The sequence below is a fragment of the Rhopilema esculentum genome, chromosome 8, assembly GCF_057945365.1.
Source record: "Rhopilema esculentum isolate cy_ngs chromosome 8, ASM5794536v1, whole genome shotgun sequence".
NCBI classification, from domain to species: Eukaryota; Metazoa; Cnidaria; class Scyphozoa; order Rhizostomeae; family Rhizostomatidae; genus Rhopilema; species Rhopilema esculentum.
The window spans coordinates 11726373-11988951 of record NC_142822.1 but is presented as its reverse complement, the minus strand read 5'-3'; the positions used below and the strand labels follow the sequence as shown (position 1 = coordinate 11988951).

At 37.3% G+C, this 262579-nt stretch overlaps 17 protein-coding genes and 1 pseudogene across 17 annotated transcripts; 6 read left to right on the top strand and 12 right to left on the bottom strand.

Moving 5' to 3' along the window:
* The first annotated feature begins 17668 nt into the window (after window positions 1–17668).
* LOC148959892 (uncharacterized) lies at window positions 17669–18368 on the top strand (annotated as a pseudogene).
* A 1814-nt stretch (window positions 18369–20182) lies between these two features.
* On the bottom strand, window positions 20183–21712 carry LOC135694550 (uncharacterized). The gene has a single exon (XM_089109651.1). The coding sequence runs from the start codon at window positions 21710–21712 to the stop codon at window positions 20183–20185; it is 1530 nt and encodes a 509-aa protein (XP_088965777.1).
* Window positions 21713–58338: 36626 nt separating this feature from the next.
* Window positions 58339–59865, bottom strand: LOC135693057 (52 kDa repressor of the inhibitor of the protein kinase-like). The gene has a single exon (XM_089109808.1). It carries the CDS (start codon window positions 59863–59865, stop codon window positions 58339–58341), a length of 1527 nt encoding a protein of 508 aa, XP_088965934.1.
* A 2970-nt stretch (window positions 59866–62835) lies between these two features.
* Window positions 62836–67465, bottom strand: LOC135681671 (zinc finger MYM-type protein 1-like). The gene is made up of 3 exons (XM_089109875.1): window positions 66769–67465; window positions 65932–66132; window positions 62836–65597 (listed from the first exon to the last, which is right to left on the bottom strand). The coding sequence occupies exons 1-3, from the start codon at window positions 67079–67081 to the stop codon at window positions 63352–63354; spliced, it is 2760 nt and encodes a 919-aa protein (XP_088966001.1). The 5' UTR covers window positions 67082–67465; the 3' UTR covers window positions 62836–63351.
* A 4216-nt stretch (window positions 67466–71681) lies between these two features.
* On the bottom strand, window positions 71682–102268 carry LOC135694476 (putative ATP-dependent RNA helicase DDX4). Its single transcript, XM_065213237.2, has 18 exons — window positions 102145–102268; window positions 89019–89097; window positions 88532–88694; window positions 87244–87332; window positions 84499–84691; window positions 81196–81284; window positions 80271–80514; window positions 79937–80025; window positions 78837–79060; window positions 78438–78474; window positions 77961–78046; window positions 77225–77526; window positions 76726–77010; window positions 76154–76463; window positions 75223–75322; window positions 74700–74970; window positions 74321–74425; window positions 71682–73405 (listed from the first exon to the last, which is right to left on the bottom strand). The coding sequence occupies exons 2-18, from the start codon at window positions 89072–89074 to the stop codon at window positions 73253–73255; spliced, it is 2796 nt and encodes a 931-aa protein (XP_065069309.2). The 5' UTR covers window positions 89075–89097; window positions 102145–102268; the 3' UTR covers window positions 71682–73252.
* Window positions 102269–102282: 14 nt separating this feature from the next.
* On the top strand, window positions 102283–121840 carry LOC135694477 (dynein axonemal intermediate chain 3). The gene is made up of 25 exons (XM_065213239.2): window positions 102283–102624; window positions 103073–103177; window positions 103820–103960; window positions 104073–104231; window positions 104746–104786; window positions 108498–108614; window positions 110807–110918; window positions 111240–111318; window positions 111707–111831; window positions 112012–112101; window positions 112529–112621; window positions 113197–113322; window positions 113509–113582; window positions 114188–114314; window positions 116232–116316; window positions 116914–117056; window positions 117222–117285; window positions 117424–117554; window positions 117975–118047; window positions 118584–118641; window positions 119500–119573; window positions 119923–120014; window positions 120310–120426; window positions 120854–120901; window positions 121600–121840. Exons 1-25 carry the CDS (start codon window positions 102364–102366, stop codon window positions 121684–121686), a joined length of 2622 nt encoding a protein of 873 aa, XP_065069311.1. The 5' UTR covers window positions 102283–102363; the 3' UTR covers window positions 121687–121840.
* LOC135694478 (uncharacterized) lies at window positions 117424–129739 on the bottom strand. Its single transcript, XM_065213240.2, has 2 exons — window positions 128742–129739; window positions 117424–124362 (listed from the first exon to the last, which is right to left on the bottom strand). The coding sequence occupies exons 1-2, from the start codon at window positions 129046–129048 to the stop codon at window positions 122390–122392; spliced, it is 2280 nt and encodes a 759-aa protein (XP_065069312.2). The 5' UTR covers window positions 129049–129739; the 3' UTR covers window positions 117424–122389.
* A 7654-nt stretch (window positions 129740–137393) lies between these two features.
* Window positions 137394–140927, bottom strand: LOC135694764 (transcription elongation factor 1 homolog). Its single transcript, XM_065213633.2, has 3 exons — window positions 140631–140927; window positions 139733–139803; window positions 137394–138332 (listed from the first exon to the last, which is right to left on the bottom strand). Exons 1-3 carry the CDS (start codon window positions 140744–140746, stop codon window positions 138268–138270), a joined length of 252 nt encoding a protein of 83 aa, XP_065069705.1. The 5' UTR covers window positions 140747–140927; the 3' UTR covers window positions 137394–138267.
* Window positions 140928–146637: 5710 nt separating this feature from the next.
* On the top strand, window positions 146638–154746 carry LOC135695228 (uncharacterized). The gene is made up of 7 exons (XM_065214234.2): window positions 146638–147081; window positions 147879–147934; window positions 148555–148709; window positions 149224–149363; window positions 149870–149931; window positions 150131–150264; window positions 150722–154746. Exons 1-7 carry the CDS (start codon window positions 146848–146850, stop codon window positions 150925–150927), a joined length of 987 nt encoding a protein of 328 aa, XP_065070306.2. The 5' UTR covers window positions 146638–146847; the 3' UTR covers window positions 150928–154746.
* Window positions 153249–200141, bottom strand: LOC135695225 (uncharacterized). The gene is made up of 18 exons (XM_065214232.2): window positions 199942–200141; window positions 188385–188507; window positions 188106–188228; window positions 185147–185272; window positions 183530–183643; window positions 181436–181564; window positions 180933–181040; window positions 177350–177512; window positions 169696–169946; window positions 168229–168339; window positions 167327–167625; window positions 164854–165001; window positions 160965–161372; window positions 160030–160332; window positions 157677–157744; window positions 156799–157048; window positions 155870–156376; window positions 153249–155168 (listed from the first exon to the last, which is right to left on the bottom strand). The coding sequence occupies exons 1-18, from the start codon at window positions 200006–200008 to the stop codon at window positions 154876–154878; spliced, it is 3591 nt and encodes a 1196-aa protein (XP_065070304.2). The 5' UTR covers window positions 200009–200141; the 3' UTR covers window positions 153249–154875.
* An 8571-nt stretch (window positions 200142–208712) lies between these two features.
* Window positions 208713–215871, bottom strand: LOC135695226 (proton channel OtopLc). Its single transcript, XM_065214233.2, has one exon. The coding sequence runs from the start codon at window positions 215869–215871 to the stop codon at window positions 214150–214152; it is 1722 nt and encodes a 573-aa protein (XP_065070305.2). The 3' UTR covers window positions 208713–214149.
* LOC148959891 (proton channel OtopLc-like) lies at window positions 208901–210256 on the bottom strand. The gene has a single exon (XM_089109807.1). The coding sequence runs from the start codon at window positions 210254–210256 to the stop codon at window positions 208901–208903; it is 1356 nt and encodes a 451-aa protein (XP_088965933.1).
* A 5450-nt stretch (window positions 215872–221321) lies between the features above and the next one.
* On the top strand, window positions 221322–227741 carry LOC135694509 (transmembrane prolyl 4-hydroxylase). Its single transcript, XM_065213286.2, has 11 exons — window positions 221322–221549; window positions 222404–222491; window positions 222677–222852; window positions 222985–223043; window positions 223175–223209; window positions 223935–224100; window positions 224831–224888; window positions 225274–225389; window positions 225514–225604; window positions 226044–226170; window positions 227298–227741. The coding sequence occupies exons 1-11, from the start codon at window positions 221439–221441 to the stop codon at window positions 227459–227461; spliced, it is 1191 nt and encodes a 396-aa protein (XP_065069358.2). The 5' UTR covers window positions 221322–221438; the 3' UTR covers window positions 227462–227741.
* An 86-nt stretch (window positions 227742–227827) lies between these two features.
* LOC135694510 (CD63 antigen-like) lies at window positions 227828–229595 on the bottom strand. The gene has a single exon (XM_065213287.2). The coding sequence runs from the start codon at window positions 228653–228655 to the stop codon at window positions 227828–227830; it is 828 nt and encodes a 275-aa protein (XP_065069359.1). The 5' UTR covers window positions 228656–229595.
* Window positions 229596–229718: 123 nt separating this feature from the next.
* Window positions 229719–236425, bottom strand: LOC135694507 (uncharacterized). Its single transcript, XM_065213284.2, has 10 exons — window positions 236032–236425; window positions 235616–235697; window positions 234885–235060; window positions 234100–234158; window positions 233253–233287; window positions 232739–232916; window positions 232570–232627; window positions 232304–232416; window positions 231604–231691; window positions 229719–230998 (listed from the first exon to the last, which is right to left on the bottom strand). The coding sequence occupies exons 1-10, from the start codon at window positions 236293–236295 to the stop codon at window positions 229976–229978; spliced, it is 2076 nt and encodes a 691-aa protein (XP_065069356.2). The 5' UTR covers window positions 236296–236425; the 3' UTR covers window positions 229719–229975.
* Window positions 236426–236714: 289 nt separating this feature from the next.
* LOC135694508 (uncharacterized) lies at window positions 236715–244571 on the top strand. Its single transcript, XM_065213285.2, has 12 exons — window positions 236715–237557; window positions 238139–238220; window positions 238791–238963; window positions 239503–239558; window positions 239914–239948; window positions 240100–240280; window positions 240397–240454; window positions 240538–240647; window positions 241625–241706; window positions 242103–242280; window positions 242400–242566; window positions 242945–244571. The coding sequence occupies exons 1-12, from the start codon at window positions 237270–237272 to the stop codon at window positions 243515–243517; spliced, it is 1983 nt and encodes a 660-aa protein (XP_065069357.2). The 5' UTR covers window positions 236715–237269; the 3' UTR covers window positions 243518–244571.
* LOC135694512 (transcription factor BTF3 homolog 4) lies at window positions 243716–260221 on the bottom strand. The gene is made up of 10 exons (XM_065213288.2): window positions 260086–260221; window positions 258406–258472; window positions 258073–258138; window positions 252881–252928; window positions 245744–245795; window positions 245440–245496; window positions 245133–245170; window positions 244293–244341; window positions 244064–244120; window positions 243716–243895 (listed from the first exon to the last, which is right to left on the bottom strand). The coding sequence occupies exons 2-10, from the start codon at window positions 258466–258468 to the stop codon at window positions 243849–243851; spliced, it is 477 nt and encodes a 158-aa protein (XP_065069360.2). The 5' UTR covers window positions 258469–258472; window positions 260086–260221; the 3' UTR covers window positions 243716–243848.
* LOC148959890 (uncharacterized) lies at window positions 252960–258133 on the top strand. The gene is made up of 3 exons (XM_089109576.1): window positions 252960–253805; window positions 254033–254303; window positions 254485–258133. Exons 2-3 carry the CDS (start codon window positions 254039–254041, stop codon window positions 256776–256778), a joined length of 2559 nt encoding a protein of 852 aa, XP_088965702.1. The 5' UTR covers window positions 252960–253805; window positions 254033–254038; the 3' UTR covers window positions 256779–258133.
* Window positions 260222–262579: the final 2358 nt, after the last annotated feature.

The following is a 262579-nucleotide window of genomic DNA, read 5'->3' as shown; positions in this document are numbered from 1 at the left end:
AGCAATTTGATTAGGACTACTAAGGGCCAGTCTCTTAACACTTCTTCTAATGAAATTCGAACATTTGAGTCGAACCTCTTCAAATGTTTGCTTCTTTTTCTCTTTCACTTTGAGTGCAGAATGAATTTGTCAATTGCAGTTTTTGCATATCATGCGAAAGTCTAGAGAGGTAAGACTAACTCCCAAGTACTGCTGCAGCAAATCACCAGCTCTTGTTACGGCTCTTTTTTCGACATCCGACCTTTGCTTTATTGACTACGCAAAGGCCTTCGACTGTGTTGACCACGGCCTCTTGCTAAGTATAATGAGAGATATGGGCTTTCCAGAACACATAATCCATCTCCTACATGAACTCTACCGGAACCAGTGTGCAGTTGTCAGAGCAGAAAGTGGTGAAAGCGACGAATTTGTCATTGGAAAGGGAGTAAGACAGGGGTGCATTCTCTCCCCTCACCTTTTCAACTTATATGGTGAACACATAATGAGGAAGGCGTTATCGAACATGGAAATGGGTGTATCTATTGGTGGGCGGTTGATAAACGAGCTTAGATACGCTGATGACACGTCCCTCATCGCCGAAACCATCCAAGATATGAACACATTGCTTCAAAAGCTCAAAGTAGAAAGTGAGAAATGCGGTTTATATCTCTCTGTCGACAAAACTAAAATCATGGAAACCACCGCAGACGACAACCATATATTTGTCGACGGCAAAGAAGTGGAGGAAGTGAACAACTTTAACTTTCTCAGTTCGATGATTAGACCTGATGGAGACTGTGAAAAGGAGATTGATTGACGGTTAGCGATGGGCAGGTCTGCTGTTGGAAAGCTACAGAAGATATGGAAGAACCATGACATCCGGTTAGACACGAAAATCCGACTGATGCGGTCTTTGGTATTTCCCATCGTCCTCTGTGGTGCGGAGGCATGGACTTTGAAGACACGCTCCTGAAAAAGAATTGACGCGTTTGAAATGTGGTTGGGCGTCATATGCTGAGCATCCACTGGTCCAAAAGGCAAACCAATGCAAGCGTGCTTGACAGAGTATACCGTCCAAACAGTCTACTCAATCTCATTCATAGAGCACAACTCACATACTTCAGACACGCCGCACGAAAACCAGATGACAGCTTACAAAAGATTGCTATATTGGGTATGGTTGAGGGCAGTAGAGGGAGGGGCAGACCCCGATGCGGTGGACTGATAACATCAAATCGCTCACTGGCATGCAACTCTACGAAGTGCTAACCATGGCCCAGAACAGAGTGGATTGGAGAGAAATGGTCATGGCAGTCACAAGCAACCATGTGAGGAAAATTTGTGAGGAAAATTTTCTATAAATGAGGTAGATATAGAAATAAAATGAAGAGAAAATGACGAATTGGATGATGGGAAATTAAAAAGCTATTCGTTGATCTGGAACCGGTCACATGAACTCACCTCGTACTGATTGACAAAGCAATTTTCATCAATAGCAAGTTGTCAACAACGAATGCAAGTATCACACGAAATAGCAGCGATCACGCTGAAACCAAATGACCCCCTATATAGCATCGATGACCCTGAAACCAAATGACCCCCTATAGAGAAGGTATATCTACCATGACTCAATGCCTTTAATTAAATTTTCTATGCTAATGATGCACGTCTCATCAATGGGAAAGAGTCACTTCTCCTGGCAGACACAAATGTCTGAAGGAATCCGTACTTTCCGTATTGGCATTACCAAAGGTTTGATTTGGAGCAGATGGATGCTGATGAGTGTAAAGAAGAGTTCCGATTTAGGAAGGAAGATGTTTACATCCTGATAGATACTCTTCATCTGCCACCAGAGATCTACAAGGGTGTTGTTTTTGACTCCGCTGAAGCACTTTGCATCCTCTTTTGTTGCCATTCATATCCTCACAGATATGGCGATTTAATTCCAAGGCTTGGGCACCCAGTTCCCAGTTGAGCGCATGATGGGGATTTCCAACATGCTTGTAGGCATGTTACACACACCGTTTGGTTACCTTCTCCAGATCTTAGACCAACCTTAGACCAACCTTGATTTATTGATGGTACAGTTAGGCCCATATGCAAGCCGAAACACAATCAAAGGCCTGTTTTCAACAGTTACAAATGGGTGCATGCAATCAAATTTCAATCTGTAGTTGCACCAAATGGTTTGATTGCCAACCTGGTTGGTCCTGTAGAGGGAAGTCATCATGACATTGCTTTGCTTGCAACGTCTGGGCTTTTACCTCAACTGGTAGAATATTCTTTCTCTTCAGAAGGTCAAGCACTATGTTTGTATGATGATCCTGCATGCCCCACAGTGTTTATTCACAACGCCCATTTCCCAAAAGACCCAACCTAACACCAGCAGAGCATGCATTTGATTAGTCCATGAGCCGAGTTAGGGTGTTAATTGAATCGATTTTTGGGGATATCATCAATAGTTTTAATTTCATGGACTTCGAGAAAAATCAGAAAATTGGGTTGAATCCTGTGGGTCAGCTCTACATTGTCAGTGCTCTTCTCCATAATGCCAATATGTGCTTGTATCGATCAAGTACCACAGAGTTTTTTAATCACCAGCCTCCTGCTCCTGGAGATTATTTCATATCAATATCTCAAAGACCAGCAAATTTATAACCAAAAATAGTTTTTTAAAACTACCACTTGGCCGATGATTTAAAACTCAGTTATGCACACGGTTAGACCCTTACAACTTTCATGACTATATTTAATCCAAATAACAACATTCTATACTGTATAGAACAAGACAGCTCTAAGCTGCAAGCCCAATCTCCGGCAAAAGCTACATTTTGAAAGGGGAAAAATTAACAAAGGTCCCTTGAATTGAGAAATGGAATCTTCAATTGGAAACCGCGATGATTTGACCCTTTTACAATCAAAATATTTTTTGACAGTGTCTTTAGAATAATTCATTAAGACATAGTGATACATTAAGGTTGTTAGGAAATAGAGACACATCAATGGTATTTCATGGACATGCAAATTTTAACCAACTTTAAGCCATCATTTGAATGTTCAAATTAGTAATATTGGAATATTCAAATTTTTCCTAATGAAATGTTTTAAGAAAAAAGCATCCACTCTTGAATAGGAACAACTCGTAAAATTGAAAGCTGTTTTTGGATAAAATTATGTAGTTGCAGCTTTGACACAAGCAAATATGGTACATGAGCAAAAAGTAGTTGCAAATGAAGCAAATAATCTGCAGTATGTACATAACATTGTTGGCAGAGGGGGGCAAAGATAAGAACTGAAGGTGATAATGAGATTCCAGTTAGCTAGAGACCAGGGTATTCAGAATCGCGATGGTAAACGGGGATCTGCTGGTGCGTCTGGTAGCAGGGGGGCTTTTCTTCCTGGTATCTTAGGCCTACTGCCTCTGCGGAGGAGTTTTTAAATTATTTGTCGTTTTAAACGACCAAAGCGTAATCTAACTGAAGATTATATTGACAATATATTGACAATCATCAAGAACAAGTTTGGGCATCCTTGAGGGTGATCTTTCTGGCCACGTGACTCATTTTACCCTTTACCAAATACAGAAAAACAATTTTCTTCATGTATATTCTCGAAGATTGGTGATTGAAGCATTAGGTTAAAGAAGGGTTATTGATGCGATTTGTGAAACCGCTGTTTTTATTTAAAATAAAATAATTCTGACCACATAGGGTCCATAGGGTAAGGCTACTTTTTGAACAGGCTGTCACTCTTTACCATAAAAGGAAAAATTACCTCTACACGCAACCAAAACTTCGTTTATGTCCACTTTCCTAATTTTGCACAACCGGTCTATGGCAGGTACAAGAAGTCAAACTAAATAAATCACTTGATAGATACCTTGTTAGTTTTCTTCATCTTCCTCACTCTCTTCATCCCTCTCTATATCGTTTGCTTAAAGTGCATCATAATCTTGGTCGAACAGTAAATTTTCACTGTTATCTGGAAACTCTTTATCGAGCCATTTGACCTCCATCACTTCCCTTATCAGCAATATCATACCGATCTTGTTTTTCCCATTCTTCAAAAGCCCTTTGACTACTTTTGACTTTGGCGAACAAATAATGATCTCGCTTGAACTTCCTCATTTATAACGTTCCGCTCCTTTGATAGATTTTTCACGATATGTATCAGCACCTATATCTACTCTACTGTAACCGGTAGGTAAACTTCTTAAAAATTTCCATGTGAGCTCTTCATATGTTTCAGGAATTTACGTGAGTTGCCACATGCTTGCCATCAGAACGATTATGACTATCTCTTGAATGGGTCAATACCAAACTAGCTTTCTTTGAAATTATTTCCATTAGCTTGCTTCTAACCATCTTTCTTTGAGATCCATCAGCATTTGCAATACTAAGTTAGAAGAGGATCCAGGAAATTTTTTGAACGGTGCTCAGTTGAAGGGACCATCCCCAACAAATTGACCACGCCCATTTTCGGTGGCGATGTTAAGTAGCGTATTTTTTCCAATGAGCGTCCCTCTCTAATGCAGGCCCCCCCCCCTTTTGAGCAAAATTTCTCTAATCAGCACCCTCCAAATATTTTGAAAATATAATTTTGCAAATCTTAACAATAGTAATCAGTTTAAATAAATTGAATAAAACCTATGCTGTTTCAATTTGGAAAATCTTCAGCAACTACTGACAGAATTACATAAAAAGACATTTGTAGGTTTTGACAATTTAAATATTCAAGATGCCACACCAGTATTTTTGCAAATCTACTAGGATTTCGACTCGGATGAAAATGAAATCTTGTAATTATTATGCCCATTTTTCTAAAAACAATCATTGTTTAAATTCCAAAGCTCAATTTTTTATTGGTGAATTTTTATCTTTTTCTCAATAGGCCCCACTCGCTAATGGGGCCAAAAATATGATAGATTACGGTAAACAAAAGTGGCTATGGAAGCAAGGAAAGTATTGTACAAAATAAGGCAATGTATTTCATGAAAATTTAGAAAATGTTCTACGAAATTCGTTAAACTGGTTGAAAGCTATCTTTTGCAGCTTGGAATTGTGTTCTTAAAAATGAATTTTACTTCTCTTTCATTTAATATATTATGTTAAAATTTTTATTGATGTTCCAAGAACTTTGACAGGCATTTACACGCCTCTTTGAACTATTCTTCCTTTAAAGAAATCACAAAGGGGGCTGTGATGCCATTAATCGCGTAAAAAACAAGGGGAATATCTCAACATTTCAATTAAAGCTTTGTCGTAGTATCACAATTACCTCAAAACAAACAACATCGATTAACGTTTGTGAAACTCAAATCAACTAATAACATGGCTAATAAAACGCAACCTGGCATGTCACCCTATTCCTCAACCAGATGCATGTAATATTTGCTGATGTCTTGCAATTTTCCACAAAGTTTGCATGTTACCACTTATCTGATAGATAGGTATCTTGGGCTGTAGCTTCGCTACACTTCCAGAAAAGGGCTGTGAATCAGTGAGCGAGTCAGCACTATTGACTTCCCTATAAAACTCGAAAACTTTCGCAACGCCCAGGCTTTTCTTTTGCCATAAATATCAAAGCAACGTTCCTGTTCATGCACCTATAATACCACCGAAAATCGCTGCAAATCCCAAAAGCCTATGCCAGTTCCCTATCCATCAATTTCCCTGATTTTTTGTTGGCTATTTCGTCTTGACCGGTGCTCAGATGACGTTGAGCACCGGTGAAAAAGCAAATGATTGGATAATGCTGGATCTGAGCACCGGTGAGAAAAGAGTTAACTGGCTAGCTCCGTTCGTGACAATTCTAATTTACGAACCCACCGGTGCTCGGAATAGCATGGAATAATGGGATTTCATTGGAGGATGATTTTGTCATCCGCAATATATTTGGTCAGCACTTGCATTCTACCAGAATTTCGTTCCGGTGAAAATGCCACGATTATAAACATTAATGCGACAAAAGAAAATTATTTGGATAAAAGGGTATTTTTCATGCAAAATAGATGAAAACATCAAATCAGTAGAAATCTTTAGCTTTTTTTGGAAACACGCACAGGAACAGGTACAAGAAACAGTACTTTGAAAGTCTGACTGCACCCTTTGCACCCCCCTGGATCCACCACTGTAAGTGGCATGGTGCAAAGGGGATACTTCAGGGCTAGTTCAAAATCGATAGCCCTTTCTCTTTTTGCTGATATTGTGAGCTGTTTTCCTAATACGTGTCTGTTAACTTCAATAGACCTTTACCCTAATTACGTCTTCAATGCGAATTTGCGCTTTGCATTCTGGGACAAGTGGTCATGCAGGCAACCAAACTGTTGATTTTTATGAATCGACTTCGTGAAAAACAGCTTAAAAAGCATCGTACAAATATGTCAGAATATAGAGATTCAGCCACAAATCAAGCGAGAAATCAAAGCCATAGTATTTTTAAAAACTCTTGCCGGGGCATAAATTCGATTTCAGAAGACAGGGAGCCTATATTGAATCAAGAAGCCATGAAGGTGATAGACCAGGAACCGAAGACATCAAGCGAAGACAAGGAGGAAAGAGAGGGTACACCTGTTGCGTCCCTGAATGTTTCAGTAATAGCAAAAGAGACCCTCACCTCTTTTTTTACAATTTTCCTGATGGTCGGTCAGAGGAAAAGCAGCTTCTGAGGAAGCAGTGGATTCATCTAGTTGGCAGGAAAGATTTCAAGCCGACATCAGGGCATCGAGTCTGCTCAAAGCATTTCCCTGGCAGCAGAAAGACTTTCATGTGCAGCACACCAACTTTGACTCCAAAAACAGCCAAGGACAAGCCAATCAAGCCAAGATCAACAACCAAGGCCAGGAACAGTGTGATCTTTGAACCTAGTCCACGAAGCATTTTTTCAGAACAAGTTGAATTGGAAACTGATGACGAGCATGGATCGTTTCAGTTACAGAACTCATGAATTGATGAACAGAAAGATTTTCAAGACAGAATTCAGCTGCTACAAGATGAGAGCCAAAGGCTTAGAATTGAGAATAAAAGACTCAGATCAGAAAATGCTGGAATGGCCGAAAGGCTGCTCTTAAATGGAAAAAGGCAGGGTTAACCTTAGATGATATAAAGGAAGATGACAAAATGTTCAGATTTTATACTGGCCTACCTGATTACATAACTTTTAAACTGCTGTTAAAATCCTTTGGAGATGCGGCTTACAAGTTAGTTTATTATGATTCTGGCACCAATTCAGAGAATTTCACAAACCCAGACCATGTTAAACAGGGACCAAAACGAAGATTTACACCAGAGCAGGAGTTTTTCCTTGTATTGGTTCGACTGCGTTTGGGGTAGCTTGAAGAAGAAGACCTTGCATACAGTGCTTCTATCTCTGTCATTCATTTGTCAAGAATTTCCACAACATGGATTGACTTCCTGCATAACCAATTTGGCCAACAAGAGAGTGTGTTGATGACCATGCCAAACTGTATCAAGGCCCTTTATCCTGAAACACGTGTTGTTATAGACTGCACAGAATTATTCGTTGAAAGGCTAGCTCAGTAAGATCACAGAGTGTGACCTTTTCACATAACAAACATTAAAATACTGCTAAGGGACTTGTGGGAATCTCACCTGCAGGTGGTATTTCATTTGCATTAGACTTATGCAGGTAGGACAAACAGGCAACAGTGGATTGTGGGGTTTGGAGTATTCTAGAACCGGGAGACTTAATAATGGCTGAGAAAGGCTTTGAGTTGGAGAATGTTTTACCAAAGGATGTATCTTTGAGTATACTCCCTTTCCTTAGAGGGAAGGAACATTTGACAATAGTAACCTCCAATAGAATTTTACCTCCAATAGTAAGCATCATTGACATCATTTTTGATTACTTCAAAAGTAAACACCTCACATTTAAAGAATTTGTAGTATTGCATCTGTGATGTTCCCATATTATGAGAAGTCGATTTATTTTTAGAATTTTCAAGTGACATCATTTGAAGTCACTATGAACTCGTCTGTTAAAATCCAAAAAATTGAGAAAGTAAATTTTCCCTAAGAGAGGCCTAAACCATCGAGATATAAAACTCAAAAAACTTTAAAAAATCAAATGTTATTCTCATCAATCTTTAAAAATATAATTACAATAAAAATCTGTCACTTCAGGCAACATTGTATTCTGCCATAATTCAGTGTCCTTATAAATTCTTTCAACATGCAAGTCCAGATTTGTAAAAACAACAAAGTCAATCCATGGGAGATTAATAATGTTCAGTATACCCTGACATTGGTAAAAGTAATTATGTCTTTTCTTCAGCTGAAGTCCATTTGAACCAGGTTTCAAAAAGAAAGATTTTTCCTCAGAAGCGCTAGCCAAAGTCATTTCTCTTTTGGTGAATGGGCACTTAACTTCAATGCACCCTGCTGGTACATTGTCTCTTAAAACTACCCCATCTGGACTACAACCAAGCCATGGAATAGCAGTGTTGATAATGAATCCACATTTTTTAATTTGAAAGTTTCCATCCAATCGTTTACTTTCAATATATCTTGTGATTGCTACATCTTCATAAACAATACCCCATTTTAATGGTGCTGGTAAATTCTCTTTTTCTGTAGCCCTTGCTCTTGTGATGGAATTTATGATAGCCTTGGGCCAAATATTTTTCCTAAAATGAGATGCTGTCACACGTTTGCATCTTTCATCAAACCAGGCAGGATCCTTGGCTTGCCTTTGTGTTGCAATGCATATGTCTATGGCTTGGTTTCGAGAAACTCGAACCAATTTTTGAACACTGAGCCTGATCTCTTCCTTCATGACACTTTGATGAAAAGGAGGTGTGTTTTCACTGTTGATGTTTTAAAAAATTTAATATAATAGCATCTTCAGATGTGCTTTGCTCCGTTTGCCCTCTGACTCTGGATTCCTGCTTTCTGCATGATGTCTCAAAAAACTCAGTTGGCTTAAAGTCATTTGATTGCAAAGTTTTGCACAAAAATGTGGCTCTTCCTGCATCACTCAAATCATTAGCCAGTTGTTTAAATGCGTTAGCACTAACTTTTTGAGCAAACTGAGGGGTTGCACAGTCATCCTGACTGGCTTGGCTGGCAAATGCTCTTTTCTTTTCTTTGTTTGGCTCATATTTACTAAAAATGACATCATCAAACTTCCCAGCAGCTGACAATGTCATACTTGTTGCTGATGGCACATGCCACTTTTGAGCAACTTGAGTGCAGGTGAGCATATCAGGAATTTTGCTGTACTGTGCATTAGTGAAGTCTAGCAAAGTAAAAAGCAAAGCAGCCACGTGTTTGCAACAGCCACTCTGACCTGCCTTGCACATGCCTTTAGAGTACACAATTTCACCATCACTCTGATCTAGGTGGACATAAACATTGTATGAAGTATTCTTCATCGGGACATTTTCTCTGACAAAGACATTGCGTACAAATCCTTCCTTCCAGAGTTTATACCCTTGCTTCTTGTTTCTAAAAGCTTTCGGAGCAATGCAACGTCTTAGAAAAGAAAAAGATTGGTGAATAAGTGCTTTTTCGATATTATTCTCTGTTTCGTCCAGCCATCTGTAATGTTTATGCTTTCGGTTTCATGGTTTTGGATAGCGTTGTTGGGGCTAGGCCTAATTTATGCCCGGGCAAGAGTCTTTAAAAAAACTAGGGCTTTGATTTCTTGCTTGGATTGTGGCTGAATCGCTATTTTCTGACATATTTGTATGATGTTTTTTAAGCTGTTTTCCACGAAGTCGGTTCACAAAAATAAACAATTTGGTTGGCTGCGTGATGACTAGTTCCAAAATGCAAAGCGCAAATTTGCATTGATGACGTAATTAGGGTAAAGGTCAATTGTTTCAACCACGTTGTTTCTCTCAGCTGTAGTCTTTTTCAAGGAACTATTGAATGAAACCAGTTTGTTTCTCTTTATTGGTTCATGAAACGGAACTTTTCTCTTTACCAATCTTTCTTGAGCAAACGCTTCCTGTAGTGTTTCCCCTATCTTTTTTGTGCCTAGTATGCTACCGCACAGAACTTCATCCACAGGCACACCAGAACTCAAGTTGTATAATAAACTTCTATCCAAATCAGATCCAAAAGTATTTGTGTGTTCTTCTTATAATGTTTTGACAATTCTTTTAGTGAAGGACTCAGATTTGAGGATTTATGAAGGTTGCAATGATTTATAAATATCTCTGGGGGACTTTATATCAGCCATTTTTAGCAGTTCAGATGTGTTCTTGGCTAGTTCTGACCTATTTAGTGTTCATTTCAAAATAGATTTGCTGTCACTATCAAAACTTTTAATTCCTCCTGCAGTCTTAGCATCGTGATTAAATGTTTGCTCTCCCCTTTGATCAATAATTTGGCTTGTTCAGAGCAAAGAACATCGAAGGAACATTTTTCATGCAGCAAGTCAAGAAGTAAAGTCATTCTCTTGAACAGACAAATATATTCTTGTTTGGCATTCCATCAGATCCATGTATAATTGTACCCAGAACTGAGGGGTCTTCCCTAGGTCTCCATTGCGAGCATATTCTTTGAAGTTAAGATATTTCGTGAAGATTTTTTTTGCATTTTCAGTAGCTATTGAGGAATGCCAAAATATCGAGGGTTGGATCATCAAGTGGCTCAGAGAGAGAATCTGGAAGAGTAAGGCTGTCTCGTTGAAAAATTGTTCAAACAGTGACCTTTCAAGAGCTTCAGAGAAAGCTGCATGTATAGTTCAGGCCCTGTTGTAACGAGAACCTGTCAAAACACCTGTAAAGCTGCTCTTACACAGTCAGAATCTGATTTTTTTGTAGCAGCGTTGTCGAATTTGATTTTTCAAGAATCAACATGTTCTACTCCATTCATCAAATCAAAAAGTGAATGAATGACGTTCTTGCTCGCCCACGCTGCTACGTCATCTGAATTATCAAATTCTGTATTGTTTCAGTCTGTTTGCAATCATTTAAAAAAATGGCGTGAACGCAGCCAAAGTTCAACAAAAAGGAAGAAACAGAATTATTCATTGCTAAATACTCATGTTGTCCTTCATGTAGTCCTTTCCTTTGGTGAAGCGCAACTCATTCAAATGTGTATCGTATGTTCCAAATACAGGACATTGATTAAGCCATTCTTTTGTCCATTTTGTTCGTTTTCGCCTCTTATTTCTTCGTTTTTTAATACCAGTGCTATAACTCTGGCAGCGGAAGCAACCCACTCCATTTCATAAACAGATGTGAGGCATTTGACTCTTATCTTATTCGACAAAATCTGATCGTGTAGAAGCGGCATTCGATTCAGCAAATCTGAAGCAAAACTAGATTCGACATAATTGAATTACACAAAATCTGACAGTGTAAGAGCGGCTTAACGCTTCCAGAAGAACACACTCCTGCCTGAAACACAACATCCTCAAAACCTGATCCAGTCACTAGCTTGCCAAAAACACCAAAGTTCTCTTTGATGAAATGAAAACCTCTTAGATGAATTATAACATTGCCAAATTTCTTTGGATAATTCCATAAAACTTTAAAGGCATTTATAGCAGCACTGACATCTAGGGTGACATTTACATATGGCATATTAACTTTAGCTGCAAGCTGCTGCATGTACAAGAGATGTAGTTATGAAATTGTAAATTAGGCTTTTAACATCTCTTTTCTTTTAAGCAGGATAAGCATTGAAAACAGCATTACTTATGTTGAAGCTTTTATCCTGCTGAAATATTTGTATTATTATAACATTTTTTAGGAAGGAATATGTTAATCAAGATTATAACATTGCTACAGGAATATTAATATTAGGTTAGTTGAAACATAGTTTTATTTTTATTTCCAATCTCTTGGATTATTTTCTTCTTTTCACAGCTATTTATTATTTCCACATAATATTATTTTCTAATCTTCATGGTAGGGACAGACAGCATTCACCCTTTCTCGTTTTTGTGCATTCCTGGGTAGTTAATCATCTGCCTTCGCGCTTCTCTTTTATTCTTTTATCTATTGTATTTATTCCGCTTTTCTCACCTTCAGCTAGGCCTAGAAAGTTTACTTGTGTCGTATAATTAGCCATTTTTGTCCTTTCTTGCTAAATGTGTTATTTTGTTCTTTTGTTTTGTATTCCTTATTTTACCCTCCAAATGTAAGTGAAGGTTATTCTGATTATTGTAAAGAAACATATTGCAAAAGGTTAATTTTTCTATAAAAGAAAGTACTTATATAAGATTAACAAATTATAATTTGGTGTCTACCAGTAGAGTAAATTAAAAAACTACTTCAACCAACAGATTTAAATCTTGAGGTTGCTCGTTAGCCAAATTATGAGATTAAATAAACATAGATAAGTCTAGTTTACAGAGAAGGGCCTAGCAATGGACCGCAAACAGAGCGACATTTATTGGGAAGTACAGATTTTTTTCTTCCAAATAACAAATTTTGTAGTTGTGTCAACTTCAAAATCTCGAATGACCTTTAATGCTTCCTCATAACTCTTGTATTACAGGTCTTCTTACTCGCTCTAAGCATGTCGTTCGCCATTAAAACTTTGCCGCCAAAAAACAAAGACATCAGTTTTCAGTGATCACCAAGCAATGGGAATGATAGCGATCAGACCAATCCAACAGACCATGATCAAACATGAATATTAATGAGCACCAAATAACCTATGATATTCAGTGTCAACCAGGTAGAAGAAAAAGACGTCGTTATCATGCTAGATTATTAAAAGGAAAAGGTAAATTGAGCAGACTTTTAAATCTACTGGGCGATGTTTTAAAAATTTGCGAAAAAAGCAGCTTAAAAAATCAGCTATGGGTGCACTTTTGGGTGCTTCTCAATGGGGTACAAAGAAGGTTTTGAATAGTATGGGTTAACTTCTTTTATTGTTTTATTAACTTTTTATATTACTATTTTATTCCAGTTTATAAATGAAGAGTTAAAAAATGAGGTAAAAGAGCTATAGAAATTATTATTCCAATAGAATAAGAACAAATAATAGAAGAATTAAAGAACGGGGATTTTTTACTGTGGCAAGAGTAGGTCTTGGAGTGGCTAGTGAATTACCAATTTACTAGCCACTCCAAGATGTTTGTTTTGTTGTTTTGGGCTTAGCAAAACGTATTGCAAAACTTTAACGTAAAAGTGTTTCATTCTCCTCTTTTTATTTTCTTTAAATGAGAAAAATGGGTGTTATACATTTAAAAAAAGACCAAATAAATTGATGAAATATATAACAAGAATACTAAACAAAGCATTTACAAAGAACAAAAGTAAAAGATTATTATTTAACGGTAAAGGTAGTAGAAAATGGTTCAATTAGTCCGTTTAGCTTACCCCTTTAGCTTACCATTATCACCAGTACGAATATCAGCATTAAGAACATTACCAGTATTTATATAAAAGAAATGCATTTGATTCAGTATTAACGATGTTACATAATAACAGAGTATCACCTTAAGGTAATGCAAGATTACAGGTTTCACTTATAGATAGATCTTTTTAAGTAGTAGAAAGAAGAGTATTGACAAGAAATAATGCTGCACCTATAATAATAGGATCATCAGCAAGTAATTCACGACAATTCGTTGTTAATCCTGCTGAAGCACCTCCACGAATAAATATTTCTTATTGGATAATTGCACGTCCAAATTAATTAAGTGAATCTTCTGGTTCAGACGAATTTGAACAGTTTGTAAGAAGATATAGAGTACCTGGAAGATAGCGCACAGTTTGAAGAGGAGTAAGACAAAATGGACGTACTGTTTATAATGCTGCTTTTATAAACAGATTAAATATGTCTGAAAATAGTAAAAATCGTTTACAAAGAGCTAATTTAGACAAAAGAAAATCAATGGTTATGCAATATTATCGCTGGAGTGGAGAGGAAATTTCTTCTTTTTTTGTCACCATTACCTAGTACCATACCTAGAGCTATTGCTGGAGCATTATCTAGACCCAGCCCTAGCCCTAGACCTAGACCGCCTAGACAAAGAATCGTTGCTGCTGCAATAGTTGATGAAAATAATTCAATCGATAGTTCGTCTACTATACGTTATTCATCTACAGACAATTCTCCAAAGATAGTAGATCCAGCAGTAACTATAAGACGAACTCCATTACAGCCAATTTTACCTGTACCTGTTACCTAAAATGCTGAGGAGAAGGGGGGGCCAGGCGGGTCACCGACCCAGGGGCCCATAAGTATAGGGCCTATAAATTATAACTCAATAAAAAACTAATAAGTAATGTTTAAGCCTTTCCATTATCACTGTCTGTCAATAATAGCAACAGTAATAACAGATGCCTATGAATTAAATAAGGTAGAAGCAGACAGTGTTATAACCCAATTCTTTCTCAAAGCTTCCTCAAACAGAGCTAATAGCTTAAAACAACTTTTTTGCAATCAGCAAAACTTTTTATGTTGATCAGTGCATCTATATAAAAAAGTTTTTAAATTTATATTTAATAGGACAAGACAATTTCTCTTTTTCAATGAATATACTTAAGAATCTGGGCTTTGCATCTCCAAAATGGTCAATTACGGAGCTATAGTCAAGTTTTTCTGCAATATCAGTTTCTATTGACATTGAAGCCCGTGAACTAAGCCTGTTTGGACCAATGGTAGACCGGAGGTAATTCTTTAAGAATTTGGCTTACTGAACGATCTTTAAGCTGATGCAAAACTAACAGACATAGTCAAAAACAACCTTAATGCAATGAAAACATTGGGAAGCAAGCTTTGTAAATTCAAATGCTCATGCTTGTTCAGCAGCTGCAATGGTTGAAGGAGCTTGTCAGATTTGCATCTTCCGCTATATTCCCAGAATGGATGCTTTTAGAAAAAGAAACTCATCTGGTATGTCAGGAGACATTTCAGCCTTGTATGCTGCACTGAGTTTGGCACCTTTTATGCTAGGTCAGCTTCCTTCATTCTTGGATATAGCCAAAGAAAATTGAACCTCTCGCATATTGCCATATTGCCAATGGACTTGAGTCTTCCATTTATCTCTGCTTAAACACGATCAATAATGACCAAGTAGACATTCATCTTGAAATCACCAAGTGCCTGTTCCTGGATTTGACTCTCAGATACAGATGAATTTGGCTGATTTATCTTGATCTTCAATTTTTTCGGGACATTTAGCACCTCAGCTACACAAGAAACTTCTTTCAAGATCGAATCTCACCTTTCTCTAAACAGTTGTATTTCATTTAGTAGGGTTTCTAGGTTTTACCACTCAGCATCAATTGTTGTCTGCCTTAGCTGCAATACTTTTGCCCTAATGTCAATTGCCTTCAAAATTTTAAACCATGCTGTCATCAAAATCATTGCTTTGAACAACTGAAAATATTTTCACAAGTTAGAAATTTCCGTTTTTGATTCTGGAGAGATATCAAGTGTATTTTGCACTTCATATATCGCTTTTAAAACAGAAGGTAATTTTTGGCACACAGGCTGGCCAGCCGCTATTGTTGCAGATCACCTTGTTTGACTGCTTCAGTGCAAAGAGCCACCGATATTTTTTTGAGAATTTCCCATCTAGGTGGGCTGAAGTCGAAGGAATTGAAAGCTTCTGAATGTTACCAAAAAGTTTGATTGCATCAGGGCAACATTCAGCAGCATGTACGCCACATAGATTTAAACCAGGGTTGCCAGATGGTCTGGAAACGAGCAGGCGAAACCAGCTTAAAAAAGTGGCCAAATTGGTCAAAAATAGGCCAAACTAAAATGACGTCATGAAGCATCGCTATGTGCATGCGTAGATATACATTAGGAAAACACATCATGAACCTCGAGAGCTGAAAGCAACTGAACAAATATAAAAGATAAACAAGAACAAATTTAAAGTTAATAACAAACAAAGCATGAAGCAAAAATAATAAAGTTTCACACAAGCTATTCATCTTGCATCATCACATCATCATCATCATCTTCATTTATTCCTTCTGTTGCATACATGGACGAATTGAACAGCTCTAACATCCTTGGAATGACACGAAAGTCTTTCCAACATTTATTTTCGAAATGCAAATTTGTTTTGATGCGCACGATTGCCTCAAGCATGACAGGAGACATCTTGTTCCTTGGCTTTGTTTTGACTCCAGTAACGTAAGAAAATATTCTTTCGACAACAGCATTGCTGGTTGGTGTTGTGAGGCATGACAGTGCATAGCTTGCGAGTTCTTTAAATGGCCTCTCGCCCAGGGCATTTTTGTATAAGAATACTGCAGCCCAAAATTTTGAGGAATCTTGTGGTATTCCTTCCTTCATCTCTTTGGCCCAGTCAATAAATTTTATCTTTCGATACTGTTCATCAATAGTTGACAGAACACCGCCTTGAATTAGGTGCTGCAACATACATTCCACTTGACTGAGTACACTCGAGGGGCTAAGATATGCAATGGATTGAAAAATCGCATTGGAATCTGATAAGCGCTTTGATACTTGAGCTGCAGCCTCCAGTATCAAGTGATGGCATCTTGCATCAATTTCCCTTCCTTGTTGAGCAGTAAGTTGCTTCCTTCCCATCATTTCGTTGCGTTCAAATATGTACTTAGCACCATAACCAACTTTATCTGATGCTACGTGGCTGCCATCAGGAAGATAAACTCGACTGGTCAGGCTGTTATGGAACAAATTCAGTTCTTTAATCGAATCTTCTAAAATCAGTTTGGATCAGTTCTTTAATCGAAAACACAATCTTCTAAGTTTAATCCAGCATCTTCAAGACTTAGTTTTAAGGCATTGAATATATCTTCCCCAGTGGCACTTACGAGGGAAACTAAACTGATAAGTGCTGTGCAAATTTTCTCTTGCTTTTCGCTGAAATATCGCACTGTTACACACAAATATTTCTTGCACCATACATCTGTTGACTCATCTATGAGAACGGAGAACTTCTTGCCAGAAACATTGCTACGTAACTCGTCGTAGAGGGCAGGAGAGATTACGCGTTTGATTAATTGGCTGCATTTTGTTCGATGAAGCTTCTGTTCTCCTAGTTTGCTCTTATCTCAGTGTTTCACAATTATTTCACCAAAATGGTCAACTGCCCGAATTGCACAATGACACCTTATAGCAACAGCAAGCTCGAGCTCGATCTTCTTCAGGACCTCATCATCTTTCTTCAAAAGAGTAACAATTTTTCTGTTCAAAGAAACTGCAGTGGAAGCTTTTTTATGTTTAGTAGAAGCCTCGTGTTGTTGAATATGACAAAGCTTTGGGTTAACATTGACTTTACATAAAGAGCAGTATGCTTCATCTGTTCCATCCACAGCTTTTGTTACCCAAGGATGCTTTCTTTGCCATTGCGGCTTATACTTTCGAGCACTTTCATAGTAGCCTTTCCACTTAGTACCTTTGGGTTCCTTGCTTAAACTCACTATTGAAATCGAATTGAAATTTAACAGAGCAGTGAGTATTGCAATCGCGTGAATCTAAATGAAAGTTTTCTGATGTTTAGGGTTATATGAATCAAGTTTTTAGGGTCCACAAGGCTTGTTGGAAGTGGTATATCCGATAAAACAGCCGATGTTTTGTTATGCCTCACATCGAGACATCCTGTTATTGTAGAAAACTAACTCGTGAATGTCAATTCTCCGTTCCCCTTATTCGCGCGAGGCGCAATGCATTGTGGATCCTGTGGTTAAGCGTGCGTTGTTTACATTCGCGTTTCTATCAGAATCGTATACAGTTTTGATCATCAAGCAGGTAACAAAATGGGTTCTAGTGCAGCTTTTGATAAATTGTCATCTCTTTCGACTGCTGAATCTGACCCCAGTTTTTTTCAAAGCTCTCGTACGGGTCAGGGAATGCTTTCGAGGGAAGTAGAGCAAATAGAAACAAGTTTTCCGACCGTCAATTCACCCACCGGGAGTTTAGGCCCAAATGAAAAAAGGCAAGAAGATTTCGTTGACCAGGAAAGTGGTTGGAGCATTGATCTGAAGGATCTTCCCTAACTTTACAGAGGACAATCTCAATAACCAATTGATAAATAATGCAAAAACCATGCCAGACAAGAGAGCCCCGAAAGCATATCGTCACAAAATGGAGGGGTATAAACTTTGGAAGGAAGGGTATGTTTCAAATACCAAAGTGAAGCCAAATGTAAAAGCTTTTGGTTCCAAACTGTTTTCAGTTAAAGCTAATGTTGCAGCGTCAATGAAGAGCATAAGGTATTCTGTCAATGTTCGTTTGGACATGGAGAGTTCCAGTGTTGTCCACGCCAATTGCAGTTGTAAAGCTGGGAAAGTAGGATGCTGCAAGCATGTGGCTGCTCTTCTCTACACTATTGTCGACTTTTCAAACCTTAAGCTGCATTATGTGCCAGAAGAAGTCACATGCACACAAGTCCTTCAAAAATGGAGTGTCCCCACTCGAAAAATTACTTCACAAGTTGCAGTTAAATTTAGCGACTGATTTTGAGAAGGCTGATTTTGAAAAAGACAAAAACAAGAAGAGGAAAAGGCCTTTTGTAACAGGAAACAGAGAAGGTTTCTGTGCTACCCCATCATATGCCAGAAAAGTAAAATCTGAGGAAATTGAACTATTTGCAAGTGCACTGGAGAATGCAGGGAAGGCATCACATTTTGTGAACATTTTAAAAGGAAACAGTTGTATTCCTTGTAATAAGTTTGTTACTTCCTGTACCATAGCAGAAAAAGAACTACAGGTGCAGGAGACCATTGCATCAGAGACTGGCTTCAATGCTGAATGCATTTTCAGTTTCCTGCCCAAAAATATAGATGCCACACAATTTGGAGCAGAGGCATTGCAAAAGGTAACTGAAGCTGTTGGAGTTACTATGAAGCAAGCTCTTATCATTGAAGAAAGCACCCGTAAGCAAAGTAACTCACAGATATGGCACTTTGAGAGATCAAAATGAATAACTTCTTCCATGTTTGGCAGAGTTATGAAAAGGAAAGAGCAAATCTATCCAAAGTCCATTTTGGACACCATCAGCAACTCAAAAGTTGCAAAAGGTCCCAAATCAGCATCTTTGCATTTCTATGAAGCATAGCTCTGCCAGAATGAAGGTTTGCAAGTTGTTTGCTGTGGCTTGATTATTAATCCTATGTGGCCTTGGCTTGGAGCTAGTCCTGATGGCATTTTGCTGGAAAATGGCCATGTAGTTGGAGGTGTGGAGATAAAATGCCCATTTGCATGTAGAGAAATGACAATTGCTGATGCATGCCAGTGAAAAGATTTTTATTTGAAGGCAACTCCTACTGGACCAAAGTTAAAAGAAAATCACCAATACTTTTACCAGTGCCAGGGTATTATGAACATTGTTGGCTTGCCATACATTGATTTTGTGGTATTCACTCTGAAGGACCTTCATGTTCAAAGAATCAAATGTGACAGAGAATTGTGGAGAAACAACATGCTTCCAAAACTGACAATTTTCTTTGAAAAATTTATGTTATTAAAACAGGATTTTTAAAGTTAACTATTACATTCAGTCTCATTTATTAAGTCTAGAGAGAAGGGAGAAGTGATGAATATTTACTTGGTTACAATATTTACTTAGAGCTGTGTAATGCTAGGGTGTCTTTTATTTCAAGTTTTTCTTGCACTTGGAGTTGTGTAAATCATGGGGATGGGGGTAGTTAGGATTTTGACATTAGTTTTTGTTCCACGAGCTAGAAACACTTCAGGTTGGGGGTCATCTAGGATATTGGGGGAGGGAGGAAGCTCCCTGTTACTATATATGTCAGTTTAATTGTTGGTTATAAAATTTAAAGTTCAGATGACGATAACTCCTTAAGGATAAGAATTTCTTCCCAATCCCTCCCCTTATGATTTTTGGATAGCGGTACTGTAAAGTATGAATTTTCATTCTATTTTGATGCCAAGCCTATGATTTAGCTAAAATTGATAACATAAGCATTCTTCAGTTTTAGGTTGACAAGTTCTGCTTTGTAAAAATTTACAATTTCTGTTCCATCTCCACTATTAAAATTTCTTTTTTTATGAAAGACTCTTACACATTCTTACACATACTTACGTAATTAAATAATAAATAATCAAGTTTATTTTCTTTTGAATGAAAGGTATTAAAAATCACTTTACAGTGTTGTTTCTTCTGTAATCAGAGGAGGTAATAGGTTTGTCAGATATGCACAAACAACCCAAATTTTGTTTAAGTCAGCTGCCATACTTATAGGAAACATAGTTTTCAAAATTCTAAATGTCTTTATGCGACGAATTGCACGTTCCACATGCACCCTGACTTAGGCAATACGCCTTGTTTCTGTTTCCTCCTCTATTGTAAAACTTGCCTTCTCTCTTAAAAACGGTGGGATGTTCAGATGTGTGGAAGGTGGCAGATCATCTGAAATTGCAAAGCCTTTATCTGCCATTACAGAGTCCCCTGGCTCCAGTAAATCATAAATTCCACAATCTTTGGTAATGACTTTGTCACTACAGCGTCCTGCATATAAATCAGAGACAAATGTAACTGAACCACATGGAGCAATTCCAACCAATCCCTTTGCTGTATTGTGGTGCTTATAATTAGAATATGATTCACTTTGTGTCCGAAATGAACTTGGCATCTCAATAAAATTCTCTGTTGCATCAATTATAACCCTAGTGCTTGGGTATGTTTCCTTGAAACATTTTGGCATTGTTTCAACTATAGTTTCCTTTGTTGGCCATATGGGAAGAGCTCTTAGTCTTGAGTGCAAGAAGTCTACCCAAGTTATAAAGATCCTGGATAGATGAGAGCATGAAATTCCAGCTCTATGTGCTATATCCACCTCCAATAAACCACAGCCAAGACGTGCCAACACTAGCAAAAGTTCCTGCTCTGATGACAATGACCTTTTAGGACCACGCTTCTGACTTTCTTCTGACATTCTACCAACATTTGTATTGGAGTCATGGTAAATTAGTTTCTCTGTTAGCTTTCCAAAGGAATCGTGCAATATTTTAAAAGTTTCATAATCAGGCAATCCTGTATAAAAATGAAATTTTTCATCATTGTTCTTAATAATGTCAACATGAAAAGATGCTTTTAAAAGTGTTTCTTTCTCTACTGTCAACAATGACAATTTTGATTGCAGAGCTTCAACTTCAAGCATGTGCCTCTTCTGTAATGCTTGCAGTTCATCTTGCAGGGCAATAACCTCGTCTTCTGGTGTTTGGTTGATGGCTTCACCCTCATTTTCATCATCATAAAAGCCATTCTGCGTGCTCATATCAACATTTTCATTGGGATTTAAAACCACTAGCACATCTCTGTTTCTGGCCCTGAATGTTGTCCTTGGTTTCGGAATTGCAGGCCTCGTTGTTTTGGGTACATTCAAGGGCAAGTTATTCAAATATGTCTTTTTGCCCCCAGGAAAGTGTTCAGAACATACTCTGTGACCTTCTGTTGGTGTAAAGTCCTTTCTGCTTATCAATGAAATCCACTTCTTCCTTAATTCAACTTTTTCGGATTTAGAACCACTTGGCAATTGATGGAAACTTAAATGCCGGTCTCTTTTAGAATTGTTGAAGCAATGAGGAACACAACAAGTGTAGCCACCAATTGAATACATTTTCTGCTTCTGTAGTGTTTTTCCCTCAGCTCCATTTTGATTTTTAGGGCATGTCAAATCTCCGTTTGCATCCCCGTATTTGTTTTCGACTAAGTCGTTTCCTTGTTTTCCTTTACTCGAAGGTATTCCTTGACCCGTACGAGAGCTTTGAAAAAAACTGGGGTCAGATTCAGCAGTCGAAAGAGATGACAATTTATCAAAAGCGGCACTAGAATCCATTTTGTTACCTGCTTGACGATCAAAACTGTATACGATTGCGATAGAAACGCGAATGTAAACAACGCACACTTAACCACAGGATCCACAATGCATTGCACCTCGCGCAAATAAGGGGAACGGAGAATTGAATATTTATGGCGCAGTGACCCCTGTAGCTGGTTATTCACAGCTTAACGTTATGTTAAGTGGCAAGTGATGAATTACATCACACTAACAATACAAAGCCCATGTCATGAAACTGCGAGAATACACTGTTTGAATAAAACTGTTCAAAGGCCAAAAACAAAGTAAAAAAATTATTTCAATATATTCAAAAAAACAGGCCAAAAAAGGCCAAATTTTAGTCTCAGGCCAAATGTTATTTTTTCAGGCAAATCAACATGAAAAAAGGCCAAAATTGAGAAATTTGGCCTTAAAAGGCCAATATGGCAACCCTGATTTAAACTATGACATGCCCATGGGCTGTATATAGCCAATGGATTTTCTTTCGAAAAGACTTTCTGTGCACCCTTATGCTTGCCAGACATGTTTGATCCATTTTCATACCTTTGGCCGTTATAATTTGTCCACAGGCGTTAATGAACCCATTCTGAGCATCATCTGACAAGTAATGTGCCTGCAATCGTTTGCCAGTTTCTTGGGATTCTTTTACTTTTACCAGATGATCAAACAGCTGCGGATAGTACTTGCTCAAAAGCTCAATAAGGCCTAAAAACATTCCATTTTTGAGTCACCAATAAGTTGGGTAGAACCACGAAAAGCTAAACAACGCCTTCCAATAAAAAGTAAACATCAAAGATTATCTTCAAAAGATTTCGCCATTTCTCATTTTCTGTTAAAAACTGCCTTGCGAAAACATCTTAAATTGAATGATTGATACCCTTAATGTCACATGTCCTTTTTTGCCAAGTAATATGGCAGCTTTTGAGATTTTCACGAGTACCTACTTTATCATGAAGCTTTCGCCATCTGGCAATACCTTCAGGCTTTGCAAAACCTGATTTTGATGGTTTGCTTCTTTGCTTTTTTCTTTTGAAGACCATCCTACATCAAACAATGTTCTTTTACCCCGTTTCACCTCAAACTGTCTCTGTCTCGCTCTTTTTCGCTTAGCACCACCAGACTTGTATACTTACCTTCCACTCATTTTCCTAGAAATCTCTATTCAAACGGTCATGAAAAGTTTTGGTTACGAAAGTTTAAAAAGCCAAAAGCTAAATTAGTTCCACGTTGCAGAGATTTTCACGACAACAAAATAAATCTCACGGCAAATCTCAGCAACGTCCACCCTAGATCTGTCCCCGTTGATACCAACAACATGCAGAAGACAGCAGGGCATATACTTTGCTGACTACCTTTTGGCCTCTGCACAGAATAGTCGAGTGGCGATTCTAGGCATTTATCTGGTCCGTATATTCTGAATCCAGAAACTTGTTTGTCCCTCGAGGGCGAATCACCGCTTGCTTGACTTCTGCAAACGTCTTGTAAGCCAATCAGAGTGGACTTTACCTCTGCAATCTTTGGCGGGAGCATCGGTGAAATTTGATTTAGCAAATCAGAAGCTGAGCTTTCCTCTGCAGCAGTTTAGCCAACCAATAGGAATCAGAATTGACCTATGCAATTGTTTACAGTGGACCTATGCAATTGATTGTTACAGCCAATGAAATGGCAATTGACAATCGCTGCTTCACTCCCTGCTAATCTGCTAAGGAAGGAAGGTCTGTTCTGTGGCCTTGTGGTATGACCACTGTGTCTGAAAGTGGAAGGCCCTGGTTCGAATCCTACCGGAGTAGGTTTTCTCACTAACTTTTTTCTTCGAATTGCAGATAAATTTCGTCTTCTCTTTGTGAGTCGTTTCCTTAGAATTTCTTCTTGAATCCCCTATTCAATATTAGAGATACAAATTTTATTAAGAAAAGTTTGGGCGTTTCCAACACAAAAGGGCGTGGCTTCTATTTCTGACAACCTTTGCATTGCATAGGTCAGAATTCAGGCTGGAACCGCGCCTGCGTTGTGGAACAATTTTTATCACGGCAGCCCCATATTTTGAAATCCTTGGACGTGGGTGCCTGTCGATTGACATTGAAAGGTAATTTCAGCCTTCCGTTTGCCAAGTGTCAAGTTCTTTAAATAATTGGGATAATAGAAATCTATTTGTAACAATGTGTCTGTTTTGATCAAACTTAGTAAGTTTAGGTTTTTCATTTTCCAATTTTTTAAAATTTAAAGAAATGCATATTTTATGGTTAAGAAAAATTCATTTTTATGCATATGGCATTGATAGATCAGTTATGTTTAAATTATACCAAATTAGCCAACAGCGCAATTTTAACAACCAGAAAAAATTTAGCAACCATCAAAAATTTCAGGGGACATTTACCCGGACGCCTCTAGAAGAGTCTACCACCAGTGTACCTACACGCCTTTGTTCACTGTTTACAACCATTTATTGCTCAGATTTATCAGAGAATGTTAATGTTTATCAGAGAATAATAACAAATATTTCAGTTATTATAATTGTATAAAATGGATTCCTTGAATTCGAAATTGAGTTTTCTCTATAGAAATTCTTCTTTTCCTCGTATTTTTGGAGGATTAAGAAATTTTTAGTAGGCAGAGCATATTGTCGTAGAAAACCTTCTAAACTAAAGGCAATTACAAAGAGACATAAAATATTTGCTCCAGATAACATAAGGGAAGGTTTTTTTGGTGTTGAATATATATTGGTTTTGACTGATCAATTTACAAAAAAAATTGTGTTGCACCATTATCTAGATCGAAAGAAGATAATAGACATAAAAGAAAAAGTTCATTTTTAAAAGCTTTTAAACACATCCAGATGTCCACCAATTTGGATACAACGATAATACAATTCGAGTTGTCAGATCAACAGCACCAATGACTGGAAATACATTAGGGATTAACAAAGGAAGACAAAAATCATGGTTTCACATAGATGAAACAAAACTTGCAAAACGAAAGAAGTACTAAACGTCAAAAGCATTACTTTGCATAAATTACCTTAAAATATTAAAATTATTTGCACAACAAATTTATGCAAATAGTATTTTCATAATTCAGTACCTCAAAAATGTTATCTTCTGTGGAAGAGTTTTTGAAAATTTGGCAGGACAAGTTTTTGTGTAAAAGGGTTAAAAATACAAAAATAAGTTCTTCAAAAATTTATTGTGCAAGTAATTTCTTTCTTTAAGGTATATCTAGATGATAGCAATGAGTGGTCATCTTTATTAAGTTGTTGCATCATTTCATTGTTCTTTAAACCTTTTCGGAGAGCCTTTCCTCTGCTTAATTTCTGTTTTGCTTTAATGTGCTGGAGCAAGTCCTTTGAGTGCGAAAAACACCTTATCTTCAGATATAGGTTCACAATGTCCTATAGAAAATTGCTGGCGATTTCGTCAGATACCTCTTGCTCACATCTCTCAATTATAACATGGAACTTGCCTTTAATTGTCATTTTGTTTTTCAAATGGAACACATGCTCACCTAAGTTAGTTTTTCTTCTTTTTCCAATTGTTTTGAGACATATGCTCTGAAGTAACTTTCAACCGTTTCAAAAATTCTTGTTAGGATGTCGGTTATCTCTATACTTTCAACCTCCTCTTGTCAAAGTACTAACAAGGTCATTTTGATTAAATGATGACTTCTGTGATAATTTCTGTAGACATGCATCTAAAAGAATGGAGTATTGCTGTTTCACAGTATCCTGTTTTTGGCACAAATTTCTGATAACATATCCACCAATGTAGGTAATTCAGTGACTTTCTTTTGATGTGAGACTAGTCGCACATACAACTATGTCATCTGAAACAGCAGGTGTATGTGCATTGTGAACCATTTTTTCACCATATTGCATGGCTAATTGAACTGCTGTAGCTTCTTTCAAGTCAGGAAGCCATATATTTGCTTTAGTAACTACCTGTGAAATATATTCAACATAAAATGTCTCAATATCTAGTTTACTGCACAGTAAACTAAAGAGTTCTACAACCAGTTTGGAACTGACAAGAGGTTGGTCATTAGAAATGATACATTTTGCGACATCTTCTTGTTATTCTACAGAGCAACATTCATCCAGAGAAACTTTTTTTAAAGCTTAAGTGAGTAGGCTGACCAAAATTTGCTGATCAACAAGATTTTTCTTTTTGTTGCATATCTCAGTGTGTTTTTCCAGTCCCCTTCTTGTCTTGTACACCCTCTTAAAATCAGTACATCTAAGTGAATGATCAGGAGCAGGCTCATCCTAAAATATAAAATGCTGGGATTTAAATTTAGTTGAATTGTGTACCTGCATTTTTAACCCTATAGTCATATTCAGCTTTTGAATTTTGGCATTTTACCTACATTTTTAATGTTTCAATCTCATAACCTCATAGTTTCATATTATGCTCAACTAGCGTTTGTGTGCATTGGTTGTAAGCATGTACAGCGATTATTTTTTAGAAAATGAGAGATATCCTCTCTCAATCACATTGTAATAATTTTGCAAAAAAAACTGGACAATCATAGGTGACAGTAAGATCATACAGGCCAGTATACTGCCTTGCTAAAACGCAATGCTGTTTGGTTTTTGGCTAGGTAGTTTTATTGTTCTACATTTGATTCCAAATGCTCCATGTCCGGTTTGTTACATCATCAGCAAATACAATTTATATTCATGACACAGGTATTTGCTCAAAACTTACCACCCCCAACATGTTTTTTGTTTTTTGTTTTTTACAGCACTTGGATTGTATGCAATAAACTGGTTGGTTGGTAATAGGCCTAGAAGGCTCGCCGACGTGTCATAAGCGATTTGAAGTTTAGAATAAAATAGAATAAAGTTACCTCAAGAGAAATATCAACAGCAGGTTCTTTCTCGAAGTCTTCATTATCATCAAAGTAATTTTGATCACCCATAAAATCAACGATAACCTCAAGTTCAGATACAAAAGTAATTTCGGGTTCGGCAGCTTTCATTTCTATCTTGTCTTGAGTCAAGACAACATACCAACTTGGTGCACTCTAAGAGTCTGGAACCTAGTGGAATCATGATATCGATCTTCGAACAATAGAGTTTCCAGACCATTCTTTTTCTATTGACTATGCTACAACTAATACTCAACAAGTAAATTACGAATTTAAAACAGTAAGGAAAATGTTATCAACATTTCATTTAAAAAAACTAGATGTCGATATGACCACTTTTTTAGTATTTTAACATTAATGTAAAATTCAAGCCAGTATGGAACTAGATTATATTATTTTTACTAAAATATTATGCTCAACAGACATAGTACATATTATAGATAATATAACAGAATTCAATTATATGAGAATAGTAACGAAAGCAGACTTGGATACAGACATTAACATTCCACTCGAAGTGACAAAATGTTTGCAGATACAACTTTGATCGAAATTTAGATATTTTTCCAGCCACACAAACATTTTTAGAAGGAGAAAGCAGCAGTCTACCAATTCAACCATTTTACGTTGGAATAGAAGAATTAGCTATATCATTAGAAACGTCTAAAACGATGGCCACACCTGAAACATTTGTAATGACAGCTGATAAATTTGCTAGATTTCCACCATTGAATGATATAACAAAAACTCATTCAGGTGAACATGATAAACTACATCCTTTCAGTAAATGTTCTATTATGTTTATAGTTGCTTCGTATTCATAAATATTCCTTCGAACACCCTTTTCTATTTCCAGGGACGCCAGAGAAGGGGGTGTGGGGGTACACCCGCCCCCTGTTGCCCTTTGACAGAAGGGGCAAGGGTTGTTTTTGATAAAGTTCCCTTGAAACTGGCCAATTGTAATAATCAGAGAGATTCATATAAAATTCTGAACTTCTCAAAACATGTAAGATAATTCCTGATGCCGAAAGTTAGCCAATGTTGAAGGTCCCTTCAAAAGATCGAAATAAAATTGCAGTTACGTATGAATTTGTAGAAGCTGAGAATTATCTTTCAAAAGCCCTTTTAGTCAAGCCTGCCCCCCCCTTTCTTGCCACTTGGTCGTTCCGCCGTCCCTGTCTATTCCCTAGCAGGTCCTTGCCTTTGAGGCTACATTACTGGGGGCCCAGGATGTGAAAACGAGCTATAGTCCACTGTTGCTTTACAGGGGACAGAGAGCGGAGAAGTACCGTAGATATGCATATTCTATTGGTTAAAAGGCCATTCCCAAACCTGACTATAGCTTTACTATAGCTCGCGCCAAAAATTAAGGTTTCGGGTTTCATTGTCTTTGATGCCTTTTCCAGAGCAAATCCCCAGACCGACTATAGCTCGGAATATCCACTGTAGCTCAATTCTGGTTGGTTACTGTCAAAAAAGAACGAAACTTCTGATTCGTCTTGTTTTAATATTAGACCATTCTGCGCTCAGTGTTTTATATCTTATCTGGAGAGGCATTGTGATGACACATTGCCAGCATTGCATGTTTGTTAATCGCATTTGATAACCTATACCGCTGCTTTCAAATGTTGAGAGGCTTGACAGCAGAGGAAAAATTAACACTTAACTTTGAATTCCGAAAATCAAACAGGGAGATTTTGACTATAGCTCGAGCTACAGTTGCTATAGTCTGGATCCGCTCTTGTTCATGTCAATACATGATCCTGATCCAGCTTATAACGATTCTTTTCGTTTCAAAGTTATTTCTGATGACAATTTATTATCAAGAGCGGACTAAACTATACCTCTATAAAAAAATTGGCGTTAATACTACAAAAAGCAACTTTGTGATCGATTGAAAAATGTTTTGTGATACCTACAGTTGATACAGCTGAAAAATCACATATTCCGTCTCATGAATATTATGAAATTGAAATATCTGTTGAAAATTGGAAAATGTATCCTTTTGTAGATATGAGCTCATGTCAAAGCTATATTAGAAAGCATGCATAATACGAAACTTGTAACTCCCCAACCACCCATATCACAATTCTGTTTCATGCATTATACTAAATCTCTATTGGAAGATTGGAGAATTGAAGACCTAGCAAGCAGTAATTATAATTTGGAAGCTGTTAATTAAGTAGAACGTAAATTTTGGTGGCAAACCAGTAGCACCAGTGTTAATAACAAACTTTCTAAAAGTACTTGATCGTTTACATCCACTTGGACCTAAACAGAAATATCATCGTTTGACTGCTGGGTAGTTTGTATTTGCATTTAATCATCTTTTTACAGATAATGAAATAACAAAGACATCAAATCTGAAATTCCTGCTATCAAGGATCTAATATCTTCCTGGCGTGGGAAGTATTTGGGTGGCTATGGTCAATCTATTTTATTTATCTATCGACAGGATGCCAGCAATTGTTTTGATTCTGACGATTGTGCGATGTCCCTTGTTTCTTCGTCAAATCTGTTTGAAGACAAATAAGTTTTTGCTTTTGCTTCTCATATTTTCCTATTTTCTCCTTTATCGTATCTCCAGCCTATACGTAAATAAAGTCTATTTTTTTTCAATGTCTTTCGATTAGTAGTACCTTCAAGACGGGACTCATATCTATATCTGTCTAGGCCTGTTTATCATGCACATTATATACACTTATAATAATATTTCAATCGAAATTTCAGGGTTGGCATTTTCTGCATGAAAAATGATATAACCATCGCAGAGCGTTTAGAAAAGTAGAGGGTCTAAAAACGGTCGGAGGGGGGCTAAAGTCGTATTAAAAGAGGCTTTACTGGTAGTTTATTGCTAAATATTTGGCATTTTTCTGCAAAAAGTGGGGAAGCTAAAGTTTCCTCAGCCAAGCAAAAGTATTACACCACTTCGACGAATTAAAAATGGCATCAGCGTCTAGAACAACATGCCATTCAAAACTCAAACCACTTTTATGAAGCAATTAAGCGTTATTCCATGATTAAAACTCAATCAAACAAAACTTCAAACAATTGGCTACACTTAATTTAAAGAAAGTTAAAGAAAGTCAAAAAATTAACCTCAAAACCACAAACCACAAAAACTTACTAATCAGTAATGTGTCTCCAAGTATAGCCTGGTTTCCATATAATCGCAAAGAGTCGCAACAAATCGCAAAGAGTCGCAACAAATCGCAAAGAGTCGCAACGAATCGCAAAGAGTTGCAATTTTTGTGACCCGAAATAGTGGTTTCCATATAGTCGCAAGGAGTCGCAAGGTGTTGCAATTGTTTTGTTGTGACCTGACGTCATTGCAAACTGGCGCCAAACCTGATAATGCAAAGTTGCATGCAATATGGCGGCAAACTATGAAGGATTCCTTACACTGGCAAGAAATTATCTCGTAGTCACATTATTGCGTAGACCTCATTCAACTATATTTACTTGTTTTTTTGTTAGAGAATGAGCTGCAGGGGTAGGAGGGAAAAAGTTCCAGCGTCAGGCGAAAGAGAAACAGAAAAATACAGTGACTTAATTTCAATTCATTATAAATTTCTTAAGTAGGATAAACTTTTAATGCAATGTCAGATGTATGTACAATCTGCAGTTCAGAGGCATATGATTCTGGAGTTTATAAGTTAGACTACAAAATGTTTGCTGAAATTTGAAAATCAGAAAATATTTTCTTTGCCTGTCTGTTTGTAATACTGCACCATATTATATATAAACATTGAAGTCATGTCTTCATTATAGGTACACAAGAATGTCCCCAGAAAGGTTAGAGAATCTGCTTGGTTCTGTAGGCCCCCTGCTTCAGAAAAAAACATTGCAAATCAAGAAAACCTATTGGGCCTGCAGAGAGGTTAATGATTACCCTTCGATACTTAGCCTCAGGTGAAAGTCAACAGTCCATATCATTTGCATTCAGAGTTGGGAAAACAACTGCTTGTAAAATAATAAGAGAGGTATGCCATGTTCTTTGGCAGGCACTGAACAAAACATTCCTGACTCATCCAAAAACCACAGCTGACTGGGTAAATCATGGAGACGAATTTTACAGAGAATGGAATTTTCCAAATTGTATGGGGGCACTTGATGGAAAACACATCACCATAGAATGCCCACAAAATGCAGGGTCAGCCACATTTAACTATAAGAACTATCACAGCCTAGTGTTGATGGCCATATGTGATGCAAAATATTGCTTCACTATTGTTGATATTGGTTCATTTGGAGGAGAAAATGATTCATCAGTATTTCAGCAGTCTGATGTTGGAAGAGCATTTGATCAGCTTCCTACTAAGCTTGGCATTCCAGCTGGATCAAATTATGGAGGCAAGACACTGCCCTATGTCCTGATTGGTGATGATATATTTCCTCTGAAACCTTGGCTGATAAAGCCTTATCCTGGAAAGAAACTATCAGAGCAACAGAGAGTTTACAATTACAGGCTTTCACGGGCTAGACGCACCATTGAAAATGCCTTTGGCATACTTGCAGCAAGGTGGCGGATCTTTCGACTACCAATAAAAGCCAATGTTGATCTTGTAGACAACATCACAAGGCATGCCTGTGCTTACATAATTATTTAAGGCTCACTGAAAATGCCAGCTACATCCCTTCTGGGTTTATTGATTCTGAAGATAGTTCAGGGTGCATTATACCTGGCTCATGGCGTAATGTAATGAGGGAAGACAGCATTGGCCTAACCAACCATCCAAAGATATACGGCAACAGATACACTTTTGAGGCAGAAAAGACACGTCAATCATTCAAAGCTTACTTCAACGGTGAAGCTGGCTCACTCCCTTGGCAGCTGAATTATGTGCGGAGCTGTGGCCTGGTTCATGGATCAAAATAAACTGAACACATCTGATACTCCATTATAACAGTTTATAAAGCAAAAAATGTTGCTTATTTTGCAGTATTTCAGCATAGACAAAGTACATTAATCTTATTGCAATAAATAATCTGCAAGGTGCCATAAATTCTCAAATAAACTTAAGAAAAATGTTTGTATAAAATAATAGTAAAATAAATTGGAACTTCAATGAATCACATAGTCAATTATCTTCCTCCAGGATAGCATCAAAATAATCAATATCAGTATCCCCAAGGATTGTTTTGAAAAGGGGGCATGAGAGAGAGGGGAGCTTAATAGAGCTTTTACTGTAGTTAAAAATTTTGACTAAGTGTTTCTCTTAATTATGTTTGTAAGTTCACACACAAAAAATGTTATTTGATTTGTCTCTGGACCAATGCTTATTGACAATATTGTTGGCCAGCATAATTGCAAGCTCCTGTTGCCAATCCAAGTTTAGTGTAAGTTTCTTCTTCAGAATTTGGTGTGCTTGATGCACTTCTGTTCTGCTGCAGAAAACTTCCATACTTGAAATTGCTTGTTGGTGGAGAATATGTGTTTGTTTGACATGTGTTCTCTGCAGATGATGCAAACTGGTTTTGTTGAAATTTATGACCAAATGTACTGGGGCCTACCCTTGGCACTTGAGCACCAAATTCTGCTTGGTAAAATATTTGCTCTATTTAGCATCTTACCAAAGCTTTCATTTGTGGAGGGATTCTCTGCCTCCTTTGCACCAAGCTTCGACAGAATAGGCTGTTTTAATCTTCAGGCACATCTTTTGCATTCTGAAAGCCAGGTGATAACTTGTTGCTGGCCTCTGCTACTGACTTTGCTGTCTCGATAAGTGCAATGTCAACATCCTGTTTGGAAGGCCTTTTTTTGGACCCTCCCCATGACCTTGTGTTAATCTTCCTTGAATCTGTTTTTGGCTGCTGGCTTTGCGAAATTTTGCAAAAAATTTGTGAACAGTGGTTTCCATTAATCACAGCGAGTTGCAACAAGTCGCAACGAATCGCAGAGATAGAAAATTTTCTATCTCTGCGACTGCTTGTGACACCTGTCGCAAGGAATCACAAGCAGTCGCACACAAATTTTAAACCGGTTTCCATATAATCGCAGAGAATCGCAGGCAACTCATTGCGACTCCTTGCGATTATATGGAAACCAGGCTTATCAGTTGCATTGCATCTCTGATTGCTTTTTTAAATTTCATACATGAACCTTAAATTTACCTTTTAATTAGTTGATAGTTTTGTTCAAATTTTTAACTGTCTTAAACGAAGATACACGTTTGAGTTTGATAAGAGTATTTTATTTTGAAATAGTGCCTTGGCTTAAAAGGGCCTACCTATACTCATGCTAATTTAAAGGCATTGAGTCATGATAAAATGGATTGGGTATACCCTAAGTGTCAAAATCCGCTGAGTCATGATTTTCATGACTGCGATGCTATTGGTTGACCTGGAACTGGTCACATGAACTCACCTCGTACTGATTGACAAAACAGTTTCCATTAATAGAAAGTTGTCAACATTGGATGCCAATATCACCACGCCGAAACTAAAAGACCACCTATAGAGAAGGCCTATTTACCATGACTCAATGCCTCTGATAAAGAATCAAAAGAATCTCAGAAACAAAGTATAATGCAAATACACAACATTATTATCATTAGGATAATTCTTCCTCTTCTGATAAAGTCATCTTTTCCATTATACTTGGTAATAGAAAGTTCACATAAAAATCATTTAGCTGGCATAAAACATCTGTAAAGAAATCTTCAACAAATTGGATCCTCACAATAATAAAGGAATTTAAAGTGTAAACCAGAAAGTCACAAAATGATACACCACAAAGTCCCATTTCTAGCTGTATTCTTGTATAAAAACAATCATGATGATCCTTTTTAAGGATGAGCTTTCCATTTTCCCAGGTTACACAGAATGATTTATCTATATCCTTTATGGTGAAGAGAGGCATTTCTTTCAAGCATTTCCCCAAGTCAGACATGTCTTTTTCAAGAAGTTTAACACAACAGAACGGAATAAATCGGCAACAAAAATCTTCACTAGCATCAGAATCACATTTGGAGTCAGCTTTTTTGACAATTGGCAATGGTTGTTTAGAAGACAAACATGTGATACATTCATTTTTGCAATTGTTGATTGGAACAATAATTATTATTCGAAAAACTTTTTTACGCGTTTGGACACAATAGTTGTTTGAGCAAGTTGTTTTGCGTTAAATTGGACAATGGTTGGTTAGTAGAAAGTGTTAATGAGTCTTTAGAGGACAGTATTTGTTAATCCCTTGCGTAATGGACAATGAAACTAGTGACAACATTTTAAAGTTGTTTACGTCGTTAACAGTATAAATTAGGTTCGTATTCGTAGTTAGTAAGTTAGTTTTTAGCCTTCGGGCTTAAAGGATCAAAAGTCGCGGACGGTCTTCCAAACAATAGTCTATCAGGATCTGACAATGGAAAATCAATCAATTCTTCTGCACCAACGTGTTTGCTACTGTTGGCCACCATGACTTCACACTTTCTTCTACACCCCAGAACGTTACATCATAGCTTTCAGGAAAGGTCTATAAGAGTCAGAAAAATAAAAAGTTTTGTGCAACCAAGCAAGAAGTAAGTATTTCCAATTTCGCTTTAATGAAATCTTACTGGGTTTGCAAAGAAAAACCGTTTTTTTGCAAACATATTCAGGTACTCCTATCATCAGAGCTCAGTTTTCATGTTTTTGCAGTGTTTGATATGGCTTAAAAATAAAAAGAATTAAAGGATATATTTGCATTATTAATTTTCGTTACTCTACCTTGATACATTTCTCATGATTTCCCACCCAAACGGTCATTTTAAAACTTTTATTTAATTTGCTTTAGCTATTTGAATACAACAACTTTAGCCAATAGAAAGTTCGCAGCGGTGCGGCCATGTTGTGGGGGGTGGTGCTGTACTTTTGCTCACCTAGTGTAATATCGTGATCCTTGAAATTTTGCAATTTGTAATTTATATCCTTGACAAAGAATGACACCCTTGATAAGATTTGATCGTGTCTGCTGTGCCATAGGTCATTGTGAGATAAATGTATAGAAATACAGAGTACAGGCCAGTAAATTTCTATAAAAACTTTACTTTTTAGTACCAATTTGTACACTCTAGAGCTCAAAGACTCAGCAAATTTTTTGAAAACTCAGGGTAAAAGGTGATGGGAACTGCGTGTATAGTGCAGCTTTCTTGGCTATATCTGATGATTTGAAGCTGATGTGACGGTTATGCCCGGTCTAACCGTACATATAATAAAGAAATAACAACAAAGAATATCACCAATCCCAGGAGCTTCTTTCAATCTAATTCAACATAAAACTATGCACAAAATATACAAGTGTGGCTCAATAATAACGTTCTTCTAGAGTTCGGCTTCACTACAACGTCTTCAAAAAATACGGGGGGTCCCCTAATCAACCAGTCACACACTCCCCCTCTTTAAAAATGTTGTCCTCAACATTGAGAAAGTTCTGGCAATTATATAGTTGAAGCGGAATTAGCGCGCGTTCATTCCCTTCCATATCCGACGATCTGTATCAAATAACATCCATCATATATTCGTTACGCAGTTCGTAATATCAATAACAAGTATTAGGATTTAACCACCTGGTTATGACAAGAGCTTCCGGGGTATATATTTTACTTCTTTCGAGTCCTTTTCTCAACAAACAAATTTAGTTACTAGTCATAATTCAATTGCAAGTAAAACGTAATGCAGTTCAAACAATTGGTGTTCTGAAGAATGGATTCGGATAAAGAGGCGGTGCAGTAAATCGATTAAGATTTTGTTCCAGAGGAACGACTCTGTTGTAGAGTGGTGGAGGTTCGAAGCAACGCGGTAAGAATGTTGGCACAGCTGCAAATCGGTGATGAAACAAAGGTAAGTTATGCGACTGATCATGTGCAGAATGCACAAAAAAATTGCTGTTCAGAGTTCAAGTTTCTGAGGTCATTATACATTAGTCGAACTGGTGGTTGCCTTTGACGTACTGGTCGTTGCGATTGTTCAGCGTGAGGTGATTGCGATCCGTTAGGTGAATCCTGAACACTGTTGCCTACTTCACTTGAATTGTCATCGAGATCGGGATCATTTTCGTCGGATAAAGATATCCTGTCATGTTCTTCAGATAGTGATTGTGATCTACTACGAGCAGAGGCCGTTGGCTCTAGTTGGTTCTCTACTGAATCAGTGTTGATTTCTGGGTTCATATTTTGCGCATCAAGAGTATCTTCATCAAGGCATGCACGGTTGAATTCATGGTGTAACGATGGTATGGCGTTTAGCAAAAAGAATGGAAAGGTGTTGGAGTCGTCTTGATTTTCCTCCTCATCAGTTTCTTGCTGGTAGTCTTGGCATGCGACTCTATTGCGTGGACAGGAATTTTGTCGAGGTTGGTTGTGCCGGTGTTGTGGTGTAGGATTCAGTTCCAGGTAGTCGCATGGCAACAATACGGTACGATGCAGGGTCCTCAAGCGTTCATCTGATTTCTGGGGTTTAACTTTGTAAGCAGGACTTTGAGACAAACGGCGAACAATGATATGCATCTAATCTTTCAGAGGGCCACCTCTTTCAGATATGTTTCGAACCAAGACACGGTCTCCTGGATCAAGCACAGAGCTTCGAATTATTTTGTCGTGTTGTTGTTTGTTGTGGTCGGCCGCCTTTCTGGAGTTCTTCATGACGATTTCATAAGCGTTTTGCATCGCTTCCTTCCAGTCAGCAACTTAAGATCGATGTCTGCTTTTGTCTAGATTTCGGTGTATCAAACAATAAGTCGACTGGTAATCTTGCAGAACGTCCAAACATTAACTGGAATGGTGAAAAGCCAGTTGACTCGTGTGGAGTACAATTATACGCGTGAACGAGTTTGGGAAGGTGGTCTTTCCATCGTGACTTGTATTGTTCTGGTAATGTTCGAAGCATTCCAAGTAGGGTACGATTGAAACGCTCAGCTTTACCGTTGCCCTGAGGATGATAAGGAGTCGTTCTTGAGCTTTCGGTTCTTGACAATCGCTCGAGTTGTTGAAATAACGTGTTTTGGAACTCGCCACCACGATCATGGTGTATTCGTCTTGGAAAGCCGTAATGCATGAAGAAATTTTTCAACAAACAGTCTGCAGCAGTTTTGGCAGTTTTATTCCGTGTGGCGTATGCTTCAGCATATCTAGTAAAATGATCGACAACTACCAGGATGTATTCAAATCCTCCAGATGACAGTTCTAAGTGCAGAAAGTCAATTGAGATGATGATTGGTGTCAATTGTTCTCGCTGAGTAAGAGTGGGTTTCTTCTGTTTGAGACAACGACACTGGTTGTTATCAAAATGTTCTATATCAGATTTCATGTGCGGCCAGAAAAATCGATCACGTGCAAGACTAAGAACTTTGTCAGATCTGACATGACCCATCTTCTCATGTAGCTCAGAGTAAATAGTGCGACGTAGATTGTTCGAAAGGACGATTTGTTTGATATCACCACATTGTCGATGCAATATACCATCATTGTCAAGAAATAGCTTGTTCCATTCAAAGAGTAGGCGCTTAGTGATGTGACTTTGTGCTGATTTTTCTGCTTCTGTTGGCATCGAATTTTGCTCTTTCCATTCGCGAATTGGTCGAATATCTGCATCACACTGTTGCTGATGTAATGTATCAATCTGTTGTCCTGATTTGTTCTTTCCATTGACGACATTTAATGGATCAACTTCGGCAATTATTGTTGATTTGTGTATAGCGGTCAGCCATCCGGCGTTGTCACTAACTGCAGCTACTGTATGAACGTTGGCTTGGAAAAGGTCGTGTGAAACCTCAGATGTGCATTCCTTTTCCATCTGATCAAGATCTTGCGACAGTCTACTTAGTCCATAGGCATCACCATTACTCTTACCAGGGCGATAATGAACAGTAAAGCGATAGTCAGCGAGCTCACTCACCCATCTTATATCTGTAGCATTCAATCGGGCTGTTGACATAACATACGTTAATGGATTGCTGTCTGTGCAGACCTTGAGTGAGGGGGCATAATATAAGTAGTTCCTGAATTGATCGGTGATTGCCCATTTTAAGGCCAGAAACTCCAATTTACCCGAATGAAGATGGCATTTCTTTTTGGCTGCAGACAATGTACGAGAAGCATATGCTATGACTCTGTTCATGTCGTCCTGTTTCTGATACACCACTGCCCCTAGTCCATCTTGTGAAGCATTTGTGTGCAAAACGTATGGTTTTTCTGGCTCGGGGAATGCTAGCAGTGGTGCATTGGTGAGTAACTGGATTATTTCTTTTAATGACTGTTGGTGTCGATCAGTCCAATTTATAGTCACATTCGACTTGATTTGACCTTTGTTGTTGCTGGTTTTGCATGTGCGTGAAGAGCTGCTTGTTTCCGTTAGCAATTCGTACAAAGGCTTAGCTATTTTCGCGAATGACGGAATACTTCTGCGGTAGTAAGACAATAGTCCCAGTAATTTTCTGACATCTCCAACGTTCCTTGGCCTTTTGTCTAGTAAGCTTGTGACAGCTTTGATGTTGCTATCATCCATGCAATAACCTGCTCCGGACACTTTTCTACCAAGAAAATGCACTTCACGCTTAAACAACTCACATTTTCTTGCTTTTAGCTTAATTCCATGTTCCCTTAGTCGTTGAAGCACTGCTCGCACGTGACTAACATGTTCGTCAAATGATTGGCTGAATACAATCAAGTCATCAAGGTTCGGAATCACAATATTGTCTAGAAGATCTCTCAATATATTCTCCATATGCCGTTGGAATGCTGCAGGGGCATTTGTGAGTCCGAAAGGTATTCGTACCCACTCTAAAAGACCGCAAGGTGTAATAAATGCGGTTGGATGACGATCACTAGGACTTATAAAACCCTGGTGATACGCTTTTCCTTGATCGAGGACTGAAAACCATTGCTTGCCCCCTAAGTTGTCTACTGTTTCTTGAATGCAAAGGATGTCGATCTTTCATTGTTTTATTGTTGAGACCTCTGTAGTCAACACAGAGTCTTTTTCCGGACGCAAACTACCGGTGATGACCATGAAGATTTGGATGGGGTGATGAATTCTCAATTTAGTAAGTCTTCTATGTATGATTTGACTTCGGTGTACAGAGGACAAGGTACTGAGATGTAGTTCTTTTGCACTGGAGTCTTGTCGTGTACCTGTATCTCTAAATTTATGCCATTTGCCACCCCAATATCTGACTCATTTGTGGAAAACGATTGCGATTCTTATTGAAGCAATTTTCTCACAGTCGATTCCTGTTCGCTCGTCAGTCCATCCAGTTTAATATCAGAAGGGCAAAACTCCCTTTTTGGTTGACTGTTTTCACATACTTTCTCAGCTGTAGTATCGCACGGCTTTTCCGTTTCTTCAACTTCCATTGGCGTCACAGACTGCACAAGTTGCAAGTGTCCAATTTATGTGTTGTTTCTTAATCTGATGTCATGGTTAGTGGTGTTCTCAATTCAGATTTGTAAGATACTGGGTTACTCCCCTCTTCAGCATTACTAACGTCTCTGCTAATTGTAAGCCGTCGGGGAAACCTCCAGTTATTTCCGGTTCGAATATTGCTGGCGTGTTGTGTGTTGCTATGAATCCGGTATTTCCTCGTGTTTTAACAGGCGTGATACTTCTTTGTAGTACTATGATGTCTTTCTTGGAAGTTTTTACTGCACACACATATTCATTTCCACTAGAAGTCTTCAAAGCTGTGATGAGGGATAAACACTGACGGTCGTCTGCTAAAATAGGAATACTGCCTTTTAACTGTTTTATGAGATGGGTGTCATTTTCAAGGGATGTTGCAGGGAGGCATCTTGTCAGCTCACAAATGGCATTGAATCCGATAATTGGCAGGTCAAGTTTTCCTTTCATCACCAAGAATGGAACTACGATGCTATTTTTTTCATCCTTACTATCAGACAATAGTTCCAACTTCAATTCGACCCAACCCTCATAGGGTATAGGTGTCCCATTTGCGGCAATCAACTTTATTTCATCTATGTCCCCAACAATTCTTTGATTTCTCTCAATTTTATGTTTGGAAAACTGGTTTTAACTGTTTCTAGAGGGAGAATAGATACTTGTGCTCCAGTATCCCATAATCCTTGAATTTCTTTATCGTTGAGCTTTACTTTAACTGTACATTTCTGACCAACCAGTTTAACAATAGCATCGTTTTGTGATGGTGTCACATGAGCAGCAAAAATTGTATTTGGCTTGTTATTCGGATTTTCTAACGACAAGCTATTTATTGCTTTACACAGCGTTTTATGTTCTGCCCAATGTTTTCTTTGACAAGTTTGTCCGCAATACTTCATTGTCAGGCACGATTTACATTTCATCAGTTTTGATTTGTCATATCTACACTGACAGTAGTTGCATCTCTGGGACGGTTCCTTTCTTGGCTGGGCTACGCGTTGTCCCTGTTTACATTTTCAGTTCCGGTCTCCTTATCCTCCCCCGTCGCAAAAAAGACAGCCAGTCTGTGAAAATGGTAATTGTTTGATCTGCGGGCGCTTTATCAATAGTAAGGTCAAAAAAGTTTCGAATTTCACGAAGGACTTTTCGTTTATTTAACCCAACAAGTACAGATTTGTCAAGTCCTAAATATTCTCCAAATTGTCGCAACTGAATTTCAATAGTACAAAGTACAAGTTCGAGGGTATCATAAAGTTCCTCAGCCTGCTCAGCCATGACATAAATAACTGCCTAAGTACGAGACCAAGATTGCGAAATCAATAAACGTCCAGGGCAGAAAGCGAAAACTTCGGCTCACGGACATGACCTAAATAGGGTACAGCAAAAGGAGAATCACGTAAACACAGAGAGAAAAGAACGACAAAGGCAAGTTGTTAATTCATAGGATTCTCATAAAATCACGAATGATGGCAAAGATTGAAAACTTACGACCTTCGATCGGCAAACTGCAAACAATAGGCCATCCCCAGCCACGAACACGATCGACTCGAAGATCCAGCAAAACTTTTCCGATGGGCATCAGATATGTGACTGTTATGCCCGGTCTAACCGTACATATAATAAAGAAATAACAATAAAGAATATCACCAACCCAAGAAGCTTCTTTCAATCTAATTCAACATAAAACTATGCACAAAATATACGAGCGTGGCTCAATAATAACGTTCTTCTAGAGTTCCGCTTCACTACAACGTCTTCAAAAAAATATGGGGGGTCCCCTAATTGATCAGTCACACAATGTCACACAAACAATAAATTGAAGCGCTCTACGGGCGCATTTTGAGCGCATCTAATTGGATTTAATTCGCTGCGCCCATAATGCGCTGTCTAAACTACGCCTTAGCACTGCCTTGCTGAAGTCTTGTAGAATTTCATTAGAAACATTGTGAGACAGCCATTTATACTTCTCGTCTCTTTTAAGCCATGCAGCTAATTCAGGCACGTCATTTTTCTTTCGTGTAACAGGACTATTAAGTTCGAGTCTTTCTCGTTTTTTCCTCTTATAGCTTGCCCTTGTCATCCAAGATAACGCAAACTTGTGAAAATTGTCAAAGCCCTTCTGTTTTTTAGCATTTGCTCCCTTTTTCCAGAAACCATCATTGTTTCAACTGTTACGTTGGCGTCGCTGCTGTGAAGGCTCTATGAAGCTCTGACTGTTCATGTCGTTGAAAAGTTTGAAGTGCTTTTTTCCATGCTGAAAATTCATTCTCTACAAAACATTTATACGAGTCGACTACCGTGGGAATCGGCATTCCCTGACTTATTGTTGAAGTGCACAAGTTGCAAAACACTTTATCTTTGTCACTCTTGTATTCGAGCCATTTATACTTCGCTGACCATGAAGACCGGAATTTCCTTCCCTTTTCTTTCTTGCCCAAAATATCAACAGTCCTCTAATCCTATGATTTTCTTCTGATGTTCTTTTCCTGCATTGTTTTCTTTGCTCGGCCTTTATTCCTTGTTTATTTCTCTAAGTTGTTTAATCCTTGTGTCTTCTCTCGTGTCCTGATTGCTCCTCCAGCGAACTTCTTCATTACATGACTTACGTGTTATGTACTCCCTATGGACACCATTGTTTTAATATCTATTAATGGGAATTAATCCGCGGGGAAAGTGCGCAGATTCCCCTTTTCTAGAATCGGGTTGCCCCACACGTATATCCTTAGTAGGCTGTGGATATCATGTTACCTTAGCTATTTGCTAATCACCTTGTGGTATTTTCTAGGTGGTCTTTTCCTGGCATATTTGTTTAAGTACAGTGATGCAGCTAGGGTCATGTCATATTTTGCAGCAAGACTCACGCGTTGTTTGTACGCGTTTTCCCTCCCATCCCTGTCCCCTTGTACTCACTTCTCCTTCTGCTTATATCCCGTTACATACTTCCTTCTGCCTTCTCCTGTCTCACTTATTCTCACACAGTCATTCGATTGTGTGACAGGTGTATCAGTCTGATTATCGGGGTAAAAAACTGAGGGAGTTTTTTCCCTGGAATCAAACACCGACCATAAAATTGCGTCATTGCTCAGGCAAGACAAGGGCTGATGCACCAAAAGCCCAACATGTTTTTCCTGAGATTAGGGTGATGTTTATCATAACTAAGGGGCCCCCGCGATGGAATTAATGGTATATGGGACTAGCGGAGGTGAAGGTTGATGTTATGTTCAAGAGATATACAAAGAGTTTCTTTCCCGATCTTTACACTTACTTGCGGGCGAACATAAGATATAATAAAGTGGCGACGAGAAAAAGCGAATAATCAAGATTTGCAAGAAATATGGCTGCAAAACTTGACCTGGCACCACTACAGTGTTTCGATCCCCATAGCGATCAAAGTAACCTTGCTGCGCGTTGGAAAACATGGATTAAACGATTTCAAACATTCCTCAAAGCAGCTAACATCTCGAATAAAACACAGCAGCGAGCATTGCTACTCTACCAAGCAGGCCCTGAAGTTCAGGACATTTTCGAAACACTCGCCGATACGGGAAGAGACGATGATATGGACGCGGCAATCAAAAGTCTCACAGAATATTTTGCTCCAGCACAAAACACAGATTTTGAAATATTTCGTTTTCGCCAAGCAAAGCAACAACCCCAAGAAACTTTGGAGACTTTTCACACTCGCTTGAGGAAACTGGCTCAAACATGTTTATTTCCGACAGATTCAATGTATAGAGAAATAAAACAGCAAATTATTCAAGGTTGCTCGAGTTCCTCATTGCGGAAGTACGCCCTGAAAACAAAGGAGGTCACATTAAAAGACATTTTGGTGAAAGGCAAAACAGATGGAATCAGTAAAGAACAGGCAAAAGAAATAGAGAGACAAACAACAGAGCCAACAGAAAAATTGCCAGCCATGAAAATCGAGCTCAAACCGGACAGACCGAGTGGGAAAGGAATAACACAACAAAAACGCAATTCTGCAAATCTACCTTCACGGAAACCAGCTATTTGTTACAACCGTGGATTCGATTACCCTCATCGAAATAAACCCTGCCCTGCCAAGGGAAAAGTGTGCAGTTACTGCAAGAAACAAAATCACTTCACTCGCTGTTGCAGACAACGTCAAAAAAGCCAACAAAACCGCGAGAAAGTAAACATAGTATAAGACAATACCAGCTCAGATGACAGCTCAGAGGAATATGTTTACTGTATGGATAAATCGAACGAATACACAAAGAAATTGGAGACTAAGCTCAAAATCAATGGACAGGAAGTTTGGTTCCTCATCGACACAGGAGCGAGTGTCAACATTCTGGATGAAAAGTCGTTTGACAGAATTAATACCACAGGGAAACCAGTCACGATCACGAAGTCAAACACCAAAATCTTTGCCTACGGATCAAAAGCACCACTCCAGCTGTTAGGTACTTTCGAAGAAACTGTTGAAACAAGTAAAAAGATTTCTCTTGCACGATTCCACGTTGCAAAGAACTTAAAAGGGAATTTGCTCAGTTCTCAAACGGCTCAAGATTTGCACCTTATCAAGATAAACATACACAGCGTGCAACAAGAAACAAAAACAGCCACACAAACACATTCAGCCAAGCCCACGGTAAATTCACCAAGTTACGTCAATCACTTGTTGAAGCAGCATAAGAAGGTTTTTAAAGGTGTCGGAAATTTGAAAAACTTTGAAGTTAAGCTACACACAAATTCTGCAATCTAACCAGTCATCCAAGCACAACGTCGAATCTCTTCCCACATACGAAAGAAAGTCGAGGAAGAACTAAAGCGACTGGAGGAAGATGACATAATCGGAAAAGTAGAAGGAGCCACACAATGGGTAAGTCCTTTTGTAATTAACCCAAAGAAGAACAGCGAAGAAATAAGAATTTGCGTGGACATGCGTTTACCCAACACCTCAATTTTACGCACAAGACACCCTATGCCAACGACAGATGAACTGATTGCTGATTTAAACGGTGCGTGTCATTTCTCTAAACTTGATTTGAAACAATGATACCATCAGCTGACACTGGCAGAAGAGTCGAGAAATCTAACAACATTCACAACACACAAGGGACTCAGGAGATACAAAAGACTTTGCTTTGGAGTAAACTCAGCAGCAGAAATTTTCCAGGACACCATTTCTCAGACTATTCAAGATATCAGCAATGCCAAAAACATGTCTGATGATGTAATTATCTGGGGAACGACTCTTGAGGAGCACAATACTGCATTAGAAAAAGTATTGCAACGATTCGAGGAAAAGGGAATCACTCTCAATGAAGGGAAATGCCGTTTCAACAAAACACGTCTTCAATTCTTTGGCCTAGTCTTCAGCAAGGAAGGAGTTAGCCCTGACCCAAGTCTTGTACAAGATTTGGCCAAAACACAACCACCAAAGAATGTTAGTGAAGTCCGTAGTCTACTAGGAATGTCTCAATACTGCGCAAAATTTATTCAAGACTATGTAGCGATAAAGTATTTACTCTGTTTATAGTGATGTTAATTTAAACTGTTTATCTCAGCTTCACATTGCTACATTGCGCCATGTTTACTCAGCCTCTCTCGTTTCTTAATCTAGAACTTTCCATCTCCATTACATCATCATTACATCATACCCACACATCCTTCGTCAGCAGATTTATTTTTAGAGTTAAAGTATAAATAATCGTAGATCAAGTAGTAAGTCTCTTGAATTGAAGCAAACAGAACTCGATTTTCTCTACGCGTCTTCTCAACACACCAACGGGTGAGATCGTTTTAATTTACCTTTTGTTAATAGTTCTCAACTGAAGATAAAGGTACGAACTATTAAATTGGTAACCACGACGTTCTTAACGACTTTCGAACACTTGTATTTTACATATTTACATCTCGTGCATACCTCGTTTTCTGGTTCTTTCCCGTTTCACTTTCATCATGAATGATAACCCAGCCACGACCAGTTCTCCTAGTTCCTCGTCAACACCATCAAGCACCGCTTCTTATGCCGTTGTTGCAGTTAGCATCAAAATTCCTCCATTTTGGCCAAATGATCCTGCAGTCTGGTTCGCCCAAGTTGAAGCTCAATTTCTTACACGACAAATCACTGCACAGAACACAAAATTTGCCTATGTCATCTCCTCTCTTAGTCCCGAAATTGCTCAAGAAATCCGTGATTTAATTCTTTCGCCTCCTGCTGATCGTCCGTACGACACTTTAAAAACGGAACTTATCAGACGTACATCCGCCTCAGAACAACAGCGATTACAACAGTTGCTGATCTCCGAAGAATTAGGTGATAAGAAGCCTTCCCAATTCTTACGAAAATTGCGACAACTTTTAGGTGACAACCCCTTAGAAGACGGCCTCTTGAGACATCTTTTTCTCCAACGTTTGCCGACAAATGTAAAACTCATTCTTGCCTCCACTCCAGACACTGTCTCCATAGATGACTTGGCCTCACTTGCGGACAAAATCTTGGACGTTGCTCCTCCGCAGCACTCCCTGGCAGCCATATCTCCATTTCCAGGGTCTTCTGCACGAAAAGAGATTGAAGACTTGAAACAATTTGACCACCCAATTGACCAATGTCATTAGTCAACTACAGATCTCGTCTCGTTATCGTTCTCGCTCTCGCTCACGTGGTCGAAGTCCCCCACGCTCTGGTTCACGTAATTTCTCCAGTTTTTCTACCTCATCAGGCCCATTTGTTGGTACCATCAACAGTTTGGATCCGCCGCTCGAAAATGCAATCCACCATGCTCATTTAAGGCCTCTGCTTCTCTTCACCAGTCGGAAAACTTCCAAGCCAGAGACTAGCGGCGACAAGTCCAACTGGCCATCAACACAACAGTCGCCTCTTTTACATCACAGATCGTACAACTGGTACACGTTTTCTCGTGGATACTGGCGCTGATGTGAGTGTTTTTCCTCCAAGTCCTGCTGAAAAACGTCATATTTCTTCATTAATTCTCCAAGCTGTCAACCAATCCACCATCTCCACTTATGGTGAAAAATCTATGACATTAGATCTCGGACTTCGCCGTACGTACAGATGGATATTCATCATTGCTGACATTCCAACGCCAATTCTTGGTGCTGATTTCCTTGCCCACTATGGACTCAAGGTTGATGTTCGTAATCGCACCCTCATCGACACTACAACAAGCCTCAGTATTCGTGGTATTTCTTCTTCAGCATCCTCACCCAGCCCTGTGTTTTGTTTTCCAGCTACAACACCATACAGCTCGCTGCTCAAGAGATTTCCGGATATAACCCGTCCCTCCTACAACGAAGCTACTATCAAGCATTCAGTCACTCATCACATTCGCACAACTGGCCCACCAGTTTTCTGTCGTCCACGACGCCTAGCTCCTGACCGCCTGAAGATTGCAAAAGCCGAATTCGACCATATGCTCCAGCTTGGCATCATTCGCCCCTCTGACAGCAGCTGGTCCTCGCCCCTTCATATGGTTCCAAAGCCCACATCTGGTGACTGGCGTCCCTGTGGAGACTATCGTGGTTTGAACAATGTCACAGTACCTGATCGCTACCCCATTCCTCACATACAAGATTTTTCCTCTTCACTCTACGGAAAAACCATATTCTCCAAAATCGACTTGGTACGTGCTTATCACCAAATTCCTGTCCATCCAGAAGATGTTTCCAAAACTGCCATTTCGACACCTTTTGGACTGTATGAATTTCTTCGAATGCCTTTCGGTCTACGTAACGCTGCTCAGACATTTCAAAGATTCATTGACGAAGTTCTGCGTGGCTTAGATTTCATGTATGCGTACATCGACGACCTTCTAATTGCCAGTTCGTCTGAATCAGAACATCTCCAGCACCTGGAACTTCTCTTTACCCGTCTTTCCGAATATGGTGTCGTTCTCAACCCTTCCAAATGCATTTTTGGCTCCACCTCCTTAGACTTCCTTGGTCATCACATCTCACCAGAAGGCATTTCACCTTTACCAACCAAAGTTCAAGCCATAACAGACTTTCCTCCACCACAGTCCACTCGTCAACTGCGTGCATTCTTGGGCCTCGTCAATTTTTATCGACGTTTCATTCCTCAATGTGCCGATATTCTACAACCATTAACTGACTTGTTGTCACGCCAATACAACAGAAACAAATTTCATCTCAACGCTGACGCCTTAGCTGCTTTTGATGCCATCAAAACAACACTTGCCAACGCAACTCTCCTCACTCATCCGTTTCCAGATGCTTCTTATTGCCTGATGATTGACGCCTCTAAAAATGCAGTTGGTGGTGTCCTCCAGCAACAGAGACAGGGTATCTGGCAACCTATATCCTTCTTCTCTAAACGTTTGCAGCCATCCGAACTAAAGTACAGTACTTTCAGTCGTGAGCTAATTGCGATATATCTCACCATTCGCCATTTTCGTCATTTCCTAGAAGGACGTAAATTTCACGTGCTAACAGACCATAAACCACTCACCCATGCTTTAGCCTCTTCACCAGACCGATATTCACCACGCGAAACCCGCCATCTCGACTACATTTCACAGTTCACCTCTGACATACGCCACGTCAAAGGAAATGACAACCCCGTCGCTGATGCATTATCTCGCCTGGACCTTAACGCGGTTTATACCTCGTCACCAATCGACTTCACACTCCTGGCAGAAGCTCAACAAAACGATCCGGAAATGGTTTCCTTAAAGTCATCTTCTTCCCTCTGCCTGCAAGATATTCAATTGCCATCGAATGCTGGTACTATACTTTGCGACATGTCTACATCCACACCGCGTCCTTATGTACCACTTTCTTATCGCCGTCACATCTTCGATCAGCTCCATAATCTTTCACACCCTGGTATACGTGCATCCCAGAAGCTCATCACAGAAAGATTCGTCTGGCCTAGCATCAATAAAGATGTCCGGAACTGGTCCCGTTCTTGCAATCAGTGTCAAGCAGCAAAGATTCACCGCCACACTACAGCACCAATTGGAACGTTTCTTCAACCGGATGCTCGTTTTGATCACCTTCACATTGATCTTGTCGGCCCACTTCCACCATCACAAGGTTTTCGATACCTTCTTACCATCATTGATCGTTTCACTCGTTGGCCTGAAGCAGTTCCTCTCACTGACATCACTGCTGAATCCGTGGCTCGAGCTCTCGTGACACACTGGATCTCTGCCTTTGGTGTTCCTTCCACTATAACAACCGATCGAGGTGCCCAGTTTGAATCTTCGTTGTTCTCTCATCTCACCAAGTCCCTTGGCATCAAGCGAATCCGCACCACCGCTTACCATCCATGCTCCAATGGAATGATAGAACGCTTCCAGCTGAAAGCCTCCCTTAAAGCCCACCATGATTCAAATAAATGGACTGAACTCCTACCAATCATTCTTCTCGGCATCCGTTCCACGGTCAAAACTGACTTGAACTGCACACCTGCCCAACTTGTTTATGGTACCACTCTTCGTTTACCTGGAAAATTTCTCACAACAACCTCTACACTAGCAGATCTTGATCCAACAAATTATTCTCATCGCCTGGAACACGCAATGCAGACTATCAAGCCAATATCGCCTCGCTTTCAAGTTAGAAAATCACACATCCCATCAGACCTTCATACCTGTACACATGTTTATGTACGCATTGACGCTGTTCGCCAGCCACTACAACCTCCATACACTGGTCCATACAAAGTTCTCGCCCGCCATGACAAACATTTTGCTTTAGAGATACGGGGCAAGCGTGAAAACATCAGTCTTGATCGCCTCAAAGTAGCATACCTTGATACCGACATCTTGCCTTCGCTGCATCACGAGGTCGCGCTCTCCTCCGCATCTGTTGAACAAGCACCTCCAAACATTTCCATGCCAGCAACATCCCGCACTACCCGCTCCGGACGAACAGTACATTTTCCTGATAGACTGGTATATTGACAGTTCATTTTCTTATATAGCTTGAATATTTTGTTTTGTTTTTTGTAATCTATTAATCGAATGCTTCTCCTCCGCTTGCTATTGTAGCGATAAAGTATTTACTCTGTTTATAGTGATGTTAATTTAAACTGTTTATCTCAGCTTCACATTGCTACATTGCGCCATGTTTACTCAGCCTCTCTCGTTTCTTAATCTAGAACTTTCCATCTCCATTACATCATCATTACATCATACCCACACATCCTTCGTCAGCACATTTATTTTTAGAGTTAAAGTATAAATAATCGTAGATCAAGTAGTAAGTCTCTTGAATTGAAGCAAACAGAACTCGATTTTCTCTACGCGTCTTCTCAACACACCAATGGGTGAGATCGTTTTAATTTACTTTTTGTTAATAGTTCTCAACTGAAGATAAAGGTACGAACTATCAAAACTATGCATCAATCACAGAGCCCCTGCGAAGGCTGACACAGAAAAATGCACAATTTCAATGGGGAAAAAGCCAACAAGAAGCATTCGAGAAAATAAAGAAAGCTCTATTATCGGATCCAGTTATGGCCTACTTTGATATTGCCAAGCACACAGCAGTCACTACAGATGCCAGTCCATATGGAATTAGTGCAATACTGTCTCAAACATCGACACCAGAAGCGACAGATCACAAAATCGTAGCATATGTATCAAGATCGTTGACACCTGTCGAACAGCGTTATTCTCAGACTGAACGAGAAGCACTAGGACTAGTATGGGGAATTGAACGTCTACATCTGTTCCTATATGGAGCAGGAAACTTCGATGTCTTTACAGATCACAAGGCACTCGTAACAATCTTCAACAATCCAGTTGCCAAACCACCCGCTCGTATCGAGAGATGGCAATTGCGACTGCAAAACTACAGCTTTACCGTAAAGTTCAAGAAAGGATCAGATAATCCGTCAGACTACCTATCAAGACATCCAGCGTCGCATCGCTTGGAGCAAGACACAATTGCCGAAGAATATATAAACTTCATCACCAAAAATGCCATCCCAAAAGCCATGACATTGAAAGAAATTGAGGAGGAGAAGGAAAAAGATAAAACCCTCCAAGTTGCAATTGACCTGATTCGCAGAAATCGAAGGCTTGAAATGGATCCAAGATCCTACCATCAACAGACGAGATCTCAAAGTTCTTTGCAGCATCAAACATGATCTCACTGTCAAAGGAAACATAATTCTAAAGAGCACAAGAATCGTCATACCACAGACACTACGCCGCAAAGCTATAGAACTTGCTCATAAACCAGGACATTCAGGGACAACTAAGACGAAAATGTTACCGCATGAGAAAGTATGGTTTTCATATATCGATAAAACAGTGAAAGCATTCGTAGATCAATGCACTGCTTGCCAAGCAACGGGACATGAAAACAGCAAGGAACTGATGCAGTCAACAGACCTACCACCAGCACCATGGCACACGGTCAAAGCGGATTTCTTTGGACCAGTGCCACCCGGAGAATACTTGCTGTCTGTCATTGACACATACAGTCGTTTTCCTGAAGTCGAAATTGTTAAATCAACGGCAGCAGGAAACATCATTCCATTTGGAACACACAGGATTCCAGTCAAACTTAGATGTGACAATGTTCCACCATTTAACGGAATTGAAATTGAAACATACATGAAAACACGGGGAATTGAATTCAAACCAGGAACACCACTATGGCCTAGACAGAATGCAGAAGTAGAATCTTTCAATCGACCTCTCAAGAAACTACTTCAAACGTCTAAAATTGAAGGAAACAATTGGAGAAAGGAACTGCACTTATTTCTGTTAAAGTAGAGGTCAACACCACACTGCACAACTCAAGTTGCACCCGCTGAACTTCTGTTCAATCGTGTGATCAGAACGAAGATTCCTGCCATAGGAATCACGTCGAAACCATCCAACAAACACAAGCTTGTCAAACGAAACGATAGAGATAGCAAGACAAAAGCCAAAGTCTACTATGACAAACGTCAGCACACAAAACCATCCGACATCAAAGAAGGAGATCTCGTACTCGTCAAACAAGAGAGAAAGAACAAACTGACAAGTAAATTCCATCCAAAGCCATATCGCGTCATTGACATCAGAGGAACTAAAGTAATCGCTGAAAGATCTGACCATAGGATAACTCGAAACATTTGATTTTTCAAAAAGTTTTATAACTCCTTTGAGTCAAAAATCGAATCAGAAACTGATGATGATGATGATGATGCAATTCAAACAGACACTGAACCTGAAGCCGATATACGTCAATATCCAAGGAGACCAGGCACATAATTCGATTTGAAACAAATCAGAAGTATATCAGACCATCGATATCGTAGGATCTGGAACCTTAACCTGACAGCGTATGTACATTTGTACAGTTTGCTGGGCAGTGGGGACTCTGGAGGGGGATCAGTGGCTGCAGTAACTGCAGTCTTTTGTTCCGTCTCCCGTGGCTCCTGTTCTCCAGCATCCTTCTCATATGCTGACCGAACATCCAATGTGAAACGGGTTCTAGTAGTTATCAGTAATTAATAGTATTTGTAGGTGTCCGTAATTGTTTCATTTAGCTATTACCTGTTATATGTTTTTTATGTTAATGGCCATAGTCATTGTCTTTTGCTCCCTGTGGTCCCGTCCCTGTAGTGTTGTACACTTTGTAAAGTAATTAGGAAGTATAGTAGGATGTTTACGTAAGCATGTATTGTAAAAAATTCTATATTTTAAAAAAAAACAAATATATAGAAGCAATCAATCGTGATTTATTTTACTATAAAAGATTTACTAAAACACATAAACCAACATTCTTGAGAAATAAAAGACCACGTCAGAAGAATTTTTATGAGACAAATTCATCGCTGTGCATTTGAATCCTGCGCGGGAGCCTCAGGTTTAACTGGCGATGCTTGGCTCCATGGTATACACAACTCAACTTAAATCTATAAAATTCTATAATTGTATTTATTTTAACAAAATTTAACTGTTGGTTGATCTTAGATTTTTTTACTTGGCATTCAGATATTGCAATGCTGAAAACAATCTTCAATAACTTGAGAGACCGGTACATGAAAATGGAGAAAGAATAGAAGCCGTTAGGGAGTGCAGGATGGGTTCTTTTGGAGCCTTCGTGGTTATTCTTCACCCAGTTGCAACTTCTAGATCCCTTCCCAAAACAAAGTCCCACTACCAGTAATTTGCAAGTGACATCCTGTGATTTCGAAAGTTTCTCCCAACAAGAAACAAAGCTGCAAACAACAAATGAGGATTCATTCGTCAATCTGCCTGATAAGGAAATCGGGACCCTTTCATCTAGTTTAAGACAAAGCTCTTCCCAAGATAGCCAATATTTTACCCCGATTCTTTCACCTACCGCCTTACCCTGGGTACCAGAGCCGCAAAAATTGTCACAGCGAAGACGAAGGAGAGAGAAGAGGGAAGAAGAAAAATGGCTCTGTTTCCATCGATTGCCAACCTGTTTCTCGCCTGGAACCCGATCATAATCGCTATTAGACCTTTCCCCTAATTACGTCATGGCGCAATGCATTCTGGTACTTGTAGTTAAACCCGCAAATATTTGTTTATGTTTTGTACGGCGATCAGACGAAGTTCTGTTATTATCCAACGCTCTTTGCTCGAATAGTCAAACAAATCATGAAAAATACAGCAGAATATATCGAGCAGCACATCTGAAGGTTTTCACAAATCAGCGCTGCAGAGAGTCGTTCCGATGGCAATTTGACAATCAATTTGACAACTTTTTTATCAGAATGGTAGGAATTCTATACCATCTGTGATTTATTCAAAAATTGCCCGGAATTCGATTCCTTGACCTGTGTAACAAGTTTATCTGGTTCTTTAGCCAATATAATAGTCGTATATCAGGAACTAATTTTATATCGTTGGCTTTGAATTATGGGGATCCTTTTGGAAGAAGCTCTTTGTGTAAATCTGCATAATTTTATCCGTGTAACGCATGATATTATCACATATTCTTAGCTTTATGTTAGCTAGTTGCTGTTTTCTAACTTACAAGTCTAAATTTGTTATTAAGGTTTTGTGGCGATGGATCATTTCACAAGCCTTTATTAAAAGTTGTTAGGAAACGCACATCCGTCGAAACACATTTGTGTCATGTCTAGCGCATATGTGCTTCATGCCATTCACAGCTAGGCCCGGCATGTCCGCCATTACACTGTAACACTTGAAACGCATATACGTCTCGGCCCATGCAGAAACGCATGCCAATGCAGAAACGCAAAGTACACCGCCATGTTCGTTGTTATCACCATTCGGTTATCACATACAAATACCACAATGCAATGCGCGCTAGCCGAAAGATGGGAACGGGGAATTTGGAAGATGGGAAATCTGTCGGAATCTTGTTTGGGTTCAATTTAGTATGTAAACATTAAAACTGCAGTCAGTCAGGGAGTAATGCAGCAATTGTTGCTACTTGGGAGAAATGCATCCCTCGGAGTACCAACGGCCTGTTATTTTGGTAAAAGGCTCTCACATGGCCCGTGCTTGATGCACGTTATATCTTTGTATTTGGAACAATCAAGAAGTACGAGAGAGCCGAGCGCATCCGCAAGACAGTTGCACTGCCATATCGGCATGTCTTGACTCACGTGATCTCATATAAGATGTGTATTAAATAGCAACAATTTCGGTAAAATTTTCAATAACTTCGGTAACACTTAATATTTAAACGCCGCTAGTGATGTTTTTCATATATTGTAGATTTCAATATCAATAAAACATGATGCACCCTTTTAACATAGTAAAAGAATGATGCAAAGAGTCTTCATTTTTGAATAGCAAAACGAGACTTGATTTTAGAACATGTTCTGATTTGGAAATATCTTCATTTTGTTTACAAATTCGCTCTCCTTGAGCAACAACTTTGAGCATTTTTACATGAAGTACCTAATTTTAAATTAAAATCTCGATATTACTTATATGATTGTCGCTTTTTTTCGATTCCAACGATAATAAAAAACAAGGCTGATTGATATGAAGCAGACAGTGACCTATCCAACGATGTAAGACCAATCCAGCCTGTAATATTTGTTGTCATAGAAACGGACGTATGTCAATAGGCCACCACAATTTCGGTGAGATTTATTTCCAGTAAAGCAGTGCAGGCAAAAATTGTATTCCTTCAAAAAATTTTCACTCTTCAAAATTTTTTTAAGCGCAAGAAAAGTCTCTTCTATGCCTTTCAAATCAATAAATATTTTTCCTTGGTATTTTAAAGATGTCACATAATGTGCAGGATTTTTAGTTGTCAAATGTGAACAAATTTTTGCGGTACAGTACTTGAAAATGGCTTTGCAAAAGCAAACATTTCACAACATACCTCTGAAGTACCTCTGAAGCAACGACATTTCTATGGTAACTGCTTCTGCAGCAGTGGCGTAACGAACAGTTCCGGGCTCTTAGGAATAATTTGTTCGGGGGCCCTTGAACAATGATATTATTCCAAAACCAGACAAAAAGTTATTAGAATTCCACGGAGAGTATCTTGAAAGATAAACTACGGTTGAACGAACATAGCAAAACAACTTATACGATCAGGATATAATACTAGGCAACGTTACGTATTCAGCGTAAGAGTAGTAAAGCGTGTTCACAGCATGACTAAGCAAGGCTTAAAGGGCCACTCCAGCCCAAAATTTTTATTTCCGAATACGATGAAATCAGACCTCCTGAAAACGAATCTGTTATTATTTTTTTCATATCTTTAGCCGTTTTGTAGTTATTAGCGTTTGTAAATTGGTCGTTGAGTTGAATTGTTTTTATAACTGTGTTATCGGAGATCTTCGGATTGACGTCACAAGCATTTTCGGCCTCGGTAAGTTCGCGGCAAGTATCATCGGCTGTCCAAAGGGTCAACGAGAACCTAGCGAAATGGCAGACAGGGCCTAGCAGCGACATGTTTGTTAGAAGGCCAGACTTTTATCTGGAATCGATATAAAGAGAGAAGTATCGCTCATAAGTCTTGATATTCTGATCGAATATGGAAGTATTATATCGCACGAATCTGCCTGACAGAGCAGTCAAATTGTCAAAGTAGGCCTGCGAGACAGAGACATGAGGATGTTGAAGGTCTGGATAATGGAACGTTGCTTTTGATGCAGTCTGTTTTGGCAGGCCAGTTTTCTGATTTTTAAAAGAAGATTCGCGCTTTTTCATCAGCACTTCATTCAGTGCAATAGCCAAAAAAAGCCATCACGCAATTTATTCGGGAGGAAAGACGTAATTCAGCAGCAGGATAAAGAGCTTCATATCAACATGAATTATTGAGAAAAAAAACAGGAGAATCAAGGACATGGACATGGAAGTATACAAACTTTCAAGACAGGACTAAAAACCTACCATTAGTCATGAGTCAAACAACTTTTTTCAAAAATTATACATTTGTTCTTATATCTATAGACAAAAAAGTGATTTGAGATTATATTAACATTTCATCTTTTTCAATATACTTGTGTAAAAATAATTTTTGTATTGAATCTTCAAGTTATTGCAGTGGCCTTGTCAGCTCCTTTAAGCTGTCAGAATTTTAACCTGCTATATATCAATGAATAATGAATACATGTTTGTATTTAAATACTTAGCTACATTGAATAATATATCATAAATATATATACAGTCAGGCCAGTGAACTAGCTAGCAAATTTGTAATTTAAATTGCACATGAGAAATGTTCTTATAAAAGTATCATGAAACAATAATATATTGCAAAATTTCTAGAAAATACCTACATGCTGTTACTAGTTTGAAATAATAGCTGTGGATTTGCAAACTTTATATAGAAATGACCAAATTATCTATAAAATTTTGATAAGTTCAAAAATAGTCTCCTTTGTAAAAGTTTTAATACAAAAACAAAACAATGTGTCAAGGTCTTTGTGGTAACTCTTGCAAGGAAAAAGGGGTGAGTTATCACTCCCCCAAAGCCAGTAGCCAGATAACAGGATGCATGTAATCTCCAACCTTCATCTAGCATTTTTGGCAAGATCCTTTCTATTGATCCATAAAAGTGTTTGTTACCTTTTTGTATGCCTAGAATAACAATGTTGACAGGGATAAATACTAACCTACCAGTGAAATTTACTTTAGAGTCACTTTGTCACATAAAATGATCAAAGAAATCATTACCTTGGACACTCAGGTGCATTCAGAGCATAGATATTTAAAAGGATCAAAGAGAAACTTGGGGATGAAAAGGCAACCACTGTTGCTATAGCAAATAGCATCTAATGATATTAATTAGGTAACACAAAGATAAATTTAAATGTTATAGGCCATGCTTATATGAATCAATGCTAGAATAGCAAAGGTGTATTTAATATAAACAATTCTGCCTTTAAAACATTAGAATGAGGATACGACACATCTGTTTGCAAAACCATGGGTGTAAATTCCATGTTTTCTCTTTGGGGTAGTAGATCTTTTGCCCTGGATATTGATCTGGCAAAATTTTGAAATTGTGCATCAGTTTTATGATGAAATAGGCAGAACATGGTAGAAAATGAAAACTAAGGGTTGAGGTGACAAACCCTCAAAAATTTTACACAACTGTACCTTGGGCAAGGGTGTTCTGCACAGATCATTGGCAAGGATGTAGTGCGAGGAGGCTCAGGCCTCCTTGTTGGTACAAAAAGTAGCAAACTTCTACTTTCAGTACTATTTCATATGACATTTTGCTTGAGGGCCCCTGTTGTACTTTTCTTAGTACCACACCTGACACCTCTAACCATTTGGTGGACAGTTCATGAGACTGACTGCTAGAAATCTTACATTTAGAGGATAAAATTTTTCTCAAAGCCTGGGAAATTGCATTGCTTAGGGGGTGTGTGTCACACCTTCCCCAAACCCCCTCCAAACTATGGTAAAATGATAACAGGCACCATGGAGCATTGAGAAAAGTGGGGGTCTTACAAAGTGGGGGGAGGCTAAAACCATATAAAAAAGGGCTTTACTGGTAGTTTATTACCTAATATTTTGCATTTCTGCAAAAAGTGGGGAGCTAAAGCCCCCCTCCCCAGCCCCCGTCCCTGCTCCGCGGTGCCTGGATAAGGATGGATTGTGACTTACGGGAAAGCTTCCATCTTGTGAATGGGATTCTTCTTTTAATGCGATAAGACATCAATTATTATTCACCTCCCTGGATATCCCTGAGATGAGACGACGATAAGAAATGCCTTCGGTCAGAAATTCATTCACATCGTTCACATTCAAACTTGTGAAGTATTCGGTTTTGAAAAGCTTGCTGCGTTGCCAAGATAAGGATTTGCATTCAGGTTGAAGTTTCCATCTTTGATTTATCGAATTACTATTCCATGTTGGCTGGAAGCCTCCGCTGGACATCAATCGCAATGAAGGAATATAAATAAAACGACAACCGAGATTCCGACATGAATCGCCTCTTCTGAGCCTCTACCGAGTCGTGCGAATTTCAGTGCGAACGTATAACAATAGCGCCGAATGTTGAAACAATGGTCCCTTCCTACGTCACAAGGTACTTTTTCCGAAAAAAATTTTGTCGTATTTTTTACGGCGATTCTCAACTTTGAGCGTCTATATCTGAAAAAGGAGTTAAGCTTTTCAAAAAAAATTCACGATGGCTTTTTTTTCTCGACTAACTACCAATTTATGCAAAAATCTCAGAAAAAACTTTTAGGATGGAGTGGCCCTTAAACTTAAAGGGCCTTTCAAGCCAAATTTTGCATTTGCATTTTATTGGCTAATCGAAAGGAGTTGAACCTGTTGATCACGAATTCGTTATTTGTTTTTCGATATTTTTTACAGTTCGTGAGATATAAGCTCTTGCATTTCGATAATTGAATTGAATTAACCGACAAAAATTGTTCGGTTTGGATGAACTGTGACGCAATTTTGACGTCACTGTGCATTTCGTTAGTCTCGCCTCAGACCGAATCGAACAACGGCGATTTGCAAATTGAACACTGCAAGTGATGGTACTCTCAGTTCTGTTCCACTGCATTGGCGGATCTACAGGGGGGGCCGGGGGGGCCATGGCCCCCCCCCCCAAACGATTCGACAACGAGAAACTTTGAATGAAAAGACAGTAAATACATTAACTAAACATGTAAATTGATAAGGTAAAAGTTTTTGCATAACAAGAAACTAGTTGTTTATATAACTAACAAACCAAAATTACTTATTACATTACATGAGAACACTAACTGCGAGCATAGAAACATGAGAGCTTTGATTGAGTAATTTTGTGGAAATCAGTGATCCCAACTGATGTCAATATATTCAGAAAAGAATTTGAAAAGGAAGTAGCTATATCGTAGCAAAAACGTTATCGGAGATTTTGCCTTTGAAACGAAAAGCTACATGCGAGCTCATTTTGCGCGAGAAGTGGTGTGTTTCAATGTTGAGTATTGCGATATAATAGCAACGTCATTTTGTCCATCTTTTAACTACTTACAGCTTTAATGGGATTCGTCTTGATTTTAATGCTGCGAATGAGTCAATGAGTTTATCGCTCGTTGGTGTTCTGTCACGGTGAACTTGCAGAAGAAGTAGGGATTCTAATCTCTCCTCAGACATTGTTGACCGAATTGCTGTCAGGGTACTATTCAGTTTAGAAAATAGTCGTTCGGGTTCTGCTGTTGTCACCGGTAGCACAGTGAGAATGTTGAGTAATGTATGCAAATTAGGAAATACATCACCTTGGCAGTCGCCTAAAGCGCCGATAGCGGTATTTGCTACTGTACTTGTTCCACGTGACAGCCATTGCTGCTTCCAAATTTCATACTCTCCTTCAACAATGGACAAGGGGTCTAAAAAGACTCCGTATTTTAGTGCTGCAGGCAAAATATCTTGCCAAGTTGATTCTTTGACGAAACAAGGCAGAATTCTTGTAAGCGTCGCAATCTTCTGCTGATGGGGACCAAATCTTGCTTTCATATCTCCAGCCACTTCATCAAGAAGAGGTAAAAACACATTGATACGATAATAATCAATGGCTTTTTGATTGGCTTCACCTGCATTTGATCTGAACCTGGATTGACTGACTGCTCGAGGAATTGCGTGCATCTCTTCTCTGGTCACTCCAATATTTTCGCCAAGAAGCATTGCCTCTTCAAACATCGAAGCAAACTCATTTTCTTCACCTTTACGCCACGTGTAAAGCTTTGACTGTGTCGCAGAAATCGTCGACATTGCTTTCACAAGATCGCTACCAATTTGTTGCAAAGAACGGGACACTGGGCGAAGTACAGCAGACACTTTCTCGGCCAATACTAGCGCTACAAGGAACTGAGGGTCTTGCAAACTTTTTAACAATCTCCTGGCATCTTTTCTTGTATCTAATGAGTCCCAAGCGAGCATTTCCTCCAAGCACACAACGATGTAAGGCAAAAGCTGTCGTGCAACCAAAACTGATTCATGTCTTTCGACAAATCTTGTTTCACAGAGGGTCACCAACTGCCGTCGCTGAAGCTCTTCAATTGATTCTCGTGCTATGACTGCTTGCAAATAGCTGTTTCTTTTCGCATGCTTGAAGAAATTGTTGATATCTTTGATGTCATCCATGCAATGTCTGATTGCTGGTATCTTTGCGGCTCGAGAACAACTTAGATTTAGCGCGTGCATGCAGCAGTGGAAGTAGTCAGCGAGTGGCGCAGCAGATTTGATAAAGGAGCAAACACCAACTCGCTCACTGGACATCGATGCAGCACCATCATATCCTTGACCAACGAGGTACTGCAAATCCAACCCAAGCTCACTTATATGGCGGAGTAGAGTCTCCCCTATTGCCTTGCCACATAGCTTAATTTCATTGTGCTCTGTTTCATCTGATTGGTCACTGCTTTTTATGTCTGCAATCAGGTCTAAAATTGCGACCGGTTCTTCTTTGATAATTTTTGGCACATTTTTTGTGTCAACGTAACGAATTGCAATGACCAACTGTTCTCGTTTCGCACAATCTTGGGTTTCGTCGGCCATTATTGTCCAGAATTTTGCATTTTTTACATCTCTTACTATGTCCTCTTTGACAATATTTCCTGCACAGGCAATTAGCTCGTTTTGTATCGTTTTGCTTACCAAAGAAGCATTGCGTTTGCAAGATTTCAAGTGATCTTTCAAGTTTGTATCTCCTCCCCGTACTCTCAATCACAGCAATGCCCTGAAGTTTCCATCATTGTGCTTGGGTTCCATCCCAGTTGAATCTACTGGTCCATCATCACGATGGCCTCTAAGCGCAATATTTTGCCTGGCGCATGTTAGAAGGGTGTCGATGATGGGAACCAGCGCAGTCCTGTTTCTTTCAATCTCTTTCTGCCTTTCAATGTTCATTATTGATCGAACGTCCTTCTCACTCCCAGGTGTTGCACGGCTCAAGAACTCCGTGTACTTTATGGCACATGTCTTATGAAAAGATGTTTCTTGGTGACTTGTGAGGGCTCCATTTTTCCCTGTCAAGTCTGAAAAGTTTACAAGAGGCTTGTTAACAAGTTTGCCCATTGACTGGCCTGCTCCACCTCCGTATTGTGCACCTCTTCCACCTCCACTCTCGCACGTCTTGAATAAAACGCAATAAACACACCAAGCACCGCAACATTTTGGCTCTCTGCTGACAGCTAGCCAGGGGAAGGTTTTCAAGTGATTTTCACCCAGAAAACGCTTCGTTGTCGAGGACATACCAACCATGAGCTGATTCTTTGGTTTTTTCTTTTCAGAAAATGGATATTCATCCCTTCTCTGCGGCACCCACCTCTTCGATAAATATGCTTCCCTTTCGTTATCTGTCAGCTGTTCTCCTCGTTTTGTTTTCATTATAGCTCTACCAATGTCATATCTATCAGATATTGCAACATTTACTTGTGTCGCCATACAACAGAGGTCTGGGTGTGTTTCCTCTTCAGGACAATCCTGGACTACCGCAACTTGGCTTTGTGTGTCGAATTCTTCACCAGTAGATTTTGATTCAAATTCTTGGCAAGTGGTAGTTTCACATGTTTTAGAGATTTCAGGGTTATCTCCAACTGAACTGGTGCGGCTACTTTTTGAGAAGAATGATTCAAGAGTTCTTGATTTCTTTGGCGGACCAGACATTTTAATCAAACCTCCAGTCGGCTTTATTCTCTCGCTTTCAGTGAGGCAATAAGTTGCAAGTGGATGTGTAACACAAGAATTATGATAAGCCTAAAACAATAGTTCAATGCAAAATTAGATGTGACCGGATCTCGCGGCTCATATGGACTATGGTTTAACACAAATCATGACTGCGATCATGAATGAATGACGTCTGCAAACGTTAATGGTTGAGAAAGTTATGGCTAAAATGGGTTACAGTTCAAACATTGTTCATCGTGTTATTGCGATTTTGATACCCAAAAAGCGTCACTATTTCCAACAAAAGCAAAACAGTACCTATAACTACTCAGCTTTGCCTGTTATGCTGCGATGAATTTTTGGTGACTACCCATTTTGAAAATTTACCATTCAAATTATACGCACCAAATACGTGGGGACTTTTGCTCATTTTCTAAATCTTTTTTTCATCTTAAGGGTACGTGTCTTATGCCGGCTTCTTGAACACAGGAATTATAATGTCATTCACGAACTCTGATGCGTCATAGTTCCCCTCCCAAGTCAAGCGCGAAAGCTGCTGACCAAATATTCAATATGAATATTTGTAAAGGCTGAAATACACGATCAGTTTTTTATGTCAGTTTTCCCCAAAGTTATTTCTATATCCGTTTTTCATCAGTTTAACTAAAGAAGCGCGTGTTTACACGATTAGCCAAAGTTCATCAATTTTTCATCATGTATTTTAGCCTTTACTTCGCTTGGAAGTTTCTCGCAGCAATGAAGTTTCTTAATTTTCAGTGTTCTGAGAGTGTACCTTCTTATGAAATTTTTTGATAGAAAGGGGCGTTTCCCGCGTTCGGTGAGACTTTGAAGGGCGTGTCTGTGAAATTTTCGCAGGCCTCCTCTTCTTTCATAAATGGCCCTCCCCAAACGCAGACGCTGGATCCGCCCCTGTTCCACTGGCCTTTAGTTTGAGCATTTCAGACACCAATTCTGAAGCCTTTAGTTGTTCATCGTTTCTGGAGAACAACTGAAGTGTCAATTTCGCTTAATTATACGCGAGGGATGAGCTGGGACAGGAAGCCATAGCTTTGTGGGCCTACACAGGTGATCAAAACAAAGTCGTGACACAGCATGGACACATTCCGACCCGCAGACTTCGAATGATTGTAAACATTTAATATTTTTCGATCCTAAAAAGCTCCTGCTGTAGATTTAGATGCAGTTATCAACGCGTGACCACGACTCCTTTACGATTCGGTGGAAGATATACGAAATTCATGCGAGCGAGAGCTGCACACTGTGACGTCAGATTCGGTGAAAGATATACGAAATTCTAGCGAACGAGAGCCGCACATTGTGACGTCAGAATGTCACCAAACTGATTCGGCTTTTGTCGTTTTTTCCTCGGAAAGGTGCAACTTTAAAGCCTTATAACTTCTAAACTAATTGGAATTTTGCAAAAACAACGACTTTGCCATAACACGCGCACCAGATGCTAACTTTTTAGTCAATAAAAAAAATTTTTAAAAACGTGATTATAGTAAATGTCTTGTCAAAAGTCAGCAGGAGAAATAATTTATGCGATGAAAATATTGAAATACCAATAAGAAACAAAACAATTTCAGGTAATGAAAAATAACAAAAAGGTTCATTATCAGTGCATTTGCTCAAAGTCATTCATTCTGGCAAAAGTGTCGCTTTGCGAAGGAATATAGGCCAACGCCACAAATTTCAAAGTGGAGAGGAGAGAAATTTATGAATCGATCATAAATTCAATTGTTTTTTAAAATCTTCGATATTTCTAGCAGTGGTGGCGCTAGGTTTCCTCCGACAAAGGGGCTAGCACTTCCGACGGAGGGGCTAATTTTTTTAGAGAACGATAGGGCTAGGGGGCGACAAGGAATTGTAAGGGTACTGGAGACCGAGGGCGAGCGTTGCGAGCCGAAAATTCGGGGGGTCCGGGGGTACTCCCCCGGGAAAATTTTGGTGGCTACACCCATTAGATTGGCTAAAAATGCTATCAAAATGGTGTAATCGTGTTTTTTACTACGTTTTTTGACATATTACTAAGGGCACGTTTGCCCCCTCCCTTGCCCCTCCTAGCAAAGGGCAGGAGGGGCGCTTGCCCCCCCGCGCCCCCCTTCTCCGGCGTCCCTGGAAATTTTTTTTGAAAGCTGCCTCTAGATAAGCTTAAAACTACTCTAAATCTTTACAACTCATCAAACGTTGCCAATTCAAGTAGGGCCTATCTTTGGAAAGTATGAATTTAAATAAAAAGCAACCAACTGAACTTAAGGAAAACTGGAACACAACGTAACTTTATAGGAACAGACCTAAGCGGTGGAATACGCACTTCTACATATCGAAAATTCAAGTCCAAGAATCAAAATTGTTTCACAGAGCAATTCTACTCTTCGGGAACTTAGCCTTAAATCTGTCTACTACTGAGTCCAAGTCAAGAGCACTTCCACGGGCACGATGAATACCTAGCATCATCAGACTGTCTAGACGCTCGTCCTTCATAAGTGAGCGCAGATCACTCTTGATGAGGCGCATAGAGCTGAAGCTGCGTTCACATTCGGCTGAAGAGACTGGCAAAGTGCATGCGATGGATACAAGCCGGTGCAGCTCAAAGAAAGCTTCATTTAGCTTTTCCAAGTGTGCCTCTAGTTGCAGAAGTGTGCTTGGGCGGTGTTTTTCTTCTTTTCTTGAGAGCATATATTTAAATGTGGCAATTTCACTGCGTAGTGCACCAATTTCAGACTGAAAAAGCTCAGCAAAATTGACAAGAGTTGTTGGGTCCAAGTAGCTTTTCGACTTGGGGGCCAATGCAGTTATGCCTTTCATGATCTTTATGTTTTTTTCGTCAAACCGCTTGCAAAGTTCTGCAGTTGTTCTGTTTAGTATTTCTTTGACATTTTGTACGTAGCCATCAAACCCGCTTGCTACTTGAGGCTCTGAAGATGCTTCCACAACAAACTCTCGAAGAGAAGCAGGCGTTGCCCTCTTTCTTGGTGGTCTTTTTTCTTCCGGCAATTCCAAGCGATCCGCTGCTTCTTCGGCAGTATCCCAGAACTCTTGAATCTTATCCCTGCTTTGACAGTCATCCAGTTCATCTTTCAATGTTGCAATGAGATCAATGGCTTGACTCAAATCATTGGAGGGTTTCTGCAACATGTCAGACGCAAATTTGGCTTTGTTCAAGACGTGTCGGATGGCAAACAGGTATCTCACAAATTTCCTGTCAATCTGCAGAAGATAACCAGTAGCTTCTGTTCTGCGACCGGGGTTCGTATCTGTGTCAATCACATCCTGCAGGACTTCCACCAAGATATCCAACCGCTCCCAGAAAACATTGAATTGCTTCGCCTGGCAAGACCATCTCGTGTCAGAAACTTTTCCAATTTCCATCACATGAACCTTGTGATCCTCTTGGACCTTTACCCATCGTACATGAACGGTGCTGCTGCTCAGAAAAGAATGCAGGCTTCTGAATAGCGATATCATGTCTGCCACACAACGGATTGATTTCACAACATCGACGATCACAAGGTTCAATCGATGACAAAAGCAATGGACGTAGTAAGCCATTTCAGCACCGGTTTTCAGAGGAAGTTTCCTTTGAACGCCATTCAGGTGACCAGAAACAACAGAAGCTCCATCGTAGCCTTGCCCCACGCATGCTTTCATGTTGGCTTCGATGCGTTGCAATCGTTCAATTATTGTGTCTGAAAGACCATCTGCATCTAAACTTTGCGCCTCAGCAATGCCAATAAATTCCTCATGTATGGCATTCTCGTAGCAGTAACGGACTGCAACAACAAGCTGCTCTTTTTTGCTTCTATCTTTAGACTCATCTGAAAGGACGGTAAAATACTGAGCCTTATTGAGCTCACTTTTTATTTGCTCAAGAACCATGTCTTTCATAATGTCTAAGATGGCATTCTGTACGCTGTGGTGAGTATACTTTGCATTTTTCGGGCCAGTGCGGATTTTGTCAGCAACAACTGGGTCATGCCTTGCAAGAAGACCAAGTATCGCAAGAAAATTACCACAAGAAGGTCCATAGTCTAGAGCTTCTTTATTTATATCGGCAACACGAAATGAACCTCCAGTCTCACGTTGGGCAATCTTCCGCTGAGCAGTGAGAAGCAGGACTTCGCAAATCACTCGCATGTAATGCCTGTTGTCTTTAACCAGTTTCGAATAAGCGGCATCATGAAGTGTGGCAATGGTCTGAAAATTTCCAGACTTAACGTTTTCATAGTGCGCTTTAGCAGCTACACTTTGGGCATGAAGATGGCTGGTTTGATGTTGCAAGAGTTTGTTATCATTCACTTTGGTGCCATAGCATCTTTTCCAATTGCGCAAGCCTTGACTAACAAACGCTGGATCCTTCCGATTCTCTGAAAAATTACGACAGTGGAAACAGAAGATGGCATCCTCCATTTGCGAATACTCAATCCAGGGATACTTTTCATACAGCAAAGGTGTGAATGCGCGATGCTGATTGCCAATCAAATGTGTAGGGAAGGAAATATTACGAGGCTGCACAGGTCCGCCGTCTTTGGTTGAGGATATGTCCTTGGGGCCAGCGACGGATAGTGTAAGTTGCGGTCCTCTCGAATCTCCTTGAAGTGCTAAAACGAAAAAAATTATCCATCACACTTTGCAAACTTTTTTCCTGTTAAGTTCTTGGCAGTGCCCTATTTTATATCTGAGAAGTGCCTCTTTTCATTGTTTTAGACTTTTCTTTGAGCTTTAGTGCGAAAGAGGCTATGGGAGCCAAAGTGGCTGCTTATATGCAAAACTTTTCCGGGCGAGCATGCCCCCGTGCCCTTCTAGCAGGGTTTGCCTTCGTCTTAATTACATACCAAGGTGCCCTTTTTTCACGCGCCCTTCCACTTTTTAGTACCCCCCTACGCCGCTGGTTAATGGAGAGTTACGATTATATCTGATAGCTAGTTAGTATACCTTCGGCTGATAATCCTGCAGGATCAACTTCATCTTCCAACTCGAGTTCCAACTGTTCCAAATTTTCCTCGATATCCTCGTTGCTGTCGCTTTCATTTGCTGCTTCCACAATGTCCGACATCGACTGTTCGGCTTCCGAAATGGTGACGTAGTTGTCAGCATCTACATTCGTGACTTCGGGGTCCAAGCTAGAAGTTGTACCTGGAAGTTTAAACAAATGATTTACTACCCTGTTTTACATGTGTGAAAAAGATTATAATATCTCCTGGGAGATGGACAAAAAGGCATTTTTACTAATCAATCTTTTGTGACTCTTAATATCAAAATCATCCAAAAAATTATTTTTATTTGTAAATAAAACGAAGAAATTTATACGTCTAACAAGGTTTATTCCTCATCCAGTCATAGCCAGGTATATTTGTTTAAATATGTCGCAGTCGCAGTGAAATCCCATATTATATAGGTCCGAAAATAAGAAACTTTTAATTTCTGGAGAGCTAGGTTTCCTATAAAAATACACGTTTTTTTCTTAATAAGGAACTTGTTTATAAAAAAAACTAGAAGGATTTATCGTAAATAGTAATAGATGGTTTCCCTTAAAAATAGTAAAAAATAAGAAATTTGGAAACTATTAGTACTCTGGGCTTGAGTCAAGTTTCTTATAAATAAAAAAACGTGTACGTAGAAGCAAAACACTACAAATATGTATGGTTGGGATGGGGTAAAATGGCTTAGCTACTACGTAAATGAGTTTGATTGTTTTTATGGCTGAAGCCCTTTGCTAAGTGTTTTTCCTCGTATTAAAAGGACTTAAATATTAAAACGTATAACATATACCACGTTCGATTTGCTCTTCGTCTTGAATTTTCGAAATTTCAACTTCTTGTTCTTCGGGGTCTTCTGTTGTTCTTTCAGTTTCAAAATCATTAACCTTTCGTTTCTTTGGAAAAGTACCGCCTTTTGATTGAAAAAATGTTTTTATTTTTCTCTGCTGCGAGTCCGTTTCAACTATTGCCGTCGTAGGAGCAGTCCTTCCCATTGCAGCCAAATCTTTGTGCTTGGACTTCGTGTGGCGGGCAGCGTAATCATTGTTAAATACGTCATTACATATACTACATCTAACACTGAAACGGGTAACATTTGTTGCCATATCGCTATCGCACAAAAATATTCCGATGTTGTAGGTTGGTTATAGCAAGCAAGATTTGGACGAACTGCACTATCCATAACATAAGATCAAATTTAACAGCATGCGGAAAACACCTGGTACTGAACATCTAAACAACCAATTCAAACTTCTTATAACAGATTATTATTTACCATGAAATTGATGTGTCGATGAGTTGTTTTGGGATGAGCTTCCTGAATTCTGATAACAGTCCTTTTAGAAATTTCTATTTCCGCCAAAACTTAAAAAATTCGCTCCGACAAAAAAAATTCAAGCATAATTTATCTTCCGACGGAGGGGCTAGCCTCCTCCGACGGGGGGGCTGTAGCCCCCCCTGCCCCCCCTCTGGCGCCACCACTGATTTCTAGGTCAGCAAAAAGGGAAGCCGGAGGTATAATACGAGGTTTAAGTATATTGTGTTCTGCACCACTAAACCTCAGACATTTCGCAGCACTTTTCACTGTTTCGGTTCTCTGTTTATTCAAGAGGTATTTTTTACGTGGAATGTCAAGCAATAGTCAAATATTCTAAGTGACAAAGAGAGACAAAATAATATGCGCCAGAGGTTTGTTTACCGTATACGTATTTTGAATCAGGGGCGGATACAGAGCAAACTTGAACGAGGGGCAGTTGGTAGTGGGGGCGCTGAAATTCTTTAAAAATTGGCGACGAGAGTACGCTGAATACACCAATTTCAGATCCATGTTAAGAATAAACAACATAATTTTAAAGGTAATCCTTGAAGCAAATTAACCTATTCGTCTCACCTGATCACCAAAACTTGTTCACCTGATTCTACTTCTTCAAAACGGACGAAAAATTTTCAAAAAGGGGCGCCAGACTCGCTTCAACTCGTCCAGGGAGGGGCAACTGCCCCCCCCCCTTAATCCGTCACTGCTTAGAATGCTTTCGTTAGGATTGGTGCATTGAATAGTCCTTTACCTTGTATTGGAAAGTGCTGTTTAATGTTTTTTCTACTCTAATCCAAATAATATAATAAAAATTGTGAAGATTGAAACGGACGTTTCACACAGTTAACTTGAATAGATCATTTAAAAGGAAACCACTGGTCTTTGCGAACATAATGTTTTTATGTGACACGTTACTTGAAGAATTTTTGTTTCTAATGCAAACTAATGCAAACAAACCTTTATCGTGAAAAATTTACGGGGATCTCCTTAGGGGACTCTTTGGAGTTGCTCGAACTCCAACCTACGTCGGTTGCGCCACTGGTCAGTATCACTTGACAGGCAACGAAAGCTACCGTTACATACAGAAAAGTCTTCCAAACAGATTTTGCCTCTTTTACAAAATGAAGAAACTGTGTCGCAGCCAGTAAACGCGTACCAAAATAAGAGGCCAAAGAAAAACCTTTTCGTCTAGTAGGTAATCGTGGATTGGTAACAATATTTTGTCTTTTCTTGTCCAAAACTCGTTCCAAAGCTGTAATCAAATGAGCTGACAAAACAATGCAATTGCTTTTATGATAATATCAGTTTCAACCGTATTGGCCCCAACTCTTCAATGTACTCTTCACGTTGTTACAGAGCTTTTAGGGTGTTTTGGGGGCATCATGTCAAAAAAGATATAGGAGCAGACCAAGAAGGGAATGGATAAGAGCTCCCTAGTTTGAAAAAAGCTCTTAAAGGTGCTCTTGAGATGGGGTCTGCATCTCATATTATTCAGTATGTCAAATTACGCCAGAATAATAAGTTTCGGGTTTAAAACTTGTATAGTTTAAACGATGGCGAGGAAGACCCGAAGGAGGACTATGTACAAGTACCCCAGTCTAACGTTAGCTGTTGAGGCGTTTGTGAAATGGAGTTTGTATCTCATCTTAATCAGCATGTCAAATTGTGTACTTGTACTAACGTTCATGCTTGTCTCATCAAATGCACAATTCGTCCAAGTTTTTAGGTTAAGCGGCTGCACTAGTGGAAAGGGATAGTTGGATGGTCATCGTAACCAACCTTCTGATAAAAGATGGTACCTGATGATGACTAGTGGATAAATTTTCGGTGGAAAAATATTCGGTCACATTTTTGAATTTTCGATGTAAATTTCGGTGATCAAATAAATGAAACTCTTTGCTGCAAGTTATTTTTATCTTCAACATAAGAATATCTGCAACGCAATCTTTAAAGATGCAAAATCGAATATTTTGATGTCAGCCCAATAAATGAAACTGCAATGAGACAAGAATGTCATAGTCTCTTATTTAGAGGATGTCAATTTTATTTCATTTTTCTAACCCATAGAAGAATATTACATGGAAGCTGTTACAGTTCGCCAAATTTCCAATCCCCAATCGCAAGGGGGCTGGGGTTGGGGGCTACAAATTCTGATCGATTGTTAGTTAGAAATTGAGGCTTCAAAATTGAAAGCACTAGAGCGTTAGAAAGAAACAATTGTGAGAAATTATGAAGAGCCAGTAGAAGCATCAGTCCAGCCCACAGAGAACTCAACTTTCTTGGATGTATAAGGCGAAAGAGATAAACGTGAAGACGAGCTGGATATCATATTTGTTGATGACAAAGGGAAACTAGAAACTAGAAACTTGATATGCATTGGATGTATAGTAACTCTAAAACAATATCAAGGAAAAATTGTTTGTGTTGTTTTGAGTGCATGTTTTTTTAGAGTTTGACAATTTCGATAAGAAAAAATTTCGGTTTCAAAGAATTCGGTTGGAAAACTTCGGTTGCAGTGCTTCAACAAAAACAAATTCCATCGAAATTTTCGGCAATTAACCGATCAGAAAATTGCACGCACATGACCGGCATAGTTGTCCAATCAGTTCTGCATGCCTATAGAAAAATTACCACTGGAGTCCAAGAGAGAAAACGAACTCCTTCTGCCTACACATTAGCGGCTTTTTAGATTGTATGTAGATCGATTCCAAAACTGCTAGACGGAAAGACGACTGGGCTGTGCCAATTATCTAAAACATTATAGATTTCGTCATTATAGATTTAAAAACAATGGCCAAGTCACTTTTTTAACGGTGTTTAGACCTACAAGATTGAGGAGGCTGCTCTCTTTGAAGGGCAGTTTTGTTTCTTATGTTGGAAGGAACATGTTATTTTATCATATCCCCCAATCCTTGGGTTGTGCCAGAATAGCCAGAATCACACTGGCACGTAAATTCATAAACAACGGAACTCTTTTGGGTGGTAGGAACTCAATCCTCTTGAATAGATGGAAGGCCTCTCCTCTCCTGGTACTCTATACAATACGAGGATAGACAGGAAAGAAACAGCCTGTTTAATCTGCCTTTCAAGTCGCAAGGAAGTGTTACCAAACAAAGGTAGTTTAAGATAAACTGGGAACTTTTGTGGACCGAACTTTAGGACAGCCGAAAAACTTAAAGAAATGACATCTTCTGGATAGTCGTTTTCCAGAAAGATCGTTTTAAGTTTTTCAAGTTCAGCGTGCAGTTTAGATTTCGAGTAGATTATGTACTAAAGTTTTGACAAGGTTGATTTTTCGTTGTTTTGGTCAAAAGGAATCTCAGCCAGGGATCCGGAACGACCAGGGGGCAAGGGAGGGGCAAGCTTGAGTAAAAGGGAATTTGAAAAAATTAATTCTCAGCTACCAACAGTTCTTTCGTAACTGTCATTTTGTTTTGATCTTTTGTCAGTATCTTAAAAATCGGCTACATTTAGGCATAAGAAATTTCTTCACAAGTTTCGAGAAATGTCGTCATAAATAAAGCACTACAGTCAGGATTTCACATAAATCTAACGGATTTCCTATAAAAGGCCGGCGTCAAGGGAACTTCCATGAAAAGGGCTTTTTAGCCCCTTTTGCCCCTCCTATCAAATGGCAACAGGGGCGGTCAACCCCCCGCGCCCCTCTCTCCGGCGTCCCTGATTCCAGCGTATGTACTGACCGGTAAGAGTTGTCAAAAAAGATATCACAAAGCATGACCGACATTCTATAAAGTATTACTTTACATCTATCCGTATCATTCGTCATTTTCTGTTTTTCGTTCTCCTTCTTCGTCGATAAATAAAGTATCAAGATCATCTTCATGTTCTTCTTTTCCGCACCTTCATTCAAGAAACTTAGATTCTCGAACTGATGTTTTAACTCGCTTTTCATAACTTTAATCAATTATTTTGTTGAAATGTTCCAGGAAATTCAATTAAGATGCCTCAATTTTTAAATCACGAACAGAGTTTCTAATCCCCTTGTTGCGACTTGCAAAGGAAATATTGCGAAATGTAATCACTTCCAATTAAATTTTCTCCAGTACACTCATTTTTTTGTAAGAAACAAAGGTCGATGTCGAGTACTCCAGTTTCTTAATGTTTTGGAAATTTTAATACTCATTGTTTCTCAAGAGTTTCTTAATTATGATGTCATGAATGATGTTATGAAATTTTCGTGACCTTTTTTATCACGTCAAGAGATTTGCTTCCTTTTTGATGCTGTATTTAGATGTGGGAAGTATATTTGTATCCCTCGTTTCTTAAGATCTAAGCCAACAGGGCAATCATGTTTTTAGATTTTACAAAATCCAATATTTGTGTTCTGATGTTACTACTATACCGAATTCTGAAAAATAAATAGCCAGAAAGGGGAACTTTCAAAACAGCAACATTTCGAGATATGAACATAACAATTAAAAGCAAATATTGACTAAATCAACGATGTAACTCAAATATCTTTATGAAATTCGAGGCTTACGCTAGAATTAGAATTGTTCTGAATATTCAACTTCTTTTCTAAATACTACATACTATTCTACTATCCGTAAAATCTAACACCTTAATTCATTCCCTTTTTAAGTTCGCTAAATGTTTTTTTATGTCTGATGCGTGCGCAAAGCTCCACAGTGATTGTCCTTCGACAATCTTCTGCAAATTTCAAATTCTTAAGAAGCATCGAAGGTTAGAAAAGTAAAAAAAACAAATGGGAATAAAAATCAAAACCCATGTGAAGTAGCTTTGGCAAAATATCTGGGCATGATACTGTCCTATCAAGATTACCATTGTTATGCCAGATGCTAATAACAGATATGGTTGTTGCTGTATCAACGCTTTACTCTGTAAGTGGCAGATTTTTTAAGAGGATGCGTTCTCTCGAGGCTTCGTCATCTGTTGCTCCAACTTTACCAATTACAAAAAGAATTTAACATTTGCGAAAATGAATTTAGTGAAGCAAAGAGAATAAGATAATTTAACTGTCATTTACACTTAAAAAACAAAACTACCTTGATTAAGAAAAAACAACAAAACATATTTATATACAAGCCAACCTCCAATTTAGCTTTTCCGTTTGCAAATTCGCTTGGACAGTAATTGGAAGCTTTTACATGACTACTTGGTTCACACACGTGGAGGGGAGTTCTAGTTGCCTGGAAGCCTCATTTCGTAGTAACGTTAATTCAATATTTGCAGCCAAAGGAAAATAAAGAAGCGTAGTGCTACCAGCTCAAAGTGACGCCAGAAAACTGAAATACGTTAACCGAGGATATACTGACCTTACCCTTAACCTTACCCTGCCTAGCTGTAGCTGCACATATGAATGCATATTAACAAGGAATTAAATGAGAAATAGCACATTACACGCAATAATGGCCCCTCACACCTTCATGTGCACCCAAAAGAGATGCCCCTGGCACGTTCCTAGGGCAAACGCCGTTTCCTTATTAACGACATCGCTTGCCTAATTTCTCAATTGGCATTGAGAGCATATTCAAGCATACTGCGGCCCTGGCCAGAAGAGTGGAAATTTCGATCGAGCAGCACACAACTTGTTCAACTCTTTTCACTTGATGAACTAATGGTAAGTAGCAAATAAGAATAACATCGAATAAAGCCAAACAGTCCAACTAAGATGCCGTGTCGGATACTGCTCAGTTGAAAGGTTATTTCTATTGGCCAGGGCTTTTAATGTATAGGTAGAAACATGCTAAGAGTTTATATATTTACAGATGAATGATATAAAATCTATAAAAGGCAACAAAACGAGGATTAGCATATACGGTAACTCTGCAAGCTAGTGTTGACACTCAACAAGTTTCTGAAGTGCCTGCACTACAAATGGTCAATGGTCTGACGAGTCATGGTCTGATGTGAAAGCAGGGTCTGATGACAAAGGTCTAGCGATGACAGGATGCTCGACAGAATGCTTCGACAGAACACTTTAACACCACATGTCGTCTTCGGCTTCAGCTTTGCTTTCTGAAGATGTGGGCTTAATGCCAGCACTTGAACCATTTCTGAGTGGCTGCCTATCGACAGAGCCTTCCGAGTTTCCATTAGAGTTGGTGTGCATCCTAAACCCATCTCTGTTTTGCTACAATATAAATTGCACAAGTACAAGTAAGCAAACGATAGCAAGCAAACAATGGCAAGCAAATGATAGCAAGCAAATGATAGCAAGCAAATGAAAGCGACCTAATAAAAGCGAGCGAGCAAAATTGATCAAAAGAGAAGAACAGTGCAATCTAACTTTATCAATGTCTACAAGCTATCAATGTCATCAATAAGTGTTATCAATGAGTATAAATGTTATCAATGTCAAAAGCTGCGAGCATAAACGTTACATCCAACTATTGATTAAACCAGCCACAAAGATGCAAAAGTTGCCTATCGATTTCGATGTTTACCAACAAGATTTCAAATTCTGCTTCCAATCTTTTGACAGTAAACCAATCGTATCACCAAAAATATCTGCAATATCACCAAAAGCACGGCGCTTTTGAAATAAATAGGGCAAATGTCAAATATCGAAATTTTCTATTACCTGTTTTTGACAAAATTAATTCTCTAACAAAAAAAACAATAAAACCCACCATTCTTCTTCTGACATTGCTTTTGATTGGTTTTTTGAGAGAAAATTATAGTTAAACTCAATTGTCATTTGTCTGTTCTCACTTATCGTGTTTACATGCTTTCGTATCAATTTTTTCGCCTTTTCGTGCTTTCTTCAATTTTGCGGTTCCATCGAATTATTGAAGTAGGTAAGTAATGAAAATGAAATTTCCATTGCCCGCATACAGATGCATAGAGAAAGGCAGTTCTTCCGATGTTTAGAGACGGCGCCAAAAAATTCCCGAGGAAATACAGACATTCTACAAAGAGTAGCTACATTAAATAGAGTGCCGGGGAGAATGCTGAACTGCTGTAAACAACCAAATTTGTTAATGCACCACAGAATGCGTAATATCATGGTAACAATGCCAAAATTTGATAATAAGCAGCAACCTACCTTTCTTCTGTCTCTAGATGAAAACTGGTCACCACTTGGACCAAATCCTGTCCCAACGGCCGACATTGCTAATTCTTCCAGCCATTCTGGAACCTCTTGCCGGGCCTGTGAATCGAGATTTGAATATCAAATTCAAAATTTATTTGGTTTTGATAAATTAAAAAAATAGCTTTGAAACTGGAAAAATAAATGCCTCAAGACATGAAAATCACATAAAATGCCCTAAATTGTAAAGATTCCGAAAAATTGCATGCACAGGAAGCAATCTTGAGGAAATAAAGTAAATTTCACAATCTTCCCAATGAAGTTCCACAATCTTTCAACTAGAAAATTCAGCGATTTGTAGATGTAACTTTATTAATTTAAATCTCAAGCACACCTCAGACAGTACTTTAACAAGACCCCTTGCCAACCTCTGGTCTTTAGTTCGATCGAAAAATGCAGTTGCACGGCCTTGGTTGCCAATTCGTCCTGTCCTTCCAATCCTGTGGATATATTCGTCAATTTCTGATGGCAGGTCAAAATTGATGACATGCTTCACGTTTGGAATATCTAGTCCTCTTGCAGCAACTGCTGTCGCAATTAGAACAGGCGCTTTTCCAGTTCTAAAATCTCTAAGAGCGCATTCCCGTTCTTCTTGAGATCGATCGCTGAAAGAGACATTTTACATAAGACAGTCATACCTCCCTCTAACCAACGTATGGTCAAAATTTACCTTGAGGTAATTTTAGGGTTTGGTTTGAGCTCCAAATTTCATCAGACATACACAACAATTAGAATGAAAGGTACATCTGTGTTTGTGTCTGGGTGGATGGGCGTCAACGTTCTGTAGTCTTACTGCACACATATTATCAAAACAGCACTACTAGATCAGTACAATTTCATATTCAAACAAGGCATACCTTGAGATGCTAGTGGCTGGAAAATTCCTTTGTGAGAGAAAACTTGCAAGAAAATCGGCGCTTCTTTTTGTCTCCACAAAAACGAGGATTCTTTCACCAGCTGAAGAAAATTGTTTTAATCAAAATGAAACAACCCCATTTGAAGTCCATGTTATTTTAATTTAATTGCAAAGAGCAGCATGGATATAAAAAAAACAGCAAATCATAACATATCAAATCATAACATAGGGAAAATATCATAATAAAACTAGCACATAATAAAATCTCTGCATAAAGCTTTAAAGCTTAAATTAAATTATCAACTGTCAAAATAATGTTTCCGTCGACAGCGCAGACTTTGGGAACTATGAAGAAAAAGACAAAACCTTGATGGATAAATTTACAGTAGAGACATGAGAGATTCACACTCTAAACATAAGAACTCACCTTGTCAATTTTATAAATACTATCTAATCATTTTCTCTCTACATCTTTCGCACTCTCAAAACTTTTGCACAATGAATAGTGACATTCAGTTTATTTATGCATTATAAAGGATATTCAGACATGAGGGCTTTTACAAATAGAATGATCAAAACCTGCTGTTCCTCGAGAAACATTATATCTGTTATATCTGCCTACTGAATCAAGATTATTTTTTCCCAATCTGTCAAGATACCATTATTGAACGTGAAAATCTGATTTAAAATAACAGCCAGTCTGTTCCACGTACAAAACCACGTATAGCCTACAAGGCATCGTGTAATACAAAACTCGGTAAACAGTTAACTTCATTCTATTTTTGTCAAATGAACTTCACCTGGTTTAGACATTTGCTCACAGTTTAGAATCCAGCACTGTTTCGAGAATCTCAACAAGCAGGCAGATACAATAAAAAAACACAAGAGGATGGAAAGAAGTACCAGGGAAGTTCGATTTTAAAAAAGCAAACCTGATTCTAAGAGGATCTCTTCAAGCTTCGTTCTCTTCTCTGAACCTGGAATTTCCACAACTGACTGTGCGATATCCGAACTTGCACTGCCAACACGGCCAACAGTTATGAAAATATAATCATTGAGATAATTGGCAGCGAGCAGTTGGATACTCTCCGGAAATGTGGCACTCAACATCAGGGTTTGCCGGGCTTCTTTCCCTGGCAAATTACTGTTACCTGCAATGTTTCTGATAGTTGATTCGAAGCCCATATCCAGCATGCGATCAGCCTCGTCCAGTATAAAGAACTGTATATTCGAGAGCGAAACCTGCACGAGGAGAGACAATAGAAAATAGAAAGGAGTACTTTATATCTAGCAAAAAAGTGAAAAATTACTCACAACTTGAAGAAGGCTTATATAACCGGACTGTTAGGACGAGATGGTACGTGAGATGTTATACTGAACAAATCTTCTGTTCTTGAAATTGACAATGAGTTCCGTTCACATGAGTGGAAACACAACAATGGGTTGAAAAGACAAAGATATGTTGAATAAATAGTAGAGCAGCGTTAATGCAATAAAGTCTCACCCGCCGTCTTTCAATGAAGTCATTCAATCTACCAGGAGTAGCAACCAAAATATTGCAGCCATCACTCAGTGTTCCAAGCTGATGCGAGACACTCACTCCACCATATATCACAACCGTTCGCAGTCTGCTGCCATATGCGAACTTCCTTGCTTCCAAAAATATCTGAATAGCCAATTCACGTGTCGGCGTGATAATCAAAACGTTAGGGCAAGCCGATTCACATGTATCCGCTTCTTGCACTCCATTTTTCATGAGATTAGAGATGACAGGAAGCAGGTAGGCCGCCTAATTACAAATCATTCATTGAAACATTAATATATCCAGAAAAAAATTTCAGAACACAAACAATAAGGAGACTTCTAAATTTAATACCCCTTATCTATCATGTTCTTACCGCCTTAAGACAGCAATAATGAAAAGATGCACCAATGAAAATTTAATGTCAACAAATATGGTAAATAGTAATAAAAGTAAAATGTTTCTCTGTTGCTTTACATACCGTCTTGCCAGAGCCAGTTTGGGCACAAGCCATAACATCACGACCAGCACACACAGCAGGCAGCACACTCTTCTGAATCGGAGTCGGCGTTTTGTATTTTGCTCTTCTGAGATTATCGATGCATACTTGATGCAAACCTGACTCATCGAATGTATTGATTCCCTTGGGAGGTTCCCTTCCTGTCACCTCGAATGGAATCGATTCGTATTTTTCGAAATTGATTCCTTGATGACATGTGTCATTGAAAATGTCGTTTTCATTCTCTGGAGGCGGTGGAGGAATGTAGATAACAGGAGCACGTGCTGAAACAAAAAAATAATGCAGAAGTTTGCCAAGAAAGAACTTCGGACATTTCTTGCAGCAAATAATTGGGCTATGTTGAAAGCATCGAAGAAAAACAGCTCAAAATTCACTGATAGCTAAAACAGAGATTCTTTTTAAACGACAAAAAGATGAAGAAAATGAAGACAGAGATAGAAAAGGGGCTTTTCTTTGCAAAAGCGAGAAAGAGTTTCTGGAAGAAGCGAGTAGATCTTAAAAAGCTATGTGAAACAATAACTTTCACATGTATCGCTAAAAAACTTGTCACTCTTTCATTTTTGGAATCCAATTTCAGTAACCTTTTTTGCATTTCTTGCTGAACGTATAAGTTTGGCTTAAACAGGGAAACAGCTTGCAAAAAGAGCTATGGTGAATGAGAAAGGACAAAGTGAAACAGATCGTTTAAGGATAATACCTGGTTTGAATGCAAAGCCATCATTCATTTCCCCATCCTCAATGAAAATGCCATCATCTTTCGGCTCACTACGACTTGTTCCAAAGCTGTTTTGGTTGCAGGAGAAAAAGAAAATTTTGCAAATCTTTCAAGAAACCATCTTAACAATAAACAAAATTTGCTGAAGTCTATTTAGAGCTCGACAAAGGGCTCCTCCCTAAAGTTTCACCTTTTGTCTTAGACCATTAAGCAAGATTATAGCGAATTTTCCGCACTTTTTTGGGAACAAGACAAAGATATTTCAGTTTTGAATTAATTGTAAATCAGTTTTTAATCAGATCAAAAATAAGTAAAATAAAACTTTTCATTAAAAGTATTCATTCCACATTGTTTGCTTTATAAATTCCAAAGAAAAAAAGAAAGAAACTTTGTCTCTTTTCATCATCCAAAAGAAACCTAAAGTATGATATAAAAATATTCTTCAATGTTAGTACATACCCAGATGGACGAAATGATTGTGCATCTGCTTTTGATGCTAAAATATAAAGAAAAAAAATGTAAGCCACGCAAATGTTGCAGTGAAAAGTAAAGAAAGTTTCTTAGCACGGAAAGCATTTTTAGAATAATAGAGTATTTTAGCTGGGAAAGTATTTTTAGCATATGGAGAGTATTTCAGCAGAAAAAGCATTTTTAGTAGCGTAACTACTTTTAGGAGAAGTTCAAATACCCATGGCGATTTTACAGTTTCAGAGTGATACAAGAGTGATGACCTCAGTAGGAGCCTACATACTAAAACGGGACTAGGGTGTTTGCACTGAAAAGGTGGTTGATACTTAACAAGGATGATGAGTGAAAAACATTTCGAGGCTAGAAACGTTATTGGAGAAAACAACTTACTTGGCTGACCCCATGGTTTTGCACCACTTTCATTTGATGCCTGACTAGTTTCATTGCTACCACCAGACCTTCCCCACGGCTTTGCAGAATCCTGTGATCCGTTTGAACCATTCTGTGATCGATTTTCTTTCAAACCGACACGCAGCCGCTTCCCCATCAACTCAAACCCATCAAATTTCTCAGCAGCACTTGCGGCTTCACTTTCCAAATCATATGCTACAAAGCTAGACAAAATGTTTCTTTTATATTAGATACACATATAAGAAATGTTTCTTATATATTTGATACACATATAAGAAATGTTTCTTTTATATTAGATACACATATAAGAAATGTTTCTTATATATTTGATACACATATCAGAAATATTTATAATCTATTAGAGTTTCATATTGTATATTTTTTTTGGTTCTTCCAAGCGACACAGACACAAAGCCAATATCATTTTGGGACAAAAAGCTGAACAATAACAATGAGGTTGTAACTGCTTTCTGTCTACATAAAACAAAAATTTTCATCGAAGCAAAAGATAAAAGCAAAAACTTTGTGATGGGTTATCGAATGGTTGTCAAGAAACTGCGTAATCATTTAGATACCCCCTGACTTTTTGTTAACTAATATCTTAATCTTGATTGACATTTTATACTAGAACAATACATGCTTGTTTATGTTAAGTCGAAGTTGAGTTGCGAGCCTAGAGAGCGTGAGTAAAGTCTACACGATTACGGATTTATTATGTTACGAAGGAAATTTACTTTTATTGTGTATATAGTTATAGTAGTGTTGGGTAATCGGAACTTTGAAACTATACAGTCGGATTGATTACTTTTCGAGCTAATCTTTGGAACTTGGTTTGGGGCCTGACCGCGTTCCCCAGCCACAGAAGTTATTTTATGAAAAATATTCAACAATGGTGGAAACAAGGAGCACATTAAAACTGCTGTTCCTTCTCTCATGTTTCTTTTGACCCTTAGTAACTTCCTTTCACTTTGGATCATCCTACAACACAATATGCAATCATAGAAACCCACTTTTTCATTAAATATGTTTAAAATCGCAATAATAGAAATCAAATGTCTTAAACATGAAAACAAACATACGCAAGGGTAATGTCCATTCCATCTCTTGGCGGAAGAATTTTCACGTTTTTAACAGTTCCAGCAGCAGAAAAAACCTCTTTTAGTTCATCCTGAAATGATAATCAAAATAATATGACTGACTGAGAGAAGCACTTGGTGCTATTTGTTAAGGTGTTTCATCAATTACGATGAAGGTATGTCATCAAACATGCGAAAAAGTAGGAAAACTTCTAACAAAATCCTGTCACATTCATATGGAAATTCTTCATGATATGGAGATTCCATTTAATGTCATCAATAAATCTGCGATTATTTCAACCTAAAAATTCTAAGCAATGTTCTTTACATGTCTTACCTCACTAACAGAGGCAGGGCAACTTCGGACCTGCACTTCAGCCCGACTTCCCTTCTGAAATCGTTCAGCATTGAACCCAGCATTGAATCCACCACTGAACCCACCTTCTTCAGGCTTTGAAGAAGCCCTCGTTCCAGAGCCTTTTTCACTGTCCTCTACTCGAAGCCTCTTTCCCTCAATCTCGTGCTCATTGAAAGTTTCTATTGCCCTCGCAACCTCCTCATTGCTCGAAAAAGTAACAAAGCTGAAAATTTCAAAACAATTTCAATTAATGAAAAATTTTGAGCAAATGAACAAACGAGAAGAAAAAAGAAAAGCTCGTTTCAAACTGTCATGATTTTGAAACGCAATAAGCAATAAGCATAAAAGCAATAACCCATTGCCTTGAGATAATGGAGCAAAGTTGTGCTGCTTGACCAAATGCCGTTACAACTGCACCAAACTGCCAATTACAAATTTTTTTACTTGTAGACTACTTAATCTGTCAAGCTATACAAATTTGGTCTGAAAAACCTCATTATCAGCAGAAGGTCTGAAGCTAATAAAAATAATCAACTAAAAAGGTCTAAAAATCTTTCCTGATGTTTTGGTTCACAGCTGCATAAAAATTGGTTCACAGCAATTTTCATGCAGCTTGCCCGTCAATAAACACAACTGATTAATGATTATGAGCAAGATTAATTTGATTGAACCCCCGAAATATCAGTAATAATTTGAAGTGCATTTATCCTACATGAAAGAAGGAGATTTTCTCTGCCCCCCCCCCCCCCCGGTCGCCCAATTCATGCTTTAGGAAACGATGTGCAGTGGCAACACGAAATGAAAAAACCGAATGGAAAGCAAAACTGTATAAAAGGGAAAAACACTTGCTTATAAAATATAGTGCAAACAGTATTTGCGTACAACAACTATAATACTTGCATACCCAAGGGTGATATCTCTATCTTCTCGAGCGGGCAAGACCTTCACTCTCTGTATGTTGCCAGCTGCGTCAAAAAGCGTTCGCATGTCGTCCTACGTAGAAATAGGCAACAGATGAAATAGGCAATGTATTGTACTGTGATTGCAAAAGGCAAATCGACCATCTCTTATAAAATATCATCACACCGCAAAACACACAGGAAGACGAAGTTAGCAATGCAAGACACAATGAGTCGTGCCTCCGGAAACGAAGTCGAAAATAGCAAAAAAACAACAACATAAATAAAACACCAGTGTTCCATAAAAAGATGTTACAAGAAGAATTAAATAACGAGACATTGAGAAAACCCTCTAATTGAAACACAATCTAATTTGAAAATCTTTGCACTATAAAGCCAACGGCCTTCTTAATGACAAAGAAATATGCACAAAAACATTTATTCATCAGAACCTTTTTGTTTAAAAGCCTGGCCATGAGCAGGGCTCGCCAAGGCTGCCACGTGTACTAAATACAGGGGCGGATCCAGACATTCGCAACATTCGCACTGGCGAATGTCAGATTTCCACATGTCTTTTTGTAATTGTCTGTTAATACATTTTAGCATTGCGAATATTGTACTAGAAATGGCCAGATAATAAAAAAAGGTCCACAGAATACAAGAAATAAAAGTTTTGTTTCCTGCCCTAGTTGCTTATGCTAGTCACCTTGTTGTTTACTTTTTAGGTTTTATTCCCTCGTTTTCGTGATTTAGAGATGATATATTCGAAAGAGGGCTCCCCCTTTTACGCATAAATTCACAGAGCACCAATAAGGTTTGATGCGAATGTCGAATGGAATTATAATATATTAGGCATGCGTGCGCAAATGAAGTAGTACTGAAAAATGTATGCCAAAAATTTGTGCGAATGTCAGTCAAGCTTTGTTATTTAGCCATCTGAAAACCAATAGGAAATGCATATGGGAAATTTTTTTGCGAATGTGGCGAAGGTAGATGCGAACTATGTTCGGTAGCCAGTTGAGGGAGAGAACCTTGGAAAGTGGGCAGATAGAAACCTCGCTTCCAGATCAACGGCCATGATTGTTGTTGGAAAGCTGTGGAGACATTTGCTTGCAGATGATTTTTAATTTGAATCAGCGGATTTCTTATGAAGATGTTCAAAGTTTGTCGAAGATTTTGGTTGATGGATGGAATTTGATAGATGGCAATATGCGAGGACAGTTCAGTTGGACCTAAAATTGTTGAACCAAAATTTTGCCTATGTTTTCATTTTCATGATGGAGGACGTTATTTAGACAGAGATTCAGACTCAAATAATATTTTGAAGAATACGTGATGCTTTTTAAGGTAAATAGCCATTTTTATGCAGGCTGTCAATCAGAACTTTTAGGGTTCAAGTCAGGTATATCTTGATAATGATGATGTAGCATTCTGACGAATGATGCTGTTCTATAAATATCTTGATGAATTTGAATATGCTGAATTTTAGAGTTCTAGATATTTTTTTTGATAGATGTTGTTATTATCACAAACCTGTAAATAGTTTGACTGTGCTGGGGATTTGTTTTTGAAACTTTTGGTTCTGAAATACCCTTAAGATTCATTAATTTTTGTTTATGAATTTGCAAGTGACTGACAGTTTTCTTTTCTATGTTATTGTGTGTGTAAATAAATGTAAATGTGGGTAGTAAATAAGTGCAATCAATGGAATGATCCTAATGGGGGAATTACTACATTATTAATAAGAAATTCACAGCAAGTTGGTCCTGCCAAGTAAATATCTTATATAAATCCATATAGTAAAAGTTACCATGTTTGCCTTATTTCTTTGCCATTGCTGACTTTGTTTGATGTACATTTTAAATTTGTATATAATATATATTTATGATGTTCTTGTTATGGAAAGACAATGAATTTTTTTAACTTCTGTTACATTTGCTGTTTTACCAACACCTGAAAATACTAAAATTGTATGATGTGTATTGACCTAACTGGTATTTTTGGCCATGTTTAAGGCACATCACACAGCAGTTTAGATAGAAAGGTGAATGCACAAAATAAATAACAGAAAAGCTCTGAGCCCCTAAGGTATTTGGTGTTGAAGTCAAACATTTGGGTGGATATTGCATTGAAAATTTCTACACTAATTTGATTGTTAAATAATATCATTGTATAAATAGAACTAAGATTCCTTTCTTTAAATGGCTGTTTTTTAAGTGAGTGACATAAAATGTTTTTCATGAGTTTTTCTCCATGAGAAGGGGTGATACACACATCTAATATACCCTTATTTTAGCTCATCAACTTTGTTCTTGACAATTTGTGGTTCTGTGCCTAGACTTGCCATTAAATCATTATTAAGAGGACATTTCAAATCTTTGCTGCTGTTTTTCCATCACAAAAGCCATGTAGGAAACAAAACATGCCAACACAACAAAAGCTTGATGAGTGTTTCTCAAAATTTTTCCAGAGATCTCTTTTCTTGTTCACTCAATAAGTAAAATGCCAAATTGTCAATGAAATCCAGACCTGGATGTTATTCTTAATATTTATCCTTAAATTTCTCAACCTTTGAGCCTCAATATCTATCCTTAAATTTCTCAACCTTTGAGCCTCAACATTTTTATTTAGTCTATGCTGTTTAAAAAATGTGTTGTTAGTTTCCTAATCCTAAAACTTAATATAAGGAAAAAAACATCTTTAAGTGGAAAACTTCGATTCTGAGACTATAGTAAAATTTGACTGATTTTTTTGGGCGTGGTCATATAGGCGTGATCGAAACTTCGCGAATGTCAGATTTTTTTCTGCATCCGCCCCTGACTAAATAAAACTACAAACTATCCCCATAAAAACTACAAATTATCAACATGCAGGCTCATGTTTTGCCAATTAATTACCTTAAATAATAACAAGAACAGCTTTGTAAAATTAGATTATTTGGTGCAGAATTTTCCTGCAACTGCTATTCATTTTCATATTCATTTCTGCTATTCAACGTTTTCATTCCTAAATACAACCTTTTAGATGCTCGTTGTCTTTCAAGTTGTTAACAAAATCTTGAATAAATCCTGTGATATGACATCATCAAAGGCACGATACTGTTACAGTTGCATCTCCTTTTCATCCCCTCCTCCTTATGTCACTCATAGCCATCCCTTTCCTCCTAACCCTCCCTCTCCCCTGTCCCTCTTCCTCTTTCCCTATTCCTCCACTCTCCCTTTCGAGCATTTATCTTCATAATTAGCAACTAAGCCATCTGTATGGTAACCATAATATTTAACGAGTATCCAAGGTATAGAGAAACTCACCTCAGTTAAGGATGCTGGCCAGGAAAATACTTTTATCTGGTTTGAAGTTAGTGAGCCTGTTTGCGGCCTTTCCTGTTGCCTCTTGTTGTCTGCGCCATCAAGCTCCACCCTTATGCGTCTACCTTCAACCTCGTGACCATTGAATTGCGAGACTGCTGCTTGGGCTTCCCCATCAGATCCAAATGTTACAAAGCTAAAAATTCAATCGATTTTGCCTATAGTGGGCTTAAGTTGCATAAATTATGATTTCATTTTAAGGGTAAAGACAATTTTTTGCACTAATACAGATTTCTGTGCGGATGCTAAAACAACTTGAATGATTTAGTAGGTTGTGTGGGTTTTAAGTTATACAGTTTAAAAAGTCGCAATTTGCCCTAATGAATGGTGGAGCAAGAGCGTGGTCAAACTAATGTATCACGAGACCTTGTGGTGACATAAAGTGGTGGACACCAATAAGGGTCATGAAAAATAGCAATCAGATAATCGCATGAATAAAACACGAAATTTGGTGAAGAATAGACAAGAAAAAAGATCCATTTGGAAAACCCCTTGTGCTATTTTTAGAATGTAGTACTTGTGTTCATGGCTTTGAAAAAAGCAAACATTTAGTAAACTAAAGCTTTTCGTCTGACACTCTTCAGAGTTTAAAACGTCAGAACATAGATCGAAAACTCTACGCTAAGAAATATATATACCCAGTTGTGGATCGAAATAGGCCAATCAGAAACACGAGCACATGACTGTAAAGGTTGACCAATCAGTGCCGCTTGCCTATTAGAATGTTACCAGCGGAGTCCTAAGGTGAAAACGAACTCCTTTTGTCTACACAGTAGCGGTTTTTTCGTGCTTATATAGATAGATTCTAAAACTGCTAGGTGGAACGACGATCGGGCTTTACAAATAATCCGAAACATGTCGCCATTATAGTTTTTTGCACAATCTGGGTTTTCTAGCAAATGCTGCCCGATAGCAGAATCGCAGGTTTTAGTTGTAATTTTAGATTTGCAAGACCGAGGTGGCTGTTCTCTTTGGGGATGGGTTTTGTTTCTAATATTAGTTTTAGATAGACCGGGCACTTTTGAGGACCAAATTTTACGTCAGCCGAGAAATTTCCTATCTTCTCCTTAATGTAAACTGAAATAACATCTTCTGGATAGCCGTTCTCCAGAAAAATCTTAGTTAGTTTTTCAAGTTCTGAGTCGAGTTTAGACTTGGAACAAATCATCAGTGCCCTATGTGTAAGCGTTTTGATGAGGCTGATTTTTCTTTGTTTTGGGCAAAACGAACTCCATCGAGTGTATAACCCGGAAAATGTGGGTTTACGGTATACACTAGTGAGAAATCCAGTGTCAGATTTTTCAACCAAAACATCCAAAAATGGCAAGGAGTTATTTTCTTCCTTTTCAAATGTAAAATGTAGGGCTGTATGAAGGCCATTTAGGCGTTTTAGGAAAGTATCACACTCAGCCTCTGTTTTGAAAATAGTATATTTGTTATCCACAAACCGAAAATAGACACCTGGCTTTTGGTCGCAGTCAAACAAACGCTCTTCATGAAAGCCAACAAAGATATTGGCCAAGGCAGGTCCCAGAGGGCTACCCATAGCGACACCATCCTTTTGTTGGTACATCTCATTGTTAAAGCTTGTGTTCAGTACTCAGAAGCCTCACTGTGGAAAATTCTTTCTGTAAGCTATACAGCCATAAAAATTGGCAAACCTGCAAAATTTGACTTGCTGAAAAACAAAAGTCATCCCCTCACCTCAGAAATACCCTTTGTGATTTCTTGGACTGGGGTACTCCTGCCCAGTCCACAGCACATGTTATCAGGGCATTTTTTTATGACTCCAGGCATAAAAAACAATTCAAACCAGGATGTAAACAAAATGGGAGGACTTAATTTACAACTATTGAATGACGTATGTTTTGAAGTTTGTATATTTATGACTATTTCTCGGGGAATCATTATTTTCATCGACAAAACATACATTGTAAGTGGATTTTCCAATTATGCGATGAAAAGTAGCAGATTAGTGGATTTGCGAATTTTGCTGAACCCTCCCCCACAGCTCCTTTCAGACTTTGCTATGCTTTAATTCTAGATTTTGGCGACATTTAATTCAATGAAAAATGATCCATCATTATCTTTTATGCATTATCTTAATGGATGATCGATATCTGGCCAGTGAAGTACTTAAAATAGCTGTCATGCTTGAAAACCGAGGACACAAGGAAACCGATTTACACACAAAACGGTCATTACAACCCGATAAACGCCAAGCCCTCAAGGACTCAACTAAGGATTCATTACTGAAGCTGATGAAACAGCTTATGACATGGCAAAAAATTTTCTGTACTAGTACTGCTGTTTTTTGCCGATAAACTAAATAAGTTCAGTTTATACTTGTGTAGAAACTTGCTCAAGTCTTCAGAAATAACCCATTTTTTGTTAAAATGTAAATAGTTATGCTTGGAATTTAGCGAAGTAAATTCATCAAAACTATTGCTGTCATCATGTTTGTGTTGGCAATTTCTGCGTAGATCTATGATGATAACTATAAATATTTGCGAAGAAATGTCACACGCCATCACATGCCTGGATGTTTTCAAGCGTGGGGTGGCTTACACGCCTTCTATATTTTCCCCATGAAAACCTGTGTCGTGGTCGCTTATTTCTAGAAAAAGGGTTTTCATGGGCATGACGAATTTTGCAAAGGAAAATTAGCTAAGGCTGTGCCATACTCACGACAATGTAATGTCTCTCCCTTCTCTTGGCGTCAAAACCCTTGCTCTCTTTATTTCTCCAGCATCAGAAAACAGTGTTCTCAAATCATCCTACAAGCCAATAGACATTCCTTTAAAATCAAAGGTAAAGGCGAATAACCCTGGGGGAGAGACAAACTAGACTTGCCGGGAGCATTTTACCCCTTTTGAAGTTTGTAACAAATTGGAGGGTCATTCCATATCAAATCACCAGATGGTCCAATTGGCGACATCACAGATTCTGTTGAAACTTCTATCATATGAACCTTACCTGGTAAAAATAAAATGCTGAAAATTTCAGCTTCATTGCTCAAATGGTTCCAAAGTTATTGAGCTTTGAACTTTTGTCAAAATCAGCCAAAATTTCACATTTTAGGCTTCGAGCACAGTTTTGCCAACTTTGACATTCAATAACTCAACAGTGCTAAAAGATATCAATTTGGTTCCCAAGTAGTTTTCCAGCCAAATAAGTCATTTTGGCATTATTTACCACTAAAAAGTACTATTTTTCAAGATATCGCTTGTTTAAAAAGATAAGGCAACGTTTTAGGGGGTCCTCTAACTTTTCAAGAGGCTACCAACAAAGCATGAATTACACTTTCTCTTCAAATTTTTCTGAAATCATTTAGCAGATGTGTTGGCATTTAGAAAATACTAAAAATAAAGCGTTTGTTGATATCTTGAAAAATAGTACTTTTTAGTGGTCATAGGTCATAGATACTTAGATTTTCAATCAACTCTCTCAAATTTTGGAAACGTTGGGATGCTGACTGAAAAGTTTTGGAAAAGCAATTCAAAAATATCATTAAATAAGAGAGAAAAATTAACTTTGCAGCCTAATCAAGCTTTTCTGAAAAAATGCCTTGTAACAGTTATTTAAAAGACCTTGATAGAACCTGTTAGTGGTTGTGAAAAGAATTATATTTGATGGAAGCCATACGTGTTTGCAACTTGCTAATTAATTGTGAATAATAATAGATCCATTTTCATTGCTTTATTCTACAGCGTGTGCAAATTTTTAACTTTTTGGAGGTAAAATGTTGACTTAAGAAATATTTCCTTGTTACTGTTAACAAAATTTTTCAAATCTTTGGATGGAGACAACCAGAGTTTTTCTTTGCATAAATCATCAGTACAAATATATTGTTATCGAACCTTGCCAGCATTCAGTAGGACATTAAAAATGAGCATGAATCCAACAATGCTCTGCCAATGGCAAAAATTTCATCAGTTGACAAAAGGATCAAATCATATCCTTCAGTAAGGCTTACTTCAGTAGCTGTTGCTGGCCAAAACATGATTTTTATTTTATTTCCAGTCCCTGTATTGCTGCTATCAAAGTTTCCAAAGCCTCTACTGGTGTGACTCCCATTTGATGGTCTTTCTTCTGCTTTTTGAAAGCTTTTCTGCCAAGGAGCATCAGATTCTCCAGAACTAAATCAAGATTGAAAAGTTTCATAACCCATTTTAATTTTAGTGATGGCCACACAAAAATAGAGAACATTACATTTATTTTAAAATATCAAATTGGATATGAAAAATACTTAGGTTAGAAATAGGTGGTTGAAAAGCTAAATAGTTTTTTAGAATAGAAAAGTCAATGAAATGCATCACTTAAATGGAGAAAAAGAAGGCACAGATGGGAAAAAGGGAAATTGAGGAACAGAATGCAAACTACTACTGGATACAAAATGACTACTCAAGGAAGAAGACCATGGTAAACTTTTTCAAACTTTTCCCCACAATTCTAAGACTCACCCATTTGTTGCAACCTCAGGGCCAGAAGCATTCATCATCTTCCATGGTGGTGGCATGTTGATTTTGGTATAAGTGTTGCCTAAAGACAAAGCACCATGTTAATATTTCCAGCTGCATGAATCTTGAAAAAAATCTGAAGTTTCCTATTGCCTAATGATTTTAAAACTGATGCCCCATAGGAATTGAAAATTGGGTTCTTGAGTTAATGTTGATTAGTACTTTATCCAGACATTCTGGTTTTTGCAAATATGTCATCCCTACTGGAAAATCTCTTAAAGAATATAAGATACAATCCAACCTGAGTATGAAGCTCTTTCATTCTCCCCAGGTTTGAATCTGTGTTTCTTTAGAGCCAGCTTGAGATTTCCTTATAATGGCTTACACCAAGACTTCAAAAATTTGAGATTTTATGCTTTCTGACCTTTTAAGCTCTAAGGAGTGTCAAACGAAGAAGCTTTTAGTCAACATGTTGTAAAATGTTTGCTTTTTTCAAAGCCATTTTCAAGTTTTGCACCGCCAAAAAACTGTTCAAAATTTGAGATATTGAAATATTCTATTGCATCAAATAATCAGAATGGAGTGGGGGACAAGTCAATGCCGGAGAGCTCTAGTGAAACATACACAGATTCCAACATGCCATTCTGGAAATATTTCATTTACGGAAAACTTTTGCGGTTTTAGAATGAAAAGTGAACTTAAAGTTGAGATATTATGAGAAGAAATGACATATTACTTCAAAATTGCATGTTATATGCAAACTGAGCTGATGGTGCCATTGGTAACTGATCCTCACAAACCCAAAGAAGTGTTATATTTTAGGCCAATGCCATAGTAAAGGAGTTGGACGAGGGAGTGGATCTGAGAAATTAAGCTATAAATCATTCAATCTCAAAATAATTTAGCATTTTGCCGATTCCACTATGGTATCTAGAGCCCTTAAAGGACACTTGAAGCAATTTTTATACTTTCAAAATTGCAAAATAACTAAAGTTAAGCACTAGGTAACTAAAGTAAAGGTACATATACGAATAGATCTGGATAATAGAAAATAGAAAATTTTGACATTTTTCTCATCAGTAAATCCTTAAAACTTTTAACTTCATTTATCATATAACCAACAGCAACTTTAAAGGAATGGTGGTAGCAATGTGCAAAGATGGCTCTACTAGGGTCCTTAGCTTTAATTGTAGTTGACACGCCAAGCTGACCCCACCGCCCCCCTCCTTTTTCCGAAGGCACTGCTGGGTATCTAAATTATATTTCTAACTTAGCAGGGCCCCCACCGAAGGGGGAGCTGGGGGGGCTATAGCCCCCCACTTTTTTGCTTGGCAAAAAAATGAAGCAATTAAAAATGAAAAGGGCAATTGTGACACTGGGCCGGCTAAACGACCTCAAATTAGGTCACTTAGGCGTGCAAATGTTCGGCCACCTAGGAAAGCGTCCTTCTTGAAACTTGGCTGGCCAAATTCGCGAGTGGCCTCGTGTAAACGGCTATGGCCAGCCAAATATTTGCACGGTACAAAAAAGAGGGTGTTGATATGTGCTACAGAGGCAAACACAAAATGGGAAATTGAAATTTTGTGGCCCGAAACTAATGTATTGTTGTTGGTTAGAGTCACTGGTTAGATTTTGTGTTTGTAGCTTGTAGCTTGTGCTTTGCTGAAAATATGAATGACTTTCGTCAAAAGACTCATTTTGAAATTAAAAAATAAAAAGCATAGCAAACATCGCAAATTTCCAATCATTGATAGCATTTATGTCAGCCATCCTCTTTAAACAGAATTTTGCGAAGAGAGCACACGAGAACAGAGAATGAGAGAAGTTGTTTTGTTAGCTGTTTGTTTACAATGATTTTTGGCTTCAAGTTTTTGGGTCATTCCATGTCAAATCACCAAGAAAAAAATGGAAATGTCACCCACCATCTCAGATTTTGCCAATTTTCATATATCATGTGCCAACTGATAAGAATAGTTCATTCTCCAAATTTCAGACCATTATCTTTGGTACTTTTTGAGATATCCAGATTTGAACTTTCAAGAATTTTGAGGTAAAATTACCAGAATCCGCCATCTTGGATTTTCATACAGAGGACAACTAAAAACCCAATTCTAATATCTGAAAAGAAAATGACCAGAACATATCAAAATGAACTTATTTATGTAAATTCAGCTATGAGGAATTCAAAAGTGACATCAAAATGAATATCTGACAGATCTGAAAGATTCTATTTATAAAAATCTCTGCAGGGGTTGAAAAATTGAAAGATTCCGAAAAGACAATTGTGTCAAATTTCATTTTGGAATTTCATGATGTTTGACAGGTAGTACCAGAATGAATTTTTGCAGTTAAATTCGAGGTACATTGAGGTACCAAAATATTGAATTCTGACCTGGTGTCTCTTCTTGTTTAAGAGCTACAAGCAGCTAAAGTAAACTGAAAATATTGTCAAATTTCTTGTGCGAAAGTTCCTTTTTTAATGTAATGTGTATGTTTGTAGACATATAACTAGCAATATTTGAAGTTTAATCAACTCATTCTGTGTACACAATAAGCAAAGCATTCATTTAAATTGAAGATTTGTTATCTATCACTTTTTTACAGTGGATAATGTACAGTGGACCACACCCACTTATGGGTGCGACAACATTGAACACCATGGGAAGGCTGTATTACTTAAGAAATTTTCAGACTTCACTCGAAAAGGTTGCAAATAAACACTTTTTCCTTGAAGATACAAGAAATCAAAAGGACAAAATCTTTTTGATGGTGCTGAAGGTAAAAAATTTGTAGAAACAGGTATAAAATTACAATCTAATTTAATTTTTTTCTTGAATACATGAATATACCAAAATTGGCTCATTTTTGTAAGAAAAAATAATGCCTTACAGGCTCGCCATAATTTCCTTGATTTTCGTGAGATCTTTGTCTGCAATTTTATATTGTCACCCAGTTGCTGTGAAGGGTGTTTCTATGTAACTAGAAATGGTAGAATATGTCAATTCGAAATAAACAAAATGTTAGCAGATATGTTAGCCTAATTTTCTATTGCTTATCAGTTTTGTTGTGTTGCAGAAAGTTGGCTATCTCCACCTATAAATCTTTTCATAAAAATGGCGGCAATATTCGTATTTTGTCCTTCATTAAACTGATTATTTCGTCAAAATCCTTTGCCTTTCTTTCAGTGTCACAATAATCGCTTTCAGCTTCTTCACTGTCCATCAGTTGATCGGGCATGACGTCGATAGTTTCTGCAACAACGTTTAAGATTTTTGATTGCTTTTCGGTCAGTTTGGTTTTTACTTCGTCGAGTTTGCGTTTGCCATAAGAAGCTCTTGAATGCTGCGGAACAGAATACAGCTTTATCGGACTAACGTCAATATCTTCAAGTGTTAAGTCAAGGTTTTCTTTCTGTTGTTTCTAAGCTCTTTCTGGAAAGCATACATCTGGATCATTATCATCATCATTCCCTTCTGAGGTTGTCAATCTTTCAGACATCTCTCTCCGACAAGTTGGGCATAACTTTTGTCCAGGCACCACGTAAATATTGATTTTATGATAGCTTTTCGAAGATACTATTGACACTTCCCTCAAAGAGCCTTTAACAGGATTCTTATGCTTTTGGAAGGGGTCGCAGCACTTCTTCTGAAAAGCGCCGTACTGCGCTAAAATTGTTTGTTCGTGATGGTGACAAATTGTAAATTCGGGTCCTATTTCCAGACCTGTTCTTAAAGAAATTAACTCCGCTTGCTCTTTAGTCAACGACTTGCTTCTTTTTATCCCAACTGATCTTGTGTAGAACCGAGAGTGACACTCTTCTTGCAGATGACTGCCAATTGAACACTTTTCCAGAAACTTACTTACAGACATTTTTTTAAACGCGATATAAATCTTTCTGCCTCTCGTTACTAAAACTTGACAAAACAGAGGTCGGAAACTTTATTTCCGTTTTGAATGGAAATAAGGAAGCACTAACTGGCTACAAACTGATGCTTGCAGATTCCATCATGCTGATAATTATCACTTTACTATCATAAGCGGATACTAAGATTATGTTTCACTAACGTGATTTTCCAAGGTCCGTAAATCAAGCAATTTTATTCGTCGTAGCTTTTCAACACTGAGCCATATTTCATTTACAACACTGAATAGTTTAGTAATTATGTTTTAAAATTTCAACTCAATTTAAACATCAATAAGATACAATTACTGATAAAATCTAATAAGCAATATAGAGTTAAGTTCCCGTCGACAACGAATATTGCTGTCATTTTATGAAAAGATTTATAGGTGGAGATAGCCAACTTTCTGCAACACTAGAAAATTAGGCTAACATATATATCTGCTAACATTTTGTTTATTTCGAATTGACATATTCTACCATTTCTAGTTACATAGAAACACCCTTCACAGCAACTGGGTGACAATATAAAATTGCAGACAAAGATCTCACGAAAATCAAGGAAATTATGGCGAGCCTGTAAGGCATTATTTTTTCTTACAAAAATGAGCCAATTTTGGTATATTCATGTATTCAAGAAAAAAATTAAATTAGATTGTAATTTTATACCTGTTTCTACAAATTTTTTACCTTCAGCACCATCAAAAAGATTTTGTCCTTTTGATTTCTTGTATCTTCAAGGAAAAAGTGTTTATTTGCAACCTTTTCGAGTGAAGTCTGAAAATTTCTTAAGTAATACAGCCTTCCCATGGTGTTCAATGTTGTCGCACCCATAAGTGGGTGTGGTCCACTGTACATTATCCACTGTAAAAAAGTGATAGATAACAAATCTTCAATTTAAATGAATGCTTTGCTTATTGTGTACACAGAATGAGTTGATTAAACTTCAAATATTGCTAGTTATATGTCTACAAACATACACATTACATTAAAAAAGGAACTTTCGCACAAGAAATTTGACAATATTTTCAGTTTACTTTAGCTGCTTGTAGCTCTTGAACAAGAAGAGACACCAAGTCAGAATTCAATATTTTGGTACCTCAATGTACCTCGCATTTAACTGCAAAAATTCATTCTGGTGCTATCTGTCAAACATCCTGAAATTCCAAAATGAAATTTGACACAATTGTCTTTTTGGAATCTTTCAATTTTTCAACCCCTGCAGAGATTTCTATAAATAGAATCTTTCAGATCTGTCAGATATTCATTTTGATGTGATTTTTGAATTCCTCATAGCTGAATATACATAAATAAGTTCATTTTGATATGTTCTGGTCATTTTCTTTTCAGATATTAGAATTGGGTTTTTAGTTGTCCTCTGTATGAAAATCCAAGATGGCGGATTCTGGTAATTTTACCTCAAAATTCTTGAAAGTTCAAATCTGGATATCTCAAAAAGTACCAAAGATAATGGTCTGAAATTTTGAGAATGAACTATTCTTATCGGTTGGCACATGATATATGAAAATTGGCAAAATCTGAGATGGTGGGTGACATGGCCTCGGTGAATTGACATGGAATGACCCTTTTGACACATTGCGCAAGTCATAAGAATTAAGTCGCGGGCCAGTGTAAACGCAAAGCCTTAGTGACCTCATTTGTGGCCGGCTTCAAAAGCAGACCAAATTTTTGGCCAACCAAATATTCGGCCGGCCCCGTGTAAACGCAGCCATAGAATTACTGTATTGAGCAAACAATAGGCCATTCAATCAGTGCGTCACGATTTTCAGCCGAAACTTTGGACAGCTAATCACGATGCAGCTAAATGATCAGTGATCACATCAATATGGAGACAAGTGTTCTTCTATTGTAAAAGTGGCAAGGCATATGTGAAACGCAATTAAAGCCCCTAAATGTCCCTTGTGGGTTTCTGGCTGATGAGTTGCTTTTTATCATTTTCTGCCCACCTACAAGCTAATTGCTCAAAACATGCAAGGGGCACACACAACCACCCCCCCCCCACCCCCATCTGAGTTTGAGGCGGTAACCAGGTGGTAGTGACTACTCTTTGTCTTCTTTTTTTTCATTTTTCCACTTTGGATTTTACATTTTATTTGCACATTGGATTTTTAGTTTTAACCTTCTATGCCTATAAAACCATAGTTTATTACATTACTTACGAGCATGCAGTAAATCTTCTTTGGGCGAGTTGTGTTACCGTTATAGAAATAGTTTCCATTATCAGATTTCTGGCTGTGTCATAATACTTCTGGACAACTTTCCTTGTTATAACATTCGAGAGATAACCAAAATTCTTTTAGACAATTTGCGTTTTTCACAACATTTCACATTCAGTAAAATGGAAATTTCTAGTAAGAATTATCCTCAGTAATCGATTTAGAGGCCATTCTAGAGAGTCTGGAAACTAAAATTTTATGGTGGGCGACATTTTTAGAAAAATTATTCTATTTTTTGCCTCCCTCCCTCCCCACTTTAAAATCCATGGCGGGGCCCTGCTTACCGGCGCTAATGCAGTAACGTACCTCTCAGGATCTATAGGTCCTATATAGGTTAACTATATACCAAACGATAGCATTCAATGTTTCCATTAATATGAGACCATCTATAGGTTCATAGGTTGATGTTTCGCAAAGTTATAACAAAATTACGTTTCACTCGTACCATCGATCAACTGTCGGCCATCATTGTTTACCCCCAAATCACTGTAAACGAGTCGAACATAGAGACAGTAGCAAAACACATTCCCGTTTGACACAAAATAAACAGAAATCAGAGTAAAACCAAGAACCAGCATCAGCACATCACTGAAAATAAATCTAAAATCCACCGAACAGCAGATGTGAGGCCCGCCATTAACGCTGCAGTAAACAACCTAATGTACAGCCGCGGCCGCATAGTTCAAAGCCGGAAGCCTTCGGAAACGCAAACGCGTCATAGTTAATTGAAAGTGACGTCATTAATTTTTGTGCACCAAGTGCCTAAGTTTCTTAACGTTAACAGATCCATTTAGCTATGAACATTGTATATAATCAGCAAGTCTAACTTACAGCGTTAGGAAATTTAACAAAATACAAAAGTCAGCAATTTAAACTCAACACAAATATAATACATGGAAAACATTTTTATTATTAAAAATTTTTATTATTATTAACGATGTTGAAAGTGTACAGTAGCAAAAAAGTATATATATAAAACATAAAAATCTAACAAAACAGTTAAATATATAATCAGCAAGTCTAACTTACAGCGTTAGGAAATTTAACAAAATACAAAAGTCAGCAATTTAAACTCAACGCAAATATAATACATGAAAAACATTTTATGAAAGTGAATTATTTTCAAAATTTGCGGAGCTGGAAACAGACTGTAATTTTCTGATATAATATCAAACAAATATCCTATCGTGTAAAGTAAGGAAACTGGTAACAAGCAAGGAGAGTCGGGTTAAATGTACAGGGTCCTTTGAATTGATATGTGGTGGGATTATATGTGTATTTTAGCGACTACAAAGGGGGCGATGGGCTGTTGCTGGGGAGACGCGCCTTTGCACTTTTGCATTTTCAGATAATTTATGACGTTACGAAAAAATATTATTGCTAGAGAGTTTATTGCTAGAGGGGTTCAGCGGTACCGTAAAAGCTCTACTAAGCCGCCCTCTCTATTAAGCCCCCCTCTCTTTTAAGTCCCCCTTCTAGGACTGAAAAAAAATGAATAAGGCCCCCGGGGGCATAATAGAGCTTTTACGGTATGTGTAGATTATCGGAATTCTGTGTAGTTTATATAATCTTTTCATAGGGATAATGATGAATATTAATATGCATGAACACCATACCATGATTTGAAACCATCTTTAGGGTTTCAAGATCGAGTAAATCCCTGACCATGGGCCATCCAAGAGCACCAATTAGGCTGATGGGTCGTATCGACATCCTGTAACTGTTCTGGCTGCAAGGTTTTGTAACTTTCGAATTTTATCTAGAAGGGTTTCACCAACATCACCCCAAACATGGCAGCAGTGTCTAAGGCAGGGCACCCCGGGTGGTATCTTCATCCTTTGCCCATCCCGATATACAGATTAGACAAAGCTGTTAGGAAAGCCCTTTTTATCATATAAATGGAAGTTGCGAATTATATGTCACAGAGTTAGATGGCAACATGTATTGCAAAGGTTTGTGTCAGGAACTAAAGAATTTCAGGCAATTATTTTTTAATCAGGTAAATTCGCAGTTCACACCTTCAATAAGGATTGCCTCGCGACGGCCCTGCAAGGAAGATATGTTGTTACACGCTTTTTGTTTTATAAGGAACCTACATGCCAAAATATTTAAAGAAATTATACTTCTAAAAACGAAATCCCTAAGGAAAATTTTTTATAACTGCAAGCATCAAGAACTAAAAAGCCGGTTCCATTCATTTGCAGCCAATACTCGCATAGATTGTTATGCTTCCGCATATGCTGTCTCGCCCCCCTCTATATTAAGTGTTAAGTGTTATCAAAACAAATTAAGGAACTATTTTAAGGAACTTTTGGTAATACAATTTGATGATTTGAGGTCTACGAATAACGATCTTTATAAGCATTCAACTCTATAGAGTTCTGAAGTGTGACGTCATCAAAACCTTTTTATAGAATTTTTTGAATTTTAACCACGTAGCGTAAAAGATCACCATAAAATACTTTGAAATACGCAAAATTGGCCAAATATGTCTAAAATCGGTTGAGATAAGGCTAATGAAAGATTTGAAGTTTGCTAACGAATCACTGTTATTTTGGCTCTGTTCATAAAGTTATGAACAGAGACCAAAATACAGAGGTTTGATGGGGAAAGAACCAATAAAAATGTGGTCATATCTCTGTCATTTCGTAAGACACTTGCCTGATTTTGCAAATTTAGAGGTATTTCATGATGCTCTTTCAGGTTATGGGATCCAAATTAAAAAATTCTAAAAAAAATTTATGTGACGTCATCACTGTAGAACTCTATTACGGTGCACTTTTGGCTTCCTCTTTGTGAACGCTTTTGGTAGATTTGAAGTCCACATAAATTTGATTCCTGGCCATTTTGCAGATATCACTCACCCTCTTATGCTGATTTATAACTCATCACTCGAAAATGGTGTTTTCCCTGACCTTTGGAAATTGGCAAAAGTCACCCAAATTTATTAATCTGGACCAAATACTGATCTAGCAGCACCTAGAAGGACAATTCTCGCCACCATAGTCGCCACCGAAGGACCAGAAAATTTTCGAATTTTGATGTTTCCCGTTCCCTGGAAAATGCACTCTTTAAAGCAAATGTTACTCAAGCAATCTTCCTAATCCTAAATTCTTTTATCATTGCAAATAAATTGAACAGTAGATAAAAACAACCTTTCTCCTTAGAACAGTAGATAAAGATTTTTCCTTTTTAGGGGAAATGGACACAACCTAAAGAGTGCCTGGATTTTTAGATTTTGTGCCAACAAAAAATTTTCAAATTTTTAGTTTTTGTGTCATTAGTTTTAATCAAAGTCATTAGTTTGTTTATCTTCCTTCATATCAAGAAATATCATATTTAGCCAGAGGAGCAACTATCTTTGCTTGATGCTTTATTGATGTTAATAGATGAAGGTCGCTGAAATACCTAAAGCGTTTCTTTCACTGGGCGGATTTTACCTGAAATTTCCTATCGAGATACTATTGGGGGGGGATGTGACACCCCCCAAACCCCCCCCGGTCGCGACGCCCCTGGCCAGAATTGTTGTAAGCAGCTTTCTATTTGGCGCTCGTGCCATGTGGTGCTCTTTTCTTTCAGAAGTGACTGTGTCTGATACCATTTTCTGAAACATATTTTCAGCAGCCTCAAGGTTGTGCAGTACTGCATTTAGCATATTCAAAGTACGCTCAGCAAATCGCACTTCAAAATGCGATTTATCATCCAGATGGACAATTCAGGTAAATGCACTGCCTCAAAAGCTAAATCTGATCGGTGACATATGCACCATGCAGTAAAAATGTCCCTGCCAACAAGATCCCTTAAAAGTTTCCACAATCCTCCTTTCTTCCCTGTATTTGCATTTTCACCATAAGTGGTTACTCCAGCCAGTTTTTCAGTGTCTACACCAACATGTAAGACATGTAAGAAATGCATCAAGAAATCCTTCGGCTCCTCCCTTGTCGCTGCTTGAAATTCCAAGAAAAAGGGTTTGAGCTGTTATTTCATTGCTGGTATAAATCTTGCTGTTACAAACTTTGAATCAATTTGTTGTCTACTAGCACTGCCATCGATTTGAACTGAATAGCACAGGCATTTCTTCAAATCAGTCGCTGCAATCTCCATTTGCAATTCTGCAACAATACGTCTCATTTCAGCATATGTCACTGGGTCCCTATAATGATGAACCTTGATTTTTCAAATGGTTCAAAGTCGGCACCCCTTTCTTTCGACATAAAAATGTTAAACAAGTTATTGCTGTGCTCATGGGAAAGTGAGCGCGATGGCCAGCTTCTTGCACTCAGTGACCCTGCTCTACAGTCGTTGTATGCCTCCACTACCAACCTGAGAAAAAATCAAGAGTTTTTTTCTGACACTTTTCAAAGATTCTTGTCCATGGATGCTCAGATGACGTATTTTTCCACAATTCATAGTGTGTTTTTAATCTTTTAGTTTCTTTGTGTGCCCTTGACATAAGTGATCTACGAGGCATTTCAATCGTCCTTTTCCATCAACTCGAATTCCAGATGCCATAGGGAGACTCACTTGGCAGAAAACTATGTCACTTGGTTCACATATTCTTTAATACAGAGCATCTCATCAACTGCCGACGTTTTTTGTCTTTCATTTCAGTTTTTACTTCGAGACAACTTTCCGATAGCCAGACAATGCTCAGTTTTTTACTTCTGTACCAAACATTGTCATCTTCAGTACTGAATTACTTAAGTTGATCATCATCCATTTCATTTTGCTTGTTGGTCGGGAATTGCACTAATTCGTCAGTTGGTTGAGCTGAAACAGTTTCTTTGGTAAGATTCGTTTTTGCAGCTGAATTCCCAGCTTTCTAATTGCCAAACATACCAAGCAATGATTCTGCCCTGGTGCTGAGGCGGCTGCGCTCAACGCTTTCTTCCTATTCTCAATTTTTTGTCATTGCCGCATTTCTGCTTTCTCTTCATTGCTGTTCAAGTTCACTCAAAATCGTAAATCGTTGAAACTTTGTAACTTATTTCAAAATATTAGGCTTGTACATTTGAAGTTTTGTTTATGAGTAGGTGAATGTGATAGCTAGCCACGCACACACCTATTAAGCCTACACACATGATAATTTATTTTGTCAGTCCTAGAGGGGGGCTTAAAAGAAAGGGGGGCTTAATAGAGCGAGGGGAATTAATAGAGCTTTTACGGTAATGTCGGTTTTTACCTTCACACCGGCAAATTTTCAATGCCACTTTTGTAAAGATTTTTTGTCACCCACACGCCTGAAAAACACCCCTTGTGAATAATTTCCTAATCGTTTGAAAGCGCAATTGGTAATGGTTCACAAGGGAGAAAGAATAAAAACAGTTCAGATTTGTTGAGACAAAAACTATTTAGAATATTTCAAACGTTATCGAGTTGGCCCAGACAACTGGGGAATTTTTCTGATTTCGCCCATCACTACTAGGGAAGGTTTTGGGTCTGCTGGGGAAATTTCCCCAGTTGTTTTGTATTAATTTGAAAAATCTGTAGTAGTTTAAAAAATGGCCTGGACTTTTTGCCAACTGAATAATTACTATTCAATTGAATAATGACTTATGAATAACCATATTAGTTTTTTGACTTATGACTAATGCGAATTATTTCAAGTGCCTGATATCGAAAAACTGAGAGGGTCCACACTTTGGAAAAATAAACTTGGCACTATCCTGTTGGATAAAATTATCGATGTGTGCGAATTTGGGTATGGACACGTTCACATATTACATATTGAATAAATGACGTATTTTTTATAGCTCAGAAAAGTTTAGAACGTTGAGAATATAGAAAAATCTCAGATAAAGGTCTACAAAAAATTTTTAATATATTTAATATTTTGCAAAGAATTTAATTTGCTGAAGGGTTAAATATATTCGGGGGCCCCGAATATATTTAAACGAAAAAAAATTAAAATCTCTAAAATATGTCTCTTTTAATTAAAATACCAAGTTGTTTATTGTTGAAATACGAAAATGTGAAAAAGGGTGATTTCATGGATAAAGTCTAAAAATCGCTGATGTGGCAAAATCCTTGATCGTTTCGCTTCAAGTTACTTTCAATTAGAGAGAATGCAGAGACCACAAAAGTAAGGATAGTGTATGATGCTTCATCAAAGGAAGGGAAAACAGGTACCACCACTCACACCTTTGTTATTTGATATATTATTAAGGTTTAGGGAGTTCAATGTACCTATGGTAGCAGATATTGAAAAAGCCTGTTTGGATGTTGAAATCGATCAATCAGATAGAGATGTTCTGATATTTTTATGGGCCAAGGATGCAGTTTGCGTTTCCGAAGGCTTCCGGCCTTGAACTATGCGGCCGCGGCTGTACATTAGGTTGTTTACTGCAGCGTTAATGGCGGGCCTCACATCTGCTGTTCGGTGGATTTTAGATTTATTTTCAGTGATGTGCTGATGCTGGTTCTTGGTTTTACTCTGATTTCTGTTTATTTTGTGTCAAACGGGAATGTGTTTTGCTACTGTCTCTATGTTCGACTCGTTTACAGTGATTTGGGGGTAAACAATGATGGCCGACAGTTGATCGATGGTACGAGTGAAACGTAATTTTGTTATAACTTTGCGAAACATCAACCTATGAACCTATAGATGGTCTCATATTAATGGAAACATTGAATGCTATCGTTTGGTATATAGTTAACCTATATAGGACCTATAGATCCTGAGAGGTACGTTACTGCATTAGCGCCCTGCTTACCTAGCACCAAAGTATAAACAGCCTGGCAAATTACAAATTCATAGGAAATTATCATTCCCTAGTACTTCAGAATCAATACAAAATGTTCGAAATTTGGGAATAATAAACTTGCACGCATGATGCACGTTTCCAGGATCGTGACAAACCACTCTGCATGCAATAAAATTTATGTGTGTAAATGCGTTGCATTGAGAGAAAATAAAATCGTTTACCATATCACATGAAACAGCAATTGAAGCTAAAGTTCTGAAAGTATTGATAAAACTGTAGTGGCTTACCTGGTTCTTCAGAACATTAACGATGAAATTTGGTTTCTCACTTTCCAATTTGGCCCATGTGCAAGTGGAAGAAACATTCTTTCCCAGGTCCCAGAATAATTTTGCGCCTAACCTCTTCTGGAAACAATCTGAGTCTAGCTTTGAGGCTGCTTCAGTGCTGCCATGGTAACAGAAGAGAAAAATGGAGAAATAGTAACGAAGTTTGGTTGAAAATCCAAAATGCCAGAGGACCCAGCGGAGAAAACACTGTCAATTACGGAGTTCTCGGTAGACAGGGCAGATGAGGAGGAAGAAGTACCACCTGAATATGTATTTCCTTTGTTTCTAACATCTAAAACTCAAGAAATCTTTTCTTGCAAAGTTGACAAAGATGTCACACCTGAAAATCCACTACAATTGATCAAGAAGGAAGACATCTTTTTGGACTTTAAGGAGAGAGCAGCAATCTCTGATTTCCACCCTGCTAAAAGCATTATACAGGTTTTTATTTTAAATTTTTAAATTCTATTGTAAGTGTAGTGCAAAAGACAGTCTACTTCAAATTTTTTTAGATGCCAGTTTGATTTTGGTGTTGCAATACTTTTGTCCTGGTAGTGTGCATTGACATGAAAAGTCTGCTATTTGTAGACAGGAGGAGTTTGCCTTCACCTTATGACTTCATTAGTAACATTTAAAATAGGCAAACTGCACTGATTGGGCAACCTTAACATATTGGTCAAGCATGTGTCCTGGTTAGAGTGTTTGATTCATGTTCTGATGTCTTTACTCTGAACACTCAGTTTCATTAGATTTGCTTCTAAAATTTCAAAATTTGGCAGGAGGGGCTCTTTAATTTTACAAGTTTTTCAAGATGCAAAAATATTGGTTGTTATAATTTAGCTTCATTTGGATGAGAAATTTCTGCAACTTATTCAGCAAACTTTTTTAGGATTATCCAGGTGAAGAGCTGTTAATGGTGTACGATCCTCTATTCAAGTATGGACAGAACTTCTTTTTAGTCACAACTGAAGATGGCAAGGAGCAAATTTTAAATGTGAGGAGATTTATTTTAGAGTTTGAAAATGTTTAAATCTGTCTAACATTTAAGAAAATTCTCTTGATGCTATGACTTTTCATTTTCAGCAAATTTAATGTATATTACATAATCAGAAATCATCTTGTAACCCTAAGACCTAGTCTAGATATCAATCAATCCGCTGATATAAATTCTTGGATGCTAAAAGGTTACAAGCAGATTTCCTCATTCACATTTCTGAGACAATCATTATGTCTTTGACTTGACTGATCATTGCTCAAATATTTGTAATACCTATTATAAACCTATTATGTTCCATTTTAATCCTACTTTTCTTTTTCTTTGTATTTCATCTTGTTCTCCCTTCTCACTGTTTCACAGTATCTGAATGCTTTTATACAATTTCCTGAGAAACAATTTCTTTGGCTAGATTTTCTTGAAATTTCCCTAAATTCTACTGATGTTTATAAAAATCTTGATGAGTGTATTTTAATTTACTTGGCTAGTATATGATAAGAAATTTAAATTTGAAAAGTATGTGATTAAAAATATTGGTTAAAGTTAGATTAATCTTAGAAGTTAGTATTTTTTAATTGGAATAATAGTTTCAAATCTTGATTTATATTATTGAATCGTCTACACGTAACAAAATTGTTTTAGCCTCCAGAGCCAATCACAGAAGTTGATCAATCATTGGAGTCTGTTCCACTTGTTCCAGTTCGAAAGTCGCCAAAGCCTTGGATTTCCCTTGGAAGTGAAGATGATATTCTTGCCCAAGGTGTGTTCAGCTCAAGAGAGAAGGTGAACTATCAAAGGTTTTTACAATCTATACAACCAACTGCTTTAATCTTCTCTAAACATTAGCTATGTTTACTGATAACAATAATTGGATCTTTGTATTATCATTTCTAAGGTGTCTTTCTGGATTCAGCGTAAACGGAAGGATTTTGGGGCTCAGGTTGATTTTTCAGACAGAAATTCATCAGAAGTGAAGGATAGTGCCATTGATTATCCTGGTTATGAAGATGAAACTTTTGATTTAAACAAGATGGAACTGGAAAAAGCAATTCAGGTACCAAATATGTTTTTGCTTATTGAAAACTATGTGCTATTTTGTTAATGATTTGCAGCTTTTGAGACTAGCAGTACTAATTTGAGGTGCATTTCACATGAAAACGGATAGAATCTTTAATTGCTATGTTTTTTTATTTTGTCTGGGTGTAGATAGGAATAAAAATGATGTCATACCAACAGTTTTGCCATTGTAATGAATTCTTAGCCTCAGTACTTTAAGAATTCAGATGAAAACTTTTTGCATCAAATTACTTCACACACATACAACAGAAACTTGAGCCTATCCTTGCAGTTTTTCAGTCTATCTTTTATTGCTCTAGATAAAAATCTGACTCAGCCATCCTTTCATCATAAGGGAATTTGAAAGCAACTGGGCTACCACAATGCAATATGCAGCCCTTGAGTGTGACAAACAGCACCTGTCTTTTCTCGAGTAATATATCTCCTGTGACTATCTAAGTGTCTGAATTAGGATTGGTCCCATAAGGAAGTTATTTCCCTTTTTTCTCCAGAATGTTTCTACGAATGAAGATGCATCCAGCCAAACTGAATGGTATGTTTTCTTTAGCAAATACGGCTATAATTTCAATGTTCCTATTTTTTCTACTGCTGTACTGCAATTATTTAATGAAATTGAGTTCGTTTCCTGACTCTTTGAATATGCATAAGTCTTTTTAGAGTTTGCCAATTTATTTAGTTTTCCTCAAAATTGTGACTGAAAAAATCATTTGGCAGCTGTTTTTGGTCGATATTCAGCCTTGCTTTGAAGGATACAATGGCTGCCTAAACTGCTTGAACAAACCGCAAATCTGCGATGCTTTTTTACAGTTTCCCCCAAATATTATAACTTGCTCATTCTCCCCCTCCCCCAGAATAACTTCGATTTTAATACCACATCGATATCATACAAGGCACATGGAAAACGTTTCTCCCCATCACTTACCTCATTATATGGAAAACTAACATAGAGCAAAAATGTTTGCAGCCGCTGTGCAAAGAGCTTTTGCGCCTGCAAGCTGCGGCCAAGTGGCGACGCGCAAAATTTTTCCCGCCAACCGACCATGTGACACTTTGATTCCGATCCAGGCCTCCTGGGAGGTGCAATGTTATAGGGTTTTGTGTCACCACAACCACAAAAGACCTGAGCATGGCGGAGTGAACTTAAAGCCTGATCGGCTCATTTTATATACAAAATTTTACCATGTGAGTATGCCTCAAATATTGTCAGTTCCACGGAGAAAAAGTTCAAAATTCAAATTTATTTTATCTCAAAAACGGCACCATGCCGCACGCTGATTTTTTTATTGATTCATCTTCATGCCCCGAAAAATAAGATTATATTGGTTGGCATATTTGGAAAATTGGGTCACGTTCATAATTTCACCGCAAAGATACCTAACTTTAGGATTGTCAAATTATGGGTGCGATTGACTGATAATTGAAAACCGCCATACTTTTGGGATATGCGGTATATTCATGGAAGTTTTTCATTAAAATAGATTGGTCACGAATGTAAGTAGCTGTTTTTAACGCGATTTTGAAATCGCTTCGGTATTTTTCTATAAGAGTAGGAAACCAAACAAAAGCGAAATTTTGAAAGGTCAACATGGGAAGTTTTGTTCGATATTTGAATCAACGATCGTGAAAAATTTCCACCATGCCGCATCCTGAATTTTTGTATACTTGTAGTCAAAAGTTCAATTTTTCTGTATATTGTCTCCTTCAGAGGCGGAAAATTGGGTAACGCTTGAAAATTTACTTTTTAAATTGTTCATATTTCCCTTCTTGCCTAATAGTAGGCCTAGGCATAGGATACTTTAGTTTGGCAGTAAAGCATAGGCCACGAAGAGATTAATAAGGTTTTAAAGCCATAATTTAATGATATAAATGTATCTTAAGTAGATAATTTATCTATTTGACTCCATAAAAATAAAGCAGAGGTAAGGTTAAAATTCAAAGTTTGTTTTCTCATATATTTTTATATCAATCGCATCCGGGACAGAACGACACAATTTTCGCGGGCAGGTAAATCACGTCAGCATGCGCGCGCATAAAAAACATTTTTGCACTATGTTTGGAAAACTAACATTTCTCCCAGGGTGAGAGGAGGATGACTAAATTTGCTGTTGAATACAGACGTTAGTGTTCCAGGACTTATGGCAGAGATGTTCTCTAAAGCGTTTCGAAAACTGATATCTGCTGCTTTTTTGATAACTTCGAGCTCTCATAGGTTCACCTTTTAGTAAGCCGTCATTGTTTCTAGGGAATGGCTTTTTTGCCTTGGGAATATTTAATTTCCCGTCTAAATGTTTTTTCTTTGATATTTATATTGCTTTTTTCTTATCTTCTTTCCTGGCTTTTTTCTCTCTTCCTCTTCTTCATATAATTCTTATTCCTTTTCTTTTTATACCGCTCTTCTTCATTCCTTCTTCCTTTTTCTACTTTTTCGCTTTCCTCTTCTTCGTCGTTTTTTACATTTTACTTCTTCTTCATATTATTCTAATTCCTTTTCTTTATATACCGCTCTTCTTCATTCCGTCTTCCATTTTACATTTTTTTTTTCTCCTTTTACTCCTCTTTCTCTTTCCTCTTCTTCGTCATCTTTTACTTTCTTCTTCTTCTTCTTCATCTTATTTCAATCCCCTTTCTTTAATAATCCGCCCTTCTCCCCCTTCAAATTATTTTTCTTTCATTTTTCCCATCCTTCTCTTTCTTCTTCTTCATCCTTCTACTTCTTTCCTATCTTCTACCCAGGGGCGGCGCGGAGTGATATCAAATTGCTATTACCTCAAAAATAAACACCCCGTTAGTTATTTACCAGTGACTGTTGAAACGATGGTTTTAGAAACTATATATCTTATGTCAAAGTCCGTATATGGATATGTACGGATGGACCCAATAATCCGTGCCTTTGGGATTGGGTCTACGGGTAGGCTGGTAGCGTTTATAAAAGGTGTCTTTGGGGCCGATTAGACACCAGGGGCTCTTTGCCATCTGGTAAAGCCCCTTGCTATTAAAGGTACACTTTGCAATAGCAAGATTGCCACTGGTGCATTTGTTCCTTCCTTTAAGTGAGATATTTGTTTCCCCATGAGAAGTTTGTCTAAAAGATTATAAAAGCAGCATAATTATTAATGTGTAGGCCATTATATATTAAAAATAGAAATAAAAATGAAACAAACAAGTCACGGAAAAGAAAAAGTGCTAATCTAGTAATGTTATAAAAATACAGCAAAAAACTTCCAATAAATATCCAATAAAGACAGAAGGCCGCATTTACATAACCAAAATTGCCAAAATAAATATATACTTTATGACTGACTCACCTTAAATTCAATTTTATCTGAATCTGCTTTTTACTAACTTCAACATCGGGTTAGGACGTCCACCGAAGTCAATTTGCCTACATTTGCAAACAAAGAAGGAAGAAAACTATGAAACATCCTGTCTTACATCTATACAAGTAGACGCGATACAATTTGTTTTGTTTTGTATCAAGCTACTTCGTTCTTCTCGAGATGAGCACCTATCTGATCTCTTGCTATTAAATCTGAAATTTTAATAGCAAAGCAGCGATATTTGACTGAATCACCTTAAATTAGATGTTTGCATTCCTAACAATAGCCTAATAGCATGGCCGATCTGTGGCTGAAGAATGAGGCTCCTTTCATGCCGTGGTATAAAGGCTTTTGATGAAAGGTCTGCTGCGGCAACTTTAGTTCAATTGAATGAGGCAATTACAACTAGAACTATGGTTGAACATGTTTGTCTTCGGTTTTATCTTTCTTACATTACACAAGAAGTGACCTTGAAAAAGAATTGCTATTAAAGCAATAGCAAAAATAGCACTGTCCGCCGCTCCTGCTTCTACCTCTTTCTAATCTTTTTCTTCCTATCCCATTTTCTACTTGTTTTTCGATTTACATATTTTCAATTTCATATTTCTCTAGTCTTAACATGTTCTTTTTTCTCGGTAAGTAAACCTATTTGACACAAATAAATATCTAGGTTCTTGAATAGTCTTGTAGTCATATAAAACGCATTTTAATTATTGCAAAATTTTGTTTGTGCTTCTTTTTGAAATATTTTTCAATGTTTATCCTTACCTGGTGTCTTGAATTAATTTCAGTATTGAGTTAAATTTTATGTTGCAATTTTTACACATTTATCCTAAATATGATAGAGACCTTCCCTAAATATATCAATTATTTTAACTCCTTCTGTTTTTTGAGGAATGTTTTAATTTCCTATTGTATTTCAACAGGCCCAGACCGAGAAATGCGAATGTACAGTATGAGCCGAGGATGTTTACGCAAGATCAATTAGCAGGAATTATTGGTGCAAAAGGACTAAAGGATTTTGTAGCTGATGTTGCTGACAGGTAACAGTAAAAAAATTATTTCCTTGCTCAGCGCAAAAAATATGAAAATATTTTCTTGTTACAATGTTTGTTGTATAGATTTACGAGCGCATTTTATATTGACTCTGTAGTAAGATAATCTTATAGCAGCGTCTGCTTTAACAGTCTTTGCAGAATTGTCTATTGAATGTCCTCATTATTGGTTGCATCGCCTGTATCTTGCATCTTCTGTATCTTGCATTGTCTGTATCTTGCATCTTCTGTATCTTGCATTGTCTGTATCTTACATCGTCTGTATCTTACATCGTCTGTATCTTACATCGTCTGTATCTTGCATCTTCTGTATCTTACATCTTCTGTATCTTACATCGTCTGTATCTTGCATCGTCTGTATCTTGCATCTTCTGTATCTTACATCGTCTGTATCTTGCATCTTCTGTATCTTGCATCGCCTGTATCTTGCATCTTCTGTATCTTACATCGTCTGTATCTTACATCGTCTGTATCTTGCATCTTCTGTATCTTACATCTTCTGTATCTTACATCTTCTGTATCTTACATCGTCTGTATCTTGCATCTTCTGTATCTTACATCGTCTGTATCTTGCATCTTCTGTATCTTACATCGTCTGTATCTTGCATCTTCTGTATCTTACATCGTCTGTATCTTGCATCTTCTGTATCTTACATCGTCTGTATCTTACATCGTCTGTATCTTGCATCTTCTGTATCTTACATCGTCTGTATCTTACATCTTCTGTATCTTACATCTTCTGTATCTTACATCGTCTGTATCTTACATCTTCTGTATCTTGCATTGTCTGTATCTTACATCGTCTGTTTCTTACATCGTCTGTATCTTACATCGTCTGTATCTTGCATCTTCTGTATCTTGCATTGTCTGTATCTTGCATCTTCTGTATCTTGCATTGTCTGTATCTTACATCGTCTGTATCTTACATCGTCTGCATCTTACATCGTCTGTATCTTGCATCTTCTGTATCTTACATCTTCTGTATCTTACATCGTCTGTATCTTGCATCGTCTGTATCTTGCATCTTCTGTATCTTACATCGTCTGTATCTTGCATCTTCTGTATCTTGCATCGCCTGTATCTTGCATCTTCTGTATCTTACATCGTCTGTATCTTACATCGTCTGTATCTTGCATCTTCTGTATCTTACATCTTCTGTATCTTACATCTTCTGTATCTTACATCGTCTGTATCTTGCATCTTCTGTATCTTACATCGTCTGTATCTTGCATCTTCTGTATCTTACATCGTCTGTATCTTGCATCTTCTGTATCTTACATCGTCTGTATCTTGCATCTTCTGTATCTTACATCGTCTGTATCTTACATCGTCTGTATCTTGCATCTTCTGTATCTTACATCGTCTGTATCTTACATCTTCTGTATCTTACATCTTCTGTATCTTACATCGTCTGTATCTTACATCTTCTGTATCTTACATCGTCTGTATCTTACATCTTCTGTATCTTACATCGTCTGTATCTTGCATCTTCTGTATCTTACATCGTCTGTATCTTGCATCTTCTGTATCTTACATCGTCTGTATCTTGCATCGTCTGTATCTTACATCGTCTGTATCTTGCATCGTCTGTATCTTGCATCTTCTGTATCTTACATCGTCTGTATCTTGCATCTTCTGTATCTTACATCTTCTGTATCTTGCATCTTCTGTATCTTACATCGTCTGTATCTTACATCGTCTGTATCTTGCATCGCCTGTATCTTGCATCTTCTGTATCTTACATCGTCTGTATCTTACATCGTCTGTATCTTGCATCTTCTGTATCTTACATCGTCTGTATCTTACATCGTCTGTATCTTGCATCTTCTGTATCTTACATCTTCTGTATCTTACATCTTCTGTATCTTACATCGTCTGTATCTTGCATCTTCTGTATCTTACATCGTCTGTATCTTGCATCTTCTGTATCTTACATCGTCTGTATCTTGCATCTTCTGTATCTTACATCGTCTGTATCTTGCATCTTCTGTATCTTACATCGTCTGTATCTTACATCGTCTGTATCTTGCATCTTCTGTATCTTACATCGTCTGTATCTTACATCTTCTGTATCTTACATCTTCTGTATCTTACATCGTCTGTATCTTACATCGTCTGTATCTTGCATCGTCTGTATCTTACATCGTCTGTATCTTACATCGTCTGTATCTTACTGGTAGATTCGAACTTGCTCTGCAACACAACGAGACAATTGATATATTTGTCGATGATTATTTTCTGCTGACTAACGAAGACAGTACATTTGGTTCAAAATCAGACAACCATTTAAAAGTAAGTTTACAAAACATTTCGTTGTTTCAGCTTTGTAAACGTTTTCCATAAATTCGTTTAATGATCTCCGATAAAGTAGTATAGGAGATTGTTAGATAAACCAATTTTTCACAATCAGTTTTCTCTTTTCAAAAGAAAATATGCTAATTGCAATGTATTCAATGTAGGCTGCTAACGATTTACATGCACGCTAGACACGCTGGACGAATAGTTGCGTCAGATACGGGAGGGACACACAGATACAAAGAATCAGTTTTGCCTTCGAATTATAAAGAAATATATTTATGCATTTCTTTATCACCTTGTTTGCAATCGTTTCAGGAATACCAATCCTTCACAGACCTGAAATTCAGCAAAAACAAAGCAATAACAAAAATACAATGGCATCCAACAATCAGAGGTTCGATTTTCTATGCATCGTTTTCTTTGATTCTGTAGCAGTTCTGTAAGCAGGTGCATTCATTTTAAGGCTAGTTGACTCTAAACCGTCTCTTTTTCAAGACATGTCCTCTTTTCTTTTTAATGCATTATCTTAGAGACGAAAGGCTTTACGTTTACCGGGCGCTGTGTGTCTTTTTGTAATGTCTTTAACAAAAGCCTCTCATTTTTCCGAGATTAAATAGCAATTTTCGTTACATCGCTTTCGACACCAGTGTCTCAACATTGTACACTTGGTATTCTGCACATTCTGTAATATAGGGTGCTTGTTTCTGAAGGGCTAGTATTATCATGATCCATTTCATATATATTTGAATAATTGTTCAAGTTAGATGCTTTCTTTGCTTCAGGGTTAATCGCAGTATCTTGTGCAGAGCAATTATCCTTCGATGAAAGAATTGATCATTGTTCTCGTATTCTTATGAACCCCAGCTTCATTCTTCTTTGGAGTTTCGCAGATCCCATTCATCCTCTGGTAAGATCTTCTTTTCTAAAGCCAAGGTTGATTTTGACTTTAATTGTTCCATGTGTTGCTGCGCCAACATTTTATTTTCAGTGAACGAGATTTTTCTTAGTTGAAAGTCTACACCGGCAGCTGGCTCAGCTCAGCACACAGTGCCCATTATTATCTTTAAGCTGCGAATTTTCTTTTCAGCTGCTGATGGAGGCCCCTGATGACATTCTCTCCTTTCAATTTAATCCTTCTAATCCAAATGTGATTGCTGCTGGCTGCATCAATGGCCAGGTTTGTTCGACCCATAATTCTGTAGGAAGGCAATTAAATCATTTCTTAGACCTGCTGATTTTTTGACATCTCTCGCATATGCATTACCTTCCCAAGTCGTTTGCAGAAACAAATCAAAATTGTATATTTTGCAATAAATTGTTATCGAATCATTCCTAGCTTCCTTTTTTGTTTACAAAATCTGCTGATTACTGCACTACGTCTAAATCATCTCTATCTTAATAGCGGTTTCTTTAAGAATGTTTTTTAAATGTGCTGTAAGAGTCATCGATTGTCGAGCATTTTTAAACTATTTGTCTCTGAAAAAGATGTTATTCTTGAGATGGCCTACAAACCTTTGCTGCTGCTGCTCGAAAATTTATTTCCGACACTTCTTGTAGAAATATATGTGAAAATTAGTGAATTTTTGTAACTTCTAAAATTCTAGATCGTTGTTTGGGACATAAGTCAGTATTCAGAAAGACTTTTGAATCATCGGAACCAAGCCCAAGTGCAAAGCAAACAGTCCAGAACAACCCTAGTAAGACCATTTTGCCGCATGAAAACTGTAAAAATCTGTAAAAAGCTTTTTAAACACTCGTTACCTTGTCAATGCCTTGCGTTTTCTATTTAGAATGTGTTATGGCAGGTGTATTAAGCCAAATGCGCTCTGTCGTAGGACCACCTTGATTTTACTCGCCATTTAAATATCCGAGCATGTCTGCTGATTTGAAAGAGAATTAATGCTAATTTTGTGTCTTGGAAGAGGAATTCAAAATTTCATAATTTTGCGATTTCATGAAAACAGCATTATAGCAAGATACTGCAATTCGAATTGTTGTGGCCTTGGCAAATGGCAGCATTGCAGGGACGAAAGGTGAGGGGCGAAGGAGCAGCCTGCCTTGCCTCACCAAGCTTTTGGTCCTAAAAATGTCTACTAAATTGCACCTCTATTGTAATTGGATCTCACACGGGACACTCCATTATTATCTCTCCGTGATTTCTATTTTTCAAAAGAACTATTTTTGATTTTTAATTGATTTCTAATTTTCCATTTTTATGTTTGTAAAACTCCAATTAAAGCCATTCGTAGTTTTTGACCCTGTCAATTTGCAGCCGTCATTTTTGAATTTAAACAAGCAAGAACTGTCTCCTGTCGTTCGCTATGGTGCAGTTTCGAACATTGAACACAGCCACAAAATGGCCATCACTGACATTCAATGGGTTCCAGATCACATTGAGGTTAGAATAACATTTTTGAACAATTTCAAATATTTTTTTATGTTCCCGTTTTTAGTTCTGAGCTTCAGCCTATTCTCGTACAAATATTTTTCCGTTTGTATTCCTAAGTAAAATTTGCAAATGTCCGTGATCTCTTTTCTCGTTTCTAAACTTATATTCTTTTCTGTATTCTCATTGATCTTTTAGATCGGTAGGATGGGCATTGTCGTAGAAAATAGGCCAGCTCAGTGCCATCAGCTAATTACTGCAGCATCGGATGGGTATGTGCTTTTTATAAACAACGTTTTGTAACAGTTTTAGATCTATCTTTATACTTTCTGTAATTAGCTTCATTGCAATGTTTCCTTCGCCATCGTTATGAGGTCATATTCTCTCACAAGACAACTTTGTCGTTCTTTCCACCATCTTGTGCATTGTATTTGAAGCGGTTGCTGATGAATTTCTTGCTACAGACACACCTGCCAAATACGTAGAGAAATGTTTTTGCAATCGTACTTCAAGGGACCAGCTGGAAATCATAGGGCAGTCTTGATCTCTTCCCCGTCAACGACCATTCTCGAAAAGGTTTTTTTACAGAAAGGGGCGATTTCTTTTTTCATACATACTTTGATATTGAAATTTTATTTCTATAAAATTGCTACTCTCAATATCATTTCTATTTGCACAAGTTGAAGATATGATTTTTATACTTGTCTTGGCTAGAAACATTGACACATTCTGTTGTGCTAGAAACGATTAATGAGATGGCTTGAAATTTGCTTCGGAATAGGAAAAATTGACAAGAAAGAGTACCCTTCCTAAGACATTATCTATCATTTAATTAGAATATCTTCAAGTTATTTCATATGAATCATTTATTGCCTAGCCAAATTCTGTTTTGGGACACGCGACCGAACAAGACGGCAGTTGCCAGCCAAATGTCAGGAAATGCAAATGATGTGCCAGTTGGCAGCTTAAAGCATCTTGATCTCACTTGGAAACCGTTTCTCAAGGTAATAAGCATCACATCTTATTGTAACCGCATCACATCTTATTGTACCCGTTAACTTATTGAAAAAATGCTGTAGAGAATAGACGCAAGATCGCTTTAATGACGGTGGTATCAAATTTTAGCACTGCATAGGCATGTTAAAGCAAGGTTGATCTGACATCAGTACTGTAACTGACCTGTCACCGGTATTGTACCTAATAAAATCAGATAACATTTCTGCCTATAAGCTTGGTTCAATTTTGATACAGATGCAATGAGCATCACCTTGCAAGTCGAAATGTTGTATTCCCTGCTCATGAATAGCTGAATTTTGCCATGCTTTCATGATTCTTCTGATCATCAGCAATTGTTATAGCACTTAAAAGGTCGAAATATCTATACAATGAAGCTCTGAAAATGAAAGCAAAATTTCATCAGAAGAGCACAAGATCATCAGCATCAAAAAAGACCCATGTACAGAGTGCAAGAGGCAGGACCTCATCAAGTCTTAGAAGAAGAGGAACCAAAACTTGTAATGAATTTCCTGGGTCAATAAATGAAATATTTACAATTCAAAACCAGCCTTTTAACATCGATATTTTCATATTGTGTAATTTTAAACTCTAATGCACCATTTATGCAAATCTTTTTATTTATGCAAATATATTTTGAAAAGATATAGAGCAAAGAGAAACTAAATCCCGATTGACCAAACTTCAGCGCCTTCTATGATATTTTGAATTGCAACTCCAGAAGCTACACGTGGTTTGAAACAGGTGGCAATTGCATCTTCAGCTTCTTCTAGTATGCTCTGTAAGCTGTCTCCTTCAATTCATGTGCATATCAGGTGCATATCACGTGATCTGTTGGTCTTTCATCGTTTTTCCAGTTTGCATATATCCATAGCATCCTTCGATATAATGTTCTTTTCAGTCAATTTAACCAAAGCTGACAGACTAATTTACATAGACAAGGCACCTCCTGAAAGTCGTGCTTTCAGACAACTTTCCATCAATTGGATCGATCAGGACCAATATCGTCCAGTATGAATAGGCCTATCATGACTATAATAATGATCTGACGTCGCCGTTTTTTGTGCATTTTCTTGACGCTCTCTTTTGTCAGCAAACGTTTCTCTAAACTGCAGAAGTCTAAGTGCTAGAAATGTGACTGATGCGAAGGAATCTTGCTTACAATACTTGTACTTAGATTTGCAGGTATCTAACCTATCAGATCTTGTTTGTATGCAGATCTTCCTAATGTGACCTTACTTTTCCCTTTTGGTTTAAAATATCACGGAAACCTATTACCGAAAGATCCTAATTCACAGCACCAAAACATCCTTCAAGACACCAGATTTATTGCAGTCAGACTTATCTGTTTCTGACTTAGGGCCAAAATCCTAATTCACTGCACCAAAACTCCCTGTAAGACACCAGGTTTATTGCAGTCAGACTTATCTGTTTCTGACTTAAGGCCAAGATTCTAAGTCACTGCTCCAAAACACCCTGTAAGACACCAGGTTTATTGAGACACTACTCCAATCACTTTTTTAGCTTATTTGTGTCTCTATGTTAAGTGTAAGTCTTAGGGTTGTTATGCATTTCCATGCTCCCTAGGCTTTTGTATTGTAATTGTTGTCGTTGTAAATTTTTATGAGAATATAAAAAAAAGGTTCATTGCAGTCAGACTTATCTGTTTCTTACTTAATGCCAAGATCCTAAGTCACTGCTCCAAAACACCCTGTAAGACACCAGGTTTAAGGCCAAATGGATAATTCTGTGAAATTTCCCGCTTTTTCGTGCTTTTTTCAAATTTTGGGGTTCCATCAAAAACGTATTTTGCTTTTTTGTTATAAACTCTAGAATTTCGAAATTTCAATCTAAAAATCTGAGTGACGCTGTTTTCTTACCATCTGACACTCTGAATGACACTCTAGGTTCAAGTTCGACAACTCAAAGGCTCAGGGGACCTTAGCGCTGTCAGATTTTCAATTTCGGAAAGACAGGGTGACAGAAACGAAGGCAAGTTTTTGGTTTTATTCGTTCACTAGTATTGCATTCCTGTTACTGTTTGTTGTGTAGTTCTATAGAATGTTGTAATTTGGCTTTTAAGTATTTTGTTCTCAACTTGTGTAACATTTTTTTCTTGTTTTTGATAAACCAATTCTACATTGGACTTTAATAGCACGATAAGAAAAATAGATCTCAACCATTACTTTAAGGATCAATTTCAAGAAAAAGACTTATCCGAACTACCCAGTTTAAACTGGGATTATTAATGAACAACATAGAAGAAAACTTATTCGAACTACCGGATTAATCTGGGATTATCGATGACCAACGTAGAACGTACCTTATCCGAACTACCCAATTAATCTGGGAGTATGGACGAGCAACGTAGAAAGTAACTTATTTGAACTACCGGATTAATCTGGGATTATCGATGAATAACGTAGAAGAAATCTTAACCGAACTACCGGATTATACTAGGATTATTGATGAACAACGTAGAAAAATGCCAGGCAAAACATAGTGATTTTAAACCTGTTACTATGTTCAATATTGAATGTGCAAAGATGAAGAATATATGGTCATTGCGATTGTTTCTCTACGAAGCAGATAAATCAAAGCAAGAAGACGATGTGGAGGAGCTAGGGCAGCCTTTTGATCGAAAGCCGTCGGTAGGACTCGGCCTAGGAAGGAAAAAAGAAGAAAACAAAGTTCTTGAAAATGTCAACTCAAAGTTCTACGTGGCAACTGAGGTATTGAAATAATGTTTTGTCACTAACACGTGTAATTATTTAATTTTTTTCACTGTTACCATGCATTATTACAACTGAGAGCTTAAATTATACTCCTGCTTGTCATGTCTGATTGCATTTTGTTCGCTTCCTTATTCTGATTGGGAGCTTGAACGCTTCTTTTAGGATGGTGAGCTTGTTTACATCGACTGGAAGTTAAGCAAAGATATAGATACGGGAAAAGTTGTTTGTAAGTAGAATACATCAATTTAACCACCTTAACTAACTATTATCACCAGCTCCTTGCCACCTTAACATATTTCACATCACATCCCCTTTGCACACTTTAACATTGTTGTGAGAATTTTGTTGTTGTTGTTCCTCCCAGCTCCGAGGCCAGATCTTGTCCTTGATGCTCATGACGGTCCAATCACGGCGATAGAAAGATCGCCATTCTTCAAAGATGTGATTTTAACGGCTGGTGGATGGTCCTTTGCTATTTGGAAAGAAAAGCTGACCGTGAGCCTAATAAATTTTTTTACCTGTTCTCATTATACGAGTTCATCGAAACACTGAAGTTCAAAATTGCTACAATTAAACAATAATAAAAGTAATAGCTAGGCCCAAACTTTATCAAAAGTACAAATCTGTGTATTTATTGCAATATCTAAACTGCCAAATTTTTTGAACTCTTTTTTGCAACAGTGAACGGTGTTATTTGAATGCTTCTTGACTGTACTGCAATGCGGCTTTGAACTTTATTTCTCTTTTTCAAATAGCCCACCCCCTCTATTCCTGCCCAAATTATTTTTATTTTCCAGGCTTTAATGATTACATGCCCGTATAATGATTTATTAGAATTAATGTTACTAACTTATATCAATCACATCATAACTTGTATCATATCAATGTGACTAAATTGTATCTGTTATGTTTCAGCATGGTCCATTACTGGTGTCAAGCAGCCATCCAGTCAAACTAACAGCTGCTGCATGGAGTCCTTCCAGACCAGGTTAATTCAGGCAGAATCTAGATGCACTTAATCTTTTAAAAGGCTAACTGTATTTCTGTAATTCTGTTGGGATTTACACAAAATGGTTTCAACTAGCAACAAAGTCAGTTTATCCACTAATTGCACTAATTGCAATCAATCTTAATCTGTAGTATTTTAAGCTTGTGCTCTACATAAAGTTTCAATACAGCTGCAACAAGATTTGTGTATCTTTTTCATTTAGGGGGCCTCTAGGCTACTTTAGCTGTTTACACTTCACAACTGTTGCCACATTAGGCAACTTAACGCGTATTTTCCTTTTATAATGTTTTCCTCCCGGCTTTGTCCTTTCAATGGCAAACTTGCCAAATCATGCAAACCCAGATTTCTGTGTCTAGTTCAATGAAAGCGTCAGCTGCTTTGCTCCCTCTCAATGTCAGTTTCACTTACATTCCCAGCACTTGCTTTCATTAATGGATCAGAAATCAATGTGCGTTTTTTGAATGACTTTGCATGGCTAACGTTATGTATGCTAACTGGTATCTAATATTCTACAGCTGTATTCTTTATCGGCAAATCCGATGGAAGTGTGGACGTTTGGGATCTTCTTGACAAGTAAGTGCTGCTTTCTTTTGATTGCAGAACCAATGTAGCACAAACATTTAAACCATTGCAGTGTGTTAAGAAGGATTGTTAAAGATCGATGTAAAGTTCTCACTGTGCAAGTGACATCTGAGTATCTGTTGTTTTGCAACTACTACAGTGCTTACAGAAGAGTACAGAGAATGGCATTAAACAATATTCTTTATGGATAGTCTTGTTTTGTCGGTTCCCCAGAGATTTGGGTTCATGTTATGGGCTAAGAGCGATGGCTGCAAATTCAGTTAAGAATTACAGACTGTTTGTGTTTATGCTGCCAGGACGTAGTCTTGGCGACCAAACAGCCAAGGTAAACCCAAGTAGGGTAAACATTGCAGGGTGAAGTGAAGGAGTATTTGGTTTTCTATGAGCAGTACATCTCCTTCTCGTGTTCTACCGCTGGTTCAATATAAGAGTCAACTTAGCAACGACGACATTTACGTATTGTTGGGGATTGTATTTCTCCACTAGCTCTTCTGCTTGTTTATTTCAACACACCATGTCAACAACTATGACAACTCCAATATTTAAATACTAGTTGCATGCTAAACAATATGGTAAAGTATTCATTAATGGATTAAAGTCGACGAATCAAGTGAAGGCTGCAAATTCAGTTAAGAATTATAGACTTTTTGTGTTCATGCTGTAAGAACCTAGCCTTTGCGAGCAAACACCCAAGTTGAACCCAAATAAATAAAATGGTGGATGCAAATACGTTCTGTTATATGAATTTCATTGCAGAGTACTGCTGGAAATTTGTTTACAAGGGGACAAGGGGGTATTTGCGCCCGTATGTGTATTTTCAAATGCATTTCATTTTTCTTGCCTTTTCAGAACCCACGAGCCTTTCCTTAATCAAAGTGTTACTCCAGTTCCTATACAAACAATCTTTCCTTATCAAGTCTCAAGTAAGAGTTATCTGTATTTCATACATTCCAACTAAACCGAGACTAGCTTCTATTACTTCTCACAAAGTGGTTTTTTCATCTTAAGCATAAGATTTCAAATCATGGCTTGTTTTGCTATTTTTCCTGCAATTTTTTATGGAAGGAAATTCATTATGGATTTTGATCTACGTATGATTTTTATCATTGGTTGCTTGGTCGAGAGACTCGAATTTTCACTTTGATTAAATTTACATTAAATTTACATTATTGCTTTAATGGTGCTATTCATTTTCACTATAATTTAGTATCTCGCAATGACCTAATCTTTAGAAATAATGTAAGTACACATTTACGGCCTAACCTTTTCTAGGCAAACAGCAATTGCTGGCAATTGGTGATAAAATTGGAACACTGCACATATTTGAAGTGCCATGGAATCTGCGACAACCATCTTCTAATGAAGTATGATCTATTCATCTCTCGACAAAGAAATATAATTTTAATTTTTCTTACTTATTGTCTATTCAACATATACATTGTGTTTGCTATGTTGAAATATTTCAAAAATTGAAATTGTGAAGCTGTCCGTACAGTGTAAGTTCGTACGGAAATCATTTTCAGTCCACTATTTAATAACAATCAATTTCTCCAAATTTGCTTTTCTTTCTGTTTCATGAAGCTCTTTGCTTCGCTGCATCCTTAAACAATCTTTTCAATCCTGTTGCAATCCTTCAATTCAATCCTGTTCAAATCCAAGGTGACGAGTGTTGACAACTATTTCGAAAGAGAGGCCAGAAGACTAGCCTTCCTTGAACAAAGAGAAAGGAATGCTGACATGGACAAAAAGGAAGTCAAGAATGAGATATCGAATAAGGTATGATTTCTCTAAGCCATCTTTAGGCTAGAATCCTTCTTAATTTTCAGCACTTGATTACTGTGTAATTCTTAAGGGGCCATGAGAAGGGACTAAGGAGAAGGGACGATGCTCTTCATTTTATATATAGAATACGTAATGATTTTGTATCTTGATTGTAAGCATTTTCACCCAATGGTTATGATGGATTTACTCGAAACTGTGTCTATAAAATACCCAGAATTTTCATGCCAAAGGAATCACGGTTCTTCATGCTTCTTTGGCTTATAAATTTATCTCAAAACTTTAAAAATGTTCAAGTTACTGAGATTGCTAAGGCCAAACCCTGAAACTTATGTTCTTTTGCTTCTTTTTAAGGGGCTTTAAATGGAGAAAGTAAGGTAATCTATAAACAAGGCAATATCAATCATTATTTGTTCTTCTTTAGGTGAAATTGGTTGAAGAAGACTTGGAATGGGAATCGAAAGCCAGATCTGTAAGTCTGTTGCTATCCAAATTTTTCCATTCGCCATAGTGTCGTTTCTTTCGCAGGACCTCTCGTGCTGTACATAATACAGCTTTGCTAATATCCAGTATTCGACTGGTCCTAAATTCATCAAGTGACCTTACAACAGTGTTTTTGTGTTGGCTCTGGCTCGACAACTGTGTCTAACAGTACGTCGTTTCATTAATCATTCATTTTGTCGTGTATTCTTAACCATCCACCAAAATCAAACAGGCCAAATATTTCGGGTACGAATCCTCAAGCGAGAGGAAGTAAAGAGGAATGTGGATAAGAACCAGCTTTTATGAAAATGATAGTCATACTAAGGGAGGGGGGCTAAAATTACTTAGGAAGGGTGCCTGAAAGTACTAAGGAAGGGGGGCTGAAAGTACAGTGAGGTGCTAGTTCCTTTCCATGCAGCTGCTCGCTTTTAAAGAATAAAACATTATCTAAATCGCACCAGGGAGAGACACTTGTTAACTCGTTAACTCGAACATATGCCTGACTTTTGACGCTATATTTCATCTATGCATATTTCTTTGTAATTATTGATAGCGAATTTATCGTAGAGTCGTTTTATCATGCATTACTTTTCAAAAATCAGTGAAACTGTAAGCCTCTGATGTGAATAACTGCATTTCGCAAATAATAATTTGATTGTAACCGCACCATGGTTTCTTTTCTGCTAGGCCTATCAAGACTACATGGAATTGGAAAGGCAAATCCTTGAAGAGCTAGGGCTAAATTCAGATCGAAACAAAATCGACATGACATGAATTTTCGTTATTTTCTTTGTTTGTACCATATTCCCTTATATTTCTAATTCTTATTCTAATTCTTACCTACCCTTCATTGTTCTAAACGTGTATGTAATATCAATCAAATATTTACTTTGTTTACTTGAAGAGAAAAGATTTGCAAGCAGTCTTACCATCACGGTTTAACCTTCTTTCTTATTTTTTCTTTTCAATAAAATCAAACTATCTACATATCGAAGACACTAGTGTTCAAAGTCAGCAATAAAAGTTGCTGAAACACTTGCTCGTTATAAATATTTTCTCCCTCGCGGCTAAAAATTCCTCCCACGCGGCATCCGCTAAACGTTAGTTTTCGACCATAAACTTGGCATTAAATTGCTGATGCAAGAATAGATAAAATCAAGCTTTGAAATTATAAATATTTTGAATGATCAAACCAAGACTCGATTAAACCAAGCTAAACATTATATGTTTTTTCACTGGGACGCACCGCGACTGGGGTCGTTTCGCAACGCGAGACAGTCAAAAAACGCACCGCGACTAATTGGACGATCTAGTGCCTCTAGTTTTTTCACATAACAACGAAAAGCTGGAACTGATGAAGAAGGAGGATTACTTTGTTTGCAGAAAATCAACGAATATTTGGAGAGCAAGAGAAAATGCCATTACTCCTAATAAATAGGCTAGTTAGCTGGTTTGATATTAATCCAAAAATATTAGTTTAAATGATGCATTGAGTCTCGAGATGTTCTTGGCATCGTTGCAGCATCGGATCTATGTCCATGAACTTCATCAGGCCTTTCTTCAAGTCTTCTATTCCATATCTGCACTGTTTTTCATGAATGACGGCTAAGTGATTGATATACGTTGAAGCATATCTGAGTGTTTTAATTTTCGAGAGAGACCTATCTTCATTGCCATAAGCAGGTACCATTTTTCGCAGTCTTTCAAAGGCGTCATTCAGTTCAGCTACTCGCTTTCTTTCCAGCCAATTCGCAAGTGCTCTACTTTTCTTGCCAATCGACTTTTCCTTCGCTTGCCTTAGCATTAGCCGTTTTTCTTTGCTTTTTACATTTTGATAATTAAGAAATGTTGGGCTGTTTGCAAGGATATCTCCAGTTTCACACTGTTTCATGTCATTTTGTAAATTTACTAAATTATACTTCGTTTCCTCGTCGAAATCCGTTACCGACGAAAGTTCCTTATTTGCTATGTCTTCGTCTGGATACGCGTTTCTGTCTAATCGTACATTCGTGCCACTAGAGCTATTTACAATGCAGTCAAACTGATCTTCATCTTCTACTGGGCTCTCTTTTCCATGTTTCCAGTGTCTTTTCTCTAATGCAGTTCTTCTTTGTTTTGGTCTGTTCAAATCTTGATCATTTGAAAAAAATTCTTCTTCAGTGTCTACTTTTAAAGGAAGGGAGCTTCCAAATTTTCTTTCTTTAACCATTGCAATATGATTATTCCCTTTGTTGTTGTGGTTGGATTTCGTTTTTACGATTTCTTCGCCCTCTTCTATTTTGCAAACAATTCTTTCAGGTTCATGAAATCTGTCGATATCTTTAACTTCCACATAATCAACATGGCCAAAATCTGAAATTGTCCTTGAAATTTCCTGTATGCATTCTGGACATTTGCAATTACTCGACCTGACAATCAACGTCGTTTCTTGCCTTTTCTTAATAACTTTTTTACCTTCATCATCATGAAATTCTTTGACATGGTCTGAACATTTTTTCGTGTCTCTTGAAAACCCTCTGTACTTGGTACCATTCCTCCTTTCCAGATCAGCTTTAATATCAGGCTCGATATTAGCCGGCCTATCCCAATATTCGTCTTTCATTTCTTTATATTGCCCTTTTATTTCTGAGCTTTCTTGATCTAGTGATGTTCCATGTTCCATCCATGAATGTTTATTATTCGTACCATGCCCTTTAACTTTCGCTACGTCGCAGTTCCAGTGACCACGCATTTTCCTTTCAATCAAATATCTGGCTGCTCCTTCTCCAGATATTCGTCCCGGCACGACGTGCATATCTTCGTTGCATGAAAATTTCCGATCACGTGACTCTGGAGAGCTGCTCATATAAGGTTTGCCAAAGTAATGCTGCTTTGACGAAGGCTTATACATGTTAAAGCGTTTTGGTTCCACATTGTAACAATGACCGTGGTTGTTGTTGCTTTTGCATTCGAATGAGGCCTCATTGAGAACCCTGAGCTGAGGTCCTTCCAGGCACTTTTGACAGTTACATGCGGCTGGGATTAAGGCGACAGGTCTTCGAATTACACAAGCGCTGTCTCTTTGAATAAACGACTCTTTCTCATTGCGAGAATTGTGCAATGTTTCCACATCGCAATCAGAATCCTGTACAGTCATATACTTTCGCAACTTATTCAAGAACATTTCACTTTTTGCAGTTCTTTCCTTGCCATGTAACCGATCGTTTTCAACTCCACATTTTCTTGGCACCCAGGCCATCTCCTTCTCCTCGGGCGCCTCAGCGTTGTCATCGCTACAGCTCTTCATTGTCCTTTTACACCTGCCTTCTTGTTGTATGTTTCCCACACTTTCATTTCTTCCAGATTCATCGGTGTCATTTTGCACAAAAGGATATTGAACAAAGCTAGCTTTATTTAATTTCTTTGGTAAGAAGATACTGGTTCGCAATCTTTCTGCTCTTCCATTTTCGGCTGAAATAAATAGGATTTGAGTATCACTTTAAATCATGCGCAATTTGAGCACTCAACGCAAATATTTTGCATAAAGCTACCAAGGCAAGGCTAAAAACCAAAATGTGGATATCAAGAAGATGTTTAAACAGAAAAGGCAGTTGCGCATAATTCAATGAAAAGAGGACAACATTTTTTATTATTAGCAACAGGGGCGTCGATTATTAGCTGGGGCAGGGGAAATGTGCCCCCCCCCCCTCCTACACTCGACCGTTCGGCAATTTGTCGGAGATTTTTTATCTGTTCGGCAAAAGTATATTTGTATTTTATAGAAAAGCAGGTGAGTTCAAAGGAACTAATCAGTATAAGTAGAAGATATGAACAGATAAAGTTTTCTGAAGATAGTAAAACTCGTGGTTATTTATTGTACAGTCTGCCTATCCAAATTTGTACATTTGTACAGGAAATGGCAAAATTGCAAATTGGTATTACTAAGTACGAATGAATTTTTTTAAATTTTAAGTGTGTAAAAAACAGGCTGCGATCAACAATAGGCAAAGAAAGGCTGAATAAATTTTGAGCTTGACATATTTGACACTCAGTTATGATGGAGTAATTGGCGAGTTTGCTGACACACCATTGCTAAGGAGACTTGAAATCGTCCACTTATGCACTGAAAATCGTCCAGTTCGTTATTTTAGATTCTTAAGATATTATGCGAGTTTTAATATTCATCACAGATACTGTTTGCTGATGATTATCCAATGTTCGAATACGGATGCTGGCTGTTCTCTGAATGACTTATTGAAAGCAGCAAAAGTGAAGCAGCAAACGTGAAGCTGCAAAAGTGAAGCAGCAAAAGTGAAGCAGCAAAAGTGAAGCAGCAAAAGTGAAGCTGCAAAAGTGAAGCTGCAAAAGTGAAGCTGCAAAAGTGAAGCTGCAAAAGATACATATTGTTTGTCATGTCTCACTGCATTATAAAACCTGCGCATGCGCTTGATCACGTCAACATTTAAATTCAAACCCGTTGTCGGAAAATTTGCAAGCTGGGCCCTCCCGCCCAAATGTTCATATTTTGCAAAATTACAAAAAAACCAACAGCTGGCATCTTTGTACATCTATTAACGTGACTGAATGTTTTTGGAAACTTAAACAATACCCTTCAGTTTATTCAAAACTTTCAACTGAGAGCCCTTTTGTTAAAGGTTTCAAGATTGAAATTTGAGAAAATGACGTATTCATTGGAATATATAAAAAAATTAACAGTACCCTACCCTGACTTTCAAAATTTGAAAGGGGGAATATGTTTTTGTTTTACTAAGAATCGGGAAATTTTACTGGTCAATCAACAATTTAACTGACGATATGAAGTTTTCCCTGCAAACTCGAGGAAACTTGGCTTCTCAAGTTCGCATTACCTTTGAAACGAACATGGTTCTCTTGAAACTTAAAATAAACCTTAAAGAATTACTGGTGGTCTGAAATCATAACAAGTGTTGCGGGCTCGATAGCTGCTCGAAGCACCCCTTGCCAACTTGCTCCCCCCCCCCCCCTACCAACTCGCCCTTACCAACTTGCCACCATCCCAACCTCTCATGCTCCCCTTTACGAACTCGTTCCACCTTAAATTCGATGATCAACTCAGAAACCTTAGAAAATGAACCTTAGGAATAACAAAATTGCGTTGTAGGTAAAAAGTTTATCTTGTGACATTACTATTTAGACTTTTTGAAAAATTTGTCTTGCAAATTAGAACCACTTGCCTTTTTAGGTGTTGATTCCAGAACTAAAATCCTTGCCAGAATTGGAAACAAACAAGCAAGTCTAAAACTATCTTCTCAATATTTTCCGGTTGTTTCCATAATTTTGACCCCGCTCTACTCGCAATGTGGATTTATTTTCTCAGTTCTTTCGTACAGCTTTCAGTTGTAAAATTTTACCTTCAAAACGGTGAAATTTAACAAATCTGTGATTGGGGGTAGGGTGTTTTTTTTTAAAAAAATTTAACTTTTCGCAATTGTTCCAGCAATTTTGGAAAGGACTAAAGCGTTTTCTTTTATCTGTAGCCCTTATAATCTTAATCAGAATAATGTTATAATCATTTGTTTATTGACGGGAAAATTTTTAATTTCTGGTCAGTTTTGATGATCATAAATCAATATTAATCAATTAATTAATTAAGAATTGATTAGCTTCTCAACTCAAGTTTGGGCACAAGGAAGAAACATAGAAACATAGAAATGTGGTTTTGTACAATTTTAAAAGGAATAAACATGGTCGTAGCTACGAGGGACGTGGGATTGTTTCAACCATGTCCCTTGAAAAAACGTATAATGTATCATGTAGTTTTGTATAAATGATAATTGATTAGGAACACAGAAACATAGAAACACAGGCGTAGGAGCAGGTAGCCCAAGGGATAATGCCATCCACTTTTCAGAAACAGAAGAAAATTACGTATTTGCAGCTCGCAAAGGTACCCCTTTTTGCCTACATGTGCACTTTCTCCCTTTGCCAGCGTTTTTTAATTGCTTTATTCGGCTATTGCTCGAGTTCTGTTTTCTGATTTGCAAATCCCAAAACCAGGTTTGTTGAGCATTCAATTTGTGGAGCGATCAGTTAGATAAAGTATTTTTTTTTGTATTCAGCTTGCTGCCCCAACATAGTGAATTTCCCTTATATTTTGAAATAGCTGCTTTAAGGCCCGGCCAAACGAAAAAAACATCCGTAAAACATTGTCAACATTTTTGTACCAACATTGTTAGACGATGTTTTATGACCTGGCCAAACGAATCAAACAACTGTTAAAACATCTGTGATGTTCAAGCGCTGCCGCACAGCTTTTTACAGTTACTGCGTTGTATTTGCTGCAGTTTAACCTATTGCGCTTGCGTGCGTAAAACAAATGTTTGAAGGGGTGGCCGAACGAACGCAATATTGTTGATCAAGCATGAGAACAAAAAAGATGTTTTACCAAATGCTTGATGGAAATAAAAATTTTCAAAACATCATAAAACATCGTACAACATGGTGGCCAAACGAATAAAACACGATTTATGCAACAGTGTTGGATGATGTTTTATGCCGATGTTTTATTCTTTTGGCCAGGGCTTAGGCTCATTGTTAAAAATCGTATTGTTATGGTACCTAACATGAAGAAAATTCAAAGTTAAATCTTTGTCAACTCTAAGCAACGTTGTTGTTGAAACTGCCAACTGTTGAAAAGTTTTTCTCTGCAAATCAGGGCTCTACCTATCTCGAAAACACTGCATTGGTGTAGGTTAAGGGCCGTGCGAAATACAAACTGTGGCCACACTGCCCCCCGTGACAATGCGCGTTAAAACATGTGTTCGACCGCAAAAGTCCTGGACCCAAGTCAAACAGGTAGGTCATTTGACAAAGACGGGCTTTGTGGCGATTTACAAGCACAGTGGGAAATCTTTATGGGACTTGCAACAGATGTTTTAAGACTCACAGCTGCTGACCAGATGGCTTTTCATCTATTAATACTAAAAATTGTCAATATTAACAAGGTAGAGAAAACCTTCGATTGTCAAGGGCAAATAGGCCTTTGTTTTGGAACAAAAGAGTAACCAAAGCAATCAAAAGACACACATGAGATAAGTTCTATTGTTCCAAGTGAATATGTGAATAAAGACGAAGAAAATGAAATCCCGATTCTGTTTGGGATTGAAAGCAACAAAACACATACAGCTGGCCTTAGTCAAATTTCTATAACGTATACTGTTTAGCAATATGAGCGGAGCCAATAAGATCAAACCGGAATAATAAAATGGACAAACAGAGGAGAACTAGTTGGGCTTTTGTCAGAAACGGAGATCATGTTTAATTATATGAAGCTTCAGTAAAAAGTTCAAATAGTTTAAGGTATTCAAAACACCGAACAGTAAGAGCTGACCTGTCAAAGTGTGGCCATTCAAATTTAGCCGACTAACAATGTTTAGGTTGCCTTTCAAATTGTATCACGATCATATTGCTTGTTTACTTCGTGAGGAAGATTCACGGTTGACTACTCAAACAGTTTTTCGAACCATGTATTCAGTATGTTAAAATTAGGCTTTTATCGCCGTAAAATAAGCAAAAAGAATTCAAAGCTCAACACGTAATTATCCCAATTTGCACCTGTTTTGCAGAATCTTTTTATATGAAAAACAATGTGAAGAAAACTAGGGATTCCGTGCAGAAACGACTTCTACAATTTTATTCTGTCAATTGACCGAATGGTTTATCATCCCTGCAATTGCTCGTGGCCTGCCAGCATCTGTCGTGGAACGGAACTCGAATATTTTAGCATGTAAATCTCTAGTTGCTAGCAACTTTATTTTCACAAATTTTCACAAAGTAAATGAAAAATTACTTTGTAAGCTTAGATTTAATACCTTTGCATGGGGCATCATTTTCTTGTATTTTTTCAATATTTTTGCCGCAAGCAGTCTTTGATTCACCGGGATTGCTCCCCAATTCTCCTTCTATCTCGGATGATCCTTTACTCAAATGTCCAGTTGATCCGCTACGCTTTCTGCATGTTTTTACCAGAAATGTTCGTGGCATGGCGAAGTTTGATGAATTTGATAATCCCCAACGCTCAGACAATGATCCTAAGGAAGAACAAGGGCCACTTGAGCAGGCAAAAAGAAAGAGAGGCAAGCGAACTCTTCGGGCGAACTCTTCGGGCGAACTCTTCATACAATCTTCACACAGACTGCAGGGACCTCCTTCACCTGCTTAGTTCCATGAGCAGGCCGTGTGTGCATGCTATCAACGCATTCTATCAATGCTCAACGTCCTTGTGTTGTTGTTGAACTATTGCTCGCGGTTCTTTTGCAGAGAGCCTCGCCAGCTGGTTTAATATTAGAAAACCATCTGTGGTTTGCGACCGTTCACCTGAAACTTATCAATCAACCTAATCATTTATCTTCGATCTACTTAGCTTGCGCTGAAAAGACTTCTTTTAAATAATTTAATACGGGGGTAGCAGGGCGTCCTTTATCCGGGTCAAACAGTCGTTTTCGCTTTTATTTCACCAATTTAGCACAAACCAACTGTTCTTTGAGAGAGCTTTTTATGCTCTCTGCGCTGTCAATCGACCAATTTTCTGTCTACAAGTGTGCTGCTCATCTGACGCACTTCACAATTCAAGCTAACATATAACTGCTTTCTTATTTGGCCTGCTTTCAGCTTGGATCACATTAAAGCATCGCCGAGCGAGTACAGCTGATAATTCTGAACAAAACGCTCCTCCGCGAATCTTTCCCTTGCATGAGCTTATTTTCAAAAATGGATCCTGGAGCGATGCGCGAAGCAGTTCCGAATGAATGCTACCAATTTCGCTATGTCCAATTCATACAGCACACTGACCAAAAATCATTATGAAGATGCTAAAAATCATGAAACAGAAAAGCAACTGATTCAAAGAAAGGTCAGACCTGTGGGGCATGTGCACCATTGCTATGCCCACGTGTTTATCTAATTGTGTATTTTACTGTTGAATGATTTTTGTAAAAATTATCAATCGAAGGTCAACAGTTGCAGCTTGACGTCATCTTTACAATATCATTTTTGCGTAACCGCGCCAGAATGGAGACATGGCTGTCATGTAATTGTTCTTTTAAATGCCAAAATTCTACGCGCAAGATATTTGAAACTGACGTTGTATCGAAAAATTGATTGCATTGCAAACATTCCTTTGGTGGTACAAAAATGGCTTTGAAAAAGTGAATATTTTGACATACTAAAGCTCTTGGTCTGACACTCTTCCGAGTATAAACCGTCAAAACAAACGACAGATACGAAACTCTAAACAAGGGAATATATGTAGATCGAAACAGGCCCTTGAGAAACGATGCTGTTGAGGTTGCCCAATCGGTGCGCTTGCCAATTGAGAATTTTACTCAAGGCAGTCCTAAGGTGAAGCGGACTCCTTATGTCATAACACACGCATTGTTCGTGTTTATATGATAGATTTGTGTTTATGTTGATTTTCTTTCGAACACTTAATTGTCAGTAGAACTCGGATTTGACCTTTTGCTTTTATTTTTATCATCTTATAATTTATAATGAATTGTTTATAGATGGAAGAAAGATCGATAAAAACAAAAACAGCAATCGAGAACAGTTAGGTCTCTTATATTTGCCGAGCATACTACAAAACGTGGGGACGGGTCAGAATGTTTCAAGGTTTGGACAAACTGTAATCCATTTCCAAGAATAATTTGCAATGTTTTATAACATCATCGAAATTAAAAGGTAAAGGTGGGCTACGGCATTAACTGGTAGGGTGCCTAGTTCCTTTACTCGCCGCTTTTTGCCTCCATAGTATGCTTCAACTAGGTACATGATATTTCATGGAAATTTCTCCGAGCAAAATGTGACGTGCAACGCTCAATAAAAACGCCCACAACACAACCCTCAAAAACAGTTTGGTTCCAACCACGCCCAGTGTCGTCGGCAAATATTTACTGGCACTCACTAAGACAATTTTACCGGCAAATTATTGACTAGAACTCGTAAGATGCTTTTTAGAAGATTTTCTCTTTAACTAAGATCTTTAATGGTTTTCTAAGAAGTCAAATGCCCTCCATAAAAAGAAAAACATAATCATTATTCGAAAATGGCTTTGAAAAAAGCAAACATTTTACAACAAGCCAAAAGCTTTTTCATCTGACACTCCTCAGAGCATAAAACGTTAGAATCAGGGTTCGAATTAACACGATGAAAAATATATACCCAGTTGGGGATCGAAATGGGCCAATCAGAAAAACGCCAGCACAAGACCGGCTGACCAATCAATGCCGCGAGCCTATAGAAAAATTACCACTGGAGTCCAAGAGAGAAAACGAACTCCTTCTGTTTACACAATTGCGGCTTTTTCGTTTCTATGTAGATCGACTCCAAAACTGCAAGATGGAAGGAAGACCGGGCTCTGCCAATTATCCGAAACTTGTCGTTATTATAGAGTTTTGCACAATCTGGGTTATCTAAAAGATGTTAATCTACATTTTTGTGAAAAGGCGAAGGTTATATTATTTCCAAACTTGATTAAGTGTCCTGGAGAGGGAGGGAAATATCAAAATTTTCCTTTTTTTCTGCTAGGGATGTAGTGCAATGATATTATGTGGAAAGGGAGTGGTTTACAGAATTTTACTTAGGTTATGCTAATTGCCCCCTATCCCTTTTAACCTTGGGTTACGCTAACTGCCTCCTTTCCATTTCAACTTTAGGTTACGCCAATTGCCTACTGCACTTTTCACCCTGTTGCATATTGCAGCATGGAGCCTACGATGGCAGAGATTGTATGTAAACCCTCTCATTGGCAATATTTCAAAACCGATCTGGAAATATTAAACAAATGTCTGCCATAAATTAATTGTAGCAAATTTTTAACAGTTAAAGTGATTTGAATTTTTAAATGCAAGAGATTTTGGCAGTTACTATTTTATTGCATCGAGATTACTTAGCCTTTCTACCACTTAGTTTGTCACAAAATTTTACAACACGAATGTCTTCATACGTCTTTGTAAATGAACATTGCCGATTGGTAAAATGTCTATTACATTGTTTCGATTTAAAGTTCAATATGTTGAGAATGCAAGAAGCCATTTTTACAGCAATGGAACAACACACATACGTTTATTCTGAATATCACCCAGGGGCGTCGTGGCGAATGAATTCTAGAGGGGGCCAGAAAGAAAAATTTTCCGACAAAATTTCTTTGATTTTTTTTAAATAGCAGCATTTCATGTAATTGTAAAGGGGGGTGCGGCAGAAAAACTCATAACTTTTTCCTTAGCTGGAAATAAATTTAGAATATGCTTCTTATCTTGTCTGTTTTTTCTATACTTACTGTGAACGCTCCTGACATTCGTAGATTAGGACAAGGGTAAAATGAAGAAATTTGTTTATGATCTAATACTTCAAATTCGTCGGAAAACGCATTATTTAAAGCAAATTTTAATGATAAAATCTTATTTTTAAATTGAATATCCACTGGGGGAATTGCATAAATTTCCAAATCTGGGACAGAATTTTCAAAAATCTGGTGATAGGCACATAATTGGTGATAGGTGATAGGTAAATCCTGAGAAATCATTTTGTTGAAATCTAGTATTCTCTTTAGAAAAGTGAATTGCCTCTCAAATTTACGGTAAGTACTTTAGTCCAAGAAAATTAAGGTGCCAAGAGTTTGAGAATTACCGACAGCTCAAGTTGGAGAATTTTCCGACAAAACAATGATTTTTCCGAAAATCCATCAAATTTTGAGAGCAGAGGGGGCCACGGCCCTATTGTTTTGTTCAATCTTTAAAAATATACAAAACAATAGCTTTGGAAAGCCATGACATCAAAATCCGGGGGCGGGGGGGGGGGGGGGGTAATTACTGATAACTTACTTGATCTTCGCCGGTACTTTTATCATGACCCTCTGAAATTCTTCATTTTCCAAACAGATCGTTGATATCAACTGGTGTCCCCCCTTCTAACCAGGGTTACCATTTGGGATTATTCAATTTCAGATATCACAAAACTGGGACTATGGAAAAGCTGCTGGGATCAGAAATTGTTATCTGGGATTCAAAGTAAAAATTGGGAATTTTTTTGGGATTATCAGACAGGAATAGATAATTTTTTATTATTGGTCCATGGATTGATCAAATTGACTGTTATGTAACCCGTTTGGCACTACTAAAGACAATGTAGTGAATCACAAGATTAAGAATGATTGACTTGAATGTGAAATTCTATGTAATTTATAGTTTTTTCTTTGATTTATTGAAATTGTGTAGTGATTCTATTTGTCATTCTATAAATATAAGCAATTTACTTTTCCTTTGGTTCTGTTATTGGCTCCCTTTCAAATGCTTTTGGAAAGGGAGTGTACATTTTACTTGATCTCATTTTAGTTTTCACATTGACTGTTGCACTGACTGAAAATTTGAAAGTTATCTGCTGTTTTTACAGCCATAATACCTCATACTACCTACAAATACTACTTATAATACTTCATGCCATAATACTTCATGCCATAATACTTCATGCCATAATACTTCATACAAAATGCTCAAGTTTAAGCCTTCATACTTTTATCCTGTGTACTTTGATGTAACTCAATTCTTATGGTAGCTAACTCGATTAATCATGTCAAATCAAGCAACCTTATCATTGAATAATGTGTAATTCATTGAACAGGTAATATAGAAGGCAAGGCTGCAGAGGGATATCTGTCCCTTTCTATAACCTCTACGAAGGAATTTACATTGGACAAATTTGGGATTGATTTGGGATTGAGTTTCAGAAACATTGAGATTGAGGACTTGCCAGCGCTTGGCAACACTGCTTTTAACCACTTTTGCTCTACAGCAGCCGTTCTAAAACTCCAGTCCGCAGCAAGTTTTTATCCGGCCCACCGAGCGCTCTATCTCGAAGAAATATTTTTGTCTTACACTTTACACATTCGATTTACTTTTTTTGGACTGTTCTGATACTTTCTTTTTATCTGCAGTGGATGAAAATGTGCGTCCCGTTGTCCAGTAATTGGTCCGAAATAGAGTACAAAAATTGGAAAAGCTTTTTTTAATCATTTAAACGTTTTATAGCAAAATATTCTACTACTTCCATTGAATTCAATAGGTCTTTGATAAACTCACCATGACCTCCGCCAAAGGCCAGACTTAATCTTTATTTCATGAAGTTCATGCTTATTAGTGTATGTGTATGAGGCAGCGTGTGTGGACGAGGGTACTGGCTAATGCTTTATTGCCAAACTGTGTTTTATTTATCTATTCTCTCCATCTTATTTTGGTTACATTCATTTGTAGAAAAGTTGAGCATTCGCTGTTATGCTAAAATAATTCCATGGTGGCGGCATTTTTAATACAAACGCAATCATTGAATTTTGGCTCCACTTTAAAATACGTCGTCCCTGGATCCGACTTCAAGTGCATTTAGTCGACCAAACGAATATCAACGTCGTAACCTAAAAATAGCACCACTGTCTTCTGATTCAACCTGGTAAAAGAAACGCATGCTGCAGATTTTTGTGTAAATCAACTTTTGGCTTATATACTTTGTTACAGTTTGAAGCTTTTAGTCCCCCTCTCCCAGAAAATTATCCGTGGCCTTGGGCGTGTAAATCCGTCGGGTATTGCACATTGAGCCAATCCCTCTAACATCAAGCCAGCATCATGTTCCTAAATTTTATCACCGCCCTCCCTTTTTCTCTCCTCTCATCCCCCATTCCAAAACTTATTTCATGAAAATAAGCGCACTACATAGATTTTATGAATATAGAATCTAATTAAGACACTTGCTTAACAAGAAATAATAGGCCGGCCTATCTTAGCTGTAAATTAGCCTGGTAAGTCTGAGATCCGAACTTCATTTTGTGCAACTTTTTTAACACAAGCAAAGTAAAAGTCGAAAACTCAGAGGCCCTCGGAGAAAATCCCCATGTTTTTCTGGCCCGGCACTGAAAACAATTAAGAACCCTTGTTCTACAGTAAACTACCGACAACTCGAACCTCCAAGGGACAAGTGAAAGGGTTCGAGTTATCGGGGCATTTTCATATCAATATATTTCGCAAGGGGAAGCATATCAGTTAAAGTTAGCTGTTATTCGAGTTTTCGGTGGTTTGAGTTACCAGGAGATTTTTGTAATTCTTCTGTCGATCTTTAATCAACCACCTCGCCAAGCCGACTTTCAGGCTCCAAAGATGACCGCCATGGATATGCGATAAATTTTGCATGCATGGTGAATACAAATGCAAATACGGTGCTCATTTGCATGCTTGCAATTATGAACATAGAGATTAGTTTTCGATCTATGTTCTTACGTTTTCTACTCTGAAAAAGTGTCAGAGACGCCTCCTCACATCTGGCAAAGGAGCCTTATTTTTGCTGAAAGAGGCCCATTTTAAAAACAATCGACTGACCTTGCGAAATCTAACTATGAATAATGAATATGATAAATAGCTCTGAAGCCTTCCGTCTGACCTGCCACTAATGGTCGTTAACTAAAACGGAATCATATGACAAAACCCAAAAAACCTATTCAAATCTTTGATTATCTCCTACTGGATTTGCCCATTGGAAATCTCCATAAACAACGTTTCAATGGAAGTGTTTAAACTTAATCTTAGCTAAAATTTTGGAAACAATAAATTCGTATAAATAAAACTTACAATTTTTAATCTGGGTATCGTGTCAGGAGTACATCAAGGCGCTGTTCTAGGTCCTATTTTCCTCAATGTTTGTTTTTGACTTTAAGTTAAAATTTGAGCCACTTGTTTCGGATCTTTGAATAAAATACACAACGCAGCTAAACTTGGGCAACAAACAACATTGGCGTAAGACCCTGTGGGATATATCCACTCGCGAATTTATATGAATTGTTCACTTTGCAATGATATTGTCAGGGACGCCTGCACAAGATTAGGGCAGGAGGGGCAGTGTTGGTGCTGAGGGCAAATTTTTCTACTAACATGGTTAGGGAGGGTGGGGGTAACATAACAAAATATTAACATGCATATGTGCCAACCATACAGCTGAGTTTTTCTACCACAAATGATTCTAAACATAGAGAAAATGTTGACGATACATAAATAAATATCCATACATAAAAATGGGTATTAAATGGCTTTGTCATTATACACAATATTTGGATTTAAAAATTTCATGGCTGTTATAAATGGGCCGGTTGTAAAATTTTGATTGCAAATTCAAATTCAGTAAGATACTTTGGCCCATATCTGTGGAGCAAATTAAAGAGAGCTATCAAGGAGGTGACAACAATAACCCAATTCAAGAAATGTATAAGAAGAATGGACTTAGAAACTCTTTTAGACTGTAGACTTTAGTTTAGTTGTACATAGGATTTTTAGAAATTTTTATGTTTTAATAATTATACTGTAATTTCATTTTTTATGCTCTAATTTAACTTTATATACTTTTTTCGTTGTGTCCCCAATTAGCTTGTAAGCTAAATATTTTTTGACACATTAATAAAGTTTTTGATTGATTGATTGATTGATTGATTGATTGATTGATTGATTGATTGATTGATTGATTGATTGATTGATTGATTGATTGCAAATACCGTTTTATCCTTCTTTGGTTTCTGGAGTACTTCTGAGGGAACAGGTCCTTTGTTTATCTACTATTCTCTTTGCCGCTCTCCCTCTTTTTACCCACCTTGCTACAGAAAGCCTTTTCAACCTTTGTGTTTTTGTGCTGGTTTTATCATTTTTCTAATATTTTCTAATAGAAATTAACATAACGAGAGCGGTCAAAGTGATCATCAATAATCAATAAGATTCTATAACATTTTCTTATATTTCAGGGCATTTCTTGCCCCCTCTGCCCCTCCAGCCACCCCCCCCCCCCCCTGGTGAAGGCGCCTCTGGATATTGTTATTGAAATTTCTAACGCTTCCCTTTTATTCTCCTCTCCCTGGCAAATTGGATATTTCATTGTGATCGATGCTGATAATTCTAAATAGAAGGAATCTACGGTGGTAGATTATAAAGCCATTGGGGTGGGCTCAGGTGACCTTCATTTCACTGAGCATGTCAGTCCCTTTTCGGAAGTCGGAGAATAGACTCCACAAAGCGTAGTAAGAGAAAATAACATTCAACTGTTTTACATGAGCTAACAGTTATGATATTGATCAACAATAAACTAATGAGGGGGCGCTTTCTTGGAATCTCAGAAGAGGTATGCCACATCTAAAGTGTGTCTTAATTCCAATTGACCAATTGAAAATAACTCTTGAAAACAAACTTGGAGCATTCTGTGTGTGAAATTAAATCATCAAGATTAATAAAAAAAACATGATTGGGTTTTCTACCTCAAATTATGCTAAAGAAAGAGTCTCATATTTCGCTGTGGCGTATGACACATTGTTTGAATGAATTCTCCATTAATTGCATTATTTTCAAATGCACCACACACCGCACTTTCAGATAAGCATATCCACTAAAAATTTTCTTGACATAGAAAAACAAACAGTTCAAGAGAGAGCAACAATTAGACAATCAGAATACAAAAAGAGGGTATCCATGATTCATATATCAACATTTATCAAAGATAAATAAATATCCTGAACAGACTTTTCAAATGACACAGAAATTAAGGTTTAGGACTACATGAAGGATACCAAGTTAATGGTTTTTTACGTTCTGTATAGAATATATTTCAAAAGAAGAAGAGTTTTTGCACTTAATGAAGATACAAACAAACAGGGGGGGTTGGGTGGCCAAACAAGTGGTAGCAGGCACCACACACAACAACTTTCCATTCTTGAGTTTGTTGGCAAATGCAAATTTCTAGATTCTAATTTTATTATTAATTGCTCCAATGTCTTGACAAACTTTGAACATTCATCAATTTTATGTACTCTATTCCTGCTCACAAAATTAAATGTGAATTTCAAATCGCTCAAGAATTCACAGAAAGCAGTTTGGCCAAAATTCAGTATTATGAATAGTCACACCTTAGAGACTCCATATTGTCAGAAAATTTGGGTAGCTGTACACCAACAATTTTCTTCTGCCTTGCCCCTGCTAATGAAATTGTAGATTTGAAGAAAAGCCACATGAAATATTCAGTTTGATACAATAAAATACCAGGGTTTCTAATCCCAAAAGAAAAACACTTGAAATGAAAGACAGTCTAATACCCCAGCACTGATAAACCTAAGGGAGAAAAAGCTTAACTATTTCCTTTTATCTATTTAACAATTTACTTTTTGTTTCCGCAGCCTTCAGGGCATGTTCCTTAAACGTGGATCATAAAATCATATAGATATATATATATATATATCTGTATAGAAGGCCCACTGTTTATTGTCACATAATAAAATCTACTTGATAAGAAACTTGTCTTTTTGGCTGTGGTTATCTTCATCAATATCTGCTATTGGTTAGCTGTTTCGCAAGCATCAATCCAGTCACTGTAAACATCCACTGGTTCTGAAAGATCTATCACAAGTTAAGGGTATTTTCAGTCAATCATCTCACCATAGACATCAAAGTCTTCCCTTTCTCTGACAAGGGTGCTACACAAAAATACTCTACCCAAAAAACTCTACACAAAGAATGCATGTTTACCATTTCTATTAAGTGTTACTACTGCAGGCCTGGCCGTAAGAATTTTGGTAGGTAAATGGCTCTCTTTATTGGTGTCAGGCAGGCGATTTTGCAAACAACTTTTTAGAAGCATTTATACACTAGCTAGAAAGAAAATGGTTATAAAAATAGAGAAGAAAATTATCTTCTAAGTACTTTCTGCAACTGAAAAAGATAACACCAAGTTCTTTTTACTGTGCTTCATAATTATAAATTCATGCTCACTTGGATTTGATTCATTAATTCATGAAACTTCCTGTATGCTCTCAACTCTACCAAATTCCTCTGCTTGTTTTACAGCCCAAGACAAGACAAACATGAAACTTTAACTTAAAAAACTCTCCTCGAACCTCTTCTGAAAATTCCTTCCATTGTGGACTTTTACTAAAATGCTGTTAACACACTTCCATGTGGAAGGGGGCAGAGGAGTTACATTTGAAAATGCTTATCTCATTTGGTTTCAACATCCTCTTTGAACAGTAAGGTACGTAGCAGACCAAATTAAAATTTCCATGATATTGTATTTTTTTAACCATTTAGTTTGTTGAATGACATACTGTTCTGTTCTGTCTGCGAGGTAGCCTTCTTAAAAAAGGCATAAAGGCCTGATCTTTTGTCTAGTTCATCCAGCGACCAAACATCACCGTTATCACTAGCCATCAGGCCAGATCAAAATTGTACAATTTTGCATTTGTTTTCAATGTTTAAAAGAAGTTCGCAAGTGGACAGGTATTTTTAGAATAGAAAAAATTATCTGATAAAGTTTTGAAAGATTTGAATACAGGTAGACAGGGGCTTAAAAAACTATGAAAAATAAAATGTCTGCCACACCATTGATGATTGTAATATGATACTCAATTTTTCTATGTAACTTACATAAACATGTGATCATTTCCCAAATAAATAGAAGCTTAAGATGTGCCAAATATGGTTAGCTTTAAATGTACATAAAAACCTAAGGTGGGCAGTTAATGTTAAAATTGGTGGAGAGGAGGGCAAATGATCGCCCTTCTCAAGCAATCTAGGAGGAGGTCAAAGTGCACGCAGGTGATCGCTCGCCTAAAATGGCCAGGCCTGCTATTGCTTCAAAATTTAGACAAATGCAGCATGATCTTGAGATCACAATATCAGCAGAAAAATTGGCAACATTTCCCCTGATTGTTAAAAGGAGCTAAAAAGCATTTTATCAGAAGTTTTTCTAACCTGAAATACCTTTGAAAAAACATTTGCTATTTCTGAACATGAAAAGATACATGTTATTGAAGTTTGGTAATCTTCAGCACAAACTCTGCATGATATGCTTCCGATGTTTCTAGGTCTGTCCCTAAAACACAATAAGAATTTTCTGTAATTTCAAAATAAATAATTCAAACTATAATGAACCTAAGCAAACTGATTTCATGATTTCATTTAACTGACCAACATGGACTGAGAAAATCAATTTTTCCAACCGTTTGTTCAAAATTTGTCTTTCAAGGTTAAAAAAGGCCTCCTCTGCTGCAGTGTTGTAAATATACTGAAAATGTCCTGATAATCTCTAAATATAATCTCCATAAACATTCAAGTGACTTCAGAATTTTTACAGGATTGAGTTCTGTATACACATATTAATATATATTAATATTTATTGATATCTTTGTAGGGAACAGGTAATTGGTTTAACTGAGTCTTTTTAACCAGCTGCAAACCACAATAATTGGGTATGTCTTCTGAATAAAAAATCAGTGATTGTGTTCAGTTCAGTTCAGTTCAGTTTGTTTTAAACTACAGATTTAAAAGAAAACCGGCAAATAAACGCTTGCAAGAACTTTTAAAAAATCATTTTTCACGAGTCATTTCTTGATCAAGGGAGCGAGAAGTTGAAGTGTTTGTACTTGAATAAATAACAAGCATGGACAGATGATTTTTCGCTTTTTTGCTTGCAGTTTGGTCAAATCTTCCATTTTTTCGCAATGATTAGATCGGTGTGAGCATTAACAACACAACCATTCATGGATTTCTTTTCAATTAGCAGATACACATTGCCAAAACAAAGGAAAAGTCATCAATAATGTGCAGCAAGGCCTACAAGTACATAAATTGCAGTAACCTCCAGGAAAAATACTTGCACTTTAAAAGGAGATTTCCTTGATTGAAAAGAGTAAAACTTACATCTTTACATCGCAAGATTTTTCGTGGTTGCAAAATGGACAGTTAAACTGCGTTTCCAACGTGCCAACGAGTTTTTTCTTCGGTGGTGCCTTCCTTTTTGACCTCCGCCTTCCCATGATTTCAATCAACTTTTTGACTCGACTACACTATTATTGCTAAAAGTATTATAAAAATGCAGCTTGGATGTTTTATTCGATTACTTTGCTTCGTTTTCTCAGCGTATTTTTACATAATTTCCAGTGTTTGAAATAACTGTCCTTTCATCTCCATCTCCATGTGGAAGCAGAAAGTGTTGTTGTTGCTGTCCAAGCATTTGATTTCAGGGTCAGTGGCTGGGACATCGCCTTAAAAGCGGCATTTTGGGCATTTTGGAAACCTAGATTTTTCCATAAAAATCTTAATCAAATGCTTTGGAAACCTAAAAAAAATTGTTCCATGCAAGATTTTTTTGTTTCAAAACATTCCTTCTTGCAAAACCACAGTAGCCCATATTTATTGCTAATAGACCTAATTCTTCTTTTTAATCAACTTACGAAAAATACTTATCTGTAGCACCCTTGCAAAGGAAAGTTTTTCAGGTTAAGCCCACTTTGTGAAAACTCACAAATATTACGGGGGGGAGGGAGACTTACCCCCCTTAAGAAGTGATCGAATGTTGGGTTGGACTAGTCCGTCAGTTGACAGGATCCTAATACTCTATGGCAGAAACAAACGGAATATATCTTAAAATATTTGTATATGGTACTTGAATACGAAAACATATGATGAACGCTTCAAAATGGTAGCTTAGCAACGAATCGGGTCGGGGGGGGGGGGGGTTGATTCAAATTGCAAACATCATATGTGCTCAGAATGCATTCCAAATATCTTAATTTCCTTGCATTAATCTGATATTGTTTAAAAATTCAAAACCCTTATGATAAAATTAGTTTTTAAACATGATGTTTTCCTGGAAAGGGGGGCAAGGCCTCTGCTGAGGGTTCATAGGGGGTCTTATGCCAAAAAATATTATTGTCCATCGTATTGTCTCAAAACAAAATTTTAAACGTTTGAAAGGAGCATGGTCATCAATTAATCATCCTCAAAGTCCGAAAAATCACTTTCTGATATTGTCGCATAAGCATTCTGATCAAGTTCGTTTGGTTGTTCATATGGTATTCCCACACCCATGCTATCACATTCAGTAGCACATAGATCTGTATATTTCAATCCTGCCTGTAAGCAGCAACATGATTAAATTTCGCACGATGTCTTGCAACGGCAGCTAAACAGCTCCATCACTTTATTGCTAGCTAGCCATTTGATTGCTATTGAGTCCTCACTGACCTCCCAGCCATGGCCGTCGGGAGATGGGACATCGGGAAGTTGGAGAATGGCTCTTTTCCACACCCAAGCTTGATAATTGGCCCTTATTACATGTAAAGCAAGAGTTGATTTGCATGGGGGCAAAGCCTCTGGTTCAACTTTCCCACCCTTTGAGCAGTAAAGCTGGTAGCGGAGAAGTTCGAAATTTTGAAGTCGCTTTCCATACAATGCGAAAACAAATTCCTCGAGTTTGCTTAGCAAATGGGCTGACAATATCGATGTATTGTCATTGTCAAGGTTCGAAAAAACCGCTACGTAATCCCTATTGGCCAGTAATAACTTCAGAGCTCTATCCTTGCCTTTACCTGCTAATGCTGAAATGGAATCACATTCTGTAAATGTATGCATGCCAATTAGCGATCTGCAGAACTCTTGGCTTGAAATCTGTGCGTGCAACTTTGAAGCGATTCACTGATTTATGTTGATAGCCTTCACTGATTTACGTGTATTTATTGTTGTTTATTCTCGGCGTATTGCAGTGTTTCTTACTTGCTACATTTGAAGCGATTGCTGCCTTAACATTGTTGATATCAATTGTCCTTGTCTAGGAACCTTTTCCTACCTTCATGTTGGTGTTTGAAATGAAATTGCTGTCTTCAAGGAGCAAGATGAACACGTCTGTGTCGTCTGCATGAATGACCATTTGCGTATTTTGCATGAAGCAGCATGCGAGTATCCGCCTCTTCGTGTGAACATTCTAACTCTGAAACGATCTCAGAACTGTCCTCTGGTATTCTCCAGCAACTGCCTCCTCCTGTCAATACGACATAATAATAGCAATACGACATAATAAAACATTCTATTAATTTGACTTGAAAATATCTGAAGCAAAGTCTCAGCCAGGGTACGAAATGTTAATCTACCGAGAGGTTGATATTTCTGAAGCACTGCCATTCCGTCGTAAATGCTTGTAGCATGCTCAGGATATTGATCTGCAGGGGGGTCCCTTTCTCGATTTGTGTCAGGAGCTGTGCCTTGTTTGTTTTTCTGGGCACTCCATAGGGGTCAGCAATCGCCCATGGTAGTGGACCAAGTGGATAAATGAAAACCTCTTTCAGATCAAATTTTCGGAATGGTGCTAACAGTACCATTCGCGCAAACAACGTACGGTCGATTTTCAGTGGGATGAGTTTGTCTTTCTTTTGCACATTGATAACTTTCTTTAGCTGTTTGAAGGTCTTCAAATTTGTCTTCTTTAATGGATCTAAAAATTCAGCTGTTGGCTCTGAAAGGCATCGACTGGTGAAAAGATCTTGCTTCACTTCCAGAGAAGCAACAACACTCGTTGATAGGCTCAGCAGCTCTTTACCATCCCAAGGGCTGATGAAAACGTCTTCCAGGACCTCGATAACTTTCTCGACAGCAAGAATGTTCTTTCGAACTCGTGCTGGTGCCATTTCTTTGTGCACAAACTTCTTGGACTTCAATCCAATCTGCTCGCGAAAAAGGCGTCTGCATTGTCCCCGGCGTGCATCATTTAAAACCCATCTCTAAGTGGCTAGAAAGCCTGAGCCAAATCAAATGTAATCATTATTTGTCTTACCTTTTCTATTTTTCGTATTCTTTATAGTCTTGTCAGCTTTATTCTTTCCGAAGGGATTTGACGTGCTCATTCCGACAGAAAACTCCCCTTGCGTAAATGCCGCATATACATCTGGCTTCTCAGTTTGCCGCTTTCGCATGTCATCTAAGGAAGGGAGAAGATATCTGGAATACTTCTGCCGCAAATGTCCAAGAAATTACTTCTACGCAAGAGAGATATAACTCCCCACCTCCTACTCGGGTTGCAAAGATAAGATTCAGTTACAGCTCACATAGCTCTATATATGAAAGCCAGAACCTTTGCAAATCGCTCCCATATTTCACATTCAAAGCCAGATATTTCAAAGATAACTTATATAGCTCCTTATGCACACCCTCTTCTTGACTGCTTCAAATTTTTCTTGAAACGTGTTTAATTTTAGATCTTCGAAGACTTCACGTGACTGTGACAGAAGTTCTGGATTCTTGACAGCCATCCAAGCTTGAAAGTTCCCTTAAAGCAAACAGCTTAATGCCTCATACGTAACTTTGTGCATATGAACAGCACGGTTGTAAGTTTTTCCATTCAACGTTTTAAATTTTGTAAACTGGGCAAAAATTGGTCATTTGCAACAACAATGGTTTTGTGTGGGATCTAAATTGTGAACAGATTCTGAACTTGAATGGAAAGTACTACTACCTCCAATCTTTGTGACTTCGAACAAATTTAATAAGCAATTGAGTTTTTAACATTTCATTGTTCTGGCTCTGAACATATGACCACAGTATTACCATATTTGGAGAGTGGTCAACAAAAACTGCTTATAACCCCACAGTTTCTACCTTGTATGTCCGATTGATCTCAAACATGCACCACTCCATTGCCTTTGACTAAGGCTTCATTTGATATATATTTTTTCATATTTGCTGATATCAGTGAAATTCAATATCTGCGACGTAATTCAAATTTATGACCTTATTGTTCAAATAAAAATATAAAATGTAAAAATTCTTGTCTTATTTGCTTCCTCTTATTAATTTGATTCACTCTGAGTCCATATTTACCAGGTAAAACGACAAGACTTGGAAAAAAACTGTAAAGACATTCAGCATATGAAACGAAAACCTAATTAAAAGCTAATTGTGCCGAAAATAAAGCCAGAACTTATATCTTAAGCATATATTTTAAATTTGCAAGATTTGTCTACTACTTAAAACAAGATTGAAGAAAATTGGTTGAGCAGTTGATTAAAAAAAAGTATTTTTAAAATTAAGAAGGTATAACCTTGCTAACTTTCCTTTTTTGGTTGCCTAGCAACAAATCACGTGTCCAATAGCATGTTATTGCTATATTTGAAAAGCCAATTGTGTAAAGAACAATAGGTATAAATTTATTGTTATGTCCTTTGTGGCCTAAGAGAAAAAGAGGGGGCGAATAGCGCCCCCCCCCCATAATACAAAGTGACTACAAAATCACCCAGTACTAATAGAGTGGAAAAAAGACAGAAAGGTGTCATCTAAAACAGTACAATTTTCCACGAAAGTTACTTTTTTCATGCATAACTTTTCACACCAGTAATACTGGAAATATCTCTTTTTATCAGTTTTATTTGTCTCCGGAAAATTAGTATTGAAACACAAAAAGTGGTTTCAGCTGATGGATTAGACGGTTGTCCTTTAGCATTGAAAGGACGGGAATTAAAGCTCATTATGCAGGGCCGTTGGAAGTGGTGGATGTGGGGGGCCTGGAGAACTCCCCAATTAAAGTCAAAATGTACTTTAGTTCCTTTATAGTAGTGTAAATGCAATGAGCAGCCCTCTAATGTTAATTTCGTTCCGACAGCACTGATATACTCGACAGAAGCAAAGGAGTAACCATATCAGGAAATGGATTTTAATGAGGCCATCATTATGAGATGTGCCTCCAACTTTTTCGCGCAATTTCAGAGTACGAGACGTCAGAATAATGTTCGGAAAATCTAAGCAAGGAAATAATGAAAATTACAGTTTAACGGTCTGCCATAAAGTGTTCGATACCTTTTATTGGCAGAGCTGTAAACGCTATTTCGGGTATAGAACAGGACGACCGTAAACTAAAAAATACGTTTATCTAGCTGTGGATTGAAAGGGGCTAATCATAAATGCATGTCCAGCTGTGGATAGAAAGGGGCTGATCAGAAATGCATTTCCAGCTGTGGATTGAAAGGGGCTGATCAAAAATGCACGCACATCACGAGTCCTTTTGACGCTCCATCAAACGTTTTTCGGGTAGGTAACCTATAAAACCCATTCGCAGACTTTTCCAATTCTCATATTGCATTAAAAACATGTAAATATTGTAAAATCATTCAAAAGGAGTTATTAAAATAAAGCGAAAGAATTGTTGGATAGCCAACAAATTTATGACTATGATTAGGCATGAAAATCATGAGAATTCATTAAGTTGAAGGTGCACTGTATTTTCGTGTAGGATGTGCCCTTTCCCTTGTAGTGATATTAAACTATTATCGGTATCAACTGCAGTTATTAGCTATTTATGTTCTACGCCTATTTTCACAGTAAAAAAGATACATCGTGTTCACATTGTGAAACACACATATTTCTGAATTCTTTTCTGCGTTTGAGTGAGTCTCTTTGCCATAATCTCTTCGCGATGATCTCTTTGCCATAATCTCTTCGCGATGATCTCCAGGCATCATGCAATAATAGGTTAAAAGTTGTTTTTGAAAGTTTACTCTAACTATGCTGTAGAGCAACATTGGATAGAATGCTTCCAAGTAGGAGCAGCTCTTCTTGACTGGGAACCCTTTTTGTTCATTTTCTAAGTTTTTTTCTTAATGTTTTATCATCTCCAAGCTAATTTTATCTATTCTTATGACTATTGGAATCTTATCTGAACCAGACTCTTTATAGAAATAAGCCAGACTCTTTATAGAAATAAGATGAACTAAGCAACTTCAGTAGAAGAGGCCGTTTCCGGCGTCTAGAGGTCGAAGCCAAAAAAATGTTCGGTCACGACCTTCTCAGCTCTCCCACATAGAGGCTGATAGTCTGCGCGGTTCCTGATAGTCTGCGACGCAGGCTAGGTTCATGATGGTCTTATCGCGATGGTATCTGTGCGATGGTCTCTTCGAACGCTAAGCTTGCTATTACAAGTGTCAGTTAATTCCATACAGTTTTTTTCTGTCAGTTGTAGATGAATGGAAATTCCAAGCTCCAAGGTGACACCTGTGGGCTGAGCGTTAATTATGCATAAATGAATTCAGCCTTTTTAACTATTCCGAATTGATTTCACTTGAGAAGCCAACACAGTTATTCAAACACTTTCAGCATGTGTTCTTTCTGGCACTTTTGCATTTTTCAAGGTATCTTTGCCTTTTTTACCCTCCCATCAACTATGGCTACTGCTGCCGTGGCCCTGCAACTGATTGAAAACAGCAAAATCACGACGCCAGAGACTGTCAGAGGCTTGAACGCTTCGAGCTTTGATGTGGTGCAACTGCTATCTAACTGCATGGCTTCTAAGTATCTGCAGAATCACAACCGCAATTTGTCGTCTTCATCGGTAACTGACTCTTATTTTATCTCTTATTGTGAGCGTTCTAAACTGTAGAGAATGTAATGGCGTAACCCAGCTAAATTCCTTTTAATCTGTTCGCTATTCGGCTGACACAAAAATGAAAGGCTGGAATTAACTAAGCTAAATCGACTTTGTCAAATACAGCATAGTGTCGGCCTTTGTCGAAAAATTACAAAAGTACAAATCTTTGAACTTCCAATATTCTGTGCCTTTTTCTAGCATAATTTATTGAAGCGACTTTTTAGAACAATTCAAAAAAAGGAATGTCTATAGAAGTTGTGTAAGAGATTGCTAATATAAGGCTATTGTTGGCAAGTGTTTGGCACTCTTTTCCCTAACACGCCAGTGGCAGAATCCAGTCGTAAGGCTAGAAATGCAAATCAAGGGGAAGCGATGCAAAATGAAAAGAAATGCCATATACTAAGATCGTCGTATGAGATAATAAAATACGTGCTTTCGGAACAAAGATAAACAATGTTGCCGATGCCTATTTTGCTAATGCCTCTATTGCTAATGCCTTTTTTGCCGATGCCTATTTTGCCAATGCCTATTTTGCCAATGCCTCTATTGCTGATGCCTTTTTTGCCGATGCCTATTTTGCCAATGCCTCTATTGCTGATGCCTTTTTTGCCAATGCCTCTATTGCTGATGCCTTTTTTGCCAATGCCTCTTTTGCCAATGCCTCTTTTGCCGATGCCTCATCGGCTGATGCCTCCCTTTTTTATGCTAGTTTTGACTTGCAACACGCTTGCTCTTTCTAAATCTGTTCAATCGATTTTCAGATTGCAAGTCTATCGCTTCATGCGGGAGTTATTAACGGAGCATTTGTAAATGAAAAGTAAGCCACGAAGTTTCAACTATGCTGCATTCACCTTGCTTTCAATGTTTGTACAAGGAAAACCGTGAATTTACAACTAGTAAAAATTGTATTTTCCAATAGCAGCGCTGTATTTTGGTCACTAGAAAAATTCTATGTATCCACTTACAAAAAATGAGACTCTGTCAATCCAAGTATGGCCTGCCAGGTACATTGAGGAAATAGAACTTATGATCATTGTCAACTATCTCGGAAATCGCACGCGTCAATTAAAACTTAAATTAAATTTAAACTTTGTATTGTGATCTGCAGCATACACGAGTTTGAAAAATGACCACATCATCAAATATCTCATTGTAATTATGACCATCTAATCTGAAAAAGCATTATGGAATAACTCTTAATGCGTAAACTCAGCTAATTCTGTTAAAATAAGGTTGAAATAATTCCACATGAGTACAGTTTCTTTCTCCATCAAATCAAAATGATTTTGCTTTGGTTCCAAAATTTATGAAATTTATTAGCCTCTTATCACACTGGTAAAACATTATGCAAAATCACGGCGTTTGCGGTGGATTATGTAAATCGTCATTATGCGGCAACTATATTGTTGTTTTAACAAGCATGAAATGGATTTTTAGAAAAAGCAATGGTAGCAATGGTCAAGTGATGTTACAATTGAACATGACATTTCCAATAGAATCGGAAGATACTCTAGGTATACTTCCAAGTCAGTTAGATTCTGCTCTCCATACCATGCAGCTCAAAGCATTTGCTGTCAACAATTTCACGGAAGGTATTTATAATGCATATCTTCATACTAGTTCGCTCACCGATGCTTAAAACATCATTTAAAGGATTTGAGTCTACACCGTCGCCGCCATTGCACCTCACCATCACCTTGTTTAAATACCCCTGACGTCAGTTATTCCTCAAAGGCGGCTTTAGAATAAATTTGAATAGCAGAAAAGGTTATAAGAGTAGAATCAAGGATATTGTATTTTATTAAAGTGTGCTTTTTCTACGTACGTAGTCACAACTTCACTAAAAATTACAATAGCTGCTAGAAGTATTTATACGCTATAACCATTATTTCTTTTCAGAAAATTGTCAAAACTTCCTTGTCTTCCTCTTAAAGCAATACTTTTCTCGACAGCATTGCAGCTTCAGTATTGCTTGATGAATCGTATTGGATAGTCAGTTATACATTCAATAAGATTCCCTTCGTTGTTATAATCTTCATATTTGCTTTCATTTCACATGCAATACTGCATTTTCACAACTGCTACAGAATTCCTTTTCATCGACAGACTACTGCAGAATTCCTAAATGCCCCATTGATAAGATGTGCGTCAATAAGATGACATTGTCGGATGTTGAAACTAACATTAAAAGGTGGAATGACAGGTTGGTGCGGGCAATTTGGGCACCTGGCCTACCTTGTCAAGTGGTTAGTAACATGGGCATTGTTTGCCTCAAACTCATCAATAATATATTTTGAGTCATTTAATAATTTAAAAAAAGTATTTTCATTTCAGCCCTACCTCATTCAGCAACAAAATAGGATGTTGTGATTCGTTAAAATTTTCAAAGAAAAATGTGGTTGCTTTAAGATGGTTCCTAGCCAAGCTGTAGCTTTTCCAAATGGTCATTCTGCAAATAAAGCCAATTTTTTTGTTAGTAGTTCACATGATGCGTCGCATTTGACCAAATATACAACAACCGTATGTGGTTCATATCTGAACAATCTCACCATGAATACAGTAAAAATGTCCATAGTCACACGCCCTGCGTATTGGAAAGAAGGAATTCCCTTTTAAACAAGACTTTCGTCTAAATTATGTGATTTGATTAATAGCAAGCACAGTAAGATATGATGTAGCAGACAATCAATGATTATCCAAAGTGACCAAGTGCTTATTTGATATAAATATTTTCTTTCGCTTTCCTTTTCAGAATTCAGTTTATATTCACGAGGGAACTGGATGCATTAACATCCTTAATGCTCATTTCAATGAGTGCGTAAGATTTTCTTCATTCATCAGTTATTTCTCGTCAATGGTTAGAAACTTTCAGTTAAAAATTTACATCGTACAAAAGCAGCAGGTCCCCCACCTTCCGCTGCTCCATCTGCCCCTGCCACTCCTCCTGCCCCTGCAGTGCCACCCCCACCACTTGATACAAATTTTTAATTAAGCCCATTCTCCTCTCCCCCAGAAACAAGCTCATGCTGACAACAGCCATCTTACTCGAGAACTGGTCGACTGATTTGCCACATCAGTTTTTCAAGGGATTTTCCAATACTAATGTAACCCTGGTAGGGATTTCGGTTCTCATGACGTATGAAAAAGGTAATTGTTTTTAAACTTGAATCATCTATCACATAATTCATATTTTGTGAACTGAAAAGTATTCCCTGAATAATTAAAATTGCATTATTGCTGTCAGTCTAAATGCACATTTGATATCTTACACACAATCAAATATTTCAAGTTTTGTTCCTAGATTTGTAATTTCATTAAAATGACGATTTGCTATATTTCATTCCTTTTTTCCTCTACCTAGCTTTATTTCCCTTTCTTTTTGAAATGATTTTGAAAGGATATATCTTGAATCCCAGCAAAATGCAATACGCTTTCCCACCACTCTCGTACCAGTCTCATTAGAGTCGTCTGTAACAGCACAACTCTCTGTGCATAGCTGTTTGTATACAAGCACAGTCTTTAAACTGCATAGAGATCAATCAATTTCATTTTTCGTGATGTTACAAGATTTTTCTGCACCTAATTACAATGCTTCCCCGTGAAGGTAAAATGGAAGGGAAGAAAGACTGGTTTGAGACAACCGAAGGTCTAGTAAACCTGACTCTGATGGGCATTCTTGGCTTCAATCTCCTAGTCATTCTCTTCGCATTGTCATTCTGGGCTTGCAATAGATCAAAGCGGGCATTCGAACGAGACATCTGGGATTACGCTCTTTCTCGCAAGAAGGTTGACGACTCAGATCCATGGTGATTTTTCTGTTATATCTTAACTGCAAAAAGTTTTAAAAAGATTTGTTTTTTCTTAATGATATTAACATCTCAGATAAAAATCATCGTTGTTTATATCATTTTTATCATTTCATCATTTTGATCACTCTAGTTTTTAGTTTTTTTCAGAAAGAATATATTATGGAATTCTCTCAAAATATTCATAAGGTTGGATAGGAAATTATTCTTTGTAAAAGTGCGTCTAGATCAGGTGCGCTAAACATAAGTCATTTTTCTGCCCATATTTTTGGACTTCTTTAATTGCCAATTTGATTACAACAAGTATCTATGCTTGGAATTAGTTTTACAAACATGTTTTTATAATATTGCCTTTTTTAATCTAATAAGCTGCACAAATAATCAAGTTCGGTATCTTATTATCGTTACGAATAAAAAAAACACTGCAACTTTGATAATATTTCATTTTATCATTTAACAATCAATTTTCGCAATGTCTGTTTGTCTTTTTTTTCATTTGCTCAGCTTCTTGTCATGAACACAATGGCGTTATCAATGTATTTCGTATGCCACCCCGATGTTCTTAATTCATTAAAATACCCATTTTCGTTGAAATAGCTTCCCCCCTTAAGCGCTTTAAATTGATGTGTCTTCGTGCATATAACGATTGATTTGTATACATTTGGAATGATAAATTACATGGTTACAGTTTTCAAGTGCTGCTCCAAACTCGAAAGATAGAGAAAAAATACTGGTTGCATTTAGAATAATTCAGAAGAAGATTGATGCAAAAATGGCTTACAAGTGCAATTCAATACACTCAATAGTAGTGCAAAATGGGGATCCATTGTTCGCCACGACAAGTCCCTATAATTCAACAAAAATATCTGAAGATAAATTTAAGGCTGAAAAATTAAAAAAGGGTTTGTATTAAGTTTTGTTATTCTTATATTTTGTGGAAAAGGTCTTGGTCACTTTAAAAAAACCCCAGATATGCAAATAAAAATATAAAGATTGTCAACTTTTGAAAAAATGTTTTGAAAACCCACAGAAAAATTCTGTTTTACAGATTGTGGTCTTTTTCAGTCCTATTGATAAAGGGGTGAACCCTTATAGTTTTAAACTAATCGCTGAAAAAGGAATTTTTCAATTATCCAATTATCCGACCTATATATATACAGTAATTTGTCAATTATCCGACCCCTATATACAGTAATTATTAAATTATCCATTTATCCGACCCATATACACGGTAATTATTCAATTATCCAGCGCACCGTTTATCCGGACTTCGATTACCCGGTCCGTAAAAAATGAGAAAAACCTTACAAAAATTTTTATCATTTTTGTTAAATTGTCAGGAGCACTTTTTTTCTTTCCATTTTGAATATTTTATGAGTATTTTGAGAGTATTAGGTGCATTAGATTGTAATGTGTGCTTAGAAATAGACTTTCATAACAATCATCCTGTTTATTTATGCTGGTTTTTGCCGTTGTTCATATGTTTCCAATTATCAGGAATTTCGGATTATCCGCACGAATCTTGAAATCCTGTGTCCCGAGAAGAGCGGATAATTGAATAAGTACTGTATAGCATTATTCCTTTAGGCATTGCTCGTTGTATTGTCTTTAAAAGAAAAAAATTTGAGATAGTGTAATAGCTCTATTAAGCCCCCCTTTACAAGCAATAATTCAAAATAAGCCCCCTCTCTATCAAGCCCTTCCCTCTTTAGTCCCTGATGTCAAACAAAGAAAACATGCGCCTTAAGTGGGTCTCTTGACGGGTGTGATGATAATAAGATCATGTGCATTAAATAAGGCCCATGTTAAAGTTTAATTGTGGGCGTTAGAGGTCAAGAGGATACTGATGATGATCCGTTTGAAGGAATTCAGAGAACGAAATTTGTAAAGAGGCTGTATAAGGGTTATCAATTGATCCTTGTAATTCCGTGATGAAAATCAGGACATTATGATGGATTTATTTCAAAAGCTTTCGAAGCTGCTAGCAAAGTTTTTGTGAAAATTTTTTTGACATATTTGTAACAAAAAGAATTATAACCGTGTATTAAAAAGACATTTTTTACTTTGAATAATTCCTAGGCCTCCCCTCTCTAATAAGCCCCCTCTCTTTTGAGCTGAAATAAAAGATTAATAGAGCTTTTACGGTACTTCTACCTTGATATTCCAATGAGGCCAACCTGTTTATCCGTTTTTCAAGTCTCCGAGCAGAGACATGCACTGACCAACTTGCCAGGAACAAGAAGTATTTAAAGAGACAAGCTTCGAAAGAGAACAGAACCCATCTTTCTCGCTGACACAGTGAGAAAAACAGACAAACAACGAAGATGGCAGTAGTGAGATTAATAAAAGATGCATCAAAATTGCCTCTCAGTGGGAACAGACAATAAGTTCTATTGCTAGTTCATCTAAGTTCCACAACGAACTTAAACTCTATTTAATAAAAATGCAACTTCTAAAAGTCAGTCGCATTTTTCCCGTACGATGAAACAAATCTAAAGAACTAGAGCCTATCGGGATTAAGGCGGCAACTGTGTTAAAAGCCGCCTATGTATGGCATTTTCTGATACTTCCGTTTTTTAATCACATTGATAGAATTCGACAACATGGCTTCTATATCGTATAGGTGAGAAGTCAGATTTTTCTGCCATTCCCTTGCGTACAATGTCGAGAAATTTATGATTATAATTTTGGTGATTATCATTTGGGGGTACATTATGATGATTATTATGGAGATTGCGACTGATGACGATGATGATCACGTGGGTATGAAACCCTAAAGGCCTATACATTTGGTTACAGAATATACGTTTGGTTACAGAATATATTACTATGCATTTTTTCAATTGATGAAATTGGGGATGATGAAGCTGGTGGGTTAATAATCATGATTTGTTATTCCATGATTGTATCTTACTGCTTGTTATCTATAATATAGAAGGCAGCCTTGAAATAAAGTTGAACGATATTTCAAGTCACGTGGCATAAATGATTATGAACCAAGCCATTCTATGAAACAGGTCAGTATAAATTTCGAGGATAACATCGAAACTACATTTGATTACAAATGCTTTAAGCTAGTAAACAAAAATTGATGCTTTATGGCAAAAATAATCGAAGAAAAAGAATTATACACTATCCACATTCGTGGTTTCTAAGTCAATTAGCGTCCATCATGAACAATAAAAAACGTATTTTAGGATAAAATACTTTGAAAGGGGCACCCAATTTAAGACATTGGCAAACTGGTACGGCGGCAGAACTATACTGGTACTTAAATTCGAGGCTTGAGCGGGACACAAACACGGTGGAAGGGCATCATAAGCAGGAATCAAATGAAGATACAAGAAGAGCAGTTTTGTTTTGAATCAGGTGTTTGAAAAATTTCTCCAAAGCGCTAATCGAATCGATAAGCGATTGGCTTTAACGGAACACACCGAAAAAGAACCCGGATCCAAAACCTAAAAAACATCACGAAAAGATCTTGAGAATTTGTGTATAGCTTATGATATACAAGCAAATTTTCCAATATACTTCTTGATTCACGTAATTAGAGAGGACTTGAACCTGCCGGGGTAAACCTGCCTGTAGTTTGACGGGAAAAAAGTTTTTAATAAAATGGAAAAGGATTATCAACAGGTTAGTTCAAATTGCAATGGACGACGACAAGCTTCAGTTTTCTGATTTATGTAATCTCATTGCTGCTTGTCCCTTTAAAAAGTTGAACCAGAGTGGGGCCACTCGGAATAACGTAATAGGTTTGAGTAGCATAGCCCACCGCCAGTTGCAGCACCGCGCATTTGGCGAGTACGACGTTTTGGATATAGTACGCCACGTAAAAAACAGTTACCTTTCTTCTGATTCCTCTCCTGTTATAGTGTGACATGAGTAAAATTTGGTTATCTATTTAAAAAAACTGCTATAAAGTCAGCGCTGAGTACCAATTAGATTTCTGTTACAGACTGGACAAAGAAATTTTGTCTCTAAAGTCATTTTTAGGGTAAGGATAGGAGTCAAGGGGCGTCGCGGGTGGGCTCATATCATCTCCATCTTGATCCAGTAAAAATGGTTCCGCAGTTTTGCCATTATAACGATGTTCGTTGCAACCACGATGGTCCCAATTAGCCTTTTTTGTATATACCCAGCATTTGTATGCAAGGATAATAACAAGAAGCAGAAGAACAACTGCCACTGATAGAGATATGATGAATTCCAAGAGGAAAATTCTCTCGCTCTTTCCATATTTTCCTAAAAACCAAAAGATGGTTATTCAAAAAGAAAGTAATTTCAAAAAATGAACTCCCTGATCTTAATGCAAAGAACCTACTTTATTTTGGCAAGGCTGAGCCGGGATATCGTTTAAAGAAATCTACACATCTAAAGAGATATGGGAACTAAGACTTCTTATATTTACATTGCAATTTTAAGTTACTGGTGATATCGAAATTCCGTTATGTGAAAGTTTAAAAGACATGAACATGAAAAAATTAAATGTACAGAGAAAAACAAAAAGAAACCCAGAAAAACCTAGAAAAACCTAGCAAAACAAAAAACGTGGGAAACCATTAAGACTCAGAAAGCGCCAAAAACGCACCATGTCTAGAAAACCCAAAAAACCAAAAAACGCTAGCTATAATATTTGAGTTAAAATAATATCCTCAAATGAAAAACTAAAAAAGAAAAGATTTTTTTCATTATTTAATTTCAGAAAATCTAATATTCTTTTTGAAAAAGTGAATTCTCATTCATTCGACTTCAACATAAGTATTGCGCAAAAGGGAGAGAAACAGGGCCACTACCGAAACCCATGTTCAGATTTTGAGGAAAACAAAATCTATGATCAAAAAAGTAGACTACAGAAACTGCCCCTGTTTAAGACCATTTCTAGATAAGCTGATCAGCCAATAAGATCAGCGTATTCTTTGGCAAGGAAAATGGACTGGACCCACCTGATTTTGCAGCCATTGAACCTTCGAGGCCCTTCGTTGTCGCTTCTTGGACTTCACTCGTAGTAATTCTAGTTGATTTTATTCTATTGCTTGTTGAAACTTCAGGGTTTCCTGTTGTTGCTCCATCGCTGCTCCTTTTTGAAACCGACGACTGTTTAGATGAAAGGGGCCCTGGCGTTGTTCTCCTTCTGGTATTGACTACAATCGGGTCAGAAAAAGGGCCACTTCCTTCTTTGGAGAAGACGGCCACTGAAATCATGCACATCATAACATCATGTGTTACAGCTATACTTTTACTCGTGGCCTGTCTTTCCACTGATATCAGCCTGGTTATGGAGCTGATTTGTCTTCTCACTCTTTTTCCACTATATATTTCATGGACTCTTATCTGGAACCCATCAAATTGATCAATAACACTGTTTTTGCTGGTAGGCGGCGACCACGATATTTTTATTTTGTTCGGGGGCTCAAAATTGGCTTTCACATTTGAAACCTTTGAGCTTGGCACTAGAAATAAATATGTTCACAATCTTACATACGAATTAGTTGTTGACACCTGTACACACCAGATAACTAAAGTCCATTTTGCATTTCTTTTGCATGTAAAACGGCGAATTACACTGAACAAGACAAGAAATATGCTTTAAGAGCATTTCCCTTTAAAAGGAAAAAATTCTATGAGGATGGTGAAGTCAAGTAGCAAATGAGGGAGATTTTATAATGTCCCTCATTTCGAGCTTACAGTTGAGATCAATCGATGGGTTTTTTATATTAGCAGCACCAGTCTATAATCCTTTCATACAAAAAGAAAATCAAGATGAGTCAAAATAAATCTTGTACCAACTGAAAGCAGGTGCAATATTTTCCACAAACTTGCAGCGTTATCATCTTCCTTCAAAAACAACAATTCAAGAATTTAGGTAACTTACCTCCTTCCAATGTTGTTATTGTCATTTCTGTTACTCCGCTTCGCAGTTCTTTTCCGTTATATACATTGTAAGCCAATGCCTTGAGGAGGTATACTGACGATGCCGCTAATCCAGAAAGCTGTATAACTTCTTTACCCTTTAATACCAGTTTTGTTTCATTTTCGGTAACTAGTTGGTTCCCAAACTTTGTCCGTTTGTACGAAAAAATGAAGCCATCTATGGGTCCATTTCGCATCGTTTGTGGCGGTGGCTGCAAAATCAAATCAGTTAAAATGAGTTTGCTTTTCAATCAAAACTTAAAATAAAACGTTTTACAACAAAGAAGCAGCCTTGATACACTCAACTTTAGAAACAGAAATAAAAGTGAGTATAAGGTATTTCTTTGTTGCTTCGATTTTAAAGACGATCTCTTGCTTCCGCTAACACAAATGTCACGAATAACATCTGCATTGCAGAGTCTCAAATCAGTTTTATCACAAACAGAAATACATAAGCATAGGCCCAATTATGCAAAAAACTTCACCCCCCACATAGAAGATGCTGTTTATTTAAAAATCAAATAAAAGTCAAGAATTGCCTTTGTCCAACTCTCCTGCCTGTAACGGTCTGAGAAATGAACTGCTAGTAAAACTGAAGAAAAAGTCATAGGCTTAGAGAATAACGACGACCGACTGCAACTAATTTAGAATGGAGGTTGAAAGTAAGGTAAGTATGATAACTACACATGTTTATTCATTACAGATAGTCTTTGACAATATTGGGTCAGCAAAGAAAGCCATTTTTTCTTAAGAGCTATGCGTTTTTAAACATATTAAATACATCGCAGCACGAAGCACTCCTAAGTTTAGATGTGAAAGCCAGAATGTGAAATCACGCACCTTGCAGTGGATGATTGCCATTGTCGCGCCAATCTGCACGAGAGTGAGGTTAGGGGGAATACCCGGTTCTGCAAGAAGAAAAATCCATATTGCCTATGAGATGTTTATGAGAAGGTCAACAAACAAAAAGTCGAAAAGTGATAACTACTTTACTGTAATGAATATCATGAAAAAATTGCTTGGCCGACCGAAGTGCAAAATATGTCAGATGCTATTTCTTTGAAACAAAATTGTTTCCAAAGTTTCAAATGTACTGATCTAAAATGATGGATTCCCAAAGACAGTTTCTTTTTATATCACAAATAAAAACAACTCAAAATTAACTACATATTCTGTGTCTGCCGTAACCGGAAAAGACATGATGTCATCGAGCTCCAACTACGACAGCACTTACATTAATATTAACATTAATCTAAATGACAAAAAAGATAAACAACAACTTAACCGGGTGTCTTAGAAGGAACACATCCTCCATCCACATTAATGTTGTTAATACAGACATAGCTATTAGTGGAGCAAGGAAGTAGTTCCTTATAAGACTCCCGGTACAAAAATTACAGAGAAAAAAGGAAAATAAAAGAAAAATGATGCTGCTGCCTTGCGATTGAATTTAACCTGAAAATCTATTCGAATTTTTGATAAACAATATTGTTGCAAAGACAGTAATATCCACATTCAATAAAGCTGCAGAAATATTGCAAACATGTCTTTCTCTATTAGCAAAAATTGTGTTAATCAAGCATTAAGACCCTTGAATCGTCGTATCTTCCATCCTCGATTCGATTGAGAACATTTTCAAGTCCTTGGGTTAAGTTAATTGCTTACATTCATCAATGACTTAGCATGCCACATCTGACACAAAATTGGCTTGAAAACTATAATGCCTGCCAAAAGTACTTGGAACATCCAGCAATTTGCGTAGCTTTTATATTTGATCTTTCATTCCTTTCCCGAAAAAAATTACTACTTCCGCCCCCTTCCCCCTAAAACAGTGTTGCTTATTTAGAGAAATATCATAAAAGAAGCGCAAAAGAGAGTGCTTCCTAAAATTAGGCCTTGAAAAAAAGTTTCCAGCCACTGAAATTGATATTTCAAGTTGCTTGATTTGTTTAAAAATTTGTCCTAAAAACAAACTGTAACACTAAAAAAACTAATTGTTGGTCCTGCAGTCTTTATCACAGCTATTCGAACAGGAATCATTTTGTTTATACTGTATTAGATGATCAAGGAGAACGTGATCAAGCACGATACTCATAGTTCGTTTTCAAGGTTAAAGAAAGTAGATCTGAAAATCTATAATAACTTTGATTAAATTTCATATCAGTACTAGCAAACTAGATACTTTATAAGTATTGATATATCTATACATCTTGCTCTGGGTGGGTTTATCATCAAAGCTAGTAGTTCATACAACATGTAAAAATAATATTTTATTTTTCAATGGTTAAAATAAATGTTTTAAATCAGGGGTGGTGCTAGAGGCAAAGATTTAAAACCAAAACGCTTATATTCTATAAACCAAGTGATGAAAAATATATGCGAATGCCAGTAGAAATGGACATATCCACACAGATTTTTGGGCATGTTCACCTTCAAAACAATTGACGTAGCAAGATTGGCTGTCTTTAAGTGTTTTTACATATTCAAAATGGCTAATAATGTAAAAAATGAATGAACTTTGTTTTAGCTCGCTGGAATTAAATTATTAGCTTAAAATCATGCACGGAAATTTGGCATAACAAACGCTTATAATACCAGATAATAGAAAGCTAATCCTCGTTTTTTGTCAGTAGTGCAGAACAAAAATCATACAGTATGTATGTATATCACAAGAAAACAGCATTCTGTAGAAATATTGTATGTAACATGAATTTAATGTTCATATTGAAATCAAGCAATGGAGATTTCACGCTTAAAATTTCCAGGCAAACATCAACAGTTTCCTGGAATGATTTTGTCCCAAAAATTTCCTGGCAGCGCCGCTGCCGGACATTTTCCAGCCCTGCCTAAAATCTAAACCCGTTTGATAGTAAACCGACATTGTTCCATGGGGGAGAGGAGGATGATTGATTTTGACTTTGGAAAATGACATCAATGTTCCAAGACTTTTAGCAGACATTGTAGATCTCCCGAGAGTCTTCAATAAATCTTTGGCCAGGTTCAATCAGTCGATTCCTTTGTTCCTTGACCAGTAATCTACAGAACGTGGATTAAATAAGCTGAAAATTTGGTTAATGACATTTTATGGATGTTTCTCTACTTTGCATGTAAATCATTTGCTCAAAATCTCAATCAAGGCAAAACCAAATGTTCAAATAATGTAAACCGTAGGAGTAAAGATTGTGAACATCACCTTTGACAAGGGTAGTGAATTGGACTGTATTGCTCGCAAGCATGCCTTTCACTCCGATGAAAGTGTTTGGTTGTATGACTAACCGCGCCCTCACTCGACGATAAGGCTGCAAACCATTTAGCTTGCAGAATCCTTCATTTAATCGTACCAGCCTTAGCAACTTTTCTCTTTTATTAAACATCAAAAATAAGTAAGATTGGATTGACAACAGATAATTCGGCTTTTCTTTTATCTCCCAAGAAACAGTAGCCTCTGATGCTGTAACATTCTGCACCGACAGAATAATGGATTTGACTGCACCGCCTGCGCAATAAACAACAGGCATACAAGCATAAGAAAGCCAAAAGGTCTTAACATCAGGTTTTCAATATTGAAATCTTCACTCTATAGAAATACACCCAAATATAAATGTTAATATGGGACTTTGAAAGCTGCCACCAGCCCTTAGTGATTTTAATAAAAAATCTACCTGTTGAAGTAAAATGATAATTTGTTTCATATTCAGAATTTGTTGATACACAATAGCATAACATTAATCTCTTTTAATTTTCTTGTGTATTTCTTGTGTATTAATAAATCACTCACGATAAGAGATAAGTGCGTCTGCAATAATATTCATTTTATCAGCTGCATCTTCTCTTTTAAATGAAGGAATTTATCAATGAATAAGGAATGAATGAATGAATGAATGAATGAATGAATGAATGAATGAATGAATGAATGAATGAATGAATGAATGAATGAATGAATGAATGAATGAATGTATGTATGTATGTATGTATGTATGAATGAATGAATAAATGAATGAATAAATGAATGTATGTATGAATGTATGAATGAATAAATGAATGAATGAATGAATGATTGAATGAATGAATGAATAAATGATGAATAAATTAATGAATGAATGAACTAGTATTTTGTTCGCAACTCACCTAAATTGTACTGAATCACTGCGACTTCAAATGACTGAGAAGGAAGCTGATGACCAAAGGTGGCCCCGCATGAATACTTAGCAGTGCAAAACACTTGGCCGACGGTTTTGTTAACAAGGCAAGTAAAACGCTCCCGTATGTAGTCTATGCTGTACCGGAAAGTCAATCTGATGCTCCTTCGTGCGAAGAGAACCGTTCTGTTTGCAAGGATACCTGTGCCAACTTCTTCTACCAAGTAGTTGTGGCCTGTCTGCAGCTTTTCAAAAGGTTGATCGCTGTTGGTTTCCAAGAACCACTCGGGTTTTAGCGGCTGATTTCGTTGAAATAGGCCTGAACAGTTAAGCACAGCATTCGTCCTTATATCAGCAATCACTCTTCGATGAGATAATTCTACTCGAGGGATAACGTCTGGCAGTGAAAAAAATAGAAATATCACTTTGAAATATTGACTGTAGAAACAGAAACAGAAAAAGCTTATGACAATAGAAATAAAAATAAATGGTATTCTTGAAATTACCAATTCAAGATAAAGTGATCCGAAATATTTTCATATTCTCAAATAACAGGCTTTATGCCTATACGTTTAAAAACGTTTCCAGAAAAAATTAGCAGCAAATGATGAAAAATTATGACTTGAATAGGAACATTTTTATTAACAGTTGACAAGGTAAACACTAGATAATAGACAGCAACCAGCAATGACTTAAATGAAAGAGAAATTGTCTTAAGTGCGTAATTTAGCGGAAATTGAGGAAGCAGATTTGGAAACAATGAGAACTGTGAGCAGGCAAGCTTTAGGCCACAGTTTTAATGGGAAACATCTTCTTCCGACAAATAATGGTTTGTGTTGAGACAACACGAAAAGAGGAAGAAAGAGTTGGAAAATCAAGATAAGCAGAAGAAGGCGGAGATTGAAGAAGCAGATCAGGAAACATTAAAAACTGTGAGCAGGCAAGGTTGAGGCCACAGTTGAAAATCGGGAAAAGGAAAGCAGGTCGTCCACGTCAACTGATTACTAAACGATGCCCATTAGAGACTGTTGTTTCCCCGTAGGTTCTTGACAAGCCAATGTTATTTTCTGTTTAATTTGAGCTGGCTTTTTCTGTAAACCTGGGAGGGTATGTACCATAAAATGGGAGGGCTATAGTACGGGCTCTATTGTTCGCCATTTTGCATAATGGACAGGAAAGATGGTAGCAATATGTTGGTGTTACATTACGTGTCATGTTCTTAAAGTGTTATCATTATGATTGCGTATTTGGAGTAATCTTGTTCTGTAAAGCAGCTGATGTGGTGCGGTTGTCATTGTTTGTTCAGTGGTGTTCAAGCGTTATAATTGTCCATTTGTTCTGTTCTGTAGTTGTATTGTATGTGGATGCTCCCAGGGGCGTTACATGTGCGTGTGTGGTGATTTGCTCTATTGTTTTGTTGGGTAATTTTAGGAGGGTTGAGAGATAACGCGTTGTAGTGAACATCGTTAAATAACAGCAGAAAATTGAGTTCTTAGCAGATAGTATATTCTTTGAGTCATCGTTTCAAATGTTGAGAAATAAGGTCTCTATAAATTTGTGTGGCAAAGAACCTGTTATTTAAGAACCTGTTACAGTTGGCAACAAGCCGTGACGGCAGTAGGGCTTCAAATTAGAATGAGAAGCATATTTCAGGCTGTGTTACTCTTACGCAAAGCAAAACTTGTTTCAAATACTCCACCCTAAGCGGCACGGGCTTTCGCAGTTCAAATTCGGTGTTTCATTCATTTTTAATAACTTTAGCAAAGCAGACCCGTCAGTTCCTGAGAATTGTTTTTCAATAGGTCGTGGCAAATCTACAATTCAAAAACGGCAACCAATTAAAATAGAAGCTCATATGATAGTTTTTATTGATCCTCTTTTTAAAGGAGGTCATGGAGAGTGCTCCTTTATCATAAAATTCTAGAGTATTCCATAGCTAAGGTCGACGACAATATATAGCCTTTTGCCTATTAATAGTTTTCTGTAAGGATGACGGGAGGTCATGTTGTATTGATCAGTTCTCTGACCTTTCAAGTAGAATTTTGTCAAACAAGTCGGAAAGGTACACTTGGAGAAGACCATTAATGACTTGTAATCACGGCAGCATTTCCATTTTAAATGATATCATTCACAGTTGGCCAATTAGTGGAGCAGCTAATGGCAAAATTTAGCCAAATCGTTCACTTTGTGATACAAGCATGAATTTTGGCAAAAACAAAGTTCACAGTATTTGCTACACTTCTAGTCGATGAGCCAAATGATTTTTTATTTTAACGCCATTTGCAATGGCAGCACTGGTAGAAATTTGTTGCCCTTTGATATTTATTGACGAAATGCCAGTGGTTTCAGTTTTCTTGCTTAAACCTTTGTTGACACCCTTCCCTGTATTATTAAGGTTTTCTTTGCAGAAAGAAACTTTTTGAGTGAAGTTCTCTCGTTTTATTCCTCATTTAGTTTTTTAACTCGATTATGTACATATCTATAGGACTGGATCACTAGCTGGCTTTTGAGCCAAATGCTTGTTTTTTAATGTATCGCTGGCTTTGTATGTTTGTTTGCATCCATTAGGCACCCAAGGACAGGATTTATTTACAAACTAAGTTTGACCAAAGTACTTCATTTTCATGGTAGAAATATTCTTATGTAGTTTTATGCAAGCACCACGAAATTTCTCAATACTAAAGACCAAATAATGGTCACTGAAGTAAGATTTATGAATCTCCGAACATGTCTTTTCAAACATTCCAAACAATCGATATCTTAACCAAGAATGCAAGATTCCATGATTCTGGATATCTTTCTTTGGAATCCTACGATTCTTGCAGGCCCCGGCAGTCTCAATCAGTCGGTTCAATGTATATCATGTTCCTAAAAGTAGAAAGTGGATCCTAATCTATGATTCAGGGTTGGGAAAATTTACCCTCTTCTTTGACTTTGCCAAAAAATTTTAACCCTTTTCACTGAGAATATTCAAGCTTGGGCAGGTTTTTTTAAATAATTCATGGAGCATTCTGTTGCTTAAACTTATCTCTAAAGGCATATTAAAAACAGAGTTCACTAATTCTGATTCTACAACAGTCCCTCACGGTTCTTGATACATATTAATAAAATCAGACAGCTGTAAAACTAAAACTGCAACATATTGCTTACTTCCCAACATTGTATTCAATGTGTTTTAAGAAAGATGAAAAAGTTGTGTCTCTGCTATGAGTACAAACTAGACAAGACTTAAAGAAATACTTAAATTACTTATCTAGGATTAGAACAATAGACAATACTAAATGCTATTGCAAAATTTGTTGCACTTCGATAGCCAGTGATTTACCAAATAAATTACTAGTACATCGCATCAGTAAATTGATACCCTTTTTGTGGCTCATTTGACTGAGCAAAATAGCTACCCTATTTTCAAGATGTCCCAGAATTCTAGCTTTCAGACCAACCTTTCTCAAAAATCTTTTGGGTATCACATGATATACTTTTGATTGAGCCCACTGGGTTGCAGACAAATCAGGATACAGCTGTTTGCCACTAAACCATCTAATGATTGATTTTTTGTTTTACTCTACGATTGAATTGGACATCTCTGCGACAAGAAACTGGCGACAACCAGATCTAGTTATGGTTGATTACAACAGCAGAGATTGCTACGAGACTTCTACTTCCGTGTTGTGTGTGTGTGTGTGTTCACCACCTTATTGGTACCATGTTGGCCATCCCTATTCCTGAACCGGCTCAACAGCAATTGAAACTTGATTTCTACACGCAATAAGCGCTCGCTACGGAGATTCCTAGCTGCAAGTTAAAATTCAGTGATGTTACCACTGATTGTTTAAAGAGACGTTACCAGAAGCATAAAACAAGAAATAGACTCATACCTCGGTCACACCCAAGAACGGCAACCCGCATACAAGCATAGTTCTGACCCGGCGACGCTACAGGATGAAGCCGGACAAACCTCGCTTTCACGTGTTGTTCGAAAAAGTTCTTTGATTTGCGCAAAGGGTCTGGGCTCCCGTGAAATAACTACAAAAGAAAAACAACGTCGATCAAAATAAAAATTGTAGCAAGTATGAGGAGCTGTAAGTAATATAAAACCTAAATGTTGTTTAATTTTTGGTCCAACTTGTAGCTGCATTCATTTCATTTTTATCCATGTTATTCATCGATTTCTAGAAGTAGCAAATTGATGAAGAAATTTTTGCGAATAAATCTTCAGGGAAAAAAGGGGAAAGTCTCCATCAAGTATCCAAAAAAAATTAAAACATTGAAAGAGATATAAACATAAACATAACATCTCGTCAACCATCTACTTAATTTTCGAAAAGATTTAAATGATGACACTTGATAAACCAAGGCTAATAAAATTGTATTTCCACAACCTTATCTGCGATGGTAAGGCAGCTGAGAATAATTTATTTTCCTAATAAGGAAAACGATTTTTTCAAACTGTTGCTCGGTTTTTAATCCATATTAAGCGGGTATTTTTTCGGCAATTTATATTACTTCTTTTTGGACAGATATATGAGATCTTTGTTCAACCTTTGACCCAGTCTATCATTGCCCCTTTGAGTAAAGAGGGTTCCCTGCAAAGTCGAGTAAGAGGGAGTTGGGTAAAAAAAACTACAAAAATCTCCTGCATCAATTTTGGCTTGAATTCAATATGAAAGAAACTTGAAGGTCACCCTTGAAAACATTTAGAAGAGGAGGTTGAATCAACAGGGAACCACAAGAAATCAATTTAGAGGAAGTACAAACAGATATCTATATCAGAACACCAATTTCCCCATGAAAAAAGATTAAAAATATGAGCCTGTGTGTAATCCTTTGAAATATGTAGGCGAAGGATGTCTACACCAATTTCTGATTGGATTCAAAATAAAGATAATGGCTTTAAGATTACTCTTCAGAGTGTTTAGTTTTACTAGCTTCCAATCAACTAAATGGCATCAATCTACACAGTGGCGGGGTGGCTATGTTTTCCCTGGGGTGGCCAAGTCGATTTTTGCGCCCTATCTATATATCGTCACAGAATATCGTGGTTATATAAAGCATGTGTTTCTAGAAGGGAAATCGATTTTTGCAATTTGAATCCAAAATTTCATAAATAAGGTTTGACTAAAAATGCGAATATGAATGGAAAAGTTATGTAATCCTAACATTTGACCTTCCCGTGGTTCGGTAAAATATCAAGCCATTTTGAATTGGCGTATTTTCGAGAGTCGGCCTATTTTTATTCAATTACACTGATGTTTCATACAGGCTACTCGTTTATTATATCCAGAATACCAGCTTCAGATTAAAATAACGTAGGGCAAATTATTGTTTCGGGCTCCTTAGTCTTTTTAACTTAAGGTAACCTTTGTCCATTTCGCCACTGCTTATGGTCGATTTTATCAGCCTAGTATCATCGCATATATGATGTATGATATACAAACATCGTTCAAGTTTGTTATTCTTTAGTAGTTATTAAATAGTAGTTTTTCAACAACTTGAAAGTTTCAAGCATTGAATCGCACTATTGAATCGGACAGAGGCGGGGGGCACAAAATTGAATCTGGGGTTGGGCTAAGGATAAAGTTTAGTACCAAAGGAGGACCCACCATGGTTGGGTGCGATGTGGAAGACAATTTTTGAAATCAAGCCTTCTAGAATGGCTAAAAATGCATCTCACAGAATAAAGTTTAACAAATTACTACACCGCTCAGAATAGACAGTTCGACGATGCTCAGAAAAAACATTGATTTTTGATTTTTAGAAAAACGTTTGGAGGGGAGGATTCATGCGTTGGATAAAGAAAGAAAGGGTGATGGTTACATCGATGTTAATAACAAGAAGCTGCTATATTGATTGCCAGGGTGCATTCCATGTACTTGGGTTAATAGAAAACATTTTTGGCATACGCAGAATCTTCGTTAGTTGGAGTGCTAAACATGAAGTCACGTACATAGTTAACACGAAAACATATGAAACAAATGTTGATTGGGTCATGGCAGCGCAACGTGCTTCGATTGTAGAATCTCACGTTATTTTAGATTGTTCACAGAAAGTTATAGCGAAGTGTTCTACCCGTGTACGATCACTTTTGATGTTCCTAGCCAAATATTACAAGCAAACAATTTTGGCGCCCCCTTATCTCCATTTGCGCCCCTATTCAGGGGGGGCCATGGCCCCCTGGCCCCCCTGCCACCCACCACTGAATCTACAAAAACTTTATGACAAATAGCGTCATTCTATGAGAGTCGCTAGGAAGGGGGAACATTTCCCGTCACGTGACCTTTTTTCATAGTTAAATTGCCTGGATAATTTCAGCCATTAACACCACCTTAGCCACTAACAAATGAAACATACCTTGTTTTTCCCTGCCTCGGTGTAATTGTAATACGTCTGGTTGTCCGAACTGAATTGAATGGTGAAGTTGGCAAACCCAGGCTGGGTAGCAACGGGGTATCCAAGGCTTATTATTGTCGAAATTGTGCGCACCTTTCCAAGATCTAGCGTGGCCCATTGGTTTGGCCATCCTTTTTTGCTGCACCAAGCACTCTGAGTGTTGTTTATAAATATATTGTGACTCCTGAGGGTCCAGATTAAACGAGAGTCTTGAGGCGACCAAACGTTAACTATTCGAAGGCTCGTGAGGCATTCAGCCTCTGCAAAGAGAAAAATAACGTTGAACCCCCATTAAAAGGTCATTCTACAAATGCAGTCATTTGCTTCATTCGTTTTCTTGTTATTGTACTTGCTACTTCATAAGGGATAAATTACCAAAATTTGTGACTGTTTGTGTCCGCTACCTTGCGTGCACAGCTGAAACATCCGAATGTGGTTTGCGACCTCGACTACACAGTATTTTATTTTTGATGACATTGTTAATAACATCCTGACCCTTCCTCTCTTCAATATGTTAATATGTCAATTGTTTCTAGTTATTTTTTCTCGGTATTCCGAATAAGAACTCTCTCAAATTGCTCAACGCTGTTACCTCAAAATCCCTTAGAAAATCATGCAAAAGCCCACACTTCATAGTGCTCTATAATAATTATAAGATACAAAACACAAGGCAATACAAAAGAATTATTTGAAAAAAATTACCGAAAAAGGTCGGTTCATTATGGATTGGCTAGAGCATTGTCCTAACAAATCAAATAAAGAAACTTATATACACAGTTTGCTTAAGCCGCTACTTGTGTTCGAGTGGCCAGTTGAATAAGGGCGTTCGGAGACACCCTGTAAGGTAACGATTCTTGACATACCGCAGTTTTCCTCGTCTTCCAGGCCCAGGCAATCGTTGATGCCATCACAAACAGAACTCCTTGGAATGCAGCTGCCTCGATCATTACATCTAAATTCAGTGCATGCTTCGACTGCAAGGAATATAAAATGAATTAGGAACCCTCTTGTTGGTACAAATTATTATTCACAGTTTCAATAATGGTCCCTTCAGAAGTTTGCGGTTGAAAGAAATTCAGAAATGATGAGCTTAAACAATTCTCGACTTGGGTGGAAATTTTGTTTTGCATTGTTCACCTTTTGCATGAAAGTTTTAATGGATTTTATATTTGTGGGTAAGCTGTTCAAAAATTAAGGGTTAAGTGTTTTGCCCTGAGTTATTTTTACAAAGAGGTAGACACAGCTTGTCTTTCACTCATTTTTAGAAAGAGGTAGACACAGCTTGTCTTTCACTCATTTTTAGAAAGAGGTAGACACAGCTTGTCTTTCACTCATTTTTAGAAAGAGGTAGACACAGCTTCTCTTTCACTCATTTTTAGAAACAGGTAGACACAGCTCGTCTTTCACTCATTTTGTTGACTGCTACTGTTGTGTAATGTTACCTATGTCCGATAAACACGATGGTGAACAGTCCTTGAAGAATTTAAAAACATTGACAGAAATGCTTTATTCGCATCTTTCGCTCATAGGAAGACTTGCCTTGAAATATTTAATTTGATTCATACAAAAACACCTATTTTGTGTTGTTTACATTTTCTTTGAAATGAGCATGTGTAATTAAAGTGCGGCAAGGCAAGGGCACTTGAAAGCAATCTTTCAGGATTGTATATAAGGAAATTATGTTTTCTATATAGAGAATGGACCAGGCAATTACTTTGGCTAGTATTTTCGTTGGCATTGCTTTTCCAGTAAACTTTTTATTCAGTATACAAACAAGGTACCCGTAGTGAGGATTCTATTAATAGTTATAAGTTTGTTGGCGTTATTTTTTGAGCAAAATGAATACTTAGCTTATTTCCTAGGAAAAAGAGTTGAAGTCAGTCATAAAGAAAGTTTCAAAGAATCGATAGGATGCGAAACCATTTATGACCGCATTGAAAGGAAAGGGTTTCAATAGCTGTCCCCCACGTCATGATAGGCGTTGCAGCCCCCCATGTCATCATAGGCGTTGGAGCCCCCCCTTTGTCATGAAAGGCATTGCAGCTCAATTTGGTCATTTTCTTGCCGTGCAATGACGTTATTCACCATTCGAAACAAAAAGTTCAAATAACGAATTGCTTTAAAGGGCGCCCTTTGACAGACGCTGAATAGTCATCAAGTGAATAAAGTAACGATTCGTTTTAATTTGAAAATAATCTGTCATCTACCCTCTTCAAATAAAAAGCATTTTCGTTCATTTTCGTGATAAAAAGGTTGAGAGTTGTATTACAAAACAAACATAAAATGTATTAATAAAAGAAAAAAGGTTGAAAATAAAACAAATTTCTAACCACTGGATGGTAAATTGTCTATGGTATTGCAGTTCTGCCCAGTACAACAGCAGTATCGCAAATCTGAATGACGAATGCTCTCAGTGCATTCTTCTTGCTGATAACACTTGCTCCAGCAGCCCTGCATCAAAATTTTCTTTGTCCCATTAATTTCTCGCCATACTGCAACACAGCTATCGCAGACTCTTGATGATGTGCAATTTCCGGTTCCGCTACAATTCTTTGGGTTAAAGTGCTGGCATATAACCTTTCTTTCTAAAACAAAAAAGGCTAGTCAGCAACAGTCGCTGTCTATACCGATAATGAAATAATCCATATAAATGTTCTGATTGATATGATTCATATGATTTACTTCCTATTTATGACTTGATTTGATTGACATGCTTGGTATGATGAGTGTGATTCATATGACTTACTTCCTATTTATGACTTGATTTGATTTGATTGACATGCTTGGTATGATGAGTGTGATTCATATGATTTACTTCCTATTTATGACTTGATTTGATTGACATGCTTGGTATGATGAGTGTGATTCATATGATTTACTTCCTATTTATGACTTGATTTGATTGACATGCTTGGTATGATGAGTGTGATTCATATGACTTACTTCCTATTTATGACTTGATTTGATTTGATTGACATGCTTGGTATGATGAGTGTGATTTATACGACTCACTTGCTATATATGACTTGATTTGATTTGATTGACATGCTTGGTATGATGAGTGTGATTCATATGACTTACTTCCTATTTATGACTTGATTTGATTTGATTGACATGCTTGGTATGATGAGTGTGATTCATATGACTTACTTGCTATATATGACTTGATTTGATTTGATTGACATGCTTGGTATGATGAGTGTGATTCATATGACTTACTTGCTATATATGACTTGATTTGATTTGATTGACATGCTTGGTATGATGAGTGTGATTTATATGACTTACTTGCTATATATGACTTGATTTGATTTGATTGACATGCTTGGTATGATGAGCGTGATTCATATGACTTACTTGCTATATATGACTTGATTTGATTTGATTGACAGGCTTGGTATGATGAGTGTGATTCATATGACTTACTTGCTATATATGACTTGATTTGATTTGATTGACATGCTTGGTATGATGAGTGTGATTTATACGACTTACTTGCTATATATGACTTGATTTGATTTGATTGACATGCTTGGTATGATGAGTGTGATTCATATGGCTTACTTGCTATATATGACTTGATTTGATTTGATTGACATGCTTGGTATGATGAGTGTGATTTATACGACTTACTTGCTATATATGACTTGATTTGATTTGATTGACATGCTTGGTATGATGAGCGTGATTCATATGACTTACTTGCTATATATGACTTGATTTGATTTGATTGACAGGCTTGGTATGATGAGTGTGATTCATATGACTTACTTGCTATATATGACTTGATTTGATTTGATTGACATGCTTGGTATGATGAGTGTGATTCATATGGCTTACTTGCTATATATGACTTGATTTGATTTGATTGACATGCTTGGTATGATGAGTGTGATTCATATGACTTACTTGCTATATATGACTTGATTTAATTTGATTGACAGGCTTGGTATGATGAGTGTGATTCATATGACTTACTTGCTTTATATGACTTGATTTGATTTGATTGACATGCTTGGTATGATGAGTGTGATTCATATGACTTACTTCCTATTTATGACTTGATTTGATTTGATTGACATGCTTCGTATGATGAGTGTGATTTATATGACTTACTTGCTATATATGACTTGATTTGATTTGATTGACATGCTTGGTATGATGAGTGTGATTCATATGACTTACTTGCTATATATGACTTGATTTGATTTGATTGACAGGCTTGGTATGATGAGTGTGATTTATACGACTTACTTGCTATATATGACTTGATTTGATTTGATTGACATGCTTGGTATGATGAGTGTGATTCATACGACTTACTTGCTATATATGACTTGATTTGATTTGATTGACATGCTTCGTATGATGAGTGTGATTCATACGACTTACTTGCTATATATGACTTGATTTGATTTGATTGACATGCTTGGTATGATGAGTGTGATTTATATGACTTACTTGCTATATATGACTTGATTTGATTTGATTGACAGGCTTGGTATGATGAGTGTGATTTATACGACTTACTTGCTATATATGACTTGATTTGATTTGATTGACATGCTTCGTATGATGAGTGTGATTCATACGACTTACTTGCTATATATGACTTGATTTGATTTGATTGACATGCTTGGTATGATGAGTGTGATTTATACGACTTACTTCCTATTTATGACTTGATTTGATTGACATGCTTGGTATGATGAGTGTGATTCATATGACTTACTTGCTATATATGACTTGATTTAATTTGATTGACATGCTTGGTATGATGAGCGTGATTCATATGACTTACTTGCTATATATGACTTGATTTGATTTGATTGACATGCTTGGTATGACGAGTGTGATTCATATGACTTACTTGCTATATATGACTTGCTTTAATTTGATTGACATGCTTGGTATGATGAGTGTGATTTATACGACTTACTTGCTATATATGACTTGATTTGATTTGATTGACAGGCTTGGTATGATGAGCGTGATTCATATGACTTACTTGCTATATATGACTTGATTTGATTTGATTGACATGCTTGGTATGATGAGCGTGATTCATATGACTTACTTGCTATATATGACTTGATTTGATTTGATTGACAGGCTTGGTATGATGAGCGTGATTCATATGACTTACTTGCTATATATGACTTGATTTGATTTGATTGACATGCTTGGTATGATGAGTGTGATTCATATGGCTTACTTGCTATATATGACTTGATTTGATTTGATTGACATGCTTGGTATGATGAGTGTGATTTATACGACTTACTTGCTATATATGACTTGATTTGATTTGATTGACATGCTTGGTATGATGAGTGTGATTCATATGGCTTACTTGCTATATATGACTTGATTTAATTTGATTGACATGCTTGGTATGATGAGTGTGATTTATACGACTCACTTGCTATATATGACTTGATTTGATTTGATTGACATGCTTGGTATGATGAGTGTGATTCATGTGACTTACTTGCTATATATGACTTGATTTGATTTGATTGACATGCTTGGTATGATGAGTGTGATTCAAACGACTTACTTGCTATATATGACTTGATTTGATTTGATTGACATGCTTGGTATGATGAGTGTGATTCATGTGACTCACTTGCTATATATGACTTGATTTGATTTGATTGACATGCTTGGTATGATGAGTGTGATTTATACGACTTTTTTGCTTTATATGACTTGATTTGATTTGATTGACATGCTTGGTATGATGAGTGTGATTCATGTGACTTACTTGCTATATATGACTTGATTTGATTTGATTGACATGCTTGGTATGATGAGTGTGATTTATACGACTCACTTGCTATATATGACTTGATTTGATTTGATTGACATGCTTGGTATGATGAGTGTGATTCATGTGACTTACTTGCTATATATGACTTGATTTGATTTGATTGACATGCTTGGTATGATGAGTGTGATTTATACGACTCACTTGCTATATATGACTTGATTTGATTTGATTGACATGCTTGGTATGATGAGTGTGATTCATGTGACTTACTTGCTATATATGACTTGATTTGATTTGATTGACATGCTTGGTATGATGAGTGTGATTCATGTGACTCACTTGCTATATATGACTTGATTTGATTCGATTGACATGCTTGGTATGATGAGTGTGATTCAAACGACTTACTTGCTATATATGACTTGATTTGATTTGATTGACATGCTTGGTATGATGAGTGTGATTCAAACGACTTACTTGCTATATATGACTTGATTTGATTTGATTGACATGCTTGGTATGATGAGTGTGATTTATACGACTCACTTGCTATATATGACTTGATTTGATTTGATTGACATGCTTGGTATGATGAGTGTGATTCAAACGACTTACTTGCTATATATGACTTGATTTGATTTGATTGACATGCTTGGTATGATGAGTGTGATTCAAACGACTTACTTGCTATATATGACTTGATTTGATTTGATTGACATGCTTGGTATGATGAGTGTGATTCATGTGACTTACTTGCTATATATGACTTGATTTGATTTGATTGACATGCTTGGTATGATGAGTGTGATTCAAACGACTTACTTGCTATATATGACTTGATTTGATTTGATTGACATGCTTGGTATGATGAGTGTGATTCAAACGACTTACTTGCTATCTATGACTTGATTTGATTTGATTGACATGCTTGGTATGATGAGTGTGATTCAAACGACTTACTTGCTATATATGACTTGATTTGATTTGATTGACATGCTTGGTATGATGAGTGTGATTCATGTGACTCACTTGCTATATATGACTTGATTTGATTTGATTGACATGCTTGGTATGATGAGTGTGATTTATACGACTCACTTGCTATATATGACTTGATTTGATTTGATTGACATGCTTGGTATGATGAGTGTGATTCAAACGACTTACTTGCTATATATGACTTGATTTGATTTGATTGACATGCTTGGTATGATGAGTGTGATTCAAACGACTTACTTGCTATATATGACTTGATTTGATTTGATTGACATGCTTGGTATGATGAGTGTGATTCATGTGACTTACTTGCGATATATGACTTGATTTGATTTGATTGACATGCTTGGTATGATGAGTGTGATTCATGTGACTTACTTGCTATATATGACTTGATTTGATTTGATTGACATGCTTGGTATGACGAGTGTGATTCATGTGACTCACTTGCTATATATGACTTGATTTGATTTGATTGACATGCTTGGTATGATGAGTGTGATTTATACGACTCACTTGCTATATATGACTTGATTTGATTTGATTGACATGCTTGGTATGATGAGTGTGATTTATACGACTTACTTGCTATATATGACTTGATTTGATTTGATTGACATGCTTGGTATGATGAGTGTGATTCATGTGACTCACTTGCTATATATTACTTGATTTGATTTGATTGACATGCTTGGTATGATGAGTGTGATTCATGTGACTTACTTGCTATATATGACTTGATTTGATTTGATTGACATGCTTGGTATGATGAGTGTGATTCATGTGACTTACTTGCTATATATGACTTGATTTGATTTGATTGACATGCTTGGTATGATGAGTGTGATTCAAACGACTTACTTGCTATATATGACTTGATTTGATTTGATTGACATGCTTGGTATGATGAGTGTGATTCATGTGACTTACTTGCTATCTATGACTTGATTTGATTTGATTGACATGCTTGGTATGATGAGTGTGATTCAAACGACTTAGTTGCTATATATGACTTGATTTGATTTGATTGACATGCTTGGTATGATGAGTGTGATTCATACGACTTTTTTGCTTTATATGACTTGATTTGATTTGATTGACATGCTTGGTATGATGAGTGTGATTCATGTGACTTACTTGCTATATATGACTTGATTTGATTTGATTGACATGCTTGGTATGATGAGTGTGATTCAAACGACTTACTTGCTATATATGACTTGATTTGATTTGATTGACATGCTTGGTATGACGAGTGTGATTTATACGACTTACTTGCTATATATGACTTGATTTGATTTGATTGACATGCTTGGTATGATGAGTGTGATTCATACGACTTACTTGCTATATATGACTTGATTTGATTTGATTGACATGCTTGGTATGACGAGTGTGATTTATACGACTTTTTTGCTTTATATGACTTGATTTGATTTGATTGACATGCTTGGTATGATGAGTGTGATTCATGTGACTTACTTGCTATATATGACTTGATTTGATTTGATTGACATGCTTGGTATGATGAGTGTGATTCAAACGACTTACTTGCTATATATGACTTGATTTGATTTGATTTGATTTGATTTGATTTGATTTGATTTGATTTGATTTGATTGACATGCTTGGTATGGTTGATGTGACTGCTTTGATTTGTTTGATCGATGTGCTTAGTTTAGTTGATGAAATAAATACGACTAATATGATTAATGTGGCTGATATCATTCACATGATGTATATTAATTCATTTCATTAATATTCTTGATATGACATAATAGAGTATGATTTATATATTAGCGATATACGAGTTTGTATACATTAAGAAACCATTCAGCTATACAAAATGCATATTACTTTGTCTATCACCACAAATAATGCAAATACTGCAATACAATAAATGATAAGAATCGACAATAAGATTTTCAAAAATGAAGCCCTGAATGCCGTTGGGTAAAAAATTTCCAGAAGATCTTTGGGGCCGGATCTTACAAAAGATATTAATTTTCCCTAGCAAAGCTTCCAGATTTCATAGCCATAGTTTCAATGCCTTCGGATTCGGCTAGCTTTAGTTATCTTATCTTATCTTATCTTATCTTATCTTATCTTATCTTATCTTATCTTATCTTATCTTATCTTATCTTATCTTATCTTATCTTATCTTATCTTATCTTATCTTATCTTATCTTATCTTATCTTATCTTATCTTATCTTATCTTATCTTATCTTATCTTATCTTATCTTATCTTGCCTTATCTTTTCTTATCTATCTTATATTATCTTATCTTATCTTTTCTTATCTATCTTATATTATCTTATCTTATCCTATCTTATCTTATCTTATCTTCATCTTATCTTATATTCCTTTATGTTAAAAAAACTGTAACAAATTCTCAGACTTGAGTAGCACCATAGCAACACAGTATTTTCATTCAAATCGTTTCATCATGTGTATTCGCAGTGGTTCTAACCTCAAACTCTAAAGTTTAATCAAGTATGTTCATTGAAATGGAATTGACTGAACATTTTAGCAAGCACTAGATTTAGTGGAATTTCAATAACAGAGTCACTGAACAGCAAAGATTAAAAAATTTGATACAAATTGAAGTTAGACTCGCGAAAATGGCATCTAAAGTACAAAAAGCGTAAAACAACAAATTCGTCAAATTGCAGTTTATCTAACAGCAATGACCGAATTGATAAACTTATTAGCACAATTCATCGAGCATTGGCGATCTGTTAATGGAAATGTTTCGTTGGCTTCCTTTTCTTCCGTACAGTTTCACTTGAACATTCTTTGGTTACAAAATTATCATTGTGGTCCTTGCAATTCACCACAATCGTTTGGATACATTCCAGACTGAAATCTATTTTCTGCAATGTAACTGCGATATGTGTTCGTGACAATTATTTAATTTTGCGGTCTTCAACCGGTGAAGACTAATTCCCGCTGTACGTATGAGCCACTTAGTGTGGTTAAAAACAATGCTAATGGATCTGCCCTATATTCATTCATATCTGTCTTCTTACTTTGATTGAAAGTCTGTACATTAATCACAGAAATCACGATTTCTCAAGGCCATTTCTTAATAGAAATTTGAGCCAATTTTTCTCCATAGAAGATGCTTGAAAACTTCCTTATCATTCAAGCAATCGTTATCAAGAACAAGTGAGAATAACTTAGGATGAGAACCGTCATTTTTGATATGAGGTACTTGCCTGAAACAGGACAGTTCATTTCATCACTGACATCTAAGCAATCTGCAATGCCGTTGCAAAGTGATTCATTTTTTATGCAATGGTCTGAGTAATTGAGTCCCTTGGTAACAACGGTCCCCGGGCACAAATGGTGACCTTTTGGGCAACTACTTCTGGAGCCTTGAAAAAGAAAAGAATTTCGTGAAACATGAAGCTCAATGAAATCGCTAACGGTTGAGTAGGAAAACGGAGATTAAAACAAAACGAATACGAAATTACAAATTGCCTTGAAGGTGATTAAAACAAACCTAACTCAGATAACACTATGCCCTGGGTCGTAGATCACACTCTACGACAGGACACTCTATTATACGACGCACACTTATTCTACGAGACAGACATATTCTACAACGTAGGCTGAAAACAGTACATGAAAATGAAAACTCGCATTAACCCACAATGATGAAAATGAACGATGATGAAAAATTATTAAAATAGATCATAACGAACTCTCGTTAAAACAATGTATATTGAGAAATGAAAAGAAAACAGAACAATAGAAATCATACAATTCAGAACAATAGAAGAACCACCTAACTTGAACGAGGAAAAACATCAAAACTATAGCAGGATGACCTGACTTGAACAAAGGAAAACATCAAAACGATGAGAAGTGACCTGACTTGAACGAAAAAAACATCAAAACGATAGGAGGATGACCTGACTTGAACGAAAAAAACATCAAAACGATAGGAGGATGACCTGACTTGAACGAAGAAAAACATCAAAACGATAGGAGGATGACCTGACTTGAACGAAAAAAAAAAAAAAAGATGAGAGGATGACCTGACTTGAACGAAAAAAACATCAAAACGATGAGAGGATGACCTGACTTGAACGAAAAAAACATCAAAACGATAGGAGGATGACCTGACTTGAACGAAAAAAACATCAAAACGATAGGAGGATGACCTGACTTGAACGAATAAAAACATCAAAACGATAGGAGGATGACCTGACTTGAACGAAAAAACATCAAAACGATGAGAGGATGACCTGACTTTAACGAAAAAAACATCAAAACGATGAGAGGATGACCTGACTTGCACGAAAAGAACATCAAAACGATAGGAGGATGACCTGACTTGAACAAAGAAAAACATCAAAATGATAAAGGATGACCTAACTTGAATGAATAAAAACATCAAAACGATAGGAGGATGACCTGACTTGAACAAAGAAAAACATCAAAACGATAAAGGGATGACCTGACTTGAACGAAGAAATACATCAAAATGATAGGAGGATGATCTGACTTGAATGAAGAAAAACATCAAAACGATAGGAGGATGACCTGACTTGAACGAAAAAAACATCAAAACGATAGGAGGATGACCTGAATTGAACGAAAAAAACATCAAAACGATAGGAGGATGACCTGACTTGAACAAAGAAATACATCAAAATGATAGGAGGATGACCTGACTTGAACAAAGAAATACATCAAAATGATAGGAGGATGACCTCTCTTGAACGATCAAATACATCAAAATGATAGGAGGATGACCTGCCTTGAACAAAGAAAAACATCAAAACGATAGGAGGATGATTTCACTTAAACGAAGGAAAATATCAAAACGATAGGAGGATGACCTGACTTGAACGAAGAAATACATCAAAATGATAAAGGATGACCTGACTTGAACGATCAAATACATCAAAATGATAGGAGGATGACCTGACTTGAACGAAAAAAACATCAAAATGATAAAGGATGACCTGACTTGAACGATCAAATACATCAAAACGATAGGAGGATGACCTGACTTGAACGAAAAAAACATCAAAATGATAAAGGATGACCTGACTTGAACGATCAAATACATCAAAATGATAGGAGGATGACCTGACTTGAACAAAGAAAAACTTCAAAATGATAAAGGATGACTTGACTTGAACGAAGAAAAAGATCAAAACGATAGGAGGATGACCTGACTTGAACAAAAAAACATCAAAACGATAGGAGGATGATTTCACTTAAACGAAGGAAAATATCAAAACGATAGGAGGATGACCTGACTTGAACGAAGAAATACATCAAAATGATAGGAGGATGACCTGACTTGAACGAAAAAAACATCAAAACGATAAGAGGATGACCTGACTTGAACGAAAAAAAACATCAAAACGAAAGGAGGATGACCTGGCTTGAACGAAGAAATACATCAAAACGATAGGAGGTTGACCTGACTTGAACGAAGAAATACATCAAAATGATAAAGGATGACCTGACTTGAACGAAAAAAACATCAAAACGATGAGAGGATGACCTGACTTGAATGAAAAAAAACATCAAAACGAAAGGAGGATGACCTGGCTTGAGCGAAGAAATACATCAAAACGATAGGAGAATGTCCTGACTTGAACGAAAAAAAACATCAAAATGATAAAGGATGACCTGACTTGAACGAAAAAAAACATCAAAACGAAAGGAGGATGACCTGGCTTGAACGAAGAAATACATCAAAACGATAGGAGGTTGACCTGACTTGAACGAAGAAATACATCAAAATGATAAAGGATGACCTGACTTGAACGAAAAAAACATCAAAACGATGAGAGGATGACCTGACTTGAATGAAAAAAAACATCAAAACGAAAGGAGGATGACCTGGCTTGAGCGAAGAAATACATCAAAACGATAGGAGAATGTCCTGACTTGAACGAAAAAAAACATCAAAATGATAAAGGATGACCTGACTTGAACGATCAAATACATCAAAATGATAGGAGGATGACCTGACTTGAACAAAAAAACATCAAAGCGATAGGAGGATGATCTCACTTAAACGAAGGAAAATATCAAAACGATAGGAGGATGACCTGACTTGAACGAAGAAATACATCAAAACGATAGGAGAATGTCCTGACTTGAACGAAAAAAAACATCAAAATGATAAAGGATGACCTGACTTGAACGAAAAAAAACATCAAAACGAAAGGAGGATGACCTGGCTTGAACGAAGAAATACATCAAAACGATAGGAGGTTGACCTGACTTGAACGAAGAAATACATCAAAATGATAAAGGATGACCTGACTTGAACGAAAAAAACATCAAAACGATGAGAGGATGACCTGACTTGAATGAAAAAAAACATCAAAACGAAAGGAGGATGACCTGGCTTGAGCGAAGAAATACATCAAAACGATAGGAGAATGTCCTGACTTGAACGAAAAAAAACATCAAAATGATAAAGGATGACCTGACTTGAACGATCAAATACATCAAAATGATAGGAGGATGACCTGACTTGAACAAAAAAACATCAAAGCGATAGGAGGATGATCTCACTTAAACGAAGGAAAATATCAAAACGATAGGAGGATGACCTGACTTGAACGAAGAAATACATCAAAATGATAGGAGGATGACCTGACTTGAACGAAAAAAACATCAAAACGATAAGAGGATGACCTGACTTGAACAAAAAAAAACATCAAAACGATAGGAGGATGATTTGACTTAAACGAAGGAAAATATCAAAACGATAGGAGGATGACCTGACTGGAACGAAGGAAAAACATCAAAATTCTCACAATTCACTTCATCAGACCCATCAAAGCAGTCTTTTTCGCCATCGCAGCGCCAGCCTTTCAGGAGACATTTTCCATCCCTGCATTTGAATTCACGATTGCTGCAGGTTTCTGATAAGGAAAAAGATAAAATAACTTTATTTCTAAGTGACATCAACATTGTTTCTCTAATCAAGAATAGAAAGCCATCAAAACATAACAAATTTTTAACAATACTGATGTTATAAAGATGAAGGAAACATTGTATCATAAAAAAGTTCTACTAGCGATATTACTTTTTTGAAATATTTAAAGATGGCACAAAATAGCGGAGACATATGCTTCCGCTCTGTTTTGCCATGCTAAAATCTGGCCTTACCGAAAACCTATTTGATTTTGAAATACAATGAATAAGGTACATCATGAAATAGTTTATTTAATATCAACATTGTTGTTATCAAGACTAAGGTAAAATTATATTATGCAGAAATCACACACGATAGGCATCTACTGGAAAGGGAACTTGCTTTTTCTACAATTCTCTTCATCCTTTTCATCAGGACAGTCTTTGTCACCGTCACAAACAAACGTCGTTGGAATACATTGGCCATTACCGCATCTGAACTGGGCCTTTTTACAGGATACTATTGTCGATGCTAAGCCATAATGAAGAAAATGAGAAAATCATTCTCCAATTGACAACGAAGAAACACTGCTACGACTGCGAAGAGGTGAAAGTACATGTGCAGTGCATATGCGTGGAAATTCCACAAAGCCAAAAAGATAGACATATATTTGTTTCTGATGGTTTTTTTTCTTTTACAGATAGCCTCAGTTCTTCTATGTTTATACTACTGTTGTTACTTATAACTCTTGTTGATCAAAGCATCTACACATGCTTAGCCTGCACCCCAGTCCACAAATTTTGCCACATTTATAGACAGTGCAATATTGATAAAAATCCTGTTCAGGCAGAGGGCTGGGTCTAGCTTATGAAAATAATTTATGCAATGAAACAATTGAATTCTTGCATGAAAATCCTTGAAGAAATATACAGTGAAACCAATAAGGGCGAAGATAAAATGGTGCATGACGAGTTTAAAGTCTTGAGCAAGGTTTGATCCGTTGGAAATTTCAGCTAATTGCATAATTTGTGATGGTTGCATAAATTACCAACAGATTCTGGTGGCAACTGCAGACAGGATATTTATAAATATTGCACAGTCCAAGAATGTGGACTGGAGCACAGGCTGCACATGCTACGTTATTCATATTAACATATTTGTATTATTAACTACAGCTTCAGAAGATACTCTGTAGGACAGCTAAGCAGTGGCGTAGCTAGCGGTCATGCTTGTCATGCCGGGCATGACCATCTATTTCCAGCGACATCATTTTTCAAAAATATTTATTATCGTAAGATAAGGCCATTCGCCTTTGGCCCTATGGTTCCACGCAAGAATATGGAGCCCTCCGAGGGCACTCTTCTATTGTTGGGCATGACTAAAACAGAGGGTTTCCAATTTAGTCATGCCCATAACTATGAGCATGGCCAAACCCTGTGTCGAAGAAAAGAACAAAGGCTAGTCATGCCATTTTCAGAGGGCATGACCATCATTATAATCATCAGAACCATCTTGTGTTATTTCATGAACGAGAACGCGAGGCAGCATTTATCAATGATGGCGGCACTTCTGTGGCTAGATCCACGAGATGGGAGGCAATGCTCTGTAAGTAAAATGCAAGCAAAAGCTTATTGCCAAGCAGCCACGACTCATGTTAATTTCCAGAACATTTTATGGCAATGGCAGGATTTTTCAGCCTGAATGATGTTGCACTATGTGGAAAAGTGAAAGGCACGAAAGGCACTTTTTGGACATAAAATTAGCGAGCAAGATCATTTTATTATGCAACCAAACTCTCAACCTTTTCAATAATCAATTGTTACTAGTTGAACATTTGCAGAGAATCTTCTTGATTTAATGAATGTTAGATCTTGGTGCTGTTCACTGGAGATGGATGGAGGAGATAGCAGTGTTATTTTCCAAACCAACAGATTTGAGAGCTTTAACTTTCCAGACATTTAGCAGCATATTCAGAAACTGTTAAGCCCTTTAAGAGCATTGTTAACATATTTTGATGAGGATAATAAGGTTATAGTTAATAGACAGAGAATGCCAATACTCTCTTTAATTTATTCTTCATTTTTTGTTGATTATCATATGCAATAACATTGTCTTGACAGACAATTAAAGTCAACTGAAAAGCTAATTCCAAAGATTCATCAAATTTTTTCGTAAGCTACAAGCTTTAAAATTGTCCAAAAGGAGCTCATGAACACAAAAATTGGGCGTGGCAGAATTTGGCAGCACCCACATTTTTCGAAATTTGAGGAAAGGGCATGACCACTGCTATTTGGCAAGCTACGCCACTGCAGCTAAGCTTATCAAATAGAAAGGAATTGAGGGATATCATTGCAAAAGGTGAAATACATTCCCCTATTCAAATTATGGCATCACCTCGAAGGAGGCGAAAAGTCGAAAACTATACCACCAATCAAACTTCAATCTAGAGTCCCAAAATTAAAAAAAGTCTTGTCAAAAAACGAGAAAAATACAAACTTGGGCAACTTTTCTCATCACTGCCGTCCCTGCAGTCCTCTTCTCCATCGCAGCGCCAGGCCTTCAGAATACACCTGCCATTAGCAGCGCATTTGAAATGGTTTGGGCTACATGCTGCGGGTAAACAATAGTTGAATGGTTAATACGCTTTTAATCAAGGGCATTTTGGTCAATACAATCTTTGTGTACGAAGAATTAAGTACACTATGTAGTGGGTCGCGGGGAACGCATACATATACCAATATATTTATATATATATATATATCATAAGGCAAATACTGACAGGAGGAAAATTCTTTCCACAAGGGTGCTGCCCAATTGTATCGAACTACTCTTGGTCGGAATCGAACTCCAGTTTGCTGCGTCGAAAACCCCCGCTCATTCCACTGAGCCAAACGGCCCAATGAAATGAGCGATGAATCTCCGAAGCCAACACTGGAGATCTCACCGTAGCCAAGGCAGTTTTTAGTTTCTTCTGTTTCGGCTTTAAGCCTTCATCAGAGCCATTTAAACCATAGATATATAAACATAAGGCAAATGCTAATATATATATATATATACATATATAAAGACGCTTTTCCGTAACTTTTTTGCTATGCAAGGCATGCTCGTTTTCCTGTAATAAGAGTACCGATTTCTATTGCATGCGGCCACGAAATGATGTTGACTCAACGTCATTACGAAGTCAACGATGCAAAGAAGTATTGTATCTTTGCCAGAAGGGAAATTGGCACGGCTTGTGGCATAATGTGATTTAAGAAACGGATATAGTGGCAATAAAAGTTCTTATTGGTAAAAGTGTATTGCTATTTTCAATTTTGCCATTGTTTTTCTTCGCATATCAGAGCCCTGTGCTCCTACCATGAAGATACCTCAGCACGTACTCTAGCGCTCCAACGTGCATGGAGCTGTGCACTTCGCGGCTGAAAAGATATTACAAATCGTGTAACCTAGACTAATACTTTGCAACGTAATAACACCACAATTTCCAATTAAAGCAATTTCAAATCCAAAAAGCAAGTAAGCAAAGAATAACTATCTTTGTCGCAACAAACAACTTTCGCGGCTCAGCGTTTCTGCCCTTAGGTGCTGTAGGTGAAAGGTTCGAAGATCATCGCATCAGTTAATAATGAAAGCTTTATAACGGTTTCCATTCCAAAAAGCAACTCGACTATGAAGTATAACTAACCATGGGTGTAGCGGATGCTATGAAACTACCTACAAAGCATCAAAACAGTACCGGCATTCTTCGTACACAGCGACAGGATACCTATGTTTTTCTATTCCGTATTGAAAGGACGGTATTTCAAAGATTTCTATATTAGGTAAAACTGTGACACGTTTACACGAGACCTGGACCAGATCGGATTCAAAAGTATCCGGATACTTTTGGATCCGATCCCTAAAATGGCAATGCGTTTACACGGGATCCGATCCAGAACTATTCGCGTTTAGACGGGAACGGATCCAGATGAATGCAATTGGTTACGCGCATGCGCTTTTCTGAAATTGGCGCAAACAGCTTAGCTTAGATATGTTGTTCGTGCGTGAAACTGTGTACAAAAGCAGCACATATCGGAGAAAAACAACTATGAAAACTAAAACAAAAAGACCTACTTGCACTGCAATTCTTTTCATCACTGCGATCCCCACAATCATCCTCGCCATCGCAAACAAAGATTGGTGATAAACATTTTTTATTATTACACTGGAATCTTTCCGCTTGGCACTTTTTAACACTATCTGAAATATACAAATATCTTACTTTGAATCCTCTATCAAGAGCCGCCTTGAATATGCACTATCTCGAAAAAGCATTCGATTTTACAAGCAGCTCGTTTTAATTCATTTTACAATACTTTCACAAGTTAAGTCTAATACAATAAACGACCTGTTGAAACAAAAATAAACGAACCATATGAACAATCCCCCCCCCCCCCAAATGGAAAACATTGAAATCAGGGGAGAAAATACCGTGGGGGGTGTCAATCTCAAATAAAGCGGTTTTCGCAGGACAATCGAAAATTTTGCAGGGCGCCTAGAAGATTTTCATTGCAGCGCAGGAACGCCACATCTGAAGTTCGTTAAGGAATTTTAAAATGGATACATCATAATTGCGATGAACTTCCCTTCAAGCAATTGCATTCCAGCGAACTTTCCCGAATACTACTACTTTTGCCCCCTTTCCCCATAATAATGTTGAAAGCATAGAAAAACATCATTCAAGGCACACGAAAAGCGTCCTCCATAATCCCTTCCTTTTTCCTATAGCAAATCAACTTTGTTTATATCGGGAGAAGGTGATAGCTGAAACTGACGTTTGTGTTTGGCAATGACTGTATGTCAGGAATAGCTCAGTTATTAGCAAAACAGAACATTTCTTAACGAACTGCCATAGCCAATTAATGCAAGGTTATTGATGAATATGTTTATGAGTGCAAGGTGGAACACTTGGTTAAAGGTTAGGTTGAGTCAGCTGTCCATAAAATGAATCCACACAAATCAAATTAAGATGTAATTTTTTCCCATGGGGCACGGCGAAATTGGTTGATCTTAGTTCCCTCCCAGGTTCAATTTTGTGGCGCTGTTCCTGTCATCTAGCCAAAACAAACATTTGCCCTGAAAATGTAAGCTTTATTGCAAAGAAAAAACATGTAGATAAATAGGTGGTTTCATAGAAAATGAAGCTTCAAATTTATCCTTGGTAAATTTATTCAAGACAAATGTACATTGTTAAAGCTTTAACTAGCAACCTATAGACGAACCTTTGCTTCGAGATGTCCAAGGGCATCACTAATTCTAGCAGGGCAGAAACCCTTTTCACCCCCCCCCCCCCAACTTATTGGCCTAATTACGCCCCGGATTGAAATCGAAGTATAAACCTGTAATATCAAATTAATGACAAGTTTAAAACACTTCGATATATTCTTTTCTTAAAGCCGTTTATGTTCATAGGGTTTTTAAAATATATTTTATCAACGGATATAATGCTATAACGCTATTCTATTCTATCTAAAGTTTTGGATCTTGTTTTTCAAAAATATTCAAAACTTTGCATCAAGAATGTCGAGTTCATGCAAAACCTAAACGTCAAAAACGAAACATTGTTCGTGTGTTCTCTCGACATCAGCAGTCTTTTAACAACAATGTTCCTTTGAATGAGACCATCAAAATATGTGCCGATGCTTTGTACCGGAGCGAGCTTAATAGCCATTTTTCCCAGATGCTTTGGCCAATATCTTTGTTGGCTTTCATGAAGAGGGTTTGTTTTATATGGACGACACATACAGCATTTTCAAAACAGAGGCTGAGTGTGATATTTTCTAAAACATCCTAATAGCCTACAGCCAGCCCTCAACTTTTAAAAACGAAGAAAATGATTTCTTGCCATCTCTAGATGTTTCGGTTGAAATTTCTGACACTTGATTTCACACTAGTGTATATCACAAGCCTTCTTCAACAGGTCTGTACATAAGCTGGAATTTTTCTGCCCAAAAAAACGAAAATTTTTAAATTTATTTAAACTAAAGTACACAGTGCACCCCAAAATTAACTGGATAAACTGAAAACCATTATTCTGGAAAAACGGCTACCTAGAAGATGTAATTTTTATCCTACATTGGGAAAAATTTCAAGTTTTTCGGCCGCCAAAAAGTTTGGTCCATAAAAGTGCCTATTTTATTCTTAACTACCTTGGATTGAAACCACCTTCTTGTGATTTTATTGTCAAATTAAACAGGCCATCAAAAGAAATTTCCTTCTATCCATTCATGAGGATTGCATTCCTACCACGCAAAAGAGTTCCGTTGTTTATGAATTTACGTGCCAGTGTGATTCTGGCTACGTAGGACGCACAACCCAAAGATAGGGAGATAGGATAAAACAGAATGTTCCTTCCAACATTAGAAACAAAACTGCCCTTCAAAGAGAACAGCTCCTCGATCTTGTAGGTCTAAACATCGTTGAAATAAGTGACCCTGCCATCGGACAAAACCATTTAGACAACCTAGATTGTGCAAAACTCTATAATGACGACATGCTTGATGTTTCAGAAAATTGGCAAAGCCCGTTCGTCTTTTCATCTAGCAGTTTTGGAATCCATCTACATCATAGTCATGTCTACATACAAAATGAAAAAGCCGCTATTGTGTAGACAGGAGGAGTTTCATTTCTCTCTTGCACTCCATAAGAGGTTTTCCTATAGACAGGCAGTACTGATTGAAACCTATCCCTGCCACGTGTTCGCGTTTTTCTGAATAGCCTATTTCCATCCACAACTGGGTATATATTTTCAATCCTGTGCTTTAGGCTACTTATTCTGACATTTTATACTCTGACGAGTGTCAGAAGAAAACGCATTTAGCCAATATGCTCTAAAATGTTTCCTTTTTTTTAAAGCAGTTTACAAAAGAAATGTATCAAATTCTGGAGCTTAGCGATCAGCTCACTATTATGTTACACTTACGAAAATATTACACGACGTTTTAAACAGTTACCTTAATCTAGCTATCCTTGAACACGCTTTAATAAAAAACGGTCAATGAAAGATCAAGTGAGAAGAATTATGTTGCCCTACCGCAATTCAGTTCGTCACTACCATCACTGCAGTCCCTTTCTTTGTCGCAGCGCCAGTTTTTGTGCAAGCATCGGCCAGTCGAGCATTTAAACTGCGTAGGAGCACAAGAGGCATTCACGGAGCCTGCAATAGATAAAAACAGCATGTGAAAGGGGGCGTTTCATTTCAATATATTATCCCTCCCAGAGATGCTTTAACTCATTCAAAAACAAAAGCTTGAAATATCAATCTACGGAAATAATATTGGTCGCAATGAAAGGAAAAATATTGGTAGGTTACCACAAGTTTGTTCGTCACTTCCATCAATGCAGTCGTGTTCGCCATCACATATCCATAGCTTGGGAACGCACTTATTTCCATTTGCACATGCAAAAGATTCTTCTTCACATACCAACGCAAATCCTGTAATTCAATCAGTTTCTGAACTAATATTTCAAATAGTGCAAAGATATCATGTTGGAATATCTAATTGGTAAAATGATTTATAATGGTTAACTGTGAAAGAAATGATTCGAAATTAGCCGACATCATAACAGACTCACAGTTCTTTTCTTCTCTTTAAATAATTGTCCTCCTGATTACCTATCACATCTATCTGTTTGTCAGAAACACTGGCCGCTATACTATTTAAAATGCTAATATTCTATCATAAGTTCCTTCCGTCAAAGCTAGTTGGAAAATATTGGCACATTGTGGAGTGAAAACATGGGGTGAACTCTCTCGCGAGAACAAGCAACCCCCTCTCTATAATTTTAAGCAAATTATGAATATGTTCGCACATGGTTGTGGTTATTTTCTTCAAATCAATTAATTTGCCTTAACTCACGGTAGATTATTAACCTTTCATAACTTTGGGTTTGAAAATAAAAAAAGAAGGGGCAGGTAAGCGAAAGATGGAAATCTGCTTAATGGCTGCTAAGACTGAATATTTACTCGCTAGAATTCGGAAGCAGGTGTTGTTGGTGTTGTTAGCCTCTTTGAGAGCCTATAACTGAGGATCCTTCCAGGGGGAGGGGGGTACTTGTTCTTGTGTTCCCTTATTCCCAGTGAAAAATTTAAGACGCTCTTATGTTCTTTTATTCCCGAAAATCCCTGGGAGACCCTCATTACTTGATAGATTCCGGCCCCTCTGTAACTTAAGCAAAAAAAAGCAAACAAAATATACATTAAATGAGTTTTAATAACAGACAATGGAAACTTTTCATTTTCAATTCAATTAAAACTACAATTACAAATTTCACTATTACCAAGGTAATTTGCAATTGGCTAGCCTGGGTTTACAAAGAAAAAGACTATTACAAGCACAAACAAGAGAAATTAACAAGAAAAAAGGAAAAAGTGTGTTCGTCATTTTTTGTTTTAGAAGTCGTCAGTAGCAGAGAACGTCAGAATTGAAGAAGTTCAGGATTATTCCAAGATTTTTTTCTGCGGCAGAAAATGTAATAGGTAGTACGGATAGTTAAGTTGGATAGTTTGGAGATCATGAAGCGGAGATGATTCTCGCTGATATCTAGAGCGTTGCACATGTCGATGAAAGAGGAGCAAGAGAGACCAAAGATACCTAGGAAACTGATAGAAAGATTAACAAACATGATAGAAGAATAGGCTGAGCTTAGGCTGTGAATGAGATTCGAGTATTTCTCTCTTTTGCGGTTAGTATTAACATCCAAGTTAGTTTCGTATCCTATTGTAAGCTCGAGTATGAATAGCCGATGGTCAGAAGTGACTAGAAGTAGATCAGGACGGAAAGAGTCTCCTGTTATGATAGAGGGTGAGAGATAACCTGAAAGGTCTACGTAAAGAGAGCAATTAGGTATAGCTTTTAAAGACTGTGCTAGGAAGTTTAATGCAGAGTTATGGCGCCATGTGTAACGGCCTTCTTCAAAGTATGTTTTGCAGCCTGTGATGAAGGGGACTGTTTGGCAGCCTGTGATAATAATAATAATAAAAATAATTATTATTACTATTATCATTATTATTATCATTATTATTGTTATTAGGGTTTCTAGATGACGTCAATTTGGATGTATTTTTCGAAATTAAACCCGGTGTTCGTCTCCCAAATTCGAAAAACGAATGGTCCATTGCAAACGAATATTTCAAATCTACTTTATCAAATCTCCCATTGGAACCGTGCACCATCAACGAAGCAATAACCTCAATGAATAACTCAATTTATAACTATTTTAAAGAAACTTGTGGTACCATCGACATTATTTCCAACGATCTGGTCGCGAAATATCAAGATCGAAAAGCCAAGGAACTTAAAAAGGACTTAAAATTGCTGAAGATGAACAATGCTACTCTTTTAGAAATTAAATACGTCTCTCATCTATTGCGTCACAGGATCAACGGCCGTTCTATGATTTCTAACACTACTCATATTGCTGATCATGATAAGTTCATCTCAAAAAATTTCTGGGGTTACGTTAAACGCATCCTCAAGACCAGTTCATCCATTCTCCCAACATTTCCTAATGATATATGCACTCAGTACTTTCTAAAAGCTCTTTCCTCTCTTTCACCTACGCAATGTTTTTCAATACCATCTTGGATACCCACTTTTCAAGAGCCTGATCACCCTTTTCCGTCAGAGCCTCCTTCATATCAGCAAATTACAACAATAATTCGCCGAATGAAGTCTTCTGCTTCTCCTTGCCCCTTGGATAAGATCTCTATCATTGTCTTCAAACATTGTCCTTATCTACGTAGTAAACTTACTGAAATTTTCCGTGTTATATGGCTTTCCGGAGATATTCCAAATGAATGGAAAAAGGCATGCACTATCTTAATCCACAAAAAGGATAGCGTGGAAGATCCATCTAATTTCAGGCCCATAACACTTGAGTCAGTACCACTAAAAATATTTACTTCTTGCTTGCGTGACTTCATGTTTGATTTTCTTAAAATAAATGGCTATATTGAACATCAAATTCAAAAAGGCTTCACGTCTAACATCTCTGGCACTCTTGAACATACTTCAATGATGGCTCACATTATCGACAAAGCACGTACAAAACAGCGCTCGCTGGTTGTCACTCTTCTTGATCTCAAAAATGCCTTTGGCGAAGTACATCATAATTTGATACCCACTATACTGTCTTATCATCATATCCCTGACAACATACAGCTTCTTATCTCTAGCCTTTACACAGATTTTAAAACCTCTATCATCACAAGCCACTATAATACTCCTGCTATTCCAGTCCGTCGTGGTGTGCTTCAAGGCGACTGCCTCAGTCCCCTACTATTTAATCTATGCTTCAACACATTCATACAGTACATAAAAGCTGAGAAATACAAACAGTTAGGGTTTTCCCTACCTGATCAGAACGACCGTATGTTTCAACCAGTCCATTGGTTTCAATTCGCAGACGATGCTGCCGTTATCACCAGCAATGAGAAAGAAAACCAACTTCTACTGAATTGTTTCACTCGCTGGTGCCAATGGGCTAACATGATCATACGTGTCGATAAATGCATCACTTTTGGAATAAAGAAATTTTCCACACGTTCTCTTCAGTATCAACCTAAGCTTTTCATAAACAACAAACCTATCCCATCTGTCTCGAATGGAAACTCTTTCAAGTACCTCGGTCGTCATTTTGACTTTGAAATGACAAACCAAGAACATAAATCTGACCTTTTATCATCACTGTCAAACATGCTTAAACAAATCGATTCCCAGCCTCTTCAAGCAAAAAATAAGCTACGTCTTTATCACAACTTCGTTCTTTCTAAAATTTCCTGGAACCTTACTGTAGCAGATCTTTCAAAGACGTGGGTTGTCGAGAATCTTGACAACCTTGTATCCAAATACATCCGCCAGTGGCTCGACCTCCCAATAAGTGCTACCTTGAGTAGCATTATTCTTTCTAAAAACCAGTTTGGACTCAGCCTAACTTTACCATCCACCAAATTCCTACAGTGTCAAACAGTTTTACGAAACGCATTGAAATCTTCACCAAACGATAACATTCGCTCTTTATGGAAAAATACCAGCAGTGGCACAAATATACAATATGATATATATAGGAACACCAAAGAAGCATTAAAGGCTGTCCAGCATGAGCATAAAGATCGTCTGCAAAACATCCTAACCTCCCAAGGATCTTTATTATCACATCTCTTTAACCAGAATCTTCCACAAATAAACAAACTTTGGTCCAAGGTGCAAAGTAGCATGCCTCAGAATATTTTCAATTTCACCATAAGGTACCTGAACAATACCCTTGCCACACAGAAAAACCTGAAAAAATGGAACTTGAGCCAGACCTCTGACTGTTCTTTCTGTTTTCTGCCAGAAACACTCCTTCATGTTGTTGCTGGCTGCAAAACATATCTGGAACAAGGCCGATACACCTGGCGACATAACTCTATCCTAAACTTTCTAGCTACGTCACTAAAAGCTGTCAATGAATCTACCATCTACGCTGATATACCTGGCTTTCTTTCACCATCAATCATAACTGGAGAAAACCTTCGCCCTGATCTTCTCTTGAGGACTAACAACAATTACCTCTACATTTTAGAGCTAACTGTTGGCTTCGAATCCAATCTTGAGACAAATGCCACAAGAAAACACAGCAAGTATGCTCCTCTCTTATCTGGTTTACAGCGGCAGTTCAAATGTGTCTCCTTTGTTAATCTTTCTATGAGCTCTCTTGGCATCTTCGGCAATTCCTGCAATTCATTCTTCAAAATGTGTGACTCTCTCTCCATCGATCAGCAACAAAAACAGTATCTCATTTCTAAACTTTCCAACATTGCCATCCGTACTACGTACTACATATTTTGTTGCAAAAATAAGCCATGGACAAATCCGGAATTACATCCTTTTTAACTTTAGTTGTTTTATTTTATTTTATTTTTCTCAGTTTTTCCTTTTACCTTACGATTGTTATAGTTTTTTCTTGTAAAACCAGGCTAGCCAATTGCAAATTACCTTGTAATAGTGAGATTTGTAGTTGTAGTTTAAGTTGAATTGAAAATGAAATGTTTCCATTATACCCGATATTTGATTTTCTCTGTTATTATACCCGATATGTTCTAGTGTACCCGATATTTGATTTTCTCAAACAAAATGGTTTCATAGACCATCAGATTCAAAAAGGTTTTACCCATCAGATATCGGGTACACTAGAACATACTGCGATGATGAGCCATATAATCGACAAAGCTCGAATAAAACAACGGTATCTAGTCATAACATTATTGGATCTAAAGAATGCCTTCGGAGAGGTTCATCACAATCTAATCAAATCTATTCTGTCTTATTACCACGTACCAGAAGACATCCAGTCCCTGATTTCAAGTCTCTACATAAATTTTAAAACCTCTATCATCACAGATAAATTTGTTACCCCTGCTATTCCTGTTAAACGTGGAGTTCTTCAAGGTGATTGCCTCAGTCCCCTTCTATTTAACATGTGCTTTAACACTTTCATTCAATACATAAAGGCAGAGAAATTCAAACAGCTTGGTTTCTCTCACCATAGCCAACCAGACTGTATATTCACCCCAGAGAACTGGTTTCAGTTTGCAGACGATGCTGCAGTCATTACAAACGGGGAGAAAGAAAACCAGCTACTCTTAAACTGCTTTACAATGGTCAATGGTCTAACATGATTATAAGAGTAGACAAATGCACAACCTTTGGTATTAAAAAATTCTCAACACGATCCCGACAATATCAGCCAAAGCTCTTCATCAATAATGAAATGGTCCCTCCTGTCCTAACTGGAGAGTCTTTTAAGAATCTTGGGCGTCACTTGGACTTTAATATGAGCAACCAAGAACATATGTCTAAGCTCAGCTCCATCTTCACAGAACTCCTAACGCAAATTGATTCTTTACCTCTCCATCCAAAGACTAAGCTGCTTCTTTATAACAGCTATCTTCTCTCACAAGTTTCGTGGCATCTCACAGTAGCCGATCTATCAAAAACCTGGATCGTCGAAAACCTTGATAATCAAGTTTCTGCATTTATCCGCCGTTGAAACATTACTTCACATTGTTGCAGGCTGCAAAACATACCTCGAAGAAGGCCGTTACACATGGAGCCATAACTCTGCATTAAACTTCCTAGCACAGTCTTTAAAAGCTATACCTAATTGCTCTCTTTACGCAGACCTTTCAGGTTATCTCTCACCCTCTATTATAACAGGAGACTCTTTCCGTCCTGATCTACTTCTAGTCACTTCTGACCATCGGCTATTCATACTCGAGCTTACAGTAGGACACGAAACTAACTTGGATGTTAATGCTAACCACAAAAGAGAGAAATACTCGAATCTCATCACAGCCTAAGCTCAGCCTATTCTTCTATCATGTTTGTTAATCTTTCTATCAGTTCCCTAGGTATCTTTGGTCTCTCCTGCTCCTCTTTCATCGACATGTGCAACGCTCTAGATATCAGCGAGAATCATCTCCGCTTCATGAACTATCCAACTTAACTATCCGTACTACCTATTACATTTTCTGCCGCAGAAATAAGTCTTGGAAAAATCCTGAACTTCTTCAATTCTGACGATCTCTGCTACTGACAACTTTTAAAACAAACAATGACAAACATAATTTTCCTTTTTTTTGTTAATTCCTTTTGTTTGTGCTTGTAATAGTCTTTTTCTTTGTAAACCCAGGCTAGCCAATTGCAAATTACCTTTGTAATATTGAAATTTGTAATTGTAGTTTCAATTGAATTGAAAGTGAAAAGCTTCCATAATGATAATGATAATAATAATTTTTTTAAGCATCTCATTTTCATTGAAAACATTTTCAATTTACAACTATAAGACTTGCTTTTACAGGCATAATAATAATAATGGTAATAATAATAATGAAAGACGTCAACGAAGAAGGTTACAAGTACTTGGGTATAGAAGAACTAGATGGGATAAAGGAGAAGGAAATGAAAGAGAGATTCTCAAAGGAATACAAGCGAAAAATTAGAATTATATTGAAATCAAACTTGAACAGCAGGAATGCCATTTCAGCAATGAATATTTGGGCAGTTACTGTGATGAGATATGGGGCTGTGATAATGAAATGGACAAATAAGGAACTGGAGAAACTAGAAAGACAGACACGGAAAGTTATGACAATGAATGGAGCGTTACATCCAAAAAATGACGTCGATAGATTGTATGTTGCAAGAGGTGGGAGGGGATTGCAAAGAGAATTAGAAACCATCTGGTCAGAGGAAAATAGCCTTAGATTGTACGTTAAAAATAGCTAGAGCAGTTACTGAAAGCAGTACATAAAAAACAGGAAATGAACAATGACATCATTAAGCCATAAGAGTATAAAGATCAAAGATGAAGATAAAGAGAAGTCAAATGGCACGAAAAAGTAATACATGGTCAGTTTTCAGAGATACAGATGGGATAGTAGACAGGAAGAAGTCCTGGTTGTGGCTAAAAAACGGAGACTTGAAGAAAGGGACAGAAGCACTAATTATGGCGGCACAAGAGCAAGCAATACGTACGAATTACGTCAAACATCATATTGACAAATTAAGAGACTCGCCAACCTGCAGAATATGTGGTGAGAAGGGGGAACCTGTGAACCATATTATATGTGAATGTAGCAAAATAGCCCAGAAGAAATATAAGCGAGGCCACGACAACGTAGCACGGATAGTTCACGGGGAGATTTGCAATAAGTATGACCTACCCAGGGCTGAACAGTGGTACAATCATAAGACAGAAGGCGTTACTGAAAATGAAAGCATTAAGGTACTGCGGGACTTAAACATAAACACAGATTACGAAATTGAGCATAGACGACCAGACATTGTTGTCGAGCTAAAATCAGAAAATGAGTGCTTGATCATTGACATAGCCGTGTCAGGAGATACAAGAATAAAACAAAAAGAACAAGAGAAAATCGAAAAGTATCAAGATCTAAAAAGAAAACTTGCAAGGTTATGGTGCCTTCGCAAAGTTAGTGCCATTCCAGTTGTAGTTGCTGCATTTGGATGTGTCACAAAAGAAGCAGAGCAGTACATGGATAAAATAGGAATCAAGATCAGGACAGAAAATTGCGCTGTTATGAACTGCAAGAACATTGAGAATGGTTCTCGAAACCTGAGGCTAGTTGTTCTAGCTTGCTTTCGGGAAGGACATACCAGGAACTCTTCCTGTGATAGAAAGAACATAATAATAAAAAACTTATATTGCGCCGTATCTCCTCAGGGCTCATAGGCGCATTACATATATTACAACTAAAAACAGGAAACGTTATTACATTATGCGATATATACTAAGATTTCTTAGAAATAAAAAGGTCTTTAAAACAGTGGTGGCGCCAGGGGAGGGCTAGAGGGGGCTACAGCCCCTCCGTCGGAAGCATCTAGCCCCCATCGGAGGAAATTTTAAGGTTATTGTCGGAGCAAATTTGACAAAAAACGTACGAAAACTGCTTATTTCAGTCATTTCAGCCCCCCTGTCGGAAGCTCCAACCCCTCTGTCGGAAGATTTCTGGCGCCACCTCTGCTTTAAAAGTGATTTAAATATTTCTACCAAATTTGCTACCATTAGTGAATGACGGCAGTTCATTCCAGAGACATTGGGTAACATGAACAAATGATCGGTTCCCAGCTGTTACCAAGTGTGTTCTCTTTATTTCAAGGAGGAGGTCATCTTTGGCAAATCTTGTTACACGAGGAGCTGTGCGTTTCCTTAGTAAATCAACTTAGTATTTTAAAGCTATGTTCTTAATACAATTGAATGTCAACAGCAATATCTGAATTTTGCATACAACAAGAAACCAGGTACGTTCTCTCATAATTGGTGTTATGTGCCATCTTCTGTTTATACCAACAAGGAGCCATGAAGCAGCATTTTCAACTTTCTGCAATTTTTTCAACTCACAGGCAGTCCTTGTATCTGTAGTTATCTCCATTTGGTTCGAGTCTATTTAGCGACATCCATGATCTGCCTTCCTGTATGCACTGCTCAGTACGCTCTAATGAGTTGTGAAGCTATAATGTATACAATTTCGATGAAACTTGATAGCATTTACCGTCTATAACGGTTACTGCAGTTACCACTAGCTCCCTTGCAAAGTGTTGGTTCATATAACTTGCTGATGTTCAGGGTATTAAGAAAAAAGGTTTCTGATCAACTATCAGTTGCAAATTAAGGCAAAGTCAATAAGCATATCTTAATTAAATTGGTGTGCCAAATATTCCCTTCTAAGGTTGGGTACTTCCAATCAGTGCATGGTTTTAGTATTGACTTGCCCAAATATTATTGTTTCATTGAGACAGTATTGTCTGAATGGAGCCTGAAATGGGATAAATATTAGGTGTTGGGGGCCTTTTGCCTGGTTAGGGGGGCTGTAGGTCTTCCAGCCCTTATATCTGCTACAACTATGAATAAGTGAACATTTTTTCTTCTGAAGTCACAACCAAAAAATATAGCACTGAATTACTGTCTTTTTCTTTTTTAACAAAATTGTAAGTGCTGACAACATAAAGTACAAAAACTTTTGGTGGGATTTTTTTCAGATGAAGCAGGGCAACCAAAATTAACCTTACCGAGATTTTTCGGAACAAAAATATTTTCTTTCTGAAATTTTCAAAAGCCAGAAAAATATCGTTTTTTGCTGATGGACTTCCAAAAATTTTATTCCTTGATATTGTTAGAGCATTTCTTTACATCAAATGCATATCAATTTTCAGTTTCTGTTCATCATCAACAAATAAGATATCCAGCTCATCTTTACTTTCCTATTCTTTCGCCCTCTACATCCAAGAAATTTAAGTTTTTTATTGGCTAAACTGTTTCTTCTACTGGCTCTTCGTATTTTCCCTCGATGATTTATTTCTAACATTCCAGTGGTTTAATTTGGATTCCTCAATTTTTATCTCACAATTGATCAGAATTCCAAATCCCTTTGTTGCAATCGGCGATGAAGAATATTGCAAACCGTAAATGCTTAGCAATTAATTTACTGCCATGATGTATAAAAAAAATAAATACCTCATCTAAATAGAAGTATAAGACATTCTTGCCCACTTTTCAGTTCCATGTATTGGGCTGACATCAAAATATTCAAGTTTAGTATGACATCAATGGTTGTGTTCCAGATTATTTTATGTTGAAGATAGAAATAGCTTATAGAAAATGCTTTATTTCTTTACTCACCAAAGTTTTTTCTCCCAATTGAAATTTTTCAAATTCTCACTAAATTTTACATGGAAATTTCATAAATATGGACAAAAGTTTTTTGAAGCAGACTTTTTGGTACTTAATGTATGCCAAGTTCAGAATGGTCTGTAACACTTAATGATGGCAAATTATTCACACAATATATATCATTCCAATGGAATCCTTCAAGTGAATTTGCTTTTACTTCCATTAAGTCATAACCCCTTATTATCAAGGTTGCTTTGGAACCCACATTAATAACAATAAAACTTCTGTCAGTTGTTGAGTCATTAATTTCAGATGTGGTGCCAAGCACTAATGGTTTATCGTTATGGCCATAAAACCACACAATTGCCCTTAAAGCCACCAAACTATCTCAACTGCAAACTATTCATCTTGTGATCAAAACTTTCATCTCATCATTAATTTTAATTATTATCAATGCATAGTTATGATCATAAGAACTTACAGAAATACTTTCCTTAAAATAAAAATTGTGCTAAACTTGATAAAAACATTAATATCTTTAATGTATAATTCTCCCAACTCTGAAAATCTTAGAATGAGTGAACTATTTGTTGTTGAAAGCTGTTTAGTGATAAAACCTGTTTTTAAACACAAAACTTGAGCCCCCTTCAGACAGTAGTTTTTAAAACTTCTACAAGGCTTGACAATGGGGCAGTCTGGGCTACAAATTTGGGTTCTTTCCACAGGTGATCTTACTGTGCATCGGATTTTGAGTTATATAAAAATTTCAGTAGATAAAAATTGTCAAAAGGATAACCATTCTCAAAATTATCAATGTCAAAATTTTCAAGATAAAAATTGTCAAAAGGAAAGTAGGCGTGCTAGAGGATAACCAGTCTGAGCCAGCCCCCCCCCCCCCCCCCCTACATTTTGCAAAAAAGTGTTTTCAAGAGAATAAAAAGAATAGAAAAAAATAGAAATAGAAGAAAAGAATAGGTAGTGCGATAAATCCGTTTACGGTATTGCTTTATTTCAAAGAAACAAGCCGGGGTCTATGGTGCTCCGTAAAGTAACGAATTCCATTATAAGACTGGAATTAATCAAACGTAAAAAATACTACGCCTTGAAAAACGCAAAATGTTTGCAAGAAAGGACCGCAAGGAATATTCTGAAATTTTTTTAAGCTAGTTTAGAGGGTGTGATTGCAAAAATTTGGATATACCTAAGGCCCCCAACAACCTCTCGCTGGCCTTCCAATGTACCGCTAGCATAACGAGTCCCTGATGAAATTATAGGCATAAATATCGTGAAGAATTTCAGTGCATTTTTCAAAAGTTTGTTTTTGAGTTAATAATGTTATCAACTGGAGCCCCCTTTCCCTCCTCCTCTACTATGAATTTTTTGGCGGCGCCCCTGGAAACGGATGAGAATGAAGAATATTTGTGTTCTGATGACACCATGGACCTTAGATCATTCTGACAGAAAAGGAAAGCTACCATTACTGACAAAAAAACCAACTGAAGTCATGAAAAAGTCAATGAAACCATAAAGTCTTGACAAACGTCCACTTCTTGTAGATCCAAAGCTTGTGTCAAGGTAATTAGGTTTGCTGTGAGGGACTATTTGCCTTAATCATCAAGAAACGGGAATGACGCATTAATTTGAAACACTAAACATCAACCTGTTCAAGAACAAAGAAAACGTAGGCTACTTACCCTTATCAATTATTAAGAAACTTGTTAGTATGACACCAAGAAAATGTAAAAGATTCCAATTCTTCATTTTCACCCGTCATATAGGACAAAAATGCAATATTATGGCCTGATCCTTGTGTTGTCTGGCCTAACCTGTGTATTTTAAAAGATCTACAAACAATAATGAGGATAATCCGTTCTCTACCTAAAGGAAGACGATGCAATATGTCCCGCGGTGCTTTTATGATAACGGCCGCGACCAGACTTCCGGTTGTGGTATGACCTCTCGTGCATGGACATCGGAAACTATGCAAGTACGTCAACAAAACTCAGGAATAATGCGCCCATTCTTTGTACAACTTTCGTTGCGTTTTACATTAATTTAACATAGTGCAAGGCTCCAGCTTCGTCCAGAATTAATTTGGCGAACATGAAGAAAGAACCCGGTTCTCAGAAAAACACTATATATTGTATATTGTAGTTAATGGTATAGTATATTATAAATATTTCCATTATAAAACGTTTTTTTATATTTTTTAGCTGCACCTTGTGTCGCTTAAGAAAAATTTAAGAATGATCTAAGGCTCAAAATTAAAAGAATTATGAAAACACACAAAAATACAAATTATGGCCAAGGAAAAATGGCTAGAAGCTATATTAAAACTCATTAAAAATACAGGAGCAACAGCTCGTTTGCCTCGTCGAGGCTTAGGCTTGTCGATGGTGGCCTTGTATAGGACAACAGAGACGATTCCAACGGGAATTTCATAAGAATCTCTCTGATGCTACAATTGGCCGGCTTCAAGGGTACTTTAATCAAAAGGGCCCTCTGGCCCCTCTGGCCCCTCTGGCCCCTCTGGCTCCTCTGGCCCCTCTGGCCCCTCTGGCCCCTCTGGCCCCTCTGGCCCCTCGCTGACCCCCTTCTCCGGCCTCCCTGATCAGGTCACTACTAAAACTTTCTTTGCAGTCAATCATCGTTTTATTCAACCTTCCATCAATTCAGAGGTTTGCATCTTTACAACCCAAGGACTGGAGGATAGAAAAAACAGCACGAACCTTCCATGTAATGAAAAATATTTACAGTTGGCAACGAGATCGAGCAGCAATGTATTAAGCTGTTCAAAAGCAATTTTTTATGTCTAATGTTCGAAACGCAATTATCATAAAAACCTGTGGCGGAATTTATGAAGGCTTGAATGGGCTAGCCTATTCATTAAAAAAATAACGACTACAAGAAGACATTCTGTAATGTATTTTTAACTAATCTAAAGGACGTAAAGCTCCTATAACCTCTGCTTGTAAATTTGTTGGGATAATCAAACTAAAAAACAAGAAAGGAATATTATCGCCTTTTTTATTCACTTGATAACGGGATATGCTCGAAACGTCGTTATGTAATAATCTATCTTTCATTCCTAACACAATTTACTTAAATTCATAGTTATTTTATATTTTATTGTACAGCACGCAATCTAGTTTATATAATCTAATACGTTGTCTAGATCAGACTACCGTCCGCATCATCAGATAGAGAAGTCTTGTCAATGTAGATATTGAATCGCAGGAGAGGGACTGGCACTGAGCCTTGTGGAACGCCCAAATACTTCTTTCACCTGATTTGTCGCCTCTTATGCATATAGCTGCGCATTAGGCTAAGTGTTTCCTGTCTGAATCCGTATTCTGAGAGTTTTGCCATTAGAAGTTCATGATGGAAACAGTGTAAAACCTTGGGAAGATCAAGAAGAATTACTCAAGCATATCCTTTTTCATCTAGGGATGATTTGCTTTATACGGAAGTGCCTGCTGTGTATTGTATCCTTCCCAAAAGGCGCAAAGATATTTTGATTATAAGAGATCAAAAAGAGACCCAATTGGCTCTTTCAGCATATGCCCTTTCATTATAAACTTGACCTCATCATTTTTTGAAAGAGTGCTGATTTGAACAAATGTTCGTAATTCTACTGAGATGCCAGCAAAAAGATCCCCTCGTTGGATGTCAAATAAAGGGAAAAGCAGCAAAAAATGTTTCTTAAAATATTCCTGAAAAGTTAATATTCCTTAAAAAATTCTGAAGATCCCGATTATGAACTTTTATGCTAGAACGAGAATTCTATTTTCTGATGGCAATTCCAACCAGATATTAAGGTCTATCGGTAGAGACCATCTTGTCCTCAGATTCAGAAATCCCCAATGGGTCGGTCATTAAAGATCTCTGCTGCTTTTTTTTCAATATATCCTTTTCAATTTTCCAATTTGACTTTAAACGAAGATTGTAATTTTTCGAAGGGGAGCGGCTTTGCATTTTACAAAACTTACGTCTATTAGCAAGGCACTTTTTATATCTGGGTTTTGTAATTATCAATTTTGGTATTTCGTAAGACCAGCTTAAAGGAAAGGAGAAATTGATTCAATACTATTATATAATTCCTTTCAAAATTTACATTGCTTACATACATATTCTCAAAAGCCAGCGATATCAAGCATCAGAAATAGGAAATCTGAAGCCAGTTGACTTTTTCGATCTTCCGTATAAGTTGGCTAATTAACCGATACTTTATATGCCTTCAATTGTCTCTTTTGCTTGCAATTGACATTCAATTTTTGCTGCCTGGTAAAAATATCTTCCAAAACTTTTCCTGTGTTTAGTTTCATATAACTTGACGTGATGTTTTCATTTACCCCTCTCTCTCAGTCAAATTTCAAGGACCACCGATGTAAAATTTTGCTATTACAATTAATTTAGTATGTATAGACAAGAATTTTTTGGCGAAAATTATTTCATGAAACTTTTGCTAGTATCATTCTTTAGAAAAGATGTCCCGTTTGGCGTCCTTCAGCTCCCTTCCTCTCCCCTATTGAGAAAATTTGTGTCTGATTTGTATCCTTCCTTTGCATCCCATTTGTCAAAAGATGGGTGTATCCCGGCCTTGCTCAATTATCGACCTTTGGCACCATTTGTCACAGAACTCTCATATTTCTCGTTTAAACTTATCAAGACACAGCAAAATTGATGAATTTACTTTTATCCACCCTCACAGGGATTTTAGATTTCCTCACTTCAGTTTTCTTTCTGGGTTCATAAATTTTAGATGAAAGTAAATTGGAACTATTTTCACTCGATATATCTTCTTCTCTAGTGGTAGAAATGTCATCAAGGTTTTTTTGTTCAGTTTGATTTCTTTTAGAAAATACAAAATATTGTTTTTGTTGTTCAACTGTGTATGGATCAGTTCCATCGTTAACAAACAAGGGTGAGAATTGGACCCAGGGACTTGGTAGTGGTGTCACCAACCAAATATCTTCCGTTTCTGAATCTGACGGTGACAATATTGGTTGGTTCGGTAGCTTTAGCATTTGCGGAGGTTCTGGTGCGTAGTTTGTTTCCTTTCCTTCAACTAGCAAGGCTTTTCTCTCTTTTCTTTCGGATTTGAATCTTCCATATTTGCTGGGCGATCTTGGTGAGCTACCGATTGGAAAGACATTTTCAAACGATGTTTCTGATTCCCCTTGCGTTTCCCCAAAGACACTGTCTAAACTTGAAGATGACCCGTTTTCAATTTCTGTGCTTTTTGAACCTCCCATCGTCTTTTCCCAGAAGTTGTTTCCCTCTTCCCGCTTTTTTACACCAGACACTTTCACTTTCCCCTTCACACATTGATCACTGCAAATGTTTTCAGATTGCTGCAAACTCTTATTTTCATTGTTGTTTATTGAATATTTTTCCTCGTGTAGCATTTTGATCACTTTTTCGCAGTTTTCTTCTATTTCAGTACAAAAAGAAACTGATATTTCACACGTGTTTTCAAGTGTTTCTGGGGGTAAACGCAATTTTCCAGAGCTCTGCTCTACGTGAATGTCCAATGATGGGTGTATCCGTGTATCACTTTTTACTTCAGATGATTTTTTCATCAAAGTAATTCCATCTCTTTCGCCTTCAAGCTCGACATGGCCAATTGTATTTGAATTCTCAATTTCTCTCTTCCCAGATTCTTCTGTTTTTATGTGAATTTCTTCCTCCCCCGAAAGCCAAACGTTTTCAATTTCCCATTGCGGCATTTCTTCGTCTGTTCTCACCCTAATAAAAGAATCAGTTCCACGACCACTTTCTACTGTATTCTTCCATTCATTAGCCTCATTTTCGAAACTGAGTGACGATGAAAATGAAAACCTTTCTTCACTTGGCTCTCCATTTAGCCTCTCTTTGATGTCAATGTCATTCAGACTCCTCATCAAAAACTTTGAGTCCAGCACAGAAGCTTCGCTGCTTCTCTCGCTGAATACATTTGAATTGTCCATCTCTAGCTTTTCAACATCTATGCTTTTTGAATCACCTTCAATGTCTTGGTGGCTAAAGCTTGTTTTTCCTTGATGCACTTTTTCTAGCAATGAAATTTCATTCGGAACATTCCTTTCTTTGCCAATGCTTAGCGTGCTTGAAACATGTATAAAACGTTTTTCATCATCTTTCGATAGTTCAAAGCAATTGTCTCCCGGATTGCTGTTATCAGATTCCAATCCTTGTGCTACCTTCTTGATTGAATCAACGATTCCTTTCGATTCCCTTTGATTCATCAATCCTTCGATTCTATTGACTTTCAGCTTCATTTCTTTTTTGGATTCGTAAAATCTTGCACGTAGGTTGAGCAACGACTGGAAAGCGATTTCCTTCAAACGCAGCTTGAATTCTGTCTCTGTTTCTTCCCTGCATCTACACAATTCTTGGTGCGTCTTCAACCTTCTTTTTTCTAAAAATTGTTCAGCATTTTTCAGCATATTTTCATAATACTGGTTGCTGCAATCCCTCCAATTTTCCATTGTCTTTAACTAAAAATTGGTCTTCTTGAAAACAGTATTTTTGTTGTTCTCAATGCGTTGTTCCCTGATCAGCCCTGAAGCTTACTTGTGGTATAGCATTCTTTTAACCTCGCTAAAATCCTCTTTGAATTTGTTCAATAGAGCCACAAGTTCGCGACTCTGTGCAGACAAAATATCGATTCACTTTGACTTTTCTTTTTTGTTGTTTGCATTCACATGTAGCTTCTATTTATAAAATTTTAAACAGAACCAGGACAACTTTTGCTATTTTTGCAAGTTACAGCTTATGTTGAACGTTTGTACAAAATAACATCCTGAGATCTCGTTACTGGTGAAACTAATTTCCGGAAAGCCCTCTTATTCATTAATACTGCGTCATGCGTCGACCGCTATTAAAACAATTGGCATCCCCTTGGCTCTGCTCCAAAATACCAGTGACTTCCAAGGCTGGGCAACTAGTACGCCCATGAAACACTTCACTGCTTGATTCATATGAAATTAGAAACGTCCTAAAAACAATGTTCATCTTATTCTTCCTGCGGTGTCATTCAATAGGGTTTTTCCTGTTACGTGACGCTTTTAAAACTCAATGAACTTAAGTCGAAGATGTCTACGTTACGTCTATACTCTTTTTTCCATTTGAGTCTTGTCTTTTGTGTGAAAAAGACACTCTCGATTTATCACTTTCTATCCCATACGATAAATCCAAATACGAATGAATATGAAATGACAATTTTTGTTTAGCTGTCTGTCATAAAGTAAGTGCTCGACGCCGTATATGCAGAGCTGTACACAGAGAGGTTTTTAGAAACAGCTAGCAAACTGCCTAACCTCAAATCTACCTCACCTTCCAAATGATTCAGCTATGGATATTTCAAATCTAAGGTAGGAAAAAATATTACCGACTGAAGTTACTCTGTTTGTTACATCATAAATTTTATTAAAGTTCTTTAAAAATCGGCCAATGACTCGGCCTTACCATTTCTTGCATATTTGCACTAAATTTTCTAAGTAGACTTCAAAACAAAAATAGAATAAAGAGTAATTTGAAGTGAAGTCAATTTTACGATAACACCGACAACTTAGAGAAAAGTCACTTTGAAACGCCTTTGTTGTTTCCTCGCAACTATAATTGACAAAAATGTCCATTTTCGAGTGGCTCATAATCAGAGCTTTTGAAGGATGTATAGAATTGCTATTTTACTTACTTCTCAACGTTTTTGCATGACTTCATCGTCCTTTATAGGTAACTGAATATCATTGGAAAGTAAGAGTAGAAATTTTTAACAAGTGAAAAACAACAACTCAAAAGTAAATTTTGTTTGAGAGGAAATGGTATGGATTCCATTCTCGTCCTCACTGTCTTTTTCGCTGGAACACTCAATGAAAATGTATTTCAACTTATTTCCGTCTGCCTGAAGCTGATAGCCGTTATTTCTCATTGATTTACATTGGTTACCGAATCCTCTTCAATTTCATCGTTAGAACAATTCAGATCTTGCTAATGTTTGGAGGGGGGGGGGGGTGGGTTGATTTTCTGGTGCTCTGGAAAAGATAAAATTATATTGTATAGAATAGACTTTAGGAATTTGGGGGCTGACTCTAACTTGAACTTAACGATAGGATATTCTCCTCTTCAAGTCGTTAAAAAACTTCCTTCTCTGAATGTCTTCTCTCAACCGTTTCTTATTCATATATTCATCTTATTTTCATTCATTTTTTTATTATCAAGGCACGGTAGCCCCGAAAATCTGTTACCATTACTTTGCAGATGCCCGCTTTAAAAAGTACTAATAAAAAATTATGTTACACACGCTAGATACAAGAAGTTGAAATATCAGAATGTATCATAATTTGGTTTTTGTGTATGAAAAATTGCGGTTTTCTGGCGAGTGCGGTTAATGGCTGATAAATTTAGATGCAGTTTCTAATTCCGTACTTTAAAACCAAATTCCTTACTAGATTTTGAACGGAAATTGCTCCCAAAACTTCATGGTTACTTGGTATCTCAAGTTCTATGGAGTTGACGGACATAGTTTCTTCACAGTCCCTGCTAATGTAACAATTATTTGTCCTTCTCAGAAAAAAATGTTGACCTGTCTGTTCTCAACTTTTTCTCCAGTAAACCATTTTTGCATATGGTTTGCAAACTCTATGGTCAGTAGATATGGCGCGCATATACCGCCAAAAATAGTTCTTTCTGAAATTTCACCTACTTTCTAAAAGTTTAGTGATCTTCTAAAACTTCAATTGCTTTGCATTCTCATGAAAAGCTAGTTTTAAAATTTCAGTCATTTCCAAAGTTTCAACCACCGTTCAACATTTTCTAAAATTTCAATTACTTAGTCAACGTTTCTAAAATTCCAATCGCTTGCTCTGCGAGATTTCTAAAATTTCAGTCATGCTAGGTTAGTTCTAATATTGCAACCATTTCTAAAGTTTGAACCCCCGCTCAACATTTTCTAAAATTTCAATCACTCTAAAGTTTCAGTGGCTTTTTCAAAATTTCAATGGTGAATGTTGATAGCCTCTTCCTGAACTTTGCCAAGCAGCCTCCTTTTGTGCTCCAGGATATAGGAAAGTCATGGCGGAAGCTTCTCTGCCACAACGATGGTCCGCTGCTGATTTCCTTTGTGACATGATCAGAAGAGTAAGAATTGATTGCGAAAGATCATCATTAAATGACGAAAACATGGCAGATTCGATTCATTTTAGGAGTGACTACCTTATTTATACAATTTTAAGGTACGAAGGTGTTGTTCCTCGCAATCAATTCTTATTCTTCTATTCTATTCTGTGCCATGACTTTCCTATTTTTGTCGGTATATGCGCGCCATAGGTAGCTCCTCCTTTAGTTACATATGACATTCACCTGAACGTGGGCAACATCAAGCATTGATGATATCAAGATCATTTTATGGCACTAAATCCAAAAAACCAGGCCCTCTTTAGGTAATTGCATGGTTAATGTGTGCCTTCGGTTCAATTCGCAATGAGCTTAAACCTTTTTGACATGCAAAAGGGATCCCAAGAGGAGGAAAGGAATCAATTGACAACCAGGCTGGCTGGTTACCTGGCTTTAAAAGAAACGTGACACGGAAAACAAAACGTTTTTCTAATTGTTCTCGTCCGCCACCCGTCGTCCGCATTTGAAATTTGAAAGCTTGGATGATGAAATTTTGCATATTTTGCATAGTTCGGCTTTTTAATTTACAGCTTTTAAGAATAACATTCCAAGAACATAGGCAAGTCAATGGGTGCAAAGCAGAACGAATGGTAGATGGAACAACATGCTTATTTATTCACGCACTTATAATTTGTAGCTGCAATGAAATGTGGATAAGGAAATCGCTAGGTTCATAATAATTCTACTACGTGGATTTCACACTTAGGATGGCACTGTGAGGAAACCCTCTTTTTGACCCCTATCATCTTTTTGACGCCCATCAACTTTTTAACGCCCTTTAACTGAGCAATTCATTGATTTTAGGAGGAATTATGTAGAAATTGTATGTGCAAGTCGGGACGCTCTGAGGGCATAAAACAGCATCGTTCCCGTTAACCGTACCTGGAACCTGCGAGGCGAAATAGTTGAATTTTACGTAAAAATTTGCGTTTTGAGCACATTTTACTAATCTCGCATATCAAAGATTTCCATAATATAATAGGCTTCGGTGCAATCTTTTGCAGCATCTAAAATACGCTAGTACTTGTAAAAAATAAAAGTATTCTTGAAACAGAGAAATTTCATCCTCAAAAAAGAGGGGGTCGATAGCATACGTGGGAAAAAGTATTGGTAAAAGGTTTTTTGAAGGCTTGCGTCTGTGTACAAGGGAGGGGGCTGGATGTTCTGATCTTTGCGTAAGCACTGAATAGCTGATCCATCTCTTCAATATGAATATCTAGATGCCAGTAAACCGTTAACGCTTTAAAATGCATCTAAAGCAAATAGCAGTTTGCAAATAAAACATTTAAAAGCAAATTAATATTTAAGATATTTAAAAAGCAAATAAACAAAAGACTTTTTACATTGCAGATAATTTATCAATCAAATTTACAAGTTTCCAAAACGACAGCCGCTGTACACACCAGCCTCTGCAACTACGAGAGAAATTCGAATAACCTTCTTTTCGGTTAAATGAAACGTATGAAATTGAAACAGCTGTCAAAATTCATCTGACCAGAGCAAAATCTCGAGCAGGCTTGAACAGGAAGTGAATCTAAACAGTACGCATAAAGGATAAAGCGCAAATTTGATTGCCTCCCAAAGCGAACTTCCATAGAACCTGCACTGGACAGGTGTCACAAACGATATCCGTAAATCAAATATAGATTCCGATATCCACAATCCTGCATTTGAAAAAAGGAGAAACATCAAAGCATTTGGAACAAATGAACAGCAACCTTGGCCCGAGGATGTTAGTTCGTTTCTATATGCTTTGGTGATGATTATAGATTGCAAGGCAGCTTGAATGATTTTTGCAATTGATAAGAAAAGTACTACAGCCGAAGAACGGTGATCAAAAATGTCCGAAAAGCTAGCAACCCCAGAAAACTCAGCGTAAAGCAAATAGCCAAGCATTGGTACAAGGATAAGAATGTCTAAACCACCAACACTGAGAGTATGTATTTGCTCTTGGGACATCTTCGCAAGGCAAGTAACACATGACGAAATCATGCACACAAACAACGCACTTTGGTAAACATGATACACTGTCAAGGCTGTATTGCGGTCCAAACTTTGTGACAGTAGTAGCAATGCTGAGAACACAAGGCCGACAAAAGAAAACGAGCCAATCACCAACCCACAAGAGAGCAATGGAATGTGCTTCTCGCTTGTTTCAACGTTTGCTTCGATCATCTCTGAGTGGGCTAGGGGGCCTGCCACATAGCGAACCGTGCGGTGTCTCCTTGTGACTGCCCCTCGCATTTCTGTGTAATCATCATCAATGTAGATATCTTGTGTCTCGGCTTCAAGCCCTCGCACGTTCAGCCAGATATGGAACGACGCTGCAGACGCAATTATCATAAACTGTATGACCAGCGGATACACGTATGGTTCACTGCTGTCGATTATCTTCAATATCAATTTTCCTTTTTGAACATATAATTTTGAGTACTCGTTTCGCAAATACTCTAGGCTGCGTGTAGAGTGGACGGAGAATTCGTGAAACCATAAGAAAATATTAGTCCCAATCAAGTGCACGAGAAACAGCCTTGAACAAAGACTTTCTGCGATGTGGTAGCGGATATATTTTATCAAGAAAACGACTTGAAATGCAATGTAGAAGAATTTTAAGTTGATGAACACAATATCAGTGATGCTTCGGTTTGTTTCTATGTATAACGCAATTCGCAAGGCATCGAGGGCAACTGCTGCTAAGCAACAAGGAACAATAGCGATGATATAGGAACGTCCATAACATAATGCTTTTGCGCTTTGCGTGTTTTCACTCCAGTTGGACTTACAACCAAGAAATAAACCAAAGCCAACAAAGGCTGGGCTGATCAATGTTATCATAAAGATGTGCACCCAATACAAATCTGTTAAGCCGAGCCAAAAGCTGATTGCCAATGAGCTTGCTCCCGTCAAAAAACAAAGCAAATAAAGGAGACTTATTGTCATGTTGTGTGTTTTCAGAACGTCACTAGACTTTTTAACATTCTTAGAAACACAGCAGTGCCAGCAAGAGCTACAGCTGCAATTCTGATCCGAAACGGGACTCTTTATTCCGTCATCATCGCTGAGTTCCATCCGATCCATGGCACCTTTACAATTTGTCTGTTTAAACTACTTTCAGATATTCCTGATGCCACGGTTGGTGATCATTAGCTACATCTGGCTTCTGTAATTGAAGCTTAGCCACAGGGAAACAATCAAATTGGCAATAGACCATCAGTGATACCACCCACTATTCGTTTCAGTAAGAACTTTTTAGTGAGAATCAGAGCTCCTACTCATCAACCATTCGTGGTTTTGCGCTGACTGGTGACATGGTGAACGATCACCCGATCACTAATTATACCGATCTTATCAAAACGCTTTGCCGGTGAAGCTAGTTGAACAAAACCTGCTATTGGCGAATAAAGCAAAGAGCAGGCAAACAGAGCCTTACCTTTGACTTACGAATTCGATGATCTTTTAGTTCATGGTTAATAGGTCATGTACATACACAATACAAAATCCATTTGCAACGTACACACCTAAAATTTCCGAAAGGGCCTAAAAGAATACAAACTTGTTCTCGGGTGAGCAGAAACAACTCCGAAAAACATGAATCACAGCATTGTTAATGAACGACTCGGTCAGAGGAGTCCAAGGAATCAACCACTGGCAATGTCACCGAAAAGTCAAAGCCATTTTTCAAATGATGTCGGCAAAGACAGAACCATTGAGTCAATGGTGTATTTGTATTTTCTTGTCTCTGTCGGATTCATTCTGTCCGTGATGTACTTTATATCACCACAATTGCCTGCCAAGTCAGCAAGGCAACTACATGAAATATCCCTTGATTTGTTTTGCAGTTTAAGCATGCTGTTATCGATCGTCTGGATGTTTACAATTCTATTAAAGCAACAGAAATCTTCTCTCGTTATCTTCATGGATCTTCCCAAGAGATACGTTCGACCTCTCTTGATAGTCGTTTACCTCTTCGGCATATCCTGCATTGTTACAGACACAATAACAATCTGGATTCTGATTGGTTGCATCAAAACCTTGTATTTCCGATTTGCATTAACTGCATTAAAACTTGTGTTTTCAATCGTTTTGATGATGTTTTTGCGCAAATATGCAGCAGCTAATCTCATCAACGTCTCCGTTCAAATATTTCATGTGTTGGGTACATGTGTTTGTCTAATGCTGAGAACGTGCCTGGCCAACTCGCGCACACTTCTGCCTTCATCGCCGTGGATAATGGTTAGCAACTGCACAAATGTGCTCATCAATCCAATTATGAATGGTAAAGATGATTACATTATAGCTTTTGATCAAGAATTTTACATCACTGTTGCTATTCTTTTGCTGATCATTTGGACGAATATAAAAAAGATTCCTAGATCTCATTCGAAGCCGCTGCGCTTCAGTTATCAGCTTGGGGAGGAGCAACACGACATATCCATGGAAACGACAACCGAAACTGAGATGAGCCAGGAAAAATTTCATTCAATAAGCAGTGCTGTCCAGAAAGAGCCTCATATGGATGCTGGCCTCGTATTTGGTCTAACGATTGGGGCGATTCTTTCTATCCCCTATACTTTTTGGTGGGAGAAAAATTTTTTAACTGACAAGAAGATAGAACTGTTTGCGTTCCACTTAATTTTTATCGTGTCAATGATCATAGCGACAATATTATGTACATTAAAACTAAAACAGTTCCCAATTCCACAAGTGCCTGGCATTTCCTTCCCTGTGACAGTTCTTTTGTTCATTTTGCTGTTCTGTTGTACGTGGTACTCGTGGTTCTCTATTCTGGCACTTATCAAAGAAATGCAAAGACACCAATTTACTGACTATGTAAATCTTGCATTCTGCGACCATTGCCTCTTTTTCGCGCAGGTTGTCATGCAAACTCACCTCATCTTGAAGGCATACTCGTATTGCCAAGTGGTTCTGAAACCAAGGTCATCAAACATCGTGAGGCAGTGCATCCTTTATTTAATGGTCTGCAACTTCGTTCTGTGGATTCACCTGGTTTATTTCGATTTGAATCACAACGATAAAACAGAGCTGCAAATCAGTTTCTATGGAGACAAGTTATGGCGAATCATAAGCAAAAGCACCTACCCACTCTGCATGTACTACAGACTGTTTTCCAGCCTGTGCTTATTCGAAGTTTGCTTTTTGTTTTAGACAGAATAACAACCCCCTTATTCAGAATTCTTGAATAACTTGAGCTACCAACTCAAATATTTGGACCTTCAAGCATCTTGCTTGGACTTGACGCTTTGCATTAACTTTTGCATTTTCTCTAATTTTTAAAGAACAAAATAGAAAAATTCGCCGTCATGAATACTACAAATCCTTTTAAGGCTACTGACAGGTTAATCCAACTTCCAGCTAGCCCTCACGAACATAGACATAGTTTCGCTAAACCAAAATTGTTTTCTTATTTTATGGTACAATATCTAGGTAAAATCAACAATTCTTTATTGTAATTTTCCGGGCTTTCTATTCAAATTTTCAAAATTTAAAGCTAAGAAAGAAAAAACAAATTAATTCAGAACTTTAATTTAGAACTGCTGTTTCTTTTCATGTGGAAAGGTACACTACGCAAATGACGTCACATTGAGAAAATAGCATGGATAGAAAAGTACATACAGACTTATGCAATCACCGCAAGTCTTAGAGCACCGTTAAAGTTTCCTTTGTGCTAACACGCGAGAGTTGGTTGTAACTCTAAAGAGATGTTTCTGCATCCGTCAAGTCTCGGCCCTCATTTCCTCAGATTCGTCACTTTGCACAATCTTTGCACGTTTTTTACTCAAGCATTTTTAGGAACAACGCCTCAGAAATATAGTTTAAAAATCATCCACGACTATTAAACTGGCTTTGTAACAAAAATACCAATGTTTTAATAACGTGGCAGCATTTGCAACTTGTCAACAAAGTTTCTTTGCATATATTACAAGGCAGTCTTACAAAGGTGATATTGTTATGATGCATACAAATACATTGCAATATGACTTATAATCAATCAGATATGCAGTCGCTAAATCTTGGAATGAAAACCCCTTCAATGTTAAACAGTTTCCTTCACCGATGATTTCCCGTCTTGATCTAAAATTGAATCTGTTCTCCACCAATTATCAGTGTTAAAATCTCGTCAATGGTAAATTTTGTCGACATATGTTATTCGAAACTGTCGATGAAAATATAATTTAAATAATAGTTTTTCAGCCTAGGCGATGCTCTCGATTAGTTTATCTACTGAAAAGACTTCTCCTTAGGAATTTCCTCACTATACCAAATCTAATGTAATCCTATTGTATAAAATGTCTATTGTGTAACTTGTTATAAGTTAATTGTATGTTAGTTTAAAAAGCTTTAATATATTGTGGAATTTTAAAGGTTTAGCTGAATTGAACTGAACTGAACTTGTGCACTTTAAGCTTGGTATGAGCGTCCGTATTATGGTTACATTCAGAATGATAATCTTTTTTGCGGAAACCTCGTTGGAGCCCTTTCTTCCATTCGAACTTTTATATCATTGCATATGAGGTACATGAATCTGCTTCATAGACATCTCAATCCATAAAAAATACAGTTACCTTTCTGATATCATACTTTTATTGTTAGCTCTTAGTAGTAATAAGTATAAAATATACAAGTTTCATTGTATTACAATCGTTTTGCTTTATGCAGGCAGTGAGACTCTCTAGTATTTCTCTAAGCATCTAGCTGCTGTTGCGAATTTACGAGCAGCACTGCTTAAAGTTTGACCAAACCTCGAATAAACAAGCCGCCGAATGGAACCTGAAAAATATGCACAATGGGTAGGCGAAAACAGTGATTGCACGCCAACTTGTGCTTCCAAACTGCTTATTTTGCACTGGTGTAGTTAGACTACTACGCATTTCAAAAAACGAGTCTTGCGCCCAAAGGGCAATGTTTGTTGTTAACAGAAAAAGAGCGCACTGTCTGATCATGTCTGCATAAGAACCATTCACGTTGGGTTTGAATCGTAATGCCTTTATTATGGCAGTCACTTGCAACATCGATTCAAACAGTACAAGTACAGATTTGGCCGCTACATAGTTTGATAATGACGACATTGCCTTCATTTCAGATATAGCTGATGTGAAACCGAGGCCAGCATAAAGAAAAACCCCTGTGAAAGAAACGATCAAGAGTGTGTCATCCGAATCGTATGAGTACCAGGCGGGCAGCTGGGTTTGTAGTGCCTTGAGAAAGGTCCATAGTGCTGTCACCATGACAGCATGTAGCATTATCTGATACACATAATAGAAGCGCAAAGCATGTTCAGAGCCATGGTCTAGCATTAACAATGCAATGGCAAATAGCAGGAAGGCTGAAAGTAGCACTCCGAATAGGAATCCAGGGTCGGAGCTCGAAGTGTAGGAATCTCGAATTGCCTCTCTAGTCTCTTGACATGATTTGCAAACAGAGGCTGTTGAAAGCGAAGCATGACTTTGGGACCGTGACCATGACGTCGAAGGTGTGCTGCTTCCTATATAGCCACTACTGTCATCCTTGAAATCCCCAGCCTCGCTCGTATTCCATTCGGAAATTTCATCGTAAATGTATATATCTTGGGGGTCTGGGTTGAGGTCCCGCAGCCCGCTCCACATCATGAACAGGATCCCTCCTGAGATGAGGGAGTACTCCATGGTGAAAGGATAAAGGTACGGCTCTGAGGCAAGCCATATTTGAGACATTGGTGTCTTTTGGTTGTCACATGTCACTGTTTGATTAAGAGGATTGAATTGAAAGCTAGATTTGTTAATAAGGCGAACGTGGCTGAATAAAGCACGAAACCACAGGCAAACATTTGTACCCAGTATATGAAACAGCACTAGTCTAATATTCTGTGATTTGTGGAGGGTGGCATCCGAGAACTTCCGCAAGAAAAGGATTTGAGCAATGATAAAAACTGCTTTGAACACGGAAAACGCCATGCCGGACAAGCTTTCTGAACATTGCATATAGAACCCAATGTGAAGAACATCCATTGCACAGCTGCCAGCTCCAAAAACATATGCACCCGTCATTAAGGGCCTGTGCGAATGGGGCATTGGACTGATAAAATCAACAGTTTTCCTGTCATTTTGCTTGCAAAATATATAAAGTATCCAAATAAGTGCAGGGCATATGCATGTCATTAAGAAACCATCGATGTGATCCCTCGTTACGCCAGTTACCGTGCCATCATTGTGCAGCCAGCTCGCGATGTTCATTACTATTCCTGCAGTTGTGAGACAAATGAGGTAGACGACGCTTGCAATCTTCCCGTCCGTTTTGTTACCATCGCCAGGTAAAATCGGTTCGAGCAAATAAACAAGGAACATTATAAAGCTGTTTTGCATTTTATCGCATTTCTGATTTTGCTGAGGCCGTTGCTCCTCTTTCAGCGAAGTTTTTAGCTTATCAATGGTAATTAGTTTGTCTCTAGGCATCTCAGCTGATCATTTGACTCGGCATAAACATGGATATGAATAGCGCAGATGAATGAAAAGCGCTTGATTGCCCGACCATTGTTCACTGCTGCTTATGGAATTGCGCAGAACTAACATCATCCGTGGTCTTCTCAATCAAATCTCGACATGGGCAACGATCACCAATGAGCCTCATCACGCTTCACTGATCACAGGAAAACCATCAAGGCTTGTACATAAACAACCTATGTGTGGCAGGGTAGCTTTGCGATGTCCAGACAAACTAATTGTAAACAATGCAACTTTGTAGGAGGGTCGAACCCCATAATATTTCAGTATATTCGAACTTTGACAAAATTCTTCAAGTCGGTCACAAAACAGGCCTCCTTGCAGATTGTTTATGCCGATCATCCATGAGTCACCTTTGACCCAATGAGGCTATATCACTGGCTTTCCAATAAATAAATGTCATTCTTTTTCAACAGAGCGCAAGCAAAGTCGATGTAATGAGACTCTAGCCTCGAGTTGCTTTTCTTAAGGCTAGACGAGAAACAAAATGCCAGTTTTAAAGGCCTGTAATTATTTGCAAATGTAATAAAAATCGTCGTTGTAGCTCTAACATAAGAATCGTCGTAAAGGGGTCAGGCCTGTCGGGTATTTTTGTTCCTGTTTGATGACTCACAGACTGTTAATGGCTCACCGAGTGGTTTTTTTGGTGTATGAGGTTTCATCAATATACTTATATAAAGAAGGATACACCACAAAACTCTTTTCTTGGGATTTAGCTACTTAATGCATTGGTCAGCTGCACATTAACGCATTAGTTAATTGCGTGAGACGAGATAGCAATTAATAGTAAAGCTTTTGCAGACTGAGCAATTCATGAATCGACACTATCTCCAAGCTTTGATTCGATAATTCTTGATCATGTTGATAACCTCAAAATCAAGATGGCCTAGCTTATTAGGATTATTCCTCCTAGATAACTGAGATAGTTGCGTTCTGCTTGCTTAACCTTTTCGATGAAGTTTGTCGTTTGTCCCATGAAGCTTTTGTCACATTTGAGTTAACCTTGGAGCTCAAAAGGGTTAACTCAAAAGTGTTGACCAACGAAGTTTACGATAGGATAAGACCCACAGGTTCACAACGTCCACAAATGTATGGCCTCCCTAAAATACACAAGCCGAATGTTCCACTTAGACCCATCTTGTCTATGATTGGTTCAGCACAACACGAACTGGCTAAGTGGCTTTCTGAAGTTTTGGACCCTGTTCTTCAAAAATATTCAAAACATTGTATCAAGGACTCTTTTACGTTCGCTGCGTTCATGCAAAACTTGAACATCGAAAACGAAACATCTTTCATGTGTTTATTTGACATTAGCAGCCTTTCCATAAATGTCCCTTTGAGTGAGACCATCAAAATGTGTGCCGACGCTTTCCAGAGGAAGTATTCATTGAACTGATGGAAACTGCAACACGTTCAGTTGAATTCAGCTTCAACAATGAGATGTACCAACGAAAGGATGGTGTCGCCATGGGTAGCCCTCTAGGACCTGCCTTGACCAATATCTTTGTCGGCTTTCATGAAGAGCGTTTCTTTGACTGCGACCAAAAGCCAGGTGTCTATTTTCGGTATGTGGATGACACATATACTATTTTCAAAACAGAGGCTGAGTGTGATACTTTCCTCAAACGCCTTAATGGCCTGCACACAGCCCTACAGTTTACATTTGAAAAGGAAGAAAATAACTCGTTTTCTTGCCAGCCATTTCTAGATGTTTTGGTTGAAAAATCTGGAGCTGGATTTTTTTCACTAGTGTATACCGTAAACCCACATTTTCGGGGTTATACACTCGATGGAGTTCGTTTTGCCCAAAACAAAGAAAAATCAGCCTCATCAAAACGCCTAACATAGGGCACTGATGATTTTTTCCAAGTCTAAACTCGACTCGGAACTTGAAAAACTAATTAAGATCTTTTGGAGAACGGCTATCCAGAAGATGCTATTTCAGTTTGCATTAAGGAGAAGATAGGAAATTTCTCAGCTGACGTAAAATTTGGTCCTCAAAAGTGCCTGGTCTATCTAAAACTACCCTGGATCGGTGGCAGTTCCCTACGTTTTGAAAGTCAAATAAAACAGGCCATTACAAATTGTTTCTTTGCAATCAACCCACTTGTTGTTTAAAGTACAAAAAAGGCCCTTCCGTCCATTGAAAAGGACTGCGTTCCTACCACACAAAAAAGGTTTCGTTGTTTATGAATTAACGTGCCAGCGTGATTCTGGCTACGTATGACGCACTACCCAAAGATTGGAGAATAGAATAAAACAACATGTTTCGCCTAGTATTAGAAACAAAACTCGTCCCCAAAGAGAACAGCCACCTCGGTTTTGCAGATCTAAAAGTACAACTAAAACCTGCGATTCTGCTATCGAACAGCATTTACTGGAAAACCCAGATTGTACAAAAAACTATAATGGCGACATGTTTCGGATAATTGGTAAAGCCCGATCGTCGTTCCACCTAGCAGTTTTGGAATCTATCTACAATAGCACGAAATAACCGCTACTGTTTAGACAAAAGGAGTTCGTTTTCACCTTAGGATTCCACTGGTAACATTCTCAATAGGCAAGCGGCACTGATTGGTCAACCGCAACAGTCATGTGCTCATGTTTCTGATTGGCCTATTTCGATCCACAACTGGGTATATAAGTTTCCTAGCGTAGAGTTTTCGGTCTATGTTCTGACAGAGTCTTAAACTCTGAAGAGTGTCAGACGAAAAGCTTTAGTTTACTAAATGTTTGCTTTTTTTAAAGCCGTTTTCAAGTCAAGCTTGTCCCATAAAATTTCAATGACGGCATATTAGTTCATTTTTAAAAAAGTGACTCTTTCACAAACGAGAGCTATAGGAATATAATCTTATTATAATAGCATCAGTCTAAAAAGCCTGTCAGAGACTTCCAGTAAACCAACTGCATTTTGTGAACATATTTCTGCCAAAATCTCTGCTTATCGATAAAGATTTTGATAAACATGTTTGCTGGGGCAATCTGAACGAACTCGTTGAAGGCTTTGGTCGTGACCTTTTACTGGCTTATTTAAATTCATACAGATTTCATGCACAGGTCATGCATAACTAGTTATCATCAGGACCGTCGAGAGGGGGGGGTAACCAGGGTAGTTACCAGGGGGCCCGGGGCCTTGAGGGGCCCGTAGAAAATAAGGTATGTATTTTTGGCTATGAGTTTTCAATTAGCAGCATTAGTAGGGCGGGCCCATGACCCGATTGATATTCGAAATTTAATCTTTTAACATGGGATCAACAAGCTGGTCTATGATGAGGGCCTTTTCTTGTTATGGTCTATAATTAAAACATTGACGATACGATCATAATATACTTCTCCGGAAGCCGAAAAATTCGATTGCACTTTCATATATCTACTTTTAGGTAAAATGTTTTAGTTATTCCTTGTGTGGACTTCCTATAAACGTAAAAGTAAGATACAATAAGGAACTTATTTCATCTTGGTAAAAGTAAATCTTCCATTCACGGCGTACACCAGAGAAGAAGCACATGCGAAGAACCAAGACAAATCCAAACGCTATAAAAGTCTTCATCAAAATCACTAAACGGGATCACGATCCAACCAACCCCTGCGATGTCATCTTACAGGCACAAGTCTGAGGCTCAGAAAAGGCAGGAAAACAAGATACGAGAAAAAGAAGCAAAGAAGGCCTCTCGCACATTGTTTGAGGTAGGTGCTTACAAAAGAGACAAGGAAGGTGATTTCAACTTTCAATAAACCTGGCGAAAGCTCTGTTCAAAGCACTGCTGAAGAAGAAGAAGACACAAACGGCTTGGCTGCTTCGGTAGACCATGACACCACAGAAAGTAGAGAAAGCACTACTGATTCATCATTAAATCAAGATACTGTTCATAGTGGATCATTTAGTTTTGATGTCGGCACATTGACCGGATTTCCAACGATAAAGGAGTTAGAAAAGGTTGTTAAAACTGGTCATTTGCCTCATTCTCCAGAGTTTCCCAAAGATTGCGACGGCCACGAATTTCCAACAACGGTCCTAAACGTGAAGCAGCAAAATGGGGAGGTAGTAAGAAGCTGGCTTGTTTTCAGTCCTACAAAGGCTGCACACTATTGTTTGCCATGTAGGTTGTTTGGGCTGGGCACACTATTAATAATGGTTCAAAATCAAAATTGGCTCTCCTGATGGTTAGGGAGCGAACGACAGCTGGAAAAGATTGTGGGAAAAGATTAAGGATTTCGCCATAAGGAAAGCAAGAAAAGCAGTTTTTTAAACATTAAATTAACTCTGATTTTTAAACTGATTTGTTTTAATGATTTGTTTTATATAGTCACTAACTACATGTTCTGTTAAAGACCTTAAAATACAAATTCAAGTGTTTCAGGGGCGTTGATTTCGAAATTCATGCCTTTTACAGTCCATCTAACTGCATTGCTAAGGGCGTAACCCAAAAAAGGTTTTTGCAGCCTTCGATGGTGGGGCCCCATGACAGTCCCAGCCCTGGGGCCCGGCTCGTCTCTCGACGGCCCTGGTTATCATGTTAATGAAAGCAGCTGGATGCTGATGGCATATGCAGTTGCTTGAAAGTAATAAAACAAGGTGTCCCCCAGGAATCAACCCTAGGGCCCTTCCTGTTTAGAATATTAACTTAATCATTCTCACCATGAGTTATGTGAGGTTATGTTTACGTCAAAGTTTGAAAGTGACACTGCTTTTCTTCACTTCAAGAGGCAGGAACTTGAATTCTAAAAAGCAATATGAATTAAAAGAATGATAAGTGTTACAACTTGATGTGAAAAAAAACAAAAATCACAATACGTGCTTTAAAATAGCAAGAAGATAAACATTGCTGTGTGTTTTACTTGTCTAAAACGAAATCTCAAATGACACGTAAACATGATTTGCGAGGAGGAAAGTCAGAACATACATGCTCTTGCAGGGGTTTTTGAAGGCTTTAGGCATAAACTTCAAAAACATCTCGATTAGGTTGCTGCAATTAATATGTAACAAAATTTCGCAACCAGTACACTTTGAATACATCGACAAAACTTCTATATAAAAAGCAAAGTACATGTTACCTTGACGAAATATCATGATAGCTTGTTTATCTGCAATATTTAGATTTGAGAACGTCAGTAGGTTAGGCGAGATTTGCCATTGCAAATAAAAGAGCCTTAATTCCTAAAATAATTTCAAGGCAAATCTCAAATTTGCATGCAGCTATAGAACTTGTAAGTGTGTCTGTCGGAATGGGCTGGAAAAATAATGATAGTGTTTAGCAATGAAAGTTCAAGGTCAATTCACTGTAAAATAAAGGCATAAAACGAGATCGAGGCTTCCAAGACTAATAAGGAAAGGCCGGCAATACACGCTTCGAAATTATACTACGAACAAAGGTACATGCAGAAGAGATGAAGAATCTGAAATGTTTGTCAAAATCAGCAGGTTACATCAAAGATCAACAACAAATCGTAAATTTACATCTTGCTCTATCTTAAAATTATAGACGTAAGCTTAAGGATCTGCCGAAAAAAAGACAAGTATGAGACTGGATTTAACCGTTGCAGTGTTATTTTTAAACCAGCTGATTTTCTTTTGCTGCGGCATGCAAACATTTGAGAATTTTCGCTTGCCAAAAAGGGAGGGAGTTCAGGTTTGTAATATACTGTGCAATTTGCAGTTTTGTATTTCAAATTTGTTGCCACTTTGTAAGCAAAGTAAAAAAACTTTGTAATTTCTCCATTGCAATTGTAAACTATAATCTAAATTCTGGGAAAGGCATTGGATCAATATAAAATATTCTTTGGTTTACCCAAAACCTGCTTATTGGAGCATATAGCAGCTTTTTATTTCGTTCCCAAGTTTTCCAGCTATTGATTGATGTCTTGATTGATTGACGTGCTTTCGGGTTGAGAGCCACTACAGTAACAAATGACAAAAGAGATGTAGAGTCTGTCGTGAAATTGTGAATTATCAATGAGAATAATGGATAATAATGGAAACTATTGCTTAACTTAAGATGTTATTGCTATTCCCTTAAAACTGTCCGAAAAATCTAGGATTGTGGAATGGTATTCGAAAAATATTATGCCCGGTTTTGCTAAATTTGCGATGTTGGAAAGTCCATAATTGAATAACTTTGTTCCTTCATAAATTCATTTTCATTTAACATCCTTTTTCTAAACAATTATGATTAGATTCAGTTTAGCTTATTATCTAAATCATTTCGACTTTGGCCTAAACAAAAGAAAGGGAATGCTTGTAAGTGATATGTTCGTAGAATGCTACGATAAGGAAGTGATGGCAAGAAATTTCTGAAGAAGAAAGACAAGTTGGAAAATAAATTGAGATAAGTGAAGAAATATAGGAATGAATGAAATTGCTTCTTTACCTATGTTACTCCTATAATGCTACATGTATTTCCTCCAATATTTTACAATAAAAATATGAAAAGAGAAATTTTGCTTCCAATGGCTGATGAATCGTTTTTTTGCGATTTGTTCATAGGTTGGTTATTTCAACCATATCGAGCTTGTCACTTCGACAGGGAGAAAAGACACCATCATAACACGAAGCCTCAACCCGGCCATATTTGGTAAGGATATTTATAGTTTGAAAGAGGTTGTGAAACAAATTTTAGTCATGTTATAAATAGATACACAAAACAAATAGATAAATAACGATCTGTGCAGAGAGTTGATGATTGGAATCGCAGATGTATAGTTATTTTATTAACTTTTAATAGTAATGCTACTACGCTAGCCTCTTCTTTTCCCGCAGAAGTTCCCGCGTATTTCTCGCCAGAAGAATGCGAGTACCTGATAATGATGGCAAAGAACGCAGGATTGCAAAGGAGCCCATTGCAGCCTACAGGAGTCAGCATTCCAGACATTGCTACAGAAGAACTCTTTCATGAATGGGATGTTGACAAGGACGGGCTTTTGAGCCCCATTGAGGTAGCAAACCCTCAATAACAACAAGAATCGTTTCTAGCGCAAGATAGATTTCAAGCATCGTTACTTATTTTCCTGGATTTTGTTCAAAAAGAAACAATTCCAATTTTAATGTTCAAAAATGTTTTCTTGCAGTTTACCTACATCAAAGGCAAAGGAGATCTCTATCTGTCTGCAGCAGATGTATCAACGATGTATGCAGAGCTTTCGTTCTTTTCCAAACATCATTGCCTTCCTTTCAAGCTTCAAAGTCTTGCATATATAATCTTACTGAATTTGGAGTAGCTGGCTTCAAAATTCTTATATGAGTGTTTATCTGTTACAGGTTTCGAAAGTTGAGGCTTGATAAGGATAGTGATGGTGAGTTTGTCTTCTCATAAGTAAAAGTTTTCTTGTCAGAGAGTGTGTCATACTATTGCGGTCTGTTTGGGGGGAAAGATGGTCCCATGATTCAATATTATTTTCCCCCAATCACCACTCATAGTGGATTTGATTGGATCAAGATGACAGAGAACTTAGTATGTGGATGAAAACAACAATTTGGAATAGGAGAGTTGTTAGGCTATTGAAAATCGTATCGTAGAGCAAGATTGTTTGTTTAAAATGGTTTTGAAGGAGGGAATGAAACAGTTGTAGTTGAATTGAAAACTGCGTCACATCTCCTGAATATGTTCTGCATTATTCAGAAAATGTATGTTTTTTCCTTTCAATTTCTAATTAAAATTTACTACATAGTATCATATTGCGTGCCTCCCAACAATCATATGAACACCAGAGGTCTATGCTCCGTGACGACTCTCTAAGGTTTCTTTGATTTCGAAAAGGTTTTCGTTGCCTGGAGACAACTGAAGAGTTTGACAGTATTCGGCATGATACTCGGGTCACAGAATTCTGTGCTCGGGCTACAGCGGAGACCCTTCCTGTTCTAAGCACCAAATAGTTTATTTAAAGCTCTGAAGATGGGCATCAAATAGAGTAAAACAGACTGTTGAAGAGCAATCTTCAAGAGCAATCTGAATTTAAGTATGTATTTTGCTTCTGTTGACAAAATTCAGATCATTTCTGCCACTTTTTATCTATTACAGGGATGATTAATCTCGTCGAGTTTCTTCGACTTCCACTGGGAGACATGAAGGTGTATTTGTACAAATTGGGTCAAGAAAACCCGTTGATTCAAAGCAGAAACAGCAACCAAACATGGCTATGGCATTACGGCGCTTACAACGACCTGCTTGAAAGCTTCCATGAAAGGTATCAAATCAGCGGTGTAGAAACAGTTGAAAAGTGGGATACACGATCAAAAACGGGCATCGTTTTGCATCACTGAGACATGCAAAAATAAACCCTTGTCAGATTCATACAACCCTTTGCTAAAAAGCGTCAAGAAATTGCTCCTTGATAAAATAATAGAGGTTATATCCACCCACCCTCTTCCACAGAACCCCATGTTACTACACCACTGTATAAGATAATGAAATAATCTGGATTTCTTGCAGCTCAATTGAGTAATATTACCCTGGAACTTACAACATAATGAAACTTACTGTTTACCGATCTTCTATAAAATGCTTGATGACGAGCTGTACGCGCTTTTAGTGTATAAAAACTTTAATGGAACAGGACTGTTCTAAGTTGTAATTCCGAGTTTGATGCTTAATGCGATCACCAGGCAACGAAGAACCGTCCAGTTCTATACACCAGAAGCGTGAACTAACAAAACATATGGATTTTAAGAAATGACTGGGAATTCTCATTAGAATACCTATAAACAGTGCTAGGAGACATCTTTGAAATGTAGGAGAGTTGAGAAATAGCCTGTTTATGAAAAAGGTAATTGATTTTGTTCTGAAACGATATGATCATAATGATTGAAAATAATTGATGTTGAGGGGAATCAATCAACTTTGATAATAATTACCCTTATCATTAAAAATGATTGACATTATTTTTATCTAAATGATTCTCACACTATCGCTGGCAGGCTTTCAAGACTGACCTTAATCCCCCACGATGTAATCGAAATGAGCGAACCAATGCAGGTGAGTTCTTCATTAGCTGTTTATTGTTGCAACATGCTACGAGAAGTACGCAGTTAGGATTAGAATGTAATTGCAGGCTGGTTATCAAGCAAGGGCAAGGTTATGTTGATAAAGTATGCATCCATTGTGTGTCTCGAGCAGTACGATGTCAGAGCTACTTCGAATCTATATAAAACAATCTTAAAGAGAAATTCTCTTTTTTAACGAAAGCCCTTTGTAGCTGCTTTGCATTTGCAATCTAGCCAACTGGTTTCGTTGATTTCTGCTTTGTTCTGTTTTCACACGGAAAAGCATCAGTTTTCAAGCACCTCGCATGGATATTGTAGAAACTTGCTGCTGTAATCTGCTATGCTACCAATTCCTTACTGTTACCTCCGCTACTTAGATTGTCTCATACAATGGTGAGGGACATTTTCATTGCCACCACGATTCAGATGAAGTGGATGAGCGACCCTGCTGTACATACCAAAATCAAAAAGATGGAAAGTGTAGACTTTGCAGGTATCGTTCGCAAAACATTTCTTTCTCCTTTTTTTCAAACCTATTTCCTTTTAACTTATCTTTTTATTTAGATATCATCTCTTCATGGAAGCAATCCTTAAATTCCGACATTTTCTGTTTCTAGGTACATCACCGTAATGTTTTTTCTAAGCAATGTCACTGAAGGTGGTGAACTTGTTTTTCAAATCGCTGACAATGCAACATATTCAAAAGAGGTTCTTAAGTCTCTTTATATTTTTTCTATTATTCAACATTCAATAGATTATTTTACACGTGTTAGCAAGGCTTGCGAGTGTCAAAATCTTTGCATATTGTTCAACCAGTTCTTAGGAGTGCATATATTTATTAACAAAGGACATCCACAGCAAAATGGTAAATACACTTACTTTATTTACGCGAACAGTTGTGTTTGTGTGCGAAACAGTTTAACATCATTGATGTAACTATAGGAAGCTGTGCGGCAGCGCTTTTCCACCACAGATGTCTTAGCAACTGTTTGATTCGTTTGGTCAGGTTATAAAACATCGTCCAACAATGTTGGTACACCAATGTTTTTTGGATGTTTGATTCGTTTAACCAGGCTTTTGGTGAGTGGCAGTTATAGGCCACCACCACAAAAAGAAACTGATCACTATATTTCTTATAAATATATAGGACTGGGCACTAGAGGCGGTTGAAAAGTGCAACGTAGTGACAAACTGTGCCAAAGGAAATCTTGTGATTAGGCCAAAGCAAGGAACGGCGCTCATGTGGTACAACCATGATGTTGATTCTAAAACAGGTATGAGCATAAATTTTTCTTCCCTTGCCCTTCGTGCTAGATTGAATTGTTTAATAAAATCAAGCTTTAATCTATCTTATGTGCCCAAAACCTTTCTACCATCAAAAACTTTGTAGAATCAAGCGTTTTATTAGCACTTCTTTATTAGTTATGAGGCAATCACAGATTTAATATCAATATAAGATTGAAAGAAATAAAAATTGTCAAATGAAATGCAGCAGAAGTTATACTTAGCATGGGCTTTGCTACTGATCGAAAAGAGAAGGGACTTTGGCAGGGACTGCAGAAAGACTTCAATCGGGGAAAACAACTTTATTGTTGGGAAACACCTTCTACCGGATATGAGCTAAAATACCGTATTTACTCTAATATTCCCGCTTCTCTTTTATTCCCGCATCTCTATTAATCCCGCTTGTATTTCATAGATTGTAAGAATAATCCTGACTCCCGAGTAACCCCGCATGCGGGATTGAAACTTTTATTTGGCATTTGCTATTCTTTACACACTTTGTATGGGTTGAAAATCAAAAATTGAAACTTATGCTTGGAGTGAATGGGTTGAATCACATGATAATGTCATAGACGAGAGAGGGCAGATAGCTGTTTTATTTTGCAAGTTTATCAAACATCCAAGTCTCGCAGCATAAAAATACATTTGATTCTTTGACTAAGTACTACTGTCTATAAAGCACAATATCTGATCTGTCTTGTCTGTGAAAATAAATGCCCCACCCCCCATTTAATTTTAACCCCCAATACATTTTGAAATTGCATATTTTTTCTCTGATTTGCCACAATCATGTTTAAGAGACTTTTTTGTTCAAACGGTATCCTCAAACTAGACTTCAAGGCTTTAAAAAAATAATCCCGCCTCTCCAATATACCCGCCTCTAAAATAATCCCGCTTTTTTTGTTAGGTTGAAACACTAATCCTGCAGCGGGATTATTAGAGTAAATACGGTGCTAGTATATTGTCTCCATTTATCCATACTCATTATATCTTTAAAAAGCTAAAACGAAATAGTCATCTAGATAAATGTTTTCGACTTTTTTTGAACCACAGCAAACAAATTGCATTAGTTTAAATGACAATTATGCACAAAACAATACGTTAATTTTTCATTTAGGGATGCTTGGTGAATTGAATCCAATGTCGGTTCATGGAGGCTGCGAGGTGAGAAAAGGAGCAAAATGGATCGCAAACAACTGGATAAACATCATTGGACAAAGTGGGAGTGAGGAGTTCAAGTCAGGTTGGCTGAAGCAGAGACTAGATCATGATGAGCTTTGATAGACTTTGTTTAACTATTTACATTATTAATTCATTTGTACAAAACAAAAATGATATCTGATTATTTAAAGTTATTATTTGAAGTTATCATACTAACACTGGTATTGTGTTAGAAAGATCTTGTTTTGTATTGCGCTTGAGATTAATTTTTAGACGTTAATATCTAACTGTTATAAACAACTTCTTATGATAAACAGAATTTGCATCGAAAAATGTTGGACCTTTGAGATGAAAAGTCACAGCTCGTTTGCATAATTTACATCATTATGAACTTCTGAAAGTTGCTTGATTATTTAATTTGCTCCTTCCCTGGCAATAATTAGCACTTATTAATTTTGATAGGCCAAGGTTTTGGTATCTTTACCCTCAGACGAATTCCTTAGCCTTGTTTTTCAATCGACACATAAGGCAAGTTGAGAAGCCTATGCCAAGCATCTCAATCATGGCAATCCAGATTCCAAATCCGCTTATGATATGAAGGTTTTCTAATAAGTATTTTTTGACATGATTGTAACATCCATGTCGATAGATTTTCCTGGAATCTTTACTTAGATCGGTATTACAATTCTTTTCAGTAATCTTCCTGCAGCAGCTTCGGGGCACACTGTTTGTATTGTTCAGAGCCCAAGGAGTTTCAAACCAATCAGAAAACCTTTTGTTGCCGCAACAATTAAAATCTTTTTGAAGTTCATCAATAGATTTTGTGAGTCGAGTCCAGTCTTCGTGGCCGTATTTGTTAAGCGTCTTTTGGAAATCATTTTTGAGAGAATTCTCGATTCTTTCTCGATACACATAAGTTATTGTAATAGATACAACCTCGATTACAAGTATTACAAACAATAAACCAGAGTAACACCCGAGCATGCACATATTCTCAGTTTTTGCTCCACAGCACGCAAGAAACGAAACGAGAACCGTGATCACACCAATTGCAATGCAAAATGTAGGCCCATTGACGTAGTTGATGTTGCCAGACAAATGCGCGTAGTCCTTTGCTGCTTCGTCTTTTTGACCGTGAAGCCAGACTCCAATCCCCAAAATGGCAATTCCAGCCAGGCAAAATATCAAGTTGAAACAAAAAAACGTCACCTTGATACACTTAAAACCACATTCGCCAATGGTCGTGATAAGATCTGCAAGTCCTGACCTTTTGCCATCCTTCTCTGGATAATCACTATAATTCTTCTCGGCCATGATTTGAGAAGAAATTCTTAACACTCGTGAATATATCTGCTGTTTAAATCATTTCCATAAAGCCACTCGTTTCAAATGCAAAATGTAAGTAACTGAACAACGATGTACGCTCTTTGCAGTAATTTTTTCATTCAATACAAATGTTGCATTTCTGTGCACAATTCTTCATTAATGTAAACTCAAAAATGAGTTGGTTAGTGAATCGAAAGTCTTTTCCAACATTAAAACAAGAAAAGGCATTTCTTTCGCTAAAAGTTCTACAAAAATCATAACAGTAAGCATTGTTTACTCGCGACCTGTGATCTTGCTGATTCTAAACCTGCTAATTAACAAATTCTGCTGGTCTGTATATTACCTCTAGCCTCTGTAACAAAGCACTACCAGCAAATCAAATTATGCTTCACTAGTTTCAAGAACTGACACCATGCTGTTTAGAATAAGGAGCATTTGTTGCCGTTGTTGCCTCCAGCTCGTGAAAGCGAGGTCCTATAGCCCTCAGTAGAGCCTCGATTACTCAGACGAATAGAAATAGTAGGGGGAAATCTACTGGCTGTTTGAAAGTGTAAATTTTGTACAACATGTGCTGTTAGAATGTCCTTGGAGAAGCAATAGACAATTTACAACTGGGTGTATATATTTCATAGCGTAGTGCTTCGATCTATGTTCTGATGCTTTATACTTGGAAGACTGTTACACGTAAAGCTTTAGTATGACTCAAAATACTTGTTTTTTCAAAGCTATTTTCAAGTTTTGTACAACAAAAGAGTGTTTCAATAGTTGATTGCATCTTTTAGTTGCTCTAACAACCAAGTGCAGCAAACGTTGGCTCAAAGAACGACAACATTTAAGGGAATCAACAACCTCAACGAATAAAAGGAAAAAACCAGGTTGGTAACCAATCGAGCACGCATAAAAAAAATACGTTTTTGGCTAAAAGTACCAGTATTTCTGAAACAGGATGGTCATACTCTGTGTAAAGCCACTGGAAACATTACTATGGTCTCTGTTTTTCCACATTATTCTATTGCGTGCAGAAGGGCTTGTCAAAAAAAGAAATACAACATAACAAAGACAAAAGTGTAAAAACAGATTCTGTTAGTATGATACAAATTAATTACAAGAAACAAGCTTCGAATTGGCGGCTTTTATACAGATTTACATTCTCAGTTTTTACTGCGCTTAAGTCTTCATTGAACCATTGCAATCATCGTTTAGATTCAGATTTTTAAATTTAAAAACATTTGCGCATTTGAATTTATGAGAAAGACATTCCGCGTGAGCATGCTGTCTAATATTTAGGAAAGATTCGATTTTGTGACGTTACATCGGGCCAATGGGATTCACCATGATTGGTATGCACGCTAATTGTAATCTCTCGTGCAATGATCGTGCGATTATTTCAAGTTCATCGCGACTTAGTTCATCAATAAGCATCAGAATCGATACTACCACTTTATTCTCAACAATCTTCCCTGATGGTGTTACAAACGGCAAAGTGTCCTCTACCCGAGGACCAACAGGAGCCTCGTTTTTGCTGATAGACTGGCCTCTCATTGGTGGCCCTAGAGGACCTTCTCCTTTCTCAGGCGATCGATTCCTGTTGACCTTTTTACTTTCTTTATTTACATCTTTCTTATCTGACTTATTACTAATCATCTTGCTTTCATGAATTGCACTTCGTTCTTTTTCGATCTTTTGTTTCTCAGATGTTTTTTGCAAACTCTCTTTAATGTCATTTGAACTAGAATGCTTGCCCTTAGAAGCGGCAAGCTTTGGCTCATTTTCTTTGCTTTGTAACTTGTCATTTTTTAATGTAGTTTCTGGTGCACCTTCTTTTGCAGTCGAAGCAGCGTTAATATTTGGCAGAGGCAATGATGGATTGCCTGAATCTGCTTGCGAAGAAGAATCTTTTACAGACCCATCAGTATCGTTCGCAATTTTTGACTTTTCAACAGCAGTCTCGTTTTCATCAACAACAGTAAGTTTAGCGTCATGGGAGTAAGGCTCCCCTTCAATAAAATCGTCATTTCGCATCAATTCAATCAAATCCTTCCTTTTGTTGTTCGATGAAAGCCAATTAGTCCCTATTCTCCATGGCCTGAGCTCATTGACCCCGTCACCTAAAATATTAACCCATGTTGTTGCGACCCACTTGTCACCATTTTGCACGGAGTTAGCGCCGTAAAAAGACATAGGGTCCAGCGTAGACATCCATCCGGTGCCTCTACCTATATAATGGTTGTACCACATAATTGCTGTCCCTTTCTTGGGCTTTATAACCAAATTGGACAATGATGGGTTGGGAGCCTTGGAACAAATCTTAGTTGTATCAGCATGAAGGTTCTAAAACAGGAAGATTGGCATTAGAGGTTTGTTGTTATTAAATGGCCTAGAAGGCCAACCAGTGCTGTTCATATATCCACAAGCCTATAGACAGAGGGGCAAAAATATAAGAAAAGGATGGTTATGCAAAATGCAAAAGCGCTGTGTTGCCGAAATCTGCATTCTGTGAATTGACACCAGACTCATTGCAGCCAAAGGCAAACAAAGTAAAATTTTGTTATTTAAGTATTTGAGTTTGGATAGTTGAAATAAGATATGGCCGAAACCAAGTTGCTGAAAGAAAAAAAAATAAAGTTATGCAGTGAGCTGAAAACCAACCGTCATCAAAATGACGTTGTCAACCTTCTATGCTGGGGGAGGGAAGAGGGATTCTAAAAAGACGTTTCCTAATCGAGATACTCTGAGACTTTATCTTTCAACATTTCAAAGAAACATTGCAGGAAGCAGCTTCAAAAGACATGTAATGACAGTGTGAAGGGCCATAAATCATAATCTAAAATATTTTTGGTAACTGTAAAAAAAGCATTTTTCATTATTTTGTTTCAATCAATTTGATCTGACAAAGAAAGGTCATTATGCAGAGTCTAACTGAAAGACAAACTTACGTCCCACAAAAACGTTTTGTTGTTTGCCAAAGGAAACAGCAGCTCACCATCTTCAGCGTCGTTGAGAAAGTACATCACAGAAACAAACCTCAAAACAAATTAATAACTGTGGCATTAAACTCATAAAGGTACAAATGAAACATGTAGTTCTTATCATGTTCTCTAGTTTATCAACACTTTATCAGTTCTTATCTTGTACATCACTTGTCATTGTTTGTATGCTTCTATGTTGCACTCCTTGAGCAGGTGCATAACATTCAATCTGTCTCTACTGATGCGTTCACCAATGTTCGCAGTTTTTTTAAATGTGAGACATTCCTGGTGATGCGTTTTCTGCAGTTATCATTGTACCCTTTTTGGAGATTACAGCATATAAAGTTTTTTCAAATTTTGAGGAGAACTTGTTTTTATCATATTCTCTAGTTATAGAGTAATCGAGAAGAAAGTGCGACTGGCTCATTGCAATCAAACATGAAAATAACATCTTACAAGAAAGAACCGAGATTATATAGATTGCCCCACAGGGAGTCCATAGTTATTATTTACAATATGACAATTCTCTATTCAGAGTATCTTCAATGGAACCTCTACCCTTAGAAGTACGATGTGCCACTGAAGGTTGCGAAATGCCTGTGTCGAGGAATTAGTGAGTGTAAAGACTGAATTGCTCTAATGGACGACAAGGCATAAAAATGGATACCTGCAAGCTCGGCAGTGTGACGTGGAGCCGTAGACACAGCAAGGGATCTCGGGAACGAATGGATCAGAGTCATGACGACATTCTGTGAAGGAGCCATTCTTGAATCGTGTCACCTGAACAGAGCAAAGACAATTTAGAAACGTTAAGCTCTGAATGCGAAAAAGACGATACAAAAGTGCATTTAAAGAAATGCTTGCGAATACTTGAACATTGCAATAGTATTATGACAAAGCAAAAAGATCGCTTCTGAAGATAGAGGGCCTAACCTGCAGTGGCTCACTCTCTTCGATCAATTCCTTTGGAATCCTCGTCAAATTTGACAGCCTGTGTGAAAAGAAAGAAGAATTTTATTGAGATGATCAATATAAAAAACAAGGAAGAAAGAAGCGGAATTGAAGAAGATATTTTTCTTGTTAGAAGTCTTCGATAGAATACCTTTGATGATAATTTTGAAAAACGTCATCAAAGACAAGCAGTCCGTCTTCGTCATGCCACATCCAGGTTTGCTCAGTTTGATTGACAGCTGCCATCGCTTTCATTTCACTCAAGCCTTGCAAGTAATCTCTGAACTTTATGAATGAAACTCTTGCCAACTCACCATAGCTCACGTGACCTTTTATCAAAAAATAAAGTTATCACTTCAATTCACCACAATTTGTGGCCTGAAATATCCATATACTTTAAAAGGTAAAAGAAAGTGAAATAATCAATTAATAAAAGATAGGTTCTATCATTATCTCAGAAGATTCTTTGCCCAAGCAACGTTAACATGAAGTTTCATTGCCAAAGTAAACATACAGAATCTACGATAAACCACAGAACATTTATACTTCCAACAGATTTTTATTAAGTTATTTGTAACATAAAGAATCTTAAAATAATACGAGTCGAGAAGTTGATCCACTCCTTAGCAAAGTAGTCCAACCCACAATTGAAAGCAAAGATTTACCTTTATCGCCTGCCTTGATTCCCAGCGTAGCATACCTGATAAGCAGTAAAATAAACATATAAACATTAGAACAAACAGCAAAACTTTAAATGAATTTTATTTAATTTGGATTATAATGTTTTTGTTTGAGTGTTAATCAATGTACTAGTCAAAAATACACATTTTGCAGATTCTTTCAGACTCCTGCAGTATTTAGCGATTAAGATTTAGTGAAGAATCATGAAATATAACTGATCTTTATCAAAAATCTTTACAATTTCAAAGTGTGTGTAGCATTTCCTTATTAGTAAGCTGCAAGTTAATCAACGCAACAAATCTCGTCCAACTCAATGCTTTCGTGTTCATATATTTATTATAAGACAATGTTTTGTGGCACAAAAATTTAAAATGGCTTTGAAAAAAGCTAACATTTTGAAGCATACTTAAGCGTGAAACTCCTTTGATAATATTTTCGTTTATGCAAGCAGAATTGATTTTGCAACCAAAACAGTCACGTGCTTGCGTTTCTGATTAAGCTATTTTGATTCGCAACTGGGTACAAATTCTTCCTAGTTTAGAATATTCGACCCTTGTATAACGCTTTTTCTGTAAAAAGTTTCAGAGGGAAACCTGATATGTTTAAGAATTCTGTCATATCATATTGTTGGTAGTACATATTATATTCCTTGTCTGTTTTCAATTCTTGCAATTTTCCATAGCAACGTGAGGCTTAGGCATGAAATCTATGCCTTTCTCCCCGTGAGATAAGCGAACAACATGTCCGAAGAGAGGTCATTGACAGTTGAAAAGCAACCGAAAGAAGGTCACCCATTGCAGCACTAAAGCCGATTGATTCGTAACTTCATACATTTTCAAAATCTGTTCTTCATCAAGCAGTAAATGTTGAATTTCTTTTATCCTTGAAATCTGTAAAACAATGAAAAAGCTTCAAACCTCAAAGATCAATCTTTTTAGCAATAGTTATACAAGTTGGTCAGAGAGTCTTAAAAAGCCCTGTTACGTTCTACTCATAACTAGGTTAAAGTGTACAAGAATCTATTTACGTGTTTAGGTCAATCATTTGCCCGTTAACGTTGCTTTTTCAACGCATTCGAAAGCTTCGGTTTCAATTTGAAGCTGTCAAATGTAAGTTTATTATTAAACTCTTCAACTCTGACTTGAAAAAAGATTTCAAACCACGAAACATTAGCTACAGCTTGCAAATTTACTTGCAAGCCACAGCAAACCACATGTCATGGAATCAGAAGAATGCTTTAAAACTGAAAGTCTGTTTGGTGAAATCTTTGGATAATCTTTAAGCAAGGTAAAAGGAAAGCTGTTGATTTAATTTGTTACTAAGGTAGTTATTTCTTTATTGTTTTTATGAAGTTGCAAGCGAAGCTGTGGTGCTGAGCAGCGTAATCAGGACAAGTCAGCCAAAAGAAAAATGGCATTTGTCTTCCTAGTTTAGTCCTTATCATTATCATTCAAATTATCATTTCCACATGGTGCTCAATCCTTGTTTAGCTACCAATTTTAAGAATAAATATTTTAGAAACCCTCTGCAACCCAACCCTCTGCCATTTAGAAAGAAATTCCCGTTTAAAGAAATTTTGTACTTTACAGTTGTCAACACTTTTTTAAATAAATTACCTCAGTAAATGACAAAGATCCATCTAGATCCTCATCCCAATTGTCGAAAAGAGAATGATTGTTTTCTGCAGAGAAGTTGATATCCTTGGCAACTGGCGGTGATTGTTTCATTCCCTTTTCTTTTGCAAGATATATCAGTGCCTCACATTCATCTGAACTTAGAAAGTCTTTTATTTCTAAAATATAACATCACTGGTACTCAAAGGAGTTTCACAAAAAGGTCGTCCTTAAGATTAGCAATAAGACAAGATAGGTCAATGCGATAAATCAAAATGGTTCAGTTTATGATGGTATTAAGCTTCATGTCGGAGGTCCATCAACGGAACATTACAATGAATAGTAAATAAGTGGTCTATTTGGCATTCAAAAGGGACAGCAATGGTATTTATAAGCAAAATTGGCGAAATGCCCTAAATTGCCACTAATGGTTCGGACAGCTAGCCTTGTCAAAAGAACTGTACATCTGCAACAAAGTAGGTCCTCAAATGCCGTTAGATATGGGTTTGATATGAGCATTTGAGGTATCCATAGTCATACGCAAATGTTCATCAAATATTTAATAGCACCCAACCAAAAGGAAACAAAGCAGAAAGATTTGATCGATAAAAAATTTTTAAAACATAGACTACATTTTCAAAACTGATACAAATTTGAAAAAAAACAAAGAATTGAAAGGAATTAAAAGAATCGAAACGGAGATGATTGGATTAAGAGTCGAGTGAACAACATACCAAACACTGGAGGGTGAACTGAGAGTGTTTTCATTTCATGAGATCTGGTGTCTGTGATATCGATGTTTCTTACGTAGCCAGTCTAAAACAAGAACATCATACTTATATGCAGCCCATCAAAATACTAAAGAAAAAGTATTTACATGTGTGCTACTTTAAAAGACCTGGACTGGTTTTTGTTAATACAACATTTTAGTTGACGGCCCCTGGAATAATTTTGCTTTGGCAAAGCCAGTTATACGCTTGGATTCACAATATCATAGGCCAGCTTTCCGGTACGTGCATTTTTCACAGAGATGATCAATGTTAGTTTTTCAATGATCTGTGCGGTATGGTAGACGGTTTATGATAGATGTTAATGAGTCTTTCGCCAAGAGGGAATAAAGAAGCAAAACAAAGATGGCCGTTCTCCTTACGCGCACTGGATTAATTTTTGGCAGCTCGAGGTGTATCTTCTGAAATCGTGGGCCAAATTGAACTTTATTGCTTTTCATAGAATGTGCAGCATCAAAGGTTTTACTGCACTGCCCATCTGCGTCTCCAGCAAGACATTTCGTTTTTGGGATTGAACCAAACATTTGCTGAACTGTCATTCCATCATTTCCTGCTTCTGCCGGTTCAACTTTTTCTGATTTGAAGATGATCAATATTAGAGAAAGCAACAAAATCTTGACTTCCATGCTTTCCTCGCAGCTCTCTCCTCTCCTCTAGACAGATTATAATGAGCGATGCAGTTTCAAGCCGCACAGACGGAGCTTCATGATTTCATACCTTAATCGAATATGCATGGAGAAAACATTGTGTTTCTATTGCGCTCAATGGTTGCCCGTAAACAGGTATACGGTCAAATGATCAGGCCTTGTGTGGAAATCTGCTGTTTCCGCTTGTTTTTTGCAAAAAGATGAGTTTACGCACTCTGCGTAGAATTTCTTAAGATGAAGAAAGAAGGCTACCGTTGATTATGATATGCAATCATATGGGTCATTTAGAAAACAAGATTTAGGCCCTTTTTGCGCGACTTGCGGTTGATTGGTTTGGGCAGTCGCACGTTTACTTGGTGATGTAATGACCCGCACGGCACACTTATTCCCACTGCAACAACAGCATTTTCTAACCTTTATTTGCAGAACTCATATCTGCTACAGTAGAGCGCCTCTGCTGTGAAATAACAACCATTTTCTATTTAATCAAAAAATTAATTAACGTTGCAATAGAAATCTGTAGCGAGCAGTGTTGTAGATGAAAAAATATTGAACTAAATGTTTAATGTCGTCAGTATGTTCTTAGAAAAAAATGCTATCGATCGTTCAATGTCGTCAGAATGTTCTTAGGAAAAAGGGCTTTTGCTAAATGACACAGGCCGTTTAAAATCTCTATCTTGGAAAGCGAAATGGTCATTTGCAAATTATAATTTCAATAGAGTTCACAGGCAGGTCAGGTATGATGGCTGGGTCTTTAGAACAGATCAAATTTGATGGAGGCAGCATGATCACGTGGTATTATAGTCATACCTGCTGAGGTCAGAAGATCGGTTTGGAAACCTGGCAAAGCATCTGCAGATTGAAGGCATGGGTCCTAGAAGATGAAGAAACAAACGATATTGAGACCATTGAACAGTGCTTGAATAGAGTTTATAAATGGTATTGCAAATACAATGCATATAGAAACAACGTACTCATGTTGTTTATTGATTTGTCTTGTTTTCTTTGCTTGTATCGATGGAACATTTGAAAGTGAAAGCAGTGGTGCAGTATGCGGAAAGAAGTCCGACACCAGGGGAACAAAAACAAACGGAGAGAAGGAACAAAGCGAAAGTTTAGCTTTGCCTGTTCCACCACATGTTCGTACATCGAGGGCAAAAAGCAGACTAGAAGTTTTACAGGCTGATGAAGTCGAAGAAAGACCAGAATACGCCAGGCTGCCCGCAAAAGGCGATGACAAGGTTAGGCCTATTAATTCACTCTCATATGGCTGTGTTCAGTGTGGCAAGGTACATTACTGCTGATAGCGTTGGATGAAGTAATGTGCAACCTTGGTTGCTCCCAAAATGCTTAAAGCAATACATTACATTTTTCTAGCAAAGTTACATAGCTTCTTCCAGCAGGAGAAGTTGGAAGGGCATTATTGTTCAAATCTAATGTGAGATCAATTTTACTTTCTATGTTTACAACAAAGCTCCTTGGTGGATTGTTCAAGTCTGTCTCGAATTTTGAATGTTGCAACTAGATTTACTAACAGGCTTCAAACAATAGGCTGTTCACCAGAAAGAGGCCACGATATCAGGCAATCTGTCTACATAATGTCATGTCAGTTGGTGTGGTTTTTGCTGGTGTCTTTTATCAAAATACCGATTAATTCTTAGATTTAAAATACTATTTAAGGACAACATGATACGAAAGAACAGAAATAATTACAAGGCATTGCTAAAGAGAAATTTATGATAAAATTAAGCCAAAGGGAAGCAAAGAAATTAAAGTCAATTATTTTTCGTGTAAAGAAGTTTATAAACATTTTTCATTTTAGGTTGGGTTTGAAAAGCAAATTGAAATCCTTCCTGGAATTAACAGGACAATCAAGACCCTAAGTCTCACCCCAAGGATTTATGGTAAATCAACAAACAGATGTTTGCCTTTTCCGGAAGCTTTATCAACTTATCATGAACGAAATTCACATATCTATTTAGATTGCCCAGAAAAGCTATTCAATGTGCTTACTGAATATAATTTGCAGCGTATAGTCATTAGAGCATTGGACACCGGGTTTCCTAAAAGCATTCCAGCATCAGATTTCGTCTTTAAATTCATATTCAGATTCATATCCAAATTCATATTATAATTTATCAAAAGTTAGTCTCACCAAAATGACAATTCCTGGACAATGAATTTATAATCTGCATGCGCTCTACCAATTTCAGATTTTTATAGAAATAACATTTGCTTTTTATAAATATTATGAAATTTTATCCTTGCAGCCAGGATAATAACAGCTAAACCAGGATTGTTGAGACCAAATCTTCTAGTCTACCTTGATTGGATTTTGTAAAATATAACGACTCTTGCTAAATACTTTTGTCATTAAAATATCTTTATTTGAACATTCCTTACCACTGTACAATAATTTTACATATTGCATCTTTCTGCATATTGAAAACGTCGTTGTCTTCTAAAAATCCTAGAAATTGCAGATTTTTTCGATGAAGATGAATGCGATATAATCGTTGAACTCGCGAAAAGAAAAAAATTGAAATCACATGTTGACAGATCTGTGAACAGTATCATCGATTCTGGACCAGAGAAAACATTTCAGAGTTGGGACATTGACGATGATGGTTTCGTTGACAGCGAAGAGGTAGATCTTTTCGAAGCATTTCGTTAACATGAAAGATTTCTCTTATTCCAGGCGACGTTGTCATCAATGCTTTTATATTTTAACTACATACTTATGGCTTTTATGTACAGAATAAGACGACTTTACTCGCAGTTGCAATTAGAATCGTCCTATTTTATAAACAAATGTTACAAAATGATATCCATACGGCATTGAATTAACAACAAACTAGTAAAATAAATCTACATTAAATCACAAATTACATGGTTCAAAGAAAGGCAGGAAAATTATATGAAGAATTTATACAGAATGTTTAAAATTCTGAGCAAGATTGACCTTGACAATGGATTTTTATAATAACTATGATATCTGTTAGGGACAAGGAAAGTTATCCTAGCCTTGCTTTTTATTAACCTTGGAATACCCACATCTTTAAATTTATCCGTAATCAACGACATATCTTGCGAAATTGCATAATTGCCTGGAATATTTGCAATCTATTTGTAAGTAACTAATCGTGTACATTTTCAGATGTTATAGCTCAACAAATCTTTTTTCAGATTGCATTTGTTACCGGTAAAAGCTTAAAATTCAGCGTCGAAGATGCCAGTGACATGTAGGTACTCATTGAGCATTGTCGTGGACTTACACTTCAAAACTTTCGTTACTTGAAAACTTTTATGCATTTAAATTGATACAAAGCTATGGAATGTTTTATCATCAAATTTCTTACGATATTTAGACCCAGTTGCATGGCAGTATAGTTGCATGGCAGTATGTTTTTACGGCTTGATACCGCAATAATGCGTAAATCAGGCTAAATTACGCTAAATTAAGCTAAATTATGCTAAATTATGCTAAATTTTCATTTTCATGTGACGATCGATGATGCGTATTTCCTGATTCATTTTCAGAAAATATGCAACATCTGCGTATTTGAATTTATATTGTATTCTTTAATTAAATTTCAGGATTTTTATGTTGAAAATGGACAAAGATGAAGATGGTAGGTATCAATTTTTGATTAAAAATATTCGATCTAAAATTATCATTCAACTTGGAAACGCAATAGTGGTAAACACAATCGAGGATGCGATTTCTTCCTATTAACAAAACGATTGGACAGAAATTCGCTAATGTTTCGATTTTATCTGCAGGGAAGATAGATTTACAGGAATTACAAAACACGGACCTCCAAGCAGTGAAGGGATACATTGCCAACTTGAAGGAAGAAAAAGGTCGAAAACGCGAAATGAAGTCGGATAATGCATGGGTGTGGCATGATGAGGACGAATTGCTTCGATTTCAAGATGATTACTTCTTTGGATACCACACAAGGTTTCTGTTTTAACAACTCCCATAATCGTCTCAGATTTCTTAACAAAACACATAACTTCATTTGGATTGTCATAAAAGTCCATGAGATGCTTACTGCGAGCAACTGCCTTTTGTAGGTTCACCTCAGTCACTGGGCTTCCTGAGGAGATCATCGAAGAAAGCGAGCCTCTACAGGTAAAACATTATTGGTTGTAAATTGTTTATTTTGTCTTTATATGGAGCCTGCTTGAACATAACGCCGTGTGTTATCCATATAGGTTGAAAATTTCAAAGAAGACCAATTCTCGCAATGCAAAAGAGATTCTGATGAACTTTCTGATTCAACATGCTGCCTGTACGGAGAAAGGGATGAATGTCGTAACTGCAGGTTGGTATCGACCTGACTTGACCTGATATTTACCATGTTGTCCTAAATATACTGCTGATAAAACGCGGATCCTTCTTTTTTTATCAGTTTTGCATCTATTTCATGGCCAAAATTCAATGGCTCTCTGCGAACGATATCTACTTCATTCATTCACAACGAAAGCAAAATTTGACTAAGGGCCTATTTGAAATTCCATAAACATTTCATAGTGCACAAGTAAGGGGAAGTTTACAGAGCGCCGTAATGCCACTAGTAACAGGGATGAAATCGCACCAAACCAAGCCAAGCCGCCAATAGATGCATTTATAGTTGCTAATAATTAACAAAAAAAGTTGTTCATCCAGCTCCTCCACCTCCCTTCCTGTTTTACTCGCCGTTTTCTTCTTCTTCCTTTTCCTCTTCTTTTTCTTCTTTAGAGCCATTGCCCCCACAACGGAGCAGGGTCAGCTGCCAATTCCCTCGTTCCCATGGCGGCTTTTACGCTGTGGGCCCTGCTGTTATTCCAACCAATCGTTTCAACTTATTTTAAATAATTAATTTGGAACACACATTTTTACTGACAAATTTTCAAATTTTATTAAAGGACAAGAATGGTGTGTTATTTCATGCGTTAAGGATTGTGTATTCAAGTTAACCATTCTGTTCTTTGCTTATATTAAAGACTTTCTTTTTTTGAATGTCTTCACTTTGTTTCATCGCCCGATGACCAAAAATCTTACTTAGGAGGACCAAAAAGGACCTTATACACTTGAGGAGTGTTTCCAAATACTAATTGAGAGAACTTCATTCGATTCATAAGATATAATACACCAGAATTTGTACGAAAGGTGCTTATAAAGGGCTACATAACTTGCTCACCGCGTGGCAATATGAGAACTATGCGAAGCAGAGGGAGGGAAGGGGCTGCTGGTTTCTGCTCTTTAAATGACAAACAACATTTAAATGCAGCTTCATAATTTTTCTCCTTCCATTTACAGATACATTACGATTGGAATATTCTTAAATGATGTCGAGGAGGGCGGTGAACTTGTCTTTCCTTTAGCAGATCACCAATTCACAGTAAGACTTTCCCCCACTATTTTTTAAGAAAATGTTATTCCCTAAGCAACCCTAAGAAATTTCCTTTCAAATATTGTTCCGTGTTGATATTTTTCCATTCCAGTGTTTATTCTAACTTTTCACAAATGAGACGGGCCTCGATATCCAGGAGGTATCCTAGCCTCCGGCTCTTTATTACTTGTTCATTTAAAAGGAATCCTGTATCCAATACCTTGTGGGAGCATTTTGTATTGCTTCCAATTATTCAAAGCTAGCTCTCTCTAAATACAAGTTGCAAATACAAGGAACATGTTTAAGCCTTGGTTGGTCAAAACTATAACCCTTGCCCCCATTGGTATTTGCTTCAGGGGTTTATAGCAATCTCATGACTTTCCCTTAATAAATCAATATCTTTAGGACATAATGAAAAGTTCAGGTGAATGGCGTGGTTATTTCACGTACTCAAAGACGACAGGGAGTCAAAATCGATTCACGGCAAACATAACATTCACACAAAAAGCAGCCAATCAGATGCTGATGGGGGAAGGCAGAGATTCAAGCGGGACATTTGACATTACGGATGGCATCATTTTGGGTAAGCCGGTTTACACTACATTTGGGTAAGCCGATTTACGGTAGCTCTACACTACACAAAGACAATGCTCTAATGCTTTTAGGGGTAGCCCAAAATAAAACAGTCGCCTGTTCTTTCAGGAAACAATGTCCGCTTTCAAAAGTCATACAGTTCAACAACTACCAACGGCAATGATATAATTTATTCTGGAAAAATCATTTCCGGTTCCAGAATTCTTGGAAACTGGTGGGTTCCTGGAAGAAAAAGACTCTTTGGAACCTTCTTCATGTGGAACAGAAAATATGAGGTGAGCCTCGTTTTGGTGACGATGATTTGAGCAGTGGTTAACATTTGGAAAAGACTTCTTTAATCAATTTATCGATTTAAAGTTGGCAAATAAATTATAGCATAAATGGTAATTTTGAAAATATGAATGAAGAATCAACAGACAAATTAGGCTGTCTACCCAAGTTTACTCTGTCTAGTATTAAACAATGAAAAAAAAGAATAGAACTTTCGTCTGCCTTGAACCAATCGTGGCTGCAACAAATGCATGAGTGAATTCATTTTTCTCTGTATGAGTAGATTCGATGTTATACGCAGCCGAGATTGCTTTCTGCTCTCCTTGTTCGCTTGAATGACTTTTGAAGTGCAATGTTGACAAATGACCCACTGTCCATTTTAGATGCTGCTTAGAAGAGCCTCCGCAGAATGCAATCACAACGATTATTGCGCACACTCAGGCCTTGTGGTCAAGCCTAAGAAGGGGAAAGCCGTATTCTGGTTCAACCACGAAACTGATTACCAGACAGGGATGCTAGGGGAGCGAGACAACGACAGTCTTTTTGGACACTGTGCTGTGGGCAAGGGGGAAAAGTGGATTGCTACAGCACGGGTAAATGTAATAGGAGACGGCGATGTCGATTTACGGGCGTGGAGGCGAGGTTTCAATTGGATGCAGAACATTGGCAAATATCCAAATATAATGAAAAAAATCGGCAGTACAGAATCAAGAACAAAAATCGAGCAATACAAGGAGGATTTCGAACGGTTCAAGTTTGATGAAAATAAAAATGAAAATAGGACAGTGAGCCAGGGACATGCTCATAGCAGGCCAGCACCAAGCCCGATTCTCAATGCAGTAAACATTTTACTCAATGAAGTTGACAGAGAAGGCCTAAGAAAAATTGCTGCTGTTGTACACAAAAAACTGCGTCTAACTTGCGTACCATTCCACCCTGAGGACAAACCCATCTAGTCTTTGCAAATAGCTGACATGTAAATATAATTTTTTAATAATAAATATTGTTTTGCCATGGGCATACCGAGTCAAAGGTATCTTGGTCTAGGTCTTGCTACTTGCCAAGTCAATGGCATCTTCGTCCAGGGACGCAACAAATCCGCCCGAAGAAATTGTAAAAAGGAATAACATAAGACGAACGAAGAAAAGAAACAATTGGGCTTGCACTGGGAAACAATGGTAGCATTTGTACATTGAAATGCCATTACATATACAAAAGTAAACTTAAGGCGCGTTCTCTTGGTCAATTTGCAAAGCAGAGATCGAATGGCCATGTATCTCCATCAATCTATGACTCCTCTTCTTTAGATGCCGTTTCGAAACTGCCCACGAGCTCTACGAAATCCAAATAACTCAATCAAACAACTGGCTAACAAAAAGCAAATGTGAAAAAGGAAACGAGGCTTCATCTGAACGGAGATTCATCTGATAGCAACGAACATATTAAAAAATTCATTTTCAAATCTACATTTAGACATTGGAAGCAAGCGATTTCACACTGACCTGGGACTTCATCGTCTTCAGGTTCCACTTCCATTTCTTTTGTAGTTTCTGGTCGACCTATTTGATAAAAAGATAACTCTCTAAAAATCATAGGGTTCAATAATTGTTTAAAAAAGCGAATGAAGCACACAACAAGAGGCTCATTAGTTGATAAGTAAGCACCATCCTGTCAGAAGTTGTTTTGCAAGAACAGGGAAATAAAAATGCAAATAGATTTTCAATATCATACCCTGGTGCCTTTCAGCCCATCGTTTGAGATTTGAGAATCCCTCAGGCCCCTGTGAAACAAAAAATTTTAAGCAAAATGAAAACCTGAAGAAATACTTATAACAATCTATTCACGTAAGCAAAGCGAACAATAAAAGAATTGAGAATAGAACTTCAGTTGACATTTGACTGTTGCGGAATATTGGAGGATAAGTATTTTTCTATGCTATTTTGTAATTTTGTAGCAACAGAGGCTTGTTTAAAATTCTAAGATTAGAAAAACAAAAAATAATTATACAAATTTTATTGAATGCATCCTTGTCTTGAATTCTGCTGTTGTTTGAAACAATCATGCAATTCACCCCTGCAGACATTTCCATGCTCCTTCATATAATCATGGTGTGTTAATTCGCACTAGCTAGTACTTTTGAGCAATCCTGTCCTTGAGACCAATGGTAATAACAAGACACTCCATCAAATATGACAAGCTTTTGCCTTTCTCCAAGATCAATGATATTAAATTAAAACTAACAGCCTGCCCGCTTTGACAACCGGCTTCAAAGGCCCTCTTTATTCGTTCCAATTTCAACTGCTTCCATGATTGCAAATTTGATCTTTTGCCTTCATTGATATATGCAAACCTCCAAATTAAAGTTGCCTTGTGGCATTTCCACTAAGATTATGCTGGTTCAATTGGAATATTGACATGGGACAGTTCCACTGAACAAATATCTCAACAGCATACATTCAAACAGTTTATATATTCAACATGTCTAAACAAAGTTTCATTACAGAAGACAAAACATTAAAGCATTTTGAAGCATTTGTAGCCATGAAAAATGGTTATGTGAAAGGGACTTACAAGCTGATTTAAAATACCAGGCAGCATTTCAGTCAATTCTGAAAGAAAATTAAAACAATAAGCATTATAAATAAATTATTAAGAGGATGGCTAGGAGGGTAATGACGATGATGACAAAGAAATAAGCCCTTTTATTGACTTGGAGTAGGAACTTATGATTCATATGTAGATAAAACTTAGGTCCAACAGAATTTTAAATAATCTAGTTGTCTCTTTACTGGATGTAAATTTGAGAAAACATTAAAATTCAATTACTGCCAATAGTAGGACCTGAATATCATTTTGTTAAAAAAGCAGAGAAACTCACGTTTGTTCTCAACCTGTCCAGTTATGGCAAAGGTATTTGCAGCCAAGGAGGCCTGAACTGCGGGTCAAAAATAGATAAACAATTATGTCATAGATAATAAAAATTTTATTTATATATATACTTATCATATTTTATATTTAAACAAATTCATTCTAACAGAAACAAAAAATTGCTATTTTTAAACAAATTGAGCAACTATATATATATGAAACAAAATTTTATGCCCAAAAAATAGGTTTGAAACTTTATTTAAAACAAATTTAAGCTGGCTAACATATATTTCTTTATAGGAATTTCAGTTTACCTTTGGGGTTAGTGAAGTGTAAAACAGTCCCATCATCTTTAATCATATTTACCTAAACAGACAAAAAGAATCTCAGCAGATCAGCAAAGCACGTACATGACGTTGGCACCTACCAAACCCTAATGCAAGTTGGCAAAACTTTGTTTGCCTCAGAAAACTTTTAGGGTTGCAATGCCAATGTATGGAATTATATGGGTTAATAGAATACTTTTATACAGCCTAAGGAAATAATCATTTCTATGGGCAAATTTGCCTGCTTTATGAAAAAATACCTCTATTATATAAAGAGGCATTGGGATTTAATAATTATTTCATCTTTAAAAAATATGCTTAGAGCATATAAGACATCTATTTCACAAACTGTGAGTTGAAGAATCAATGGAATCAGAAGGAGTCCATCACTCATCACTTGATGAAACCTTTTTAGAAATGTCCCTGGTTATTTCTGTCCCTGGTTCTTTCAAATTATTCTTTATCTGCAGACACCAAGTTATAAAATAATATCATTATTGATGGCTCTACAATGTTTTTGCTCTCTCTGTTGGAAATAATTATCATCAAGTTTTTGAGAAGAAAAACATTTCATCAATCAACTTTTAAAAAAATATTTGGCATGTCTACCATATAACAAGACAAGGCTGGCACAGAAAAGCTGACCATCAATGAAAACCAGGTTAGCTTTTATGTCAGCAGAGCCATGATCGTGCTGATCCTAATTAAAAGCGTTGTATAGGTCTAGAGTCGTTTTTGTGAAGCTCATGCAAATAAAACAGAAAACAGTCTCATGGCAAATTCGTTACCATTTTCAAACTTTGTACACCAAAGCAAGTACAGCTCAAGCTTTCATTTTGTTAAACAAAACAGAAGAATATGGCACTGTAGCTGAGTTATTGTAATCAAAATATCTGTTTCCTACTGGTTAATGGAAAATCAGGACAAAGTGGCACTATTAATTGTAGAGCCAGTTTCTGGTGGCTCAATCAGGTAATATAGACAATCTGAAGCAGCAACAACACTGATGAAATTCAACCTTCGAAATGGTATAGTCACGGCAGGTAATTCTTACACACAGCTACATGTCGGGTAATTTTTACGCAGGCACTTTATTGTGTTATTCAATTGTTCTTTCCTATAAAAGCTTTTTTCATCCAAAGCAGTCCTTCCTTTTTCTGTTGACATAAAACTTGGCAGTTGGTTTGCGCAACAGCCTTTCTGCAAGCGATTCACAGATATGAATCACAATTTACCTAGCTGCAAAGTTAGCAACACAGCTTGTCAACTTTATTGTTTTGGCATCATGCGGACAACAGCTAATCCCTTTAAACATTCAAATGACTTTTTGGGTCACCTTTGATATTCAAGGACTGCTGAGAAATATGCTTCCGTTCCTCAGAAAAACATGCACGTAAATATCACCTGACATTCATTGGTTAGGTGGTTAATTTTTACGTACTTCTAAGAAAACTGCTTCGGGGGTCTGAAAAGACGGTGCACATTTATTTACTCCATTATGAAAAAGAGGAAAACCAAATGTTTGGTTTTAAATTTCAAAACCTGTCCGAAAAATCTAAAAATATAAACCAAGAAAGGATAATGACCAAGCTCTAGGTGAAATTCACAGGGGACCATTGACAAGAAGCATTACGTCAAATATGAGATGGCTGAAGGTACACTATATGTTATCACTCTAAATTGGTAGAAAATAAACTCCTGTGGGGGGGAGGGGGTGGTTTTCTCGGAAGATATTTCATCAAATTTTGGATGTAGACATTTTTGATGTTGAGAAATTTTTTGCAAAATCGTGTGTTCGAAACTTTTCTAATATTGACCACCAGCATGAGCATTCCTAAACTATCTATCCTTAAAATAGCCCTTTATGACAAAATCTTTTCTATAAATTAAGGCATTTCAGTTTTTATAGCGCATTCTTTTGACATAAATTTCCTACAAGTAGACTTGTGATGAAGGCTTGTGGTATATTTGAATTTGCAGGCAGCTACAGAGTTTTGTAATATTTATGTTCTATTCAGAAATTGGTGTGTGTAAAATATACAAGATACCCCAAGGTGGGCATCTGTAACATATACAAAGCAATAACAAAGTAATCTTTACGCAATTAAATTTAATTATATATATAATTAGCAAGCAGATTTGATCAGGTACTGTTGTTGTCTGCTAATCACGTATATATTGGCTATAAGTGCACAAGGTATATTCAGGCCATCAATTTACTTTGGGGTAATTCCATATCATTTCAAACAGTCCTGACACCAATGTCTCAGATTTTTCTATATTTTTCTTCAAACTGTTCACCATGTCTTGAAACCACTGCAGAAAATATTTCAGCCTGGTATAACATCTTGTTTCTGAGATATTGCTTTTTGAATTACGATCGTTTACGCCCTTAAGAATGGTGGCAACGCCCATTTTTGATGAGGTCCATTTTCAAAAATTTGTCTCTAATTTCTTAACCAAATGACATTTTTGGGTGAAAATTTCCAGTTTGGGGTAGTTTCATGCGCAGATTTCAAGTATTACATTAAAAACACAATCCTAGCTATCATTCATATTTCATTGATTAAAATAAACTTAAATACATCATATGCGGAAATTGAAAAAATGCATGTCTTTGTTTTCATATAATGTTGGGTGCGGTCAATTAACAATTTTGAAAATTTACAGAACTGTTGTCCATAGGTATAGATATATACTGAAGAAGTTATGAGATGGTAAGTTGTCCTGTTTAAGAAAAAGAACCTTTTAAAGTTATGATATATTTCTAGGTATACAGAACAACTTGTAGTCACAACTTGAATACCTTTCTTCATCTACATTGTATTTCTATAGCAATATAAACAGATTTAAATCAACATAGATAACTACACTGAAATTATATGTCATCAATTTCTCTTTTTGAGAGAGAGAAAAGCCTATACCTGTAGAAAACATTTGATTGATTTTATATTATATAAATATACATTATCAAATGCTATAAATGCATGTAGTAAATCTGAATATTGTATATCTTTGCTAGATTTATGTCCTCAAATAGATCCTTTATTGAAAAATTTCCCCTAATTTCCTTCAGAAGACCTTTTATTTTTGTTAAATTTCCTATACCTTCTCATAACTGCCCACTAGTAGTTTCCCTGTAACTGTTAAAATCATTTGCTTCCTGTAACTGTTAAAATCATTTGCTTCTTGTTTTTGGTTTCTTTTCTTAGATAATAAAAATTTACACATTCATGCAAATATCAAAATACAGTTGTTATGAGGCCATTCTCTAACTAACCACAAAACAAAATGTATTTTGATGATTATTGAAGGGTAAATATTGGTCAACAGCTTGGCAGACATTGCTGGGGTACCATAAAAGCCAGACTCCAATACCCATGACCTAGACACTAACAACAAAAAGGACCCTCAACACCAGAAGGTTTTCAATTTCCATATAATAGTAGTTGATCACAGTTGGTTGTGAGCATCCTACAATCCCGATTTAATCTGTTATAAGTCATTTATCAATCTAGATCCTTTTGTTGTTGGTCCTCAAGGGTCCTGTAACGAAGGATCTAGAGTCTGGTTTTTACGGTATGCAGACAGGCATGATTTGTACTTCCAAATCAACCCATGTGATGTGATGTAAGGCATGATGAGGTAATATTTATTTTGAGACATGTGTACTCATGGGCAGATTTATCAGTTAGGAGTCAGTTTTGGTTTAGGTTGCAGGTGAAAACACAATTTAAGAAAATAAGTATGTTGGTTAAAATTTTGGAGAGCTGTTCTCTTGGTAATCTGTTGGGGAGGTATGTCACAAACTAAGTTTTTCAAAGACGTCTGGTTTAAAATTGCTTGCAGAATGAAGCAGTGACAAGAAATATCTTGTAATATGGAGAACAGGCTTAGAAGACAGTATAGGCAGCACAATATGTTATCATGACGAGCACACAGTTCTTAAGAGGTATGCAAGTACAAAAACAAAATGTTGCAATCCGTTCAAAAAAGAAAAACACACTGCCAGAGGCTCCTTGAGAGAGATTAGCTTAGAAACTGCAAAAGAAATGAAAATTTTAGGAATCAATGTTACTCCCGGAGACAAATTATGTCGTGCATGCAGGATCGAAAATGACAAGCACAAAGAGTAGCTCCCTACAGGCTCATATTCTTCCAGTAAAGTAGACCACGATGATATCAATAAGCGAATGGAATTGGAAATAAGTGTTGAAGAGAGTAGAGAATTTCTGAGCTCCACGCTTAATGAAGCAGAGGTAAGTCCATTGAAGTTACATGCTATTGGTCTATAATTTCCAAGGAAATCGAACAAAATACCAATGATTCAGATATCATGGTAGATCTGATGAAGGAGAAAATTAAAGTATCATCTCGGAAAGTCAAGATACAGATTTTAACGATGACACCTTTGTCATGGACAGTAAGAAAAACTGCTAACTTCTTTGGAGTCTCAAACTACATGGTCCTCCAAGCATTCAAACTGCGTAAAGAGCATGGTATCTTTGCAAGCCCAGAGCATAAGAAAGGACAAGCATTATCAGATGATGTTGTGCTCCTTGTTACAGATTTCTATTGTGATGATGAGAATAGCAGGCTACTTCCAGGGAAAAAGGATTATGTTAGCATTGGAAGGAATCAACATATGCAGAAGAGGTTAATCCTTTCGAATCTAAAGGAGCTCTATTCATCATTCAAAAAGCATTCAATGATATCAAAATTGGCTTTTCTAAATTTTGCATGCTAAGGCCAAAATGGTGTGTAACTGTTGGGGCTTCTGGTACATATTCTGTTTGTGTCTGCACTTCCCATTAGAATATTATGTTGGCGCTCAATGCAATAAAGCTAGACAAGGATTACCATCACCTGTTAGAATTGATTGTTTGTAGCAGAGATAAGAAAGAATGTATGATCCATCTTTGCCCTAACTGCCCTGAAATTGAACCCCTGAAGAACTACCTTAGAGAACAACCGAATCATGACCCAGTGACCAAGATGAAACGAGTGCAGATGCAAATGAAGTAGATAATATCTTCGCCGAGGAAGAGGATTACATTATAACATTCAATCAATGGACTAGCACAGACAGGGCAAAGCTGATTAAACAAACAGCACCACTTTCAGACTTCATAGAGCTTGTGGCTGAGAAGTTAGACAAGATCACTGTTCATTGGTTCATAGCTCGCACCCAAGGGAAACAGTGTAAGGAAGACTTGAAAGAAAGCGAAGTCATTGTCCTTGTTGATTTTGCTGAAAATTATAAGTTTCTTGTACAGGATGAAATACAGGGATATCACTGGAACAAATCACAATGTACCTTACATCCAGCTGTTGTGTACACAAAGAAGAATGGTAAGTTGGAGGATCACTCCATATGCTTCATATCAGATAATCTAAATCACAATGTAGATATGGTGTACCAAATTTTGAAAGAAACTTCAAAGCACATAATTGAAAGCATCAATCCTCAAGTGAAATCTGTCAACTACTTCTCTACAAGTCATGACAAGTCATGGCAAGTCAACATGTGATGGTGTTGGGGGCACAGTTAAAAGAATAACATCATGAGCAAGTTTGCAACTACCATTTGATAACCAAATTCTAAGTGCAGTTGAAATGTTTAAGTTCTGCAAAGAGGAAATCAAAGGAATCAACTTCAAATTCATACCAAAGGAAACAATGGAAGTAACAAGGGCAAACCTCAAGACAAGATTTTTGAATGCAAAGACAGTACCTGGTACTAGGAGCTACCATCATTTCGGTCCCTTGTCCAGTTCGTGCATTGGTGCAAAAAGAACGTCAATTGGTGAAAAATATGCCTTAAAATTTGATTTTGCATTGGAAGTAGAGCAAATTTGCACTAGCTTCTCACTAAATTCTTTTACAATCTGTCTGTATGACAAGGATGGCTGGTAGAGGAAATTGATTCAGCTCAAAAAGACATCAAAGTAAAGTTTATGCATCCGAAATGCCCAGCAAGGTCGTATTCCTGGCCAATGAGGGATGATGTATGTTGGGTACCAGAGGAAGACATACTTTCCACAATTAATGCCCCAACAACAGCAACTGGAAGGCAGTACAAACTACTTGCAGCTGATGAGGAAATCTTTACCAAAATATTTAGGAAATACCATTGATAAGGACATAATTTCATAGAGGAAAATTAAAATGGATTCTATTACCTGTCTTATTTTCTTGATAAGCTTGATTATCAAGAAAACATTTTGAAGCAAAATAACATCTAGATCCACTTATATTGCTATAGAAATACAATGTAGATGAAGAAAGGTATTCAAGTTGTGACTACAAGTTGTTCTGTATACCTAGAAATATATCATAACTTTAAAAGCTTCTTTTTCTTAAACAGGACAACTTACCATCTCATAACTTCTTCAGTATATATCTATACCTATGGACAACAGTTCTGTAAATTTTCAAAATTGTTAATTGACCGCACCCAACATTATATGAAAACAAAGACATGCATTTTTTCAATTTCCGCATATGATGTATTTAAGTTTATTTTAATCAATGAAATATGAATGATAGCTATGATTGTGTTTTTAATGTAATACTTGAAATCTGCGCATGAAACTACCCCAAACTGGAAATTTTCACCCAAAAATGTCATTTGGTTAAGAAATTAGAGACAAATTTTTGAAAATGGACCGCATCAAAAATGGGCGTTGCCACCATTCTTAAGGGCGTAAACGATCGTAATTCAAAAAGCAATATCTCAGAAACAGGATGTTATAGCAGGCTGAAATTTTTTCTGTAGTGGTTCTAAGACATGGTGAACAGTTTGAAGAAAACTATAGATAAATCTGAGACATTGGTGTCCAATCCAATTTTTTTGTGTCAAGTTGATATGGAATTACCCTTGTTATTGTCCATGAAATTTAAAGCTTTTAAAAAATGCAAAAAATTGCCTATCATATTGCCTCCAAATATATAATTAAGTATATTAAATACAAAAAACTTCCAATGCGAATAAATCTTTAAGATAATCTCCTATAAATTTGAACAAAGTAGTAAATATTCTAATAAAACCCTTTCTGCCTTTCTGTGAAAAATTTGGTGTTAGGACACTATTTTCTGAAGACAAGGAAAGGAATAGACAATCACCTCTTCAATTCCAGGAATATTGTTTACAGCAAGCTTTTTCAAAGAACCCTGCAAAGAAGAAGTTAGGGTTAAAGAAGAAGGGTCATTCCATGTCAATTCACCAGAGCATTGCACCACACCTCACCAAACCAGCTAAAATTTGGCACAAATGTTCCCACTAATAAGATAGGAAAGTGTGCCAATTTATTCTGTGATAGCCCTTACCCTTTACCTTTGCTACTGGGTTGCCATTATCCTAGTTTTACCCCCAAATTTGGGCTGCGCAGTGTCTCAGGACCTTAGCACTTCTTCAAATTTGACAAAAAATACTTCCATGTCTTCAATGTGGGTGCAATTTGGTGATTAGGGCAATGAAGGGCTGCAGATTCCAAAAATGCCACTGTTTTAACCATAAGGGTGCTAGAAAATCTCATACTGTCCACAAAAAGTTCATGAAAATTATCTACCACTTTTTACCTATGTACCTTATGACCTAGCTGTAGGAAAAGGCCAACCCACAATCAAAAGATATCTTGTGATTTTAACAACTACTATGTTCACTCAAGCTTACTACAAAGTCTCATGATGGCCTTCATTGTACTTTAGAAGATATGACACTGCAAATTTTGGGGTTTTTCTGTGCGTGCGCAGGACTTTAATAGAAAATGAAAATTAATAGCAAAAGATATTCCAAATGTTCCATGGCCTGTCAAATGTAGATATTGTGGCAAGTTACATTCTGAACTATGGTAGAATCTTTTTCATGTAAACTGCAAAGTTTTTTGCAGATTTAGCTTTTTCGCAGATGTTTATACTTGTTGACCTGCACATGCTCAGAACCCAGATTACAATTTAATCCCACAAGAGAGACAGCAATGATCTTGGTATGGACCAGAGGCAATCAAAGTAATTTTTGTTGGGTGGTGGAGTTTTGATAGAGCAAAAGGTAAGTGCACTCACTACTTGCAACAGATAAGGGATGAATGCTTAATACTCTCCACAAGGATACGTAGAATATCTGAAAGGAGTTATTATAACCTTATTGAGCAAAGAAACTTTCAATGTGAAATCATTGACTAATTTTGTTGGTTTCTTTTCGGATTACTTAGATTACTTTTTCTTTGTGTATTCTTTATGTTTATGTTTTAAGGGTGCAAATTTATCTCTTTGCAGCAAATAATGGATTTACTTGAAGAATGTACGATTGGGTCTGACCTTCCTGTTGAAACGTGTCATAAAACAATCTATGATAAAGAAGTTGGATTAATTCCAGTTGATAAGTTGGACGAGGTAGAGACAAAACTTGTTGGTTATAGAACAGGAATTGATGAGCACAAAATAAAAAGCATCTGTTACCATCACAAGCAGACCCTACTGGTAAAATATGAGTTGTACCAAAGGAGATGTTGTGATCCATTTAAAAACCACTCCAAGCCAATCAAAGGTATGTAGTATTGGTTTATAGAGGATTTTTACTATGGCATGATCATAATCCTTTTTTCCAGATGATAACATCTGCTGTTGATTTAAATTGTATTATGCATACAAGAAAATTATTTGCTTTCATCAAACAATTCATTGTTATTTTATTTTTGATAAACATCAATTCTTTTCTTTACCAACAGGGAGTTTGAGACCAATCTCATTGGAACTGGCAGATAAGGCAAAAACCAAGGTGGCACTCATCCCAGGTCAGAAACTCTGCCCCAAATGTCGAGCACAAGTTAACAAACTGCTATGTAATGCTGAAGTTGAAGAGCTTGAATTTGAAACAGGAGATGAATGTGATGAGGATATTCGAGAGCTTGAAGCAGATACTTCAACAGAAACAGATAAAAGAAGCGTGGATGAATGTTTCTCTGCTATAGGAATTTCTCCACTCAAAATGCATGGGCTCCACCAGTCAGGCAAAGTTCGTGAGGGTAAAAGAAAAATTTCAAATGCACTAGAGTGCATGAAGACCAAACTGAGTAGGTCATTGAGTGTTGACCCTGAGCAGTTATCGGATTATAAAGCTTTGAAGTTTCAAAAAGAGATCTTAGATAAAGCTAACTGCTTTGATAAAATGATAGAGCTTTTGGTCTCAAAAGTAAAAAGTGTGTCATCAGCTAAAAATAAAATACAGATTTTGACACTTGTCCCTACAGACTGGTCTCACAAAAAGGTCATGGAAGTTTTTGGCGTTTCAGAGTATGTTGTACGCCAGGCTAGCAAATTGTGTTTAGAAAGTGGTATTCTTGCTGAGATAGAACCAAAAAAGGGCAAGTCTTTGGCTGCTGACACCATTCAAATAGTCGAAGCTTTTTATCAGGATGATGAATATACACGACTGATGCCGGGCATGAAAGATTACATTAGCATAAAACGTAATGTACATCAGCAGAAAAGGCTCATCTTGTGTAACCTTAAAGAGCTCTTCAAAGCATTCAAGGAACAGAATCCAACAATTGCATTGGGGTTCTCAAAATTTTGCAGCCTCAGACCAAAATGGTGTATTATTGCTGGTAGTTCAGGTACGCATGCTGTATGTGTCTGCACCATTCACCAAAACATAAAGTTGTTATTGGCACCCATGAACATCACATACAAAGATTTAATGAAGTATATTGTTTGTGATACTAGCAGGAGAGACTGTATGATCCATAGATGCCCAAATTGTCCCAAATCTTTGAAGCCACTAGAAGAATTTTTGTATGACACACTTGAAGAGTTTGAGGATGCAGAAGTTATTGAGTTTTCTCAATGGACAACCACTGACAGATCAACTTTGACAACACAGAAGGAATCTTATCCTGCATATATTGATTTAGTTGGTTCAAAACTGAATAAGTTAGCTCCCCACTCTTACATAGCTAAAGCCCAATCAAGATACTTGAAGCAAAGAAAGGAGGAACTGGGGAATAATGATGTGCTGTTTCTTGGGGATTTTGCCGAGAACTATAAATTCATAGTGCAAGACGAGGTTCAAAGCTTCCACTGGAGTAACCTGCAGTGCACTTTACATCCAGTAGTTATTTACTACAAGGATGCAGGTGCTGTGCAACATAAATCTTTCTGCATAATTTCAAGTGACAACACACATGATGTAGCATTTGTCTATATGGTGCAGAAGAAAATTATCCACCAAATCAAAGCCACAATGCCAAATATATTAAAGATTGAGTATTTTTCTGATGGTTGTGCAGGGCAATACAAGAACTACAAGAACTTTGTCAACCTGTGCAACCATCAGAAAGATTTTGGATTTAGTGCAAAGTGGAATTTCTTTGCAACGAGTCATGGCAAACAACCCTGTGATGGCATTGGTGGGACTGTGAAAAGGATGGTGGCAAAAGAAAGTCTTCAAAGAACAACTGATCAGCAAATCCTTTCAACTGAGTCCATGTACGAGTTCTGCAATTCTTTTGTTCAAGGTGTTAATTTTATTCTGATTGAGAAGGAGGAAATAGATAAAGAAAGAAGGAACCTGACTAAAAGATTCGAAGATGCAACAACAATCCCAGGAACTCGAAGTTTTCATCATTTCAATCCACTTGGAGGAAGTAGAATTGCCATGAAACGATGTAGTGAAGATGAAAACTATGACCTTATCTACAACTTCTCTGCTGGTGCTGAAACAAAAATAGTTCAATGTGTTGTTTCAGGATATGTTTGTTGCAAGTGCGACAACAAGTTCTGGATTGGCATTGTTCTGGAAATTGACACTGAGAATGATGACTTGCTAATAAAGTTCATGCACCCAGCTCTCCCATCACACTCTTTTTACTGGGATCAGGATTTTGAAGATACATGTTTAGTACCATCTACAAACATTCTTTTCACTGTAGAAGTTCCTACAACGCCAAATGGAAGAGTTTACCACTTGTCGAAGGCAGATACAATATCTGTGCAAAAAGCAATTTATGCAAAAACATTTTAAATTGACATGAAAAAGATCCTAGCATAGTTCAGAATGTAACTTGCCACAATATCTACATTTGACAGGCCATGGAACATTTGGAATATCCTTTGCTATTAATTTTCATTTTCTGTTAAAGTCCTGCGCACGCACAGAAAAACCCCAAAATTTGCAGTGTCATATCTTCTAAAGTACAATGAAGGCCATCATGAGACTTTGTAGTAAACTTGAGTGAACATAGTAGTTGTTAAAATCACAAGATATCTTTTGATTGTGGGTTGGCCTTTTCCTACAGCTAGGTCATAAGGTACATAGGTAAAAAGTGGTAGATAATTTTCATGAACTTTTTGTGGACAGTATGAGATTTTCTAGCACCCTTATGGTTAAAACAGTGGCATTTTTGGAATCTGCAGCCCTTCATTGCCCTAATCACCAAATTGCACCCACATTGAAGACATGGAAGTATTTTTGTCAAATTTGAAGAAGTGCTAAGGTCCTGAGACACTGCGCAGCCCAAATTTGGGGGTAAAACTAGGATAATGGCAACCCAGTAGCAAAGGTAAAGGGTAAGGGCTATCACAGAATAAATTGGCACACTTTCCTATCTTATTAGTGGGAACATTTGTGCCAAATTTTAGTTGGTTTGGTGAGGTGTGGTGCAGATTCTAAACTTTTGCTGGTGTTTTGACATGGAATGACCCAGAAGAAATTTTACTTTTAAGAAAGGAAAATCCATTGTTGTTGTTGCTGTTACAAAAAATAATATTTCCCATCCTAGGTCAATTTTTCAAGTCAATTGTCAAATTTCTAAACTATTTCCTTCAAAATATGGCACATAATGTTGAAACCCTGATCATTCACCTCTGGCCAACCAAAGATGATGTATATCAGAGGTAACTTCAACAGGAAATGGGTGGTAGAAACATAAAAAGGGTTTTGGTAACCGAATCTGTGACAACAGCAATCACCCAGGGAAGAACATGACCGAACACATAAGGCCATTTTGACTGAGATGACCATGCACATGTAAATGGATCAGCTTGCCTTTCTTTTGGAGACCTAGTCGTTTCTGCTAAGACACAAATCATTTCAAGTTGTCTCTTTTTAAATTGCTTATTCTTGATTCTATTAGTTTCTTGTACTTTCTAATTGTTTTCTGTTATTGTAAACCTTAATGCATACACTAGCTGTTCAATTGGCCTTCAGAAACAGGTTCAGTACAAATGATGTAAGTGATTCTCAAGAAATAAGCAAATGCCACTACAATAGAATTCAGCAACCTGTAAAAAAAAGGAGATCGTAGAGAAGAACTTACAAGCAGCTTCTTATCATCAGTGGTTGCTGTACGATGAACAACCTTTCTCTTTCTTCTTGCAGAGCCCTGAGAAAAATTGAAAAGGTTAACAAGAGAAATTAAAAGATTATCAGAGTTGGTAATCTATATAGCTAAAAATGAGGACATAAAAATTTCAGTAAGAATAAAATAATAAACATGAAATCTAAGAGAATTTCAGAGATGGAAGAGGACTCTCTCATCAACTGTGGTGTACACAATAAAACACACACAAGACCCTGTGCAACAAATATACAATGAAAACATATTTCTTCTATTTCTTGGAATGTAAAACACAAAATAAATTGAATTCACCTTTCCTCCAATTCGCACTTGATTTTGCAGGGACTGAAGCTTTCCAACTTTCTCTTGATTCATTTTTCTGTGAAATGTAATATTAAACACATTTAGTGCATACAGTCTTTTTACATTAATTAGATTAGATTTTTTGAGGCTTGGTATTCTTTATATTTTTTCTTAATTCAATATTGATTTTCCTAGGTACAAATCATATATATACATTCCTTTTCCAAGACCACTAAATAATAGTTTTCCACGACATTTCTGAGAGCCAGCAGGCTTTTTCATTTTATAAAATTTGTCTCTTTGCTGGAATCAAGCGATTCATGGCACTCCTTAACATTGAATCTTATTATGTCTGTATTAGAGAGTATAAATGTATCTTTCTATTAACTGCATTTTTTAGTTATCTAGTCTCAAACCTGTACTAGACATGTAGAGGGTGAAAACCAAAGGGGCAAGACAACCCTCTTAGGAATTTTTAAAAAGTGGCTGTTTTCTTAGTGTCCCTAACTTTAACTTTCTTCTGAATTCCCTGAATTCATATAACTTGCCCAACAACACTGCATGCATTGCTCAGAAAAAGGAAAAAGAGCAGTTTTTAGGACAAAAAAAATCACATTCGATATCTTTTCAGTGTCAAATAGACATTTGTAATGTTTGATTTTCTTGAAAAGCACTACTCCAGCACTCTCAGCATTTGAAACTTAAAATTACATAACTGATGACAGACGTGTGGAATTTTAGCCGCAAAAATGATTAGTGCAATTTTATGACATCTTACAACATGTCAAAAAACTGAGAATTTCTCAATGTTCTGATGGTTTTATGATCATTTCAATGCAATTTTCAGATTCTGCATAGTTTAAAGGTCCTTAATATAAATGAAGGTCTCCCATCGTTTATATATATCTTATATTTCATGGTCATTTTAATGCACTGTATGCAACTCTGACAAAATTTCAGGTGGGCCCTGCCCCAATTTGGGGCAATTCTCAAATGGCAAACTATTATAGTTTCAGAACGATAGGAAATTGACTTCTAATTTTGCTAAAAGTTCATTTCTTTAGGATGCGAGTGCTTGATAGAAATTGGTATGAAATTTCATTTATGGAATCACCCAGAAGGCTTTATTTCAAAATTTTCTTGTGCGTCGGACTCAACTGGTGGCTCCTTCCATGTCACTAAACTTGATTTTTAGCCACCCCCATGTTCAATTTCGTTGCGCCGTCTCTAGTCTAGTGCGATATCTTTCAAAGTTTAATTCACATTTATACGTTATTTAAGCACACACATTTGGTTTTTTATATGTGCTCATTCAGGAAAGATAAAAAATGTATATACAAGAAATAGCAAATTGTCTGCCATCATGGTGACTCGAAACACCCACCCAAGAAAAAAACTTTGTTAAATCTAGTCTTCACTGACACGAAACCCAACGAATCCCTTAACGTCCTTGAAATAGTTTCACTTAAGAATTTCCCATCTTGATTTTGCAGAACAAAGTGAATATACTCTCCAGAAAATTGTTTCTGGCATTGGTTTAAATGTGATATGATTGGCGATTTGGGCCTATAAGGCTAGGTTGGCGTCTAGCTAAGTCGCTTATTTTCTTCAAACAGCCACTACTTTTAAAACTTGGTGGACATAGCTTAAGGAAAAGGACTTGAAGTCAAATTAAACAATTTCATTTACCTTTTTCTATATTTTCCTTTCTGTTCCAAGCTGGTATCACCTAATCATTCCAACGAGCACATGCGGAAAGTTGTTCAGAAATGCAGAGAAGCTTCCAACACGCGGCTTGACTCACATATGGCTATTACGTCAGATCCCGCGGTTTTTCGCAGAATCAAATAGACGATGTCACGTTGCTGCTGATGTGCACCTGCGGATTGTACCCCCAGAACTCCAACTCAAGAACTCCAGTTTTTTCAGCAAATTTATTAATTACATGTTACGTAATTTAAGTAAGTTAGTCAAAATTCAATTATCAAATTCAAAATTACAATAAGAACATCGAAGAAAAACAACCGTACATACAATTAAATCAGCTGGCAGACAGGTGAGAAAAACTCGAGACAGAGCTATCAAAGCCAGCAAAGGTAATGAATAAAGAAAAATAACTACATTAGAGATAAAAAATGGGGAAATTATAGCATGTGCTGCAGGGGCGTTGCCAAAGGGGGGTACGGTGGTGCGGTACCCCCCCCCCCCCCCAACAATTTGTCCGTCGGTACTTTAAGGATTTTTGCCGGGCAAAAGAAGCTATTTTGTACTCACTCTGGAACCTTTTAGCAGCAAATGTACGATATCAACTTTTCTGTCAGCATATAAGAGTATTTACCTTTTGATAACACCCTTAAAAAGTGAGACACGCCCTTTATGTCAGCAAAAACACTTCTTTACCCCTCTAAAAGTTTTTTTGGCTTCGCCCATGATGTGCTGGTTTTCTTACATTTGACGGTATTAAATTTTGAACTCTTTGCCACTAGATTTGAAGAAAGCCAACAACAAAGTATCTTTCAAAAATAAAATGAAACATTACCTTTTAGAAAGTCTGACCTAATCAAACATGTTGAAAGAGTGCTGAAAAGGGCGCGATCGAAAATTGTTGATGCCATGCCTTCTGAACATCGGAAACCGCCTCTTTTAGAAATTACATGCTTATTTCCACTAATTTTTTATAAACCGTCTGATTCAGAGTAAGATAATACCTCATAACATTAAAACACCAAGATAATTAACAAAAAGGGTTCCCATGCCGGGAAAAAAGAACTGTTACTACTTTACTACTTAGGATCTGTTAGAGTAAACTATCCAAAGTTGCATAAGAGTAATCTTTCCAAAACAATTTCTAGCCTATTATTGCAAACAAGTGGGGGTGGTTGTATAACCCCTACTTGCCTAATTGTTAGAACACAGGGTTCCCATTCATTGCAGGACATCACGTGAGAATTGCATCATTGCGCTACGATTGTATCAGCGTCTGTAAACTGGTTTAAAAGTAAGGTTTAGTCTTGCCGTAAGATTGTCGAACTCAGTGTCTTGTCGCTAGCTTGCAGAATTGTGTTTGCCGTTACATTGTCGTCGTTAGCCGTTTAAGATATTTTTCGTCGTTTTTGCCGTGAACTGATGAATAAGAAGAAGTGTAAAACATTAGAGAATTGGAAAACAGTTTTTGCCGTATTTATCGTGTGCGTTTCTGCGAACAACCTACGAACTCACTTTGGTTAAACCCCCTTGTAAGTGGTAAGAGATTCTGCCTCGGACATATGTTCCTTTCCATACACCAGTCACTGAAAGTGCAGCAGTTGCCCGATTTGAAGAGGATGGGGGGAATCTAGATGGTTAAATTGGGAAAGGGCAGGGTTTGGCTATGTAGGAATGAATGGTTGAAAATGCTGGACTTTTTTATTATATTTTGGAGAAAAAGACCCTAATTTTACATTCCATTTCATTTTCAATTGTTTCATTTTTAATTATTTAAGCACGCTAACCAATTGTTGAAGGTCTAAAGTATGATATTGAAACACCTAAATGAAAATGACTCCTGTCCCTTGCAAATCATTCTTGACGCTTTTGTTTTGCAGTAAAACCGTGCTCAATTCCTTGCGGTTTTCCATAATAATGTCAAATCAAACCAGATATAACTATGAAGCATAATCATAAAAAATTGTCTCTCCGCTGTGCATTGGGCCCTTTGTTGTAAATGGATATTGTGCGTATTCCAGCTGTCAATAGTTTGGCCGCCAGCCGAGGTTGTGGCCTTAACCTTATCCTTCTTAAATAGTGACACCCTTCTTAATTTTGGGTCTCCAAAGCTGGATTTCCCCGCAAGGAAAGAGCATCCTAGCCCGTATCTGGTACAGAGTGTTGTAACAGCAGCTCGAGCTACTATGATGGAGCCAGTGGCGTAGCCAGGGTTGGAAGATTGGAGGGGCAAACAAACCAAATCAAACACAATAACCGTCATATGTAATGTAGCTTTTTGTTGATGACCCCAGTCTACATCTGTCTATTTTCTTCACAATTCATATCACGTTTATATTCTGAATTGTGTCAGACGAGGAAGCTCCATGTGCAAAAACTTGTATTTGATTTATTTTAATTAATTTTAATTTGAATTTAATTCTTTAATTCTTAATTTAAATCTGAAACCTAAGTAAAAGTTATGAAAAAATTAAAAGCT

What these genes read in the sequence shown, in the direction of transcription:
- LOC135694550 (XM_089109651.1), bottom strand. Translation starts at nt 21,712, where the DNA reads ATGGATTCTAGTGCCGCTTTTGATAAATTGTCATCTCTTTCGACTGCT.
- LOC135693057 (XM_089109808.1), bottom strand. Translation starts at nt 59,865, where the DNA reads ATGGCCGACGAAACCCAAGATTGTGCGAAACGAGAACAGTTGGTCATT.
- LOC135681671 (XM_089109875.1), bottom strand. Translation starts at nt 67,081, where the DNA reads ATGGCAACAAATGTTACCCGTTTCAGTGTTAGATGTAGTATATGTAAT. An exon ending in CGAAGAGCAAATCGAACGTG is followed by an intron (nt 66,133 to 66,768) that starts GTATATGTTATA and finishes TTAAACTTCCAG; the next exon opens with GTACAACTTCTAGCTTGGAC. An exon ending in TGCAGGATTATCAGCCGAAG is followed by an intron (nt 65,598 to 65,931) that starts GTATACTAACTA and finishes TTTTCGTTTTAG; the next exon opens with CACTTCAAGGAGATTCGAGA.
- LOC135694476 (XM_065213237.2), bottom strand. Translation starts at nt 89,074, where the DNA reads ATGCCACCACCATGGAAGATGATGAATGCTTCTGGCCCTGAGGTTGCA. An exon ending in AAAACCATGGGGTCAGCCAA is followed by an intron (nt 78,475 to 78,836) that starts GTAAGTTGTTTT and finishes TTTATATTTTAG; the next exon opens with CATCAAAAGCAGATGCACAA. An exon ending in TGGCTTTGCATTCAAACCAG is followed by an intron (nt 77,527 to 77,960) that starts GTATTATCCTTA and finishes TTTTTGTTTCAG; the next exon opens with CACGTGCTCCTGTTATCTAC.
- LOC135694477 (XM_065213239.2), top strand. Translation starts at nt 102,364, where the DNA reads ATGCCAGAGGACCCAGCGGAGAAAACACTGTCAATTACGGAGTTCTCG. An exon ending in TGTTCAGCTCAAGAGAGAAG is followed by an intron (nt 103,961 to 104,072) that starts GTGAACTATCAA and finishes ATCATTTCTAAG; the next exon opens with GTGTCTTTCTGGATTCAGCG. An exon ending in AACTGGAAAAAGCAATTCAG is followed by an intron (nt 104,232 to 104,745) that starts GTACCAAATATG and finishes TTTTTTCTCCAG; the next exon opens with AATGTTTCTACGAATGAAGA.
- LOC135694478 (XM_065213240.2), bottom strand. Translation starts at nt 129,048, where the DNA reads ATGAAGAGTTCGCCCGAAGAGTTCGCCCGAAGAGTTCGCTTGCCTCTC. An exon ending in AAATGATGCCCCATGCAAAG is followed by an intron (nt 124,363 to 128,741) that starts GTATTAAATCTA and finishes TATTTATTTCAG; the next exon opens with CCGAAAATGGAAGAGCAGAA.
- LOC135694764 (XM_065213633.2), bottom strand. Translation starts at nt 140,746, where the DNA reads ATGGGAAGGCGGAGGTCAAAAAGGAAGGCACCACCGAAGAAAAAACTC. An exon ending in AAATCTTGCGATGTAAAGAT is followed by an intron (nt 139,804 to 140,630) that starts GTAAGTTTTACT and finishes ATTGTGTTTTAG; the next exon opens with GGACAGACCTAGAAACATCG. An exon ending in TTACCAAACTTCAATAACAT is followed by an intron (nt 138,333 to 139,732) that starts GTATCTTTTCAT and finishes AACTTGTGATAG; the next exon opens with ATCTTTCAGAACCAGTGGAT.
- LOC135695228 (XM_065214234.2), top strand. Translation starts at nt 146,848, where the DNA reads ATGTGTTCTTTCTGGCACTTTTGCATTTTTCAAGGTATCTTTGCCTTT. An exon ending in GCAATTTGTCGTCTTCATCG is followed by an intron (nt 147,082 to 147,878) that starts GTAACTGACTCT and finishes ATCGATTTTCAG; the next exon opens with ATTGCAAGTCTATCGCTTCA. An exon ending in CTTAATGCTCATTTCAATGA is followed by an intron (nt 149,932 to 150,130) that starts GTGCGTAAGATT and finishes CCTCTCCCCCAG; the next exon opens with AAACAAGCTCATGCTGACAA.
- LOC135695225 (XM_065214232.2), bottom strand. Translation starts at nt 200,008, where the DNA reads ATGAAGAATTGGAATCTTTTACATTTTCTTGGTGTCATACTAACAAGT. An exon ending in TGATGAGAAAAGTTGCCCAA is followed by an intron (nt 181,565 to 183,529) that starts GTTTGTATTTTT and finishes ATTATGGCTTAG; the next exon opens with CATCGACAATAGTATCCTGT. An exon ending in ATTCACTACCCTTGTCAAAG is followed by an intron (nt 157,745 to 160,029) that starts GTGATGTTCACA and finishes TTCTTCTTGCAG; the next exon opens with AACCGGGTATTCCCCCTAAC.
- LOC148959891 (XM_089109807.1), bottom strand. Translation starts at nt 210,256, where the DNA reads ATGATAACATTGATCAGCCCAGCCTTTGTTGGCTTTGGTTTATTTCTT.
- LOC135695226 (XM_065214233.2), bottom strand. Translation starts at nt 215,871, where the DNA reads ATGCCTAGAGACAAACTAATTACCATTGATAAGCTAAAAACTTCGCTG.
- LOC135694509 (XM_065213286.2), top strand. Translation starts at nt 221,439, where the DNA reads ATGAGACTGGATTTAACCGTTGCAGTGTTATTTTTAAACCAGCTGATT. An exon ending in CTTGAAAGCTTCCATGAAAG is followed by an intron (nt 224,101 to 224,830) that starts GTATCAAATCAG and finishes TATCGCTGGCAG; the next exon opens with GCTTTCAAGACTGACCTTAA. An exon ending in AAATGAGCGAACCAATGCAG is followed by an intron (nt 224,889 to 225,273) that starts GTGAGTTCTTCA and finishes TCCGCTACTTAG; the next exon opens with ATTGTCTCATACAATGGTGA.
- LOC135694510 (XM_065213287.2), bottom strand. Translation starts at nt 228,655, where the DNA reads ATGGCCGAGAAGAATTATAGTGATTATCCAGAGAAGGATGGCAAAAGG.
- LOC135694507 (XM_065213284.2), bottom strand. Translation starts at nt 236,295, where the DNA reads ATGGAAGTCAAGATTTTGTTGCTTTCTCTAATATTGATCATCTTCAAA. An exon ending in GAAGAACAGATTTTGAAAAT is followed by an intron (nt 233,288 to 234,099) that starts GTATGAAGTTAC and finishes ACTGCTTATCAG; the next exon opens with GTATGCTACGCTGGGAATCA. An exon ending in ACAAAACGTTTTTGTGGGAC is followed by an intron (nt 230,999 to 231,603) that starts GTAAGTTTGTCT and finishes TTCCTGTTTTAG; the next exon opens with AACCTTCATGCTGATACAAC.
- LOC135694508 (XM_065213285.2), top strand. Translation starts at nt 237,270, where the DNA reads ATGCATATAGAAACAACGTACTCATGTTGTTTATTGATTTGTCTTGTT. An exon ending in TCTCACCCCAAGGATTTATG is followed by an intron (nt 238,221 to 238,790) that starts GTAAATCAACAA and finishes TAAAAATCCTAG; the next exon opens with AAATTGCAGATTTTTTCGAT. An exon ending in TGTGGAACAGAAAATATGAG is followed by an intron (nt 242,567 to 242,944) that starts GTGAGCCTCGTT and finishes TGTCCATTTTAG; the next exon opens with ATGCTGCTTAGAAGAGCCTC.
- LOC148959890 (XM_089109576.1), top strand. Translation starts at nt 254,039, where the DNA reads ATGGATTTACTTGAAGAATGTACGATTGGGTCTGACCTTCCTGTTGAA. An exon ending in CCACTCCAAGCCAATCAAAG is followed by an intron (nt 254,304 to 254,484) that starts GTATGTAGTATT and finishes CTTTACCAACAG; the next exon opens with GGAGTTTGAGACCAATCTCA.
- LOC135694512 (XM_065213288.2), bottom strand. Translation starts at nt 258,468, where the DNA reads ATGAATCAAGAGAAAGTTGGAAAGCTTCAGTCCCTGCAAAATCAAGTG. An exon ending in CTGGTATTTTAAATCAGCTT is followed by an intron (nt 244,342 to 245,132) that starts GTAAGTCCCTTT and finishes TTTGTTTCACAG; the next exon opens with GGGCCTGAGGGATTCTCAAA. An exon ending in ATGGGCTGAAAGGCACCAGG is followed by an intron (nt 244,121 to 244,292) that starts GTATGATATTGA and finishes TTTATCAAATAG; the next exon opens with GTCGACCAGAAACTACAAAA.